Genomic DNA, 268274 nt, shown 5'->3' on the forward strand with positions numbered 1-268274 from the left:
GAGCTTCTGCTGGACGAGGAGCTTCAGCTGGCCGAGCGGCGTCAGAAGGCCGAGATGCAGCGCCAGCTGGCCAAGCATCAGCTGCCCAAGCTGCTGCGTGAGCAGTCTAAGAAGTGTCGGCTGGTCAAGCTGCTGCGTACCCACTCGAAGAAGCGTCAGCTGGCCCAGAAGCTTCAAATGGCCGAGAAGCGTCAGTTTGTCGAGATGTATCGGTTAGCCAAGAAGCATCAGCTCTCCAAGACCCAGGAGAAGCCCAGGGAGCCTCAAAGGGATGATGATATCCAGCTGCGCCCGCCATCTTACATCGATTAGGTGAAGCGCCGCAGAGGATGGCGCTAATGAAGGGTTGTCTGCTGGAGACGCAGCTCTACGGGACGAGGAGGTAAGAATCCGTTGCCATATCATGCAGAATATTTATGAGAATAGACACCCCTGAGAGTGGTTGCTGAATGAATTCAAACACATTCATTACAAAAAGCGAGTCTTGTCAGTGTTCAAGTCAGCCAGTTGATCATCTCTTGCATTTGTTCCCTTGCAGGAAGTTGAGTACTGGAGAGCAGTGAAACCACCCTGGACCACATGGACCAGCTCTCGTGGCGGCAGGCCCATAGAGGGCAATAGGGTTTCCAGTGCAGGTGTCACTGTCATTTTCAGCTATTTATCATGTTACGCTACAACTGAACTGTTTATTGTTGAGTAGCAGGAATGATAGATTATAGTCTGACAAGGATTATATTTTGCATTGTAACCTTTACAGCTCACATTTTTCACAAAGGGTCCTCAGATGTATGGAAAGAGGATTGCATTTGTGTGTGTGAAAGACAGCTTTTGAGCTTGATCAGAGTGAGCAGGGCCACGCAGGGTTCCTCAGTTTCTCCATCATTAGCCCAGCAGGCCTCAGGACTCATTTCCTCCATTCATACTATTGTTGTCTCCCCATGGATCTATTCTCTATCAGTCACTCCTCTCTCTCTTACTCTCTTTCACCTTTCAATCTGTTCCTCAGTTTTATTCTTCATTTCCCCCCTTGTGTTTCCTTTGCCCTCTTTCTTCCTCTACGTCTTCGTCTGCAGTCTTTTGAAATTCTTTCTGCTTGATTTTTAAATCCAATGCATATCTGGGCTCCCCACAGGACACAGTATTATTGTCGCTCTAAAAAGTGTTAGACGTTTCCTTCAGGTTTTACACTGATGCTCAGTGAGTCTTTCAGTTTGAGAAGAAAGAGCACTATTTTTAACTTGCTGAATATTTACTTTCATCTATATTAAAATGTTCCCCATATGCAGAAATAAAATGCAAGATAATTCTGCTGTTGAGACTATGTTAAAACGATGGGATTGAAAGACAATCTCATCCAACTGCTCTGCCACCTGAGTTATGTTCATCCTGTAAGAAATTGTTTTAAATGATCATCCTCATTCTGGTCAGCAGCACTAGAACATCTGTAATAAAGAGCAAAGTCAGTGTAATTTACTGCAGAATGCTCTCGTATCTGTCTTGATTGTGGTTTAGTTATGATCGATTTTCTAGTCTGTGATATTATTACCTTCATCTGGTTCGTCTGCATTAGACTGTGTCCTGATCCATCAAGCAGCCGATCAAACATTCATGCTGCCATTTCCAAAGTGTAGGAAATCATAAGTGGAAACCATGAGGGCTAAATCAATGTCAATTCATCAATAGCTGTTGAAAAAGCTTTAGGCTAAGTGATGGATCGATTGGCTGGTGAACAAACTCTTACTTCCCACATGATCTTCGCCTCCTACAAGGAGCTCGTTCTTGTAATAGAGCAAAGTCAAAGACAGGAGGAGGAAGATGGCAGCGGCCAATACAAGTACAATGTGATAGAAAAGGGGATGGGAAAGACTTGCAGCCATTTTAATATTCATATGTTTCTCATCTATTCGTGAAATTTCCTTGTTTCATTCATTCAACTTTAAAAAGTTTGATGATTTTTTAACTCAACATATTGTGATATTAAATATCTTTATTTAGTACATAAAATATTCACTGTGCTGATCGAATAAAATAGTTGAACCACATTTAAAAAGAAAAAAAGAACTAAGCTGTGAAGGTTTGTTCAAAGGAGAAGTTAAGATGTCTGACACCACCATCGGTGGAACAAGAGCTCATTTTAGTCGAGCCAGAGAAACGATAAATCCAACAGAACCAAATCACAAAAGCTCTCGAGATTATAGGCGATAATGATGAGACAATGCAAAGCAACCTACACAGATCACAGATGAACCAACAACCAGAACACACAGAATGTATTGTAATATATACCATGGCCACCAGGTGACGACAATCACACACTCACACACAGGTGAAACACATCAGGGCGGAGAACAGCAATCAAAGAGGCTGAAACCAGAGACAGCGTTAGAGTATCGAAATAGCACAAGAAGAAAAATGTGTACAATGACACAAACTTTTTGAATCTCATTAGGCAGCAAAAACCAACAAGTCAAGCATTTGATTAATGAAACCGTTACTTACTTTTTGTTTATTCTTCTCAAGTATAATGCAGAATTGTGCCCGTTTTATTCTAGATCAAGGAAGAAGTTTGTAGATGAAGACAAACATTAGGATTCTGTTCAGCCACAGCTTGCTTCATAAGTACTGTCAAAGCAGCTGTGGTTCGGTTGTTAAGAGTAAATCAGAAGGTTGCAGGTTCGATTCCCCATCTCAACCTGTCCATATGTTGACGTGTCCTTGACACTTGTTAACATAATCAAGACACCACAGTCCACTGCCTCGAGGTTAGAGAAGTGGATTCTGAGGTTCACAGGTTCGAATCCCACAGCTGGCAGGTTACTACTGTGGGTCCCTGAGCATGACCCTTGACCCCCATCAGCTCGCTAGGCTCAACATGGCAGCCCAACGCTTCTAGAAACAGGATGAGTTATATGTGGAGAAATCATTTCCCGAAGATGGATCAATTAGTTATACAAAAAGCTCACCCTGTGGTTTCATAGCCGTCACTGAAACAGAAATCTTTTATCAAGAAGAGGATGAATAGTTAGAACAGAACAAGCTGAGGTCCGACATCAGGAGTTTCTTCTCATTGCTGATCAGTCGTGACTCCAATCATTCACAGAAGAGGCTGATGGAAAGGTCAAACATGAAACACAGAAATTGGGTTTTTAAAATGATGAAGGAGATTTTCCTGGCATTCAAAAGCTGAGGAGTCCTCTGCTTCCTTTGTTTTGCCCTTCATGCTGTCCTTGGTGCTCGTTGTGCTTTGGAACAGTCCTAATAGTTTCTGACAGGAAATTCACTGCACGTTTCCAGAATTCTGCAAAGTCCAAATGTCACTGAAAAGACAAAACGATGCAGCAATGCTAATCACTTTGGAAGAAGCAAACAATCTGCAGGATGTCTTACGCTGCTCTAGAGCCTTGACATTAAGGTGAGGAAGTTTTATTGGGGCTTGTGGATAAGATCCATCTGTAGGGAATAGTGGTGGAAAAACAGATTGAACAGAGTCCTGAGTGCCTGGAACAAATGAAACAGGAATGAGGAGAAGTGCTAACTGATTAAACAGGAACAATAGATTGATTTTACAAATGTTTTCTGTTTGTTCATTTCGCTGCTGTGATTCTTCACAGACTTGGGCTGCTGCTGAGACAGGAAATGGGATCTAAAAGGAAAGAGTGTCCACAATGGTTGGATGTGATCCAACTTCAAAATCTTTGTCAAACAAGTTTAAAGATTTGCTTTAAACTAAACTCACTCTGTCTTTACACTAGATTTTAGCAACAGTTTTCTCTGTATAGTGAAGTTGAGTGCAGTGGTTAGGACTGTTTTCTGACACCATGGAAACCGTGTTTGATCCCAGGTTGGAGGTTTGCATGTTTACCTGTGTCTGCTTTGGTTTCCTGCAGGTGATCTGACTTCTTCCTCAATGCTAAGACATGCATGTTGGGTTATTAGTGACTACATGAGGGAGATCGTCTGTCTTTCTGTGTGTGATGGAGTGGAAGCCTCTGCAGGGTGTACGCTGCCTTTTCACCTATGAGGGACCAAATGGACGGAGGGATTGGTATTTTTTGGGTTGGACTGACATGAATATAGTCTGAAAGTGAGCTGACATTGGTGTTAATTACTCAAAACACTTGTTCCATCTACAGACATAAATTGTTTCAGCTTCATTTTCATGTTTAAATTCTCTTCAAATGCCATGAGGGAGCCATGTTGATCAGTGTTCTCTCTGTGTCTTAGTCAAGACTGCATCTCTTGTTGGTTCTGTTACTTCCTGTTTTAATTTGTCTCCATGCACATTCCCTCCCGGTTGTGTCTTCTGCGCATCTCATCAGTTTGATGTGTGCCACTTTTGTATTTAAACCCTCCTCCCCCTTGTTTCTGTGTCAGATTATTGTTTTCTAAATTCATTCAGGACGGCCGAGTCAGATTTGTTCCTGTTTCACACTGATTTAAATAACTAAAGAATACACTGATCGTCACATTAAGTTGCTGCGTCTACAGACACTGATCATTGCAGTTTGAACACTGCTGAGAATCGCGTCATGACGGATTTTCACAGATGTAACATAAAATACTGTTTGGATGTTTAAATCATACAAAGGCTGTAAAACGCCTCACATAAAATAGTGAATATCACAATATTGGTCTTTAATGATCAACAAAACCGTCTCTCATGATCCCCATAACTTGCCCTGAGGTGTAAGTGTGTGTCTGTGTGTTTCCCCTGCCTTACACTGCGGACCTGTTCAGGATAAACAACTGGGAATTCAATGACGTCGACCCTGACTTAAATACCAATGTATAAAATATGTGTATCATTGTTTGATTTGTGTAAATACGGAATGAATTATAAAAACTGACCACCCAGAGACAGAGTGCAGCTTTACCTGCTGATTCAGAAACCAACTGTTTGAACAGTCGCTGCAGCTTCATCTGCACTGAAACTTTCATAATCATTTGAAATCTATAACGGACTGTATATTACATTTGATCTTTTTCGTGGAAATAACTCATACTAGAATCTATTTAAAGTCTTGATTATTAATGATATGCTAAATGTAAAGCAGCATTACATTTCTGGTGTGTTTAAACGCCCCGCAGAGTCTTTTTCAGTTTCTCCTTCACAGCACTAATTAGAAGAGTCTTTCATTGAAGCTAAACTTTCTGTCTATAACAAGAATAAAAACGTATGCGTTTAGTTATGAAACACATATCTCACAGGGATGCCAGAGGACATCAGCTCTGTCAGCAAAGAGGTAAAAGTACAAATATAAATCCCTTGATAAGAATCTGCCTCCACTGTCAAAAAGACAAAGAGAAAGTGGAGCACAATAAGTTCTCTTTGCTCAGTTAAAATGAAAACACCCAAAAGCTTCTGTGGACTTTTTTTCACGATAATAGACAAGCTGATTTATGACCGAGCTGCATTTAATAAAAAAACTATCCACGCACCGGTAGCTGCGAGCCGCGTGTGAGTCACTCGATCGCCCCGAGGCAACTGGAGAGCTGCTTTTCTGTCATTTACCGACAAGTGATTTACAGCGAGAGCCTCTTTTTTTCCTCACAAATACAGTTTACATTTCCTTTCCCGGCCGGGAGAATTATTGCAGAACAAATTAGCGGCTGGAGATTTCACCGGACGAGCCGGCGTATCCGCAGAGCGGAGGACTGGGAGACCCCGTGTTTGGTCCTATCTGATGGCTGATGGTGGAGTGAGGCCTTCAGGGGCTTTCAAACCATCAACTGTCTTCATGAAGTGTGTGTATTCAGGTTGTCTACAGTCTGAACTGCTGAAAAGATTTTTAGTGTCCCCGTGAAAGGATTCACTTCCACCCACATGGAGACTCTTGCCCATCTCATTCCTGTTAGTATTCTCAGCAGAGAGACGTTGCAGGCAGGCTGGGGAACGTGACTCACTGTGTTCAGTTTACTGATTTCACCTCACTGGATTTCTGAGCTTTACATCGAGGCGACAGCAGCATCTCTGCTGTTTGTGACCTCTGCTGCTCAGTAGACTGGGACCGTCTCTTCACTGCTTTGTTTCTGTACCTGTAGGATCGGAGAGAAATGACAAATAATACATAGAAGCAGTTATGTGGCAGTTTTGGGAAGTTTCTAAAGTTTTTCTTCTCCAAGGACATTAAAAAAACAAAAAAAAACAAGGGAATATAGTGTTCATATGTAAAGCAGTTATGTGTACCCTCCTGTCTTACCTTCATAATCTATTTGTCAGGTGCAAAGTGAATGCAGGGTTCATTTACTTTCTGTCGAGTAACATCTCGACAGAAAGCTTCATTGTAACTAAGTATTTTACCAAAATAATATTCGAGAATAAATAGTGAATAGTTATGCAATTTTGAATATAATGTGCATATTTTTGTAATTGAGCCTGCCTTCCATCAACTGGATAAACAATGCTTTATCTATTTTGGTGGAAATCAGTTGGCACAAAGATTGTGAGCAGAGGCTGCCTGCATCAGTTCCAGCTGTTCATTGAATGAAATCACATCCTGGATCAGAAAATTTGATGTGCTGATTAGCTGAGAGCCGCACAGTGGTGTAGTGGTCAGCACTGGCATTGAGAAAATCTTCGGTTTGATTGAACTAGGTGGAGTTTGCATGTTGTCCCTGCTCTGGCTTCCTTCCTCAGTCCACACACGTTTGATTTCAGTTATTTGGTGACTCTAAATAATCATAGGTGTGAATTTGACTGCCTGTCTCTGTGTGTTTGTCCTGTGATGGACTGGTGATCTGTTCAGTGTGGATCCTGCCTCGACTGATACTCCGCTGGGATTGGCTCCAGCCCACTGTGACTCCATGTTGGATGAAGCGGTGTTGAAGGAGGGTGGATGGCTTTGACTGAGGACTAGTCCTCTTCACACCACCAAGTGGTTTTCTTGCTTGGACGTCATCCTGGAAAGCTTGTGCACCAAACACCTACAGATTAGATTAACGAGAACACGGTGAACCTGAGTGCTTTCACAAAGGCTCACTCCTCATTAGTGGCTGTCTCACATTTCATTTTAATGGACAAATATTGTTGCATCCCTTTGAGAGGCTCCACTAACCAGCAACACAAGGCCTTGTTTGTCTTCCATAAAGATCTGAAACACACACTTGTACAACAGAGCCTGGAGTGAAAACAGAATCTTTGCACTGTGAGTTGGGGGGGGGGGGGGGGGGGGGGGGGGGGGGGTTTGGAACCACTACACTACCATGTATCCCTGATCTGTTATCGTGTTGATATACTGTTTCAGTTTGTGTGTGTGTGGGTGGGTGGGGGGGGGGGGGGGGGGGGGCTTGAAGGTTGTTTCTTTTTTAAATTTTAGTGAATCGTGAAGAATGACAAAAGATGATAAATAACATCTGAAGACAGATGTGATCCAGACTCACTGTGGTTGGTTTGAATATGAAATAGGAATTTATTCCCAAGTTGTGCTGATTTGTCCAAAGTGTTCTGCACAGGTTGTAATAGTTCATAACAAGTAGAGGAAAATGAACCACCACTGTCCCTCAGTGACCGCGGCTCCTGACTTTGTTTTACTTTCATCCTTGAACCTTTTGGAGCTTCTGAATTTGTCTTTGTAAGTCACCGTTAGCCTGACCCACGGTCCTCGGCTCCCTCAGTAATGCTGGAAGAGCACAAAGCCACGGCTCCACTGCACACCACAGTCCAGCAGGTGAACCCGGGTTCCTCAGCTTCATTATTTAACCTGAGCCTTTAGCACATTGAATCTAATGTTTCTTATTTAGCAGGCGTCATGTAGCCCATCTTCAGACAGTATGGTCAGTGCTTCCAGCTAAACAGATCACTGCATGTTGGAATAAAATTACAAATCAGCTGTTAAAAATCCCTGCTGAGGCTCTGGGCTGTCCTCTTACATTCAAAATTCTTCACCTTGTCTCAGCCGACCGAGCTGGAGCTTCATCAGTAATTAATTTTTTCTTCACTCGTTTGCCTCCATATTTAAAGGAAACTTTTTGCTCGAGGCTGTCCACTGTTAAAAATTCACCGCCTTTCTTTTTTGTTTTGATTGCTGCTTCAAAGGCTCCAGGATTCCGGCATTTCACTGAGAGTATCGTCCCCAAGCAAATATAACTTCACAGCTCAACTGGAAGGAGCCACTATGGATCCGTCACATGGTTACTGGAGCTTGACCTTTTCAGAACTTTACAAATTATGTTTCTTCAAGAATGACTGAAATCCTGTGTTGTCACCTTCTACAGTGTTTTCCACTGAGCTTTAAACACTTTATATGTTGATTACATGTAAATGACATGTTTCTTCCTTATAAATATTTGTTATGTTTCCTTTGGCATCACTGTAGCTGGGCAGAAGTCTGTGTGTGTGTCTATTAGAGTGTGTGTGTTTCCTTTTAACAGGTGTGTGTTTATTGAGTGAGCGTTAAATGGGATGGAAATCGTCATCCAGGTAATGAGCCCATTGCCTTCATTAAAACAGCTGGAAGCTGTTCAGCCTGCGTTCAGCCAGTTAGATGAGCTGCGACAGGAAGTCACTGCAGAATGTTTGTGCAATTATAACAAGATCGATATCCCCGGGAAAGAAATCTCAGGAAAATCAGGGAAAATAATAATAAAAAATCCTCCTCTTCAGATGGAGTGAACCTTGTGAGCACCGTACAGCACATTTACTGAAACACTGCTCAGGGGAAAAACATTATAATGAGTGGGAGGTTCTGGCTCCATGGTACCAAAGGGAAAATAAAAAAGTAGCAAATGTGCTACAAATGTGCAAATTCAGTCAGAACTGTCAACAAAGATAAATACAAAATAGCCAAGGTGCAAGAAAATAACAAAAGCAGATGAAACTGGAGCTTCACTAAAAAGTGTAGTGGTGAAACTAAGCACATACAAGTTTATCCATGTTATTCACTTTATCTGTAAAATACAACTTTGCTCCTCTCCTCCTGAAATTCAGTTATTTCCATCAGCACACTTTACCTGTCCTGAAATATTTTGTAAAGGACGCGAAAAATACATCACACTCACAAGAACATGAGCAGTTTACAATAAATGATTTTAATAATGGCTGACTGATTGAAGATATAATGTTTGACTTTCTAGTAACTGATGTAACCTCAACTTAATGAGTAAATCAGTCAACAACAACAACAACAATAACAATAACAATAATAATAATAATAATAATAATAATAATAATAATAATAATAATACAACTATGTGTACATTCAAACTGGAGGTGGTGAGGGACGCCATTGAAAGTAACACACTTTACTAACAAACGAGTTACTTTTTGTTTCCATAAGTCGTAAATACGTACGTAACTTCCTCATCACATATCCAAAGCATGATAAGTGATATTCAGTATAAGTGTAATTCAGTCTTTAGTTTCAGTGGGGAGAGGTTTTCTTTCACTAAGGCCTCCATATGGCCTTGTGCTGATTTTGAATTAATGAAACATCCTGAGACAAACAGAAGCAGTTTGAAAGTCATCAATAGCCCATCAGCTTCAAGGTTCCTCGTGTTGTAAGCTGATATTTGCATCACTCTGCAAATCCCACACCATTTTTACAGTCCATATATTGAATGAGTGTGACATCGTACCGACCCTTTCTGATGTTGTGATGTTCCCAAGTTTCATTATCCTGCTCAGTGCAATTGTTTCATATTCAGTGAAAATATGGCTCAAGACTGTTTAAAGGGAAACAGAGTTTGTTACTGAGAGGAAGCAGCTACAATCTCCTCTGGGACTCTATTATGCTCTGTACACATAAACAAGTCCTCTCTTTTCCAGGGTTTATGACGGCAGACTGACCTCGTGCTGCTTCCACTTTCACTGCATGGGTGGAAATAGCTCTGTAAAAAAACTGAAGAATATTTTAGAGTATCAGATGAGGAAATATTGCTGTTCTCATGATTGCCTGAAACGTGCGCCCACAGGTTTTTGATTGGTCAGTGTAATGCAACGCCGGATAACACTGAGTCACAGTGTAAACAAATTCAAGGCCATTTTGTTTCAAAAGTGTTGAAGCTCCAGCTTGATTGATGCCTCTGATCAATGAGATGTATACATGTACTTCACAGTAAAAAAACTCCAAAGACGTATGCCGGCACAACATTACATTCAGATACTTTTTTCGGAATGTAATTTAACACTCCTCTCCTACTGAAAACTGCCTCTCTGCAGAGCCAATTTAATTCTATATAGGTTTCTATTAATTGTCCTGTTGCTATACGTCACTGTATTGGCTGTGCTCAGTAAACACAGCTCTCTCATGGCTGATAAACAACTGAGCGTTGTGTGTGCTGTGTGTGAGGAGCTCAGTTTGTTGTTGATCCGAGCTGCTACTGCGTGTTTTTACAGTTGTGGTATTTTCGGGCCAGGTCTCCCAGCGTGAGAACTCTGCTGCAATCAGCCAGGAAATGAGCTTAATCATTTATAATGAGTCTTCAGTCCAACCTGCCCACTATATGTATGAGATGGACGTCCAGGAGAAACAGGTTTCTTCTGTTGAACAGTGAATTTTAAAACTGTATTATCCTTGAAATGGCAGTTTGGAAAATAATATGCAAAATTAATTTATTAATTTAATTCCCAAAACTGGACTTTGTGGTAAATGTATTAAAAATAGAAATCACAAGAGCAATGTGGGACTTTAGTTCAGTTCTGTTGTTGTTCTGTTTATTCTCTATTTTGTCAGGTTTTGAAAGGGCGAGGGACACTCCTGCTGTGAGTTTGTGGAAATTTATGTTGATTTACTCCAATGAAAAAAACAAGCCACTGAATGCAGATTCTTTTCATGTTATTGGAATATTCAGTCAAATTAAAAGAGAGAAACCATACTGTCCATATTAAAGGAAGACAACACTCAAATAGCTTTCTTACGAGAAAACCTGAATGACATTGAACAGAACAAAATAAACAAAACAGAATTAAACTATGTATACTCCTCTTCCAACTTCAAACTGACCAATTCAAGAACAAATATTCAAACAAAAAGGATGATTAAGATCTTGAATCTAAAATTGGAGGACTTGTTTTGAATTTAAAAACCACAACTTGGGGAGATTTTTTTCAATCGACAAAGTGTTCATATTGTGTTTCTGATCTTCAGTCTGCAGTGACTGAGGGTGTTTTGCATCATGTGAAGCTTTTGCTGATTTTTTAGCTGGAACTAAATGTTTCCAGAGCATCACTTGGTAATACCAATTAGTTTCATACAAACCGTCTAGCAGACGTGGTTGAATCACAGACTCCTGCCACAGGCACTGAGAGAATAATAATTTTTTGTAATGCTGGGTTTAGGATGTGTTGCCTCAACAATACAGATTGAGGATAAATACACAACCATATGAAACCAATGGAAGCCATATGAAGATACAGTACACACACTTTGTAAGTACTGTATTTCATTGTACCCTGCATTCAAAACTCTGTTTCTACATAAGAAGTAAAGCAGACTTTTTTCCCCTAATCCCATCAGACACACTTCCATATCAGCAGACAAACTGAGATTAGTGCTGCTAGCTATTTTCACTGGGTATGAGCTCCGACCAGCAAACAAAGTGATGCAAGTGTGTTTACCAGCTCTGAAACTCAGCAGATCAACTGTGAAGCAACCTAATAGGATCTGCACTTATACATGTTTCATGAAGCTCAGACAAAGAGGGAAATCTATGAGGTAATTTGGAATTAATGGAGAACAAAATGGGATGAATGAATCAATAAATGAATGAATGAGGGAATTGATCAGTAAATGAACCGATAACTGAGTAAATGAATTGAATGTTGAAAGGATTGACTCTAAAGCCGCTGATCTTCATGGCATCATGTTTGATTGAATGAAACAAATCTTTGAGGAATTTGGGGGAAAACAGTGAAGGAGCTTGTTGGAGAGGTTGAATTTCAGTAAATTAAAATAAAAACAAGACAATTTTTGAAAAGACTTTAGATAATCACAAATAAATGGTTATTGAAAGTCAGGGTTATGGTTAGGGTTATTTAGATTTATTTGCTGAATCTAATCATCTTGAGACACTCACAGGTGACAGAAGAAAGAAATGCTCATCAGGTTGTGATATAATGTTGATTGTAGGAATCAAAAGGAAGGGAAAGAATGCTCAGGGAGAACATGCAAACTCCACAAAGAAAGCCTGAGCCCAAACCGGAGATATACCAGATGTGAGGGGAGAATGGCAGGATGTGGGCGGTGTCTTCTTGGAAGATAGATTCTTTCTATTATCTGCTGCACTGTGCTCCACAAACCTCCTCAGCTGGGGTCAAACATCAGGCTGAACGGCACAATGCCAACCTCCACTCATTCAGAGGTGGGACTGACATCAATACCCAACAAATGTGTGTTGGTTGTAGCGTCTGGAGAGAAATGAATGAAGCTGACCAAGAATGGAGTCACTGTTCTTGTGATATTGTCATTATTATTGTGTCTATTATGTGAAGCACTTTGGCTTCAGCCACAGCTGCTTTAAAGTGCTCTATAAATAAAGGTGACTTGACTTGACTTAATGTGTATGTGCTGGTAAAAGCTCAGTAGAAGAAGAAAGAGAGGATCTGAATGTGACGCTGCCCTTTTACCTCCATGGGTTGTGGAGGAGTCTACAAGGCAGCAATAGTCCCATTGAGAGATGAAGTGAGATGGTCTTTGGTCAGGCTGGTTTCTAAACATGTGTCTGCTGGAGACTCACGTTCCTGCGTCACCTGGCTGGCCTGCTTCTACTGGGACAACTTACATCTCGCTTGTCTGTTCTTCCACAGATCACCATGTGATCCTGGACTCAGACTCTTGTGTTCATTTGACACCTGTCTATAAAAGAAAGTTCATTTTATTTCCTCCTACATATCTCAGCAATTTATATTTATCAAGTCGACCTGCGTTTCACCTTCTTGGGAATTCTTCTATTAATGACTCATCAAATCTTTATTCAGTCCTCATCAAAATTACTCTTTCACTTTGGAATTTCTGGCTTTCTGGTTATCTTAGTGTCATGATGAACCTTTTCTTCTGGTAAATTCTGAGATGGACAGTTTGCCCAGTTTGTCCTCTGTGTCACTAGCAGCCACACTGCTGATACTGAACTATTCAGAGCTCACACAATAAGCCGGGCTGGCTCTCCTGTCCGAAAAAGCCTTGGCTGGACAGATTCTCCTCATGCCGATGTTATTACTGTTGGAGGTCTGTGCTGGCTGTTCGCTGGCTGAGCCCCACAACAAAAGCTGTTTTTATCCTATTAGTGGAGTGCTAACATGTCCAATTCCTCTCGAGCACATCAGTCTGTCTCTTTGGATGCAGCAGGTCGAGAAAAGTTCCGCGACCCTGCAGGAGTCCAGGACACACTAACTGTTCCTGACTACGTGGTTATGATGGAACAAGGTTTAAGACTGTGAAATGCTTCGGCCTGCCAGTTGCAGTGTGAGCCAGTAACCCGGGCCAGAGGAGGCAGGGTGAAATGAAACCGGCAGAGGCATGTCAGAAATGTTAATTCTGCTTGACCAGGCATAAATAACATTGTGAGAGGAATTAGAGCTTTTCCTGTGCTGTGAGGTTCCCTGACACTGGAAGAAGTGTTTTGGTGGTGGGCCTGCACCATCACTTCTCCAGGAAAAACAGTTTCCTCACTCGTATGAATACATGTTGTGACTGTTGCTCCATGACAGTCCAGGTGAAGGACACAATTTAATTAGCACTTTAAGGATCAGTCCGTTCCCTCACTGGCTTCTGATATTTTCCACATACTTTATTGTGCTTCAGTTTTCCGCATGTACATGCACACACACACGTGTACACACACACCTCCAGCTGGGTCTGTGGTGACATCACTGAAGCAGAGAAGCCAATTTTCCTATTTTGTCCAGGAAAGCCTCTTTTTCCCCACCTCTCCCACTCTCTATCAAGGTCTGGCTCTGCCCATCCCGCTTTTCATCTGAACTCTTCACACAGCTGATAAGACAGAGGGTAACAATGTGTGTCAGATGCAGTGAGCCTGTCAAGCAGATGACTGTACCGCTGGACTGTGAGGTAACGCTGCTGTTCAGTGTCTGCACGGGGTGGGGTGGTCGCTGTCGGTCACATTGCAGCATGCTGTGACCTTAATGGGACGGTGCTGTGGGACATGCAACCACAGTCTGTTCATCTTGGATTGGATTATTTGGGATTGCGCAAATAGATGGAGCCAGGGGAATTTGGGTGGTCCTTGTAAGCCCTCTCCCCTGAAGTCTTGGCGTATTGGCCAGTGAGTTGGTCAGAAAGGATAACGGGTGAGCACTGCTCTGGCTGGTCCTCTGAAAGTTCTGGCATTAATACCAAACTGTCTCTAATCAATGTACTGGAAAGTACCAGTAGATCCAAGTCACTGGGTTGTACAGCAATTATTATTCCTGTCTTGGCCATCTCTTGTTGTTGAATGAAAAATCTACCAGCTCACCCATCCTCTGAAGCATTTCCACCAGACAAGTAATCTCTTATTAGAACAGACAGTTATCACATTTCAAGAGTGAAAAACAACAAAAAGTAAAGTTTGGCCAAGTCTCAAAGATTCTCAGTTTTACATTAAGAAACATTATTGTTTATGGCTTTGCCCACTGATGAACAATAAGGAGCATAATCTATCCCTTCTGTTACTTCAACAATGTTCTCCTCATGCACACTGAGATCGAACAAAGTGCTTCAAGCTGATCATGCAAATGACAATTGAGCAAGTCTGTTTTAATGACCTGCTACTCTTTAGGTTTGGTGTGATTGGTGAATCTATCAAATTTCTTTTTTTATTGCTGTTGTATTTTATTTAATTTCTTTAAAAAAAAATGTATGAGTCAAATACCAGTTTTAATCAACACATTCAATCATTCATAACAATTAAATCACAGATGTAAGAATTAAAGATCTTAAGATAAGCCTCTCACAGCTGCTAACACTCCATCTTCAACAGAAACATCCTCTCTCTACAGCCTGTTTTTTTTTCTATTTGAAGTAACCTGCATTTGCTGATGCTTCAACCATATAATGATATTAAATTATTCACCTGAAAGAGACTTATTTTCCTCAAACGCAGTGCATCACTGAGCTCTCTGACATTGTTGTCATATTCTATATCAACTTGTTTTTAAAACCCTCTCTGTGTTGTTCATAAAAGCAGAGAGGACATTAAAGGAAATGACAGCACGTTAAACCTTTATACTGACAATCTATTGATAATCCTTCCACACCTCATGAATGATTATGTATCATTCATAATAGAGCAAAATGTCAACTAAGGTTTAAAGTGTCACCATGAAAGCCTCTGAGTGTGATTACATTTTTAATTCAAATCTTTTTTTCAAGGTGTTTTATAGTCATTAAATTTACTACAGCTTATTTAATGACATTGGGTCGGTGAGGCTGCGAAGCCCCAGCAGCCTGATCCTGCTGTAAATAGCTTATTGACATTCAACTCTGGCTCCTCTGAGATTATATAACACCTCTCAGCTGTGACCTTCTCATTCTGCCTGTGTTTACTTGATGTTTGGTCCACAGTTCTTTACAAACAGGTACCAGCCTGAGGTTAATAAATATTCTTTCTTGCCTGCTTTTTACTGCAGGGACTTTTAGTCTTCCTCACTGAGGTCACGGTCTCAGTCAGGAGTCCTTCACATTAAAATCAATTCATGGTTAACTGATCTCTTCAAACTTACTTGCATGTTACAAGCATGTTCATCCAAGAAGGTAAACGTGTAGCAGTCATCTGAAACACCATTTCTTTTCAAATGTTTTACATGTGCTCTGCACTGATAGGGCAGTAGGAGTCTGGAGGCGGGGCAAAGACTAGGGAGGAATAGAGGTGATGGAGGAGTGAAAATGGCTGTCAGGGGAGGCCACATGAGTGGAGCACAGCTCTTGAGGAGCAGAGATATTCTGTTATTGGTGTGATTTTCCCTTGATGTTATCTTTGGAATGAAAAACTAAAAAATAAAAGTGGGTTACGACCCTACAGCTCTCTTCAGACAGTGTTTTTTTTCTTTTTTGTCCTCCTGAGGCCTCTACAGTGTGGCTTCTCCCTCACCTCACAACAGCTTCAGCTAAAATACAAGGAGACACAATTTGACAGCATATGTGAAAGAGGGGAAGACTTTCTGACAGAAACCAGCTCATTAAAAAAAAAAAAAGAAGGGTTTGTCCTCCAGGAAAGTGATCTGTGTGCAGAGCTGCTGCTCACTGCTGAGGCTGATGAGACTGGCTCATGACTAAAAGTGTCAAATGGTCAGGGCTGCAGATCTATTCCACTCACATATCACTTCAGCAGTAGACTGAGCCTTTGAAAGCGTGTCGGTCATGAGCACATTTAGTCACCACAGAGTCAAGAAAATTCAAAAAAATATATACCTCACTTCCCAAGTAAAATATGTGATTTTGAAAAGCTGAAGGAAAGTATATAGAAGAATTTACGGGTGTTCGCCCAAGGCAGAAAACAAGCCAAGTCTGCAAATATGTGTCATTCAGTAACTTTCTGATTTGATCATGTGCAAGTGGCTGAGGGGAAACAATACTTTAAAGTGCTTAGGGACTCCTCGTGCAGTTGAAAAGCTGACACAGTCGAAGAAAAGCGCTATATAAGTAACGTCCATTCACCATTTATCATTTTTGGAGTAAATGTGTAAAGATCTGTCCACATGCACACATGAATTATTTTGCCATATGATCTCTGACCTTGAGCAGTGATTGGCCATTAAGCCAGGGTTTGGAAATGCCTGCCTTATTCTAATGTTGAAATATGTTTCAACTTGTGGGAATTATGTGTTGTACTAAAAGGAAGCCACATTCTCATAGTGTAGTCGGTGTAGTCTCATAGACCCGATTTTGGGGGCAGCCAGAGATCAGAGAGAAGGTCTAAAGCTTTTCCTGCTCTCAGGCTGTCACTATCAGCATTGCACATGACAAAAAAAATTGAATAAGACACTTTCTATGATCTATGAAAAGACAGGCTTGGGTGAGGTTCAGTAAACTCTTAACTTTTTCAATAAATTGATTTGGTATTTTGTTTGGTCTGGTGGTAAAGTGTCATTATTCACTATGAGAGAGTGAAAGATGTTCTCATCTGCCATAAAAACAAGGATGTTGGAGGATTTGGACCAGACAGGGATGCGTTGTAATGCTTTGTAGTATTTAAGTATATTCTAGAGGTCCAGCATTCCACCAAACTTTAAGAGTTTGAGACAAATGGCGGGCTGTTTATTTGTGATTAATTTGAACGCGAAAGTGAACGCTGCCACTTTCACTACTGTCTACCGTGTATTGTCTCATCACAGCCACGTCCAGTAATTAAGTGCATGCATGTGCTCTAAAGAAATGGGAGCTAGTAATCTGATTGGTTTGCTTGATGCTTTGCTGAAAACAAATCCTGATGACTAATCAAGACTCAGGTAGAACCTCTTTAAACTGTGAACTGGACTTTGCTTGCAGACTGATACAAACAATGTTACTTGTGATTGACCTGGACTGTGGATTTGATCCAGATCCAGTTTTTAATGTATTTGATTTGATTTGATTAGTATTGGGCGCAACCTCTGATCAAATGACACTCATTTCCTTTTTCTGTTTTCTGAGTCTTCTCTGATTCCGATGATATCAAAATAGAGTTATGTGTCCGGCTCATGTGGACCTCTGGACTGTCGGACATCTCAAGAGTGGACACAGAACCTCATCAAGTTTCACAGGACTGATCACAGTTGTCTGATACTGTTGTCTTCTCACTGTTTTTTAATAGAAATAGATTTAGATTTTTTTTACATCAGAGCGTCAGTGCATCCTTTCTTCATGGACATTTGAGAGAACTGGAATTGTTTTGCTCAATGATGAACAGAGTGCAGAGACATTTAAAACTCTTCTAAATTGTGGCTGGTGACAGTCATGTCCTTGTATTTTAATGTGGTTTTCATGAAACTGTCCCTTACATACAACACATTTTCATTTGATTCTTTGTAGTTCTTTTTTTTTGTTGTTGTTTGAAATAAAACTTACATGCTCCTAAATCACATTCTGAATGAGCTTAAAGTAGTTCACGTTTGAATGACTACAGGTCTAAAAAGGGTCTAAAAATCTCCCTCCCACAGGTTTTGTGATGAGTTCTTCTTGTTGTTCTCTTTTACTAATGCTTGAATGGTGGCCAGTATTGAATAGAAAACACTTTGCAGCTTCTATATTATTGTGGTTTTGTTATTTTAATCTGCACTCTTGACAGGTAATAATATTACTTTTCCTTTGGCTTTCATTTGGAAACAAGAAGACACCCGACTGGAGTCATAATCATCACTTTTCATTTTGCCTGCTGTATATGTAGTGGTGAGAGATGACAGAAAGCACAGTGATGACTTTTCAAAGGAGTAATCCACATAATTAGATTTTTTTTTTAAATCATTCTGACATGAAAGTGAATGAAAATCCTCCCTGTCTTTGTTCACTACAATGTTAGAGCTTCTACTCATTTATTATTCTTTATGTCGCTGAAAGTGTTTGTATAGAGCTGCAGTATGAGGTTGTTAGAATTCAGCACTGTTATGAAGCGTTTTGAAACAAAGACCATGACTATTCATACATTGTACAAAGGTTGAAGTGAATTCCACAGTTTATTTCTGGAAACCAGTAAGACAGGTTGTTTACAACATCATATGCTATCTTGATTTGTTTTCCACATTAACACTTTTATGACTGAACGGTGGGCGAGTGCATGTGCTCATTTTTCAGAGAAAGCTTCAGCTCTCAGTATCTGGCACTTACCTTATATCGCGCTGTTTATCACTGTGCATATGAATAATAATGCATTTTATTTATCATTATATTTTGTTGAAAGGTAGAGCTTAAGTGTCATCCACATAGCAATGAAAATATTGCCAAGGGGGAGGATATAAGACAATATAAAGGATTGGACCTAGAACAGAAACCTGCCGTACACCGGGAGAGTGGGGAGATGACTCGAATGTGAAATATTTTCACTGAATGTACTGCATTTTACAAATATGTATCTTTTCTGTCTGTGATTGTACAACAGAAGTATTGTAGACACATATACAATAAGCTATATCCCCAAAATTCTTTACTATGATTTATTAGACACAATGACTCTGTTTCATATCAATTTCATAGTTTCCAGTAAATGCATCATTTTGTGGCAGATAGGAAGAGCTGCTTCACTAAAACACAACATTGTTATTATGAGAAGTGTGATGTGATGTGTGTCATGATTTACACAAATACCAGAAACTCTGCAGAATTGCATCTCAAACTCAGATTCCATTTTATTCTTTGTGTCTTTGCATGTACAGTCAAACATGTATAACTGCAGTTGTAGGTGTTTTTACTTTTAAGGTTTTCTCAATTATTTGTGAAGTTATTCTTTCCCCTTGAAATGTGCTTTATAAATATTGATTGACTGATTATCATTTTTGCCTGTCCCAAAAGGTCTTGTTTTAATATTTAGGTAGTTTAAATGAATAAAATCTACTTAATTTTTGTTGATTCAAAGAAAACACTAGGCGTGACAAAGACATGACTGAACATCCATTGTTAAACTCACTACTACTTTTCAGTGTTGTGATTTCAGTCAAGAACAAATGGCTATAGTTAAGGTAAATAAAGACCTTAACTGCGGACACACACACACACACACACACACACACACACACACACACACACACACACACACACACACACACACACACACACACACACACACACACACACACACACACACACACACACACTCTGATTGTCCAACCATGGTTGACTGGTTCTTGTATTTCAGTGGGAAAAATCTATTAATTGCTTCATTAATGTGGAGCCGTGCTTCGCTGTTGTCTGTGCTGTTTTAACATGAAGCCAGCTGAACGCTTCTCAGCTCTCGACATGCACTAACTGGCAGATTAGACCAGGCCTGCTTTGCATCGGGACAAATGAGCTGCTACCAGTTTAGTCTGACGTTATTGTGCGGCCGCAGGAGAAATGAGCCCTTTATGGCAGTTAACACACACTGAGAGACTGGGTGTTGTTATTGTTGCTAACAAGGTGGAACGGATTTAACAGCGTGTCTGTGCTGTCACGGGGAAAAGAACGTTCTGCCATGGCACATTTCACACAGGGCTCAGGTTCACAGGTTCATTATTACGCGCGTGTGTGTGTGTGTGTGTGTGTGTGTGTGTGTGTGTGTGTGTGTGTGTGTGTGTGTGTGTGTGTGTGTGTGTGTGTGTGTGTGTGTGTGTGTGTGTGTGTGTGTGTGTGTTCTTGCCAAAGAGCAATTCACCAAAGTTGAAGGTGAACATAAGGGAAAGTATTAAAATGGTTTAAAACATTTTTACAAGGATTGAACTGAGGCAGAGACAAACCTGCAAAGAGAAAACAGTCCTAGGTTGAGAATAAAACAATAACCACACCAACAAAAAAGCTTAAATGCAATACAGAAAAGATAATCACAGTTGTAGGATGAATTTAAATGAAGCCACTATTATGGCCAACAATGCACCCTAGTAAGTACCTGATGTCTTCTTCTTTGTGAATTAGCTCATAAAACTAATGTACTGTAATGTACTGTAGTGTTGTAGCTATAGTGTTATAGATGAGATGATTGTGGTGTGTTTTCCAGGCTTTGGGCTTTTTTCTGTTGTGTTTTCACTGCAAAGGCTCTGGATTTTGTTCAGGATATTCTGACATCTTCCCTCAGCCCAAACACGTGTTCAAGGTTAACCGATGACTCTAAACTGTGTGTTGGTGTGTGTGGGATTATGTGTGTAACTCTGTGTTAGATCTGTGATGAATTGGCAATCTGCCTTTCAGTGTCGGCTACAATTGGCTGAAGCGAGTATGGACGAAGCTCATATGGAAAGTAGATAGATGAGACACTCCTCTGTCAACAGTTTAAAACTCTCATGCCCACTGTGAGCACTGTGGATTACAAAAATGAACAAATCCAACTCGGAGACGGGAGGATTTAGACTTTGACGGGACTGTGAGAACAGTGTGAATAGCAACCCAGAGGAAATCGAAGGTCTTACAGACTTATGGCCATAATATCATGTCATCTCTTGCATTTATTGATGAATCCCCTCTCACGACTCTACTACACACTTTCCATTGGCTGCACCATCCTCCACCTCTAGTGGTTCTGTCGACACGTGTAAAGCTCCTGCCAGTTCCGAAAACCTCTTTGATCAACAAAGCACAATGTTAATGAAGCAGTGCACATTACCACACTGTTGAAATATTTGTTAACGGTAGATGTTTCTGTTACATCATGATGAATACATTTTATGTTGACTGTATTGAGTCTGAATTAATTCATCTTACATGTTTACACTTGGTATAAAAACACCAAGACCCAGAGTGACATGCAAGCTGAGTTTTCAGCACTGTGTGGGTCAGTCTGATTTACTGAAAAAGCATCTGGTGTTTCAAACTGAGAGGAAATCAAGAGAAGCAGCAACAAACCAGCTGAGATAAATAAACAACACACAGACGGCAGCAGACGCCTGTGATTAACAGAAATAACTCACTCAAATTTGCACTTCAACAATGTTAAATCAAGCGAAAAGTCAGCTGATTACTGATCTGAAGACAGTTTAATACTACATTACATTAAGAAATGGAAAGATATGACTTGATGTGACATGAGTTCATCACAATATATGATTCCTGTGAGTAAAGTCTAAAACTATATCTTCCCTTCCACCATTGTTTGAGAATCAGTTGTGTAATAACAACAGTGATCATCTGATCTTTGAGGAATGGACGACCACAATCATGTCTCTGAGAGTCGCTCTCCTGCAGGACTGAGCTTTCCCAGACCGCAGTGAGCCATGAAGCCTGTAGAAACAACCATCGCACACCGTTTTCAATCAGAGGAAGACACGTCGTATTTCTTTTTTCCCCCAACAAAGTGGTTTAGTCTGGATTCATTATGGAGATTCAATCACATCCAGTGGGAAGTGTTCCCAGGATAATATTTATCCCATCTCTCCACTTTACACACGGGGGCTGCAGTCAAACTGTTTAGTTAGGCCTCATTGTGATACGTAGACAGGCTGAGTGTGAATGAGTGAGACTGAGGTGTCAGACTGGATGAGTCCAGTTCTCAGTGTGGGAGAGCAGGACAAAGTTATTAGCTGCACGTTATCTACAGGACAAACTGAAATCTGAAGCACAGCTCACCTTCAAATCATCTTTCACCTGCTAGATCTTATCAATGGTGCTTTGTATATCTTAAAAGGGTTTATCATGTGAAAATAAAAATTATAGTTCATGTCAACCTGCTCAAATTCTTTTGCTCGCCCATTTTTCTGCTTTATGCACATCAACTTTAACAACAAAATGTTCACACCCTGCCAAATATATCCTTCCCACTCACAGGTGCCATGACACTCCCACTGTGAAGAATTGATGACTGGAAAATTGCTTTTAGCTGTGAATGTGAATGTGAATGTGAGTGTGAATGTGAGTGTTTGTGATTGTTTCCCCTACATTTCCAGGGTGTATCCTCTTTACCCAGTGTCATCTGGTATCATGGGATAGTTCAAGTTGATAAAGTGGTATGGATTTGTAGAAGATCGATATACAACAGATGCACAGCGAAATGTGGTCCCTACATTCAACCAAGTCTTGTAAAGCAGTGGGCTACCTCACATCCAATGAGAGGTTGAGGGTTAAGTGCCTTGCTCACAGACTGCAAACCTCTCCTCAGAAGCCCCCTTCACTAACCTCTAGGCCGCCACTGTCCCTTTGTTATTTTGATGTTTTAGTTTTGTCTTTCGTCTTTGCTTTTGGATGGATGCTGTATTTGCTGTCATGCTGTCTTCATTCCTGCATCCGAGTCCAGCTTCACTGGAAATGGGCATTTAGGAGAAAAATCTTAATGAACTCCATACAAACCTGTCAGAAATGACCTGCTTCTGTTGCTTTCTCACCCAGCAAAGTGGATGCATGTCCAGCTGTTCACAAGGATGCAGTTGATTATGTTGGATGGATTGGTGACTGTGAGAATCACAGTTCTGTCAAGGATTAAAACCTAATTCCAAATAAAAGTGTTAGAAACATTAGAAGACATTTTATTTCTCAGAAGTTATTTTGATACTTTCTAATCTGTTTGCTATTCCTGGCTGTTCTTCTCAGGACTGCCCTGCAGAATCGGGTGATTTCCGAGCTCAGCAGTGTTCAGCCCACAATGACATCAAGTACCAAGGTGTGGCCTATGAGTGGGTGCCAGCTCCTTATGACCCCTCTGCCCCCTGTGCTCTGCGGTGCCAGGCCAAAGGCAGAAGTCTCACCGTTGAACTGGCGCCCAAAGTTTTGGACGGGACGCGGTGCCTAGCAGATGCCTTGGACATGTGCATCAGTGGAGTTTGTCAGGTGAGTTTGTACTTTACAATGAAATGTCTTTGATAAGTTGTAGAACCCATGGTATGAAGAGGAACCTGCATCATTTCTCTGATCATATGAAGCTTGTGAGTAGAAACAACAGAGAATTCAATTTGTCCAGTCCTCCAATGAGACGCTTACGTCTCATGTGGTTTCAGTAGACCCCCTGTTTGTGAGGAGTGCACAATCACATATAGCTTATTTTTTTTTTTATAACTTTTTTCTTTTTCAAATGCAACACAAAATTCAAAAGAATTACACTGAGCGTACACTAAGTACTTGTACTTCAATCCAATGTTGAGGTTTTACATTAAGTCTGTAATTTTAGGAACAGATGTTTTTGCCTTTGATGGGAACAAACTGGATGAATTTCATGAACGAATTGGATCAAATGAACATAAAAACATGAGAACATCATCCCCACTGTAAAGTACGGTGGAGGGACCATAATGACATAGGGATGCTTCTGGGTCTGAACCACCTGACTTATTGAAGAGAAAATTATTAAAGACTATAAATCCTCCCCAACATGAAAAATGATACGAGTATGTGTTATTATGTCAGGATGATTTTGTTCTCTGTACTTGTGATTGAGATGCAGACCAGATTGAATTTTTTAGCAACATTATGCAGAGAACATAGTTCTCTTCTACTGCACAGCCTCATATTGCCCCACAACATGAAACAAATGTACCCACTAAAGAAGTGAATCATTCTTAAATAACAATTTTCTGTTTCTGTAAAAAGACAGTAGAGGGTCAGTTAAATCAGACTTTGGGCTGAAATGAGTGATAGATGCTCGTCAGGGGAGCTCAGTCCCTGTGGGTCCAGTAACAATGTGGGTGAGATTGTGGAATGACTGTGGTCATGGTAAAAAGCATCAGTGTTGTCTGGTGAGAGGAAACAGGAAACGAGGAACGTTCTCCTGTGTTGAAATCCCACATTTAGCTGACCCATCTGTCCATCCTCGCTCCCTCCTTCTGCAGTGTGTTGCTCTGTAATCACATCAGCAGATTTCCTCCTTCGCTTCCAACAAACAAGAGTCAGATGGAAAACAGCCACTTGGGGGCTTTATCACTTGAACATTAAAACACATTTTGTTTTGGCAAAAAAAAAAAAGACACAGTAACTGATAAGTCAAATATATTCTGGAAGGATTGTTTACTTTGTGTTTAGCAGCCATATTTAGCAGCTTTGCTTTGTAGTCAGTAATATAGTCCCACCAGTAATAATGGGCCACCATGAAATGAAAGGAGGCACTGAAACATGGGACTCTGGTCCCTGCAGTCACATCAGGGAGACTATTTTTATTTTAGCTTCGTTTTTGGAAGTTCACTATGAACTGCTTCCAGTGAGAAAATACTTGAGGGCTTTCTTATAACGCTGAACATTTTACCACATGCCTTCATATAAAATCATGTTATTTGTGGAATATGTAAACCAACATTGAACGACAGCAGAGCCCTGGACTATAACCTCACACTGATCCAATTTGTGTCTGTGGAGAGTCTTTCTGTGTGTGAACTCTTGTTTTCTCTCATCCTGGAACGTGTTTGACTCCATTGTTGTCTGCTGAGCTGAGCCATGAATGTGTGTGTAAACACAGATGACTGGTGATGAGATGCAGACACTGTGTGGACTTTGTTGAAATCATTGACAATCTTGAAACGTGTATTGTGCTGAAGAATTGAACTTCCTGAGAAACTTGACATTAACAAAGGATTCTGCAACCAATTCAAGCACCAAAAGAGCATTTTGTCCATGAAGACATATATAAGGACTAAACCTATAGTCTGTAACTTACGTGTACATCTCCAGATAAAGTTTTTCTTCATCCATAATGCAGTTAATGACATGACGCGGCGACTCCTCAGCTAATTGAAGCGTAGAAATGTAAATTGTTACCTTGTTTCTCATGATGCAAAATGTTCAGAGGCTAAAATTTGTTTCATTTAGTTGATCATTGAGTTTCCTTTTTAGTGCATCAAGTGAATCATTGGAGAGAAAAGTTCTCTGATCAGGTCCACTGAATAAATTACAAAATAACCATGAATAATGTTCTTGTTGTTTAGATTTGAGTTTCTTGAATACTGTTTGCAACTATCAGAATTTCCTCTCATGTCACAGCATAGTTCATGAAGTAAAAGTCACAGGATGTAGCCTCGTTGTCCGACCTCTTCTTAAATCTTCCTGGAGGTCTACGTTCATCACCACAGCAGGTGCCTACAGTCTTCAGATATGAATACAGAACAGTCCTGCTGTCATCTGTCAGTAGAGTGATGGCTTTCTGTCAGTCAGGCGTACAGTGGGTGTTATAATATTTGCTGACTTCCTCCAGCAGATAGAGATGACATGGAGGATGAACAGTGTAGTTCTGGTTTCACACAGGCTGTCAGTGATGGTTTAGAAAAGATTTGTCTTTTATTTATCTTCATTGTGCAGCCGTGCCGTTTTCATTAGTGTCACTTTCATCTGCGTTGTTCTGTAATAAAACCGTAAAACTGTTCACGTGACCTCAATAATAATACAGATGTTAGTGCAGCATGTGGGTTTGCAACAAATACAGGAAACAGTGTGTTTTGTAAAAGAAAAGAAAATTAAAAACATGCAAAAATAGAACAATTCAGAGGTTAAAGTGGAGAAGAATAGTCACCTTTAAAAGGTGAGGTTATTTTATTTGGCAAAACGCTGCAGACACACAGTTCAGGAACACAATGTTCTTGAAAACAATGTTTTCATCCCTGTAAAAGTTGTTCTCAGATCTATTGGGGGAAATGATGTGACTTCCATTCATTTCCTGCAGATTTAATCTAAACTCAACATGACTACAATTTGTCAAACTTCAACCTCACCATCACCTTCATCCAGTAGTTCTCAAACTTTTCTTGATGAGTCAGGTATTATTCTCACCTGTAACAAGCGCATGTAAACTGAAAGTGAGATATATTTACCACACGCTCCACGTGATCTTAATTAATCAGAACCTGTATGTTTTCACAGGTTTTCTTTTTCTAACGCATCTTGAAAAAAACACTTTCTCTATTAAAAGTCAAACACTGCACACCTTTGTAATTGACTCAAGCTGCTGTTGTGTCGTGATTTTCCTTCTCACAGTTTGTAGTTTTTCTCTGGAACAACTCTGTTGATTTTGTGGTGAGAGTCAGGTGTAATATATTCAGTTGTCTTTTTATTTGTTGGACTTCAGACCGTCTTCTCTCATATTTACGGTCAATCTGAGAGTAAGATAAGCACCTTTAGTGACATACATGTTATCAGTTTTTCTTCTTTCTTTCTGAAGCACCTTCTTGTTTTCTTTTCATTTCCTTAATGAAGAGTTCGGTTTCCTAACCTCTCTCTCGGTCCCTCTGTGTTTGAAGCTGATGATAGGAGCCACAAGCGTTTATTCACAGCTCCACCCAGAAACCATCCCATGATGAAACTGGATGTTGGGTCTCGTGCACTCCACGTTTTGAGAACAACAGATGTAGTCTGACATGTCTCTGCCTCAAAAAAGAAGTCACTATAATGACGGTGTCGAATCAGATATTGTCCTGACAATAGAAATAAATACACAAGCACAGATACACACACTCGCACAAATACAGCTCATTTCCTCCTCCGCCTCTCTGGTTTGAGTTGTTAAGGAGAAGTGGAGTTGAACACAGTTTGAAACTATTGCCGGTGATTTCTGGTGCCTCATTAAACAGAAACTCTCCCAACAGTCAGAGCAGATTTACACACAGGTACACAGGCAGCAGCAGATGTCGGGCGTGGCGTGCAGAGAGGCCACTGGCCATGTCGGCCATGTCGGCCCTGAAACGGCGTCGCACGGCGACAGAGGCAGCGGCACAGGAAGGAGGGCCGCTTTCTGTGGTACGGCGGCAGGAAGTTAGTTAGTGACGGAATGAGGCCAATCCCTCCTGTTGTGTGTGTGTGTGTGGATTAATAATACAGCAGCATAAAATCCAGCTGCAGACAGAGAGAACAATAATATATTTCATGTGAGTTGGACTTCATGTGAACCACGACAGACTTGAGAGGATAGAAGAAATGCTGGCTCAAGACAGACAGCAAGTTGATTTTCTCTCTCTGCAATATAATCACATTCTTTGGATGTGATGTTGTCAGCACTGTTGTGTGCTTTCTGCCTCTTGCTCTCTTCTCCAGTCTGGTGTCCTCAACAATAAATCAATAATAAACAGAAAAGGGATGCCTTAAGAGGATGAATCTATTTTAGCACCATAAAGCTCTCGTTTCTGTCTCACTGATGGCCTGAGCTGCCAGACAGGACACACATATAGAATAAGACATATAAAGAAATAATCCTGCAGGGTAATGTCCAGTGGGAGGAAAACCAGCTGAAGTTTTGTGGAGCAGACAGGAAGACGGTCAGAGAAGCAGATCTGTAAGAAAGAAGGATTCAAACTTCTCACTGAGTATCAGGCAGGTCTGATATCTGATCTGCTCAAAAGCAAAGTTAAATTTATTGCTGCAGAGAGCTGTCTGCCTGCTGGATATGAGAAAAAGCCTCTGAGATCAAAGCTCTCTGTGTGGCTGTACAGGCAGTACTCTGCCTCCTGCTTGATGTCGGCTGGAACGGGATTAGAAGATGGATGAATGAAAACTCAGTATCTTATAATCTTTCTTCAGCGTTGTTGCTTCTGTGATTTTTGTCAATTTCTCATTGAAACCCAGCTGGTGTCAGCAAGTCTTGAGAAGACAGATGAGATGATTTTCCCCTAAAAGAGTGTTGTGTGGATCATCTGTGAAAGCAGAGTTGTCTTCATCTCTCCTGAAACTCAGAGTGACTGTGACGAAAACAAAGAAGACAAGGCAGTATGAACAAACCCAGTGACTGGATGGATCAGAAACAATATTTAAAATATGAAGAATCATTATACTGTTAATTTACTCTGTATTGGTGATGGAATCCTCCACGTGTTGTCGACTGGACGTGAGATCAAGGTTTCGTCTCTTTGGTTTTCTTGAATGTATTTCAATGTAGCCGGTCCAGCTGAGTCACTCTTCCTCACTTCAGAATTGGAACTGAACATACATTCTGTGGTTACAGACAGAATATTTGATCTTTTGACCCCTTGAAGCTTCACACAAATCAAAAAAACTCAGCTTGAGCTTACAAATACTCCTGTCCATTAAGGATCATTTTAACATTTAGTGTTGATTATTGGTCAGACTCAGCATGCACCTGCAGGCTATGAAACATGCTTGGTGATTATGGAATGAGACTTTTACTTTAATGGACAGGTCTTTAAATCAGTGCATTATTAAGACAAAATTCTAGAAAGGAGGTGGAAGATTTCTGGAGGGAAGTTCACACAAAGGTTTCGAAATCTTGAGGCAAACATCTCACCTAATACATTGAATAGGATTTTATCTGACCGTTTGGACATAAACACATTGAACATACTGCTTTCCTTTATTAAGAGTTATTCAAAGGTGTTAAGCAATATAAGGTACAATGATATAGTTTACTCCACAGAATATGAGTCCAAACTAAAACACAGAGCGATGCTGAAGAACAACAGCTCTGATTTCAAGACTTGAGAGGCACCTGTCTTCATTCCAAGGTTGATTGATTATACTGACACATATTTCATCATTCTTTATCTCTGTGAATATGTGTCCACAAGGCTTCAGTTTGCAGGAATCAGCAAATCCTCCAAACAGAACATCAGTGATTCCAGAAAGGAGGTATAACAAACTGTGAGTCTCTCTCTGAACTTTGAGTCGACTCGCTTTAAAATGGGAATCTCTGAGTTTCCAGTTCCAGAACAGCTGATCTGAATTAGTTCAATCAACCTTAAGTACTTAAACCTTGAGTTAATCGAGTGCACAACTACAATAAAAAGCCATCATCAATGGAGCCCCGATACCACAAGGAGATACAGTATATAGAGTCCACCTAATGAGGACAATAATTATACTGTAGCTTCTTTACCACATGCAAATCTATTACTCAGGCAACTCTCCTGATAGAGCCTGGAATCATGAACAAAGCGGGCCTACTTGGCTTCTACATTGGTGATGACGCAGGACGCATCACACATGATCTTCACAGTGCAGAGAATACCATGAGCGGCAGTGTATCATTATGTATGCATTTTCATGGACATCAGTTTTAAGATGGTGGGCCCTATACCTGGATATTGATGCTGTGAAATGATTTTCTGTTCACATAGTCCCCTTCCTTTTCAGCAGGAGCAATGATGGGATTGTCTGTCCCGTCCATGCACCCAATGACATTTGGATGCCCTGCAAAATGACATCTGTTCTGATGTGAGTGCACATCCGCGGTGTGTCAGGTTACCGATGTGTGAACGGAGAAGGTTGTTCAAATATGTGATGCTGCTTGAAGAGAAGCGGTAAAGGTATTCCTCTGGGAACAACAACATATCTAATCTGGGCCGGAAGACTTTCGGAAAAGCGGACAATTCATTTCTGATAGCTGCGTCAGGTGCGAGGAGACAGGTAGAACATCTTTGTTTCCTCTAAAAAAACAACCTGCCAGCGAGCAGGTTCCATTCACAGAGTCTGTTACTGTGGTGACTAACATAGAGCTTAATTCAGCTCTCTTTCTGGAATGGTTTCCCTCATTTCAGGGTTAATATGCTCTGAATTTTAACCCACTTTCTGGACCCCAAGGACTCTGCAGTGAGACATAATGACAACAGTAACTTAATGGTCTCATCACACACGAGAGAAGTGACTGACCTGATCAGATCCGGCCTGACTGAGAGGACTTCTTTCAAAATCTTCATAAGAAGGACGTTTTCTTTCACCTGTTGAACTTTTAAGATTCAATGATTTTAATGGTGTGACGTACACAGTTTGAATCACATGTGAGAATCAATCCAGGTGTATTTGCATTACTTCTTGAGTTCCTGGTCCTGTGGAAACATACTGCAGGTTGCTCAGACTCAGCGCTGCACTGGGACGTGACCCGAGTGTGACTCGGTGCCAGCGCTCATTTTCTCCCGGACCAGTGGGGAACCTGTAAAGCAGTCTGACACAAGAATCAAAGTTTCCTGGCCCGGAGCTGCTCTACCTGTCACACTCATTTGTACTTTTTCCATTCAGTTTGAAAGTTTCCCTGAGGAGACCTCCTCGCCTCGCCCTCAGTTTTAACGTCCCACAGAGAGGAGCTGATATAGTAAACCAATCGCCATCATTTAGGATTAACTCACTAAATGAATTTATTTACTGAGATGTAGTGCATCACCTTTGTTCCTCCTCATCCATTATTCAGGAAGTCACTGTTTATCATTCATTGCATTTGGAATATGAATTGGCTTCAGTATTCCCTAAAGCTGGAGTTTACGTATCGAGTCGGCTCCTGAAATGAGCTCATAGCTGTTCATCTATTTTTCATTCCCCGAATTTACTTTGAAGGTCACAGTAAAAAAAAAAATAAACTCATTTCTATATGTTTAATCTGCATTTTAAACTACAGAGAAAAATGCAAATTTCTGCAGCTTAATTTATTTCCTTGCTGCCATAAATTTGAAGTCTTGCAGATGAAGTTTTCAAGTGTAAATATCTAACGGGGCGAAGCCCAGTGGCTGCTGCCAGAGCAGCTTCATTGTTTGAGCTCAGCTCTCATTTGTTGCCAAGAGAAAAACTAACGTTCATAAAGTGTAGAGAATAGAATTAACACACCATTTGTCCATAAAGGTCTCACCTCATTATAACACCTCCTTGTTAAAGCTGAAAGGGAAAGGCCCTCTGCTTTAAATAAAGAAGCAGGAAACTAAATTCAGTTTTTCCACGGAAGTCAATTCTTTCAATAGTTTACCTCTGTGCTGTTTGTGTGCACTGCGAGTGTGACCTCCCTGTGTACTCAGGAGCGTCTCGTGATTGACTAGTTAGCTATGTCATGAATGACTTACAGGTCAGTTACGTCACCCAGAGAGAAGGTGTGGTAGCAAAGTGAGTGTCTTACTGATGCAGCCCTGAGCCCTTTGAACGAAGAGGCTGCAACACTTTCAACGACTAGTTTCCATTAGAGATTGAAAGCTTTTATTTTTTGCATTAACTCCACCGATAAAGACACCCGAAAGATGGTTGGGCATGACCTTCACTTTGATTCTCTCGTCACTTTTGTCTTGAGAGTGTCAGACATGACAGATAAATTGACACGGACACAGCCAGCGGAGTGCTCCTTTAATTCACCCTGAATGCCTCTCAGGTCGATTAATTTACTCATTCATTCATTCACAGATTGACTTGTCTGTTCCACTCCAAGATCTCCTCCACCTGTCACTTCTTCACCTTGTTCTCATCTCCCGTTCTGTCTCTCCCGGTGTTGCTCAGATGAAGTACGGAGGCTCCAAGGACACAGTGGTCCAGTTTCTATTCTACCAGCCAATCAGGTACCAGTGGAGGGAGACAGACTTCTTCCCCTGTTCAGTGACTTGTGGAGGAGGTGAGGTGAACCATCAGTCAGTCAGTCACAGCTGGAAACAAGCATGTTTGTGTTGGATGGAATATTCCTGAAGGTTTCTGATGATCAGCTTGATCTGTTGATGCTGGATCTGTGCCTGGTTCCGTTCTCCAGGTTATCAGCTGAACTCTGCTGAGTGTCTGGACATCCGGGACAATCAGACGCTGCCTGAGCACCACTGCAAGAGCTACCCCGAAAACACCAAACCCACACCCAAACTCAAAGAGTGCATCAACATTTAAAGGTCACACTGATTATTATATCACAGCGTGAGCTCTCATTGTTACACATGTTGTAAGACTCCTGTGAGCTCTCGATTTCTACCTGGTTAACATTGTTCCATGAACTTATTGGACATTTTGTCTCCTCCAGTGATGGTTTCAAAGAGGTGATGCCTTACGATCACTTCCAGCCTCTGCCTCGGTGAGTATTTCTCTCAATGTGATCTCAGTTTATATCATGACAGGTCGTCGTGTTGTCAACTGTGCGAACAAATTTCAACTGTTTACAAAATTGGATCTCAACATGTTGAATGAGTCAGCAGAATTTGAAGCTGTGGGATAAAAACCTAGAGTAAAGAACTTACATGAACTCATTCAATTCTTTAGACTTGAATGAGTTCACACTTCAACTCATGTGTAACATGTAAATTATATTTCAACACTAATCTTTGCATTTCCTTTGCACAGAGAGAAGATTCTGTACTGTAAATCCTTTATATCAGAAATGTAGACTATCTACCTTACAGTTTCAGTTCTCTTTTCTTAGTTTTGTTGAGTTTACTTGAATATTTATAAGCATTCTCATTTATACAACTCCCGATCAATCAAAGTTTGACCATCTGCCTTTTAACCTGAGCAAAGATCAGAGCAGAGACCGTTACTGGTGAAAACTTCATCTTCATTTTACTGTATCTTGAAAAGTACGAGCTCAGTATATTTCTGCAGTAGCTTCGTCCTGAAGTAAAGTTTTTCCCCCATCAATCATCAGAGTTTTCTTTCATCTTCGGTTTCACTTGATCTGCTCATTGGAGAAGGAAAAACGTATGAGTTTTGTGCATTCATTCATTTTCTCAGATGTCCTCACACAAGTAGCTGCCTGTGCTGCAGTGATGTGATGTTTCCAGCAGTGTGAGCTCACGTGTCGGTGCAGTGGCTGTTTCCTGCAGGAGAAGCAGGTCTGTGTAGGACTGGAGCAGTGTGTAGATCACCAGGAGAGGATCCTGAACATTTATCTGAACTGAGAGAGAGAGAGATCGCTCACATGTGTGCATTGACATCAGCTGATTGAATTCTTCCTCACCGTACTTTCAGGAAACATGTTTATTATGTGGTTTACCAGTAGACAATGACACTGTGTGACATTGTTCCTTTAGTTGAATTCAAGCACTGAAATCACAGCAGACTGAGGCACTCAGCACCTCATCTGACATGTAGGTCTTTCAAGTGTTGAAGGAAGCTGGGAAAAATCCCATACGTACACAGGGAGAACATAAAATACTGCACATAGAGAAGTCCCAGCCTGGACCTGAACCTTTCTTTCTTTACTCTGAGAGAAGACTCTGAATCACTGAACCACTACTAACTTAAAGCCCTCCATCTTGGAAGTAACTTTCAGTAGTAAATCCTTCAGGACGCTCCTCCACTTCATAAATTCATGGAAATGTTCATATGTCTCCTGTTATTGCACTGCTCATCATTTCTTCTACTTCTGTGTGGTTGTACCTGTTTACTGAGGCTCAGCTGATGACTGATGTGACCATAACTCAGGAGGCAGAGCGGTGGAGTCGTATCGCTCCACATCTTGTTCTGTATTGAAGCCAAGGTGTGTTTGGAAACACTCAGTGACCCGGTGGCTCCCTGTGCTGGTGGAACAAGTTGCACAGCAGCTGTGGCTCCATCAGTGTAAGAGTGAATTAGTTCAGTGCTTTGAGACCACAGAGGTGAAAACATGTCTGCTGATTAAAGGGTTGGCAGTTATGTTTTATCAACTCAGAGAAAAGACTGACCCTGGGTGAATGATGAAAATGATACCACTGAGTTCAAGCACAAGAAGGATTTTCAAGTTTTATTGGAGTGTTTTCTGCAAATGGTCTTCCTCTTGGCACCGCTAATAATTCTATTTTTCCTGCCAAATCAGACTAGTCATACGAAAAGAGCAGAAAACTGTCGGACTCAACTTACTGAACGCACCTAAAAAATCTTTTTGATCACCTGCAGGGAAAACCTGACTTGTGATAATATAACACACCACTTTTCCAGTGTTGTTTTAGACTCCTGGTGTCATTTAGAGATTTGTCTGGAATTATTGGAGACTTTCCTGGTGTTATTTAGAGACCTTTCGAGCATTATTGGAGCCTGAAAGCACGTGTCTCTCTGCAGTGATGCTCCTCAGTGAGCAACGGATGATGCTGTGAACTCCATCATCGTCTTAAAGCCCCGACATGCTCAGTGGCTCTGCAGCAGCGGTCGGAGCAGAGAGAAGCCCCACAACACTAAAATGGACTGTGTGTATGAATTGTTGCCAGTCTCAAGCCTGGATATAAAAGGGTTTCACATAGAGCGAGCATTTTCAGCCCACATACCAGTATTTTGATTATGTTTTTCGAACATTCGACAAAATAAAACTGACTTATGCAATGTGTGTGTGGCAGAGAGGTGAGGCAGCACGCCTGGTTCCCATCAGGCGCTTAATCACCTCTCTGCCCATAAAGGAGGAGCCGTCCAGAGACACAGTGTGACAGGCGGGAGACACAGGACTGCAGAGTCTCTGTGTGTGAGAGTTTTAGTTTTCCTTTAATAAAAAGTATGGTGACTGCAAAGTCCGACTCTGTGCCTCTGTGGTTGAACCCAACGGTGGCGTGCATCACTGCCACACTGGCTCCCCGTCGGACCCACAGAGGACGGAGCAGCGTCCCAGGAGCAGCGGCTCCCCAGAAGACAGCGGAGGAGGCGTTGGTTCAGGTGCTCGTTGACTTCACCCAGCTGCAGCGGGTGTGGTGCCTCACCTCTCTGCCACAGTGTATTTTCAGTTGCTCCTACAGTACAGAATGTCACCTCTGCAGGTAATAAGACAAAGCATTACAGCAATGGTAAAAAACTAACAAAGAATGAAGAGAAGGTTCATTTGCATATCTGCACATATTTCAGGAGTTTTTGCTGTCCTTTGGGGTCTTTCGCTGTCTTTATTTCCGACACCCATAACAACCGTCTCTCTACTTCTACCGGTAAGATTGAGACAGTTACAGCTGTTTAAAATGGAATCTCATAAGTTAAGAAACAATTGAGCCGAGAGAGAATGTATTGGGATGAGGAGCTCTCAGCACAGAAGTAGACACATTTTACCAAACAAGTTACATGTTAGGAAATTCATTGACCCTCCAACCACCCCCGATTAAAAAAAATATGACGACGCCAATGAAAAACTGAACTGAACAGCAGAATGATAAACACTTAAATTCAATCTCGATATGAATGTCAATACCAATAAGAACATGTACAATGAAAGTTCAAATATAAAAAAAGAAAGGAGTCATAAATACTTTGAAAACAACAGAACCTTCTTCATTAAGATGTCGTGTCACTCAATTACTGCGTCTTTGAGCTGTTTCTATCAATGCAATAACAAGTGTAAACAGCGGCTTTGCAAAAACTTGTGTAAATTAGTTGTTGACCTGTACTGGACTCAATTCCAGACTGATTAGTCATATAAGCAGTGAACACTGTTCAGGGGTGTCCAACCTCGGTCCTCGAGGGTCCCTGTCCTGCATGATTTAGAGCTTTCCCAGCTGCAACACACCTGTTTGCAATGAGGGGCTCGTTATTGGGCTTTTTCACAACCTTGGTGATGACATCATCATTCGATTCAGGTATACTGAAGAAGGGAGAGGACTTAAACATGCAGGACAGGGGCCCTCGAGGACCGGGGTTGGGCACCCCTGATCTATGAGCTGCTCCTGCTTCATCTCATAGTCGTAGATTGTGAAAGGAACGAGTGAACGTTTCCACATGACTGATATTTGTGAATAACATCACTGCACGTGCGAGTCACAATGAAGCTAAAAATATCTGAGCAACATCTGCGTTTTGAGATTCAACCGACCCGTGAATCACAGTGAGGGTGTGAGTTTGACACCGTCTGGGTGCTAAGGGGTTTTAAAGAGTCTTTAATGGCCTCTGTGAGCGATGTGTCTCAGCGCCTGCTGCTGCTCCAACGCCTGAGCTTGTTAGTGAGCTGAAGAATCTCTGCTGCCAGTTGTTTTCTGAGCTCTTTCAGCTCAGGCAGGGTTTGCTTCATGTATCTCCACATGACGTCTTTATCGCTCCTGCATAGTTTGAAAAGTTTGAAGTTCCACTGAATTTATCGTAATACATACATTACTATAGAGGAAATTAAGCTTTAATAAAGTCATTTGTGGTATTTTGGTGTTAAGAACACATCATATTGTAGTCTGTACAATCTCTAAATAGGCTTCATCACATACATGAGGAGGCAGAGACTGGTTCGGGTAGTATAATGTTGAGTGGACCTAATTCGGTTTATACAATCACTGATCAAACGTGGTTTCTTAAAGGCAGGGATGTCCGACTCATTTCAGTTCAGGTGCCACATACAGCCCCGATTAATCTCAATTAGAGTATTTCCTTAGTTTTACTGTAAAGAAAACATCTACGAAACCATCAAGTGCATTCTGAAAATGTTCATATTTCACATTTGTTTTGAGGCAGTTGAGCTTCCCCAACAGAGTATTTCTACATTTTTATCTGAAATGCAGCTTTCTTATTTTCAATGTCAGTTCAAACTCATTTGAGGTCCATTAAGTTCTGCGAATCTGACACCCTGTTGAAACGGTATGTTTTTCCCCCTCAATATAAATTCATTCATCTGTCTAGTGCGACATAATTATCATGCTTTCATGGGGTTTATAATTTCCTCACTGATCAACACAATAGAAGGTAAAAGGTTTCTATAGTTCAGCATTGAATAACGTTCATTCTTAGTGTTTCATAGTGTATTCAACTGTCTTTGAACGTGAAAGCTACAGATGAAGCATTGAATTCATTCAGCTGATAATAGACTACTGAACAACATGCACTCAAATCTTTCTCAGCTTGTTTGATGCTGCTGTTTGTTTGTATTCAGCCCAGAAAGAAGAATGCAAGTTTTCTGTAACAGTGATCAGGATTCAGAGAAACCAATATGGAAAGAAATTATGCATGTCTTCAAGAGACCCATTTGTCAGTAGTCTCTCATCCCAAACAAATCTTTTTTCAGGTGTATAGACACACACGTTAATGAGGACCGTGTGAATCTGTCCGGCTCTGTTTCCTCTTCTTCCACTGCTCATGAGAAGCATGTGATCATCGCCCGCTGCTCTGGTGCTGCTCGGCTCTGATCGCCTCCCTGGGATCTGTCAGCTCTCAGAGCTCACACACACCTCACACACTTAGCAGACACACGCAGGTCCGTCAGCCTCTGCAAACACACTCCTGAGACACTTCACACACTCACACCTCAGACACTTTGCGCACAACCAGAGGAAAATCAAACCAGCGGAGCAAACTTGATGACGCTGTGGTCGTTACGCAACATGAAGAAAGAATGAGTTCAAGAAATTAATCTAACAGTCGTAAGTATCAAACAATCTTCAAGATGTTCTCAATAGCAACGTTTACTCACATTCGAGTGGAAATAATCTCAAAAAGGCAAACAAAGTTTTGGTTAAAACTGTGTTTGTACACAGAGTGCTGACCAGCCTCCAAACACGGCAGAGAGTCACTTCGCTCTGTCGTGTCCTCCCAGTCTCTCCTATACTCTCTTCTTTCTTTCCTGTTACATTATGAAGCAGGTGATTCAGTGTTTCTATTATTATCTTGTTTGTTCTCTGTTTTGTGTACATTTAGGAAGTATATGATCCTCTCAGGTACATTGTAAAATATGTAAAATATCTTGAACACAGTAAAATACCTCTTTTTGTTCTTTCTCACACTGCATCTGTGAGGTTTCTCATTTATTTTTTATCACTACCTTTGCCAACAAATGCTGGGTTGAAGGTCTTGTTTTTTTCGGTGCGTATTTATTCATTGCTTTGTATTGTACCTACTTCTCACGAAAACTACTCACACAAATTGCATGAAATCTTCAGGGATGACTTGTCATCGTCCAAGAACCAAACGATTCGGCAAGTATCCAGAAACACCGGTGTGAGCGCATTGACTCGTCTAGTGTTTAATCTGTGTGCCCTCCACTTAGTGATGTCACTACCTGACAGGCTAGTTAGCGTCGATATGAGCGAATGGCTGACATGCTTACGATGCTAACTCGGTTCCGCAAACAAATGCGGAGTTGGTGAAGGTATGTGGTCAACCATGTGCCTGTTCTAGTTTATATAGAAAACAGAGAATATTACAAGGTAGTTGCTGCCAGAAAAAAACTGATTTCCCCAGATTGTTAATTCAGATGTCACTCAGGTGGAAAAGACCCCTGCACAGTCAGTCTACCCACACTTCATGAATTTCTCTGCTGGTTGGTAGAATCTATTTGACTGAGCTCAATGGAACTATCTGTCTAGATATATGCTGTGTGTTCCGAGCAGAGCCCAAAGTCTGAGCTGCGGTCAACTGATCAGTCTGATTATTTCTCTTCAGTTGTCATAACAAGCTCGGTGTGACACTTTACCTCTGCTCTCTCTGCCAGTCAGCAGCTTCAGGATGTGATTACATGAGCAGAGTTATTCATGTCTGCTTTATTGTCGTCGTTGTAGTTACTGTTTGTTCGTTCCGTCACCCAGCTGGTCAGGAGAAGAGACACTGTGATGTGAAGGTTTTTCATCGTAATGATTGAATGTGTTGTATTATTAAATGTAAACCTACATACACAGTGATGTACAACTAGAAATCCCAATGAGTCAATTCAGTCACATTCATCCATCGTCCACACCTTTATTATGTCAGACAGCTAAAGACAAACAGCAAATTACAGCTTGGACAGGCTGTGACTCCATCACAAGGCTGACTCAGAGAAATACACTTGTTTATGGAAAATACCATCCATCCATCCATCTGAACTAATCTTGGCTATATAAATATGAAAGCAGGTTTCACCCTTGGCAAGTGGACTTTGAATTCCAGGGCCAACATGAAGAGATTGATAGCCACATTTCACTTTTTGCCAAATATTTTAGTTTTATGGATCACATAAGACGCTGTTTTATTTTGAGCATTGCTTCCTTCACTTTTCATGCAGACCCAACACAGACAGCCTCCTTCATGAATTCCTCTCACTGAGCGTATAATGTTCTATCTGCCCTTCATTTTGCATTTTTATAGACTTCCTGAATAAGTTACAAGAAACTGTAACCAACTACTAATTTTCAGTATCCTGCACAGAGTTGTCCACTTACTCAAAGATTGAGAGGGTGTTTCTATTCTCTTGTGTCATGAGAATAGACACTAGAGCAAGTAGCAGCACATTTTATGTTGTTCAGGTCATTTTCCTTTTAATTTCACCATCAAGAAGTATTGACACTCATTCCTGGACATTAACAGGTGGAGCTCAGAGAGTTCCCCTGGGTATTCAGCACACAGTGACTTGTTTCTCTGTTTTACCAGATTTGTACCTGAACCTTAGTCTTCCTGCAGCAAAACCTGTGGATCTGGGAGACAAGTCAGGAGGTGAAATGCAGAGATGGGGACTTCAGTCATCTGACTTGGACTTGAGTTGACTTGAGTCACTGTTTTGATGACTTAAGACTTGACATTGACCTGGAAGTTAAAGACTCTTTTACACAATATAAGAGCAGGCTGAGAATGGTTGGAGTCAGTCATCCCCTCTGCATTTACAGCAAAAACAAAAACATAGACAAAAAGAATGGCAGTTTTCTGTAATTTTTATGCAAATTGGGCCTTAGAAAGTTAAAATGTGGTCTATTTTCTTTGATTCCCATGTCCCCCAGCTGCTACCAAACTTATAACTAATAGTACGGGATTGCACAGGTTGATTTTCTGTGTTTCCAGGCTACAGATGAAAGTTTGCTCCTCGAGTCATCTTGCAAACTGGAATCATCTGGGTGATTTACTGCTCTCTGCTCCACTAATGGACACATACAGGAAGCAGCTGCAGAGTGCAGAGCCTGACACACACACACACACACACACACACACACACACACACACACACACACACACACACACACACACACACTCTCTGCACAGTGTTTGTGAGAACACAGGAAAGTGTGTAAACTCCCCTGCTCCCCCTCGGTCCCACTTGTCTTCTCTCCCTCTCAGTCTCTCTGTTGCTGCCATACATCATTCTTCTCAGATGGAATTCGTCTTTTTCCGTGTTCAGTTTGACTTTATGAACTTAAAGAGCACTACAAAGAGATCCAGCTCCGCCATGAGCTTCTTGTATTTTATGTCATCCATTTCCACCCGCAGCCCATGTCAGAGTCCCCGTGTCAGACAAGATGTTTCAATTTGTTTCAAGATTGATCAAAAGAAACATGACTGGGAGCAACCTGAAGTTAACACAGTATTCAATAAATCACTGTCAGTTTTCACTTTTATAATTTGTGTGTGTGCTCATGAACTTGTTGAACGTGGGCATGTGGACTTCAGTGTGCTTTATAGTTCTGTTCAGTATCTGATGGAGATTTCAGGGTCTCAGTGAAGAACCTTGTTTCTGCTAAATCTGGTGCCGTTGTGATTTGAGGTTTTGTCTCCTTGAAGGTCCCTCAGGTTTGCTTGCAGATGGATCTATAGTGGAAATATTGTGAACGGCTTGGAGAAAGCAGAAAGGCTTGCTCAGATTATCTATAAATAAATAAAAGCTAAAGCTCAGACCCCCATGCACTGAATGTAACATTGATTTCAATGCGTAAAGCAACAAAGTACATTTTCTGGGATGGCGGAGTGTCTGCTGAGTTTTGGTTTTTGTAGTTTTTTGTCTTTTTTTAACCTTTACAACATTTGATCTACAAGCTTCTTCTGGAATACTGACTAATAGTAGGCCTATTATGCTCTGATCAGCCCAGATATTATGACCACTGAGCTGCCACAATGTTTGGTGTCTGGAAACAGCAGCACTGGACTGAATACTGGCATTTCTACATAAGACTCAGTCACTGAGTTGTTGCAAAATGAATTGGTGAGTTTGACTCAGAGGAGGACTCAAGACACACAGACAGACCAACAAATCTGAACACACTCGGGATGCCCAATATATACCACAGTCGCCAGGTGACGACAATCACACACTCAGACACAGGTGAAAGACATCAGGGCAGCGATGAGACACGAGGAGGGGAAGTCAAGGAGCCTGAAATTAAAGACAGCATCAAAACCTCACGAAGAACACTACAAATGAAATGTGAACCACGACAGGTCCACTACATAAATATCTAGTTTTTAGTGTGGAAAGTGTTAATTTCATCTTTTTAAGCGTGTGCTTCTCAAGCAACATGTATAAAAATAATAATTTGCAAAACCACATTTTGTTGCTTGTTGAAAGAGCATAATGATCACTCATCATCTTTCAATATCTGCAGTTCGGGAAATCGATGTAATTGTTGAATATGAATAAAATGGTTTCATGCCCAATGTCTGATAAATATGCACAACACAAAAAAAATTACACATCTGATAAACCTTACACACCAATTTGGATTTTCAGTGTTTTGTATGACAAAATAGCCCAAAAGTAAAAAATTAACCTTTCTTCCATTAAATGACCCCAGAGGCTTCAACACACTGCACGTCATTTTGTGAGAAGCAGCAAAAGTACCACATATATGAATTTATCATTAAACAATTTTGACACGTGCACAACGTGTGTAGATTCAGTACGAGGTGGGGCATGTTGATGCTTTTTTTTTTTTTTACCACAATACACATAAAATACACTTTCATCATGTAAAATACAAGTCCATCCACTTGTGTTTTAAAGTATGCTAATTTTCTGCTAAAAAATTCCGTATTTATTCAGTTCACACATGACTGGTGGTACATTCAGTTTGGAGGATAAAACTTGTACATGTTGTACATCAGCTGCCTGTGGGCTGGTTTCTTCTCAAGAGCTTTCCTACTTAGATCATGGAGGTGGGAGGAGACGGATGGACGTTAAATTAATGGATTGCATGGATGGATAGAAAGCATTCACCTTATTCTCATCTCTCTTTACATTTCTAAGTGAAACCTCTTGATTGACTTAAATCAAAATGAAAAACTAACAGTTACTAGTTATTTCATATCTAATTTGTTTCCATCTATTTATGGATGCTCCAATGAGACATGGAGCTTTTCGCTACATAAGAAATATTTGTCAGTGGATTCATTTCTCCTCCTTCCTGTTGGTTATGAAGCCATGAATACTTTCCAAGAGTGACTCCACTAAAATAATCCACAGTATTTGTTCTGTCCAAAATTTAATTTGGCACTTCAGCTGAAACTAACATGAGACTGTCTGACTTTGCCAAATGACCCAAAGTCTTTCAGTCCAACAGCGTCTTTTGTGGATTTCCACAGAACATGTCCTGCTGAGCACAGCTGCAACAGAGGGAAACATACTGTTATTTTCTCGAAGGTTTTGTTGCTGGGAATAAAATCCCACACACAAATGCCAAGACAAAGGATCCGACTGGCTTCAGCTGAACTTCAGAAAGCATTTTTACATGTTAAAAACCCACTGTCATCCCTCTGAGGTTTCTCTTCAAAACCAATTTGGACCGAGACCTGAAATCTAATATATGCGGCATGTGAGCAGCATATTTGAATAGAATTTGGGAGAAAAACAAATCAAATATCAATGTTTAAAAAAATGTTGTGTTATTTTGGTTATTAGAGGTATGTTGTTATGGTGGTTTTCACAATCCAACATATAAAAAGTATTCAGGTAACAAATGATTGTTTTTAATTTAACACTGTAGGTTGAATTCTAATGACCCAGTCCTGCAACAAAATGTCTTTTAGGTCTCAATTTGACTCGCTTAAAACCATAAGTCTAAGAAATGAAAGATAAATCCCCGTTCTAAGTTGTAAATATAGTTCAGTCCCTGTGAAGTCCTGTCCTGCTCAGCCTGCTTTCATTCACTCCATCCTCACAGTAATAACCACCATGGCCTTAAACTGCTCCTTCATTTTTCTAACCTCATTCAAATGAAGCAACTTCTGTAACCCAGACCTTCTCTCACAATATTTTATTGGAGTTAATGATGTCAAATATATTTCCGTGTTCCTCTTTGACCTGGGAGCTCCGAGCAGAGCCTGGAGGAGGTCTCGTTTTCATTTTCTCACAGTCTAAGTATGAACATCAATCAGTGTGGTTGGTGATGGTCGTTACTCACACTGACCCGCAGCGCTCCGGTCACTGAAGACGTATTGTGTGGATTTATCTGATGGAGGTAACAGCGGACAAATAAAAGGAGGCCTATTGATTGACACACGTTCCCTCTCAGACTGAAACTGGACTTCACTCACTTTTCTGGGAAAATCACCTCTGATGACCAGATGAAACAGAATTGTTGCTCCGAATGATTTCAACTTGTTAATTATAAAGTGATGACATTAAAGACCTATGGACTGGGCTATGGTTGAACCACGTCATGTTTTTTTTCGATTGGATTTAGATCATTTTAGAACCCGTTCACATAACGTTTCAAGTGAAAGCACATCATTTTTGCATTATCGTTTCAGAGAACTTTCACCTTTACATGGAAATGTTTTAAAAAGGGATGTCTTTTTACACAGCAGCAGCAGAAACAATCTAGTTTTGTAAACTATAAAACTGCCAAGTCCCAGAAGAATATGGACGGGAAGTCATGACACTCTGGAGGCCGCCAGAAAAGTGGAAGAAAAAAAGAATGCACTCAACAGCATCACTAATGTTACAAAGTGGTAACTGGTCTCTTCTCACAGCCTCTGCAAAGACAAAAGAAAACTGTTATTCCGTGTCCTTTTATCGTTCATGCTCCTGATTGGCTGACCAATCAGCTCACAGCTGATCTCAATCTCCCTTCCAATGGAGCTGAGGAGGACCAAATTGTTAAACGCCACAAAAACAATCAAAACATCACTGATTGCATTTTATGTACAAACCAAAAAAACCTTTAAAAAATATATAGAATGCTACAGAAGCGGTGAGAGGAATGTACGTCTCCCCTCCACCTAAACATCAATACTGATCTTGAGAAAAACTATCATGTGGTAATAAAGTAGTTTTGAGTATCCTCCAAAGTACAGCAACAGATTTTAACAACAATGTTTACCTCCAGTGTCATGACTTTCAGTCCATATTCTCCTGGGACTTGGAAGTTTCAGTTGTTTAGAGTCTCTGTATGGTTTCATTACAAAAACAACCAACAGCACCAACTAGTGGCCCAAAACAAACATTGTCAGAACGTTGCAGCGTAAACGCTAAACTTGTCTCAAAGACTATGCGTTTACATTTGGAATATTATCGCGTAAATGGGATCTTAGCTTAATATAATCACAAAAGAAAAAAAGCTCCACATTGTGATCAAATTGCCTTTATTCCTTTGCTTCGTCATGTAAATCATGTTAATGAGTCGTTGAACCACCTCATGTTCTTCTGTTAAACTTCGTCCACGAGCACAAAGATCCTTTCACTGCTGATATAGTCTATATGTTTGCTTGAAACCTCTACAACAAATGCCTGTTACTGAGTAGTCTTTCAGATCGGAGCAAGAAAACATGAGAGATTGAAAACACATGCAAAGAAAAACCAGGCGAGTGGCAGCAAACAAAGCCACCCAATCGCCATGTACAGTACAAGTGCTTTATATGCCGTAACATGAGATAGAAAGACACCTGAACCATGAAAAAGTAAGAAAATAAAAGTGTCACACAATCTACACACTCAGTATACAGTATTGCACTCAGGACACAGTATATACAAGACATTTTACAATGCAGCACATCGGTAGAATAACCAACACAACGGTAACATGAAGAGACCCCAAGACAAAGTCAATGTCGTGCTGGTTCCTCTGGAGCCGACTGATCCTCACCGGGAACATTGAACTTATCATATGAAACCGTCCAAACCGTCATGGAAGACAATCATAAAGTGTCGTCGATGAGTGTGTGGAAGTGAACTTCTCTGTCGTCAGTGACCCGTGACCACAATCTCAGTACCTTCACACGAGGTTAAAGAGTTCACTTCCGTTTCATGTTTAGATTCTTGCTATTTTCTGTGAACAGGAGAAGTTCACCAATCTTAAAAACACACACTGTGAAAAAAATGATAATCTTACGGACTGTATTTGTCAGGCTTTCAGTCGAACTCAGTTTTTAAACTTGATAAAAGACATCAACGTTCGTCATGAATCAAACTTGGGGTTGCTTAAGTTTTGAAGCTGTTTTATCTAAAATCAACAGTTGATTTCATCTACTTATCTTCAATCAAATAAACAAACGGAAGATCGAATATTAAACTAACAAAGTTCAACAGATCGAAGGTGTACTAATAACCAAATGTACAAAAGTGCCATTACAATAATTCTACATCCTGCACCTTTAAAACTTCAAGCGTGTCAAGTTTCTTTCATGACAAGAATGGATAAACCATCTTAATTGAGATCTTGACATTTTGTAAAGATTTTAATGTCTGGTAAAAAAAAAATTATTCAAAAGCAAATTGCAAACAGTCTGCCAATACTTAATCCGAATAGACTGATGACATGTTTTCATATTCGAACAAAAAACAAAGCAAATTATCTTTTGGAAATTTGAATTGCTATTCGTGTTTAATGCCTGTTTTTAACGTAATGGAGGAAGATTTTCCCAGTGAGTCATGTGAATGGGCCTCAGACTCAATCTGAACTTACAGGATTATGGTTGTAGAGGACATCAGTACGGACAGCACATCAGAAAAGCACTTTCATTATTGTTATTCCTCTTTCTACCAAAGCTCTTTCAAGCACTGTATAAAGTTGTAGATCTCCCATTAAAGTTCAGAGCCAGAAACATTAAAATACTATTAGAAGTGTGAGATGAAGCTTTGTGTTGCATAAAATGCTTAAAGAGTAAAAAAGCTGGATTCGTACCCAAAGAAACCCGACAGAGGGGCAGGACAAACATGCAAACTCAACAAAGAAAGGCCCGTCTGCCAGCAGGTTGAACAATATCCACTGCAGCACAACACGAACACTAAGCTTCCATCTGACTGTGGCTTTGCTCTGATCCCAGCTTGATTTGTGTCTGTAGATTTTGGACCCCAGTTATCACCTTTACAAACCTGTTGATGTTGAAATTTGATCTCAGACACGTGAGTCTTTGTTAATTGTCAACGGTCTCCTCTGACGCCTCGTGGTTCAGAGCTCCTGTACAGCTCTATATCAAACTAATAGAAGTATTTCAACATATAATCCAAACACAGATTTGCCTCAACCGGCATTGTTCCTCCCCACACGGATAAATCACATCAAAACCTCAGTACTGAACATTGAAGGACGCCAGCAATGGACACAACCAAAGGTTTTGCTTCCTTGTCGACGTTCAATCTGCTGATGAAGCAGGTTTTACAAGTAGGGGTTTAAGAATGTGATTAGAGGGAGTGCGAGTTTCTTTAAACTTTTAACCAAAAAGGGAGCAAGAATTCAGTGTGCCTACCAAACGTTTAGACTTATGTTAACAGCTTCTCTTTGGGTGAGTGAAAACCAAAAGGGACACATTTCATTTTTGAAAAGTTGGAAAAGCTAAATAACCAAGAAAGTCATTTTTTTAAGACTGTGTCTCAAATCTAAGTTCTTTTATTTTGTTATTATGGCTTCAAATCTGGTCTTGTCATGTTCTAACTCGCAGCGGTGGTGTGGTCATATATACCGGACATTCATTCAATGCTATATTCATTGCCATTGGAACACCCTGAAGAGTTTTCTCAAAACATTTGTAGGAGTTTGTGGAGTTTCTGAAAATAGCTGCAGTAGGATACAGCGATGCATCACTCCTGAGCTCTATATGTCACTTGCACTACTGCTTGTTAAGTCTGCTCTCCTCCTCACAATGTATCATGGTGCACCTAAAGAAGGAAGGGGAAGTTAAACTCATCTGAAGCAAGCAGTGGATGTTCTGCACAGACTGTCCAGTAAAACCATTGAATAGATTGGGAGGAAGATCAAACACGTTCATGGTTTGACCTCCAGATGGTCAAATTAAGGTGCTCAGAGGTCAAATTTAATTAATATTTCATCCAAAGAATCTACGGGTGTTCACTTTGACAGTTATGCAGCTGTTGCTGGCAAATCTGGTCAAAATCTGGTTCCTTTTAGTATAAATAACATGAGACACCAATTTGATTAGCTCAGAATCAGATTTGCCTTAAAACAAATGAATATGCTTGTTTACAACATGTCGCAAAGTTGCAGTGTTATCTACCAATTTCATTATAATTGCATCTCAAATTGTCATAAACAGGAATTTTCTGCCTTTGTTTTCATAGGAGTCGCTTATATATATATATATATATATATATATATATATATATATATATATATATACCTTGTGAGCTACACAAATAAATAGAGGAGCATTTAGAGGAACTGAAGTTTGTATTTTTTTAGCTGCTGGAAAAATGACCCCCCCCTCGTTTCAGTAGTGGAAAACATTGAGTTAATAATTACAAACCAAATACAAATTCTTTTTTTTTTTTACAAGACAACAATGGTGCAAACTTTACAATAAACAAAAGCATTATGATTTTAGTTGGTGTGTGTGTGTTTTTTTTTTTGTTTTTTTTTATCTCAATGGAAACTAAACGTTCTATCTTTGTAGTAAAGTCCAAGAATTTGATCCACATAGTGAACACTCATATTCGTAACAGGAGGTTGGGTCCAGATCAGATAATAAAGCCCAGTTATCCTTTCATCTTTTTGGAGGCTTCGTTCAGTTTCCTTTCAGGAAGAGAAAGACTCAGACTGAAGCTCATCCACTTGGCATGTGTGCAGTTCTTCCAGCATCCGCTCACAGATCAGATCTGTACAGTCTTCAGTCGCCTCATGTCGTCGCTCCGTTCAACACTGAGTTCATGACAGCTCCTTGCCACTAGGTGGCGTCCTGTGAGCACGACCCACAGCATCTCTGTTTGTACATGTCCACATGGCACAGCCTCAGTCTTCTCACCACACTGCAGTACTGGGTGCTGTCCTTGCATTCGCCTGCATGGAAAGAAAACATGTGACCAACCAACCAAACATGTCCCACATCTTAATTTCGTGCTACCCACTGACACTGGGGCCAGCTGTGGATCAGTGGCCAGAGTGGGTTGTCTCCTGGCCAAAATGTTGAAGGTTTGATTCCCTCTCACTCTGACCACGTGCTTCAAGACATTGAAGCGAAGGTTGTTCCCAACTGTAAAGAGCTTAGAGACAGCTGACAAGTGAAAATGAGGTAAAGTCAATTCACTGTCTTGTGGGAGCCTGTGCAGGATGGTCCTCATCAAAAGCAGCAGCACATAATAGCGTCTTCCTAAAAGTCTGTTTTATTGGAACAGGTGGTTTTTGATTTCCCTGAATGTGCCATTGACCTCAGTTTCCCTCTGCTTTACTGTGCTCCTTCTTCATTAGACCAACCTGTTCTGCAGTGCAATCGTGTATCTTAAGTACTGTAATGAAGTCATTCTGTCGTTTTTAATGTAAACGATTAATTAAGGCCTACTCCCTGCTGAAGACTTGACGTTACATTTAGAGGCCGGATGAGGACGCTTTAGGAAAAAACAAGACAAGCAAAAAGACCAGTAAGACTGAAGGACACGCGCAGGTTAACTCGTGAGAAAACCTGCAAAGCTGCAGGATCAGACATCGTTCAGAAACAGGCACTGTGCAGAAAACAGTATCTGCACATATCTAAAGCAGACACTCAAGGATTATCGGGATTATGAACAAACCACGAGCCTACTTTCTATAGAAGTATATACAGAAAATCAATAAACTTGAGTTTTGAATGTAGAACTTGAGGAAGATACTTTCACACTTTGAGCAGTGCCGGTTCACTTTCCATGAACATTCACACACTCAGAGTGATGCTGTCAGCTGCCATGAAAAGTTCTGCCACATCATTGGAAGCAACTTTAACATATGGACAGGGCGATGTGGGGAATTGAGCCGCTAACCCGATAAGACGATGGCAAGATGACCAACTCTTTGTGTTTGGTGTTGAACATCTTTTGTATTTCCCTTCTATTTGTAAACATTCAGAAGTTAATACAAGCATGAATCTGCTTCCAAACCTTTGACATATTCAAAGGTTTCAGTCAGGTCTAGACTTTTATGTCATCGATAGAGACAAATTGTTTCTCAACTTGTGTAGCCTGTACTACCACAGAAGAAGACCCTGAGCGTCATTCACACAGACTTACTCCCACATATGGTGGCGTTGCAGTGCTGCCAGCTGGACGGCCGCTGCAGCCAGGCACAATGCTGCTCCGCCAGAGTCCGCCCACTTCTGCGCTGAACACAGTCCACCTTACGAGACTGGAAGCCGCTCCCGCAGACGACTGTGCACGCTCGCCACGCTCCAGGGCGCCACTGCACATCACACAGGTCTGAGGAGCAGTTGCGTACGGACACCGGCCTGAAAGAGAGTAACAAGTGGAACTGAGTGAGGAGCGCAGTGATCCCGGAGCCGTGAAGCTGCTTCGCCGCCACATTGAGAAGAGCCAGTCCAGGTGGTTCAAGCAGGTGATCCAACTCGTAAAGCCATCCATCCATCCATCCATCCATCCATCCATCCATCCATCCTGGAGCCAATCCCAGTTTACTATGGGCATGTTTTTATGACGAATTTATAGAAGCTATATCTGGTAGCTGAAACATGGATGTTCTGCTTGGCAGCGGGACTCAGGCAGTAGTGGCAGATTTTTTCTCACCCTCTCACCCTAGAGGGTTTTTAGTCTTGTTTGTAGATACATTGGAATGTTTAAAAAGCAAAGGATACTGGTGATTCTTGAAAACTAAATGTTAGTCCTTTGAAAATACCAAAAAATGTTGATTGTCAGAAGCTGCTTGTTCTAGGTCACCTCTGATTAGTGCTGTAGTACTCAAGCCAAGACCAGTCTCAAAACCTCATTTTCAAGGTCTTTGTTATGACTCGGTCTTGCCTCATTAAAGCCGTGGGTTTGGGACGTTCTGGTCTTGATGTTGACTCGGTGTCGGGTTAGGTGGTCTTGACTGCATCACTCCCTCTGATAGTAATTTAATTCAAACACGACCACTGATGACCTACGTTGAAAGGACATGATACTGAGTCACTAGTTCCCAGTAATATGAGCTTGTAGATACCTGCTGCTGAGGTCACAGTCCGTGAAGGAGGAGCCATTGGTATGTTGGCAGGTGACAGATCTCTTCTGTACAGTGGTGGTGGGACCTAAACACCTTCCTGAACACTGGAAATGAAAGAGAAGCATCAAGTTTACAATCAACAGTATATTTCCTGTTGATGTGGAACGGGTTTGACTGAGTGTCTGAACGTACCTTCCCCCAGGAGCTGGTTACCCAGATGGGGCAGTTATTAGCGGTGCACTGCTCTGTTTCTTTCGGCCGGCTCGTCCTCTCACAGGCCGCTGCAGTCAGAGTCCTCACAGCACCTCTGGCGTCCAGCTGCTGACAGCTGACCTGCCTCTGCTTCCAGCCGCCTCCACAGGACACCGAGCACTTCGACCACTCGGACACCAGCCACCTGAGATCAACAACAGAACCGTAACGTGGAAAACAGCTTTCTTAATGACATGCTGACATTGCATTGTAAAGAGTTACAACCAACAATTTACACTTTTTGTAAACAAGAATTCATCACAACATTTCTTGAAGTGTTTTTAGAGGTCTTTTTTAAAAATAATTTTAAGGAAGAACTCACAACAACTGATTTTTACAAATGGGAGACTGAGTCAAAATTACTGTAAAATGGACTTGTGTGTTTTACTGATTGGACAATAGGCTTGTCACTATTAACTCCAATTAGCATTAGCATTAACCTGTTTACCTTGGAGGACAGTCCTGTCTGTTGCAGGGGACTGGTGAGGTGACGGGTTTGGGTATGTGTTGACACATGATCGGCTCAACGTCTTTACCACCCACTGTGACGCAGCGAATCCTCCGCAACCAAGCTCCCCTGTTCCCACAGGAGGCGCTACAAGTGGTCCAGTCTCCAAAACGCCAGCTGAACTCTGTGGAGCAAACAACATCCAGATACAGATGATCCATGAACAACAACAACAATAACAACAAATGAAAGTCCTTTTGGAAGATAACCGATTTCACCATTATCAGAGGATTTATTAAAGCAAATACACAAATATACTGTTCAGATTCTCAATTTTTAATAGTGATTTTCAACAGAAAGTTGTCTGAGCAAAGCAAAGACAACCGTTGCAGTCATCATATAGTGCATTACAAGTACAAAACGGTGACGTGAGTAACTCTGTGAAAAGCCTGAATAAAGCACTTTATCTTCCCATCAAACGGCCAAATATCCAGGGTGTAATTTAGATATCATTGCAAATGATCTATCCATAGGGAAAACTGGAAATCTGTTGGTGGAAGCAGTTTATTCAAAAAGCGATATCACAGTATGTTCTGCAACATTTATGTTTTTAAATTTAGTTTTCATAGCATCATGTTATTTATGACAGTGGCTTAATAATACTTCAGACTATTTGAAGATGCTGTATAAATAGGGCACTGAACAGTGGGACAGTGGTTAGCGCACTGGCCTCTTAGCAAGAAGATCATCGGTTTAATCATTTATTTTTAACACTTTTTCTGCACTCATTTCTGTCCTTTAGCGGCCTTCTAAATAAAACAATAAAAGCTTTGCAGAAAGGTGTTTATAATGGACCCTTGGATGACCCTTTTATCACATCTGCTGCATTAAAAATAAATATTAGTCTGAAAGTAGCTTATAGCTGATATCATGCATCGCTTTTGAGTCGCGCTTGTGAGTGCATATGAATGGGATTCACTCTGAATATTTTATTTCATGGAAATTTTGATTTAACCTTTTTTAATAGCTCCATACCTGCAGAAGTTTATATATTCACATTCTCTACAAATGCTCACAGGTCACACAGACGGCTCACCTTCAGTGTGAATGTAAATCCAGGCTGAGAGTTTTTGCCTGGTGCTGCTGACGGACGTTTGACATCTGTAGCGGCCAGAAAACGTCACCTGCAGCGTGTTGACCTCGAGCACACGACTTCCCACCAGCATCCGGTACTGCAGACCCTGACCAGGAGCAGCATCCTGGTTCTGAGCTTTACTTGAAACCTCTTTCAGGGTCTGGTTGTTGTAGTCCCAGCGCACAGGCAGTTTGTGGTCAGGAAGCACCGGGCAGCCTGTTTAAAGACACAGACTGATTACACATTTTTATTCTGTTTTGTTTTAATTAACTCTCAAAATGATGAAGTGAATCCATTAGTTTAACACATGACTGCATTATTCATAAATATGTAGAAACAAATACAGAAGCTGCTTTATTTCCAAGCAGTGTAGCTAAAGATAATTTTGTCCATGAATAAATCTGTTTACATGATCAGATTCATGAAACGTGTGTGCCGCAATTTACATTGATGTATTTACTTTATTTCCTGGTAAAGGTATAAGAAGTTGGCCCAAAGTCAGGGTTGCACTCTCGCCTCAGAGAGAAGGTCCTCAAGCCTTTATCCCACAGTCCAAAGACATTAGTGTCCGGTGAATCAGTGTTTCTAAATTGAAGGATACAAGTGTGTGTTTAGTGGTCTGTCTCTCTGTCCAGGTTGTGTCTTGTCTGTAGTGTCAGTTGGAGTCAGTTCCAGCCTCCCATGACCTTGGTAGCAGAAGGTAGGTGGACTATAGAAGATGTGTGCATGGCTCGAGATCAGAGGTGAGCACTCCTGCCCCTGTTTGGCCACAGCGCAGCATGAATTTAATGTCATCTTCCAACACACCACAACCTAATCAATGTGTCGTAATATGAAGCTCTGTGGAAAACCTTCATTTATCTTCAGAAAGATGAACTTAACACTTTGGTGTTTAGTTAACTTTTTTTTTTTTATAAATCAGGGTTGTCAAACGTAAGGCCCATGGGCTAAAACTGGCCTGCAAAAAACTCCAATCCAGCCAAACTAAGCAAATTGTAAAGATTTAAAAAAAAAACATTGGGTTGTTTTCCAACAGATTCCGTAAGAGTACTGGACACAACACAACACTGAGATCTGAGCTGAGATATCAGTGATGCTGCCATGAAAGATAGCTAGTTGCTATTACACTATCCTCAAAGCCAAGCTGTCAGGGTGAGTTTGTAAAAACATGCATAATGCAACAGCTATGGGATAAGTTTTTTTTTGACATTTCACTGTTTTGTACCAGAAGGTTTCATGTTTATTCACTTTTATTAGGAACTGTCTGGTTTTGCAAAGATAGACATTTTTGTCATGTACACTCTGCACCACAACAAAGAAACACTTTAAAGCTTAAATCTAAAGCTTATTATGGCACTTGTTTACCATTCTGGTCCACTCAAGATGCAATTAAGCTGCATGTGGCCCCCGGAAGTAAAATGTGTTTGACACTCCTGTTGTAATTACCCTTCAACAGTTTTGCTATAAAGGACTGTATGGCCCGTTCTTTAATGTGTATTTCAGAAAAGTCGAATCGTTATTTTGTTGTACTGATGTCTTCAGCACTTCAGTGTGCTAAAACAAATTTTCCCAATGGCAAAGAAACAGCAATGTATTGTGAAACAAACCACTCATAATGATCAGGTGTATTGAAGCAGGAAACTGTTCATTACTGAAGCCTTCCAGGAACACCCATCCAGATATTCTGATCCACAGAGCCTCTATTCGAACTGTATGCATCGGGAAAAAGAGGTTTCCTAAATAAACCTAAACTCAGTAAATATGTATAAAGGTGTTGTAGGTACAAGCCAGACAGTTAAATCATCATCAGCTTGTGAGCGAGAAGAAGGTGAATGACAAAAAAACACCCTGCAGGTTTTACAGCCTGTACTGAGATCAGTGAAACAAATGGGCTTGATTCTGGGGTGTTTTTGTGCAGAAGTCATGTTCTTGTGGCACTTTCATTAGGTTTACTCTAAAGATTGATCATTTAGCTGGGAAAGGCTTTCCTACCTCGATATGAATAATATTAACCGCTCAAAGTTTTATCGCTAAAAGAGGGGGTAAACTAATCGGGGAAAACATTACACTGAAGCCTACTAACAAAAATATACATTTTCACAGAGAAACATGTTAGCAGAGCCAGTTGTTCATTCTTCTGGACTCCAGACTTCACATTTTTATTCATAGAAAAGTCTAAATATTGTTGGACTCAATTTCAGTTAGAAGTCGCCGTGCGCCTCACTGGAAAATAATTGCATTTTTCTAAATTATATTTCTTTAGTATTTTACTGCCTTGTTTTACTTTCCCCCACATTTAAAGGTTATTTCAAAGGAAGTAAGAATTTATTTTCCTCATATCTCTCGTTTTATCTCTCAAAGCTGTTAATGTGGTTTATGAGGCCATTTTTAAAGTCTTCCGTCATAATAGAGTAGAGGAGAACGAGTGCGTGTGTGTGTGTGTGTGTGTGTGTGTGTGTACCTATACGCAGGATGTCCCCCGGTTTGATGAAGACATTTGTACCACGAGGTGATGCCATGAGGACCCTCCTCCTGTTCAATTCCTGTGACACTGGAGGAACCCTGATCTTTGTAGCTGGATAGGGATCTGTGCACAAACAAGCAGAAAAAAAGTTGGTCAAATATGAATGTGCGCGTGTGTGTGTGTGTGTGTGTGTGTGTGTGTGTGTGTGTGTGTGTGTGTGTGTGTGTGTGTGTGTGTATGTGTGTGTGTGTGTGTGTGTGTGTGTGTGTGTGTGTGTGTGTGTGTGTGTGTGTGTGTGTGTGTGTGTGCTGGATACATGTTAGCAGAGTAGGTGTTCAGTGTGTGGACCCACCATAGACCTGCAGGACTGTGGAGGCCGTGGACTTGCCCGCGGCGTTGGTGGCAGTGCAGCAGAAGGCACCTTGGCTTTGCAGCGACACATTTTTGATCCACAGAGATCCAGATGGCAGGGAAACAGTTCCGGCTTCTAATGGACCGCTCTTTCTGTGCCATGTCACTGTGGGCTGAGGAACACCTGACAAACAACAAACACACCAATGGGAAGTCTGGGCAGCAGCTGGTTATGAATCAGCTTAATAGAGGGCTGAATGGTTGAAGTACAGATTGAGCGGAAGCCGATTTTGATTATGGAGATTGATCTGAGCGCAAATTCTGGCTTGGTCAACTTGCAGCTGCATCACCACATCAGACTACACATCCACATCTGAAACTACTGGATACTGAATGATGAGCCTGCAGCATTTGCCTAAATTTGACAGCTCGAGCTGCTCGCAACGGTGTGGTGAAATACTACTTGATATGGTGTAACACAATCACAATGAGAACACATGCAGCTTCCACTCCTGTTTTTATTCCATTTTATATTTTGGAGCTGGGTGGGCAGATTACATACTGTAGGATTTCCATCAAGTATTCAGCACCACAGCTCTGCAGAATGAACAAAAGCTTATTTTCAGTATTTGGGACAAAGAAATAACCGTCACTATTCTCTCCTCTGCCACTCCTCCTCATGTCATTTTCACTGATGAATTTTACAAGGCTCAAAAGGAAAGAATACATAAATAATTAACATAAAAGGCCCAGGAAGTGTGTTTGCTGATGAGATTTTAATAATTGCCTTTAATTTTATGCAAAGGAAATTTGAATGCTGTTGGAAAGAAAAGCTTTGTTGAAGGCAATTAAAATGATTCCATTATTTATTAATTGGAGATCCAATCACTACCTAAAAAAGAAGTGCCTTGACTTGAGTAGTTACTCAGTAACTGCATACCTGCAAAAGTATATTGCTGTGTCAGTTTTAAATACTCTGGATGGATGATGAGTGGTGATTTGCTTTGTAAATTGAGGTAACGTACCAGTGACTGGACAGTCCAGAGTGAGGTTGGTGCCAGGCCGAACGTTGACTCGTCCACCAACTGTGGCGCTCATGCTGTGGCCCAACACCACCCCGAAGTCAGAAACGTTCCTCCATGACATTGCGATGGCTGGAGGCTCTGACGGTTCAGACAAAGAAAGGGTGTCGGTCTTGCACTTCAGTTTGAGCCTCTCACACCGAAACAGGAAAACACAAGAAGGCGTTTCCATCAATCTGCTTCTAAATGTGAAGTTTAATATGAAATCTCATCCTTTCATTGGATTCTGTGCCTTTTAGCAGCTAAAGTAACTATATTTTGCTTCTCTGGAAGTGATTCAAAAGCCTAATTGCTGTCGTTTCAAATGAAAAAAAAAGTGGGGAAAATAAAACATGAATGGAAGAAGTTCAACAGTTCTGGGTCTTTTCTTTTTTACAACTTTTTTTTTTAAATAAGTGAAAGTTGTGATGACAAGTAGGCCTGTTTAGCGCTTGTCAATATTTTCTTCAAACATGTTTTTGCTCTACTAACAAAGGCTTCCCTTGAGTTCTGGTATCAGGATGCTTTTGGGCATAGCTATGGCTCAGTTGGTGAAGCAAGTCATCTACATCCCAATTACACTCCCAATTAATGGACTGAGCCCCTCGCATGGCCGCCGTCTCCACTGGTGTGTGAATGGATGAATGTGACTCACATTGCAAAGCACATTTTGGGGCTGTTAATCTGTGGAAAAGCACTATTATCAGTGAAACCCAATTACCAAATGTGTAATGCCGGGCACAACATATCGCACTATTTTGGGGGGCAGTGATGACTGATAGGTTAGAGAAACCGACTTGGGATTAGAAGTTCACAGGTTCAAATCCCATAACTGACGAGTTACTACTGTAGGTGACTGAGCAAGACCTTTGACCCCCATCAGCTCCCTGGGCACTGCACTGTGGCAGATCAATGCTAATTGGATGTATAGTTAAGGTGAATTATGAATAAAACAAGTTAAATGCAGAGAAGAAATTTCCCCAAGAGGATTAACAGAGGATTTTTTGTTTGTTTTTACTGGACGATCAGTTTCTTAGGGCTGGTAAGAATTCATGGGGGGGGGGGGGGGGGGGGTCATAACACCCTCTATACAACAGTGGGAGAAACAATCGTGGCGCGTGGGACTAAAAACAAAAGTGAATCTGCCAAAAAAAGCAAATGTAGGAAGATAGATAGATGGAATATGACTTCATAAAGGCAGCGGACAAAATTAGAGCTGATTGCAGCTTTTGAGGTGAAAAACGGACGAATGACAGTTTGAAACTGTGCAAACTGAAGGAGCACATGTTTAACAAACACTGAGACGCTAAACCAAAAGAGTTTGTCCTCAGAGAAAAGGAACTCACCGTTACAGAATATAACAAAGAAACTGCAGTTCATAGACAGTGTGTTATGAGGCTCCTTCAACTTTTTCTTCAAGGGTTGCCAAGGTTTACAGTAGTAAAACTTTAGTTCCCTCAAGGAAAAGTTTGGGAATCACTGTCTTCGGTCATCTGTTTGTTTTCTGAGGAGAACTAATGAAGACTGTTTCTTTAGAATATTTCAAACATCTTCAATGGCTTTTCACTAAACAGAATTTGTCTCTATAAATTGCATGCATTTGTCTCATATATTTGAACTGTGTCTGTACTGGCAATAATACTGAAACTTCACTGCAATGTGTCATTTCAGTGGAGAACAACTCCACACCCACACGTGCTCATGATGCTATCTGTTTTATAATACTGAAGCCTGACTGCCAATGACACAAACTGATTTCCCCATGAAAAAGAGCAGAGAGAGTGAGAAGAGCTCAACTCTGTGCTGCATTCACACAAGCAAACAATGCAAAATGAGGAAGGTGTTTCATTAATAGATTTCATTTCACTTAAAAAGCCAGTTGCAAGCAATATTGAAAGAATCTTTTTTTAAATTACGAAAACGGCACTTTATCTATTATTAACTACAAAAAGCAAGAACAAGAGGTTGTTGTTATTAAAGTTCTTGAAGCAGTAAACAAGATAAATCCCACTGTTTTTGACTTTTACTTACTTCAGCTTAACGTTCATCAAAGACGCTTACTGTCAAAGTGTTTGACTCGCAATTATCTGAATAGTTCAGGCACTGTGGGAAGCTTGCTTAATTTGTTTTTAATCACTGTGAGGAACCAAACAAGTTTCCTGTTTGATAAAAGGATTTTGTTTTATAAACCCAAATTATAGAATGAGAGTATAGTGTGGGAACCACCTGCCAGCAGGAGCTGAGAAGCCTCTGAGTCGGAGCCATGTCTGTTGGCAGCTCTGCACTTGTACTGTCCTCGGTCCGACGCTCTGGGCTGAAGGATGTGGAGGCCAACGACATCCCATGATACCCTGCAGGTGATTTAAAAAAAAAAAAAAAAGCGTGCTGCATTATTGTCTGGCTTTCAGTCCAACAGACCGGTTAGGACCTAAAATGTTAATTACTTTGAAAATAGGACAGCTTCAACAGAGGAGTAGGAATCAATAATGATGTGGATGTCAGTGCAGAAAGAAGAGGTAAATGAACAGACCCAAACCCAAAGAAAGTGATACAGTAACTGAAGAGCAACAGACAGAAAAACACAGCAAAAGTTATTTATTGTTGATTATCTCACTGAGAAAAGCTTGTACATAAACTGCACACAGGGAAGACCAGAGAGAGTCACAACATTTTGAATCCATTTAGGACAGGTGTGTCAAACATAAAGCCTGTGGGCCAAAACTGACCGACAAGAAGCTTCAATCAACTCATAAAACCAGCAAGAATATTGTAAAAATTTCAAAGAAAACATCGATTTTTTTTTTTCAACAAACAGTATAGCGGACACAACCCAAAACAGCACCCTGAGCTGAGAAGTCTTTTATGGCAGCATGAAAGGCAGCAAGAACTTAAAATATAGACATTTTCATCACGTATACTCTGCGCCGCAACAAAGAAACGTTAAAATTTAAAGGTCAATATGGCACTATCTCAAGATGACATTTTGGCTGTATGTGGCTCCTAAACTAAAATGTGTGTGATCTTTAGGTCAATATCTCTGACATTTATAAGCTGATCACTACAAGACAAACTGAAAATGCATCTAACGTGGCGGTAACAGCTCTTGGCGAGAAATCTGACATTGTGAAACTTGTATTTAGGTTGATAATGATGAAACTGAGGTTTTTTTTTCTTTTTATGACTGCATATTGGCAACGATTTGCTTGAATAATGTCTGAGCTGGACAGTGGTGTAGCAAGAGAAATGTTTAGTAATTATTACTCAACAATTTCCCTCAAAGATTTCAACAGAATATAACTGGACGGGATGTGTGGAGGCTTCAAAAACTAAATCTGTTTGTTTTCTCGCTAAGTTAGTTAACAGAAAGTAGATACGAGCTAAATTGTTGGAGTGTGAAGCACAAGTGTTGGTAAAGTAGCTCACTTTCACCTCGGCTGCTGTTGCCACGAACAAGCTCACCTCAAAGTTAAAACAACTGAAACATTTATAACCACCGACAGTTGAAAGGAATGACACCGATGGTCTATTTATCGTAGCACGTAGTCGTGGGTGGGATATGTGAGGCAGCAAGTGAACATTCTGTCATTAAAGGTGACGTCAGGAGGACAGAACGGTTCAAGGATTCGATTGAGTTTGACAAAGAGGCAAATCATGGACAGACGCTTGAGTTCCTTAGAAAATGCCGTTCTTGTGGAGTGTTTCTGGTCTGCGCAGGTCACGATCGATAAAAAGTGATCCAAAGATGGAAAAGCAGTGAGAGTGTGCACACCTTCAGAAGTCCATACCTCGATGAGTGAGAACTGTTCAAGCAGCAAAAGTGGTACATGACACAATAAGCTTCGGGTGGTTATATTGTTATGGCTGATTGGTGTAAACATTCAGGACACATGAGAAAATGTTTTAGGTTTGAGAAGCTTAACTACAAAATGCTTAATGCTTTTAAAACAACCACAGGTGACATAAAACAGTACTTAAGTGACATTGTACTCAAAAATGATAACTTACAGTTTCTGTTTTAGGATGCTATTTTCCAATTCTATAATAATAATTCTACAATATTAAGTTTTATATCAAATTGTAACTTGTTCCCGATTGGAGAAATTAGCATGACAATAAGTGTTACAGCTGCACGGAGACGGTATACAGGATTTTATACAAATTATGGTCATCTGAGCACCTGTGAAGTCTTTTTTAAACCTTTTCTTTAGCATAATATGATGGAAAAAAACTATTAAAGTTATTCAAAGGTCAGCTTCTGTACAGCATTTTGCTGAGAGGTATTTTCTCTTGTTATGACTGATTGTAGTTGTGTACTTCACAGCTACAATATATTAAAAAACAAAACCAAAAAAAACCAGTCAGTGACAAATGTGTGCTCTCCTCCAAAGCCCACAAGCCTTATAAATGCCAATCAAGTGTCAAGTTTTGAATTCGCAACCGTGCGCTTGGATCAAAAGAGCTGCCTGACATTTTGGTGAACGTGCTTGTTTGTCATTTTTACCCAACATCAAATAGCAAAATCGATCTTTTTGTGTGTGTTTGGGGGGGGGGGGGGGGGGGTCATCGTCTTGTGTTGCTGTTTGCCCTCTAATCTTTTTTTATTTATTAGTGTTTGTTATTGGAAATACTACAATTGATGCACCATAAGCTATATATCCTCGTTCTATTTTCCTTTACAATCAAGACTTCAATTAAAATCTTCTGTCTGGTAAATTTACTGACCCGATCACTCGCCAAGTCCCTCCCAGAGCATCTCCATGACAAACCGTGCCAAGACTGAAACAGCCGGTTTGAATTTGTTACCTAATGATACCATGTAGTCCTGGCAAAGTCGAAGCCGTAAAATTTAAGAAATTAAGAACGGGGCATGTTGTGTGAGCTATTGGACCAGAAAAACTCTCTGCAGCAGTCAGTCACGGTGTGATTGACATGTCCTGGGGCAAAGTGGTGATGGCTTCCATATGCAGACGGCTGCTGCCAAACATGAGAAAAAGTACCAGTGAGTGGCAGCTCTGAAACCTCAATCTGCATTTCAACAGGAGAAGAGCAAATACAATGTTCTTTTAAGAAGCCGGGCCGTGAATTTCAGCTGAAAAGGACTTCATGATGCAAGTTCCCGATAGAGCACGACGTGAGGTCTGCCTCCATGGTTTTTTTATTTCTTCTAAAGGTCATCAATATTCATCAATGAGACGGAAACTCAGCTACACAGTTCATTTGTGTGCCACTCTGTCTTTCACTGCACCGGCAGAGGCCCGGCGTGTGAGTTCACCTGAACAAATGTGGATAAATTGAAATTTGCACAGTGACCCGAACCCAGCTGGTTACTGTAATAATGAATCCTGTTGTTATTCAGCTTTTATTTACCATTATTAATTTGAGTTCTCACACCCGATTTAACGGAAATACTAAGAAACATAAGACAATTTCAAGTGAAAATGGAAAACTTTTGTTGCGTTTTGTGGGACCGTTTACATGACAACGGTGCTCGGAGCCACTGACAACGCAACTTTTTGAAAACACTTCGACTCCATCTCCGTGCAAATTGGGGAAAACGCAGCTTTTCTGAAATGCAGCCACTGCCCATGTGAGTAGATGGCCAATAACAACGTTTCCTCCAGAGTGTCATGACTGCCAGTCCAAATTCTCCTGGGACTTGGTCGTTTTATAGTCAACAGTCACCATAATTACAATCCAATTTCATGGTCTGTCCATTCGAATATGTGTCCTCCCCTTGTAAATGTTCATAGCGTATTGTCCTCTGCACGCATGTGTGTGTGGTTTCATTAGAAAAACAACTAACAGCAGCAGCTCCAGGCCCTACATGTTAACTACATCTTCAGTGTTTCTGCTGTTTATGTGCAAACGGACATTTTTAAAACGTTGCCGTGTAAACGCAAAACTTTTCTGAAATGAAAACACACAAAAGATGCGTTTTCACTTGAAACGTTGTTTAACTGGACAAAAGAAGAACACTGGAAGTCAACGTTGCACAAAACCACATGAGTCAACTGTGAATACCTCTGAAGGTATGTTGCGCTACATCAGTGGTGGGAATAAATGGGATTCACAGTAAAAGGGTCCATCTTAATTTCTTATTCCTCCATGTATGTCAGTGACATTTTAAACCATATTGATTGTTGGTTCTGTTTAATTCATCTGAAATTGTCCAGAGGCACAGGACAGAGACACACCATTAGAAAGAACTCCTTGCGAAAAACTCAAACATGCAGATCAAATGATTTGCTGAGGTTCCCCTGGAATAAAGCAGAAAGGCTCTCCTATTACAAACTTGATACTTAATGAACTACGACATGCTGTATTTATAATTTTGTGCTGATTTATGAAACTCTGGGGATGCGCTTATCAGTCATCAGTGCTACAAAGACTTTGATTTACACTCAAGATGTGACTGAGAGCAAGTCAGGCCGCACGTTACTGAACCTGATATGTTCAATCATCTTTGCTGGCATGAAAAAGTATCTCAGACAAGAACAACAGAGATTTACAACGAATGACTGTTTCAGAAATAACGACATAAAAGATAAGAGAGAAATAGTGCCACAATAAAGACGATCAATAATATGTGGTTGCTTTTTTTTTTTTACTAGGCTTTGTTAGGAAAATGCTGAAATCAATACAAAGGCGCTGAAACACTTCAAGCTCAATTCTTTTTTTATCTCTTTGACTAATGAATCTCTGCACTCATGTAATGACGTGGGTATGTCACCATGCTTACCTTGATCTTGTACAAAGCAGGACTTTAACAAGATAGAAATCACTTCAGCATTTCATTAGCAGATCAAACTGAAAGGATTCCAATTTTTGGATTGGTGCTAAAAAATACACACAGAGTCTCATAGTGTGGTGGCTGTGTTCACAGTGCAGGGTCTATATGGAAGCAGAGTGAGAGGTCGTCCTGGCCTGAGTCTGATTGATGTGTCAAAACCGATCAAGGACACACACCCACAAAAACACACAGTGGACAAATATTTCAGTTTGTTTTATCTAAAGAAGTAACTGCTTTGAAAAGACTTGTAGACCCGCCATAGTTACAATAACTTGACATTATATTTATGTTAATAGTACTTTTCAAGTGTTCCTTCAAGCTGTGACTGTTTTCGTATATTTATAAAACCCGGATACTATATCTTGTTTTTTTTTTTTTTCACATTTATGCATTAAAAACTAGAATACAATCAAACATAAGTTCTGTGTACTAAAACTGGCCCACAATAGGCTCCAATCCGGGCCGTGAACCACGATCATTAAAATTGGCTTTATGTTGAGATTGTAGTAATCTTTGGTTCTAATTGTTCAGATTTGGAAAAAATATTTACTTTTTCATCATGTAAACCCTGCGCCACAAAAAATATATATATATAAAGGTGAAATTTAAAAGCTATTCTGCTACTATTTGACTGGTTCGGCCCATTCGAGATGAAATTGGGACTGTATGAGGCCCCTGAACTGAAATGTGTTATTTATCCTTCTGGACCATGCACTCATCATAATGTTGTCTGTGTAGTTTGTCTGCTTTGCCTTACCTGTCAGTGCGCTGCAATAGTGCTCCATCTTTGGTCCAGCTGATTTTCGGAGAGGGGAAGCCGTCTGCTGGACAACGTATGGTCAGTGATCGCGTGGCATTGGTGAGGAGGGCACTGTGTCCGATACTGATGTTGATGTCCTTCTGAAAGGTCAGTGGGAGGGTCTGCTGCTCCCTGGCGATCACTGGCCTCTTTGCAACCATTTCCAGGGAGGAGTGTTCGGACCAGTTGGGCAGTCGGTCTGTCAGTCAAATCCAGATACATGAGAATCAAAAGCTTCATCCAAGTGGCTGAATGAGCGAACCAATGATTGAATGTTTTTCAGAAAGCAGAAAATTGAACAAACTCTGTGCAGCATTACCTTTAACGTGTCTTACTCCCTCTGCGGTCCTGGTCCAGAGCTGTGCAGCAGACATGTGGGTCAACAGAGAGTAGATCATTTCTGACGCCTGCTCCTGCTTGATCTCTCCTCTGTCGGCCTGCAGGGTGATATTACTCAACCTCTCCTCCACTCGTGGCTGCAGGGAGGCCTCCTGGTCCCCAGGAGGCAGCAGAGACACACTGACTCTCGGCCAGACCACCTCCAGTTTTGAGTTGTGTCTGTGGCAGCTGGGGAGCATCTCCTCCCAGGTGGGACTCGGATTGGCTGCAGACACTCGGCCAGTCAACTTGCTCGCAGGACCAATAAGCTGAAGGGTGAAGATGTCTGAAGCCGGTCCCGCTACACACTTATACACCCCGATATCCTCTGTGGCAAGGAAGTAGATCTTCAGAGAGCCGGACTTGGTAACACCAAGGCGTTTGGAGCTGGCCAAAGGGCTCCCGTCTTTAAGCCAGAGGATACTGGCTTTGGGGAACCTTCTGACGGGGCATTTGATGACCAGAGAGGTGTTGGGCAGGAGGTAGGCGTGGCCTCCAACCGTCAGGTGGAGGCGTTTCTCTTTCTTGGTCTGGATGTAGATGCGGTGCACACCCTGCAGCAGTGGACACTGTTTGATGCCTTCCTCGTAGCCTCTTCCCTTCACTGGACGGAGCTCCACTTGCTGGACCTGGTTTTTCTGCAGGACCTTTCGACTGTGTTTGGGCCTTTTCTCTTTGGAGTGCTCTGTTGAGAAAGAAAGTGAAAAGTAGGTTCTTGATTTTCTGTGAGATTGTGAGAAATAGCTACAAACACCACAAATATATATATATATATATATATATATATATATATATATATAAATAAATGATTTATGACTGAAAAGGTTTAATTCTATGTGCATGTTGTGTGTGTGGTGTGTGTGTGTGTGTGTGTGGGGGGGGGGGGGGGGGGGGGGATTTGACAAAACTTTACAGAGAAGCCAGATGTAAAACAACATTTTCTCTTTCGAATACACACATCTCAACGTCCATGATGCCTGATGTCTTAGTGTCTTGCCTTCAACATATTAGGAATCGGACCAACAACCTTGAGAATGCACTCTTTATCTCAAAGTTAAACCAGAGCATGGAGCTGGGACGCCACCTTTGACAGAAATTACAATCAATTAACTTTCCATGGTCTAGACAGTGTTTCAACAGACCTAAATATCTTCTTACCCAGAACCTGTGGACACAACATTCAGTCTTTTTCTCTGATCTCTGCTGAGCTCATACAGATTTGATGTCATGAGATTTTATGTTTGTTTCAGAATGAACTGCAAATCATTGAACATGCAGCGAAAAAGCTGGAGTGAAGTCCAGTTTCAGTCTGAGAGGGAACGTGTGTCAATCAATAGGCCTCCTTTTATTTGTCCGCTGTTACCTCCATCAGATAAATCCACACAATACGTCTTCAGTGACCGGAGCGCTGCGGGTCAGTGTGAGTAACGACCATCACCAACCACACTGATTGATGTTCATACTTAGACTGTGAGAAAATGAAAACGAGACCTCCTCCAGGCTCTGCTCGGAGCTCCCAGGTCAAAGAGGAACACGGAAATACATTTGACATCATTAACTCCAATAAAATATTGTGAGAGAAGGTCTGGGTTACAGAAGTTGCTTCATTTGAATGAGGTTAGAAAAATGAAGGAGCAGTTTAAGGCCATGGTGGTTATTACTGTGAGGATGGAGTGAATGAAAGCAGGCTGAGCAGGACAGGACTTCACAGGGACTGAACTATATTTACAACTTAGAACGGGGATTTATCTTTCATTTCTTAGACTTATGGTTTTAAGCGAGTCAAATTGAGACCTAAAAGACATTTTGTTGCAGGACTGGGTCATTAGAATTCAACCTACAGTGTTAAATTAAAAACAATCATTTGTTACCTGAATACTTTTTATATGTTGGATTGTGAAAACCACCATAACAACATACCTCTAATAACCAAAATAACACAACATTTTTTTAAACGTTGATATTTGATTTCTTTTTTCTCCCAAATTCTATTCAAATATGCTGCTCACATGCCGCATATATTAGATTTCAGGTCTCGGTCCAAATTGGTTTTGAAGAGAAACCTCAGAGGGATGACAGTGGGTTTTTAACATGTAAAAATGCTTTCTGAAGTTCAGCTGAAGCCAGTCGGATCCTTTGTCTTGGCATTTGTGTGTGGGATTTTATTCCCAGCAACAAAACCTTCGAGAAAATACCAGTATGTTTCCCTCTGTTGCAGCTGTGCTCAGCAGGACATGTTCTGTGGAAATCCACAAAAGACGCTTTTGGACTGAAAGACTTTGGGTCATTTGGCAAAGTCAGACAGTCTCATGTTAGTTTCAGCTGAAGTGCCAAATTAAATTTTGGACAGAACAAATACTGTGGATTATTTTAGTGGAGTCACTCTTGGAAAGTATTCATGGCTTCATAACCAACAGGAAGGAGGAGAAATGAATCCACTGACAAATATTTCTTATGTAGCGAAAAGCTCCATGTCTCATTGGAGCATCCATAAATAGATGGAAACAAATTAGATATGAAATAACTAGTAACTGTTAGTTTTTCATTTTGATTTAAGTCAATCAAGAGGTTTCACTTAGAAATGTAAAGAGAGATGAGAATAAGGTGAATCTTTTCTATCCATTCATGCAATCCATTAATTTAACGTCCATCCGTCTCCTCCCACCTCCATGATCTAAGTAGGAAAGCTCTTGAGAAGAAACCAGCCCACAGGCAGCTGATGTACAGCACTTTGCTTTTTTTTTTTTTTTTTTTTTTTTTTTTTTTTTTTTTTTTTTTTTCTTTGCCCTTGTCCTGTTCGGCAGCTTGGGCCAACAATATGATGTGATTGAGAGCCTTCGGAGTCAGAACAGTTTTTGGTCTTGCAACAGGGAGAGACCTGGAGTCTCCTCCTGTTGCCTTCTCCGTCAGAAGCTGGCATGGCTGCCGTACACGACCGGGGGGGAACGCACAAAGAGAGAGAGAAGAGAAGAGAGAGAAGAAAGTCGAGGGGGGAGGGGGGAGGGGGGTGGGGGAAAGGGGATAACATACAATGTCCTTGTTGTGCTACATATATTATTTGCAATAATCACACTCATCCAAATACTTTCCAACTGTTATTAGATTGAACCAGCCTGAGCAGCTCTATCTAGACAGTAACGTGAAGCAGGAACATGAAATAACAAAGAGGCAACAACAAAAGAGGAACATGATTTTTAAAGTTTGAGCAAATGATGACAGACAACAAGCAACTTCAGAAGCACCTTTCGTGAGGAGTGAAAGTGTGTGTGTGTGTGTGTGTGTGCGTGTATGTGAGTGTGTGTGGCTTGTCCACTGGGTGTGGCCGGAACTGTTGTGGGGGGACCCGTGGTGACACCCCGGGGTCCGAGGCCACCGCGCCCGGACACCGCCACCCCGGCAGACAGAAGCCCCCCAGGCCCGGGGAGACCCCAGCGAACCACCCCAGAGAGCCCCGCCCCCGCCCAAAAAGCACCCGACGGAGAATGCAGAGAGGAATCCCCCCCAGGCAAGAGGGGCCCACAAGAGAAGGACAAAGGGCACAGGGCCCCAGGCCCCGACCCAAGCCGCCAAGCCGAGAAAAGGCCGGAGCAGGGCCCCCGGGCCGAGCGGGCCGAGAGCCCCCCCAACCCCGGCGGCGAGTCCCACCGCACCCCCGGGAACAGGCCCACCCACCGCCCCCCCCAACCCGGCAAGGCAGAGACGGCCCCAGCCGCCGCGCCCCGGACCAGCCCCGCCCCCAGACCCAGGAAAGCGAAGCCCGGCGCAGGCCCCGGTCGGAGAACAGTCAACTCTACACCCCCAGGAGCCTCATAATCCACCCGCCCCATAACCCCTCCCCCCGGGTCTTGATTGGGAAACCCAACCCATGACCCACCCCGCACACACACACACCCACACACCCACACACACCCACACACCCACACACCCACACACACACACACACACGGAACGGGGGGGGGAGTGATGACTCTCGCACCCTCAGGCCGCCGGCCGGGCCCCCTCCCGGCCACCGCGGTATCCCAACCTCCACCAATCCAACAGCAAGTGGAGAAGGAGCACCGCACCCCAGCCCCCCCACAAGCGCCGCGCCCGAGGGAGCGCGCCCCCCGCACTCCAGCCGCACTCACCCCGGGCCGGGGCGGGACCCCAGCGGGAGGTGCTGGGGGGAGCCACGTCTCCCGCCCTTCCCCTGCCCTATATGTGTGTTGGATGTATGTAAGGGTGTGTTTTTGTGTTTTGAAAAGGTGGATGCGATGTGTGTGTCTATGGTGCGGTGCACTTTGCTTTTGACCCCTTGTACCTGCTGGGACCAAACAGCCCCAGTCCTCAGTTTGATGCGTCACTCTACAGGATGGAAGAGGGAGGAGTGGGAGGAGTGGAGACGTGATTGTTCAGTGGAGGGAAGGTTTCTCTTCATCTGCTCAGCTGACCTGGACCGGACCTGAGACACCATCCTGGTGCAGGACAGTCAGGGACAGGTCAGCACAGCTGGGAGGAAAAACCTTGTATGGTCCATACAACTGGTACAAGGTGAAGAAAAAGCATTTGTTTTTCCTGAATCGAACTGTCAGTGACCTCAAATCCAATGCTCTGTCAAGACTAAAGTAATCCAAGATTTTATTTACCTTGTTCTTTTAACAAGGGTTTCTTGGTACTAGATCATGCATCACTGCCATCTCCATTCCTGTCACGCCCGGCACCGTGGCTGCTACTTTGGGGCGCCGAGGCTCCAGATTCAGTGTCTGTCTCACTCTTCTGTCTTCCAGGTCTTCTTTCTGCTTGCTTTCTGCACCTGAGCCTCAGTCTGCGCTCAGTAACAATTCCGGCTTTAATTATCCTGCTGTTTGCCAGGAGGGCCAGCGGATCCCCGAGTAACTAGTCAGCTCCATCAGTCAAGTCAGGCTATAAACTTGAGAGTGGGACTGCAAATAAATATGAGCATATTTTGAAACACAAATGATGAAAGTATATTTGATGTGTTGGAAAAATATACAAGGAGCTAAATAAATGTACAGTGGACGCGTCAACACGCCACCCCATGTACTGACTCTCTGCTGTGTGTCCATGTGTCCAAACTGTTTAGAGGTGAGAAAAAAGTGTGTGAGACAGGATCTCACAGCAGATGATAGACTTCTTCCCTTCAGATTCAAACAGTGTCACACAGTCAGTTTTTGCTCATTGATTGTTCTCAGCTCTGAACGCCATTCCCTTTGCTCCAATTTCCTCCTCTGCAGAAAATATTTTTGGGTACTGTTGAAGTAAATGCTGCCCTCATACCCCAAGGAGCAATGGTCAATTTTGTCAAATTATTTTGGTTGCTACATAGTGTCTGTGTCCTTTGATGGACTGGCGAACTGTCCATGGTGTAACCTGCCCTCGTCCACAGTATGCTGGGATCGTCTCCAGTGCCCCTCCACCCTGAACAGGATAAGCAGGATAGATGATGGATGGATGGATGGATGGAAGTGTCTGGCACCTGGACTAGCCAGGCAAACAAATATTACTTTGTTGGTTCAGAGTAAAAAAAAAAGGGTAATGGAGAAATATAGTTTTTATTTACTTAATTACTTAGCTTGAAATTTAAAAAAACGGAATCATGATTACCAGACTGACGCAAAACTGACGCAGATCAACAGTGACATACAAATGGTGACACAAACTGCTTTTTATCAAGAGAATTTCTTATTGGGCAAAACTGAAGCCAAGATATAGCTCGGTCCTCCATAATAGTGCAAATTTTTACATGTGGACCCTTTGTTAAAAAAATAGTTGCTGACCCCTGATGTACAATACAGAGCTGAATTAAACTACCAACATCCAGGCAGCCCTTAGAAGCCAGGTAATGTGTATTTAAGGCTGTTACGTTCAGTCAGAAATCCTTTACGTTGCTCTCAGAAGGATTGAGTTCAGCATCACAGTTGATTCCTGTTATTTTCATTTATCTGATGTGCAAACGTAGAAACAAACACCAGAAGACGTTTCTCTCATGCAGCTTTGTTATTAAGTGCACTCATCCTCATATTGCTGCCATGGTATTTAGCTTAAAGCTCTGGTTTATCCCTTAAAGAATGAAAATATGCCTGAATGCATTTTCAACACACTTCCTTAAAATGTTCATTTCAAAGGGTGATCAAGATCTGCTGATAGCTTGATAAAGTGAGGCTGCGGCATGTATACATTTCCCACAGCTCCCCCGGGTAATGACTTACAGCCTCTATATCAGCACGCTGTCGATGGGAATGTTTAATGGAGCTTTAATCGAGCAGATCACAGTTCAAGTTCTCCTCATAGAAAGTTTACATCAGAACAAACAAGTCAACAGCTCTGCTTAACCCGACACAATAAATCACAAAGCACAGAACCGTAGTGGGCTGCCTCGTCACACAAGTATGGACTTCATTCCACTGTAGAGCAATTTTCTTTTTACAAGTTCAACACTGTCAAAGTGCTTCACACAAACTGTGACATTAACCCATTCACATAAATTCATGTAGGCACACACACGCACGCACAAAGCTTGACAAGCAGTAACCCCAATCGATGAAGTCTGCTTTACATTATCCAATCAAATGTTTATGAAACAATAATAAAAAAAAGTTTCATTATACTTTATACTATACTATTTTAATCTATCAGATTAGTGGAGATTATCTGGATCAAAGTTCTCAGCCATGGGTGGATCCTGTCCTCTCTTTGGTTCAGTGTATACAGTTTGTAGCACAGTAGGACCTCTATGCTTATATTCATGTTGACACCAGTTTCTGAGATTAGTTGTGTGTGTGTGTGTGTGTGTGTGTGTGTGTGTGTGTGTGTGTGTGTGTGTGTGTGTGTGTGTGTGTGTGTGTGTGTGTGTGTGTGTGTGTGTGTGTGTGTGTGTGTGTGTGTGTGTGTGTGTGTGTGTGTGTTTTCTTACTGGGGCAGGCCATCATGCGGCAGGTTCGTACGAGTGGTGGTGAGGGTAAACCTGAGCACTGCTCCCTGCCCAGCGTCACCTGTTGGCCCGTGGCTGTCATCTGGAGACACAGTGGCTCCCTGCGCTGGATCCCCAAACCACAGGACACAGAGCACTGGAGAGGACCAGAAAACAAATTCACAAACAGCAAAAGTAATGGATAACGCTAAAAAATCCTGGATTTGGCGTGATGTTTTTTAATTTGCGTTGTTGTTTTTTTGGCAGCTGACTAAACTAAGAAAATATTTTGATTTGGAACAAAAAGAAAAAAATATAAAATGTATTTACAAGAAACATGACACAAAGCAAGAGATATATAGTAAAATATTTTCTGAAAGACATTTTAGCACATTCGTCAATACGCCACAATGAAGACACAGTGAGAGGCTCTATGACTGCAACGGAATGAAAATATCCACTCATGAAACAATAGCATGGAAACTATTGGCTTGCCCAGTATTAATATATACAGTTTATGCACAACTCAACAAACACACGTGCAGTATATTAAAATATAACAATACTGATGAGATCAATTACTCATGGACTAACTAGCTATTGTTGAGGATTGTAAATTAATGAGAAAGATGAGGTTGGCAGTGTTGAAGTCATCAGAATACCACGTCAGAGCAAGAATGTTCCTGCCTCCTGGTATGCTGTGGAGGTCCAATCCATATTCTGACTTCACTTTTGCTCAATGTAAATATCTTTCAATTAAAAAAAAAAAAAGGCTCATACGTAGTTTTTCTCAGTGTGTTTTGGACATGTTGACTTGAAGTTCCATCACTTCAACAAATACTTTGATCTTAGAAAATAAGTACATTATTTGTTGAAGACCCGGAATGGGGGGAAGTTTTTTATTTGAATCAATAATTGACACTGACCTCCTGCAGGCAGCAGCAGGGACAGCTGACGAGCCTTTTATGGCCCGGAGGTTGTCCAATGTCCAGGTCTGGTTTAGCTTGTGATTCTAAAGTACTTGTAAGGTGAGTGTGTGGTTAACGACTTCTGTCTGATAGCAGAGTGAAATACTGACCACATGTCTGGTGTGTAACCTTCTAACTTATGATCAGTACCAGCAGGATGTATGTATGTATGTATGTATGTATGTATGTATGTATGTATGTATGTATGTATGTATGTATGTCTGTCTGTCTGTCTGTCTGTCTGTCTGTCTGTCTGTCTGTCTGTCTGTCTGTCTGTCTGTCTGTCTGTCTGTCTGTATGTATGTATGTATTTATTTCCGGATGGATGGATAGACATGATGTATGCATGGGCAGACACACAGACGGATGGATGAATGGACAGATGAAGGGGCTTCATTCACACTTGAATTCTCCAGCTCTCCTCCTTATTTCTTCCATCTCTCTGCTCTTGGTCGCTCACCTTTGCCCACTCCCCTCCCACCATGCGAGGCAGGCAGTCTTCACTGCTGCAGCCTCTGTTAGTAGCAGGTTTGATCCCCAAGCAGAGCCCATCCTCCAGCCTCTTGTAAGCTCCTGTGGAGAGCAGTTGCTTGCAGTAGACCTTCCGGACCTGGACCCCACCGCCACAGGACTGGGGACACTGGAGAGCCAATAAAGAAGAGGTCAGTGGAGTTTGACTGATCTCCATTGGTGACACACACAGGAGCCAGCGAGGTCCATACCTGCTGCCAGGGCTCGGTCTCCCAGGTGGGGGGACAGTCCACCTGGTTGCAGGGCTGTAGGATGGGGGGTTTGAACTCTCTGCACTCGTCCTCTGAAACAGTCAGAATGTCCTGCAGGTCAATGGACAGCAGCCGCATGCAGAACACGCTCCTGGTCTGTATTCCAACGCCGCAGGACGCAGAGCAGCTGGTCCACGCTGTCACCTCCCATCTGCAGACACACAAAGCATCTCCTGTCATTTCCCTTCTCTCTAGATTATTACTATACTCTTAGAGGACTGATAGCAAGATTTCATACCTCCACATGAGTTGAGTCAGCTTGTGTCATTGAGGAGAATCAAGTACAGATAAAATGCAACATTTGTAAACGGAAAAGCATCTAACATATTTATTTAGATCATGAAGCTCATTCTAGCAGACTTGTTTGGAAAGACTGCCGGTCTCTTCCTGTTGAAAAAGCAAAAACTGTTCTGACACCAGAAGGCTCTCAATCACATCATATTGTTTGCCCAAGCTGCCGAACAGGACAAGGGAGAAAAAAAAGAAAAAAAAAAGTATTCAGTCCAGTGTGGATGTTTCCAAATACAAACATTTATGGCTGTTCAATGGTCATAATGTTCCAGCTGATCTGTGTGAACTTTGCAAACTATAAGTCAGGATTCCATTTAGATAAGGATACCTTATAGATTAGAAGTTTTAAGAATAAAAACTACTACAAAAACCAGCAGGAAGTTCTGAAACTCAGCAGACACTCCGCCGTCCCAGAAAATGTACTTTGTTGCTTTAAGCATCAAAATCAATGTTACATTCAGTGCATGGGGGTCTGAGCTTTAGCTTTTATTTATTTATAGATAATCTGAGCAAGCCTTTCTGCTTTCTCCAAGCCGTTCACAATATTTCCACTATAGATTGATCTTCAAGCAAACCTGAGGAACCTTCAAGGAGAAAAAACCTCAAATCACAACCGCACCAGATTTAGCAGAAACAAGGTTCTTCACTGAGACCCTGAAATCTCCATCAGATACTGAACAGCACTATAAAGCACACTGAAGTCCACATGCCCACGTTCAACAAGTTCATTAGCACACACACAAATTATAAAAGTGAAAACTGACAGTGATTTATTGAATACTGTGTTAACTTCAGGTTGCTCCCAGTCATGTTTCTTTTGATCAATCTTGAAACAAATTGAAACATCTTGTCTGACACGGGGACTCTGACATGGGCTGCGGGTGGAAATGGATGACATAAAATACAAGAAGCTCATGGCGGAGCTGGATCTCTTAGTAGTGCTCTTTAAGTTCATAAAGTCAAACTGAACACGGAAAAAGACGAATTCCCTCTGAGAAGAATGATGTATGGCAGCAACAGAGAGACTGAGAGGGAGAGAAGACAAGTGGGACAGAGGGGGAGCAGGGGAGTTTACACACTTTCCTGTGTTCTCACAAACACTGTGCAGAGAGTGTGTGCGTGTGTGTGTGTGTGTGTGTGTGTGTGTGTGTGTGTGTGTGTGTGTGTGTGTGTGTGTGTGTGTGTCAGGCTCTGCACTCTGCAGCTGCTTCCTGTATGTGTCCATTAGTGGAGCAGAGAGCAGTAAATCACCCAGATGATTCCAGTTTGCAAGATGATTCGAGGAGGAAACTTTCATCTGTAGCCTGGAAACACAGGAAAATCAACCTGTGCAATCCTCTATCACTAAAATTATTGTTATTGATGAAGGAGCTACTTCATGCAGCAGCCTGGAGTCTGATCTACAAGTTAATAAGTTTGGTACCAGTTGGGGGAAATCAAAGAAATCAGACCTAATTGTAGCTTTCTAAGGCCCCTCAACTAAAGAAATAGTTTTTAGATTCTACAAACTATAAACCACAATTGTGGAAAGTTTAGAAATGTCCCCAATAAATGAAGAATCTATATAATCTCTTTGCGTCAGTCTCTTAAACTCCTCTTACAACCATTCAGAGTTGAACAGGATTATGTGTATCACAGTATTAGAGCACATTGTTCTGTACTTCACCAAAGTTGTGCTGCAATGATCCTGAAATGTAAAGAAAAAAAAAAACACCACTGCACTGAAAAAGAAAATAGTTCATACATTGATGTGTTTTCACAAAGCTCATCTCTCCACTGTCAGAGGAAAATCCAGCTGTCAACAACTGTAAGTCAGAGCGGATGGAGCTGTTACTGAAGATTGGAAATACATACAAGTCTCAAGTCCACAGCTTTGAGTCAAACTGGACTTTAACACTTTTAGTCACTTTGCTTGACAGAAGCAACGGCACATTCACATGTATTAGTCTCATAATAACTGGAAGAATACATTCAAATACCTCTTTGATTCCTCTTTCATTTCATGTATTTAATTTGTTTACTGCAAACGTTGCGGCACTGCGACAGCTGGAACTTCAACAAAAAGAATAGTGATGTATTTCTGGCAGGAAATCTGTCCTGTATTCATTTTTGAACCCAGATGACAACATGTCTCCTGTAATTTGTGATCACGAATTCCTTCTGATAGCAGCCATATGCAGGCGCCACGCGGCTGTCAGGTTAGCCCGACACACTGGACTGGCTGCAGTGGTGCACTGTGGGTAAAAATAACGCTGAGTATGAAATACTAAAGCTGCTGTGTGGGCATGAATGATAGCTGAACAGAAACTGTCCCTCACACACCTTGATTACGTTCTGGCCTCAGTACAAACACACTGGCTAATCAGCAGCGTGCATGAAGGGCAGCTGGGACTGAGTGGAAAGTCATTGTTCTGACAGGTGTTTGGTGAACTGAATGAGTTATGTTTCACTCTCATAATGGACAATGGTGGTCTGTAAATTAATTGGAAATCAGCAAAGGCTGCCATGACTCATCATTTCACACCTTAAATGTCAACTTGCTTGTAGCATGAGAAGAAATGTCAAAGGGGGGCTAAAAATCATTACAGGGGAAGTTTGGAAGAAACATGAATGCTTCTGCCAAAACGTCATGACGATCAACTTTGCTGTGGCATTTCAGTCCGAGTCTTTAGCTGTGAAAATAAAAATGACTGAAATTCCTCACAAGATTACCCCTGGAAAATGACATGTATTGATATCAGCTGAAGTGATGCAGTTTGTTTACATTCACAAGACCTTTTCTGATCAGAAGTGTTCATTTTTAGCTCTGAACTGCAGCACAAAACTGCAAGCTGTTTACGTAGCGGTGATTTTGAATTGATCTGATTGGACAAGAGAAATTCTCGTTCAGCAAATCAACACGAGGACACTTCACGACACTTTGCAGCTGTATCACTCCGCCTCACAGCTGTTTCTAATGTTATCTATTCTTCACATAGCTTAACAACCCTGGAGCCGATCCCAGTTGACTACAAGCAAAGGCAGGACCGCTCCTGGACAGATCGACTGTCCTCGCAGGGTAACACCGACTGACTCATCGTCACGGGCCATTTAGAGTCACACGTTAACCTCAAAATCTTTTTTGAAGGTGAGACACAACCTTTTCACACCCTTGGAGAATATGCAAACTCCGCCCAAAAAGGCTCCACATGAGACTGAACTTTGTGATGATGAAAGCAGTAATCACGATCTCGGTGCAACATTCAAATTTCAATAAAGACTCCAGCTTGCTAAACATAAAATGGGAGTGTTTCTGTGGTAACACATGGAAAAGGAATGTATAAATGTGAAGAAGAAGTTGATGCTAAAATAAAGTAGACATACATTTATTACTAAAATGCTTTTCTACAAAACAAACACAACTGGATTCTGCCCCCGGTGCAGTTCACCCTCTCTTTATGAAGTGTGAGCAGACGGTTGTCTGGTTTGACCCAGAGAGGGACACAAAAACACAGATGGTGGATTGACATTTTTTCAAAAAAACAAGTTTACAACTGTGACAGGAGTGTCTGGAGGATAGCTGCACAATACTTTCACAAACCTCAACATGTTCAGATACTTCCTGGAATTGGAGCAGATCTCTGAAGAGGAAACTACATAAGAAACGTGTAAAGATTGCAGAAAATCGGCTTCAAGCTGAGGTGGAACAAAGTGGAGTGCTGCTTTCACCCTAAATACACCAATCAAGAAACCAAGTTGGACTGAATTTGACAAAAGTAAAGCAGATTGTCTCTGAGCAATCAAATGAAACCTCCAACAAGGTCCAGTCTACCTAAAGTGAAACATGGTGGAGGCACCATAATGCTGTGGGGCTGCTTTGTTGCTGTTGGGAGTGGAGGGATTGAATGTAATTTAAATAAAAAACAAAACAATGCCTTACCTATGGTTTTAAAACTGGTTATATTGTGAAACTGTTTGATCTTTGAGTCAAAACTCAGATTCAGAATCACAAAGGAACAGAAGAAGAACAAAAGGAGAAGCGAGTCACAATGAATCCTGACTTAAATTTAACTGAGAGCTTTGGAAGAAGCTGAAATCTGCCATTACAGAAAGAACTCCTGCAGAAGTGATAGATATAAATGTTTAGATAACAAAACAGATTGATGACGTTCATTTGTGCCAGCGTTCTACTTTCTGCACTGATAGATCAGGGAAGGCTGCAGCTTCATCCAACACAGGACTCACAGGTTTCACTTTGTAAACACTCAGTCAGCAAGGTGTTGGGCTGAATCTTGTACGTAAGAGGCGGTTTGATGTTGCTGGCCTGTCGTGGCGCTCGCTCAGAATATGAAGAGAGTTCAAGGTCTATCACTCTACTGCATTATTTAGACACAGAGAGGACTTCCTGGTTCTGGCTGAATGATGGAGTCTGTATTTTCAGGTGGTTTCACCCAGAGTTCCACAGACACTCATCTGAGACTGAAAAGGTCCAAACCAACTCATCAAAAATACCTTTTCACAGCGTTCAGCACATCATCTATCAAACAGAAATGAGGGGGAGCTTTTCGCTTGAGTCACACAGAGCTTTATATTCGTGAAATAGCTGCTCCAGTCAGTACATTTCTATTTACATTTCTTCTTGACTCATAAACGAGGGTTTAAAAAAGATTCATGTGAAAATGACAATGTTATTATGGCTGCAGGGAACTCTCACTGCCTGAGTCAATATTCATTTGCATTCATTTGGAATTCAGTTGATCTTAGTCTAATATAAGCTTATATTCCTTATTTCCCTCCCAGGAATATAATCTTGTATTTTATTTGAGGTACTGTTGGGTTGCATCATTTTCTGAGCTCAGGAGCAGAACAGTCTGCTGCCTGAACATTTTGGAAGGAAAAATACACAGACATCAGTCTCCTTACAGATGGAGTTGATGTTACAATCAAATACTTGCTGTGCATGTTTCATATTGGATCGATTTCAAACTACTGTAGTGGTGATTTATGAATTTGTCAGACAGTATGACTCTCCTGGTTTGCGAGTCTAGACTGCTGCCATCACTTTTGATGCTCTCAGGCGTGTGTTATCCCTCCTGCTTTCCAATCTCATTAAGTTCTGGCAAAGAAAGGTGAACTTTTTGTTCTGTGCTCCCAAATGCTGGCAACAGAAAATAGAAGTGTTGACTTGCACTAGAAAATCTTCAGTTTTCTGAAGATCAACGTTGATGTTCTGTCTTTCCACACAGATTAAAACACTGTAGTGAAGTCAAAACGAATGTCCTGAATACACAACCAAATGCTTCTGATGGGTTTGAATCCCTACAGACAATCTGTCTGTCTGCCCTTTCCTCTTCTCTCTTTCTAACCTCTAACCCTACACGAGAAAGCAGTCTGGTTCTACAGAAAGTCTGAGTCTGGTTCAGTAGGTTTCTTCCTGTTAAAAGGGAGGGGTTTTTTTTCTCCACCATCTCCTCTATTTGCTCATGTGGGATAGTTGAATTTGTATATGTAAAAGTGTATTTGTATAGTATTTTCTCTTCAACTTATTATCTCAAATTACTCGGGATTAGTTTGGAAAATCAATGTGATGGCTTTAATAATGCGAATGCTAAATATTTATATGATTTGAAAAGTTGTAGAACAAAATACAATATTATTACATTAAGAAGAGGCGATGCAAGTGTGTTCTCAAACTGTGCTGAGCCTTGAGAGTCCAAGAGCAGAAGTTTATAATGATTCTTAACAAGAATAATTCCAGTCAGAGAAGGTTCAGGACTTCATGTGCTCGGTCTGTAGCTTTTAGAAACCCGGTGGGTTCTTACCTTGGAGGGCACGGCTCAGGGTTACAGATGCGGATCATTATCGAAGGCCTGCTGGTCGGATCACACATTGAATCATCCACCTCCTCCCCATGCTTCGTCTTAATACACCTCACAACTGCAGTCTGCTTCCCTGGGCAGAGCACAGAGAAAGAATAATACTTAATATCAATGATAAAGTTTTTCAGCAGCCAGGTCCCAAAATGAAAACCTCACCAGCAGCGCATGTGGCTGAGCAGGAAGTGAAGCCTCTGTAGTCCCAGATATATGGCTCCTTTGTTTTGATGAAAGGAGCACCGTGGTCCTGGAGCTCTGTCACTCTGCTACATGGCCCTCGGCTACACGGCCTCTCCAGTGAGGGTCTATCTTTACCACACTCTTCCTCTGGTAGGTCCACCTCTGTCTTGGTGAATGGCAGCAGCACCTGACACTTCACCTCCCGACTTTGTCTCCCAGGTCCACAGGTGGTGCTGCAGGAAGACCAAGGTCCAGGAACAAATCTGGAAAAAGAGAGATGAACAAGTCGCTGTGTGGTGAATACCCAGGAGAACTCTCTGAGCTCCACCTGTTGCTGTCCAGGAATGAGTGTCAATAATCCTTGATGGAAAATAATTATATAAGAGGAGTATTGAATATGGAGAAGGGGAAGGATTAGACAAGTGCATGCATTTTTTTAGTCAAATATATAATATATCATATAATAGATGATCTATTTTGTTTAAATATTATTATCAATATGATTTATACATGGATACAATTGTGTATTTTAGACAAACTGAGCAACATACATTGTGCTGCAATTTGATTTAATGTCATTTCTATTCTCATGGCGTGAGAATGGAATCACTCTCTCAATCTTCACCATGCATTTCATACTTTCTGTAAGTGGACAGCTCTGTGCAGGTCATTGAAAATAAGTAGTGGTTAATTTCTTCAGAAAGTCAATGAAAATGTAAAATGACGAGTTATTTTGGAACAAGTTACTTGGATGAAGTGAATTTGTACAGGATTAATGAGGTGGATGGATGGACGGAATGCATGTATGAATTGTCCCATTGGCATTTCTAGTTGTACAGTTCAGTGGCAGCATCTCTGTGTATGTAGGTTTACATTTCATAATACAACACATTCGATCATTATAATGAAAAACCTTCACATCACAGTGTCTCCTGACCAGCTGGGTGACGGAACAAACACAGTAACTACAACAACGACAATAAAGCAGACATGAATAACTCTGCTCATGTAATCACATCCTGAAGCTGCTGACTGGCAGAGAGAGCAGAGGTAAAGTGTCACACCGAGCTTGTTATGACAACTGAGAGAAATAATCAGACTGATCAGTTGACCGCAGGTCAGACTTTGGGCTCTGCTCGGAACACACAGCATATATCTAGACAGATAGTTCCATTGAGCTCAGTCAAAACAGATTCTGTTGTAGATGAGAAGCTGAAGGAAAAACCAGCAGAGACATTCTTGAAGTGTGGGTAGACTGACAGTGAAGGGGTCTTTTCCAGCTGAGTGACATCTGTATTAACCAATCCGTTGAAGTCTGATTTGTCTGGTAGCAACTACCTTGTAATATTCCTTGTTTTCTATATAAATGATAAAAATGAGAAATGAGAAACCTCACAGATGCAGTTTGAGAAAGAACAAAAATAGAGATATCTCACTGTGTTCAAGATATTTTACATATTCTACAATGTACCTGAGAGGATCATATACTTCCTAAATGTACACAAAACAGAGAACAAATAAGATAATAATGGAAACACTGAATCACCTGCTTCATAATGTAACAGGAAAGAAAGAAGAGAGTATAGGAGAGACTGGGAGGACACGACAGAGCGAAGTGAATCTCTGCTGTGTTTTGAGGCTGGTCAGCACTCTGTGTACAAACACAGTTTTAACCAAAACGTTGTTGGCCTTTTTGAGATTATTTCCACTCGAATGTGAGTAAACGTTGCTATTGAGAACATCTTGAAGATTGTTTGATACTTACAACTGTTAGATTAATTTCTTGAACTCATTCTTTCTTCATGTTGCGTAACGACCACAGCCTCATCAAGTTTGCTCCGCTGGTTTGATTCTCCTCTGGTTGTGCGCAAAGTGTCTGAGGTGTGAGTGTGTGAAGTGTCTCGGGAGTGTGTTTGCAGAGGCTGACGGACCTGCGTGTGTCTGCTAAGTGTGTGAGGTGTGTGTGAGCTCTGAGAGCTGACAGATCCCAGGGAGGCGATCAGAGCCGAGCAGCACCAGAGCAGCGGGCGATAATCACATGCTTCTCATGAGCAGTGGAAGAAGAGGAAACAGAGCCGGACAGATTCACACGGTCCTCATTAACGTGTGTGTCTATACACCTGAAAAAAACATTTGTTTGGGATGAGAGACTACTGACAAATGGGTCTCTTGAAGACATGCATCTTCTTACTTTGATGTGAAAACTATTTTCGATATTGGTTTCTAGTCTGAATTCTGATCACGGCTACAGAATGAATGAATACTGAGAGGACAACATGCAAGTTCAACATAGTGTCACCTTCCCACAACTTAATGGACCTCTACTGAGGTCTACTCATCCTGATATTAGAAATAAGAAAGTTGCATTCCAGATGAATATGTAGACAGACTCTGTCCGCCAGCCTTGGTTCAGTTGGGAGAGTCGTCCAGGGCTGAATTTCTGTCGTGCCTTGACTTTCAAAGTGTCCTGAAGCACTGGCATTTTTCCCAGTGGTGTGTGAGCACCTTGCATTGAAGCTGTGTGTGTGAATAGATGAATGTGACTGAACATGTAGAGCTGGTTGAACCTTTTGAGGCAGTTAGATGTGTTTCAAGAAAAGTGAAGGGAATTTACCATTTCAAATAGATAAATGTCTACAGTTTGGATTGAGTTGCAACCTGAATGATTATTAAGGATCGTTTAGAAAGACATCCGAGTATTTAAAGTGCACACTCCGCCATTACATTATGAACACCTGCATTATGTCATGCATTTATCAGTATCATTGCTTTATGAAACAAAAATCTTTTAACTCAAGAATCTGACCTTTTATTCTGGAACAACCCAAACGTTTGAACCGATTGAGTAAAGGAGGAGTTTCGAGGTCAAGTCAACATCTTGAGCCCTTTTTTGTGTTTTCCAAACCACTTCTGCTGATTGGAGGAGACACTATCCACTTCATCCTGAGGGAAACTGTTGATATTGATTCATTGATTCCATGAAGAGTTGCTTGTCGGCTCTGACACTGTTTCAACAAAGTGGTCAAAAATCTATATCAATGTTGTCTTTAGGAGAGCCACGTCCAAGATCTCCTCTTCTAGAGTCTGTTCTACAATCAGCTCCTCCTCATCCTCCATGACAGTGTGTCTTCCTTTACTGATTCCTGATCTCAGCTGAGCAACCTCCTCGCTAAGTTTTTCCTGGTGTAGGTATCTAAAGCTTACCTGAAATCATTATGCCGATCATAACCAGAGTGCAGCTGCTTCTTGCTGTAGTGCATCTGGTGACTCACCCCGACTCCTTCCCTGCATCAGAGTGGCTTCACAATAATTCTCCTTCCTTTGATTTTCTTTTTGGAAAAATAATGACCACTGTCAGAAACTGCAATCATGGAGATGCTCTGAACCGGTCTTAAAGTCCCTACAATTCAGTCCTTGTGACCATTTCTTCATGATTGTCCATTTTTCCTGTTTCAAGTATAGGTCAATTTCAAACACAAAACGTTCAATGTTTCTGATTACATTTCTCACTGACTGGCAGGTGGCTCACGAACAAGTCTGTGTTATTCCCTTCACCTGTCTGCTATCGTGACGTTAGATTTCACTTAAGTTTGGTCAGATAAAGATAATTATACAAGTTTTAATGTGTGAGACCTCTGCTGCTGGAGACCAAGGATGCCTCCAAATCAGAAGCAAAGAGTAAATACTTAGGATTGTTCTAGATTCCAAAAAGTGTCTTTTTATCTTTATCTCTGATTTTGACCACTTCATAGTAGGCCCCTTGTTATCTTTGACTCGTCTACCCAGGGCGATTCCAGACTGCTATATAAATGTGTTTATGGGGGAGGGATTTTCAGGAAAGTGTTTGTGGCACATCACTGGAACTGTGCAAGCAGTGAAATAAAAGTAGGACATATTGAGCTCCTGAATTTTGTATAGAACGAGCTGTTTCTGGTTATTCCAGAAGAATCAACCTTTAAAAAAACATTTGAGTGAGATCTTTGTCCCTCTCGTTTCAGGTCCCATTTACACAATAACATTTGAGTGAAAACGCATTGTTTTTGGGCTTTTGTTTCATAATAGTTTTGTGTTTACACGCAAAAAAAATTGAAAATAATGATGATTATCATGGAAACAGCAATGAAGACGATGCAGTTAGCATGTCAGGTCACAATTTGGTGCTTTCGGTTGTTTTGTAATGAAACTACAGACAACAACACCTTATAAATGTTAATAATTCCAATGTGTCTGTCTACACTCACGTGGGATTTTCTGTGGCGGTGTACCGCTCCTCCAGTTCCTGGGCCTGTTTTGTCCAGGGCACCTTGGACTCCACCGGCAGGGATTCTGATGGACACAGTGACGGAGTTAGACCACCCAAACATCATCTCATTAGTCGTGTGTTACCTTTCAAATAAAATTCACATTAATCTAACGCTGCTTGTGAGTATCGTGTAGACAGAGAAAAGATCGACTGGGTGAGAGAAAGGGCACACATTCACATCACTACAAAGTCGAAATGGACATGTTGACATAAGCTTTTTCAGGAAAAGAAATTAAGAGCTTTTAAACAATCCAACGGGAAGCAAAGCTTGTTTACGATGCTGTACACGTCATACATTAAACCTACATGATGAAAACTGATGTAAATGATGGCTGTTATTGTGCTGGGTAACCACTGGAAAACGCACACAAGGATAATGTGGTGAGCATGACTGGCAAACAGCCCTGAGTCACAACTGCAGTAGTGTTCACTCTGTCACACACACCATAAAAACAGAATCTGAAAAACACTCAGAAACACGCCCTATTTCAGATGTTCCTAACATTTTTTCAAGCTTCCTGATCGTCTCTGAGAAATGTTGTTGGCATGTTTTCCAATTTCTGATTTGCCACATTACAGTGAAGCCAAACAATGATACCCACAACCAGTCTTACAATATAATAAACAATAAGGCAGGAGCAGGAGTCTTTGATATTACAAATCTGATTTTAAGAACCAAAATGGTTCTTAAGGCCTCATATAAATAGGTAGATTGTGAAGATGTTATTCTTAAAAAGAGCTAATCTTTTTAATATCAGTACTTGAAGCATCTGTCCTTTAAATCTAACTCCCCACTTTGAATGCACAGTGTGTTAATGGGAAATGGGATTTATTTTTCTATTTCAAGGAGAGTAAAAAAAATGTATCTGAAGGCTGAAAATGGGAAAATATCTGGAATAATTAAACCATTCAGAACTGACATTGCCATTAAAGTGAAAAAGCTAGATTGTACTATTGCCATCAATGTAGTTTAATCACAAAACGTATTTACTAAACTTCACAGAACATTGCTTCACATGAGGAAGGAAGCTTGACGACAAAATGACAATGACGACTTTTACTGCAGATTTTAACGCAACAATTTTCCAGCTCTGTGAACACACAAATAGATTTAACAACTTCTAGCAAACATTCTTCATCTGATTAAATAAACCATGAAGCAGTTTAACAGGTGTGCCCAACATTATACGATATGTTACTGATAATTTCAATACTAAATTGGGCATGTACATGTAATTTTAAATGGAATGCAATCCCTTTGAACACAGAAAAAAAAAAGTATGAAAACATGCAGCATGCAGTCATTTTGTTTCTATTACCAAAATTTCAACAGTGATCGTCATATAGTAAAAATAAAAACATCAACAGGTCTCAGTTCATCGCTTTCTTTCTCTCAGAGGCTTCTTAGAGACCTACCTCTGGGCTTGTGGCAGGCCACAGGGACCAGACAGTCTTCCTTAACATGAGGTTTGATTGACGCCTCACAGCCACCGATGTGCTGCCCTCGATGGTCGATGCACAGAACCACTCGATAACGTAGGCCACGGCCACAGGTCACCGTGCACTATGACGCAGACACAACAGGAACCAATTTATGTTTGTGTTTTCATAAATCCTGCAAACACAGTTTAGCTTTTGAGTAATCAGGACTGAGGTAGGGCTCTTCTGGCCATGGAGTCCAGCAGGAATTTAAAATGTGTGAGAATCGTTTTTGCGGATTCGATTCAGAAAAGTTTTGTGTTTACATGGCAACGTTTTTGAAAACAATGTGCGTTGACATGGAACGAACAGAAACGCTGAAAATGATGTAGTTTTCAAGTTAGGGCACTAGTGGGTCCTGTTGTTTGTTTTTGTAATGAAACCACTCACACATGCAGCAGAGAACAATAACCTCTTAACATTAACAATGGGAGATCACCAACATTCGTGTGGACAGACGACCAGGTTGGATTGTTATTACGGTGACTGTCAACTATAAAACTACCAAGTCTCAGGAGAATATGGACTGGGAGTCATGATGCTCTGGAGGAAATATTGTTCTAATTGTTCATCTACACGCACAAGTGCAGAATTTACTATGACCATGGTGTCCATGTGCAGGAGCAGCATTTCAGAAAAGTTGTCTTTTTCCCTGTTCCCTGTTTTTCAGTGTCTCCAAGAGCCGTTGTCATGTAAAAAGACTTCCAAAAAAAAATTTCACTTGAAAATGTGTAAATGGGGCCGAAGTCAAAACTATGTCTCCCTTTGAGTTCCCCAATTTATCAAATACATCTATTTATTTAGATGTTTGGCTATGATTGATTAGAGCCACTAACCTGAGACCACTCCATGGCCACCCACTGGGGGCAGGCAAAGGCGTTGCAGATCTGTTGAGTGACAGGACGAGGGGAGTGGGTGCACTTCCACTCCTCCACCTGGGAGAACTGTCCGTGGGCGTCCTCCTCCACACACAGCACGCTGCGATCCTGCCTGCCGCCATCGTCACCACAGGAAACTGAGCACTGGGTCCACGGCCCCTGCTCCCAACTACACACACACACACACACACACACACACACACACACACACACACACACACACACACACACACACACACACACACACACACACACACACACACACACACACACACACACACACACACACACACACACACACACACACACACACACACACAGCAATAGGTTCACAAGTCAATATTGACGAACAGCACGTTGATCACAGCTATAACCACATTTTTCAGATTTGAGCCCACTTGTTCCCCACAGATATCGATGCGGTAATGACTTGAAAATTCTACCAAACATTTCGCCCGTGGGCAAAAAACACATAACTGCAATTTTCCAATAAAAATAAACTAGTATTTCTAATTTGTTAATTGAGAGTTGCACAGTTTCAGGTACTACAGCTGATATAAAGCAACACTCACTCACCCAAACAGACGCTAACAATGCCTGTTGTTGTGCAGGAGAGAAGCCTACATACCTTATATAAAACATAAAAGCCATATCACTGTGGCGATTCCATGATAACTGAAGGATGCAGGAAATGGTGCAGCCAACAAACAGATTTTTGCCAACAGTAGTCTGACGAGACACACAGTGGCTAGACGATAGCCGTTTATTGCAGTAAAACTAAGGAAAAAGATTGATTTTAAGAAACCACATCCATCCAAATCAGGTCCATTCAACATGATACACGACCCAGTCACTGCTTCCTTCTGTTGTTTGATGAAGCCTAAATGTTTGGAGATTGTACAGACTACAATATGACGTGTTCTCCTCTGCCTTTGAATTGTCTTTTGAACAGCAAAGCACCAAACCTCACCTGACTTTATAATTTAATTTCTATACAGTAATGTATGTATCAAAATAAGTGGAACTTCTTGGCATCTTAGACCAAATGTTTTCAGACAATGCAGGAGAGATAAAGACGTCATGTGGAGATACACACAAACCCTGCCTGAGCTGAAAGAGCTCAGAAAACAACTGGCAGCAGAGATTCTTCAGCTCACTAACAAGCTCAGCCGTTGGAGCAGCAGCAGGCGCTGAGACACATCGCTCACAGAGGCCATTAAAGACTCTTTAAAACTCCTTAACACCCAGACGGTGTCAAACTCACACCCTCACTGTGATTCACGGGTCGGTTCAATCTCAAAACGCAGATGTTGCTCAGATATTTTTAGCTTCATTATGACTCACACATGCAGTGATTTTATTCACAAATATTTCTCTCTGTGGAAACATTGAATCGTCCACTGATCGCAAATTTTTTTTTCCTTTTACAATCTCCAACTATTCGATGAAGCAGGAGCGGCTCAAAGATCAATAAACAGTGTTCACTGCTTCTATAACTAATCGATCTGGAATTGAGTCCAGTACAGGCCAACAACTAATTTACACAAGTCTTTGTAACTCAGTAGTTCTCAACCTTTCAACCCTTCAATAAAATAGAACTATTAGCAGTTGACCTCCACTGTGCCTCGTGGAAGACCATTTGCAGAAAACACTCCAATAAAACTTGAAAATCCTTCTTGTGCTTGAACTCAGTGGTATCATTTTCATCATTCACCCAGGGTCAGTCTTTTCTCTGAGTTGATAAAACATAACTGCCAACCCTTTAATCAGCAGACATGTTTTCACCTCTGTGGTCTCAAAGCACTGAACTAATTCACTCTTACACTGATGGAGCCACAGCTGCTGTGCAACTTGTTCCACCAGCACAGGGAGCCACCGGGTCACTGAGTGTTTCCAAACACACCTTGGCTTCAATACAGAACAAGATGTGGAGCGATACGACTCCACCGCTCTGCCTCCTGAGTTATGGTCACATCAGTCATCAGCTGAGCCTCAGTAAACAGGTACAACCACACAGAAGTAGAAGAAATGATGAGCAGTGCAATAACAGGAGACATATGAACATTTCCATGAATTTATGAAGTGGAGGAGCGTCCTGAAGGATTTACTACTGACAGTTACTTCCAAGATGGAGGGCTTTAAGTTAGTAGTGGTTCAGTGATTCAGAGTCTTCTCTCAGAGTAAAGAAAGAAAGGTTCAGGTCCAGGCTGGGACTTCTCTCTGTGCAGTATTTTATGTTCTCCCTGTGTACGTATGGGATTTTTCCCAGCTTCCTTCAACACTTGAAAGACCTACATGTCAGATGAGGTGCTGAGTGCCTCAGTCTGATGTGATTTCAGTGCTTGAATTCAACTAAAGGAACAATGTCACACAGTGTCATTGTCTACTGGTAAACCACATAATAAACATGTTTCCTGAAAGTACGGTGAGGAAGAATTCAATCAGCTAATGTCAATGCACACATGTGAGCGATCTCTCTCTCTCAGTTCGGATAAATGTTCAGGATCCTCTCCTGGTGATCTACAGACTGCTCCAGTCCTACACAGACCTGCTTCTCCTGCAGGAAACAGCCACTGCACCGACACGTGAGCTCACACTGCTGGAAACATCACATCACTGCAGCACAGGCAGCTACTTGTGTGAGGACATCTGAGAAAATGAATGAATGCACAAAACTCATAAGTTTTTCCTTCTCCAATGAGCAGATCAAGTGAAACCGAAGATGAGAGAAGACTCTGATGATTGATGGGGGAAAAACTTTACTTCAGGACGAAGCTACTGCAGAAATATACTGAGCTCGTACTTTTCAAGATACAGTAAAATGAAGATGAAGTTTTCACCAGTAACGGTCTCTGCTCTGATCTTTGCTCAGGTTAAAAGGCAGATGGTCAAACTTTGATTGATCGGGAGTTGTATAAATGAGAATGCTTATAAATGTTCAAGTAAACTCAACAAAACTAAGAAAAGAGAACTGAAACTGTAAGGTAGATAGTCTCTACATTTCTGATATAAAGGATTTACAGTACAGAATCTTCTCTCTGGGCGAAGGAAATGCAAAGATTAGTGTTGAAATATATTTTACATGTTACACATGAGTTGAAGTGTGAACTCATTCAAGTCTAAAGACTGATCCATGTGGGGCTTTTTTTTCTAGGCTTTTATCCAAGAGCTTAAAAAGCTGATGACTCATTATTCGACATGTTCAGATCTCATTTTGTAAACAGTTGAAATTTGTCTGCACAGTTGACAACACGACGACCTGTCATGATAAAAACTGAGATCACATTGAGAGAAATACTCACCGGGGCAGAGGCTGGAAGTGATCGTAAGGCATCACCTCTTTGAAACCATCACTGGAGGAGACAAAATGTCCAATAAGTTCATGGAACAATGTTAACCAGGTAGAAATCGAGAGCTCACAGGAGTCTTACAACATGTGTAACAATGAGAGCTCACGCTGTGATTTAATACTCAGTGTGGCCTTCAGGATTACAGTCAAATATGTCAGGATACAAAACAAGACGTTTTTATAACTCCGCTTTAACATTTCTGCTAATTCCATTCTAACTCTCGAAGGTGACACAGTAATCCTGAATTTGTCTCAAGTGTGAACATTTGTGGTTGAATGTGTTGAGAAATGATCTCATACTGCATTTAACATTTAATGTTTCAAGTGAATTGACTGTTTTATAAATCATTTTTGGAATCCAGCCTAAACCTTAAGACAGAAGAAAACGAAGGAACGTGGGGAAATTTCACCAAAATATCCTTAAAACCTGGATTCTTGTGCCGACCCTCACCTCTCTGGGCAGGGATCCATGTTGCACTCTTTGAGTTTGGGTGTGGGTTTGGTGTTTTCGGGGTAGCTCTTGCAGTGGTGCTCAGGCAGCGTCTGATTGTCCCGGATGTCCAGACACTCAGCAGAGTTCAGCTGATAACCTGGAGAACGGAACCAGGCACAGATCCAGCATCAACAGATCAAGCTGATCATCAGAAACCTTCAGGAATATTCCATCCAACACAAACATGCTTGTTTCCAGCTGTGACTGACTGACTGATGGTTCACCTCACCTCCTCCACAAGTCACTGAACAGGGGAAGAAGTCCGTCTCCCTCCACTGGTACCTGATTGGCTGGTAGAATAGAAACTGGACCACTGTGTCCTTGGAGCCTCCGTACTTCATCTGAGCAACACCGGGAGAGACAGAACGGGAGATGAGAACAAGGTGAAGAAGTGACAGGTGGAGGAGATCTTGGAGTGGAACAGACAAGTCAATCTGTGAATGAATGAATGAGTAAATTAATCGACCTGAGAGGCATTCAGGGTGAATTAAAGGAGCACTCCGCTGGCTGTGTCCGTGTCAATTTATCTGTCATGTCTGACACTCTCAAGACAAAAGTGACGAGAGAATCAAAGTGAAGGTCATGCCCGACCATCACTCGTGTCTTGGAGTTGGAAAAAAAAGAAAGAGCTTTCAATCTTTAGTGGAAATTAGTCGTTGAAAGTGTTGCAGCCTCTTGGTTCAAAGGGCTCAGGGCTGCATCAGTAAGACGCTCACTTTCCTACCACACCTTCTCTCTGGGTGACGTAATTGACCTGTAAGTCATTCATCACACATCCTCCAGCCTCAGAGTTAACTGCAACTTATCTCCAGACGGCAACGTGTCACATTAGAGTCTTTCCAGTGACGTCCTGGAGCATATTTATTATACCTCATGGTGCTGAATCATAAAAAAGGAGATAGAAAAAGTCAAAGTGTGTTAAAAACTCTAAACTCAAAACTTTACAGCTGCTGGGACAAACTGAGTTTGAGGTCTATTTAGAAGCAAAAGTTCCCAGTGTTTCATTGAGGCTACAGGTTTTTGCTTCAACATGGATCAGTGTTATCATGTAAGAATCTTAAGAATTTCATTCTCACTAAGTAGTTCTACTGCATTTCATTCAACCTCAAAGACATCCTGTTTATACTCAAGTCATAAGTGACATTATTTAGAGGTAAACATCAACAATTCTTTTCATTGTGATTCATGAATGATTCTTGTCATGAATGAGTTCCACTTCAACTGTAGTCTAAAGATGAATGTGTAACAATGAGCGCTCACTCAGAGGCCTGATGAACAGCGTGGCCTTCAGGATTAACAATACATCTATCAGAATACTAAACAAAATCTCTTTGGAATTCTGCTTTAACATTTCTGCTAATTCCATTAAAACGCTGAACTTTGACTAATTATACGTAATGACAACATAAGTGGAGGTAACACAATTCAACTGGCTTGAATTCGCTATTAAAAATCTGTATTCAAAGTCACTTTTCACATAATTCTGATGAAGTTGGAAGTAGTTTTAACATTTTGGAATCAAATAAAATTTTAGCATGGAGCTATGGCCCTCAGTGTATTGGAGAGAAAAGAGTAAGGTTAAAGAGTAAACCTAAATGTGTCTCAAGTGTGGAAATGTGTGCTTGGATGTGTTAGGAAATGTTGTCATACTGTATTTAACACTTTGTCGTTCATGTGAATCGACTGCTGTTAAAAGAATTTCTCACTTAATCTGGACTCCAGTCAAGACGGACTGAACCTGAAGTTAGGAAAGAGAACGAAGGATCATTGGGGAATTTCTTGTGTCGATCTTGGGGATTTGGGGAGTTTGGCTGTGGATTTGGTGATTTCAGGGTAGAGGTTGCAGCTCACCGAATAGATCTGCATTTCATTTATCCTCACACACATCTTGTTTGTACTCAAACCATGTGACATGTTTACTTTTTTAAAAGTAAATATGAATGATTCTTGTCATTGCGAATGAGTTCCACTCCAAATGTAGTCTGAGAATGAAATCTGCTTTTACCTGTGTCCTTGTGGTCGATCACTGAGAGTCAAATCTGTCTAAAGCTGCTGACCTCTGTTGTGTCGCTCTACCAGATGAACTTCGTAAATCTGGTTTTGAGTCATGGGTTTGGGTCATCCAGTCAGATTTATGATTGAAAACCCTCAATGCTCACTTTGGGTTTAGGAGATAAAACATATATAATGTGTTAATATAGGCTGTGCTGCTTCCCGGAACCACAATTTCCCTGAGCTACCCTACCGATGGGATTATTAAAGATTTATCTAATCTAGTGAAAATATATGAGCTGCATTAAGTGCAGTGCGACTGTTCATATTCTAGAGCTTCATCCATAATAACACAGATCTATCCCGTCATACAGAGCTAATCACCACACACAACTATATAAGAAGTTGCTTTCTATTGTCAGTATAACTGAGACCAAGTTATGAAAAAAACACAAGATTCACAAGTATATCATTGAGCTTTGTCAGAAAATGTTAGTGTCAAACATATTTCTTTGTTTTTTCTACTCAGAAAATCAGAAAATGTATTTCAGAGGAAGTTGTATGGAATGAAGACATTGAAATTCTTCAAGATTGAAATCAGATTTTTAGTAATTGTATAAGTCCTTGTCCACCAGTGTTGTGCACACTATTAAAAATGTGTCGTTTATTTCAGTTGTTAGATAGCTTTTTCAAAAGTTAGTAGAGTTACTCCTTCACAGTTACTGTGACAACAACTTCACAGAAACTTCAGTATCTCTAACGGTGTACCTATCATTTTTGAAATAGTGATCTGTTACCAACAGTTCAGTTTATGATCCATGAATCACCATATCTTTCCTGAATAACGTGGACAGATTCAGGAAATGTTGAACATGAATCACAGTCATTTGACAGACGTGAGTCAGTTGAAAACAGGCTGCAGGAAGCTTTTTGTTTTGATCGATGTTTTGACGTTTTCCCCAACAGTAATTCCTCTGGTGCTGCTGGCACCGACCTCCCGCTCTCATTAAAGGCTCCCATCATTACGAAGTACCGGAAAATTGTTGTTCTTCACCTTGATGATATAGTCAGCATTGAGCGGTCCGTGTGTCCTGAACGTCTGCCGGTCAGTCCCTCTCTGAAAGTCCAAGGAGGTGTTTCCTATCACGTAGGAGCCTGTGGACAACAAACTGGTCTCCTCCTTCCTCCCCTGAAGACAGACGGCTTCAATGACTGAGGGAGAGATGAAGAAAGAGTGACATTTAATCATGCAATTCACTAACGTCATACTATAAAGCAAAAATGTGACGATCAAACTTGAGCATACGGTGTGTAAAATGTGCCGTTCGGCTTTCAAAAGAACATTTCACTCTGCTGTCCAACAGAAAGAAGTGTCGGTAGGATTTAAACTCATACCACAGTATAAAAAGCATATGAGATACCGTCAGATAAAGTTTGGTAAGACAGATCAAACCTTTCCACATGAACACAACTGGAAATCAATAATTGAGCTCCAGTGAAGACAGGTTCTGCTCTAAGGAGTTTTCGTTTTTGGAGGGTTTGCACAGTTTTTGTCCAATTAGACATTGGCAGGGGAAGACTTCTGTCTCAAGGAGGAGTTGAAGCATCTCCAGATCTGAGATATGGACATTGGAGACTGCCGATCGATAGTGAAGTTGGAGAATGTTGAGGTCTTGGACACTGGCTTGGCTTCAGTGTTGTTTTGGTCAATGCCCAAAGCTCAAGATCACTGCACTTGTTTGTCATAATAATGTACTTCAAGCTGTCTTTAGTCCCCTCACTAGAGGTTTGCTGAGCTGAAAGAACTGCTGGCAACACCCGAGTCTGCAGATCAATCTTATCTTCATCCCAGATGCATCTTTGCTCGAGGAAGAAACATATTCTCAAACTCACAAAGCAAGTCCTCCTGTCAGTATTTTACAATCCCAGACGGAAACAGACAATAAGCAAAAGTGCTGGTCTCACCCTGATGGCTTCTCATCAAGACTAAACTAACATTAAAACGTCTTCCTCTTTGGTTTTAATCACATTCATTTTGAAAGCAACACAAGCACAAGCACGAGCACGAACACACACACACACACACACACACACACACACACACACACACACACACACACACACACACACACACACACACACACACACACACACACTCACTCACTCACTCAGTTTCATCATCAATTACAATCTAAAACTCTTCCAGTGCTCCTTGACAATCTAAATCTGCCCCCTCGCAGGGTGTAACAGCTACAATCTCTTTGTTGATCCTGCAGATAAACAGTGAGAGGTTGGAAAGCAGGTGAGCTTGGACATAATTCTTATTCCTAAGACTGGCTTTTGAGGCAGTCTCTTTCCTCGTGGCATAATTTGTGCTCATATAATTAGAACATGGCTAAAAATTCAAGACAAACTACTGCAAGAGTCCATCTCTGTTTGTGTCTCCACAACAGTTGTATGTGCTCTCGGTACTGTTCAAGCTCTAACCGTCAGCAGATCTTTATCTGATGCAAAGTCGCTTCTAAATTCTTTTCTTGGTTCAAAACCTGCTAGCTGAGTCCATATTCAGAGAAAGACAAAGATAAAAAGTCATATTCTGTCCTTCCTCTTTTCAAACCTGCAGTGAAGTGTAGTTAAAGAACGTACAAAGAATCCACTCGGGACAAAGAAATCAACCAAAAGTGAATGACTGACACAGCTTATGTGAAAACATAACCAGGCCAGAGAAAAACAAATATCAAAAACACGCAATACTTTCAGAGCGAGGCCAGAGATCACCAATGTTTTCTTTTGAGCTCAAAATGTTATTTAAAGTATTCCCCCCAAAAAAGAGAGCTGGTCTAAAAACATCCTGCTAGGATCTCGTTGCTTCATGTCCACCATAAATCAGCTAAATGCTCAAAATCATTTCACATTTCAACTCATTCAATTATTTTTATTTGTCTTTTTCAGTGAGCTCAACTTAAATTTCAGGATGTGATATTTACTTTCAGAGTTCATGAAGTTGTGTTAAACTGAGCTGGATGTGTGTTAGATTGCCTCTCTGCTGTTTGTGATCTATTTCTCTTTCTTCTTGTTTCTCCAGTCTTGCTCATCCCCCACAGTATTTGCCAGCAGATCACGGATGATCTGTAAAAGTCATTCTGAGGTAAATCCTGGATTCCAGAGCACAAATCCAGTAAACCTCACAGCTCTTTATGATATCAGACTGTCAGAGCTGGAGAATATTAGCAGGAGGCTTCCATTCCTAAAGCTTGGATTTACTTCACTCAACAAGAAAAACAGCAGGAAATCAAGTTTAACCTGCTTAATAACTGATTTTGGATGTAAATCAGAGGATTCAGTCCATGTAGGATGTTAAGGTACGCTGTCAAGATAAATTAACTGAATATCCGGAGGATTAAGGTTTCAATTCGCATTTTGGTTGACAGCAATTTCACTGAGAGTGTATCTGAAAATGTGTTTTAACTGTACTGAATAAAATAAAATTCGTGTCAACAAAATAAAAAACAGAAATGAGTTCAGACTGAAATTGAAGTGAAGGAGAAGAAATCATACGAGAATCAGTCTGGTTTGAGAGTTCCTGGTTGTTATGCGCTTAAAAGTTACTGAAATATATCGGCAGGAATTGCCTGTTGAAGTGAACACATGTACATGTGTGAACATGTATACGAGATGAAGCCTGTCCAGCCTATATTTTCCCTTTTCCGCTAATTTACTTTTACATGGATTTTACTGTGAAGTCTTCACAAGCATTAAAGTTGCGTCATCAAAATTCAATCACAAAACGATATACTGTTAACTTCTGTGTCTCAAATGTGTTTTATATTCAAATAAATAATACTTTTGAACACTTTTCTTTTTTGAGGATTTCTTCTTGTAAACACCAAAATCCAAAGCACGATGGGAATATTTCTCAGTCCCAGTCTCCACTGCCAAGAAAACCCTCCTCTCACTAACTGCACCATGAACATAAATGGGATATTGTTCACAGTCAGATCTTCCTTCAGACCAGAGCAACGGTGCAAAAGCAGGTCAGCAGGTATCAAACGTCCATCAGAGCAAGAGGATGTGAGCACAGAGTTTGGACCGAAGTGTCTTTACTCACCGATCATATCGGGGCCTTTGGCGCTGAGCCTGAGGAAGCGACTTCCCACCGGCACCTCCAGCACCGTCTTCACAGCTGCACACACACACACACACACACACACACACACACACACACACACACACACACACACACACACACACACACACACACACACACACACACACACACACACACGGAAAAGTTTTCTTTGAGGATGCAGGACGACACAATATTCTGCTGAGTCACATCAAACGAATGTTACACAGGTTCCGAAAATAAATCTGAACCGGAGAAGCAAATCTTTCTGCTCATGTTCTGAAACGTGAACACAATGCGCAAACAAACACATTTGTGATGATAGCTGATGCATTGTGGACCAACTTGTTCTTCAAGTTTATTCAAATCTCAGAGTGCAGTTTGCTGGGAGACAGAAATTTCCTGAAAATGCAGACTACTGTATCCAAAAAAACCAAAAGCATACTTGTAAACTTTCTATACCATTTGTGTCAAACATAAGGCACGTGGGCCAAAACTGGCCACAAGAGGCTCCAATCTGGCACCAAACCACCAAGCATACATTTTTATAACTAACTTCTAAAGAGTTGTGGACACAACACAAAACAGAACCGTGCTGAGATATGAGTGATGCTGCCATGACGGCGAGTCACCGCATTGCTATCAATCGAGCCTCAAAGCCGTGCTGTTTGTAAAAACATGCGTAATGCAATAGCTACAGGGGAAGTTTTTAGGACATTTCACTGTGTGTTGCAGCAGAGGGTTTCATTAAAATTGGGTTTATGTTGAGATTGTACTAATTGTTTGGTTTTGTTAAAATATTGATATTTTTATCACATATTTGCTGCACCACAACAAAGAAAAACATCAAAGTTTGAATTTAAAAATGATCATGGCACAATCTAACCAGTCCGGTTCACTGGAGATGAAATCAGCCTCTGAATTAAAATGTGTTTTGACATCCCTGTTCAGTTTAGTACAAAGGTTTTAGACCAGATTATGAAAAAGTCTGTAAAGTGAGAATATTTCACAAATCGAAGGAGAAATGTTTTTTTATTTTTCAATGTGAAGAAAATCCAAAGTGAATAAACATAATGAAAATCAACAGTTGCCTTCACAGAACATCAATCCTTGGTAAACTTGAACACAGTTGTTGAAGAATCTCTGCTGGGAGGTTGTTGTTGAAAAAGTACCAGTCTTTTAGTTCCTTTCAAAAAGTGCCAACAGACTTCCTGACGTTGACATTAAGTTGTTACTGAAGTCTTCATCACCATGGGAACTGGGATGTTGAGGTTGCAGTGACTCGGCTGCAGCAACGAACAGAACATCAGACTTGAACCTCTATCTAGACCCAGACACGAAGAAGAGAGCAGCGAGTTCTGAACCATTTGAGTCCTCCTCATAGTCTGAATGAATTGATCATTATACAGGCAGATGGAGGGACAGTGGAGGGCTGCTCCCAGCATGGCTCGGAGCTCCACTCCAATCCTCTTTATTCATCACAGAGAAATCAGACGAATATTCAATATTCACCAACACGTGTGCTGTCCGTACTGAGGCTGCTGCAGCTTCTTATCCCTTTCCTTTGGGCTGACTTTGACGACTTTCTGGAATCCTCCTATCTGCTAGATAATATTGTCACAGTGGTCAAAACTGATGACTTCCAACATTTTGGATTGAGTTCATTAAATAACTCTGTATTGTCAGGCTGAGATTCAAAATCAACATTAGGATTAAAAACATCTGACGACTGATGTTTGTCCCTGTTCATCATCCAAGATAACTACACAGGAGACTGATTCATAACTATCCTGATGATTTCTAAATTGTATGTGTTTCCTCTGTAACACTGAAAGACTTTTGTCTTATTGGAGGATGGATTTGTTCTCAGACTGTGGAGATATTGGATTATTGTGAAATCTCTGGATAAAGAGGAGCCGATCAGAAACCTGATCATCAGCATTTAAAGGGACCAGAAGCACAAACCAAGAGTCAGTAGCAACAGCAGAATGAGACATTTAGTAATAGCAGAGCTGATATGGACATTTTATGATGATTGTTTAGTTTTTTTTAAGAAACAGCTTTCTAACTTTACAAGATTTGTTTATAAAAAGTTTTGTTACACTAAACAAATGAAGTAAGTTCAGCCGAGTTTGAGTGAATCAGTTATTAAACCCTCACAACGCTGAAAGCTCATCCAATGTGTCACACACATATCATACATGTACATTGCTAAAAGAGGCCTGAAATGAGTTACTTTCCCAAATCATCTACTTTTTGTTTGATTTAAATTTAAAAAGCAACTGCACAACTCAGTTATGAGTAAATGTTATTCAACATCACTTTCTGATTTTCAGACTTTCAGTCACTTTCACAAGTCTGATCAGTTGCATTAGAAATCACTGCTCATGCTTGACTTGCATTGATGCGTCGTTCAGTCTCTGTTTGCAGTAAATGTTGTTTTTTTTTTTTTATTTGGTGAGCGCTGACTCAAAGAGACCACCACACCACAGTCTCCTACATTTCTACATTACATTTGCCCCGATCACACCCGGAGATCTAAATAACATCCACATGTGTGCTGTTACATGTCAGACAGCCTAGCTAACTAGTCAATCACGAGACCCTCCTGAGTACACAGGGAGGTCACACTCGCAGTGCACGCAAACAGCACAGAGGTAAACTATTGAAGGTATTGACTGCCGTGGAAAAACTGAATTTAGTTTCCTGCTTCTTTATTTAAAGCAGAGGGCTTTTCCCTTTCAGCTTTAACAAGGAGGTGTTATAATGAGGTGAGACCTTTATGGACAAATGGTGTGTTAAATCTATTCTCTACACTTTATGAACGTTAGTTTTTCTCTTGGCAACAAATGAGAGCTGAGCTCAAACAATGAAGCTGCTCTGGCAGCAGCCACTGGGCTTCGCCCCGTTAGATATTTGAAAACGTCATCTGCAAGACTTCAAATTTATGGCAGCAAGGAAATAAATTACGCTGCAGAAATTTGCATTTTTCTCTGTCGTTTAAAATGCAGATTAAACATAAAGAAATGTGTTTATTTCTTTTTTTACTGTGACCTTCAAAGTAAATTAGGGGAATGAAATATAGATGAACAGGTATGAGCTCATTTCAGGAGCCGACTCGATACGTAAACTCCAGCTTTAGGGAATACTGAAACCAATTCATATTCCAAATGCAATGAATGATAAACAGTGACTTCCTGAATAATGGATGAGGAGGAACAAAGGTGATGCACTACATCTCAGTAAATAAATTCATTTAGTGAGTTAATCCTAAATGATGGTGATTGGTTTACTATATCAGCTCCTCTCTGTGGGACGTTAAAACTGAGGGCGAGGCGGGGAGGTCTCCTCAGGGAAACTTTCAAACTGAATGGAAAAAGTACAAATGAGTGTGACAGGTAGAGCAGCTCCGGGCCAGGAAACTTTGATTCTTGTGTCAGACTGCTTTACAGGTTCCCCACTGGTCCGGGAGAAAATGAGCGCTGGCACCGAGTCACACTCGGGTCACGTCCCAGTGCAGCGCTGAGTCTGAGCAACCTGCAGTATGTTTCCACAGGACCAGGAACACAAGAAGTAATGCAAATACACCTGGATTGATTCTCACATGTGATTCAAACTTTGTACTTCACACCATTAAAATCACTGAATCTTAAAAGTTCAGCAGGTGAGAGAAAACGTCCTTCTTATGAAGATTTTGAAAGAAATCCTCTCAGTCAGGCCGGATCTGATCAGGTCAGTCACTGATGTTCTGTTTGGAGGATTTGCTGATTCCTGCTGGCTGAAGTCAGCCAGATAAAGAAAGATGTAATAAGTCTCAGTATAGCTAATCAGCCTTGACACGATTGCAGATGCTTCTCAAAGTCTTGAAATCAGAGCTGGAGTTCTTCAACACTACTCGGTGTTGTAGTTTGGACTCATATTCTATGTAGTAAACTACATCGTTGCACCGCCTCTTGTTTAACACCTTTGAATCACTTCAAACAAAGGAAAGCAATATGTTCAATGTGTTTATGTCTACGTGTCAGAACAAATCCTATTCAGTGTATTATAGGTGACATGTTTGCTTCAGAATGATGGGACCAGATTTCAAAACTTTCTGTGCGTCTTCCCTCCAGAAATCTCCTCCCATCTCCTTTCAGGGATCATTTCAAAAGGCTCTCAGTGACAGGACAGACATTTCCTCCATCCCATCTGGAGGGATTCACAAGTCTTTTCTAGGCTCAGACGGATGATCTTTGGAGCGGGTCTTGTTGTGGCTTCACGGGCTCGTCTGAGTTGGACATGCCTGGTAAACCTCTGCCGAGAGGCTGGAAGCTTCCTCACCAGATGCTCCAAATTGCTTCTCTCACTTCCAACTCCTAACCTTTACAGACTTTGGTTTCACTGTATATATTCTCGTGGGCTTGGTACAAACGTCTTAGCTCTTTCTAACTGGAAATCTCCGTTGTCGCACACATTAAAAGCCAAACAAATACAGTATTTCCATGACCTTTTCACACTGGGATTCTGTCATTCATTTGTAGCACTAATTACAAGGCCAAGCAACTCAATTTGAGGCATTACTCAAACAGCTCAATAGTGAATAACTCTGCTATGCACAGAAGTTGATTCAAATCATTTCTGTCAATCAGTATTTTTTCTCTCACACTGACATAAATTAGGAAGGCTGTCAATCGTTCTGACACATTAGATTACAGAGGACAGATTATTGGGGGGTGGTTATCAGTCAAAATAACAACCAATAAAAAAGGCTTGTACAACTTTTGGTTATGTATATTTGCTGTCTATTCCTATACTTTTGCAGTATTTCCATATATATTTCCATGTCAGTGAGTTCTAAAACTACTTGTTCTCTCAGCTTCAGTCAGAATAATGTTCCCTCCTGCAGTGGATGGACGTCCTGTCCTGAACTTCTGACACAGACGACTTCCGTATGATGCTTCTGCTCACTGTCATGGTGTCACTACATGGACGGACACTCAATATATCATCTGCTGATATACAGAGAACTGCCTCTCTGTTTGTTTCCTTTTGGCCATACTTACATACAATGTCCTAATATTCATTCACGGTGACAGTAAATATCATTGTGACACATTAGATGGCAGATGACTGAGTCAGTCATAATGAGACAATGAGAAAGTCTGATAAAACTTGTGGTTATGAGGATTTATATTTTACACTTAGTGAGACTTGGGGAAAAGCTAAACAGTCGAGGAAAAGCAATCAAGCACACTCCCATATGAAAAATGCATTTTTCACAATTTCAGTATTACGGTTCGGTTTTAATTGTTATTTATGCTGCTGGTGTTTCCACAGGCAAAAGAGATTAAAATGAGGAATATAAAGCAGATATTTTGTAGGGTATAGTCCAGCTGAAAGCTACATTTCCATAAAAAAAAGTTTCAATCAAAGTTGAATGTTGAGCAGTGAATGTCCTGTGTTTTGGTTGATTTGATGATTTTTGAGTATTTTAAGAAATCTCAGTCAAAGAACTACAGATGTCTTTGTTGGTACTTTAACGCCGGTTTGATCGGTGCTCAGCCAGTTTTTGTTTTGAAGCTGAAGTGAAAACTGAATCCAATTTTGTTTCCAAACAAACATTCACCTTGATAGGCCGACGAGGGTTTACTTTTAATGAATTAAATCTCAGAAATAAATATCTGGAATGTTCATCTCTGGGTGTTCAGCTTGAGCCAAACCTGCAAGAAACAAGCCACTGAGGCATTAATGGTGAAACTCCATCTGTTAGTGGGTTGACTGGTGGAGCCAGATGACATTTGGACCGTTTCAACTTCGGTAAATAAATAAATGCTGGAGGAGACGAGAGAGGAGCCAAACAACACTGTGATGACTCCTGAGAGCCTGTGACCAACTGCGCCAGGACTGACGGGCAAAACCAGGTGAGATCCAAAGAGAAATCTCTACTGTTGTAACATTCCTGTGATGGAGGCTCAATGGGAAGTGAATGGGGCAGAGATACAGAGTTAATTTTGGCCACAGCTATAAAAGCAGTCAAGTGACATTGAGATGACGGCAGACTTCATGTTCCTTCAATAGTTTGTTTCTCTTCCTGCTGCCACTGATGAATGGTTCAGAGTTTAAAACTAAAGCTTGTCGTCACCCAACATCTGCTCATCAGAGGGGTTTCACAGTGCTCAGTTCATTTCTAATAGGTGGACTACTAATGTTTTGATACCACATACCTTACATTTTGATCCAAAATCAGCTGGTATCACTGATACATTAATGATTCACCTTTCAGATACTGATATGACTCCAGTGCAGAGGCTGGACTGAAAACTACAATGACGATAGTGATTTCAATCTGCACACCAATACTGATGCTGATATACTGATATGATACATTATACATTATACAAATACAAAATATTTGAATAATGTATACAACAAAACATTATACAAACAAATATCATATGTTATTACCATTGAGATCACTGATAGTGCACCAACACGTGCTGATACAGACATGATAGTTTGGTCAATGATTAAACATAGTATTCAGATCAGGAAGATTGAGCAGGATCTTTCTAACTACATCAATAAAATGACACAAAGAGACACAATATTCTTACTTAATCATATTTCACAATGATCTTAGATCACCTCGATGTTATTATAGGGGTGTAGTTAATTTTATTTTGACAGATAGAAGATCTAATTGCTCCTGCCATCCCATTGTAACAGTTTTTTTTTAATAAAGTATCATGCAATAAAATCATAATCTAAAATAATTAAGACACTTTTAGCACAGGGAGTATCAAACAATTGAAAGACTGCAATGCCACAATTTGTTCAGAAGTAAATAAATAAAATAGACAAGATAAAAAAAGAAGTGAAAAGCTGAACTGCCCAGTGCAAAAACTGGTGAAACAAAAGGGATTTTAAATATGATAGCTACAGAAGCACTGATGAGTGAGTCAAAACATTTTCTGGAAACCATCACACACTATTAGGAGGACTTCCTAAACACTCATCCTTTCAGAACCAAATGGGAAACATACAGTACGATCATTTAATCGAAGCAGTTGCTCTTGATAATTACACTTACAGTATTTGCTGTGGACCAAAGCTAGAAGTTTTACTTTGGGTCTTTAACGTGCGTCAAAAGATTTAACCATGGGGTCCGAGAGCAGTCATGTTTCTCTGCTCGTCGGAGAAGACCCATATGAAACTGCCACGTATTGATAGTTACTTAGTCACTGGTAACTTGCGAGATCTGGCTGAATGATCTTAATGTTTCATGGCTAAAACACAAAGAGGTTTGTATTAAGTGACACTCAGTAGTTGAACTCAGGTGAATAAACACATGTTGTGGGTGGAATCATTTGGAGGCCAGTCAGCTACCTACGTTGTTCTGCTGTCAGGTGGGGCAGGGCCTGTCCTCGTACCAACCGGCACGTTGACCCATCGCCGCCACAGACGCCGCAGTTGTCTTCTCGGGCGCCGCTGGCCAGCTGCCGGTCACAGCCCACCTCCTGTACACACATCAGAATACACACTGAGATGAAGACATGAGGCAGATACATAGCTGCACAGACAATCAAAGGCTGGATTAAATATAACATGAACAGAGCAGCAGAGTGTCTAATTGTTTTGATAAAAAGACATATTTGTTCCATTGAATTAAATTAACATGTTCTTCATGTTTTAAATATTGTTTCTGATCCATCCAGTCACTGGGTTTGTTCATACTGCCTATAGTCTTCTTTGTTTTCGTCACAGTCACTCTGAGTTTCAGGAGAGATGAAGACAACTCTGCTTTCACAGATGATCCACACAACAATCTTTTAGGGGAAAATCATCTCATCTGTCTTCTCAAGACTTGCTGACACCAGCTGGGTTTCAATGACAAATTGCAAAGATTCACAGAAGCAACAACGCTGAAGAAAGATTATAAGATACTGAGGTTTCATTCATCCATCTTCTAATCCCGTTCCAGCCGACATCAAGCAGGAGGCAGAGTACTGCCTGTACAGCCACACAGAGAGCTTTGATCTCAGAGGCTTTTTCTCATATCCAGCAGGCAGACAGCTCTCTGCAGCAATAAATTTAACTTTGCTCATGAGCAGATCAGATATCAGACCTGCCTGATACTCAGTGAGAAGTTTGAATCCTTCTTTCTTACAGATCTGCTTCTCTGACCGTCTTCCTGTCTGCTCCACAAAACTTCAGCTGGTTTTCCTCCCACTGGACATTACCCTGCAGGATCATTTCTTTATATGTCTTATTCTATATGTGTGTCCTGTCTGGCAGCTCAGGCCATCAGTGAGACAGAAACGAGAACTTTATGGTGCTAAAATAGATTCATCCTCTTAAGGCATCCTTTTTCTGTTTATTATTGATTTATTGTTGAGGACACCAGACTGGAGAAGAGAGCAAGAGGCAGAAAGCACACAACAGTGCTGACAACATCACATCCAAAGAATGTGATTATATTGCAGAGAGAGAAAATCAACTTGCTGTCTGTCTTAAGCCAGCATTTCTTCTATCCTCTCAAGTCTGTCGTGGTTCACATGAAGTCCAACTCACATGAAATATATTATTGTTCTCTCTGTCTGCAGCTGGATTTTATGCTGCTGTATTATTAATCCACACACACACACACAACAGGAGGGATTGGCCTCATTCCGTCACTAACTAACTTCCTGCCGCCGTACCACAGAAAGCGGCCCTCCTTCCTGTGCCGCTGCCTCTGTCGCCGTGCGACGCCGTTTCAGGGCCGACATGGCCGACATGGCCAGTGGCCTCTCTGCACGCCACGCCCGACATCTGCTGCTGCCTGTGTACCTGTGTGTAAATCTGCTCTGACTGTTGGGAGAGTTTCTGTTTAATGAGGCACCAGAAATCACCGGCAATAGTTTCAAACTGTGTTCAACTCCACTTCTCCTTAACAACTCAAACCAGAGAGGCGGAGGAGGAAATGAGCTGTATTTGTGCGAGTGTGTGTATCTGTGCTTGTGTATTTATTTCTATTGTCAGGACAATATCTGATTCGACACCGTCATTATAGTGACTTCTTTTTTGAGGCAGAGACATGTCAGACTACATCTGTTGTTCTCAAAACGTGGAGTGCACGAGACCCAACATCCAGTTTCATCATGGGATGGTTTCTGGGTGGAGCTGTGAATAAACGCTTGTGGCTCCTATCATCAGCTTCAAACACAGAGGGACCGAGAGAGAGGTTAGGAAACCGAACTATTCATTAAGGAAATGAAAAGAAAACAAGAAGGTGCTTCAGAAAGAAAGAAGAAAAACTGATAACATGTATGTCACTAAAGGTGCTTATCTTACTCTCAGATTGACCGTAAATATGAGAGAAGATGGTCTGAAGTCCAACAAATAAAAAGACAACTGAATATATTACACCTGACTCTCACCACAAAATCAACAGAGTTGTTCCAGAGAAAAACTACAAACTGTGAGAAGGAAAATCACGACACAACAGCAGCTTGAGTCAATTACAAAGGTGTGCAGTGTTTGACTTTTAATAGAGAAAGTGTTTTTTTCAAGATGCGTTAGAAAAAGAAAACCTGTGAAAACATACAGGTTCTGATTAATTAAGATCACGTGGAGCGTGTGGTAAATATATCTCACTTTCAGTTTACATGCGCTTGTTACAGGTGAGAATAATACCTGACTCATCAAGAAAAGTTTGAGAACTACTGGATGAAGGTGATGGTGAGGTTGAAGTTTGACAAATTGTAGTCATGTTGAGTTTAGATTAAATCTGCAGGAAATGAATGGAAGTCACATTATTTCCCCCAATAGATCTGAGAACAACTTTTACAGGGATGAAAACTTTGTTTTCAAGAACATTGTGTTCCTGAACTGTGTGTCTGCAGCGTTTTGCCAAATAAAATAACCTCACCTTTTAAAGGTGACTATTCTGCTCCACTTTAACCTCTGAATTGTTCTATTTTTGCATGTTTTTAATTTTCTTTTCTTTGACAAAACACACTGTTTCCTGTATTTGTTGCAAACCCACATGCTGCACTAACATCTCTATTATTATTGAGGTCACGTGAACAGTTTTACGGTTTTATTACAGAACAACGCAGATGAAAGTGACACTAATGAAAATGGCACGGCTGCACAATGAAGATAAATAAAAGACAAATCTTTTCTAAACCATCACTGACAGCCTGTGTGAAACCAGAACTACACTGTTCATCCTCCATGTCATCTCTATCTGCTGGAGGAAGTCAGCAAATATTATAACACCCACTGTACACCTGACTGACAGAAAGCCATCACTCTACTGACAGTTGACAGCAGGACTGTTCTGTATTCATATCTGAAGACTGTAGGCACCTGCTGTGGTGATGAACGTAGACCTCCAGGAAGATTTAAGAAGAGGTCGGACAACGAGGCTACATCCTGTGACTTTTACTTCATGAACTATGCTGTGACATGAGAGGAAATTCTGATAGTTGCAAACAGTATTCAAGAAACTCAAATCTAAACAACAAGAACATTTTTCATGGTTATTTTGTAATTTATTCAGTGGACCTGATCAGAGAACTTTTCTCTCCAATGATTCACTTGATGCACTAAAAAGGAAACTCAATGATCAACTAAATGAAACAAATTTTAGCCTCTGAACATTTTGCATCATGAGAAACAATTTAACAACTTACATTTCTACGCTTCATTTAGCTGAGGAGTCGCCGCGTCATGTCATTAACTGCATTATGGATGAAGAAAAACTTTATCTGGAGATGTACACGTAAGTTACAGACTATTGGTTTAGTCCTTATATATGTCTTCATGGAGAAAATGCTCTTTTGGTGCTTGAATTGGTTGCAGAATCCTTTGTTAATGTCAAGTTTCCCAGGAAGTTCAATTCTTCAGCACAATACATGTTTCAAGATTGTCAATGATTTCAACAAAGTCCACACAGTGTCTGCATCTCATCACCAGTCATCTGTGTTTACACACACATTCATGGCTCAGCTCAGCAGACAACAGTGGAGTCACACACGTTCCAGGATGAGAGAAAACAAGAGTTCACACACAGAAAGACTCTCCACAGACACAAATTGGATCAGAGTGAGGTTATAGTCCAGGGCTCTGCTGTCGTTCAATGTTGGTTTACATATTCCACAAATAACATGATTTTATATGAAGGCATGTGGTAAAATGTTCAGCGTTATAAGAAAGTCCTCAAGTATTTTCTCACTGGAAGCAGTTCATAGTGAACTTCCAAAAACGAAGCTAAAATAAAAATAGTCTCCCTGATGTGATTATGAGACTGCAGGGACCAGAGTCCCATGTTTCAGTGCCTCCTTTCATTTCATGGTGGCCCATTATTACTGGTGGGACTATATTACTGACTACAAAGCAAAGCTGCTAAATATGGCTGCTAAACACAAAGTAAACAATCCTTCCAGAATATATTTGACTTATCAGTGACTGTGTCTTTTTTTTTTTTGCCAAAACAAAATGTGTTTTAATGTTCAAGTGATAAAGCCCCCAAGTGGCTGTTTTCCATCTGACTCTTGTTTGTTGGAAGCGAAGGAGGAAATCTGCTGATGTGATTACAGAGCAACACACTGCAGAAGGAGGGAGCGAGGATGGACAGATGGGTCAGCTAAATGTGGGATTTCAACACAGGAGAACGTTCCTCGTTTCCTGTTTCCTCTCACCAGACAACACAGATGCTTTTTACCATGACCACAGTCATTCCACAATCTCACCCACATTGTTACTGGACCCACAGGGACTGAGCTCCCCTGACGAGCATCTATCACTCATTTCAGCCCAAAGTCTGATTTAACTGACCTTCCACTGTCTTTTTACAGAAACAGAAAATTGTTATTTAAGAATGATTCACTTCTTTAGTAGGTGCATTTGTTTCATGTTGTGGGGCAATATGAGGCTGTGCAGTAGAAGAGAACTATGTTCTCTGCATAATGTTGCTAAAAAATTCAATCTGGTCTGCATCTCAATCACAAGTACAGAGAACAAAATCATCCTGACATAATAACACATACTCGTATCATTTTTCATGTTGGGGAGGATTTATAGTCTTTAATAATTTTCTCTTCAATAAGTCAGGTGGTTCAGACCCAGAAGCATCCCTATGTCATTATGTTCCCTCCACCGTACTTTACAGTGGGGATGATGTTCTCATGTTTTTATGTTCATTTGATCCAATTCGTTCATGAAATTCATCCAGTTTGTTCCCATCAAAGGCAAAAACATCTGTTCCTAAAATTACAGACTTAATGTAAAACCTCAACATTGTCTTGAAGTACAAGTACTTAGTGTACGCTCAGTGTAATTCTTTTGAATTTTGTGTTGCATTTGAAATAAAAAAAAAAAAGCTATATGTGATTGTGCACTCCTCACAAACAGGGGGTCTACTGAAACCACATGAGACGTAAGCGTCTCATTGGAGGACTGGACAAACTGAATTCTCTGTTGTTTCTACTCACAAGCTTCATATGATCAGAGAAATGATGCAGGTTCCTCTTCATACCATGGGTTCTACAACTTATCAAACACATTTCATTGTAAAGTACAAACTCACCTGACAAACTCCACTGATGCACATGTCCAAGGCATCTGCTCGGCACCGCGTCCCGTCCAAAACCTTGGGCGCCAGTTCAACAGTGAGACTTCTGCCTTTGGCCTGGCACCGCAGAGCACAGGGGGCAGAGGGGTCATAAGGCGCTGGCACCCACTCATAGGCCACACCTTGGTACTTGATGTCATTGTGGGCTGAACACTGCTGAGCTCGGAAATCACCCGATTCTGCAGGGCAGTCCTGAGAAGAACAGCCAGGAATAGCAAACAGATTAGAAAGTATCACAATAACTTCTGAGAAATACAATGTCTTCTAATGTTTCTAACACTTTTATTTGGAATTAGGTTTTAATCCTTGACATAACTGGGATTCTCACAGTCACCAATCCATCCAACATAATCAACTGCATCCTTGTGAACAGCTGGACATGCATCCACTTTGCTTGGTGAGAAAGCAACAGAAGCAGGTCATTTCTGACAGGTTTGTATGGAGTTCATTAAGATTTTTCTCCTAAATGCCCATTTCCAGTGAAGCTGGACTCGGATGCAGGAATGAAGACAGCATGACAGCAAATACAGCATCCATCCAAAAGCAAAGACGAAAGACAAAACTAAAACATCAAAATAACAAAGGGACAGTGGCGGCCTAGAGGTTAGTGAAGGGGGCTTCTGAGGAGAGGTTTGCAGTCTGTGAGCAAGGCACTTAACCCTCAACCTCTCATTGGATGTGAGGTAGCCCACTGCTTTACACGACTTGGTTGAATGTAGGGACCACATTTCGCTGTGCATCTGTTGTATATCGATCTTCTACAAATCCATACCACTTTATCAACTTGAACTATCCCATGATACCAGATGACACTGGGTAAAGAGGATACACCCTGGAAATGTAGGGGAAACAATCACAAACACTCACATTCACACTCACATTCACATTCACAGCTAAAATCAATTTTCAAGTCATCAATTCTTCACAGTGGGAGTGTCATGGCACCTGTGAGTGGGAAGGATATAGTTGGCAGGGTGTGAACATTTTGTTGTTAAAGTTGATGTGCATAAAGCAGAAAAATGGGCGAGCAAAAGAATTTGAGCAGGTTGACATGAACTATAATTTTTATTTTCACATGATAAACCCTTTTAAGATATACAAAGCACCATTAATAAGATCTAGCAGGTGAAAGATGATTTGAAGGTGAGCTGTGCTTCAGATTTCAGTTTGTCCTGTAGATAACGTGCAGCTAATAACTTTGTCCTGCTCTCCCACACTGAGAACTGGACTCATCCAGTCTGACACCTCAGTCTCACTCATTCACACTCAGCCTGTCTACGTATCTCGATGAGGCCTAACTAAACAGTTTGACTGCAGCCCCCGTGTGTAAAGTGGAGAGATGGGATAAATATTATCCTGGGAACACTTCCCACTGGATGTGATTGAATCTCCATAATGAATCCAGACTAAACCAATTTGTTTAGGGGAAAAAAGAAATACGACGTGTCTTCCTCTGATTGAAAACGGTGTGCGATGGTTGTTTCTACAGGCTTCATGGCTCACTGCGGTCTGGGAAAGCTCAGTCCTGCAGGAGAGCGACTCTCAGAGACATGATTGTGGTCGTCCATTCCTCAAAGATCAGATGATCACTGTTGTTATTACACAACCGATTCTCAAACAATGGTGGAAGGGAAGATATAGTTTTAGACTTTACTCACAGGAATCATATATTGTGATGAACTCATGTCACATCAAGTCATATCTTTCCATTTCTTAATGTAATGTAGTATTAAACTGTCTTCAGATCAGCAATCATCTGACTTTTCACTGAAGTACACAGTTGAAAACCTTGTGATATTGCTGAAGTGCTAATTTGAGTGAGTTCTTTCTGTTAATCACAGGCATGCTTTGAACATAACATTACATCTGTATTCATATTTTGATATGGCAGTGGGCATTGGTGGTGAGTGGATGGGTGGGGTGTGTGTGTGTGTGTGTGTGTGTGTGTGTGTGTGTGTGTGTGTGTGTGTGTGTGTGTGTGTGTGTGTGTGTGTGTGTGTGTGTGTGTGTGTGTTTTTGTGTTCTATTGTTATTTATATAGTTTGTATGAAAACAGCTCTTTAACATTAAGTAGAACTATTGTCTAATATGTTACAATTAAATACTATACTATATAAAACCTGTCTGCTGCTGTCTACATGTTGTTAATTCATCTCAGCTGCTTTGTTGCTGCTTGTCTTGATTCCTTCTCAGTATGAAACACCAGATGTTTATTCAGGAAATCAGAATGGCCCGCACAGTGCTGGCTGAAAACTCAGCTTACATGTCACAGTGTAAACATGTAAGATGAATTCGCAAAACCTATTTATCAAGATGTAACACAAAAAACTACAGTTAAATGTTTTAACAGTGTGATATTCCCACTTTGTGACACAAGGTGGTCCAATTAATCGCTGGTAAAATGTCATGAGCATTAAGACGTTTGGCAACTAAAGCCCTGTTAATATGGCAATGAGTCAAGTGAAAACGCATTGTTTTTGCATTTTTGTTTCCGAAAAGTTTGGCGTTTACACTGCAAAGTTTTGAAAACCATGTCTTCTTGATTTGGAAATGGCAGAAATGGTGCTTTTTGTTTTTGTAATGAAACCACACATAAACAGGCGTACAGAAAACAATCCACAATAAATTAACAGTAATGAGTACATGGTCATTTGCATGGACAAACAACAAATTTGAATTGTTATTACGGTCACTCTCAACTATAAAACTACCAAAGTCCCAGGATAATATGGACTCGGAATCTTGACACTCTGGAGACAAACATTGTTCTTGGTGTCCATCTTCTCGCACATGCGCTGAAGAGCTATTTACTCCGTTGCTGTGGCGCACAGTTGCAGTGTTGCATTTTCACTTGAAAGCCTCAAGTAAACTGGTTCTAAAAACTAGAAACTCAAAGCCAGTAACTCACTACTGCCACCCTGTGCGCGACGGTATCATTACCTCCTTCTTACCTTTAAAATGAATGTGGCATCTAATAGAAACAATGAGCAGTGAAGACCAGACTCACCATGTTACTGCAGGTTCTGTAGCGGATATTTCTGCCATCACAGCTCCTGCAAAGAGATGAGGAAAAAAAAAAAGCTCAAATCCACCAGATTTCAGTGATAACTGAGCAATTGTTTAAATAGTAATTGCTCATTTGGTTTAAGAGCAGTTCATGTCTCTGATCAAACACTGTTTTCTCAGTATGAGTTCCCCTGAATCAGAAAGTACTGTACTAATTAGAGAAAAATATTCAACAATTTCTGAGACACAGAAGTGAATAAATTGTATATATCATGATCTTACTAACCCATATTGCTTCCCCAATACAACCATTGTAGTTTTTTTTTTTTTTTTATGTTGGTGTAATTATTGTTTTATACTCAGCCTAGGACTGTTTTCTCTTTGCAGGTTTGTTTCTGCCTCAGTTCAATCCTTGCAAACATTTTTTTTTAAAACCATTTCAATACTTTCCCTCATGTTCACCCTCAACTTTGGTGAACTGCTCTTTGCCCAGAACTTAATGCATCAGATGACTACACACACACACACACACACACACACACACACACACACACACACACACACACACACACACACACACACACACACACACACACACACACACACACACACACACACACACACACACACACACACACACACACACACATACACATACACATATACACACATACACATACACACACACGTAATAATGAACCTGTGAACCTGAGCCTTGTGTGAAATGTGCCATGGCAGAACGTTCTTTTCCTCGTGACAGCACAGACACGCTGTTAAATCCGTTCCACCTTGTTAGCAACAATAACAACACCCAGTCTCTCAGTGTGTGTTAACTGCCATAAAGGGCTCATTTCTCCTGCGGCCGCACAATAACGTCAGACTAAACTGGTAGCAGCTCATTTGTCCCGATGCAAAGCAGGCCTGGTCTAATCTGCCAGTTAGTGCATGTCGAGAGCTGAGAAGCGTTCAGCTGGCTTCATGTTAAAACAGCACAGACAACAGCGAAGCACGGCTCCACATTAATGAAGCAATTAATAGATTTTTCCCACTGAAATACAAGAACCAGTCAACCATGGTTGGACAATCAGAGTGTGTGTGTGTGTGTGTGTGTGTGTGTGTGTGTGTGTGTGTGTGTGTGTGTGTGTGTGTGTGTGTGTGTGTGTGTGTGTGTGTGTGTGTGTGTGTGTGTGTGTGATATGTAATCATGTTTAACTGCAGCCATTTGTTCTTGACTGAAATCACAACACTGAAAAGTAGTAGTGAGTTTAACAATGGATGTTCAGACAGTCATGTCTTTGTCACGCCTGGTGTTTTCTTTTGATCATGTAAAACTAATTAGATCTTTTATTTAAATTCGATAAATATATTAAAACAAGCCTTTTTTGGACATTCACAAATGATAACCAGGCAATCGATATTTATAAAGCACATTTCAGAGGAATAATAACTTCACAAATAATTGGCAAAACATTAAAAATCAAAACATCCAAACCTGCAGTTATACATGAGCGTTCGTGCAAAGACACAAGTAATGGAATTTAATAAAATGAAAGTTTGAGAAGCTAATCTGTAGAGCTTCTTGTATTTGTGTAAATCATGACAGCGCATCACACTCTTGACTCCCAGTTCACGTAATAACAACATTGTGTTTTAGTGAAGCATCTCTTACTCTCAGTCGAATGATGCATTCATTGGAAAACATGAAAATAATATAAAACACAAACGTTCATTGTGTCTAATCAATCATAGTTAAAGATGTGTTGTTCAAAAGTAAGACTACAGAGTGTAAATGATATGATAACTAATTACCTAACCTTTTCCAAAGAGTTTTAGACTATAAATCATGAAAGATATGTGGTTTTGGTATGTTTCAACATTTGCAACATATTTTTATCATAAATGTATCTTCATCACTACAGCGGTCTACTTCTGCAGTACAATCATCCAATCACAGACAAGACACAATTGTAACACACAGTTTATCCAGCTGAAATATTCTATATGCCATCCATCTCCCCTTTGCTTCAGTGTCCCCCAAGCCTCTGTCCGAGATCCCCTCCTCTTCATTGTGTATTTCCTACTCCTCAGCCCAACTTTTCTGGAAATATAAAGTTTCACTGGTATGCAGATGACAATCAGCTCTATTTTTCCAACAAACCCACCTCCACTTTCAGACCCACCTCTCTCCAAGAATGACAGGACATTGAATTCAGTTTCTCCCCTAACTTTCTAAAACTGAACAGAGGTCCTCCTCTTTGCCTTCAAGTCGACCCTCTCAAAGGTTCATAATGCTTCCATCACCATCGGCAGCTCCTCTGTTTCCCCTTTCTCTCAGGTTAAGAGTCTGGGTGTCATCCTCAACAGGGCTCTATCATTTCAAATCCCTCGTCAGTAACGTCATTCTGTCAGCATACTTGCACCTACATACCATCAACCAACCGTTGCCCCTCCCTTTCAGCCAGCAGCACCTCCACACTGGTCAACACCCTGGTCACCTCACAGCTGGACGACTGGAATTTTAATCTGTCTGGTCTCCCTCTAAAATCCATCCTTAAACTCCAACTGGTCCAAAATGCTGCTGCCTGGATCGTCACCAAAACTCCATCCATCACATCACATAGTTCTCCTTAACCCCAACTGGCTCCAGTTTAAACAACACATTCACGTCAAAATGTTACTTCTGACATTGAAGGCCTTCCATGACCTTGATCATCCATACTTCACTGACCTCCTCCACATCTACACACCCAGCCACACCGTCAGATCTCAGATCACTGACCACCATGGGGTCCAGACACGTCAGCCGCTCAGTGCCCCACCTCTGGAATTCACTCCCAATCAACAGCCAAAGCATTCAAACCCAAGACCCTTTTGAATCCCATCTTAAAGCTTTTAAAAACAAGGATATTAATGTTAAACAATGTTGGTCTGCAGCAAATTCTTCAAGGTTTTTGTTTCTTGTTTTTTTTTTTTTTTTAATCAATAAATGCCTTTGGTATTTGTTTCAAAATGCTTCACAAATCTTCCTAGCAGTGCTGACTTCTAACAACCTCATACTGCAGCTTCATCCAAACACTTTCAGGGACATAAAGAATTAAAAATGAGTTTCTGCTCGAGTAGAAGCTCTAACATTGTAGTGAACAAAGACAGGGAGGATTTTCATTCACTTTCATGTCAGAATGATTTAAAAAAGTATTCTAAATATGTGGATTACTCCTTTGAAAAGTCATCACTGTGCTTTCTGTCATCTCTCACCACTACATTTACAGCAGGCAAAATGAAAAGTGATGATTATGACTCCAGTCGGGTGTCTTCTTGTTTCCAAATGAAAGCCAAAGGAAAAGTAATATTACTACCTGTCAAGAGTGCAGATTAAAATAACAAAACCACAATAATATAGAAGCGGCATACTGTTTTTATTCACTACTGGCCACCATTCAAGCATTAATAAAAGAAATCTTTCGACTTGTCAGTGTGATTGCCCCACTTTTCAAAGCAGGAGCTCCAAATAGGAAAACAGGCAACGATGTGACAGTTTTGTGCCAGAGCTCTACAACTCATCACAAAACCTGTGGGAGGAAGATTTTTAGACCTGTCGTCATTCAAAAGTGAACTACTTTAAGCTCATTCAGAATGTGATTTAGTAGCATGTACGTTTTATGTCAAACAAAAAACAAATACAAAGAATGGAACCTGAAAACCACATACAAATACAAGCACATGACCGTCACCACCAAGAATCTGGAAGAGTTTTAAATGTTTCTACACTCTGTTCATCATTGAGCAAGAGAATTCCAGTTCTGTCAAATGTCCATGACATTTGACACGTAAAACGCAAGCAAATGTTTTTATATACTTTTATATTCTATATGCTTTGATATTTTTCATGAGTCTGTGGTGAATGAACGTGCTCATGACATGCTTTGTGAGACTCAGTCTACTGCTGAAGTGACTGAACTGGAAACATCCGCTGCATCCTAACAATTCACCAGCATAACTCACGATTCAATATCCTGTGACATAAAGATGTGATGTGTGAGTGGAGTGGATATGCAGCCCTGACCACTTGACACTTTTAGTCATTAGCCAGTCTCATCAGCCTCTGCGGTGAGCAGCAGCTCTGCAAACAGATCACTTTCCTGGAGGACAAATCCTTTTTTTTTCTTTGTTAATGATCTGAATTCTGTCATAAAGTCGTCCCCTTTTTCACAGATGCTGTCAAATTGTGTCTCCTCAGATGCTAGTTGAAGCTTACCCGCCGTTGAGGCAGCGTCGTAGTGAGTAGGAGGCCCCGCCCCCGCAGGTTCGAGAGCAGTCGCTCCAGGGGCCCCAGGCATCCCAACCCAAGTCTCTGTCTTCATCTGAGCGGGTCGTCCTGGAGGCCTACAGGTGGACAAAAACAACACAATGTTTATTCTCTTCTACAAGCTAAACAATGACAAACTTTCCATCAAACACTTTTCTAGTTTTTTTTTTTTATCATTTCAATCAAATCACTTCACTGAAGAGCCAGAAGTTCTAAGAGTAAATTAAAATGACCTTTAAAGACCAGGCTTTGTTGCAGCATGATAGATTATGCCACCTGATTCTCAGTTGTCGCTTCTCCACTTCATAAACACAAAGACTGTGTCAAAGACTATCCACTGCTCATTGCTGTTGGTGACAACTACAACCTGACTGAGAAACATTCGCAGTAGCTAATTAACAAACAATTAATCCACCATGGTTGAGATGAATTAGAGGGTTGGTGGTTTTCTCCTATTCATGTTTTTGGTTAGTGAAGCTTCACAGGCACCTGCAATGTCTTCAACAAACAGTCCCAGAGTAAGTAGTCCTCTGATTTTAGTTGACTCCTGACAATCCTGGGTTAGTTTTACACTTTAGATATGATGGATCCAGAGAGTCATCAAGAATATTCAGGTCAAATAATAGCTCAGCGAGAAGGGCTGCCATGTTCACCTTCTTACCAGCACTTCGATAAAACTGATATTAGCACTTCAATCTATGACCGCCATGCAGACTCAGGTTAAACGTGTGAGCTTTAAAGATGTGGGAAGCATTTGTTGACCAATCATCCTCCCAACGTCCTTTTTGTGTCGTCTATCAATTCTGAATGAATGATGACTGTTTGATTACCTTACCCACTGAAGTGCTTCATCTCTTCTGTGTAACCATCTGCTAAAATGTTTAAAGTATTCCCATGTCGTGTTTGATAAGTAGACCAGGAAGTCAACCATCAGGAAAATCTAATTGTTTCATACGGACGGACATGTGAATTTAAACAAACCACATAAAATCCTTTACTCTGAACACTGGGAGCTGTGGTTTGTTAAGGTAGATATGGACAGCAGGAGTTCAAGAAACCCTGTGAAGATCCTAAATAATCAAAACTAATTTAAACACATCTGTGTACTTACTCTACAAAGTACATCATTGTCATGATCATTTCATCACAGAAATACAGAGGCAGGAGTGACAGTGAAATGATGAAACCAGCTGAAGAAGTTGCCTCAGGTGTTAAAGTAAAAGTCCTGCAGCCAGAAGGTGAGGATCTCCTCACTGATACAGCTTAAAAGCTTAAAAGTCCAGTGGGCTGTACTCGAAGTGTCAAAGCAGATATTGTGTGTGACAGCAAATCTCCACTCTGAGCGAACGCAGCATAAATTTAATTCAGTGTGACGTGGCATCAGTCAGGCTGAAAAATCACACAATTCTCCCCGAGAGCTTTAATGTTCTGTACAGATGACTGGTACACGTTTACCTACTTGGATGAACATGCTAGTAACATGCAAGTAAGTTTGAAGAGATCAGTTAACCATGAACTGATTTTAATGTGAAGGACTCCTGACTGAGACCGTGACCTCAGTGAGGAAGACTAAAAGTCCCTGCAGTAAAAAGCAGGCAAGAAAGAATATTTATTAACCTCAGGCTGGTACCTGTTTGTAAAGAACTGTGGACAAAACATCAAGTAAACACAGGCAGAATGAGAAGGTCACAGCTGAGAGGTGTTATATAATCTCAGAGGAGCCAGAGTTGAATGTCAATAAGCTATTTACAGCAGGATCAGGCTGCTGGGGCTTCGCAGCCTCACCGACCCAATGTCATTAAAGAATCTGCATTAAATTTAATAATATAAAGGTTTAAAAAGGAACTGCAGATTTTCCTTGTTTATACGACACCTTGAAAAATAGATGAAAATTAAAATGAAAAAAAATGTAATCGCACTCAGAGGCTTTAATGGTGACATTTTGAACTTTAGATGACATTTTTGCTGGAGCATGAATAAATATAATATATACTAGTTATACAGTGCGGAAAAGTGTATCAACATTTTTTCAATATAGATTGAAAGTGGTTAGCACTCCTCACAGCGAGAAGGTCGTGGGTTCAATTCTGACCCGGGGCCTTTCTGTGTGGAGTTTGCATGTTCTCCCCTTGCGTGTGTGGGTTTCCTCCGGGTACTTCCAGCTTCCATGAGGTCGATTGGTGCTGCTCAATTGCCCTGAGGTGTGAAGGTCAGTGTTTGTGTTTGCCCTGTGACAGGCTGGCGACCTGTCCAGGGTGTACCAACTGTAGGCTGGGATCGGCTCCAGCCATGGATGGATGGATGGATAGATGGATGGATGGATGGATGGATGGATGGATGGATGGTTGTATAAGCAAATTAACAAGTCAAGCCCACGACCAGTCATGATTGCAATTGGATTTCATGGAATTCCACAAAATGTTGTCAATTGTGGCCAAAAACAGAAATGCAAATCTCAGTGGAATATAAACAAAACAAAGGTTGTAACTAAGTAACTAAGCCCTTTGTTCATAATATGTGATGTTTTATCTCATTTTAAGTTTGATGACATCAAAATAACTCACTTTAAGTCATGTTTCACATTTTGTCGCCTCCCCTCTTCTAAAACATCAATCTGGGAAGTGAAGAGACCACTTTATTTTTGCACGAGCAGGTTTTTCCGCCTAAAGTGCTCCTGTAGTCCAAAAATATGCAGTTAAGTTTAGTTTCTCACACGGAAATTGCCATAGATGTGATTGTGGGTGTATGTGAGATGAATGGATTAGAATTAATCTCCCCACTAAACCAAGAACTACATTTCTGTAACTTTCTCAACAGGAGACATGAGATAAACCATATACAGTGAAATTCCTTTTGATGACTGGGTTATTTAGTACTGTGTGAATTCATTTAGCTGAGATGTAAACAACTTTAACGTTTCACACTTCTCGTTCAAATTATAATAGCGTAGCTGTAACAAACATGCCACAAGTATCTACTCGGACAATCCCAAATAATCCAATCCAAGATGAATAGACTGTGGTTGCATGTCCAACAGCACCGTCCCATTAAGGTCACAGCATGCTGCAATGTGACAGACAGCGACCACCCCACCCCGTGCAGACACTGAACAGCAGCGTTACCTCACAGTCCAGCGGTACAGTCATCTGCTTGACAGGCTCACTGCATCTGACACACATTGTTACCCTCTGTCTTATCAGCTGTGTGAAGAGTTCAGATGAAAGGCGGGATGGGCAGAGCCAGACCTTGATAGAGAGTGGGAGAGGTGGGGAAAAAGAGGCTTTCCTGGACAAAATAGGAAAATTGGCTTCTCTGCTTCAGTGATGTCACCACAGACCCAGCTGGAGGTGTGTGTGTACACGTGTGTGTGTGCATGTACATGCGGAAAACTGAAGCACAATAAAGTATGTGGAAAATATCAGAAGCCAGTGAGGGAACGGACTGATCCTTAAAGTGCTAATTAAATTGTGTCCTTCACCTGGACTGTCATGGAGCAACAGTCACAACATGTATTCATACGAGTGAGGAAACTGTTTTTCCTGGAGAAGTGATGGTGCAGGCCCACCACCAAAACACTTCTTCCAGTGTCAGGGAACCTCACAGCACAGGAAAAGCTCTAATTCCTCTCACAATGTTATTTATGCCTGGTCAAGCAGAATTAACATTTCTGACATGCCTCTGCAGGTTTCATTTCACCCTGCCTCCTCTGGCCCGGGTTACTGGCTCACACTGCAACTGGCAGGCCGAAGCATTTCACAGTCTTAAACCTTGTTCCATCATAACCACGTAGTCAGGAACAGTTAGTGTGTCCTGGACTCCTGCAGGGTCGCAGAACTTTTCTCGACCTGCTGCATCCAAAGAGACAGACTGATGTGCTCGAGAGGAATTGGACATGTTAGCACTCCACTAATAGGATAAAAACAGCTTTTGTTGTGGGGCTCAGCCAGCGAATAGCCAGCACAGACCTCCAACAGTAATAACATCGGCATGAGGAGAATCTGTCCAGCCAAGGCTTTTTCGGACAGGAGAGCCAGCCCGGCTTATTGTGTGAGCTCTGAATAGTTCAGTATCAGCAGTGTGGCTGCTGGTGACACAGAGGACAAACTGGGCAAACTGTCCATCTCAGAATTTACCAGAAGAAAAGGTTCATCATGACACTAAGAAAACCAGAAAGCCAGAAATTCCAAAGTGAAAGAGTAATTTTGATGAGGACTGAATAAAGATTTGATGAGTCATTAATAGAAGGATTCCCAAGAAGGTGAAACGCAGGTCGACTTGACAAATATAAATTGCTGAGATATGTAGGAGGAAATAAAAACTTTTTTTTATAGACAGGTGTCAAATGAACACAAGAGTCTGAGTCCAGGATCACATGGTGATCTGTGGAAGAACAGACAAGCGAGATGTAAGTTGTCCCAGTAGAAGCAGGCCAGCCAGGTGACGCAGGAACGTGAGTCTCCAGCAGACACATGTTTAGAAACCAGCCTGACCAAAGACCATCTCACTTCATCTCTCAATGGGACTATTGCTGCCTTGTAGACTCCTCCACAACCCATGGAGGTATAAGGGCAGCGTCACATTCAGATCCTCTCTTTCTTCTTCTACTGAGCTTTTACCTGCACATACACATTAAGTCAAGTCAAGTCACCTTTATTTATAGAGAACTTTAAAGCAGCTGTGGCTGAAGCCAAAGTGCTTCACATAATAGACACAATAATAATGACAATATCACAAGAACAGTGACTCCATTCTTGGTCAGCTTCATTCATTTCTCTCCAGACGCTACAACCAACACACATTTGTTGGGTATTGATATCAGTCCCACCTCTGAATGAGTGGAGGTTGGCATTGTGCAGTTCAGCCTGATGTTTGACCCCAGCTGAGGAGGTTTGTGGAGCACAGTGCAGCAGATAATAGAAAGAATCTTTCTTCCAAGAAGACACCGCCCACATCCTGCCATTCTCCCCTCACATCTGGTATATCTCCGGTTTGGGCTCAGGCTTTCTTTGTGGAGTTTGCATGTTCTCCCTGAGCATTCTTTCCCTTCCTTTTGATTTCTACAATCAACATTATATCACAACCTGATGAGCATTTCTTTCTTCTGTCACCTGTGAGTGTCTCAAGATGATTAGATTCAGTAAATAAATCTAAATAACCCTAACCATAACCCTGACTTTCAATAACCATTTATTTGTAATTATCTAAAGTCTTTTCAGAAATTGTCTTGTTTTTATTTTAATTTACTGAAATTCAACCTCTCCAACAAGCTCCTTCACTGTTTTCCTCCAAATTCCTCAAAGATTTGTTTCATTCAATCAAACATGATGCCATGAAGCTCAGCGGCTTTAGAGTCAATCCTTTCAACATTCAATTCATTTACTCAGCTATCGATTCATTTACTGATCAATTCCCTCATTCATTCATTTATTGATTCATTCATCCCATTTTGTTCTCCATTAATTCCAAATTACCTCATAGATTTCCCTCTTTGTCTGAGCTTCACGAAACATGTATAAGTGCAGATCCTATTAGGTTGCTTCACAGTTGATCTGCTGAGTTTCAGAGCTGGTAAACACACTTGCATCACTTTGTTTGCTGGTCGGAGCTCATACCCAGTGAAAATAGCCAGCAGCACTAATCTCAGTTTGTCTGCTGATATGGAAGTGTGTCTGATGGGATTAGGAAAAAAAAGTCTGCTTTACTTCTTATGTAGAAACAGAGTGTTGAATGCAGGGTACAATGGAATACAGTACTTACAAAGTGTGTGTACTGTATCTTCATATGGCTTCCATTGGTTTCATAGTCTTGTGTATTTATCCTCAATCTGTATTGTTGAGGCAACACATCCTAAACCCAGCATTACAAAAAATGATTATTCTCTCAGTGCCTGTGGCAGGAGTCTGTGATTCAACCACGTCTGCTAGACGGTTTGTATGAAACTAATTGGTATTACCAAGTGATGCTCTGGAAACATTTAGTTCCAGCTAAAAAATCAGCAAAAGCTTCACATGATGCAAAACACCCTCAGTCACTGCAGACTGAAGATCAGAAACACAATATGAACACTTTGTCGATTGAAAAAAATATCCCCAAGTTGTGGTTTTTAAATTCAAAACGTGCCGTTTTTAAATTCAGAAGCTAAGTCCTCCAATTTTAGAATTAAGATCTTGATCATCCTTTCTGTTTGAATATTTGTTCTTGAAATTAAATTAAATCCATTAAACCTCTTCAGAACTGCCTTGTGATTAACTTTAAAAACCCTTTAATTATATATCAGATATGCACGGGTGCTACGATTATTGTGTCAATTTTCTCATATTTGAAGGCATCTCTTCTCTCTCTTGGCTTCAAATACCAACTAGTGTCATGTTTAACATGTGGCTGGGTATTTTCCAGGACATGGAAAGACATTTAACTAAATATCTTATGTTGATCTTGGAGACGAAGTAGACATTTTAAACAAATTAAATGAATACATATTATTTTTCTGCAGCTTCAAAGATAATACAGGTAGAAGAAAACGTCGTCCTTTCCTGCAGAATTTACTGGACCGCTCAGAGCAGTGAAGATTGTCTCATACATATAGGGGGCAGGTTGGACTGAAGACTCATTATAAATGATTAAGCTCATTTCCTGGCTGATTGCAGCAGAGTTCTCACGCTGGGAGACCTGGCCTGAAAATACCACAACTGTAAAAACACGCAGTAGCAGCTCGGATCAACAACAAACTGAGCTCCTCACACACAGCACACACAACGCTCAGTTGTTTATCGGCCATGAGAGAGCTGTGTTTACTGAGCACAGCCAATACAGTGACGTATAGCAACAGGACAATTAATAGAAACCTATATAGAATTAAATTGGCTCTGCAGAGAGGCAGTTTTCAGTAGGAGAGGAGTGTTAAATTACATTCCCGAAAAAAGTATCTGAATGTAATGTTGTGCCGGCATACGTCTTTGGAGTTTTTCACTCTGAAGTACATGTATACATCTCATTGATCAGAGGCATCAATCAAGCTGGAGCTTCAACACTTTTGAAACAAAATGGCCTTGAATTTGTTTACACTGTGACTCAGTGTCATCCGGCGTTGCATTACACTGACCAATCAAAAACCTATGGGCGCACGTTTCAGGCAATCATGAGAACAGCAATATTTCCTCATCTGATACTCTAAAACTATTCTTCAGTTTTTTTACAGAGCTATTTCCACCCATGCAGTGAAAGTGGAAGCAGCACGAGGTCAGTCTGCCGTCATAAACCCTGGAAAAGAGAGGACTTGTTTATGTGTACAGATTATAATAGAGTCCCAGAAGAGATTGTAGCTGCTTCCTCTCAGTAACAAACTCTGTTTCCCTTTAAACAGTCTTGAGCCATATTTTCACTGAATATGAAACAATTGCACTGAGCAGGATAATGAAACTTGGGAACATCACAACATCAGAAAGGGTCGGTGCGATGTCACACTCATTCAATACATGGACTGTAAAAATGGTCTGGGATTTGCAGAGTGATGCAAATATCAGCTTACAACACGAGGAACCTTGCAGCTGATGGGCTATTGATGACTTTCAAACTGCTTCTGTTTGTCTCAGGATGTTTCATTATTTCAAAATCAGCACAAGGCCATATGGAGGCCTTAGTGAAAGAAAACCTCTCCCCATTGAAACTAAAGACTGAATTACACTTATACTGAATATCACTTATCATGCTTTGGATATGTGATGAGGAAGTTACTTACTTATTTACTACTTATGGAAACAAAAAGTAACTCGTTTGTTCATAAAGTGTGTCACTTTCAATAGCGTCCCTCACGTCTCCTGTCTAAATGATTATGATGATTATTATTATCCTTCCATCCATCCATCCATCCATCCATCCATCCATCCATCCATCCATCCATCCATCCATCCATCCATCCATCCATCTTCTCCCGCTTATCCGTTGTCGTGGGGGTGGTAGTCTGAGCACTGTCACCCAGATCACATTGCACCTATTAAGAACCTTTCCTGCGGGTGGTGAGCCCACGGGAAAGTATTATTATTATTATTATTATTATTATTATTATTATTATTATTATTATTATTATTGTTATTATTATTATTGTTGTTGACTGATTTACTCATTAAGTTGAGGTTACATCAGTTACTAGAAAGTCAAACATTATATCTTCAATCAGTCAGCCATTATTAAAATCATTTATTGTAAACTGCTCATGTTCTTGTGAGTGTGATGTATTTTTCAGCACTCGCGTCCTTTACAAAATATTTCAGGACAGGTAAAGTGTGCTGATGGAAATAACTGAATTTCAGGAGGAGAGGAGCAAAGTTATATTTTACAGATAAAGTGAATAACATGGATAAACTTGTATGTGCTTAGTTTCACCACTACACCTTTTAGTGAAGCTCCAGTTTCATCTGCTTTTGTTATTTTCTTGCACCTTGGCTATTTTGTATTTATCTTTGTTGACAGTTCTGACTGAATTTGCACATTTGTAGCACATTTGCTACTTTTTTATTTTCCCTTTGATACCATGGAGCCAGAACCTCCCACTCATTATAATGTTTTTCCCCTGAGCAGTGTTTCAGTAAATGTGCTGTACGGTGCTCACAAGGTTCACTCCATCTGAAGAGGAGGATTCTTTATTATTATTTTCCCTGATTTTCCTGAGATTTCTTTCCCGGGGATATCGATCTTGTTATAATTGCACAAACATTCTGCATTGACTTCCTGTCGCAGCTCATCTAACTGGCTGAACGCAGGCTGAACAGCTTCCAGCTGTTTTAATGAAGGCAATGGGCTCATTACCTGGATGACGATTTCCATCCCATTTAGCACTCACTCAATAAACACACACCTGTTAAAAGGAAACACACACACTCTAATAGACACACACACAGACTTCTGCCCAGCTACAGTGATGCCAAAGGAAACATAACAAATATTTATCAGGAAGAAACATGTCATTTACATGTAATTAACATATAAAGTGTTTAAAGCTCAGTGGAAAACACTGTAGAAGGTGACAACACAGGATTTCAGTCATTCTCAAACAAGGTGAAGAATTTTGAATGTAAGAGGACAGCCCAGAGCCTCAGCAGGGATTTTTAACACCTGATTTGTAATTTTATTCCAACATGCAGTGATCTGTTTAGCTGGAAGCACTGACCATACTGTCTGAAGATGGGCTACATGACGCCTGCTAAATAAGAAACATTAGATTCAATGTGCTAAAGGCTCAGGTTAAATAATGAAGCTGAGGAACCCGGGTTCACCTGCTGGACTGTGGTGTGCAGTGGAGCCGTGGCTTTGTGCTCTTCCAGCATTACTGAGGGAGCCGAGGACCGTGGGTCAGGCTAATGGTGACTTACAAAGACAAATTCAGAAGCTCCAAAAGGTTCAAGGATGAAAGTAAAACAAAAGTAAGGAGCCGCGGTCACTGAGGGACAGTGGTCTCTACCTTTAATGAACTATCACACTTTGAACAAATCATCACAACTTGGAAATAAATTTCATATTTTATAATTAAACATACAATCGAAGTTTCCTCTCCCTGACAAACATATTCTGTCTTCGGGTCTAAATCTCAAAATTCATTCAATAACCAGCAGCAATAACAACTTGATCTCCATAAAACATTCCAAAAATGCTGCTTATGAAATATTATGTGTATATTAACTGTGTTTGGGCATGACATTGAGTTTGTGTTGGTGACTTATGATGGAAGTCTGCTCATAATTCGTGAAACAGAATACATGAAGACAAGGTTTTTCTTCTTTTGTTGCTCCTGAACGTAAAAATCCATCCCAGTCTTGTATATGACCAGTAAATTTGACAAAATATAATATCAACTGATGTTGTTTTCTTCTTCTTAGACAAAAACACATATGTATAGTACAAGTAGCACTAACAGAACCATGGAACGACTATCTGAGCTTATAGGTAGTTCTCTCTATCACAGCTGGACAGGAAGTCAGCGCTTTATGAACTGCAGATGGCAAAAATGTTTCAGAGTTGACAAGTTGTTACCCAAAACAAGGTGAACCAAAGAGAAACAGCTCAGGACAACGTCTGTGGCTCATGACTGACTCTTGCTGAATATTAATAATGTAGTAAATAAAGTGTTCATGGACACTTCACACACACGCAGGCACGCAGGCACGCAGGCACGCACGCACGCACGCACGCACACACACAAACACAAACACAAACACACACACACACAAACACAAACACAAACACAAACACACACACACACGAACACAAATAGCCAACTCGCCAATCGAATCAGAAGATAAATAGATAACACATAACTGCTTTATCGATAAACACTATATTCCCATTTTTTTAATGTCCTTGGAGAAGAAAAACTTTAGAAACTTCCCAAAACTGCCACATAACTGCTTCTATGTATTATTTGTCATTTCTCTCCGATCCTACAGGTACAGAAACAAAGCAGTGAAGAGACGGTCCCAGTCTACTGAGCAGCAGAGGTCACAAACAGCAGAGATGCTGCTGTCGCCTCGATGTAAAGCTCAGAAATCCAGTGAGGTGAAATCAGTAAACTGAACACAGTGAGTCACGTTCCCCAGCCTGCCTGCAACGTCTCTCTGCTGAGAATACTAACAGGAATGAGATGGGCAAGAGTCTCCATGTGGGTGGAAGTGAATCCTTTCACGGGGACACTAAAAATCTTTTCAGCAGTTCAGACTGTAGACAACCTGAATACACACACTTCATGAAGACAGTTGATGGTTTGAAAGCCCCTGAAGGCCTCACTCCACCATCAGCCATCAGATAGGACCAAACACGATATCTTTATTTACCAAACAAGGGATTTTTATTTGTACTTTTACCTCTTTGCTGACAGAGCTGATGTCCTCTGGCATCCCTGTGAGATATGTGTTTCATAACTAAACGCATACGTTTTTATTCTTGTTGTAGACAGAAAGTTTAGCTTCAATGAAAGACTCTTCTAATTAGTGCTGTGAAGGAGAAACTGAAAAAGACTGCAGGGCGTTTAAACACACCAGAAATGTAACGCTGCTTTACATTTAGCATATCATTAATAATCAAGACTTTAAATAGATTCTAGTATGAGTTATTTCCACGAAAAAGATCAAATGTAATATACAGTCCGTTATAGATTTGAAATGATTATGAAAGTTTCAGTGCAGATGAAGCTGCAGCGACTGTTCAAACAGTTGGTTTCTGAATCAGCAGGTAAAGCTGCACTCTGTCTTTGGGTGGTCAGTTTTTATAATTCATTCCGTATTTACACAAATCAAACAATGATACACATATTTTATACATTGGTATTTAAGTCAGGGTCGACGTCATTGAATTCCCAGTTGTTTATCCTGAACAGGTCCGCAGTGTAAGGCAGGGGAAACACACAGACACACACTTACACCTCAGGGCAAGTTATGGGGATCATGAGAGACGGTTTTGTTGATCATTAAAGACCAATATTTTGATATTCACTATTTTATGTGAGGCGTTTTACAGCCTTTGTATGATTTAAACATCCAAACAGTATTTTATGTTACATCTGTGAAAATCCATCATGACGCGATTCTCAGCAGTGTTCAAACTGCAATGATCAGTGTCTGTAGACGCAGCAACTTAATGTGACGATCAGTCTATTCTTTAGTTATTTAAATCAGTGTGAAGCAGGAACAAATCTGACTCGTCCATCCTGAATGATATAAAGAGTCGTACATAAAGATAAGTTAAGAATAGGCCTGAAAGTAATTAAACAAATCATCACTGTTCTCTTTGAGGCTTGCTTCTGAAATTCACAAATCAAAATATCAACAACAACCAACTGAAAAAGTAGAAACTGCAACCTGAGATTGGAGCTATAAAATACAAACTGAGAGTAAATTACAGTAACTGGATGGGACTGTAACATCAGTGTCAAATATATTTGAGAGAGAAAGATGAAGACAGAGGAGGAAGTTAAAAGGAGCAGAGGCTCCTCTTCTCCTGATCAACACGGCTCATCATGGTGTTTGGAGGGAAATTGAAGAAGAGAATGAAGCTGTTTCTGACATCCAGGGAGAATCTATTTAAAGACAAAGGGCAATTTATGTCTGTAGTAGATGGAACAAGTGTTTTGAGTAATTAACACCAATGTCAGCTCACTTTCAGACTATATTCATGTCAGTCCAACCCAGAAAATACCAATCCCTCCGTCCATTTGGGGTCATCCCTCATTGGTGAAAAGGCAGCGTACACCCTGCAGAGGCTTCCACTCCATCACACACAGAAAGACAGACGATCTCCCTCATGTAGTCACTAATAACCCAACATGCATGTCTTAGCATTGAGGAAGAAGTCAGATCACCTGCAGGAAACCAAAGCAGGCACAGGTAAACATGCAAACCTCCAACCTGGGATCAAACACGGTTTCCATGGTGTCAGAAAACAGTCCTAACCACTGCACTCAACTTCACTATACATAGAAAACTGTTGCTAAAATCTAGTGTAAAGACAGAGTGAGTTTAGTTTAAAGCAAATCTTTAAACTTGTTTGACAAAGATTTTGAAGTTGGATCACATCCAACCATTGTGGACACTCTTTCCTTTTAGATCCCATTTCCTGTCTCAGCAGCAGCCCAAGTCTGTGAAGAATCACAGCAGCGAAATGAACAAACAGAAAACATTTGTAAAATCAATCTATTGTTCCTGTTTAATCAGTTAGCACTTCTCCTCATTCCTGTTTCATTTGTTCCAGGCACTCAGGACTCTGTTCAATCTGTTTTTCCACCACTATTACCTACAGATGGATCTTATCCACAAGCCCCAATAAAACTTCCTCACCTTAATGTCAAGGCTCTAGAGCAGCGTAAGACATCCTGCAGATTGTTTGCTTCTTCCAAAGTGATTAGCATTGCTGCATCGTTTTGTCTTTTCAGTGACATTTGGACTTTGCAGAATTCTGGAAACGTGCAGTGAATTTCCTGTCAGAAACTATTAGGACTGTTCCAAAGCACAACGAGCACCAAGGACAGCATGAAGGGCAAAACAAAGGAAGCAGAGGACTCCTCAGCTTTTGAATGCCAGGAAAATCTCCTTCATCATTTTAAAAACCCAATTTCTGTGTTTCATGTTTGACCTTTCCATCTGCCTCTTCTGTGAATGATTGGAGTCACGACTGATCAGCAATGAGAAGAAACTCCTGATGTCGGACCTCAGCTTGTTCTGTTCTAACTATTCATCCTCTTCTTGATAAAAGATTTCTGTTTCAGTGACGGCTATGAAACCACAGGGTGCATTTTTTGTATAACTAATTGATCCATCTTGGGGAAATGATTTCTCCACATATAACTCATCCTGTTTCTAGAAGCGTTGGGCTGCCATGTTGAGCCTAGCGAGCTGATGGGGGTCAAGGGTCATGCTCAGGGACCCACAGTAGTAACCTGCCAGCTGTGGGATTCGAACCTGTGAACCTCAGAATCCACTTCTCTAACCTCGAGGCAGTGGACTGTGGTGCCTTGATTATCAAGGACACGTCAACATATGGACAGGTTGAGATGGGGAATCGAACCAGCAACCTTCTTATTTACTCAAACAATCGAACCACAGCTGCTTTGACAGTACTTATGAAGCTGTGGCTGAACAGAATCCTAATGTTTGTCCTCATCTACAAACTTCTTCCATTGAATTAAAACGGACTCAGATCTGCATCAAACCTGAGAAGACTAAACAAAAAGTAAGTAATGGTTTCATTAAAGAAATGCTTGACTTGTTGGTTTTTGATACCAAAGGAGATGCATTATTTTTTATTTTCATCCACGCATCACGCCGAAGAATCTCTGTACTAAATGAAGACATGAAACATGAGAATTGCTTTTAGGTTAATTAAAAGTTGAATAAATGAAACAAAGAAATTTCACAAATGGATGAGAAAAATATGAATATTAAAATGGCTGCAAGTCTTTCCCATCCCCATTTCTATCACATTGTACTTGTATTGGCCGCTGCCATCTTCCTCCTCCTGTCTTTGACTTTGCTCTATTACAAGAACGAGCTCCTTGTAGGAGGCGAAGATCATGTGGGAAGTAAGAGTTTGTTCACCAGCCAATCGATCCATCACTTAGCCTAAAGCTTTTTCAACAGCTATTGATGAATTGACATTGATTTAGCCCTCATGGTTTCCACTTATGATTTCCTACACTTTGGAAATGGCAGCATGAATGTTTGATCGGCTGCTTGATGGATCAGGACACAGTCTAATGCAGACGAACCAGATGAAGGTAATAATATCACAGACTAGAAAATCGATCATAACTAAACCACAATCAAGACAGATACGAGAGCATTCTGCAGTCAATTACACTGACTTTGCTCTTTATTACAGATGTTCTAGTGCTGCTGACCAGAATGAGGATGATCATTTAAAACAATTTCTTACAGGATGAACATAACTCAGGTGGCAGAGCAGTTGGATGAGATTGTCTTTCAATCCCATCGTTTTAACATAGTCTCAACAGCAGAATTATCTTGCATTTTATTTCTGCATATGGGAACATTTTAATATAGATGAAAGTAAATATTCAGCAAGTTAAAAATAGTGCTCTTTCTTCTCAAACTGAAAGACTCACTGAGCATCAGTGTAAAACCTGAAGGAAACGTCTAACACTTTTTAGAGCGACAATAATACTGTGTCCTGTGGGGAGCCCAGATATGCATTGGATTTAAAAATCAAGCAGAAAGAAGTTCAAGAGACTGCAGACTAAGATGTAGAGGAAGAAAGAGGACAAAGGAAACACAAGGGGGGAAATGAAGAATAAAACTGAGGAACAGATTGAAAGGTGAAAGAGAGTAAGAGAGAGAGAGAGAGGAGTGACTGATAGAGAATAGATCCATGGGGAGACAACAATAGTATGAATGGAGGAAATGAGTCCTGAGGCCTGCTGGGCTAATGATGGAGAAACTGAGGAACCCTGCGTGGCCCTGCTCACTCTGATCAAGCTCAAAAGCTGTCTTTCACACACACAAATGCAATCCTCTTTCCATACATCTGAGGACCCTTTGTGAAAAATGTGAGCTGTAAAGGTTACAATGCAAAATATAATCCTTGTCAGACTATAATCTATCATTCCTGCTACTCAACAATAAACAGTTCAGTTGTAGCGTAACATGATAAATAGCTGAAAAATACAGAGACATCTGATTGGCTTCATAGAAAAAAGATACATTTAAATGCATTGTATTTCCTTTCTCAATGTACTCGATTTTCCTCCAAACAGTTTGTGTGTGTGCGTGCGTGCGTGCGTGCGTGCGTGCGTGCGTGCGTGCGTGCGTGCGTGCGTGCGTGCGTGCGTGCGTGTGTGTTAGCCATCTGATGACGATCTGTTCAGAGTGAAACCTGAAAAATACCTTTAGTCTGCTCGGAATGGCTGAAGCATCATGCGATAGAAGTATACATGAAGAATGGATGAGGGGATGATGAGATACGCCCCATCTAATCAATGTATCTGCTCTTTATCTGATTTATAATTTGTATTGATCTCTCATTATGATTAAAGTGACTTCACCAGCAGACAAAACACAAAAATTGATGTATCAAAAACTGTATTTAAAGCAAATTCTAAACAACTGAGATTGAAACTCACCCAATCAACACTCACACTCACAATGGACACAATTTACCTCACGTATTATATAGTGATTTGGCTAATGAGAGTCCTATTTAGGAGGTTTTAGTCTTAACGCTTTTGTAGGTTTACATTTGTTGCAGATCTAAAGGTTAGTTTCATATTGTGTAAATAGTACAGTTCACATTCACATCGACTCTTTCTGCTGTGGTCCAAATGACAGAAATAGCTAATTTCTGTGGATTATATGACATAATTCATTTAATTATAAGAGTCTTTGTAGCTCAAACCTGTGGAAAAAGTGTTGCACTAGTGCACACAAGAAGTTGCAACCTGGGATTTGAGTTCATTTAGACACGAGAGCATTAAAAAGGCTAAACACTGTTGGATGAAAAGGCCTTCAGTGTGACATCCACCTGTCAACATCAAGACAGTCACAAGATGAAAATCAACATGATCAACCTTTTTAAAGTGACATATGTATAACATCTTAAAGAAAGAGGTTCCTTTTTATTATTATTATTGGAACAGAAAAGGAGAGGATGTAGTTCAGACAAAATTTGTATGGTCTTTTACTGATAAATTCATAATTTAATAAATGCTTTACCAATTTACAGCATAATGACAAAAACAAGTCACTGTCCTGTTTATGTACGAACTAAATCATTTAGAGGGAATGAGATACTTCATTAAAAGCACCACAGCTGCAGCTACTTCTGATTGTGTCCGAGCTGTCTTCAGTGGAAGTTAAACAAGATGTTCGCCTCGAGAGCCATCAGCTGGAAAGAAGCCAAAAATTGAAACGTCAAATCTTCCCAAATTAACTCCAAACATAATTTGACTCTGGTGTACACTGATCAAACTGCACTGTTTGAACAGAAACCCCTCTGCTCCGTTCAGGATAAACGTGTGATACTGAGAGAAGACGACAGGTGGACTCGATGACGGTAAACAATCATCTACGAAACAAGGACGCTGACTCACAAGATGGAGACCAGCATGCAGACATCTTTATCAACACACAGCAAACGTTTGAGAGTTTGTTTAATTCTCTCCTGGACCACACTGCAGCGGAAAGCCAAGTGTGCTCAGTATTAATAGTGTTCACATCGTGTGGTGAACTAGTGACCCACTGAGCCACAAAATAAATGAAAGCAGCAGTTCATTGCAGGTAATTACATGATAGTGAGCTGCAGGGATGGTGTGAGTACAGGGAGTGTTTATCTCTGTTTTAGAGACATTTAGCATGGAAAGGCCTCCTTTGGACTGGACGGTATTTGTCTGTGGTGTTAATGATTGTTGATTATTCATGTAGGAATTGTCACCGGACATAACCAAGACTGAATTGGACAGAAACAATATATATTAAAATATGAGTATAAAGAATAGTCAAGATGATTTTGGAGTATTTTACACTTCGTGGTGATGTAAAGCACCATTCAGACCTTTTGTCCTTTTTAATTCATTCTAAATGATCGGACTGTCGTTCACACAAGTTTTAGTTTGAGGAAGTCTTCCTATCTCCTCTTAAAAAGACTGCAGACGCCAAGAAACGACAGTGAAGCCAAACACTGGCGGACACGCTCAATCACACCAACATAGAAAAGCTTCAGGCCTTTTTGTGTATCTGCTTGACAGTCTATGACGTGTTTCATTTGGTTGACTGATCTGTGTAAAATACAGTGTGAGGCCATTTAATGTATGTAATTACTGGGGCTTGTGGGGTCATGGTCTGAGACGACCCTGGAAGATCCTGCTGACGTCCTTTTAAACTTCCTACAAATAAAGAGATAAAATAGAAAGAGAATGTAGAGCTAATCTCTCTTAGATTTTAATCTTTCTCTGCAGTGATCTTAGATTATACAGTTTTAAGGATTACACTGATAACGTTTAACTGCATGTTAACTCACCTTCATCACACTTTCTTGCATCATCACCATCACAACTGAACAATGATTACAGTCCTCAGTGAAGTCCTCACGTGAAAACTCACTGTGTGTCGGTTTTCTGAGAGCATTCCAATTTAAACTGGAGTCTAAATGGCCCAGAGGTACAAATGTGTGTTTGTGTGACTGTGATGGTGTAAGGATCCTGTCTCGTCTGCATCTCCGTTCACTTGTCCTTCCTGTTCACCCTCACTTTGTGTGTCTTACTGTTGATGCGTCTCACCTGTTTCTTGTCTTTCCTAGTGTATTTAAAGGCCCTTTTCCCCTTGTCTCTGTCCTCGATCATCATTTTTGTCTCGTGACTCCAGCTCTTTTCCTTGTGTTACCTGTGGGTTTTCTGTGTTTTTAGACTCCTGCCTGTTTTACGACTTCTGTCGTTAGACCACCCCTCTGGTTTTGTTCACCCGGTTTTCTAAATAAACTCTGTGAACCTGCCATCCGAGTCTGAGTCCGCTTCTGGGTTCACCATGGTCCCTGACAGATGGACTGAAGACCTGTCATTTGACCCCTGCCTCCATCCAACTCAAAACAACTCTGAGACTGATGAAATGAGTTAGAAGATGGATGCATGTACTCTTCAGCAGACCGTGATCCGACCATCTGAGAGCAAAGAACCAGCAGAGACTCTGAGGAGCTTCACAGCTTAATTCATGAACCAGCTTACTTTCATATCCACTCTTCCTTGTCTGGGTGGTCAATAACACAAAACTTTGCAAAGTGACAAACTCAGAACACAGATTTATTGCAGCTTCATACAAACCCTCCATTCAAGGTTTGGTCTGTGCGGCCCCGGTGTCACAAGTACAACAGAGCCAAAAAATATATATTATAGAAATAAGACAAACATCTTGAGAAATATTAGAGCCCCAGTTACAACCTCAATATAAATCTCACACTTTTAACACAGTGGCTTGATGTGGGCTTTCCCAAAGTGTTGGGTGAAATGTTTTTATAGCGTGTAAGCACACAGGATGTTCATCACACTGTATTTATGTGTGATAATGTAACAGGATTTAGTAATATTGGGACAATAATTACTTTAACAGTTGTGTCATTACTGTGTTGTGATTCCAAACCATCAAGCTTGACTTTCACACACATTTTGCACTATTGCACATCACATGACTGTTTTTAAGAGTTCAAGAAGGAGACAGGGCTCACATTTCCGAGATTGAGCAGCAGTGAGGTTAATGAGCTGGCAGGCTCAGCTGTAGTGAGAGGCAGGCTGTTTCCACCTGCTTCATGTCATCATGCTAAACAAGACAAACCACATCCTCACTGCAGCTTTGGACTCAATGCAAATTTATAAAACTCGTTACCTCGTCTCACTCTTAAAAAAAGCACTTAAATAGGAGTGCGCCCAAAGTCTTTTCACATATAAATTTACCTTCCTGTCAGCACAACTAAATGAAGCAATTTCAGACCCAGCAGGTTGGTCAAACACAAGCACAAACAAAGCTCCTTCTGTTTTAGTCTAAACACTCAGCCTGGAGCCTGCAGCCACACATTGAGGAGCGACGTGAGAACTAATGAAACATTTGTTTTCAAGAAGAAACTCCAAATTGTTCTATATTAGGAAGGGCTTTCCTCGAGAATGAGAAAAAAGGAGTTCCATTTCAAGCACATTTACCCTCATCACCTTTTCACCCACTCAAACGACTCCCATCAGGTTAGTAAACTAAAGCGCTAATGAGATATTTCTTGGAAATGGCTGAACTTGAGTTAAAGCTCGAATCTTACACTGTCCTATCATGTTTGCATGCAGCTTCTTTTCATCTCTTTTGCTCCACAAACGCACAAAGGCCATGTGAGTGGTGCTGCTGCTCGGTCTCCACACCATGTTTGGCTTCGTTTATGATGCAGAAACAAATAAATATTAATGGCCCAGTGTGTCCCTTCAGTGCCACTGGCTGCGGTCCAGACAGCTCCAGCCTGCAGGGGGACACAATCCAGTCCAGCAGCCACAAATCCAGATGTGCTTCATTCAAACCGGGTGATATACTGATCTGAAACTAAAATCAAGGATATTGCAAGGAAGCAATTATTGTTCTTTCAGCTTGAAAGACTCTTTCTTGAAGGTTGAACAAACAGGCAGTTGAGTTCATGTGGCCAGAAAGCTACTGTGAAACAACAGCCTGCGTTCAGTGAAACCAGAAAACGGTGGTGGACAGCCTCCACGAGAGTGAATCACCACAAGAATGTTCCAGCTATTAGCTATTATAGGATCTCTGTGTGTGCGTGTGTGCGTGCGTGCGTGTTTGAGAGAGGAAGGTAAATATTTGGTTGCTAACAGTGATCTCACACACACATCAGACCATCATCAGCGGCAGGGTGAAGCCGGCGCTTCAGATTAAAGGAGAGGAGAAAGAATCCCGTCCCGATAAGACTAACAAGCCCAGGATTTACATCGCAGTCATCAGGATGAAAGCCCGTGTAATGAATGTCCGGCAAACATCTGCGCCTGGTCATTAGCTACCAGCTCTGATAACAACACATAACAAGCTACATGTGGATCCACAGCAAAAAAAAAAATCAAACATGTTGTTCTTACAAATGTATAGTTGCTTCAGAATCAAATTGTGACTGTGGTCGTAAACAGGCTGCCAGAGGGAAAATAAACATTGCCTGCATCATGCATGAAGATTAGATTAATATATATAACTGCTATTTCTAATGAACAAGAGGAAAAACATTTGGCGAAATCTCAGTGAGACTTGATTGTTTTCATGAGAGCATCAGATAAATTATCCCTGATAAGAATCCAGAAACCAGCTGAATGGTTGTTGGAGTCTTTATAGCAGATCATGTCTTGTGTCTCTGTACAGTGTTAATTGTTTACTCTAGCTCCCTCACAGGTTCTGCAGTGTATCTCTGTTATCAATCACCACTCAGCACAGGAAACCTCAATGAGCAGATCTGTCTTCAACACGTTCATGACTTTGTTATCGTGCATGTCAGTTGTGTTGTCAGAGGGACAAATATCAGAACCTGGAGATAAACCACATACATTTTTCTCTAATTTACATGAGAAGCTTAGTCATACAGCAACAAAATGTATCAGAGTCACCATGTCCATAAAAACAATCATTTATTGTTTGATATATTAAGTGTTTAGCAGTCTGGATCAGAGTGAGAAACTTTAATAGTTTTTCTCCGACGTTGAAAAACATGCTTTTGTGACGAATCAGTGTCTGTATAATTCACTATAGCCCTATAATTCACTATAGGCCTGAATGTGAGTGTTGTTGTCGTCTCTGTGTCTGCTCTGAGGTGGGCTTTGAACCTGTCCAGGATGTACTCCGATATTCACCCTTTGTCAGCTGGGACTGAATCCAGCTTCCTGTAATGAATAAAGTGGCAGACAAGAACGAAGAATCGATAGAGTGAACATTAGAGTGTCCAACACTGAAAGAGGAGTGAAGAGGTCAGAGATCCAGTGAGCAAAGAGGCATTAATGTCGAATCTCAAATCTGAGCCCCCAACAACTGGCTGAGCATTTTAATATTATGGAGGTACATTGCTATTCATTTTCTATATGACTTTATCCATGTTAGGGTGTGGAGCAGGAGTTTGGTTTGGATTCTGATTTTACCAAAGTTTGATTGAATAAGGTGGTCAACCTTATGAAAAGTTGCTAATTTCTTTTGAAATCACAGACAACATTGGGTGTGTAAAATTGATCATTCAGCATTGAAACTGACAAGAAAACATCAAAAAACATACATTTGTACATTCATGTAGAGGTGATCTGATGTCCCTTTCTGAAGACAAGTAATTAAATCATGTGTATTTCCGCCATTGTTTGCATAAACACACATTTAATCTGACGAACACGCGTTTGAATTGCATCATTCCCTCCAGTGAAGCTGATGTGAGTTATATGACCAGGCAGTCGGTCCTGAGGAAACACACAGAGGAGAATGAAACGTCCAATGAGACGCTGCAGCCAAAGCTGAGAGTTACCAGATCACAGTAGCTCCACAAAAGCACTTCAGAGAGAGAGCAGGGTCCAGAATTACTGAGTGGAGGACAGCAGCAGCAGCAGTATGAGAATGGAGCCAGAAGATTGCCAGAGTGATTCCCCAGACCAGAAAACATGGAGGTGGGAAGTGAAAGAGAACGGCTCTGAGCAGCGATTGTTGAGGTGCGACTGGGAAACATATTAAACTCCTGATTGCTAAAGGAGAGTGAGTCAGCATACAAAACACAACACTTTGATGGATTGTGAATCTGCTCCAAACAACCAGAGAACTGGTTGTATGGAATTAAACGTTTAGGTTTTAGTGACTTCTCGCATATTGCAACCAACTCAAGTCCAAATATTTTGTCAGAAAAAATAGAAAATGAAGGAAACAAATATGAAAATACATTAATGTAAAGACAGTTTGACTCTGAACATATATTGAGATCTGTTGACTAACATGACACATCCTTCTCCTCATACAGTAAAGTCTGATATTCTTCTCAAATACTACCTATTGTTTTGTACACGAGCAGATTTATTTGTTTGTTGAATGTCTGGAATGAGCATCCAATGACCAAGAGCAGGAAACAGTTTCCACCAGAAGACGTCTCGACCTCCTGCTATTAAACGAGCGAGTGAGGATAAACATGTTTAGGCAACACTCTGGACTTCAGACTACATTTTCAGTCACTGAGTCGACTCACTGAGGCCAACACACACACACAGTAATGGAGCACAGTGGTGGGGAGGTAATGAGATTACTGTGGTTACTGTGGTTACTGCAGAGCAGTTCAGGTTCGAGTCTCCATGCAGCCACATTGTTAGAATCAACGGTCTCGGACAGTTTATATGGGAATCATCCTAAATCCTCAGGTGGTTAAAAAGATGCTGTTAGAAGAGATTGTATGAGCATTTTTCCACAACAGTATCTGGAATATTTTCAATCTATTATGTATTTTCAGTACTAAAATTCAGTATTCAGGGATTAATGTGAATTCTAGTAAATGTATTGCCTCTTCTGAGTTTAATCTCCTTTGTGGCCACTGTTGTTTTTTGTCTCCACTAATTAAATCATATGAGGGAAAGTACACTAGAGAGAGAGAAGGGAAAAGGGGGGGAAAGCAGGGAATAAATAACAGCACACAAAAATAGTCATCACTTCTTATTATAGAGCACACCCGTGTGAGAGCCACACAGAGAAAGGCACAAACCAAGAGAAGAAACAGGTGGATGAAATACTGTGAGCCGCTCGGGGCCGTCAGCTGGAGGCTGCAGAGCTGCAACCTCTGGGCCGTGCAGAGCTGTGGAGGAGGTCTCACTCTGACAGGAGGATTTAGGAGGGTCAAGAAAGACAGCTAATTGGTCCGTTCTGACAGTGATCAGTGCCTGTGGAGTCTCCCTGGGTTTCCTCCTACAGTCTGCATGCATTTGAGGTCATTGATGGTTAATTGATGATCTGAAGTTGTCTGTAGGTGTGAGTGTGTCAGATTTTCTCTGTGTGTGTTTGTCCTGTGATGGATTGGTGGTCTGTCCATGCCTTTTCCCTTTAGTTTAGTGTTTAGTGAGCTGGGTTCACCTCAAGAGCCTGCAACCTTTGAAAGGACAAAGCAGTATAGAAGAAGGATAAATATACAGCTGAAATGTATATTCGTGAATTTAACCTCTTGAATTCACACAGATATAATCCCATCATACAATATGTTATAAAGTCATTAAATCACATATAACCTATTGTTATCAAGAAAGCAGAGCCAGAAAGCAGTTTCAGACTTTGTTTCAGCTCAGGTCTGTCTGGCAGATGGAGAACATTTATTATGTATTTTATATGAAATTATTGTAACTCCCATGGGGTGAAGAGAACTGCCAGGACATCCACATAAGGAATATTAAAATAGCTTTTTCCCCACAGGTACATCACATATTTGTCAGAGTAATTACACCCCCCTCACAAAGATATGAATTAATTAGAGCAATTTGAAGAAAATTCACGTTTTGGCCATCTGGGAGTGAACCATACTCCCCACCACATGTTTTAAGTTCATCCAGCCTCTGAAAGATATTTCACATAGGAGCCTGTGATTAGTGAGTTTTCTGTTAAATGCTGCACAATGACTCTTCTTCAATGGAATTAGATCTGCCAGTTCATCACTGCCACACCCAATGTTTCAGCGGCAAAGGTCAACTTCTGAGAAACTGACATTCAGGCAAATGAATTTTGGATTTAACAAAAGAATAATCCAGAGAAAGAACTGCCTGCTACTGAACGATTCAGTTTTGGGAACAAACTGTGAGATTTATAGTAGACACTATAATGTACGAGAGCAGATCAAGACCTTCAGCAAACAATCCAACACGGACCTGCATTAACATTTCTGACATGGAACAGGTGGGTCTGGACCGCTCCCACTTAGGAAGAACAGTATATTCTAGTTCTCAGTTGGAGGAACATATTTTAATGGATTCATCTATACATCATAGCAAGTTCCAACTTGGGACCCAGCAGGTACATCCTGGACAGGTCTACAGTCCATCACAGGACAACACACAAAGAAACACAGTCACAGATTCACCTTAAATGCGTGACTAAAAGTGGACATAAACTGAGTACCAATACCAGGGCGAACTCTACACAGAAGCCCAGAATTGAACCCGAGCTATTCTCACTGTGTGACAACCTACTCAGAAGTTGTTTTGATTTCTATTTCAAGTGAACACATAAACAAGGTGGTTTGACTTCATAGTTTATTCAGAAGAAGCATTTGGACACCAAACATGAATGTGTGATCAGGCCTCTCACCGCAGGCTTTAAGGTAGTCAATCAGAGCTACTACACCATCCACTGCACAAGGTCCAGCTGGGGTTTGCACTGTTCGTAGGTGCGCACACATTATTTATTCAAAGAACTTTATGATGACAGGTGTGAAAGCTACAAGCCTGTGGTCACTGAGTGTCATAATGGAGAGCATTCAGAGGACCAAAGCCTTTGTGATGATGAGGCCAGTGGGTCCACACGATCTATCAGAGGACAGGGTGGTAGACTATCTGACTCTGTGTTTCACAAAGAGCTCACACAGACTTCTATCCAGATTCTGAGTGCAGGGTCTGTTGTTAGGCTTCCTCCATGACGAAGTTGTTTGACTGGTTAAATTCCCTCTATAACACCTGGTTCACCGTCTCTGCAGATCTTGAGGTCCGTGTTCACTTCCAGACAGTTGTCCCAAATGCCAGTAACTTAAATTTAGTCTGGCCACATCTCCAAGAAAAACAAAGAAAAAGTTTGAATGTTTCAAGTCCATCAAAGGCCCGAGTGAGGATGTAAACACAATGAAACTCCAGCTGTGGAGAAAATGGTCTTTAAAAACTAAGAAACTGTCAGGTTAGAGGACCAACTTCTATTTGGTTTATAGAGACAAGCAAAGACATGTAAGCTCTTTGAAATACCCTCAAACTGTCACTGCAGAGTCATGTATAAGCTTTCAGCAGTTGTTCTGAGAATCTTTCCTACCTCACGGGGTATTATGTTGTCCTGTCGAGTCAACTCAATAGGGTGCACTCTTAGAGTACCTTAAGTATCTAATGATCTCCATTTGTGGACAGTTCAACAATTCACTCACAGACAGGTAAATTGTTTGGATTTGAAATGCCTCCAGTCTTAATCATTATCATTGATCAAAGTATTTTCTTTTCAGGTCAGCACTTTTTTTCCTAAATAAAGAAATCAAACCTATGATAGTGTGAAGTTTGATTTGACAGGTCCTTCAGGTTTATGCTAACTTATACACAAATAATATTGTGTTTTATGATTAATCAATGTAACAGTGGACTTAAAATGTCTGAGTTTGTCCGACCATCTATAAATTCCCATTGTATCCAGACTAAGGTCACTGGGGGTTGAAACCTCACAGATTTCACATGTGCTCACATTGTGAAACAGGAAGGACTAAATCTGCTAAAAATCAAAAACCAACAACACAATGTGGAAGGATAGAAAATCCTGTACTGACAGGACTTAAAAACAAGATGGAAACAGGTGAATGGGGTTCATGTGACTCATTTTTTGCAAGAGTAAGGAGCAGTTACTGAACGGAGAAAAAGGAAAGAACAGAGAGTTAAGAAGTAAACAGAAAAAAACACATAGGCTCTTCAGCTGATCAGCACATTGGGTTAGACGGTGTGGTACACAAACATTAACATGGAAATTAAAACATTTGCAAATCTTGCTCCTTGCTCCCATCTGTTTAGGGCGTCTGGAAAAAAACCTAAGATTTCATGGTCAACAAATAAACTGAAAGTCGGCAGAAAAATAAACCCCTCAAATCTCAACAAAGAGGACAGAGAGGACTCTGATGCTCCTGTTTAAACACTCAATAGGTCATTGTGTCCGAGCAAGGCTCTCCTGTTCTCAGAGTAGCGATCCAACAGCAAACATAACAGTTTGTCACCATGGTTTCAGAAAAAAAAATATGCCTGTGTTGCACTAAAAGGAGTGGGTAAATGGAGAGTGATCCAGGTGGAAGGACCGTCAGAGCCCAGTCCTCTGTCAATAATGAGATGTCTTGGGTCTGCTACAAACTCCTCATCCTCCCTGTGTCCATCTCTGTACCTTTATGTGGTCTTCAGTTTTATCTAATACAAAAGCTGCTGGCCATGGAAAGCCTTCAGACTGAGCTTGAAATACGAATGAAAAAATACATTGTACTGATTTCTCAGTTGACCTGCCATTGATGGATAGATGGATGGATAGATGGATGGATGGATGGATGGATGGATGGATGGATGGATGGATGGATGGATGGATGGATGGATGGTTGGATGGATGGATGGATGGATGGATGGATGGATGGATGGATGGATGGATGGATGGATGGATGGATGGATCAAACAGAGTGTATCATGAAAAATTAATTTTCTAACAAAATAAAATCTGGCCCACAATGCGATGTCAGCAGATAAAATGTATTAGTTCCGGACCAGATCCTGGCCATATCAAAAAATTTAGATATTTCAGGGCTTGTCCGGGGCAGTCCGGGACTAAACGTATTGATCCTGTCTGTTGGTGGTGTTTCAGGACTGCTCAAGATGGATTCATAGCTCAATGACCAAAGTCACATGACTGCAGGAGACTGACAAGGGAGAAATGACATGGGACACCTTACACACCAATACACGTTTGCGGCACGTGGTCCGGGACCGGAAAGAGTGCATGGGGCCTCATTTACCAAGCCTTTTTATGGACGGAACGGGCCCTGACAGATGCGTATGCCACTTCCCACGCAGAGTTTGTCATCCAAAAAAATTAAACTTTGCGGGAGATTGTGCGTACCGGTACGCCAACTTTGGACCTTGCGCAAGCACATTTTGGAGACGAGGAACCTGGTGACACTGATGGTGAGGTGAAGAATTGAAGCCAGATTCATCTCTTCATCTCACATTGAATGTCATCACATATCATACTTATTGATCCATGTAATTAATCATAAACAGATGTTACTACTGAATTAGTTGCACTTTATTCATATGTCATACTTTTAACTTCAAATGATCCATCAATTTTCTCCCACTTATCCGTTTCCAGATCACATTGCACCAGTTGAGAACCTTTCCTGCGGGTGGTGAGCCCATGGGAAGGTGGCGCCCGGCGTGGGACATGAACCCACTACCTTGAGACTGCGAGTCTCATGCTCTACCAACTGAGCGAGCCGGGTCTCTCTTCAAATGATATAGACATAACACTGATTGATTATCAACTGTAACAAGGTGTGTAACAATCAGTCCCATTGCTGCATAGGCATATAAATAGCGCGTTGATAAGCCGTGTGCAAAGCTGCACTGTGCATGCGCTGGTACCGCCATGCGCTCGTGGGACGGACTGGGGCTGCAGACAGTCGGCCTCCTCCACCCACTGCTTCCAACTCTAGTGGCTAAGGATAAAACACAAAGTCCACTGAGCCTTTTTTCAAGTCCCTGTTCAAATGTTTCATTCATACATTTAATAAACAGATAAAACTGAACTTTATCAGTCTGCTGTGCCTCCAACCAAATGTCTCCTTGCCTCTCTGGCACTCTGCCACACACGCCGGCCGTCACAATCATGGGGGCTGTTATGGTGTCCTGCGGTGTGCTTGGGTGCTCTGGCCCCATGATGTCACTCTCCTCTGACCTCCACCTTCAGATAAGACTCTTCTCCACCTCTGCAGTCTCAGATCTCTCCGTGGCTCTCACACTATTTTCAGGAGTGACGACGCGCTGCCGATCACTTGTTGTTTCTTTTATGAGTGATTCCACTACCGTGACTCCAAATGAGATCATTTTCCTGCCCTCCAGCTCCTCCGTGACTATTTCTCTCTCCGTAAAATTCTTTTCCCTCATCTTTTCTACCATGATTTAGCGTCAAAGGCCGGCGATCAGCAGGCTGATTGAGATGCAAAAACATTCTCGAGGCACTCTGCATTGATGATTTATAGCAGAAAGTGGGCCCGTTGAGGGCAGGATTTGAACTGCACAATCTTCCAGGTGGACTGTGATCTATAAAAGGAAAGTGCGTGGAGATGCACTGTTTTACTGATCTGACTTATTTTTGGCGCACGCCATTTTCAGCTTTTGAGCACACGTACAGTTTTAGTAGGAATCCGCCGCAATGTTTTACAGATGAGGCCGCAGGACTAATCCAGATTTTTTTGTCCTGTCCAGCTCCAGAGAATTTCCTGTGTTTGCAGCTTACTGAAGATGTTTTTGGATTATAAATGGAAGCTGGAGTAGATGTAGAAAACCAAGACAGTCACAGGGTGAACATGCAAACTCCCACAGAAAGGCACAATAATGCACCTTTGTTTCCACAACTTATCACCTAACTTTAAACTGAGCCATACGCGCACACGCACGCACGCACGCACGCACACACGCACACACACCCTTTGGATTGTGATTCAAAGTACTGAAGAAAACCAAGGCAGGCGCCATGACAAATGACTACCAAGTGAAAACAGAAAGGCTCCCAAACTATGACTTGACCCTTGATGATTTCCCTGTGAGGAAGGTGTATTAACCTCTACTCCACCATGTGGCCTCAGTAAAGACTAAGAAAAGCTGTATTTTTAGAAATCACATTTACTTGCATGCAGAAAGTAACGCAAAAGAGCTCAGTGGGAGATAGGACATGTTTATTCTTTCACCTCACAACGCAGGTTCAAACCGTCCTTCATAGTCTGATATAATTAAAAAAATCACTAAGAGTTTCTATATTACCATTCAATAGATATTATGAACTTACCTTTTAAGGAGGAGATACATACTGAAGTGTCCCAGTGTCCCTGCAGCGACTCTGTCAGCCAAGTTACTAGGAGTTAATTATGTGAACTATGAACTTTCGGCAGCCTCCTCAGTAAACCTAACATGGAACTAATTCTTGACTAAAGTTTTCCAACTTAATCTGGTTCAAAACTCATTTCTTCTGGATTTCCCAGGCTTCCTGCCCATTAAATGTTGCATCTACAAAATCCATTGCACCACCGTCTTAAATTTTAATGCTGTTTAAAATACTAATACATCAATGTAATTATATTAATTGAGCAAACTTAATTGGAATAAACAGATATGAGGCACAGGCTGCTCCAGCTCCAGCGACAACGCGGGAGTGCTTTCACAAAACAAACTGATGCAGCTGGAAATACGACGCTAAAGCCAATCTTACAGAATCCTTCAGAAGCTCCAGCACGTATAACAGCACGAGTCCCCAAAAAAAACAGTCCTGCACATTATCAGCAGACACATCTGCAGAGAAGACAGACGCCGCATGTGACTCAATGAATCAAACTCCATGAATCAAAAAGGCTGAATCAAGTCTGTTTTCTCCTCCCGCTGCTCTCTCTCTCACACATACGCACACACGCGCGCGCACACACACACACACACACACACACACACACACACACACACACACACACACACACACACACACACACACACACACACACACACACACAAATCATCCATCCCAGTGTCTTAGCACCTCCTGGGAGAATCCGAGCTCTCCTCCCCTGCTGGACAGATTTGAAAGTGAGAGACACACGTGAGGCGACTCCCTGTAAGAAACACACTGACGTGGTTCCTGATGAGTTTTTCACTTATGACTGAGAATCTACTCAAAGTCGATAAAAAGCAGTCATAAATCTGAGCGGACGACAAAGTATTTTAAAGCAGCTTTTTCAAACAAGAATAAACTGTAAAAGTTAATGTTTGGCTTCTCTTTTACTCTTTAAGTGGGTTCAAAATCAGAAGTTCACTTATCATTTTAGGACGGGAGCCCAGCGAGATTGTAGGTTTACGGTCTGTCTTTGAGGATTTTGCAGGTTCTTCTTTGGTTTGTCCCAACTTCCTTAAACAATCCAGTGACAGCCTTTACAGATTAATCCATAGCTTTAAAGTATCCACTGGTTTTAGTCCTATGGTGGACTGATGACTTGCTCTGACGTACCTTTGACTCAGAACCAGCTGCCATCAGCGTCAGCTCTCTGTGACTCTAAGGTGGATAAAAGGTACAGTGACGATATAGTGTGGAACCCAATTTTCCTGTAAAGACAAACACGTCTGAGAGGTGGATGAAATCTGATTCTCTTCATTAGCTCGGAGATGGACTGACGTCTTGTTCAATGTGTACTCTGCTTCTCATTAATGTCGACTGGGATCATCTGGAGCTTTCAACAAACCTACTCCGGATTAAGTCTGTAGAGGAAATGGAGAGATGAATAAATAAATTGCTGAAACCAGCTGGTTTATTTTTAAGTGAGATTGCAGCTTGAGTCGAATCCAAAGCAGTTCATCAGGTTCAATCTAAAAATCGTCAATACAGTGTTCAGTCTTTTCAGATGATTTTATTGATCTTTTCCGAACACATCGAGCTTCTGTTTGCACGTAGATCAGTGATACATGCATTTGTGGGGACAAGCGAGGCTGTGCTGGTGGCATTTCTAATCCTTGTCACTCGGGTTACAATAAAAGTACAGAGTGGAACTTCAACCGTTCAATTAGTCCTTAACTAACCACACAAGGCACAGTGAGACACGTGATGAATGTAGGTAATGATTGAAATACGAAGAGCGTGATGAATGTTCACCTTCCTGTTCAGAGCACATAATATAACAAAGACAAACAGAAGTGTAATTCTATCTGTTGAAGGGAGACTAAAAAATTAAGTGCAGAGATTTCAGCACTTTGGTACAGCTTGCCGCAGTGCAGCTTAAAATTCAACCGATTGTGCCTCACATGGTGAATATGAATGTGATTCCAGTATGATGCTATTCATATATCAGTGATTTCTGAGCTAAACACTAAGTTGTGGATATTAGATGGCAGGACTAATGAGAAACATGCTTAATATGACCCAGCCAGCATCAGCATGCATCCCAGAAGAATCTCTCTGCAGTCTGTGAGCTTTCTCTGACCTGTACTTTGCATTTGAGATAAACAATTTTATTCCCTCCGTCATCTTTAACATCACAAGAGCAGTGAAAGGAAACTGTATTAGTGTCGTCTGGTTTCAATATATTAATTGGAATTTCATGTCTTCTCAGTGAAGAATGCTGAAAACTTTAATTCATCGCCACACTACAGTGAAATGCAATCAAATGTGATCCAAAAGGAGGATTTTCCAGTTCTGATTGAAGAGAATAAGAGGAGAGACCATTAAGCTAGTTCTCCAATAACAGCTTCCTTGAATTAAAAAAGGATTAAAAAAGGATGATACGTAATGTTTATTGTGTGTTAACTCAAATAAAACTATACTAGCTTCATCTTTACACATTTAGCCAGGAAATAGATGATAATGTAGCCGCCCCAAAGGCCTTATGAGAGGGAGAGAGGACCAAGCGTAACAAATGGCTATAGATCAAAACACATCAGCAAATTAACTAAACAAAACATCCACTTAAAAAAAGAAAAAGAAAAGGAATAAAAAACATGGTGTATGTGATTCATACTTCACTCTGCTGATGGCATCTCTGGCAAACTATTCATATCTTGCACTCAGCTCTTTAAAAAAACGAGCTTCTGAAATGACTGAGATGTGATATTGTTCATTTCACCGAGAAATTCGAGATATTTAATGTATGAGACGACATGCGAAGGGCAGAAACGGATGAAACTTGGTCATTGTGTGAATTTCGAGGAGAAATGTGAGAAGTTCTTCATCTGATGGATCCTTTGTATTAATATTAACGGGATCACAACTATCACCTCTGACCTTTTGAAAGTGAATCTCATGTGATTTAATAACAGGGTTTGTGTTGAATTCTGGCAATCCTCTCAATATACTGTCAACAGCCATATAGAAGTCTCTATTTGAAGCCTACAGCCTTCACACTCATTACACTTACAGTCATGTCCTTAATCTAGCATTTCTATTAGTCTGCATTACATTCATTACACAATTAATTTTTACTGAAACTTCCAGTTGGAAATCATTTCGTTTTGTTGCAATAGATGCAAATGCAATGCTTTCATCACAAAGTACACACAACTTTCAGAATTAAAATCCCTTTTACTGCTTTAATCGCTTTAACAAACTGGACTCTTGACTGTCATGAGAAAAAAAACACATTCACATGAACAATTCAGCAAATCCCAGCCGCTTTTCTGAATCAGGAGGAAACATCTAGTGTTCTCAAACACATGCTGCCTTCTTTTCTCATTCTAGCGTTCTTTACTCAAACAGACTGTGCAAATAAATTTTAATTCTCATCACGAGTTTTGTGTGATGTGCTGAACGTTTCTGTTTGGACTGACATTTAGGGACAGGATGTAGTGATCAGACAAAGCAGGTGTACTTTGAGCTCTGCGGGACACAAAAGGCCCGAGAGGCTTTTCCCAGGAGGGGCTAATGCGGCGTGAAATCTATGCACAGTGCGCACTACGCACAAACACCCTGCTAATCCCATTTTACCCCTCAACCCGCAATAAAAGTTACACACTGATTAACGGTGTGTGTGTGTGTGTGTGTGTGTGTGTGTGTGTGTGTGTGTGTGTGTGTGTGTGTGTGTGTGCGTGTGTGTGGGGCATCGAATGACATTACACTACAATTGCCTCTCGTTACCAGGTTGGATGGGGTGGACGTTGCCATGGTTACCACAGAGGCAGACATATAGGAGAGAAGAACATGATGCATTCACTGACTTTAACTTGATCTGTGCAGAAGTATTCAGGAGGCCAGCTGACTGCTGCTCTGACCCGAGGTCAAGAGAGGGAAGAAGAGGAGGAGAGAGGAGGACCCAATGAGAAGAACTTGATTCAAAACAATGGTACAACTTGAGGAGAAAAGAGCCCCCAGACTCTTAAACAGACACAAACTTCAACTGTTTGCATGTTCTACGCCTGCGTTATCCGAGCGAGGGTCCGAAAGCGTTGGAGCCTGTCCACCAACAGGCACAGTAAGCTCATGAAGACCCCACACACAAGGTCTCCACAGATGTCAGATTCAAACCAGGAACTTTCTGCCATGAGATCATATCAGTAATCGCGTCTCCACTGTTGCACCAATTAGAATAGATATCTCAAAAGACACACGCATTCATTAATTTCCATTTGCCGACTCCTTTTATACTAATCTGTGCTGGTTATTGCCTTCATACTCCTCCTACCTTTATTTCCAGAAACACAGACAGAATTGAAAGTGAAAAAAAAAATCCCTGCAATAGAGTTGATGGGAGTTGGAGAGGTTTGCCAGCAGGGTTAGGCTCAAAGCTCCGGACGCCTGGATAAGACCGACTCTCTAAATCTTTAGAGTTGGACTTGTTCAGAAGCAGTGAAAAGTTCACCTTATGAGAGCAGTTACGAAGGAAATCTGACTAAATCTGTCCAAAATGGTTTCAAGCACTTCTCTAAACTAAACATGCAATTGTCAAAGAGCAAAAACTCCCCTCAAAATACTTCAGTTAGTTGTCCTGATCAAGTTGAAGCCACACTGGTCAAATATTACGCTTCTTTGTCAAAGTCATCCCTGGAACAGTGATACAGAGATCGCATTTTTGCTTTATTATTATCTTGATATTGACACATGTTGGGTTCCCTATTTTGTCACATCTTATCCACTTTTTGATTTTAGCTATAAAACAGATCTAAGTCTTCCCTTCATAGGTTCACTTTTTTACTTGTTGCTGCTGTGGGTGTGATTATCGATTCAGACCTGAAATTTGACAACCGCATTTCAAACAAAACCAGGTAATGTATTTCAAAATCTTGATCGCTTAAGGTTCTTAATCAAATTGTTTTGATGTATTGCCTTTGTTTTTACTCTGAACTGCCTTGTACGTGAATGGTGCTATAGAAATAAAATCGCCCTCTCTTAGTTAACAGTGTCTGGTATGAAAATAGTCCCCAGCAGCTGACTGCTAACAGGTTATGAGATGCATCGGAAAGAGGTTTTCCTGTTTTTGCTATTAAAGACATCAGAATAAAGTGAGGAGATGAATATAACGGCTGCATCAACTCATTATCGTCATGCGTTTTGACAAAGATCTATCAGAGTGATTACTATTAGACTGCTGAAGTAGCAGAATGATTTCTGTGTGCAGAGTTGAACTAACGCATGGTGCTGTAGTGGTTAACACTCTCACCTCACAGCAGCAATATTTCGAGTAAAGACTTCAGGGGCCTTCCTGTCATGAAGTTTTTTCATGTTCTCCCTGTGTGGCTTCTCCGTGGCTTCTGCAAACCTCGATCGTTTATTGCATTTAAATGAACCACCAATAAAGTAGCTGCATCATTGACAGCCTTGGATTTATTTAAATACTCATATGAAGCAACGGATATGCAATGATCAAATTAAGTACTTTTTTTTTTTTCCCCCATTGTATTTCCTGGAGTTACATCATTTTGAAAATTCAGTATAGAGCGGAATAAAGCAAGTGATAATTAGATAGCACCGGAAAAAAGAAAACTTAAATGCTTTTGTCCCTCAACATTCATTTCTACAATCTTTCAAAATGAAACTAGGTGAAGTGAAGATGAAAATGGATGCGGACAACAACATGACAACAAATCAATTTTCTCAATAACAAAGGAAAAGGAGAAATCAGGTAATGGACCCACTGAGGGAGCAGCTTCTCTTCAGAGATTCTCATTTAAAAGCTTTTTCTTGATCTGCTCTCTTCGGGAGGCCAAAGTTCAGTGAGAGAAGAGTACATCTCATCTACATGTACATCTAAAAAAATTTGAATATCATAAAAACATTTTTTGTCACTCATTTCAGAAAGTCAAACCCATATATGATATAGGCTCATGACACATAGAGTAAAATATGTCAAGCCTTTTTTTTCTTGAAATGTTGATGATAATGGATTTCAGATTGTGAAAACCCAAAATTCAGTGTCTCAGAAAATTTGAATATTGTGGAAATGTTCAGTTTTGGAAAGTCATGGTGTCACGCCCTCATCAGCTAATTAACTCAAAACATCTGCAAAGGTTTCCTGAGCCTTTAAATGGTCTCTCAGTCTTGGTGAGTGGGCTACACAATCATAGGGAAGATTGCTGACTTGACAGATGTCCAGAAGACAGTCATTGACACCCTCCACAAGGAGGGTCAGCCACAAACGGTCATTGCTAAAGAAGCTGGTTGTTCACAGAGTGCTGGATCCAAGCATGTTCATACAAAGTTTGAGTGGAATGAAAAGGTGTGGTAGGAAATGGTGCACCAGCAAAATGTATGAGCGCAGCCTTGAGGAGGATTGTCAAGCAAAATGCATTGAAGAATTTGGGGGCGCTTCACAAGGAGTGGACTGAAGCTGGAGTCAGAGCATCAAGAGCCTCTACGTACAGACCAATCCTAGACATGGGATACTAATGTGGCATTCCTGGTGTCAAGCCACTCCTGAACAAGAGACAAGGTCAGAAGCGTCTTACCTGGGCTGTGGAGAAAAAGAACTGGGCTGTTGCTCAGTGGTCCAAAGTCCTTTTTTCACATGAAAGTACATTTTGTATATCATTTGGAAATCAAGGTCCCAGAGTCTGGAGGAGGAATGGAGAGGATCAGAATCCATGTTGCCTGAAGTCCAGTGTGAAGTTTCCTCAGTCTGTGATGATTTGGGCTGCCATGTCACCTGCTAGTGTCAACGCAGTCAACGCAGTCAACGCAGCCAACGCAGCCATCTCCCAGGAAACTTTAGAGCGCTTCATGCTTCCTTCTGCTGACAAGCTTTATGGAGATGCTGATTTCATTTTCCAGCAGGACTTGGCACCTGCCCACACTGCCAAAGGTACCAAACTTGATTGGCCAGCAATCTGGCCTGACCTGAACCCCAGAGAGAATCTATAGGCTGTTGTCAAGAGGAAAGTGAGAGACACCAGACCAACAATGCAGATGACCTGAAGGCTGCTATCAAAGCAACCTGGGCTTCCATTACGCCTGAGCAGTGCCACCACCTCCCAGGTGGACGTGTCTGGTAAACCTCAAAAGAGAGGCGACCAGGGGGCATAATGATCAGATGAACCACCTCAACTGACCCCTCTCAATGTGGAGGAGTATGGCTGAGCTCCTCACTCTATCACGAAGAGTGACGCCCACCACCCTGCGGAGAAAACTCATTTCAGCCGCTTGAACCCGCAACCCCATTCTAGAAGAGGGTGGGGATGTAGACCGACAGGTGAACACAGAGCCGCCTCTCCGAACCTGTCCGGACCATGCTGATGATTGACAGAAATGCATACACATGAAGAACCCTGAAACTGCACACAGAAGATTCGATCGGATTCAAAAACTGATTTGCTTGATATGACACGTACCTCACAACAAAGAGGGACAGCTCCAGCTTTGGTGTATTCAGACAATCACAGAAAGTGACAGATTAAAAGACAGCGCTTCAAGTGACGACGCATCATATTTGCACTTTCTTTTTAAAAAGGTTTGGCGTTTACATGGCAACATTTTCAAATCAATGACAGAAATGCAAAAAAATATGTAATTAACATGTAGGGCCACTAGTGGGTGCTGTTGTTTGATTATACAGTGAAACCACACTCACATGTATGCAGAAAACAATATGTTATGGCAAGTACACGGACATATGGGCAGACGACCATGTTGGATTGTTATTACAATGATTCACAAATATAAAACTACCAAGTCCCAGAAGGATATGTACTGGGAGTCATGACACTCTGGAGGAGACATTGTTCTTATTGTCCACATGTGGAGAAGAACTATTTACTACTGCCGTGGTGCTCATGCACAGTAGCAGCATTTCAGAAAAATTGCGTTTTACTGTTCGTCTGAGGTAGTTTTTACTCAAAGAAACTCTTATCGAGCAACTATCTTGCTCAGACACTTGATATCAGAGTCCCACTGCTTAAAGGAAAACACCGAAGTTTACAGTCACATTATCTTTTCATTCCAAGCAAATAAAGGTAAAAAAGTTCACATTTCTGTCACTTTTATATGAGAGAAGTCTGTGAGGAGAACGTCAGGTTACATTTATGTGTAAAAGATGTCGATAAATAACTTGTAAGTCAAGTGGGAATATTATCTACTAATGAAATAAAAATTAAAAAAAAAAAAAAATTAGTAACCTAATCAAATCTAAATGGTCTCTGTAATGAAGATTCCTTGTCTCTTGCAATTTTCAGGTAAATCAACTGGACTTGTCTGTTAAAACTGTACAAAACACCTCTTTAATGATGCGCTGGTTTAAGATTTGGTTCAATTCATTAACTAAAACATTGTGAGGGAACAATTCTAACCACTGCACCACAAAGTGTGTTTTCAACGTTTTCAAGTCATATTTCCTGATTGTGACTGAAAACACTGTAGCCTCAGGATGCAGCTCATAGTTGCCATCAAAGTAAATGTGACCCGACAGTAAAATCACATCATATAGCAACTTCCATAAAAGCAAAACTATCTCTGAGGATATTTATAACTTTATGTTCTTCAGGGGAACTTCACAACAGAGCGGACATGAATATTTCAGTGAAGATCTTTGGCAGCAGATCTGCTGTAGTCACTGACGTGCATACAGATCTCTCACATTATACACTGTACAGTATTTCACAGTGAGGTTCACGGCCCACCTCTCTCTGTCTCTCTCCAGCAGGTCTGCACCTCCTGGCTGCAGCCTCCGTCACCTCCATCACCTTCAAGCACTTAGAGCTCCTGCTAGAACATCCAGTCATTACCCAGCAGCTTAATGCTGCAATAACACTGTGTGATTAATGGGCAGAGAGAGGAGATCTGACGTAATGAACAGTCATTCCTGCAAAGAGTACACACACGGCTCTGTGGTTCACTGAAAAAAAAACCTAAACAATTAAGGCCTGTAAGATATTATCCCAACATGAAATACAAGGAGTGTGAGGATTGTGGGTAAAGCGTGTGAGTGTGTGTGTGAGGAAGATATGTGTGTCTGGATGACAAAATGTTTTGGCTACATGTTCCCCTCCATCATACCTCAGTGTGTGTTCCAGATGTTCCCCACAGCAGCCAGGGTGTGTGTGCGTGATGGAGAGACAAGGCCAACGTTTCACTGATCAGCCATAACATTATAACCACTGACTGGTGAATTGAGAAACACTACATATTTCTTTTTAATGGCACCTGGTGTGTCAGCGGGTGGGATATTTTTCTCCTTCAGTGTGTCATTGCGTAACAATGCTCAGTGCTATGTGGCTGCTAAAGCATGCTACAGTGATAATGTTTATGTATTTAACTATTAGAAGTGGAGTGATGAGGGTATTGCCACAAATCTAGAGTTGAGATCAAGTTAAAGAAAACTGAAGGTATTGATCCTTAATGACGCACAAGACAAATTTAAGAAAAGGTGACTTTCAGAGTAAAAGATTTGCTGGTTTTATACACTGAACAGTGGTGAGAAAAACAGTGCGGGAGAAATGTATGAACATTTATGTGTGTTTAATTAATTTATTGTAGCAGACTGTAGCGATCAGTACTAAATATAGTTTGTAGGAACATTTAACACTCAATAATAATTTCACTGTATTGCATCACATTATAATGTATTAGAATTGCAGCTGCAACCAATTTTATACTACGTATATCAATTCAAAAAGTTCCATCATAAAGTGTGTTACACCAAAGTTCAGTGATTTCTGATGGTAGCTGATCCCTGTAGTTTTAAGAAGAGTTCACCATGCTTGGAGGATTTTCTGGGATTATTTTGATAACAGACATTCAGATTTTTGCTTCACAACAAGAACACAGTTTGATTCCACACTGGGGTTTCTCCATGTGACTTTTCACAAGGTGCTCTAGTTTAATCACACAATCCAAAGACATGCGTATGGAGTTAATAGCTGAGTCTAATGCGGCTCCAGGCGTGAATAAGCAATTGTGGGTCTGTTTGTCTGTGATGGCTGAAAACCTGCACAAGGTGCTTCATTCAATGTCAGCTTGGATAGACTACAAGTCTAGCATGTATTGATAAGAGACAGAAATTGATGGAAATGTGGAGATACAGATCGAGGGATTAGATTTTAATGTATCACAGTAGCTGCATTTAAATACATATTTGTCACGTCTGACTTGCAGCAGGGTGATATTCACCTCCGGACAGGCAGAGGAACCATTGTTTTAAGTAAATCCATGAAACAAAGCTGATCAAGAATCTCTTTCACGAATACAAGCCATAATTTCAAAGGATGTGCATGAATCTCTGTCTGACACCACGTTATAATACCACAAACGCTGCAGTCTGGGAGGAGAAACAACCTGGATTTACTGTTTCTTCCTCACTCTTCCTGCACTCAGTGTGTAAGTGCACCGCAGCAAAACGTAATGATGAAATGAAAGCAGCCTATAATGAAAGCGATAATTAGTTGTTTGATAAAAGCCCAGCATTTGATTAGCTTTTTTCTTATAATGGATTATTCATTGAAGTAGCAATTAGTTTTTGAGGCACTTAAATAGACTCGTGAGTGACCTGCAGGACAGACAGTAGGTGGTTTAGGAGAGGCGGAAGCAAACATTCAACAACGAAGATAATGAATTCATGTTCTTCATATTCTGTCCACGTTCAGTCAAATGTGGGTGTGGAGGAAAAAAAAATATCAGTGAAAGTTGTTTTTCTGTCAACGAAGTTGAGAATAAAAATATCTCAGTGAAGGAAAATGGAACATCTCCTCTGAGGTGTTTATTATGTCGCACTGCATATTTAAAATGAGAAAAAGAAATGGTGACAATCCTGTTCAACATTATCCTTCACATTTAAATCACTCACAAACACACCGACAACACCAAAGCCAAACCTTTTCTTTTCAGCAAAGATACAAATCAGTGATTACATCGATCAACACCGAAGGGAAAGGTTGGAGGTCCAATGAACTTTACCCACCCAGGTCACTGCTCGTCAGCAATTCAACCATCTTTGATTCGAACATTGTAGAGAAGGGGCACAGCAGTTTACGAGATGCTTTTATACAGTATCTGTCACAAATTTGCTCGTGTCACTTTCACCCACATCACCGATATATCAGATGATGGTAACTTTAAAAAGCAACTTTAAAAGTTATTGGCTGAGAAGACAGGCTGAAAAAAGATCTTCGTAAGGTTTCAATACAGTGCTATATCCAGTCAGAAATAACACAAGAGGTAATGTTATTAGAGCAGTCAGTGACTACATGGATGGATTCTATGCAATAAGAAGGAAACAAGCATACGCAAACATCATGTTTTCTATTATCTTGTATCTTTAATAAAAGGTAAAACACTTCCCTATATGCAGCATTTTCACAGTTCTCAGCTTTCATCATGCAAAGTACTAGACCACCACCACAACTTGAGGTTCAGGGTCTAAAAAAGGGGTCTAACATGTGTCCACAATATTTTGGTTGGTGTTTGTCAAACTGTATGATCCTGCCACATGCAACTCTTTCATTGTCCCTGTAAAGCTTGTGGGGAGTGATTTGCCTTCATAATAAAGTTGTACGCTTAGCTATACCTTAGACTGTCAAGCTCACAATAAAAAACCTACTGCCTCGAAAGCCTATGGTCAAAATAAATACTAAGTATGAAGTTTGAATCATTAACAGACAAAACACATGAATTGTTATTTGATTCAGAGCAGGAACAGCAACTTGTGAAAACTACTGAACAAACAGCTGTCTGTGAAGGAACATACAGTGATGAAAAATAGATTCGAAGTCCTCTGAAGGCTCCGCGCTGCGCAGCAATTCTAGGTTTTTATTGGATTTTCACGAAACTCAGTTGTTCATCAGAATCTGAATATGTCTCTAATTCACACCTCGTACTTCTCTATGGGACTAGAGAATAAAGCAGTTACAAAAAGTGAGAAACATGTTTTCAGACAGACATTTTGAAGCTCTTAATTATAAGCAAAGGCATTTGATATACAATGAAGGTGAAAAAACACACCAAAAAAAACTAACTATGAATGTAAACTGGACCATTATGTCAAACAGATTGAGATTCACAAAAACAAGGTGATTCTATGTAGATTTACTCAGTGTAATAATGTTTTACAGACCTCAGGATGGCGGAAAATACTGTATTTATTATTTGACTGATTGCTGGGAGAAATGAGACATTTGTTTGGTCATGATGTAAATCTCGGTTTTATCACAGACATGTCCCAGTTCAGAGCTATCGCAGCTTCTACATATAAATCACTACCATCTCAGTAGTGGAGCAAAACTATCTCCAGTGTGTGTCTGAGCACAGTGTGAATCCGGCCGCTGCTGCAGCAGAGCAGCTTTACTTCACTGAGCAGATAAACTGCCGCTCGCTGGCAGGCCTCTCCGTCCACACACTACCTGCTTTGTGGATACTGTGCTCCTTCGGGACTCGCACGCTAGGACTGTGTGTGTGTATGTGTGTGTGTGTGTGTCACATTACTAATTTTAGCCATTAGACTGGCTCTTTTCCAGGATTAGGTAAAGGTATACAGAGCATGGCTAATGGCACTGAAATCCACACTATCTGCCAGTGTAATGAGTACAATAACGGGCTGGAAGAGGGGAACTGGTACAGAGAGCTCCTGTTAAACAGCCACTAATGATGCTGGAAATGGGGATGGCAACAATCAGTCCATCAGCTGGTGGACTACTTTAAACTCTGCATCTGTATTTCAGAAATGAGCAATTCACTCACAATGTGGCAGCACAGCTTTCTCCATTGTATGCTGTTTGAAGAAGCTCAGCAATGAATACTGGATGAGTAATACAAGGTAGGACGAAGAGCTGCTGAGGAAAAGTATGAGGCTGCTGATGCCAGAAAAAAAAAAAAAAGAATCCTACTTCAGCCAAACACAAACAACTGCAGAGAGGATAGAAATGGATTTACATTTGTCATGAAGAATATTCAACAAGAGTGGAAACAACGTAAAAAAAAAATTAAATAATAAATCATCGAGGAAACTCCAACATCTCATCCAAACTGTGTCACACTTCCATCTGTTCTCCCATATGTCGACTGCATCATGTGCCAGTAGTTCTGTGCAGAGCCGTCAAAAAACGGCAAGGAAAATAAAAAAAATAAAAAATACTACCAGGAGCTCCTCTTTCACTCTGAAGCCAAGCAAGGGCCTCACAGGCAACATCAGCAGAAGGTCATCAATTAACCTTTTGAACAGTTTGTAACAACACGTCGCTGTATTACAGAAGTGACATGCTGCATCTAAATCCTGATAATGAGCAGTAACGTGACTCTGCACAGCTTTCTGGTTTCATGTCTTCACATATTAATTTAGAAAAAGCCATGCTGAAGACACAAGTTTGGAGCAAAAGAAAAAAAACATCATTATATTGTACCGGTGTCACTGACACTTTTCATAATGAGGTGTTTTGAGAGACTCGTCCGAAAACACAAAGTACTGCAATCCCCCCTGACCTGGACAGCGACCACAGACAGTTTGCTTCCATAACTGGACTATGCAGGATACGTCTCCATAACACTTGAAGATCAAGCACCTGGCTCAATAGTGTTCAGACAACAACCTGGTACTAAAGACCATGAAGACCAAAAAGGTATTTGTAAATTACAGGACAACAAGGAGGACTGTACATGCTCACCTAATCATAGATGAAGAGAAATTGTAGTGCGTGAATGACATGAGGTTCCTTTCAATCCACATAGCTGATCTCACCTGGGCTCTGAACACCTGACACCTCGTGACGAAGGCTGAGAAAATGCTCCTCTTTCCAAGGAAGCTCAAGCAAGATGGATTGCTCTCTCAGCTGTTAGTGTACTTCTGCAGAAGCAACATCAAGAGCATCTTTTATGTCTGTATGACTGTAAACCAGCTGCACAGCAGGTCACGGTAGAAGAGACCGGAGAGGTAAGAACCACTCAGATGGTTGTAGGTCAACAATTCCCAGAGAAAAGCCAGCAGCATTGCATGTCCTTGTGTCTTCAGGAAAGAGATTCAAGACAATAAAGACAGGTACTAGTAGACTAAGGAACAGCTTCTTCCTGTGACCTGCATCATTCCCACTGAAGATTCTAACTTTTCAAAACAATATTCAATGTCATGTCAGACAACCAAATATTCAAATGAATTTTACTTTGTTATCGATGCCTTTTAGAGTGTATAGATAAATACAAGACTGTGCCACCAAGCAAAAGGTTTTGCACTTTACCCTGAAGTGTTTTATGGAGAACATATTACTTGTGTCTTCCACTTCGTCACTGTGTTATGCATTCTTCTCAAAAAGAACTAAAACAAAAGCAGCTCAACTTCCTGCATTTTGAAAACACTTGGTTTGAATCGTATGCTCACTATTTTCGTTGATCATGGAGGATAATGAGCTCTGCAGCAGTCTTGTTCTTGTCTAAATGTATCCCCACACAGCCTGTGATCCCACAATACAGAAATATAGAGAGTTGGGTGATTGGTTTTGGGTGTATGACGAAATTGACGAGGCGTCCCTCGATGCTGCTAATAGAAGAATGAACAGTCCATTCATCACAATGTGAGAAAAGATTGGAGGCCTAACGAGATCCAGACTGGTAAAAGGACACCTTTTAATGAGCCTGCACTGAATGTCACCTGCCGTCAACACTGATATTGTAGAGATGTGCTGCGCAGACAGACTTCCTATTAGACCCGAAACTTCACTGCGATCACATATCAACACTTGCTCTGCCGATCGCCAGTTGCTATGGCAGCATAACTAAACTGTTGGACTCGAACCGAGACTTGAAATAAGCTTCACCTCCGGTTTGGGTGCTTGTGACCGCACGCAAATGAACAGAAAATCTATTTATATGAGCGTCACTCAGTCCGCTTTGATAGGAACTTTTTAAGAGTCTGTTATTCGAGTGTCGTTAGCAAAGCATGAGAGTGTAGAAAGAAATCCTAACACACACTCATCCTCGCCATGAGGTCATATTTCTGAGCTCTGATTGAGGTTCTTGTCTGCGCTGTAACTTGTTCATCGACCCACGCTCTCTTGTCCTTACAGTTACAGCAGCAGGAAACCTTCACTGCCGTGAAACATGTTTTGCTATGTTTATCATCAACCACTTGGTAAACATTTATGCACGACGTTGCCGTCTCTCATACCCTGTCTCAAGAAATTACTTTATTCTCCGAACGACACATGACTATGTGTGAGCAGTCACTTTTGTTCTTAAGCATCCTGTATTGTCCATGTTTTTGAATTCTGCTTTTGTTTCCCTGATAAGTCCTGTTCTTTCCCAGACCAGATTGGTTTTGTTGACTTGTAGAATTCTACCACGTCTTTCTAGTTTGATCTTTCATGACGTCACGATACAGAAAGACGTTTTGATTTGTTTTCCAATGAGAATCTTCAGTTGAATCATTTTTATCCGATTCCCTCTAATAATCCATGTAGAAGGCTGGAGCAGGGGCACTGTATGAGTAGTAAATGTTGGTTGACGTTAGACTCCCTGAAGATTTTCACGTTAAAACACTTTGCTGGTCAAGGTTGTTTAATAAACCAAAGACAATAAAACATATTACAGGGGGCATGTTAGTAGAGATCCCACAGCAGAGGCCTGCAACATTTATCTTTGTTATGCTACTGGCTTATTTTCTGATATTTTATTATTCCTCTGTATCCCCATCAGCTCACCACTGATGGTTGCAAACATGTTGCACCCAGGATAATGGCTGGAATCAGTTGGTGTTGCTCAACCCAAACATAGCTGGCATACATTGAAGTTACCCCCAAATTGTTTTTGCAAAAGTTTTTTACATTATTTAAAGGCACTTCTTCCAACTGGTCTTTTTTAATAGAGCAATAAGGATACTGACACATACTTCACGCAGTCCAAAACACGCACCCATAAAAGCTTTCCAGAACTCAGAAAGATGCACTAAAAGCACGCATACATGCAGAATCACTGTGAAATACAAACGCAATGCTGTGTTGGCACTCCAGTGTGCGCAGAATTATTATCTCATCATCATAAATCAATGTGCCAACCAAGGAAGGGGGTACATTTATAGGCAGCCCACAGCACGCCTACACACACACACTCACACACACACACACACACACACACACACACACACACACACACACACACACACACACACACACAGAGAGCTGTGTGGCTGTGGTGTATTTTGTCTTCACTATGTGTCACCTCACAAATGGACTGGAGCTAAAAGCCATTAGGCCGCAGCCACAGTTTTCCTTTTAACCGCTGTTGGAAAGGCAGTTCCAGAGCATCTGTTCCAGAGCCCGTCTGTCTCTGAGCCTCCGCAGACGGTGGACATGTGCACAAATGCCAAGAAACCTCTGACGACATTGCCGTGTCACCTTTTATTAGCAGTTATTGAAAGGCATGCCGTATTCTGGGGGCTGTAAAGGCGCTCGCCGGCTGCACTGCTGATGAGTATGCCAGTGTTGTTTTTGTATCGTCGGCTATTTTTAGATGTCATGGTCTGAATGGCTTTAGCAGTATCTTCAACACGAAGACACGAGAGGCTTGACTGACATTTGAAGCAAGTGAGAAAAGCGTCGTGCTGGACTTCTGTGACTAGTAACGCTCAGAAATTACATTTTAGCTTCAGCAGTTGCACATATTCATAGTAAGTCTGTATCTTTCTGACTTTCCTTGACATGTCCAGACAAAGCCCAGATTGAAATCCCTCAGAGAAACTTTGAAGAGATCTGATGGCGGCGCGGTACTTCACACATCTTTTCCATTCAATGTAATGAAGTTAGACGGAATCTGAAAGAAACTGATGCAAAACTTGACCTAACCAAGAGGCTTTTCTGTCAGATTAGCTTCCAGTAGATGCAGGATTAAGGCTCTGAATACTTTGCAAAGGATTACATTTTTCAGTCGTTGATTTCCAAAATATTTTCAGACAACAAAAGACAGTGGATGCCTGTTTCATTCAATGGAAGATTCAAACTATCATCACAATGTAGTTTTTGCAATACAGTGATAAATGTAGGGCGTCAGCTCGGCACAGCTCGGTTGGTAGAGTGGTCATCTGCCAATCGGAAGGTTACAGGTTTGAATCCCATCTCTGCCATCTCTGCCTGCCCACATGCCGAAGTGTCCTTGGGCAAGACACTGAACCCCAAAACTGCCCCCATTGCCATGACAGCGCCTTGCATGGCTGCAGCCTCCAATGGTGTGTGAATGGGTGAATGTGATGAGCCATGTAAAGCGCTTTGGGGCTGCAGTCAGCGAGAAGGCGCGATATAAGTTAGTTCATTTATTTATAAATGGTTACAGGCTGGTCTGAGCATTTCCATTTAATTTTAAATCAATAAATAAAGCCAGTATTTTGCATTCAGGACGTGGAGAGACAACAACCCAGTGATATATTTACATATTCCTAGAAGCTATGACAGGTTGTGTTCACGATTTTGACTTCTCCAACATCCAGTCACACTGAAGCTGTCTTACACATCCCCACCAGTTTGAACAGATATCCAAAGTCAGCACTGTAGCACAGAGGAGACGCACAACAAAGCTGCAAATTAATTTTTACCTGAGGCAAAATTAGTGAACGCACTCGAAGTACAAGATGTATATATATTTATTTATTTTTATACTTGGCACAGACAAAAGGTTAAGTTGGCCGATATATCATCATCAAGCAACACTAACCTTCAAAAGAACTGTAGGACAAAAGACTGCTGTATGGATACTGTAAAACATGTCCCTGATTAGGTTTTATGTGTTCATTCTAAATCAGATTATAGAAAACTTTCCCAAAGCCTCAAATGAAATATTTCTGTAGTTTGTTTGGAGGAGTGAAGACATCTCTTAGTTAAAAAAAAAAAATCCTCAAGAAGCCTGGCGAGTCCTCTGTGGTGACGGGTACACGGTGTCACTCCTCATCGAGGATTGTTAAACCTGTCTATACTCATTAAAGCTTCAGCTGTGGCTGAAAACCCTTCACTCCTCACAGGGAGGCTCAGCTGCTAATAAAGAGGTAAAAGATTATATCAGTTCCACTTGTTTAAGTCAGCAAATATTAACGAAATGAGTCACAGGAGCTGAGGAACAGACTGCGGGGCGGCACTCATCCTTCCCCAGATATCAACGCTGTCACAAGCCCTTACTTTTAATGCGATGTGGGAACTGGGAATCCAGGGTGGAGCGGACAGGGAGGGAAATGACAGGAATGGGAGAGCAGAGCTTTGTTTAAATGAGAGGAGATAAGAGAAATGTGAACACAATATACTGATTAGATTTCTGACGCTGAGCGTAAATTGACAGTTTAAGTGTAACATGAAGGTAGTTTGATGGGCGAAGAGGCTCAGATGGAACCATTCAGGATGTGATGGCGGACAATGAACGAAAAAGAAACTTTGTAATGAGCGTACGGTATTGTGAACAATAACGTAGTTGGCCTCAGCCTGTGGACGCCGCCCTCTGCAGAGATTTTGATGGTTGAGTTACGATCCAACAGAATACGACCCACACCGCTGCCTCTTTTCGCTTTCCTCGCCAGCTTTTACATGAGCTGCTATTGATCTCCAGCTCGCTCCATCCATCTTCTCAAATCACCCTTTTTAAATCTCTTTCACAAAGGCAAGGACAGAAGAAAGCACCTCCCTTGAAATCCAGCCGAGCAAGCAGGTTGCATAGCTGCAGATGTAAGTCGGTCTCAAGAAAAAAGCCTGTCTTGTAGCAGGACCTTTGGGAAATGAGAGAATTATTAGTCGCAAAGTGTCTCATATCCCGACAACGCAGGTAAAGCATAATGACTGGACACCACTACCAACACACACTTCTTTCATTCTAATGTTTCCCTGCGAATACATCAGAGCTGCAGAAACACTGTTAAAAGTCTCGGTGCTGAGAAAGAATATTGGATTGAGAATGAAGCATGCAAAGAGAGACAGAGTGAGGCAGAGACGGAAATATAGTATCTGATGGAGCTGTTGCTGTTAGCGTCCCTGCTGTCATGTCTCCAGTCTGCGTCATATTCTCTATTTGTGGCTCAGACCTCTGTCAGACAATGGGCAAGGCCTGGCGTCAGAGCGGTGAAAGCCTGACACGTCGACATTTTGGAGCTCTTTCGCACAGCGGCTCGCTCGCGCACACGTGCGCACAAACACACACACACACACACACACACACACACACACACACACACGCACACACACACGCACACACGCACGCACGCACGCACGCACAACCTGGATCCAATGACGACTCAAAGAAATGATTAACACCAGTTCAGAGAGATATTGCCGAGCCAGTTCTGATAAAACAGAGAATCCATAGAACAAAGGAGGACTTGTTTTGATGAGTAATCAGGCTCGGTTTGTCAAATCAACTGCAAAGAAACAGCATAACAAATGTTTCTCACTTCATCATTTGAACAGACTTTCTTCCCTGAGCCACGACTGGTTTTTCCGATTGTCTCTTTACCCCACTTACAGTATCCATTGAGGACTTTAAGATATCATTAACCTTTAATGCATAAAGAAATGGCTGAATATTTATGAAATCACCTTTTCTACAATATGATTTGAACTCAGTGATGTTATTGATTTCTGTTCCTACTTTGATACTGAAGATGTTTGGTGTATAAGAGCAGAATAAAACAGACTCTGAAGAGAGAAAACTTCATCTATTTTCCCAGCAGAAGTGTTGTTTATTGTGAGAAACTCACAGCGTCGACACAAGAACAAAGTGTTAACAACCTTTGAGAGAGTGTCAGATGTTGCATCTATCCATCATTTCTTCCAGCTTCCCTGCCTCCATTACACAGAAATGATTGCACTGACCTATTGATTGAGCCCAACGCACCTTCAAGCAGATAGATAAGACACATCGTTGGAGTTGGAGTAAAAACAGCCTCCACACAAATCCACTTCTCCCTTTAAACTACCTCTTTTTATGGCATATAAATAAATAATGATTTCAGGAATGGAGCACAGGTAAATGGAGCGATGCTGAATACATTTATTTAGTGAAACTGCAAACACAGTCCGCAAGCTGTGTGTGTGTGTGTACGTGCGTGCGTGCGTGCGTGCGTGCGTGCGTGCGTGCGTGCGTGCGTGCGTGTGTGTGTAATAAGGTAGTGATGACAACATCTCTCTGACATTTCTCTCTTCTTTTTTTCATCACTGCCCTCAGACATGAGTAATAAGTTTACATGATGTGAAAAAAGTTACTGACGTAAACAAACAGTCTGAGAAATGGGCCGCAAGTCATCTTGAGCAAAATTGAGTAATTACAACAAAAACTGAAATGATTTACTTCATGCTTGGTTGTTTAGTCTGTTAAATATGGTACAGTTCATTTCTTCACACCACAAAGCATTTCAGTCCATCCTTTTTAACTCTAATATTGTTTTGGTTTTTTTGACAGGACTTTTCACTTTATTAGATGCTAGATTTTTACAAATTTGCTTTTACGTCTAAGTCAAAGTCAAATTTATTATCAATTCTACAATATGTACAGGACATACAGAGTTTTGAAATGCTGTTTCTCTCTGGCCCGTGGTGTAAACATGAAAGCACTGAAATTGCTAAATGAGTCTGTTAGATACTTCATCCACTAATATTTCTCTCAAACTGAAGTGCATCATTTCCTTCATCTTCAGCGACATTCAAATCAGTCTGTCGAGTGCAGGACAAGTTGAGGGACAGGTTCTTAGAGGAGAAGAACGCCACTCTCTGAGACACATTATGTAACAACCGCCACCAATTCAACTCTAGAAATAAAAAAGAGCTTAAACTGAATAAAAAGGACTGTGAGATTTGCAAATAAATCTTTATACTCGACTTGGACTTGAAGCCACCTGAAGTGAAAAGGAGAGCCCTGATAAATGTTTCAAAAGAGTCCATTTTCTCTGGAAGTGGAGCGAAAAAAGGTCATTTATAGAACGAATGGTCTTCCATTTCTGGATGTAAAAGCCTTCTAGTAATGAGTGTTCGGTGAGCTCTGCTCAGACATTTTCTCACAGCAGCATAATGTCATCCTCCACTTTAATACAGGCTCAGCCTCCACACAAGGCTCTGGCACACTGCAGCACAACAACAAAAACAACCCTCAGCACTGCAGATGGCCACAGACCTCCAGAAAACTCATCCAAGCAGAATCTCTCCAAACAAGGTTTCCTGGCTTTCATTAGGGACCATTTGTATGATACTTGTCAGCTGCGAGGCTCTCAAAACACAATGTGCTCTCAGGTTCTTCACCTGATTTATGGGAGTGTGAGTCCAGAGCCGCACAGAGATTTTCCTTCTTAACCACACGACAACGCCAGATAGATCAACTGATTTAAAAAAAAGAAAAAACTGCTAAAGTCTTTAAATTACGGGAGTTATAAGCAGAAGAATGGCTGCATTGAGAGCGTGTGTGTGTGTGACTCAACCTCTGACACGACATACGCAGGATTAATTTTCAGCATGGCATGAAAAGTAGAGAAACGCTCTCAGAACAATTTGCATTTTTCAAGTTTTCCCCAAACAGCAGAGAGTAGAAAATTACCTCACTCTCCTCATTAAAGCACACAGAACTCTGCAGGAAAGTCATATGAGACCAAAAAACTACTTGCTGCTCCAACACCTTCCTAGAGCGTTTTTAAAACATAAGCATTACACTCAGTTCCTCCACCGGCAGGGTCAACCGAACAGGCACCAGATCTTAAAATGAGCTCCGTTCTGATGTGTGTGGATGATATAAATGAGCACTTCAGTAATTGTGAGTATTCACTGAATGTAAACAGGATTAGCTGTTGGTGTAAATTCTAAACCAGTCTACCTTTTTTTTATTTTACTAAAGTGAATCAAGCAGTATTTTTTATTTATTTTTTAATGTATAGCACCTCGATGCTCTTAGATATTGAGAATAAATAAAAATAAATATGCTTGCATAACAAGCTGCCAAGGTCAAATTTGTGAAGACACCAAAAAAATGCTTATTCTGAATTAAAAACCTTAAAGAATACAGGATGATAAAGTCAGGCTAAGCTCTGAACTGATGCTGCTGTTCATGTTGGAAATTATAGGTGGAAAAAAGATTTGTTTTTGTTCTGGTGAGCTGGTGACTCAAGTGCCTGAACTTTTCAGAGTTATATTATTGCATGCAGTACATTACAAATATATGTTACAACGATGAAGCACAATGCTTTGTAGGTCTTTTACAAAAGTGTTGAGAAACTTATACAATCTGGAGATTTCCTTGAGCTATAAATATGATATGTGGCATATTTGAACACATCTTAAACACAATGAGTCGACTTGTGAGCAAGAAGACGATGTTGTCAAACTGGAATTGACGCTGAAGGGCCCATGACAAGTTATTGAGACATTAACATTTTTTGTTGTGGTTGTTGTAAGCGTTTTGTTTTCAATAAATTGTTTGAGATGATGAAATTACTATTACATGCTTCTAAATACCCTGCTTTCATGGTATCATATCACTGTACTGTATAGCATCAACTATTTTTATGTTTTCTTTCAATTTCACCTAAAAGCCACATATCTCTAACTTTTTGTGAGCAGTATATGCTTATATTTACACTATCATGGCACTGTGGCTTGAAATTTCAAAATCCACAACTCATGTGGCAATAATTTGAACCTTATTCACTATGAAACACTAAATTAAAGGAAGATCCCTCAAATCCCTCTCAGAAACTCAAATCCTGCATAAATCTTTGTATGAGCAATGGCACCAACAAGGACTTTAGTTTTACTCAGGCTGAACTCTTAATTATATTTGACATTTTTGAAAGGAAATCGAATAAATGGAGTATAAAACAAACATGTGGTTTATTCAGAGACAAAAAAGTTACAGTGCAAAACCAGTGAAAAGCAACGACTCACTGAATGTCACTTACACCTTGTAACTCCCACTCCCGCAATTACTTTCACTTATCTAGGCCTCACTAAAGTCAATAACTAAATTATATATTTTCTGGGGATTTAAATAATTATTCTTTTTTTTTTTGTGGAGCACGATGCCAATAATCCACCGCATGCCACCTCACAGGTGCTTGGTGTCTGCATGAAGCAGAAGTGGGACATATGGCGAGCTACGAAGCATTATTAACCATCCCGGAGGGGAAAACAGAGGAAGCGGCACTGCTGACACCTCAGATCTGCTCTGTGCAGCTGCTGAGCAGAAACAGCGGCAGCAAGTATCAGCCTGCCATAAGGAGGGCGCTGTGGATCACAAAGCTCATGGTCATCGTTATCGTCATCGTGTTGCTCAGCCTGTGGCTTCAGGACAAATCCGATCGAACAAGGTAACACGGCCGACTGCTAACAGCAACAATTAACACACGTCAGGCTGTAATATGAGTGTCTGAGCTATTTTTATCAGTAGTTTTATTTACATTTCCTTCCTTTGTCGATGTTTTATATAAAGTGTCCAGTTAGCTACTGTATTCTATTGAGCATTTCTTTAAAATGTTGCAGAAACTTGCAAACTCTTGACTAAACCCAGATTCAAACCCACACGTCTTACAAATTAACACTCATATACATACAAATATTTCACGAGTCAAGTCAGGCCCCATCTGCCTATCATCTGACCCAGGGATGTCAAACGTTTTGAACATGACGCCTGTTTCCATGGAAATGTCAGAAATGCAGAAGATTGTGTAGTTTGCATGTTGGGCCACAAGTAGGTGCTGTTGTTTGTTTTTAATAATGAAACCACACACGCAGAGAACAATATCCTATAAGCATTAACAATGGGAGAACATGAACATTCGTATGGACAGAGAACCAAGTTGGATTGTTATCAATGTGACTCTCAACTATAAAACTACCAAGTCCCAGGAGAGTATGGACGGGGAGTCATGACTCCCCAGAGACCGCCATTTTGTTATTTTTCATCGAATTGTGCATGTGCAGAAGAACTATTGACTGAAGTTGTAGTGTAGCATGCACAGTAGCAGCATTTCTGCCAGTGACATGGAGATAAAGCCAGAGGTTTTTCCAAAAGTTGGATTTTCATCCGTTTTCATGTCAGATCATTTTGGGAAAGTGCCACCTTGGGAGGCATTTTTTAAAAGTTGTGTTTTCAGGGGCTCCGAGCACAGTCGTCTTAACAGACACACAAAACACAATAAAGGTTTTCTGTTTTCACTTGAGAACGTTAAGTCAGGGACCACAAACAGCCCGTGATCATCCAGAATGGGTCAGACCAGTAAAATAGTGTCATAAAACTTTCTACCTTTAGGTTTTTCTTTGTTATGGCATCGAGTAGAGGTTTTTAAAAATGTCTATGTTTTTGCATAATGTTTCTCAACTAGTCCAGAAAATGTCTACAATCACGGCATAAAGTCAATCTTAATGACACTCTGGTGCAAAATGTGTAAAGAAATCTTCACCTATATCTGTTGCGTTATGCAGCTTTTTACTTGCATGTTTTTACAAACTGAGCCTGACAAATTGTGTTAAAAAGTCAATGGTTTCTTTGCAATGTTTTTCCCAATTTGACCAAAGGCCTTATGTTTGATACCCCTGAACTAACCTCAGATGAATTCACTTTGTTTAATAAAAAAAAAAAAAGAAAATACACACAACAATCAGGGCTCATTGATGTTGATCTCTTTGAGTTAATCAGTCAATATTAATGATAAAACTAATATAAAGAGGATTCAATTTTCAGCAACTCTGTGCTGTTTGTATGCAGCTTTTTTGCTCTTTTTTTTTTTGCGGTTGCTGTCGCTGTGGATTTAAAAAAAAAAGAAGTCTTTTGAGGCTTGATAAGGTCAGTTTGACTTTGGCTTCAGTGCCAAAATCACCTCACAGCTCAGTGCTGCTGGTGGGGGGGCCGAGGTATCACTGAGGGAGGCAAAAAAATAAAAAAATGCCTCAAGCTGCTACTCTGCTCGAAATTCAACGCCAGAGGAGCAACGTATATATATCTGACTCAGCAGAGAATGGAGAGCAGAAAGATGAGAGGATTTATTGCATCACATTGTTTGAGTAATGGAATACAGTGCAGGAATTGAATTAATCCTTCTTGCCTGGACTGGATTCTATAATTACATCTTCAACGCTTCAGTCGCACTTTTTTTACAAAATTGAATCTTCCAGTCTTCAGTGTTTAATGAGTTTTCTAACACTTAGATCTCATGTTCCTTCACGCGGATTATACGGGTATAGCAACAAAAACAACTCAAAACGCAGACATTTATTCTGAAAGAGGGAACAGATTTGGGGGCGATGTCTCTTCCATCCACAACGACCTGTTCTCTTCAGAGTTTGACTTGTAACTATCACAGCTCACTTAACCTCAAGTATGCAGTTACAATGAAACTACTGTCACAGTTTTCTGCATTTCTGTTGTTTCTTTCATTGCTTTTTTCTTTCTTTAGTTACTTTCTTCTTAGCGTTCATAACCATTATAATTTGTCCGTAAAAGAAAATCTCGGAAGGGCAAAATGACAAAAATCAGCTGGACGTTTTACAACCATTCATCACTATGTCCTTGAGTGACAATGGCTGTGTGTACTATACGTGGAAAATGGTACCTTTCCAAATAAAAAGAGAATTTCACCCAGAAAATCTGACTTTCATTTAAAAACAAGAAATAGAACCCTCCCTATGCAGTAGAGAGTGATGTCCCATCAATCCACCCTGACCTCCTCCCTTCATAGACTTTGACTTCTAACTATCATACTCACTTCTTCTTCAGTGTACAATCACAATCAAACTACTGTACCGGTTGTATGGATTAATAGAAATGTATTCAGAGTATAAAAGCTCCAGACTGACCTGGTCGTCGTATCTGTAGGTTAGGAACTGGTCCTCTGTGGCGTCCTCCATGAAGCTGCCCTGAGGCGAGAGGGCGAACTCCGGCAGGAACACTGCCGTCTGGGACGGACTCTCTGAACCCTGAAAACACAGAGAGAGCTTCATTCAACCAGCATCCCAGTAAAGTCCACGGGAACAATATCTGAGTCTGAATCAATCGTAAGTTAGTCAAAGTGAGGATTCAAGACACACGTGCAGCTGCAGAGTTTAACATTGGCTGTCATGTGCTGCATAACTCATATGAAGGTTAAATAACGATCTTTATTCATTAGCATTTTCCAATACAAATCATCTTTCTGAACTGTCAGGAGAGATAAGCTGTGCTCTAATATGATCAAACCCTCCACTGACTCTTTAAAAACTCTGCTCCACACCAAGATTTCCTGTTAAAATTTTCCCTGATTTTCACAAGACAATCAAGCAGCTGCACCTCACAAAGGATTTTTGGAAGATCAGTCTAAACCAAAGACAGGCAGGGAGAGGCTGATTATCACATTAGCAGGGACTGAGAGAAGGGCGGATAGAAATAACTGGCATCTGGTATTTGGAGAGCTCCCGAGAGAGACACGGGGGGGTCGGAGGGGGGTGGGCTGCTCGACCGTGTGTGTCCAAGCCACTTGAATTGTACGAGAGAGATGATCCACCATTAAGATTAGTGGTGTGTCCTGCAGGCTTTTAAAGCCACTTAGAGAGACACACAGAAGAAGTGGCAGTGGTATGTGTTTCCCTGAGGAGCGTCGGACGACTTCCAGTCCTCAAGAACCCTTCACTCTCTCTCAGGCTCTCACTCCAATTCACATGTGTTTCACTAACAAAGCTGAGTAAGACATAACTAAAGCAGGTGGTACATGGATTACGAGATTAAATAGACTTATTTTTGAATGTCTGACTTAATCATGACTATCTCATACTGTGTAGGTTCATGTTTTGGGAGTGGACCCCCTTTTAATCAGAATTAGCTTTAACTTCTGAAGCAGTCTGGGTGTGCAATCAGACTACCCGGGTAACCTTTCACTTAACCTGTGTCAATGAACCTGGGAGGCTGGTTCACCACTTTTCCTTCCTCGAACCACATTCGATCAGGGGTGTCAAACATCAGGCCCGTGAGCCAAAACCAGACCACAATGGGATTCAATCCGGCCGACAATCCACGAAGCAAACGGTGAAAAATTTCAAAGAAAACCTGAATTTCTTAACAAATATCTTAAGAGACAACACAACACTGAAATATCAGTGATGCTGCCATTAAAGATAGCAAACTAGCATAAGCCTCAAAGCTATGCAGTCAGGGTGAGTTTGGGAAAACACGCATAATGCCACAAGATTTTGGGACATTTCACTGTATTTTCCATCAGAAGGTTTCATTCCAATTGGCTTTATGTTGAAATTGTAGTCATTTTCTGTCGTAATTCTTTTGCTTTGTGAAAATATAGACGTTTCCATTGCATGTACTCTACCTTACAACAAGAAAAAAAACTTAAAAGGTTATTATGGCAACAATTTTACCGGTCCGGTTCACTCGGAGGAAATTGAGCTGTATGTGGCCTCTGAATTGAAATGCTTTAGATAAACACTGATAACTGCAAGCCCTCATGGTCACTTGTGTTTCACATCTATTTCATAACATTTCATGTCTAAAGTTTACATTTTGTCATGTTTTGCGTAATCCTGGCACAACTTCAAGGGCAAAATATTCAGTTGCAGCATGATCCATGTCACCCATTATTGACTTCACGTCAGAGGTCGTAATAACGTGGCTGATCAGTCCACATAGATGGAGTTAACTGACCTCAAAAGTCATTTGATGATTTCACCGCAAAATATGAGAAGCATTGTTTCAACAACAATCCTATTGATTGAACTTGTGAACAAGTCAAAACTTAAGTCTGCAAAGCTTATTGAGACACTGTCTCCTTTATGGATGTCAGCATGCACTGAACCAGCTCAGTCTGGTTTCTAAGTAGCCAATAAATGAGTAAAAATACTGTATTCACTTGATGTAGAGCGGAAGATTAGCAGCTTATTTTACACAATGTCGCATCACTGACTTTGATCACAGACGACAGGGGTGGATTCATTCTTGGTGACTTTTGGCACACAGCACTTTCGCTGAGTTTCATGACCAAACTCTTTACCGGTGTTTCAGAGTTAATTTCATCCAGTCATCCATCGTGTCAGAGTTTGATTCAGCTCACGGTCACAGGGGGACTGGAGCTGATTGCAGCTGACTTCATTTCACACACTTGCCATTTTGTTTTGTTTTTTCAATTATTCAAATTTGGAACAGTGGCTAAATAACAACTCAGGAACCCACATTTATTACTGACTGAAACCAAGGTGCTTCTCAGTTTAGCCGCCAGCTATTTTTTTTTTCAGCTAGAAGTATGAGACTTAAATTTCATGCCCAAAAAGTTGCATCACGGAAAATGAGACTCACCAACAGCAGAGCAGAAAAACTTTTTACAGTGTGTACCGCCTGAGAAACTGTTGAGTAGCTCAGCTATGACCAATATATATATATATATATATATATATATATATATATATATATATATACACGTAACCATATCCTGGAAAAGTGCCTGACATATGCCAGGATGATGCTCTAGATCAGAGAGCTAAGTTAGAAAGCTAAGTTAGTGGAAGTGATCGATTCTTGCGATGATTTATTTGTGTCGGCTGAGAGGTTCATCATCCTGGCATGTTATATATATATATATACATATATATATATATATGTTATATTATCTCTAGTCAACTTCTCAGTACAGCAACAGGCCATGTTAATGTAAAATCAAGCTTATCAATCGTATGTGCGCCATTCAAACAAAAGCACATGCGACACACTAACCCGGCTAAAAATGAAATACAGTTAAATAAGTTTCACTCAATCTTGCTCGGTCAGAAATCCTTTAGTTCTTGTAATATTTTTCAGATAGCAGTGAGCTGATTTTTGTTATTGTCTTAATGTGGTTGTTGAATTTAAGGTCTGAGTCCATAGTTACAACAAGATTTCCGCCTTGATTTGATGTCTTGAGAGCGCTGACCTTTAACCTTTCTTCTTCGTTAGAACAATTACCTCTATTTTCTTTCTCGGTTGAGTTGTAAAACATTCTGACATCCACTCATTAGTTTAATTTTACTCAGCAGGTATAAAGGACAGTGGTCATTCACTGACACTGATGCATAGAGCTGTGGGATAGGAGATGACAACACTAGTCTCACTAGATTATCCATCAGTAAAATACTTAAGATGTCACATTTACTTTAATATATTTTGGTGGATTTTTAATGTTTAAGCAAATTAAATAGTGAATTAAAAACATAATGTGGTTTAAAGTAATTGTTGTAGGACTATTTCCTCTTCGGTGCCATACACACCTCTGACCCGACAATAGGTCATAAGACACTTTCTAAAAGAACTTGTGCTACTAAAGCCATTTGTTCTACGATATTGCTCTAATCAAGGTCAGCATGAATGATGTGAGCGAGTCCGTCTGTCTGAAATGGTTTTGAATTGTCCTCCCAGGCGAGGATTATATCCATATGAGGCTACACACATGCCCACACACAAGGTGACAGAAAGTCAGGTCGTCCTGCTGTGAAGTTGCTGAGTCGTAGCCATGCAGTACGGCGTGCGGCAGCCCCTCTAATTGAGTTTACAACCCAGTGGAAGGAAAGTGTCAGGAAAGCCTTCACACTCCCAGCGCCCTGCAGCGGCTGGTTCATGCTGGATCACTGGCTCACTTCAGAGGAGCCCGTCCCGGGATAATCACACAAGGAGGGCAGCCGCTGTCTCAAGGGACGACACCGTGTACCGCAAGAGGCAGCTGTTACATCGCATGGCATGGATTATGAGCTAAAGCCAGCAGTGAAACTCCAGTGTAGCAGCAGGTCAGAAATCAAAGCTCAAGTTTGTTCACATGGAGAAGGGTTGGAGGATGGATTTGTTCAGCTTCACCAGTTGACCACAAATACTCGAGCAGGGATTTTGAAACATTGTCAAGGTCAGAGCCATAAAATATGAATCAGTGCAGCAATATGGAGGCTAGTGATAAGTCAGTCCATCCTCACATGAAATCCCTTCACTGGTTCTGGCTGTTTAAAGCTGCTTTGACCGTCAATCCTAAATAATGAAACTCCACATTCCTGTACCGGTTGGTTGTAGATAACCGGACAAATACTAATTTTAAATCAGGCTTACAGTTACGCAGTCACCCCAAAATGCTCAGGTTGTGAATGAACAGAATGATCAATGTGAGACTGACAAGGACCAAATTCTGATAGTTTCATAACTATGTCAGAGGTGTTGCGGGGTGTTTCAAGACTACAGTGGTCAGAATTTCTCAAAAGTGGTGAGGAGAGCGAAGAAAGGTGAACTAGTGATGTTCATGTACGGCCAAGACTTATTGATGGCCGTCAGCACAGAAGGCTGGCCCATTTGGTCCAATCAAACAGAGGAGCTACTGCAGATTTCAAATCCAGATTTCTCCAGAAGTTAAAGTTTACACAACAACGTTTTCAAGCGATATTGCAAAACTTTTATTATGTTTTGGGGGTCCGTTTAATAGATGGTGCTCGGAGCCTCTTTTTGATAACAGATCCAGAGGTGGAACTATTCGAAAATGCTCCGACTCCTCCTCCGTGTAAACGGGGGAAAATGCAACATTTCTGAAACACTGCTACTGCACATGCACACCACAACCGCAGTAAATAGTTCTTCTGCTCATGTGTGAGTACATGAACAGCCGAAGGCTGTTTCTGATACAAATGTGTCAGAATACAAAGTACGCTGCAGTTTTTTGCAAGTCATAATTCCCATGTAAACCACCGCCCACTACTAAAATGGCCAACTATGTGCTTGTTTTTACAAACATCACGTGGATGGCCATGGACACGATGCCCATAATTTAGCTGGGAGACATTGGGCCTCTTCATCCATGGAAACAGTATTTTCCAATGGTGGGATAATGATGGATAATACATAGAGAGCAAAAATGGTTCAGAAATGATTTGAGAGACACAAACAATGTGGGACCTCCAAAACTACCCAGATCTATATGAAGGCCCCACCTTGTAAATTCCAAGACTTTAAGGATCTGATGCTCAGACACCACAACACACCTTCAGAGATCTAATTTAGTCCATGCCTGGCCTTTTGTATGGCTTTAAGGAAGCTTAAGACTTTTGGTTTATCAGCTGATCATGCTACACAAATACTGTTCGTCTATAACAGTAGAATGTGAAAGGCAAACACTTGGCTGAGGGTTGTTGAGAGGGAAAATAAATAAGTCAGTGTTTTTAGAAACTGACAGCAATCAGAGTACCTCTAACTGCTGCTTTGTTTTGTATTCTTTTCATAGTAATTTTTTTTTAAGTAAAGTAGTCCGAATTCATCTTATTTATAAACATTTGCCTGGCTTCTGTTTCTCTCCCTTCTGTAAAACACACCTTATTGACTCTATATTCTTTCCATCAACACTTAAAATTTGTCCTTTATCTAATTCGGCACACGAGGCTGACTACCGTAAGATAATCTTTTCTTAATATAGTGGCTGAAAGAGTGGGATGAAAGGCTTTGATCTCATCGGGTCTAAATATACAGAGTCTATTTTCACTCTGAACCCTGTCCACCACTGCAGCATATAGGCACCCTTGTGTTTGTACCGTCTTTTTATAGTTATTTCTTTGGCTTATTTGAATGAAGAGCTTTTTCTATGTTTTGCACGAGCGCTTAAACGTGCGGTAAAATAGATCATTTTCAGCTATTCTTTCTGATTTCAACCTAATAAAAGGGAGACAGTTCTTGTCTTATAAGTGAAATAGCTTTCATGTAAGATCAGTGTCAGTCTCCAGGCGTCTGCTTCGCTGGAAATACTGTGTGTCTGTGTCTGTGGGCAGTTTTCCATTTGTTTGTGTTGAAGAAGTGAACAGTGAAAAAGTCATCCTAATGAGGCGCGTTTTTACCCATGAATGGGCTTTTGTTAGTGGGTGACGACCTCGGTGAGGAACCTAAACTCTTGACTGATACGACCATGAAAGGTAAGCCCACGCTACACAGAGAGACTTTTACTTCCATCAGAATCCTTTTAACTGAAGTCAACAGAAGTCAAAGGTTAAGCCTTGTGCTTTGTTCAGAGTGACAAAACATTTAACTGATACTGAGTCGGCAAATCTGAGGTTTATATCAAACTTCCCACATCTGTGGATGGAGTTTCCAGAAGCTGTTTTGTGATTCGCACAAAAACATTAAAACTGTCAGTTATCTCTCTAAAAGGGGAGCTTAACTGAGTTTTGCACTGTGATACTTCCTGACATTGAAGATGTCACCCAAAAACATGAAAACAAAAAGTTTACTCTCTTTTGGGAATTCAGTGTACTCTGCAGACTGTTCTGAGGAAAGAAGATCTCTTTGAGACTGTGTGACTCTACAAGCGACATGAACTTCAATGTGAAAGATTGACGACAATAAAGAAACTCCGGAGCCTCACTTGAGTAACTGACCAGACTGTTTCGACTGTTTTCTCTTTGGCTGACGACTTGCAGTGACATCAGTGAGATTTTTCATGGATGGATGATAAACAATGTGACATTCTGGATGATCTGGCAGAAAGGGAATAATGAAAGAGATGAAAACATTCAGTGACTTCTTCAATCTGTGTTTGGACAAACTGAAGCTGAAGTGGGATGATCTGTCCATGTGCAAGAACTAACATCTGTTAAATCAAATTATAATGCAAATCAGAAAGTATTATCACAAGAACAATATAAAACATAATCATCAAATTTCTGACATCAGTCTTTGTTATTGGAAATGTTGGTATTCTTGGGTTAAAATGACTTTCAATCAAAAGTGGAAAACTTTCATTGTGTCTTGGGTGTCTGTTTAAACAACAACGGCGCTTGAAGCCACTGAATATGTAACTTTTTGGAAAATGCTGCGCAAGTGCACCGCAACCTTAGTAATTAGTTGTTCTGTAAATGCGCGAGTAGATGGACAACAACAATGTTTTTCTCCAGAGTGTCATGACTCCCAGTCCATATTCTACTGGGACGTGCTACTTTTATAGTTGACAGTCAACAATCCAACCTGGGGCCTGCGCTACGACCCGTGATGAACATAACCCAGGATGTCGTTTCCTGGGTTGAGCTACCCAGACACGCGCGATCCTGATAAGTGTTAACACGAAGCACATTAACAACCCGCTTGTGGACATAAAGTTATGGCTGATCAATGCATCCATGAATCCTTAACAAACTTTTACTAACACACTTCTGAAAAGTTTGTCCCCCACAGGGATGTGTGTGATTCCGAGTCAGTGTTTACACCTCATTCGGCACTTTTATGTGCGACATGAAACAGCCTGCCTCTTCAGATAATTAAGAGATACTTGAAGATGTGAGAACCCCGCTGACAACCGAAAATAGCACGCCCGTACGGCAGACCGTGAGTGCTGGAGGAGAGATGTTAGATTAATTGAGGGCAAGTTGGCCCTCACTGACTCATTGTGATCCACTCTGAGCTTCCACCAAAACCTTTCCGGGAACATCTTATCGGAGTGATGCTGCAGGTCACGGGAAAGCTGAGAGCTTTAGCAGAATACTGAGCAGTGAGATGTAGCTTTATGCTGGTGTGGGACTGAGTCACAGCAATCAACCCGCTGAAAGCAGCAGCTTGTTTAAAGATGCCATAAGGAGAGATTCTCAAGACGTTCTCAATCAGACTTCCTCTTTCAATACAAATCAGATAAGCACAGGGCCTATGAAGTACTGCATTTATCTTTTAAGGAATTGTTGCCAATAGTTGTTTTTTTTTTTAGTGAGAAGCCTTAAATCTATCATTCCATGCTCATGTTGAGCTGTCAGCTCTCATGTACTGACTCATGCATTCGACGATAAACTCCACTCCCACACCACACGCCTTTACTCACTGCTGATCGCTGGAGTTTTCAGCTCAATGCTGAACTAATAAAGACGATGTTTCAGCTTCATCTATCTGTCCATCTGTTTATCACTATTTCGCCATCACTTTCTTTTTTTATCTCTCACTGGCCACAACATTATATACACATGTAGTACTGTATCTAATCAGAAAATCACATGGCAACAACACAGAAGCCGAGTGAATTGTACAGCTCATAGTGTGTTTTATCTTTTTTTGTAGTTGTAGTTCGCAATCACCTTATCTGGTTTTGTGACTCTGATGTGAGTTGATGGTAAGAAACTATTAAGTGTTGTCATTAAATTAAAAAATAAACTTTTGGGGGGATTTTGACAGTGTTTATTAAAGATTATATACATCAAATATAACTATCCCTTTTCTTATCACAAAGATCGATGATCAGTTTCATTTAATCTAGTCATCATATATTAATGTGGTTATTCAGTAAGTGCCACTCCTTTTATCTTTATCATTGAGTAAACAACAATTTCACTTGATTTTTCCCAAAAAAGGACATTTACAAGTTTTGATGTCTCGTACCCAAATAAATAAACCGTATAAATTAAATCCAAGCATAGCTAAACTTTTAAATGTAGGAAAGTACAGTGGAGGACAGTGTGTCCAAGCATGGCTACTTTTGAAGACAACCATTGTCAGTGATGGCAAACGGTCACACAGCACAACAATAGAATAGAATAGAATAGAATAGAATAGAATAGAATGGAATGGAATGGAATGGAATGGAATGGAATAGAATAGAATAGAATAGAATAGAATAGTTTTTAATTAGGACAATCCATTTCTTCTAGGATGGATTAAATCTTTTCTGTATTTTAATGATTACTTTCATTCAGATAGTTACATTCTGTATCAACACTTTTACATAGATCTGAAACGTGAACGTCTGTCTCTTGTCACCCCAAAGCGCTAATGGAAAGATGTTCTAAGAGGCATCCTTATGTTTGCTGTGTGAATGAAAAGGTGTTGCCCTGTGGACGAGCTTTAACCACGTGTCGGGCGTGACATCAAGTTCTCCAGAGGTAGGAAGGTTGGATTTTTAGGAGGGGAGAACAGAGAGCTTTCACTCTTCATCAAAGACAAACACAACCACGGCTGGAGAGAGGTCAGCGGCAGAGGAGAACACAGAATGAAGAGAAATAAGTGAAAAAGATGAGAGGAAGAGGAAGGATTCAATCCAGGTGATTGGCAGAAACCCAGAGCGGAGGAGAAACAGAGCTGACAGACTGCAGTGAATGAACACACTGTGTGAGTGCATGAATAAGCCTCTCTGTCTCCACACACACACACACACACACACACACACACACGAAGCATGTGTGCAGTGACTGTGGATGACGTGTGGAGAGGTGACTGCTGACCGCCCGGCTTACTGCAGTTGTGGTGTGTGAATAAATACTGTGATCTTTTCACTTCTCACCTTTGGCTGAAATACCAGAGCTGACACTAAACCTGGGCTCTGTGTGTGTGTGTGTGTGTGTGTGTGTGTGTGTGTGTGTGTGTGTGTGTGTGTGTGTGTGTGTGTGTGTGTGTGTGTGTGTGTGTGTGTGTGTGTGTGTGTGTGTGTGTGTACATATATTTAATGCTGGGACTTAAATCTCTCTTCGCACTCATATTAGAGGGATTTATGATCTGTGCTGGGATTTAAAAAAAAAAAAGTTCCTATTTTAGAGTTGTATGTTGAATGGGTGGCAAAGTGTGTTCACAGACAATGGCTTCAATGACTCTTCGTGTCCTTCAGTCAATGCAGTGGTTTCCAGTAAAGAACCAGTGAAAGCCTGAAGATCACCGGCATCCAAAGTTGAACTTTGAGTTTTGCTCTTTATGCTTAGGTTTCTTAAATAATATAATACTGAATATATTATCCACAACAAAGTTAGATCTTCAAAGGTCTTCTCAATTTTAAACCATATTTGTCATATTTGACCTCATTTAACTTGTTATTTGACTCTACCGAATCTTTTTATTTGGAAAAGTCTCCTTCGCTTGTTATATAAGGGTACAAATAAACCTTTTTCATGCCGCTGTCCTAACTTTATAATAATGAACTTCAATATGCGCTGATGGGCATTAAGGTATTCCTGCCACATTATAATGAAGCTTAACCCGTAGAAATCACCTATGGCCTCTGCACAGCAGCAGCAATAATCTGTTCAATATCTCCAAAACCAGACAGCTTAATGGGAAAAGTTGTAGGAGGAAGTTAAAATTCTGGGGTGAGGATGAGGACATAATTTTTTTTTTTTGCATTGCTGCACAGTTGGACGTGTCACGTCAACTGTGACATTTTGATTACTTGCATTACTTTTGTAATCGAGGGTGGCACAGTGGTCTAGTGGTCTAGTGGTTAGTACGCTCACCTATTTAGTCCAGACCAGACAAATCCACACAGAAACATGCATTTTAAGTTGGTTAGTTACTGTGACTTTTCAGTTTGCATCGACATCGTTGAGCTACTTCAGGGTGTGGCACACTTATGGACTGATTTCTAATATTTTGCTCACATCTTTCAGGTATAAAAAAAAAAAAAAAAAGGCAAAATCTTAGAAATGCCCCGGAAAATGATGCAGCTTATCTAGCAACACTGCAAATACCAACAAACCATACAGACATAATGAAAAACCTCTTTAGAAAGCTGAAACTGAATGATGTGACCTTTATACGGGTAGAATTTAAAACAAAGCTGTTATACTGGATCATTTTAGAACGTACAAATGTACTCTCAGGAGCGGTTTATTGAGTTTATATTAAAACATAGAGAGTAACTATGAGATTGTCAATGATATTATTTTGCCTTTTAGTATTAAAAATGTTTGGAACAGCCTTGGGAAGCAAGTGGAAAAATGTATAAAACTTTACAATTAAGAAAGACGGTCGTATAGTTGGATATGTTGTTTGAATATGAGATTTCAGTGATTATGCAAGAAGAGTTTCGAACATATTCCACATTTCATTTTATACCGATCCTGTATTTGATTGTATTGATCTCCTTTTTAATATATGACCATTAACAAACGTGACGTTCTAGGTTCCTCTTTTGAATATTATCTGGGAACAAATGAGTTTCTTGTTGTTGCAGCTGGTGTGAAATCTCCCCGCAGGCACATTGATGATTCTGCAGCTCAAGATGATCGGGACTTTCTCCATTTCTGTTACCCAGAGGGAGTGAGCTGTTTGCCAGGATATGGTGTCATGAAAATAACTGTGCGACTCAAAGTGCATCAGGAAGAGCCATCTGTTTCTTTCATTCATTCATTCATTCATTCATTCATTCATTTGAGACAGATTCTCCTCAGGACTTCTGTCAAAGAAACATTTTTAACCATTTGTTTTCATAACTTGTGATTCAGGTGGAGAAAAGCATTTTTACCATCCTGAGATTTTACATTTTGAAAGATCTCTGTACGTCTCAAAAAAGCAAAAAAAACCATCTGAATTTATGGCTTTCAAATGTCTGACTACACAGAAAGATGCATTTATTTCAATCTTATTTTTATAAGGGTGAACAAAGTCAACGTTAAATCACAAAGTAGAAACACAGCACGTACAGCTCAGACAGTGTGTGTGTGAGACGACTTTTGAATTAGGGTCCAAGTTGACGATGCCGATGTCTGTTTAAAAAATGAAACAATCATGATTAATAATATTTGCAAAGTGTGAAAATTCCTCTGAAGTCATTGTGAGAGGGAGTACATCCTTTCCCAATCCAGTAAGTCTGGGATTTTACAACACGTCACACCCATTGTCCTTTTTTCCAATCATGAGCATGATAAAGTTGCTATTTTGCATCATAATCTTTTTTGAAGTTCTTTGAAACCCTTGAAGGTATTTAAATATTTCATGTTTTATTTACTTTCTATGCCCGAACAGCTCTGACTGTTCTGGCTAAGAGGAGATTTGTACAGAATGTCACTGACAGTTTTGGGCCTTTTCTGTGCCGATATGGACGCGCAAATCTGAAACCTCACACAATTTGAAGTTCAGTCAGAATGAGTGCAGACATGAGGGTCGCTGTGATGGCCCAGGGAAATGTATTTACATCGTGTCCCTCTTGATCCAGTGAGGACTTGTAATTTTTCGACTTGTTCATCATGAACAATAATTTAAATCAAAACTATATTTGATGCTGCAAAGTTCTATTGTGTTACTCAGGTTACTGAGATAATATGGTATTACCGTCTTTTCACTGTGCAGTTTAAAGTTTATCCAAGATTTGTTGAGGAAACATTTTCCGTTTGTTTAGTTTTTTATTTTTTTCAAATCTTGAAATCAGCCAGAATTTTATAAAAAATGTAATTAAATTATATATATATATATATATATATATATATATATATATTTATTATTGTCTCTGTGTGTGAGGTGCTTTCCCTTTTCTATTCCCTTTTCCTCTGCTGATTCTTTAATGGAGGTCACATTCATGCCGGGATCACTGCACATTTACCAGTCATGCTAAATCTTCCCCAGAGTGTTTACAGTAAGTCAGAGGCTGGATTTGTCTCCTTCTCACGCTCACAGGGAGTTCTATAGAAAAGATTTCTGATCTTATAGACTCTACCCTCACTCCAAACTGCATTTTCTAATCATATTGCAACAGCACAGCTGAAAGAAAGAAAGAAAGAAAGAAAGAAAGAAAGAAAGAAAGAAAGAAAGAAAGAAAGAAAGAAAGAAAGAAAGAAAGAAAGAAAGAAAGAAATGCTTTGATGATGAGGGAAAGAAAAAGAGTGACAAAGAGAAAGTGAAAAACAAAAAAGAAAGACAGAGAGCAAAAGAGTAATAGAAGGGAAGAAAAACAAAAAGAGACAGAAGAAGAGCAGAATAGAAAAACAGACAAAGAGAGGAAGAGAAAAAGAGAAAGAGTGAGGTGGAGAGAGAAGAGAGGGGAGATAGACACAAAAAAGAGATACAGAAAAAGAGAGACAGAGAGAAATGAGAGAGACACAATAAGAGGGGATAAAAGAGAAAGAAGGGGGAAGAGAAAGAAAGAGTGACAGAAGCAGAGAAAGAGCAGAATAAAAGGAGCTCTCAGTACAATTACCCGGGTCAAGTGCTCCCTTGCCCACGAGTATTTCATTAAAGTTTATTTTGCCCCTCTCCAGAGTCTGCCTTTCTTAAACACATTTATGTGTCCCCTGATTAAAGCCTTTATCTCCAATGCTGCAATTACACGCAGCTGCTTACTAGTTGGCCCTTCAGGAGGTTTAACTCTGGCAGCGGAGACGAGGGCAGGCCCAGACATCGCAGGTTAACAAGTTAATGGAAAAAGTAAAGCTTAAGATGAAACTTAATAAAGCCACACATGAACCAGCACTTGTTCCCCCCGCCAGGGAGGAAGGAGCTGAAACGGGGGGAGGATGGAGGAGGTGAACAATAATAAACCCCAGAACTCCAATTCACCATCAAGACGTGAAAAGATAACCACATTCCCACTGTAATGAACCCACTGCTGAATAATAAACACGGACCAAGCTGTGAATAAATAATGACAACTCCGATAGCGGAGGCGAGGCCGGGAGAACACATGGTCAGAATTACATTATCCCTGATGGATATCTTAATCGCGTCTCGTCTCGTCTTGGTTTTCCTTTGAACAGAGCTTCCTCAGAGAGCGTGGAGGGCCGCGGGCTGGGATGATTGACACTGAAAGCCTGGCCCCGACTTCGGCTCTGCCGAGGAGCTAATGGGCTCAAATTTGTCAGAGCTCACCCAAAAAAAATTTGTAAAAACCCAAGACGCCACCTCTGGCGTCCGCCTGTTTTTTTCTTCTTTTCTTTTCTTTTGACACTACAGAAGAATAAAAGATCTCCAACAACAATTACAAGAATAATACATTCTGGGCCGGGCAGAGCCATGAACCCATCCCTGATGTACTCCGGTTATAAGAGCTGCGATCACAGACAAGCTCTGTTCTCATTAGTCCTGCTGACTGGGGACGTGCAGCACAGCAGTGGCCATGGAGGCTTTCTGAAAGCACGCCACGCTGAAAAGTAGGCTGTTAAATATAGAATAGTGATGTTTTTCTGCCTTCTTTCTTTTTCCCCTGCCCATGTCTCCGTGAGGCTGTGAGGCAAAGTAGAAGTCAAGATGCATTTATGTCAAGAAAGCATAATGATGTCCAAGTGCGGTAAGAATGTTCACACTGCAGATATCTTTGTTCAAATTTGACATATACGGTAATTGCTATTTATAAGAAAACGAGTACAAACATTCTTTTTGTCTGTTGATGTCTGTTGATGAAAAGGACTGTGTTCCAATTGTCCCCAAAGTCGTAACTTCATGGTTTGTTTTTGAATTTCTTCATCAGGAACACAACATTAACATCACGTAAAATGCTTTAAAAAAAAAGTCTTTCCAGAGCTCTATAATTATATATATATATATATATATATATATATATATATATAAATTTGTATATTTACACTCAGAATCCTTCACACTGAGTTTAAACTTGAAATTACAGCCTCAAAGGTTTTTTTTTGTTTTTTAACCTTCTAATCATCATTCCAAGTTTCAAGGAAAATTGGAAAGCACTACAACTGTTTAACAGAGCTATTACATTACTAATTCTAAAATCAAGGCCCTGAGCTGGGCCACAGACAGCAAGCGGAGGAAAATATTTGAGAGAAAAACAAGTAGAGGTAATGAATTACACGTTATGAGTAGGGACGCACTGAAACCACTTCCTACAGACCGAGTGAGTGAATGAATGAATATTTCAATGTACGTACTTCCTAATGATATTAGTTACTGAGATTAGATTTAGAAATACAGCAACAATTCATAGAATGACTTTCAAATAATTTTATTTCCATAAGATGCAGATAATTTACTGTCTTTAACATTTTTTAGCTGCTGACGCTTCAACTTTCATTGCATTTCAACATTTAGGCCCCGTTTACCTGAAGTTTTCAAGTGAAAACGGCAAATTTCAGTTGCGTTTTAGGTGTCTGTTTATCCGACAACAGTGCTGAAAACAGCTCCTGAGGTGGAATTCTTTTGTGAAAGCTTCAATTCTGTCGACGTGTCGACTGCGAAAAACGCAACTTTTCTGAAACACTGCTGTTGTGCAAGCGCACCACGGCCGTAGTAAATTTCTAGACTCTGCTCTACTTTCACTGTTGTCAAGCATCATGGGACTTTTGTTCAACGACTTCATATTCTACTTCATACAACAAAAGCTTTTCTGCTTGCATACCTTTCATATAGGTTAAACAGAAATGTGATCTGACACCAACAGGTGCTACAGTCACCTGCATACCTTCAGGTAAAATGATACGGTTCATGTATTGACTCTGCAGGAACTGCAGAGTCCTGGAAAATGAGCACAATTTTTATCTCGAGCCAAAGTTTTAAAGAGTTGATATCTGAAAACAACTCGTATCCACAGAATAGCTCAAATATAACAAGGCTGGCCTTGTCGGATGTCTGTCTCTATTACTGCAGGATCTTGACCTCACTAATACCCTGAAATGAAACCAGATTGAATCCAAATTCAATAGAAAGCCTGTTCCCTCAAAATGTAGATAATTACCAGTCATTTCATAGGAAAACAGTGTGCACACATGAGAGCACATTGTCCTGAGTTATAATTTGGACCTGAGCTTCTGTGGCATCCCCAAGACCTTCAAACTACACGTGATGTGAATCTTCCTCTACAACACTTTTGGATTGACATCTTTTGACTCTGGGGTCCGTTTTAGTTCAATAAACTTGTGATAGCGTCAAGAGAGATGTGTGAGGTGATGGAATTGTTCCATGAAGTAGCATTAGAAACCGGTACACCAAACTCAGAATCAAAGCACATGATAAATGGTCAGCCACAATACTCAGGTTTAGCCCGGTCAGTTGGTACCAAAGGTGTGGCAAGAAAAATACGGTTTTGAGTGAAATTCTCAGTAATCTCAGCAGCTTGAGACTCAACAACAATCATGCTGATTCGCAGTAACCTTTTAAGTACTTTTCCTCTACAGTCAGATGATCACTCCGACCCGGGTCTGTTGTCACGTCACTGCCAAATCAGATATCTGCAGTAAACAGTTCAGTCAATGTACCCAATGTAATCTTGAAGTCAGAAAGTGAATAGAAACATCTTACAATTCACTTAGTTTGTAATCAATCAGTGTATTTCATAACATTTTGTCTGGCTGTTTTGGCTTTCTCCAACTTTCACCCGGGAAACATATTATATTTGGTTATTTGGTTACTTTAAATTGACAACAGCTGTAAATGAAAGTGTATGTCGTCGTGTCTGTGTGCCAGCCTTCTGTCAATACCAGCTCGGTCTGGCTTGACAATTGCTTCCAACACAAAACTACTGTATGCCATTTTTATCAAAGATGGAAAGATGCATTAAAAACTCAACAGAAAATGTTGTCTCCGACAAATTGTGACAGCCTTTACTGATTTTTGGACACGAAACCTTCGGCGGTGATGACAGTCTCTAACTGACAGGGCATCCATCAGGAGCAGGAGGGTCAAACATGGACTGCTGGGCTAAAACTGGGCTGTACAAAGGTTCAATTTCTGGAAAAGCGCCTCAAAATACAATTTTTAAATTAAATAATATCGGCCCTTCCTGAATGTTCATAAGGAGAAATCAGTTTTGGTACAGTGAAAGTAGTTAATTTTAGCATTCGCTTGAAAGCATTACCATAAGTGTTGCTCCCTGTCCAGCTCAAACTCAGATTAAAATTAACTATGTTTGGCTGCTGATCGACAAAGACCCCAAGAAGCACTTACTGTTTGCTGTGAATTTCTGACATTTTTTCTTGAGTCCAACCAGCAATTATTTGTTCACTCAGATCTTGTGAATGCTGACAGTAAGGAACACTTTTTTTTTCTTTCAGAAAAAATGTATGTATTATTATGTAAAGTGTATTTATTTATTTATTTATTTTTTTATTTATACTCTACTCTACTCATTTTATTGTATTCTATTCTATTTTATTTTATTTTATTTTATTTTATTCTATTCTATTTTAATGGCATTTTTGAGGACCTAATTGTTTCATTTTCGAATGCAACTAAATTCTTTTCTTATCCAGGATTCATGATTCAATGGGTATTTATACATTGTCTTGTTATATCCAGATCTTGTTTACCTTTGTTCAGGCAGGTTATCATCAGATCATTGTCTCCTCTTGCAGATTTTCTTTCTTGCCATTCGATGTTACCTCTGGCCACGTCGATTTGTATTGTTTCTGGCTTGTAGTGTTGTCGACATTGTCCTTCATGATCCTCTCTAACGCTGACAACAGTTCTTTTAAGCCCCACATCCCTCTGTATAGAAATGCTTTTTTTTTTTTATTGCATGCCATGTTTGACTTGCTTGTACATTTTATCTTAGCCACATTAAGTCCTGGTTCACGCTTGTACCTGCTCTTCTGACACTGACAGGCCCATGAAGGTGGCTGCATGCAAGACGCTCACACACCCCTGGTAGAAACTTGGTTTCAGTGTGCTGTTCAAGATCTCAGTATCAGAAGATGATCACTCAACCCAGCTGAGTGTTAGAAAACTGTGAGTCACTCTTGATTACACATCATGTCACGTCTGCCGTTTCATCAATACTGCATGTAGAAGATGAGAAGTGTCAGTATGAAAGAGTTGGACTAGTTAGAAGGCACCGTTGCCAAAATAAAGCTGAGGTTGTAATTTATCTGTCTTTGAGCAAGGTAATGTAATTAGATGTCGGATAAATAATTCACACTGAACAAAGGCCTCTGGGTGGTACTTGAAAAGAAGCTGGCTCGTGATAAGCTGCCCTCCGAGTGAGGAAAGCCTCATGCAGCGGGAAGATGCTCAACTTAAAATCGAGAGATGCCTCCCTGATATTTGAAAAATATAGTTTTATCTCTCTCTCTCTCTCTCTCTCTCTCTCTCTCTCTCTCTCTCTCTCTCTCTCTCTCTGAATGGTTCAATGTTTACACTTTATACACTTCTTGTACTGTAGCATAGGCTACCTTGACCTTCCATGTAACTCATCGTAGACATTCATAATAACTCTAAATGACCATGAATATAAATCATTTCTCTTTGTCTGCCTCTCTGGACTGTTTTCCTTCGACTACTCTCCACAGTCCCTCCACTTCTGTCATCGTTTCTACACACAATGGCAACAGCAAGCTGCATTCCTTACGGCCATACCTCATAGCTCGTTGGCATCACAGACAATGCTGTTTTCAGAGCGGGGCGAAGGAAATGGCTCGGTGATTTCGCCCGGTTGTTGTTTGTGAATACAGGGGAAGAGGAAGCTGGTGCTGGTGAGGGTGAGAGTGGGGTGGCGAGGGGCCGAGCGGGGCGAGAGAGGTGGAAAAAGTCAGGGCTGGTAATGATGATGGGCTGTATTTGAACAGCTGACCCCGCAGAGAGGTTGAGGGATGACAGGAAGAGGCTGGCACCAGACAGCCAGGAGGAGGAATGCAGCTCGAGCTTTGTCCTCTCCCCTGCTTCTCGTTCACGTTCTCCTTTACCACTCACACATTTCTTATTTCTCTGCTTCCTTCCTGTGCAGTGCAACCACTAATAGGCTTTGTCCTTAGTCTTCCAAAATACAATGCCATGAAATATCAGCCACAAAAAGAGGGTATGTTAGGTCAAACCCAAGCGAGGGAATAAAAAGTCTGAGAGCCGGCTGAGGTCAGTGCTCTAAATCTTGCTGCATGTCTAGGAAAGCCGCCCGACAATAAAAGGCAATCAGGCGTGATTGTGATCCCACATCTGCTTGTGATAATCTGCGCAGCTAGCCAAGCGTGCACCCTCTACCAACAACACCCCCATCTCACGTACGCTAAACCCCAACCCCACCCTTCTTTTTTGTGCATTGCACCCAAAACATTCCTGTACCAGATCTGAACGCAGCAGGATTCTCCTTTACAGCTGGTAAACAAAACTGTTTACCAGCTTCAAACCGTAGCTCGTGTTGAGTATTCATAGTTTGACTTGGCGGCTCAGCCACCGTCTCCGTCCTGCACCGGACCACTGAGCAGGTCCATCAGCTTGTTTTTAACAGTACTGCGTCAGGCTCCATGGTTTTCTGTATATGTTGTGCTGAAGGCAGCATCAGCCCACACAAAGAAACTTTCTGTTTAGTTTCATCCTATTGGTGGGTAGTAGGCGGCAGTGAAAGTAGCAGTGGTCCAACGATAGCTCCCTAACAAGAGAGGAAATTCATTGTTAATGTTGTTGGGAATCGGCAATAAACTGAGGATAAATTAGACTCTTTTCAATCAATCGGGCCTGTATTTGTTTTAGGATGAAAACAGATCAAAATGTACTTCAGGCCTCTGGCTGAATCTCACAGTGACGATGTCTTAGTGTTGGAAGGTCTCATGACTTCTTTTTGAGCAACATCACTGATAATAAAGCCAAAGTACTTTCAAACAACAGATGAGGATCCTTCAATAGAAACCTCCTTTCACTCAGTTCTCCGGATAAATCTCCGACCTTCAATGCTGCAGGGTGACAGCTCTTCAGAAAAGCTGTTATGTACTGAAACTCACTTCTCTGTCTTTATTATAGTTCACTAAACTGTGAGTTTTCAAAGCCATCACTGCAATTTTAGTTTCCTTTAGTCCTGACAGAGAAATAATAACAATGAAAAACAAATAAAAAAAAAACCTCCAGTGTGTTTGTATTTGTTCAGTAAATGTACTCATCATCAGATGCTTCCTTTTCAAATGGTCTGGCTGATATTGATTGGCGACTTCCGAAAACAACTAAATAACCACGGGAACAAATCTGAAACGTCAACCTGAGGATGGATGACTGAAAACCTGTTTTTTAGTTGAGCAGATTTGGATGGAATACCATCAGGACAGGTGAAATAAACAGAGTCCGAAGCAGGCTGATATTGTAGATTTCAGTGTATTTTAGTTCAAACTAGATGAGGAAAGATGTAGGAACCCTGGGGTTACATTCAGTGGCGCCAGAAACATTTATTAATTACCAACCAACACTTGTCTTTGTGGGAACATTTGTAGAGATTTAAAAGTGGGAGCAAGATGAATGTGGTGAAAACATGAAAAAAGAAATCAAGCAGTTTGATGTGGGACTATCCAACAAACGTCTTGTTTAAATTCGATTCAGACTTAAGGTATTCTGTTTTTTTATGTAGTTCCTACACTATATATCTGAGGCAAATTTGAGCTATCCTAATAATTTATTATTAAATAGGCAAATCAAATGTAAGCAATTCAATAAAAAATTGTTTATCTTGGTATCAACCCTGGGCCGTACAGAGGTGCAGTGGTTAATACTCTCACCTCACATCAAGAGTACTGCGGGTCCAGTTTTGGCTGATTGATTTATGTGTGGAATTGCGTGTTTTGCCCTGTGTGTATGTAGGTTTTCTACAGGCACTGTTTTAGGTGAACTGGTGTCTTGAACAAATGAAAAACAACAATTATCCAGGCGCCCACTTCCTAGGAACACTCAATGTGTGTTGAAATGAAAGGTTTTTAAATGGTCCAGTGCACGCACCAGCTTCAGTAGTGTTCCATCAGCAGGTCTTGTGTTATAGAGAGAAATCAACCAATGATGTACTGGTTGGATGTCTCTCACTCTCTCATACCGTGAGCATCATCTCATCTACTTTACTGTCGTATTTCTTCTTAGGGAACAGCTTGTTGAGTCACTTCCAGAGTTCAAATATCTGATTTTCTTTCTTCTTTTTTTTTTTTTTTGCTAAAAAGAAATGGAGCGCAAACAACCAAGAACAGCTATGAAACAGACCTTAAAATAATTAAGAAATCACAGTAGCTGGTCTAATGCACACACTGCTCTGGGATTCGCACAGCTCGTTGATTTTCTTTCCTGTGACTGAAACTGATTGCAGGTGTGTAATAAGCATGAGCAAAAGGATGATGGTAAAGGTGCACGTGTGTGACTCTGTTTAGAAACCAGTAATTCCACGCAGACTGAACGTATTTTCCACCGCCGCTCACAATTTAACCAAAAATGCATTTAGAAACTATCCGGACAAGCCACTTTGTATGTTTTACGTTCATGATGAGTGTGAAAAATATAATATACGTGCAAGATACATTTTTTTATATATTCAGTAATTTGTTATTCAGATTGTCTTTTTTGATATAACTGGACTTCCGAAGGCTCAATCTTTGGCTCATGCTGATTATTTATGAAGCAGAATGTTAAGGAGCATAAAGAGGCTCAGATGATGGGATTTCCTGGGACAATCATTAAATATTTACATATTAGGCATACATTTCATCAACCTCAAGACAGGGGAAATGTTCTGGCCTGTTCTGATGATGAACAGATAATCTTGTTACAGTTTAGGATCAATTGAAAAATGAACACAAAGAAACCTGACACTAAGTAATTAAAACGTGTTTCAGGGAAAGTCCTCTTAAAACTCATCTGTACACTGATCTGCAATAGAGGGGAAAAAAAGCAAAAGTGTGATAACCTTTATTAGGTAACTTATAACTGACTGGTGTGTATATCAACAGAATCCCACAAGAAAAATGTTTTTCTCATTCATGGTTTATAAATAATGGAAAATTAAAATCCCTCCTGATTGGATCACATGTGTAGCAGCCATATGGAGCGACACCGACGGGATGCACCCATCAGAAAAGCCGGGCTGTCACTATGTGGCACGGTGGTCGTATCTGCCAGACGTACTAGAGTGACATGTTGTTTTTACCACGCGCCACCAGCAGCATACCAACGTGGTGCCAGAGTGACAATCAGCGAGTGACACTAATACAGCAAAGTGTCCATCAACTCGCCCGCAGGCAACTTCACACACGAAGGCCTCAACCGAACCAAACATAGATAAGAACATAAAGACGTGACGGTGGTGGTGGTGGTAAAGGCATTGTGAGGACAAAAGTAGAAGAGTGCAGTACAGCAGTAATCCTGTTATATCATAGTTTCAACATTAAAAAATATCTGGAATTCTAGCAACAGTTTTGTCTCGTGTCTGAAACCTGAAATTCAAATAAGAGAAGAAAGATCCTCAAAAACACGTAGTTTAATCACCGTAAACAACTTGTTAGATGGTGACGATAAGAAATACATTACCATCATTAACTCCTTTTGACTCTGACAGCAGCAATATGTTCTAAAATGGTACAAGAGCAACAAAAGCTGGAGCCTTTTATAAACAATTAGTATAAACGCCGACTGGCATCATCGTCTTCAAAACCACATTGTAGGTGTAAAACTGGGAAGAAAGTGTATTTGTTGTAACAGCAGGCAGAACTACAAGGACTCAGAAACACCGTCAGAACAGCGCCTGTGTAATCCACAAAATTAAATCTGTATCATGCAAAGAAGAGGAACACAGTCCAGGAATTTCTCTGAACAAAAGCTTGTTTGAAATGGAAATTGGGTAAAATAGAAGCACAGGATGAATCAACATTTGAATGTTCCTACAGATTAAACAGAAGAGGGGCAATACAGCTTTTATCTGTGCACATTTCAAACCAGCAGCCCTGATGCTATGGAGTTGCATCAGTCGCTCACATCCAGTCAGCGCTGTTCCATGCCACATAATTCATGATTCACTCAGCCTTCATCATAAAAGCATGGCTTCACTCTCGAAGGCTCTGGACTGTTGGGAAGTGAAAATCCTACATTAGACAAAGATGGAATATTATTATTCTTCCAATATACCCAGAGATTGATTGACTCTGGTTTCAAGATGAATGGATGTGACACGGTGAGAAACATAGCACTGTCCCAGCTTTTTTGAGATGTGTCGTTGCCATCAAATGAAATTACTTCTATTAGTCAATTTAACCATAATAAAAAAAATATTGCATTTTTTTTTTTATAAAAACAAAAAACATTATTGGGAACTGAATTTGGAAAATGCTAAAATTTGACCATGAAATAACATGAGATAGTAGCTAATATGCTGTTAGCTAACAACATCCTCGAATTTTTGTGGGTTTTGTTCTTATGAACATTTTCCCACACACAAAACGAGGTTCCGTTCCCCCTCCTGGTGTAATAAAGTCTTGGCTTGAATTTGCACTTTGCGACTCCGGACAAACATATCAGCTGCAGTGAAACATGTCAGGCTGATAAAAGAAATGCATGCACGTTAATATTATATTATGAAATTAATATTATACTTTCACTCTCCACAGATGCTCACAAGAAATCCAAAGTAAAGCCCAAATAATCCAAAACCATCTCTGAAGTGTTTGGTAAACTCTGAACCACCTGTCCAAACCTTAGAAAACTAAACTCTCACTCCACTGAACAATCAATAGTAAACACTGCCAGGTCTGAAGTCCCTGGCCTCCTGAAAATAGCAGGAACAAATATTCCCTGCTTCCCTGAAGGATTCAGGCCTCACGATCTTGGGTAACAAAGTCAAACCCAGACTAAAAGCACATCAGTGAGGTTGTTGTTTTTTTTCCAGCTAACGTTGCGACCTGTTCCAAATAAAGATCTCCGAGCTGAGTTGATGGTGGAGAACACCAGGTCCACAGCAGCCTGTTGTCAGGGATTAAGTAGCTGCTATATTTGCCAGAGAAAATCCTGTGCTCAGTATTGCTTCATATAAGGAGGTGACATTCAGCCCAGCTCTCACACACACACACAGACACACAGACACACAGACACACACACACACACACACACACACACACACACACACACACACACACACACACACACACACACACACACACACACACACACACACACACACACACACACACACACACACACACACACACACACACAGAAGCATATACAAAGACTCCAGCCGGCTCTGCCCCACAGCCTTTCGACCTGTACAAACAATTTGATTTGGATGGGAACCGATCAAATTAAGCAGCGGAGCTAACTCAGTGGGAAGTCGGAGACTGAGAGTGCAGAGAGCGAACCCCAGCCTGGTCGCTCTAATTGGATCCATGTGAATGTGATGATAAGCTGTGACTATCTGCCGACTGGCAAAAATCTATTGTGAATGCTCAGAAATGTAAAGGACTTGTTTGAAGGAGAGAGTGACACTGCACCTGAGCTTCGGGAAGGTGCTGCTAGGCGGCGGGATTCACCCCACCATCCATTCATTGCCATTACCTGGACAGAGCGGAGCAGCAAGAGGACGAGGACGGCCCTCCTGAGGAAGAACGACTCCATCTTCTCCTCGTCCACGTTTCTGTCGAAGTGTGAGCCCCGACCTGGAGGGGAAGAGAGCGCGGCACGTGAGCGTCCCTCTGCAGCTGTTCACTGTTTCACTCCGAAATAAAACTGACACCGAAGTGTCATTTACAACCAGACTCTCAGGGCCTGATCTACTAAAGGGGATAAAACCAGGCGCAAACGTGTCATTGTGTGCATGACAGCCGGGCACAACAACACTGCTCTCTATTCGGTGCGTTTGCTTTCATAAACGTGGATTATCGGGCATGCCTCCCAGACGAGTTAATGCTTATTGATTCAATTCATTACGTCTTGTTCGTGATTACCTCTGTTCTTCTTAGAGAGGCTACTGTATGTTACGATTCTGCAGCTGGCTCGCCACCACTCTTGTTTGCTTGAATTTTATGACGGGGTGTTTTGCTGGGTTGTAATTTAAAAAAAAAATAGCCTTTGGGGGAAAATCATTTCATTGTGTTTACCTTTCTTTTAACATTTCACTTTGTGCACGTGGAGGCTCAATGCTCCTGTCAATCAGTCCTGACAACGTTTTCAGGTGAAAACGGAAAACCTTCATCGTGTTTTGGGTGTCGACTTACACAACTGTGCTCGGACCCCAAGAAAACACAACTTTTTTTTCAAAATGGGGGAAACATAGTAAATGGTTCCATTGCACACGCTCAGTAGATGGACAATAACAACAATGTTTCCTCCAGAGTGTCATGACTCCCACTCCATGTTCTCCTGAGATTGTAATAACAATCCAACCTGTTCATCTGTCCACTAGAATGTCTGTCTTCTCCCATTGTTACTGTTTAGAGCAGATTGTTCTCTGTCTACACTTGCATGGGATTTCATTACAGAAACAAACAACCGTTCTCACTAGTGGCCCAAAATTTGCAGCATTTTTGAAAAAACTTTTCTGAAACAAAAATGCAAAAATGATGCGTTTTCATTTAAAACGTCACGTAAACAGAGCCTCAGCGTTAATTTTGCGAACACTGAATGAGGAGTAAGGTTACAGTACTCAGTTACCATTCATCTACTTCAAGCCGGACCCGTGGTTCTCCAACTTTTACCAGTGTGCAGAATATGAGGGGAAATAGAACTGAACAACAATAACAAGCTCCAGTAAACTTCTGGGAACTTACTGCCAGATGTTACAGCATTTTAGTAACAGACTGCTTTTTATACCCAGATTATAAACATATAACACTCTTTTTAATATTTCCACTAAAGGCACAAGTCTAATTTAACAACTCAAACAGGCTTTTATCCAAAAAGCACTTGAATGCACCATCACAGAGAGAGTGCATTATAGAACATGTCCATCCAAAACAATGAACCATGCTTTTATCAAAATATATCTAAGAGGACAGGTCTGGGAATCCTGTGTTTTGAATTATGATTGTCCTTCAAGCAATCTGATTGAAGCTATATTGAAACGCAGTTAACTTCACATTAAAATTGAGTACAGGTTCTTTCTATGCCAACCTTATTTGAAATGAAAAGTCAAACATTTAACTGCAAGACAAACAATAACAATCCACCAAATATGGAATATAATCAGAATTTTGGAATCATTGAGAAAACATTAAAGTGGTCAGAGCCAGCTTCTCATATACTATCTGCTTTATTTCCTTTTATAACTGCAAATTCCATTTCTTTGAGTCTGTTCCCTTTAAATAGATGAGTTTGGAAACTTGTGATTGACGTCTTTCATTTCCACATTGAATAGATTATCATCAAGCAGCCTTTGCTCCTACTCTTAGCAGCCTGTGAACTAATTTTTTTATTTTTTTTAAAAATGTACTAATAATCTTATTTGAACCACATTCAAAGAGGATATCAATTGTAAGTCCTTTGAATGGCTGTGCGAAATAGCCATTGTTTAATGGTCATTGCTTAATTCATGTGAGAATTATTGAATTATTTAATGACTTTTGAATGGGCTTACAAGCCAAATTTCTCATACATCTCAGGGGTGCATTGTCCCGGTGTACTTTTAATGACCACATTAATGATAATCATTTACTCAAAAGGGACAAATGTAGGCACAGAAAAAGGTTCCTCAAACAGGAACATCCTGCAGTGCGCGAGCATCAGCAGGGGGCTGATATTCCAGCACAGGGGGCGTAGAGACCCCACCTTCGTTGGAAAAACAATTTCCCAGCCTGATTCAGCCTGATAATTCCAAAATACATAATTAAACAGAAAGCGCGGTTCCGGTCTAATGTCCGCGCAAATGGCTGCATGTGTGAAGCTTTAACCTGTGCGGATCAGGTGTTTGGCGCGTGCGCACGATTGGAGATCATGCGAAGTTTCTAAGTTGTGTCATGCGTCGCCCGCAACCAACGGCTCTCTCAGCGGGTTCTCCGCGTAATGCGCATCAGGAGAGCCGGGATCTGAAGGACTGATCCCGGCGACACGCAGCCGTGATGGACGACAGCGGCTGCGGATCAAAACACCCTGAATCTTGAGTGTGTGTGTTTGTGTGTAGAAGGAACAAACGGCTCACCTCTGACGGGGGAGACGTCCTGCGCTCCCTATGCGCTCCTGCCGAGACGCAACATCAGTTATTCCACGGTCCGACTGCGGTGCACACGCGCCCCGCACCACGAACCAAAAACACGGGGACGTCCCAGAAGAGAACGGCGGGGACCGAAGGACCAGCAGACCGGAGGACCGGAGTAACGGAGGACTGGACAACCGATGGAAGACCAGAGAAGCGCGCACCGGTGCTCTCTGTCTCCGGGAAAAGTCTCTCCAGCTCCCGGCTGCGCGCTGCCCGTCTGCCTCCCCAACACACACACACACACACACACACACACACACACACACACACACACACACACACACACACACACACACACACACACACACACACATAAAACTTAGGATCAGAGTCAAGTTACGCACACACACGTAGCTTCCGCGCAGAACTTTCAATGTAAAGCAGATCTGCTTAACAGATAAACATAAAACTATAAAACCTGAATTTTCTTCAGCTTTTATTTGATGGAAATATTTTTGAAAATTATATGAATTTGGACATTTAATAGATGACTCAATTCGAAATGAATATGTATATCAAAATATTTTTCGAAATATTAGTTGGTTTTTTTTAACTGCATGTCATTGTTTTTGCTGTTTTAAAGCGGACAGAGAACATCAACCTGCTTATATTTATATGTAACAATTATTGTACACTAAATGGGAATCTTCCTCCTGCTCAGGTATTATATGTACTAGATATTTATATATTTTTAAAAATCGTTGTCAAACTTCCAAAACTACTTCTCCCTTTTATAGACGAATATGTAAATTAATGCATGATTTCCTACAATTAGCAAACACAAGCCATAATAGCATGATTATTCCATCATTTGATTTTGAACAATGGGAGAAGTTCAGGGTCATGCTCACATCGAGGGTTTTCTTTTTATTTCATTTGATCATATTCGATGTCTGCAGGTTGGCTCAGTTCACTTTACATTTTGACCACAGAGTGTTTTTGTGCCTATTTCATATTACTTTTATGTTATTTTCTACATGTTACGTCTATTTTATTCTATTTCATTCTTTACTATTTATGTATGTATTTACCATCAACTGGGCCTCAGGAACAGAATTCTGTACCAGGACATTTAACAATATTTAATGGTATGATAATAAATCTTCACTGAAAGGCAGGCTAAATCGGGAGCATAAATGTTACATATATCTATTCACACCTATCATATATACTGTATATAATATCTTCCTAAACTAATGGGCAATTTTTAATTGTGATCGTAATAGTGATAATTGGCCAGCTCCTGAAGTTGTATGTTCTTTCATAATATCAAAGAGTCTATAGTTGCTATGTTTGGTTGGTCAGTTTATCAGTTTAAAATTAAAACAAAAGTCATAGATCATTAATATGCTATTGTAACACCTCAGAGTATCAATAAGGAAATTTATTTTATTTTATTTTATTTCTGTTTCATTCTATTCTATTCTCGTTTCATTTTATTTTATTCTATTTTTATTTTTTTTTTTAATTCTGCGTTTATGGAACAGTCACTTTTTAGCTGAAGTAAAGCTTTCATTGTGAAGGGTCTCTCTTCGGGTTTCCTGTGAAGTTCTGGTTGCGTTACAAGCCTCTGACCACAGAGGAGCTGATATTAAATATTTTAGAAATCTTACCATCAACGCTGATAAAATATTCAGTCATTTTGTGCCAGGACACACACTCAGTTTGGGACAAGGATCGCTGGTCAGTTTCATAAACCAAATTGCACTAAAACAAGCAGCAACAAGTCTCATTCTTTTGTGACGTAGCTGTAAATAAAAGGTTTCTAAAACATAATTTGTGTCTACAGAAACCAATGATAATAACTGACAATAATTTTAGCCTTTTCAAACATAATGAAGCTAAAAATGTAATAACTTCCTAATTGTGTATTAAAATAATGCAAATAATACAATAAGTTGTTATATTATTGAAGTAGAATTAAAACATGTTAAAATGTAATAACTGCAGTCAATAATGTAATAATACATAGAGAGGGCTGGCTTTCTTGGAAACAGAAGACTTTTTTTGCATTTTTCATGCAGTTTGCTTGTTAAATATAACTACAGTGGATGGCATAATCATCATATCCATTCCTTTGGGAGACATACCCTACAGTACATCCCTCTTGATTACGGTTGTGAATAGGTTTTTACTATTTTATTACATTATTGCCTTTATTACATTTAAAACTGCTCAAATGATTACATTGACAGTTGCTGGTGATCATGTCCGGCCAGGTGGAGTCAATATTATTTCTAGTTAGTGGGTGGGATGCATTAGTCAGCAAAAACGTTTTTTGTCCTCAAATGTGCTTCGTAAGCTTATGGATGTGGTCTAATACGACAGACTGTTGCTCAGATTGCTTTACATTTATCATGTGTGTAGGAGAAAAGGGGGCACACACAATATAACGCCATAATGTAATGGATGATCAGTGTATTGTTCGCCATGACAGACAAAGAGCTTTTCAACGATTCCTTGAAGAATGGTTTGAACTAATGCAGCTTGTTATTTGAAATAAGCTGTGAAATCCATTTATGTTCTAAACTACAGGTTGAACACTGATATATTCTGTGTATGATCAAAACATTTTAAGAAACGACACCGTTATTGGTTTAGAAACTCTTGGGTTTTTTGTAGGAGATTCATGTTTTGGTCTGCGTGTGATTCCAGAATACTGGAAGAGCTGAGATCTAATAGTTCAAAAGATGTGACGCAGCAGAGAGCTTTCTGTTCAACCCCACAGGTATCAGGAGGGGATCAAAGGGTGTGTGTGTGTGTGTGTGTGTGTGTGTGTGTGTGTGTGTGTGTGTGTGTGTGTGTGTGTGTGTGTGTGTGTGTGTGTGTGTGTGTGTGTGTGTGTGTGTGTGTGTGTGTGTGTGTGTGTGTGTGTGTGTGTGTGTGTGTGCGTGTGCGCTCCAGCCTTTATTATGAGGTGAAGAATAGAAGCTGGCACGGTATGAGAGAAGTGGTTTGGACTCATAAGAACATGAGAGAGCTTCAGTCAGCAGAAGACCTCGAGGTCCTCAGCTGTACTAAAACATTCTGTACCACACGCCAGGGGAGGGTAGAGACACTAAAGAATGTCTTTTTTTATCCCCACTCAGTCTTATAATGTGATTTAGTTAGATTTTTTTGTTCATTATAGCATCTTTTTATATCTAGTTTTCAAAACTGGATTTTATTTAGTTTAGCTTTGTTTAGATTTAGATTCAATTAAGCTTAAAGGCATATTTTTGTTTTGGGGCTTTTAATACGGTGCTGTAGCACCGAGAGGCAAGAAGGTCATTGGTTCAAATATCATAGTTTATACAGAGGTTTCCTCCAGCAGTATAAAGGTAATGATGATCTCCTAAAAGGGCGTGAATGTATGAGGTTGGCTTTCTCTCTGTGTAATTGTCCTTTATGTCATTCATAGTTAGCTGGGGTCGACCTTGCACAGGATTAAATGGTATTGAGGATGGATGAACTTGCAAATTATACATAGAACAAATACTGGAGCTCAACCATGACACCACCATCCACACAGGATGTCTCAAAGAGGAGATAGTAAAAAAAAAAAAGAAAAAAAAAAAGAGTTGATTGAATTCACTGTACTGCTGTAACACAATAAGTCATTAGACGCATCATTTTAACAGCTTACAGCCAATTACAGGTCAGAAAATAAACCATCCTCACGTGAGCACGGTGAGAACACAAAATCATTCAATGTTGAGTTTTGGCGCCCTCTTTTGTCTGCGCAACGCCTTTACAACAGCAATCGTAGAACAACAAGAAAAAACGACTCACGAATCAAAATGATTATTTTGTAATAAATATTAAGTTCTATAATACTTTCTTAAATGATGTGATCAAATTGTCATGTGACTGTGAAAAAAGTTATTCTTCTTACTTGAGGACATTCGGAAGATTGCAGAGCTGCTTGTGTTTCCTCACTGGAAATAAAACAAAATGTATATTTGACCTCTGGGTAGAAATATTTTTAAAACTATTTTTTTTCTGTCTTTGTTCCAGCTCGGCCTCGGTCTTGTGATCAGCAGGTTTTCAGAGTCATCTCAGTCAGCTGATGTCCTGCAGTACCCCGAAAGTCAAAACAATGAAGTCCTGCATGGAGGACCGGAAGTGAGTTTTACCTTCACAATAAAGTTCATTCAGAGCTATAATCTAGTCTTCATTACTTCAAAGGTGTTTTATATGAGATCTGTCTGGGCGTGCGGTTGTACACATGAGACAAAATTAAAAAAAAATAGTTCTATACAACGAGGAAGGAACTTGCTGATTTATGTGCAGGTTCTATGGCAGCTCTATGTTCTATTAAGATAACAGTAGTAATAATGCATTTTGTGTATTTATTTGCAACTTCATCACATTTAATTGTTAAATACTGTACTGTTATTGAACCCACCCACCTCAGGCATTGTATACTTATATCATTAAACCATTTTGCCCCATTGTTCTGGACGATTTCTTTTCATAACTTTATCAAAATGTCTTTCTTGTAAATTGTCATTTGTATTTATTTATCAAAACATGAAGAACGTGCATACAAAAGACAGTCTAACACTCAACATATAATGAGGGCACTTCCCCAGATCATCTCTGGGTTATAAAATGTGTCTTCCTATTATGTTTTATCTTATTTATTTGGGTTATTTTTGTACATCATAGTTTTTACAACCTGAGAGTAGCTGACGTCTCAATATTGTGGTATCACTACTGTAATATAGACGTTGCCTTAAATATTTCATCTTAGATTGTCCTTTGCCTACTTTTTGCCTGAAAGTGTACCTCCATTCTGAGACTCATCCCCGGATGTGTGGTGCGTAATTTGTGCGCACTTTGCGCTCTCGCTCTGTCAGGTGCGTCAACTCATCACATCTGATTCATCGCAGCTGTGGAGGAGTTTAAGTCACAGAAACCGACAGTTTTCAGGTGAAATAAACCAGATCTCACTTTTCCAGGATCCCGATTGTGGCAAAACTTTCCTGGGAGCTTCGGAGCGTCACTTCTTCTATTCGTTTTAAACTGCAGATGCGTGAACCTCGCCGCGGCCCGTAGCTGCGCGTGTTTTTACAGATCGGACTGAAGCGTGCGGATGATTTGACAGATCAGCCTTCCCACCTCCAACATGGCCTCAGCCACCTCCACCCCCGCGGCCCCGGGCGGCCGCTCCACCCGCTCCTCCGCCGCCATCAGCCGCGGTAGGGCCGCCGCGTCCAGCCCCAGCCCCACGCGCCTGTCCCGAATCCAGGAGAAGGATGACCTCCGCCACCTCAACGACCGGCTGGCCAACTACATCCAGCGGGTGCAGGATCTGGAGAGGGAGAAGTCCTTCATTCTCACCCAGCTGGGGGAGAAGGACGAGTCGAAGAGCCGGGAGATGGGCAACGTGCGGCGGCTGTTCGAAGAGGAGCTGGCCGATGTGAGGAGGTCGCTGGACGGGGTGGCCGGGGAGAAGGCCCGCCTGCAGATCGACCACGGAAACCTCTCTGAAGAGTACAAAAAACTCCAGGCCAGGTCAGAGACTCAACACACACGTATCGGTACAATCTGCAATGACACTGTTCATTTGGCAGAGTCATTTCAAATGAGGCGACGCGGGTTCGAGCGCCGGTAGTGACAAATTAATATTGGTAACCAAATTACTAAAGACTTCATCAAATGGAGCTATTTATTTATTCTCGGAGCATAAAAGGGCTGCTTATTGTAATGAACACATCTGCTGCATTAAGTCTAAAAACCTGGATGGTATTTAATTGGTCACCCTAAATTGTACTTAGATGTGAATGTTAGGGGGTGTGGTTATCTGTCTCTGTCTGTCCTGTGATGGACCGGTGACCTTTTCCTACAGTGACCCTGCAACCAGTGGCGGACTTTGTTATGGGCTAAGTGGGCAGCTGCCCAGGGCGCAAACTCAACAGGGGCACACAGTGCACAGGCTCAGACATGATTTTGTGATGCTCCCTGTCTGTACAGGCCGCTGTCAGCTCCTGCAGTTAAAACCAGACCAACATCGAGGCTCGGATACAAATTAATTTTATTACTGAAACAGTTCAAAGAAATGTATTTCAGAAAATAAAATAGGCTGTGCAGTTGAAAAGTTAAAATGCTGCCTCAGAGCTGACAGCTTTGAGTGATGTGTTCAGGTGCATCACGTAAGTCCGCCTTCCGACATGTTAATGAGCTGCGGGGCTCATACAGTATCGACGTTACATGCTGAACATGATTTGAAATATGACTGATAGTCATTAGCGAGCTGGAACGTTCATGCACATTGTCCCGAGTGGGGTGGTGGGGTGGGGGGGGGGGGGGGGGCCCTGTCATGTGCATACAGGCGGCCATTTTCCCCTGGGGGGAGAGGTTGGGGGTTCACCCAGGGCAGAAAACCATCCAGGTCTGCCACTGAGTACAACAATACCCTAAGACAAACTGAGGCCTGAACTGAAGATTGGCTCGGGCAGTAGGTAATAGTTGTGAGTCAAAGTTTTTCTGTGATTTTTGTTGCGTATTCACCAGTTGAACTAAATGATCAGTGTTCATTCCCTGACATTCTTCAATGACTGTCATAGTGTTGTAATAAAGTGTTGATGTCATGAATGAAGATCGTAGCTGAAAACTTTCCTGCAATAAATAGCAGAATATCAAAGTCCTATTATCACTTCATGGCTGTGTAATTGTCTCAGGCCGCCATGTTGCAGTTAGTGAGCCTAGTGTCTAGTCTGCCCTTGGTTTAAAAGAAAATTGGCAGGTGGCCTGATCAGGAAATTGGGTCGCCACCATCGCCACTGAAACGCAACAATGCTTGACTTTTTTTCCTCCCGTATCTTCAGACATGCAGCATTGGAGCTGGTTTTGGTGTGATTATATTTTATTTTTCCAGGAACCAGAAGAAAGAGCGGGACCTGGCTCACGCTCTGACCCAGTGGAGGAAAGTCGAGGCGGCCCTCAACTCGAAGGATGCCGAGTTCACCAAGCTGCTGTCAGAGCATCGGAGGCTTAGTGAGGACTTCACAGACCTGCAGGGACAGCTGGAAAATGTATGCGAGACTCCATCCGTATATATGTAGTATAGCTGTCAAAACTGTTAGTCTATCACTGTGATTAAGATTTTTATTACAATTAACGCATCTGCAGTGCAGAATGACTCCAAGTCCCCGAATGTATTTCTGACAATTTGTCCAAGTAGACTCGCGTCACGTAAACGATCCAATAGTGAGAGAACCAACTCCATATGGAAGATGCTCAATGGCACATTGGCACCTCTCAAAGGGAAAGCTGAGTACAAAAAAAACACAAGACGGAACAGTCGACCAACATAAAGTATGAAATAGACTCTGCAGGAAGGAGTTTTCTTTTTTCACCGAAGCGCCTCCAGCCCTTAAAATCCCACATTAACGTGAAGCAAACGGATTCTGCTGCCTGTTCCCAGCTGCAGCAACATTGTGAATAAGCAGTCGGCCCTCCTGTTTGTTTGTTTTTTTGAAAAAAAGACGTTTTTAACATAAACTGTTAAGTGAAGATATATTCCTTTCTTGAGTCTGTTTTCTCATGCAATATTAAACATGATTAATATAGATAAAAAGTGAATATTTAATTGTGATTAATTAAAATTTCTATATGCTGCCAAACATTAGGGCTGTTGCATATTCAGGTGTTGTTTTATACATGAATGTTTTTTTTAAAAAGCCCATAAAGATGCATTTTAAATGTTTTTGATACAGCATTGTTCCATTTCACAACTTTTGAAATACTCAATGTTCCAAATCTTTAGAAATGTTATGTGCTTTTATTTTGAGTTAATATACATATTTTGTATTCCACTAACCTTTTTAACATCCCCACTTCTAAACTAGCGATGTGAATTAATGTTTCTCGACCCGAGTGGCTCTCTGGCCGATTCACACAAGATACAAGGGTGGAGAAGCTGGAGACGATTATCCACATCCACACCTCCATCCCACACGAGTTCGCATCGGCCTCTGCTTTTCTGCATACAAGTGTCATATTCTTGCACATCTCTGAGACAAGCCTCCATTTGCGCCGTCGCCGTAGCTCATTCACACACGTTTGTCATTTTTGATGCAGAAAAATGTGCCAAGTTCTGCTAAATATGTGAATTCAATTCCTAAATAAAAAAAGCAGAAATGGATTGAACGAAGGGTGAAATGGCAGCCTGTGTGAGTGAAGACGGGTTACATCTTGGACAGTTCATCGCAGGACGCACAGGGACGAGCAATCATTCACTAATTCATTCGGTCACCCGTTAATCTCAAAGTCCAGAGAGAGAAACGCTCACACAGACCTAAAGCTGAGATATTCTGAGGGCTGATCTCTACACCACTGTGCAGCTTCATGTATTCACCAATAATAGTGTTCAGAAAAGCTAACAGAGCTTTTTACATTATTCCATCTTGGTCGGTTGAGGGAATAAAGAATTTGAAGCCAGGAGAGTCGGCGGTTGTCTTTATTAGTGTGTGTGTGTGTGTGTGTGTGTGTTTGGTAACAGGCCGAGGAAATGCTGGCCGAAACGAAGAACCAGATGAACTCCGAGATCTTGAGGAGAATCGAAGTGGAGAACCAGCTGCTGACGGTCAAAGAGCAGCTGGAACTCCAGAAGAACATCAGCGAGCAGGTAACACACACACACACACACACACACTCACTCACTCACTCTGAGCTGTCTGACCTTCTCCAACTTCCTATCCCTTCAAAACCACTCTCGTGAGTCCTCCTCTTTGATTTTTGCAGGAGATCTTGGAGGTCAGGAGCCGACACGAGAGCTGTCTGGTGGAGGTGGACTCCGGCCGCCGGATGGAGTTCGAGGGTAAACTGATGGAGGCCATGCAGCAGCTGCGCGAGGACCACGAGTCTCAGCTGGGACAGTACAAGACGGAGTTGGAGAAGACGTTCAGCTCCAAGGTTCAGACACACAGCCGGCTCTTCAGTCTTTAATCTCCAAAACTTACATTCACCGGCTCTTTTTTTTTTTTTTCCTCCTGCACTGTAGTTGCAGAATGCGAAACGAGCTGCAGCGGAGAACAGCGATGTTGTGTCGGCCACCAAAGAGGAGCTGGAGGCCACCAAGCTCAGAGTGGAGACGCTCAGCTCCCAGATGCAGCAGTACCAGAAAGACGTAGGTGAAGGGCCCGTTTACACCACGACCAATAAAAGTGGAAACGCAAATGTTTTGTTGCGTTTAGTTTGTTTGCACAACAAAATGCCAAAACGATGCGATTTCACGTGAAATGTTGTGTAAACTGAGCCTTAATCCACTCGCACAACATGATCACCTTCAGCATGCAGAGAATGACAGTGGATCTCCTGCTCTGAATCGCTGCCAACTTCTCCAATATGTCCTTTCTTTTTCTTTTTTTTTTTGTTTAGATAAACGAGGCACTCGGACTCAAAGATATATGGGTTTATCTCAGAGATGGTGATTTGACTCATCTTACAGGATTTATTAGGGCTTTTGATCTCAATTGTGACAAATCAGTAAAATGACTGAATGGTGACTACATCTAGCTCCCTAAAAATCAGTTTTTTTACAAACTGGATTGAAAAGTCTTTTTAAAAAAAAAAAAAGAAGAAAAAAAAGACAAGCCACCGACTGAGTTTCTGAGTACTGTTGAGTTACATGTTCTACAAGAGCTTCAGGCACTCTGATCATCTAGTATATGTAGTTTGGTACGTAACGTCTTTGTTCCTGGTTTAACGCGGGTCATCTTCAATGTTACGAGCTAATTTCAGTCTCGACGTTTCACTCGGGCAGAAAATGCTGCTGGAGGGCCACGTGCAGGACCTGGAGAGGACTCTGGACCGCGAGCGCAACGCCTGGCAGCTGAAACTGAACCAGAAGGAGCAGGAGCTGCTGGACCTGAGGAGCCGCATGTACAGCCAGCTGGAGGACTACGAGAACCTGCTGGACGTGAAGTTGGCTCTGGACATGGAGATCAACGCCTACAGGAAGATGCTGGAGGTGGAGGAGCAGCGGTCAGTCTGTGATCCATCCACTTCACTGAAACATTCACGCATGAAGCTGATGCTACACACGTCAGTGTTTTCTCCCTCAGACTGCAGCTGTCTCCAAGCCCCTCGCAGCGCACCGCCGTGCCCCGGACGCACGAACACGCCAGCCGGGGGAAGAAACGAAAATACGAGGGCGCCTCCGGCAGCTCGCCGGCCTACAAGATGTCCACGTGTTCCTCGGAGCGCGGCGCGGTGAGCGTGGAGGAGATCGACTGCGACGGGAGATACATCAGACTGAAGAACAGCTCAAACACAGTAACTTCCTATTATTATTCTTTTTGTTCCTGAAACTCAGAGATTCAAACAAATCATTTATTTTTCTGTAGTTTAAGTCTTTAAATGCCCTTTTTAGGGTATTTTTTTTTCTCCATAAACTTGTAAAAAAAAAATAGATTACAAATGCAGTTGTATCTCTTCATCGGTGTGGATAATCTCCATCAGTGACTAAAGAGATAAAGCATCATACTTGCATTTTGTACGGAATGGGACTTTTAATTGTGCCTCCAGGAGCAGCCGCTGGGGGGTTGGGTGGTGCGACGCGTCAGCCCGAACGCCGCAGACCTCTCCTTCCACATCCCGTCTCCCTGCGTCCTGGCCGGGGGTCAAACACTCACAGTAAGAAGTGAACGCTGATCTGAAACGTCTGTCCACAACCTGGAAGAAAAGTTGGATTTTGTTTTGAGTTTCAAGATATTGTGACAATTCCAGCATGTTCATGTCTTGGCAGCACACATTCCTGCTAAATGTGGAGCATTATATGTATATTCTGGATTATTTGTGCCTACATAAAAGAATGCACAAGCTAAAATCTGGCCTAAATGTGACAAATTGTGCGTTTGTGTGCACTTGTCAGATCTGGGCAGCAGGCGCGGAGGACGAGGCCGACTCGGACGACCTGATTCTGCAGGGCCACAAAAGCTGGGGGTCCGTCTTTGACGTGCGGGTCACCTTGCTGAACTCTGAGCACGAGGTTTGCAACACAAAGCTGCATCTCCCAGCATGCAACGGCACAAACGACCCTTTTATTTTAGGCTTTTTTACTATAAACGCTGATAAATACTTGACTTTCTCAGAGGCTTTGAAACAAAGTAGAAGGGGTTCGTTCCAGATTTGAGTGACATTTTTGGGGTCTGATTGTGCTGAATGCGCTTTACACACACACACACACACACACACACTTGTTCTACCACACAGAGCTGATTGTCACAAAAATAAATAATATATTTAGAAATAAAGGTCAACATTGCTCTTGGATGCAGAGTAAAGAAAGTCATCCAGTGCAGGATTCATCAGACAAAGAATTAATCTGAAAATGCAGTTTGTCGCTTCATTTATGCCCCAATAAATTCAAATCAACCAATAGATGACGGATTAAAAACTAGGAGTTTAAATTTTCTGTGCAAGTAGCGAACTTGTCCTCAGTTTCCACCGCTCATCAGTGTTGGACTAAGTATAAAGTCCGTCCCGGACACTTGAGTTGAGTTTGGGTGCGACGTGTTTTCCAGGAAGTGGCCGAGCGCCGGATGCACATGCAGGCTCAAGGATACGACGAGACGAGTCTGGATTTCGATGAAGAACTTGTAGCAGGCGCCGACCTCCAGCATCTGAGGAGACAGGTGAACATCGGCTGCTAAAACCACAACAAAGCAGTTTTGTTACCTTCGCGTGACTTGATTTTGTAGATTTACTTAAAAAAAAAAAAAAAAAAAAAAAAGCTGACGTCCTTGTTTTTCCTGAAGCCAAAGAAAAAGAAGTGTTGCTCTGTGTCGTGAGGCGACCGGGCAGGTGAGGAAGGTAAAACCGTCCCGAGGCTTTTCTGCTCTTCTGCTTCATGATGCATGGCTTTAACTGCAGGCTTTACCGTCGCTATCACGAATTGATGTTACTGGTGATCCACTGCAGGTCTAATGCAAGAGATGCCTAATCATCAATTTATAGTCTCCGGCCTGCCCAACGTGCATGCTTCTGTAAGCTCAAGTACTCGGGGAGAACATGAAAACTTCATACTGATCCTGGACCCTGATTGAGGCAGCAGGGCCTTCCCCCAATAAACAATATGGCTCTAAACAAGTTTGGGGTTAATTTAACAGTTTTTATTTGCTTGTGGTTTTTTAATATGCAGCCACTGGAAGCTCAAGGTGGGAACTTTGAAATCCCAGTTCAGCTACATGAGGAGTTCAGGAGACAAAATGACTTTGTCGATGAATATACAACTCGGGGTTTTTCATTTTGATTTTGGAGCAAAGAAGTATTGAAAGCTTTTTCTACACAAACACTAAATTGATTGTAGTTTGCCTGATTGAAGACTAATGTCAGTTTGTTTTTTTGTTTTTTTTAATACACACAAAACTGCATCCGTCGATGTGTCTGTCCGCTTGAAAACATTGACTATTGCTAGAAGTTCTGGTAAGACCAGCACAAAAACACATCTCACACAGATGTGAAGCATACAGCTGAAACTCAAAACTCAGACTCAGGAGCATGTGGCATACGCTCTCAATTTCCAGTAATGGGAAGAAGAATTTGTTGTAAAAACCATTTAAAAGATCAGCTGTTGTTTCAGGAACGCTGCGCAGTAATCATTCACTGGTTCTGCAGGGTGACTGCCTGCAGGTTAAACGACACCCGGCACAAGGTCGGTTTCACTTGTGTCAACTGAGCCAGCGTTTTCAGATTGATCCACTTTGTGAGCCCGTTTAAAGACTCAAAGGTTCTGAAATGGTGGTTTTGTGTAGACAAAACATCAATCTGATTACAAAAACCCAAACTTGAACCTATTTCCATTTCGAAGGCGCTTCATGCACTTTAGTGCAGCAGCACAGGTTACCATGCTGCATTGGACAGATTTGACTCAGGAAAAGCTTATTGGTTGAGTTGGCTGCGTTAATATTTTATGTATTATGTTGATCTTTTATATCCTGATAAAGGCGGATTTCTTTTGGGTGGTGTAATTATAGCTTTGATGCCACTTCAACTAAAATCTCAGCTTTCTGAAATATTTGACCTTTGGCCTCGTTGATACTTTGATTGCTGCCTGCTCACTGTTACATGTGCTTTATTAAATTCTGCTGTTGAATGATGAGTAATTGTGCTAATACTAACGGCATGCATCTGTTTTTAACATGTTTGCAGAAACAAACAAAATGTATAGAAACTACGAAGTTCAAAGCATTTTCTTTTTTTTCTTGGCTCGTATACTTGCCAAAAGGCTTGAAATATTAGTGCAATGTAAAATCTATAGACCTTTCATGAAAATAGTTGACTGTAACGATGCTGCTTTGACTTCCAGGGGCACACTGAGCGCATACAGCATTCATGAATAGTTTCAAACAGCTATGTGAATTCACAATGAGTTTACTCTCCGTACGTACCAGTGGAGACGCTGGCTCGTCTTTAACGCTGCAGAGTGAACAGTAATGTGGTAAAGAGACTCTGAATCGGGCCGGTGTGCACAAAATTCAAGAAACAGGATTTATTTAACGCCATGATCCTGAAATCATCTCGACATTATACATTTGTCAGTCAGTCACACAGCCTGGAAATATTTGGTAGAAACACAGTTTTGTCATTGATATAAAGAATCCCCAATGATCTGAAGACATAATACAAAAAAATGTGCCGGTTCCGAGGAGTTGCATGGGGAAGTTTCCTGAAGTGAAAACCGTCTGAATGACTTCAAGGTAGCGCTCGTGACTTATGGCTTTAAAACTGATTGAATGAGATCATGTTTGTTTTTTCCTTCTGCAGGATCTTTTATCGAAGGAGGCCAGTTGTGTTGTGATGTGATCCGCCTGGGAAACCGGAACCTGATGTGAACTAATTTAAAACATTGTTAAATAAAGTTGTTGTTTTTTTTAAATATGAACTGACTCTCGGCTTCAGTATTTTGTTCAAGAGAAACTACAAATACCTCAACTATACAACTCATAATATTCAGTCTGCTTGAAGTTATTCAGATTATGATTGAAGTTATCCAAGGGGAAAAAATTTTGAAAACAATCATTGCACATTTTTACCATTTCTACAATTCTCAATTTGGTTTTGCAATATTCCATATTTGTAAAAGTCGTCATAATTACAAGCACTTGGCAACGAAGCTCTACTTCAGTGCTTTCTCGGTTACTTAGAATTTCCTAGCTGTACTGACCACTTTTGTCGACGGCAACATTATAAAAACTTGAGTTGGTGTTTGTCAGGTGTTCTGTTCAACTTTTCTTTCTATAAGATTCTGAATGATGGCCTCAGCAATACGAATCTCATCGTCACTGCTGGGGAACAGCCTCCTGGTTTCTTTGGGTCTTCCGTAAAACCTCATTGTCCTCACTGAGTTCAGCTTCTTCACTGGTTTGTTGGCCCATTGGAACAAACATTGACGTAACTTTGGGATTTGTGCTGCTGCGGTTCGAAAAATGACAAGTGGAGCAGAAAACCTCAGTTTTTCACATGTTGAATTAAAAGCATATCTTGGATATTACATGCGTTCTCATTTATGGTCGACCGTGCTTCATTGGCATCTCTGCTTCCCGCTTGTTGAAATCACACGTCGGAAATGTTTTCCTCAAAATTCATTTCAGGCTAAGATTCTTTCTCTCTCTTTCTCGCTCTCTCTCTTTCTCCATCAGTGGTTTGTCCAGAGGTGTTTTCTACGATTGTGTGAATATCCACAGAAATGTTCTTCCACCTTTTGTTCTCCGTTGGAGCAGAAAGCCAAGTGGCCTCCAAGACGAGCGAAATCCCTTTGTCACACGTTTAAAACTGACATTTGTCCTCTGGATTGAACAGATTTGTCCTCTTTCTGGAAAAGATGATTGTCGCTGTGAAACTTCCAGAGTGAAAGTGATGAATTAATATTAATTCCTTCAAACTGAGGAGAACGGAGGTCTTCACCGCAGTCTCCTCCAGGATTATGAAGCTTCGTCTTTCTGGTGTGTTTGAGGTAGTTTCATCTCGGCGTGGTCTCTGTCTACACCACGGTCTCCTTGTTGGGGGCTTTGAGGGGGTTTATGGACAGGATGTGATGGTTGAGTTGGTTAGTCTGGACTGAGGGGGGAATCTGGAGCCGCACCCTCTGGTCCGTCTTCTTCCACGTCCTCAACAGATTCATGTGGTAACGCACAGACACCTGCAAGAGAGAAGAAACCAAACGCATGTACACATTCAGCAAAAGCTCATACCGTGTTGCCACTTAAATACTATGTGGCCCTTTAGATGATTGCGTGCACAAAAAGCCTCAAACAAAAGAAGTGAAGTTTTTTTTCTTTATATTTTAAATCAAATTAATAAACATATTACATTCAAGATTTTTTGTATATATATATTTTTTTAAATCAAAGACAGCTAGTATATCCACCTGCTTGTGGAGGTCTTATGTGGCTGTACTGTGTATACCTGCTTTTATAGATAACATAGTATTTGACCAGTAGGCGACGCCAAATGCTTGGCTCCTCCAAGAAAGGGCAGGACTATTGATAGTGTCTTTAAATGATGTGGAGAAATCATAAATTCTTAAATCATTATGGAGCTGAAATAGAAATTAGGATTGCATATGAGGTTTAATTAAAATGAGTGGTAATTGTTGATTCTCAGGAAACTATGGAGTGAAGTCAGATCATCTTCAGGTCTCCCCCACAACTTCTCACATCTTTTATTCATCTGATGTGGTCAGTTGTTATTTCCCCTTCAAACTTGTGGAAGGAGAAATAAATTCAACATGTTGTTGCAAACTCACCACAGTCCAGAAGACGTATATGATGAAGAGGGCCAGAGTGAGGACCAGGAGCCCCAGGGCCTCCATGCCGTTGGTGTAGTAGAGGTCCATGGCCCCCTGGACACAGAGCCAGCCCGACAGGCTGGCCAGCGGCGTGATGAAGAGGAAGCACGCCACGTCTCCACACAGGGTTCTCCTCTGCTGCTGCATGGAGGGAGACCACCACCACTGAGAGGGGGGCAGGAGGGAGAGGAGGGTGAGGAGCTGCGCTGAGCCTCCTGAAATCTCATTGAAAATGCCTTGAGAGGTTAGAGAAGTGGACTTCACAGGTTGAAATCCCACCGTGAGTCCCTGAGCATTAACCTTGACCCCCATCAGCTTCCTGGAGTGCCATAATGTGGTGCCGCTGCACCTCCGCATTCAAGAAATAGGATTGGTCAATATGGGGGGAAAAAAGTAATTTCCCCAATGCCATTAATGGAGTGTGATTGCTTTATTTTCAAACTAAAATAAAATGTGCAGCACGTTGGGAACTGTCCTTCGTTTCACTTAGAGAATGTTTATGTGTGTTTTTATACTGAAGAAACTGAAATATATGTTCCACATTTTTTACCGCTGTAAACCTCGGCAGACTGCACCACGTCTGTACAATTACAAAAGGTTGAAGGAACTCGTAACACACAATATGTGAAATCCATGATTTCAGCATGAATTTTGTCCATGTGTCAATGAAGCCGTAACTCTACTTTCTTTTTGATGGATTCACCTTTCTCTTTAGCCTGAAGTTCATCTTTCAAAACGTCCACGTTCTCACAATTAAAACGTTTAGATTCTATACGTCTTCCTTAAAAAATAAACATCCCCACTTGTGATCTAACACTTAAAGTTAGTATTTCTTTTTTCACACATGAATTAAATGCTGCCGAATCTATATTTAAAACACAGGAAATCATTATACCCTTGAAAATAAAGAGGGCTTTGGGACCCCTGTTAATCTCTGGCGCCCCACAGAGGGGGTCAGGTTTCCAAGGTTGGGAATCACTGATCTGTGAAATAACTGACACTGCTGAAGTTATAGAAAAGATAAGACAAGACAAGATTAGCAGCCAGTGGACAGTAATAAAAGAGTAGCAAATAAATCCAAACAATGATAATAAGGACTAAAAACAAGATCATAAGAACAAGATAAAAGATAAAACCTTGACAATAAACTTATACAAACATTGACAGTGGAGTGATTTGCACCCTGTTTACAAAAAGAATATGAACAGAATCAAGATTGTTTTTTTATTCTATTGATAAAGACTAAGTGATTATTTTCCATTTAAATTCTTTATACCTTCTGTGATAACTTCCTAAAAATTCTCTGGATCTGGCCCTCATCTTGTGTGTCTCACTTTACAAAAGAAATGTAGACATAATACACCTGCTTGTACGGACAGTACAGCATCTGACCAGTAGGTGGCTCTACATGTTTGGATCATTTGGGTATTAATGACCCCATATGGTGACTATACTACAAATAATCCGACCCTTAAAGATTTACATAGATGAAATTAATAGAAACTCACCATTTTTATAAACTTGGGGTTGTGTATAAAACAAATCAAATCATAATGCCTGGATGTTAACAAAAAAACTGCATATATTGATATTGAGAATGTTTTGTATGGGTTTTCTTTATTTTTTATTATTGATTACAAACAGCAACATGATTAAAACAAGTTGAGACGGGGACAACAGCCCAAGCACAACAAGCCCAGTGTCTTTACTGAAGTGTTGAACAACTTACAGATTTCAGCATCTACAGTTAAAAATATGATTCAAAAAACCCTCAGATAATCTGGGAATATTATGTGATCATGAGGACAGAGTTTTTTAAAACAACACAGAATAAACTTGACCTTTGATCTTATTGCAGTTCTGTATTAAAACCATGACAAACCCATGTGGTGGATATCTAACAATGCAAATGAACCACACAAAGTAAGGACTGAAATATAAACACGGGTGATATCAATCTCCTCTTTATCATTCCAGTCCATCATCTTTATACAAATGTGTTTGCACTGTGAAAGGAGACGCACGCATGCACATGGAAAAAAGATGCAGAATGCATACAAGAGGGTAAATCATTGCATCCGGTTCATATCAGGTTGTAAATATGCCATATTTGCATTTGTTTCAACGCGCAAATGACACATCAGTTTAAAAATGTGCTTCAGTCTGCAGAACGTGTGCATTAACTTCAGCCTCCTTAGAGGATGAAGTGGCTCAATAACAAATGTTCAGTCAGCTTTCAGGTCAGGCGCCTGAGAGTGTTTCCCCCAACAATCAACTACATAGATTCCCAAATGTAGATGTGAGTTTCCATCAGATTCTCAGCTCAGAGTTAAACTTTGGGTGCATATTGAGAAACAACAGAGTCTGCAGCTCTGTTTGGAAAAGTCTTTTGTTTAATACTTTTATCACTTCTTAACAAGCTTCAGCTCTCCGTTTGAGGGAAAAGTAATCAAACAGTCCGACACAGACCAAAAACAATAATATAACCAACAGTGCATCCACCGGCGTGTGCAACTCCTCATACTGTGAGTTTCTGCGACGAGCAACATCTGTGCATGTCTGCAGACCAAACACTTACATGTATATACATGTAGACAAGCTGTTCACTTTTTCTGTGCATGTGTGCACAGGCGTGCAACATTGCCTGATAGCAGGCTTATGCAATTCAGTGTGTAGCTTAACCTGGCAGAGCACATGGTGCCTAATCAGCAGATTACTGGCCACAAGCACACAGTCAACAGGGAGAGAGAGAGAGAGAGAGAGAGAGAGAGAGAGAGAGAGCACTGTCCTATGCAGAGCAGCAAAGGAGGGACACACCATCTAATCTGAGCTCCCAGCCTAAGTGGCTTTGTGGGGAGAGACGTTCCAGCGACCAGCAGCAGGCTCTCCAACGTGAAGACAATCACCTGCCATCAAACTCCTCCCTCTGACTGGGACATCTGCTCCTTCGTTCAGGGGAAAGAACTGACTGTCACCTCTCCTGAAGGTCTGCAGCACCAATGGTCACATTGACGACCAAGATATCTGGATAAAATCACCATTATTGTTGTAAAAATGAACCCTTCTGTTATTTTGAAATGTCTCTTGGTTTCGTCTTAATGATGTTCACACTGTTGTATTATTGTGCTGATTCAGTCTATAAGTTGCAACTGAAATTACATGGTTGATTCGGAGGAAGATGCTCTAAAATCGGCATGTTAGTGCTTCTTGACCAAACAAACTAATGAACAAAGTGAATGAAGTTTCTTTACAGTGGCTTTACAGAAGCAGGTTTAACAGTCACTTTTTGCAAAAAGTAGTGTATGTAAAGTACTGAAGACGATGTCTTGTAATTTTTTTATCTCACAATGAAAGGATTTCTGTGTGCTACAGTCAGAAATGATCTGACTGATAAACTGAGAAGCTCTTTTCCTTTGATTTGGCTGGAAAAGTCAAAGCAGACCTGCACGTGTGTTTAATGAGAACTTGGTCAGAGGTTGCACACAGACTCACAAAAAAAACTAAATTCAAGTCACATTCATGTCACAAAACTGACCTAAATCATTCTTATATAGAAGAAAAATGACATGTGTGGATCTCCATTTGTGTGTGTACCATGGTATTTGATTGCACATTTTCAAAAACATTTTTCCATGTGCAATTCAATTGTCTTGTGTAATTCAGTTTGTGTGCATGTGATGTATAGAATGCAACCAGTGTATTTCACATGGTTGAATTTTAATACACACATAAAGATCTGTGTTTGCCCATAGTTTAAGCACAGATGATGCAATGGAGAGAAATTTTTCCATGGAGTCGTTTCTTTACACACTTCCTTGTATCCCACCAAATTAGAATGCAGAACATCTGCACACTTTGATTACAGGTTTTTCACCTGCGGCTCAGTTCGGATGCGAGATAAACCCCCATAAGTGTGCAGCACAAGTCTGGATACACACGCATCTCATTGCATCTGACTCAGAATGATGTGTTGACATCATTCGAAGTGGATCTGCACAGTTTAAACTAACAGAACGATGTAGCAGCTCCTTCATCATTTTCCATCAGATCTTGTTGAGTAGCCAGAGGCGACTTCCTCGTTCCTACCTCAGTGAGAGGCTTGGGGAGGCGCTCCAGTGTGAACTGGTGGTGGCAGAGCTCACAGTGGCCACTGTTGGAGGAGGTGAGCCAGTGCTCCAGGCAGGCCCGGTGCACCATGGCCAGGCTCCCCGAGCACTGGCACGGGGAGAGCAGCTCGCCGGAGGCCGGGCCCTCGTGGCAGATCCTGCAGAACAGCTCATCGCTGCACAGACACAAACGTGGAGGGCGTCAGACATCTGCATGAACAGGAACCTCAATCCTACGGAGCTGCTTCCAAGAGGAGGAAGAAACTGGTTTACAACAAAACTGAATTGTTCAAAATGATTAAAATGACACTGTTTATCATCAGAGGCTCAAATAGAAACAGTTTGGTCAAAATTTATTTGAAAATGTGGGACATGGATACTTTATGTACCATCCATCCATCCATCCATCCATCCATCCATCCATCCATCCATCCATCCATCCATCCATCCATCCATCCATCCATCCATCCATCCATCCATCCATCCATCCATCTATCCATCTATCCATCTGCAGGCCCACATAAAGAAAATGTCTTTCAGGGAGAACATGCTCTACCGCCCTAATCTTGATGTAAACATTACCTGTGGTCGTGGATAATCTTTTTGAAGTGAACATGAAGGGCCCTCGCATTACAAACCTCCTGCAGTATCAGGCTGCAGGCTACCAGGTACTTTTCACTACAGTGTAACACTAAAACATATTTTTGCCAAGAAATGTAATGTTATTTTCGACAGGAACCTCTTGGAAAATGCAAACTTTGCACAGAAAGGCTCCAGAGTTCAGAAACAAACCAGAGATTTTACGACTGTGAGGTGAGAGTGCTAATCACTGCTCCACCGTGCCGCCCCTGTTCTGTGTGTTACCTGTCGGTGATGGCTGGGACGTCCTCGGTGGGCGTGTCTGTGTGGTAGCTGGTGGCGTCCGGGCTGCAGGTATAGAGGCTTTCCTTCAGCTGGTGTTCAGACGGTAACTTCACCTCCACCACATCCTGGGCTGTCATCTCTGTTGCATGGGGGGCCATTCACTCATATCACATCTGTCAGCACACACACACACACACACACACACACACACACACACACACACACACACACACACACACACACACACACACACACACACACACACACACACACACACACACACACGATGCAACAAACCAAAGTCAAGCCAGTCTAGCTGCAGCAAACCCACACACGTACAGCGAGAACATGCAAACACAGAAAGGCTCTGAGCTCAGAATCAAACAAGGGTCTTCTCACTGTCAGGTGGGGGCATTCACCACTACACCACCCTGCAGCCTCACTGTTTCAACAAAAAGTGAACTCATATTTAACATATGCCAAGTGTCACATAACGTCTCTTCGAAAGCTTAATCACGGCTCTTGTATTTTCTATAGTTCTCTCCTCTCTTTCATTGAAACTCTGACACACCAGCAGCCTCTCGGTCCTTTTAATTCTGCCCCGTCACTTCACAGAAAACCACCGCTCAGCATAACACAGCAGACACAAGAGCTACACGTCACTCTGTGTTAGGATACCAAAACCTCAAAACATCTGAAAACAGTGGAAAAGATTGACACACGTGAACCAGAACCAACCACGACCTGTGAGAGAGGATGACAGGCAGCAGAGCCAGCAGGATCCAAACACCTCACACGACAGTGTACAGTCAGTGGGTATCAGAGCTCTTACCCCGGAGGCCCGCAGTCCAGTGTCAGTGTGGGATGATGTGAGTCTGCGTACAGTCCTTTCCCTCAGTGTTCATCAGACTGAGGCGGTGTGTGTGTGTTTCTATGTGTGTGTGTGTGTGTAAGCAGCTCCTCTTTAAAGACTGCCAGCAGATTAGCGTGGCGAAGGAACGGTGGTGAGAATAGTGAGGGATTAGAGCGAGGGGAAAGTGAAGGGCCGGGCCCAGACAAATGGAAATCACATCAGAGTGAGTTACACCAGCAGGAGCACCACCTCTCTGTAGCCCCCCTTTAATCCTGTTAGAGGACTACCGGCAGGCCGAAGAGCCTCCCAGCTCCAATGGTAACGTAGGCTGGACCTGAGGAGAAAGGACTGATGGGCGTGTGTCTCATTCTTGATTCATCCTTATACTGGTGATCTGATCAGAGAAAAACTAGAAATAGCTGAACAGCTTCAGCCCATCATGTACATGAGTGTCATTTCAAGATCTTTTGATCTTTCAACCTTTGACATTTTAAGTCAGTAAAAATAAACACGTTACAATAAACATGCAGCCCGTGGGTCAATAAAGGACAACGAGAGTAAAATTCAGGCCAGAGGATGACCCTGAGAGTATAAAGTTTAACATTTTTTAATAAGAGTAACTTCATAGCCATGAGGGTGAATTTATTAAAGTATTCCTGTTAAACACTGGAGAAGCCATGGAGACTGAAAAACTATGTAGATAAATACGATAGCAAAGAAGATTTCTGAAACTTCATATAAAAAAATTATAGCGCCTGTTAGTATTTTGTAGAAAAGTATTCAACTGAATTCAAAAGTTGTCATGATGTATTCATACTTCCTTGGCATTAACACAAAGAGAGACATTTGGATTTATTGTTTTGTTTCTAAATCTCATCTTCTAACATATAACACCAACATCTGTCTAATCGAGCACGTCGACCCAAATCTTTCTCACTGCAGTCAAGTCAAGACTAGAGTGCTATTTCTGTATATATTTTCTCTGTTATTTTATCATAAGTTCTACTGTAGTTCTCCATTTTATTGAGATTTATTATTTTTGGATTAGATCACAGTACAAATCAATATAATTTATTGGAAAGAAATACAGTAAATCAATGTGGAATTCACAGTTTTCATTGTATGAAAATATGGAAAATAAAACATCCACTTGTCCACGCTGCAACATTTGACTTTATTTAACTTAAATTACTAATGGATTTATTGTACCAATACACCTGGACACATGTCTCTTCAGAAAATGTAATTAATTACTACAAATTAAAGTCTGATTTCTCCTTTTTTATTTTTATTTTTTATTTACCCTGGCAGCCTTTCAGTGCAATTAGTTTCAACAATCTACAGTGTATTGTTGCCACCATCAGTAGTGTTTATCTGTTTTCTTTACAATATATTTTTTATTTTTACTGTAGTTTTATACAGTCGTGCGATGTTCTGTGAAATTTCAACATTATCAAAATTATCAATGCCATTTATAATAATTATTCCTGGAAATTTGATATTATTATATTATCTTTATTAGAGATGGATATATATTGATGCATTCATACAAACCAAACTTTCACAGCATAAAAACAAGATTGTGATTTTTCTTAATAATTATCGTTGTATTCATGTAATTTTCGCTAGTAGAACTATATTAACTGTGAGCTTTTATTCGGTAACTTTTACATAATTTTCTGAAATAGTGTGATTTTCCACAGCAGAAACATCTTTATCATGAATATTCACAGTAATTACTTTTTCCCCCTCTCCATTTCACTCCATTATTGTTTGTTAAGAATCATTCACTACTCAGAAACACATTTTAATCCGGTCCATTTTTAAATAATTTAGTTTAAAGTGAATTGTAAACACGGGAAGGAATTCATTTCATGACATGATGCACCAACATGCTGCCATAATGTGTTGTTTTAATTCAAAACCGCTGGATTTTCACTCCTGTTTGCTGAATGTTCTTGATCACTTCCTGATATCAGCGTCATCAGTCCTATTGTTCATCTTCAAACGCCCCTACTGTGATAAATTCAGATAATGTGGCTGCAGCAGGATTAGAAATTCTATTCTGTGCATGAATTGATAATCTCGATGAATTAAATAATTGTGCTGTATATAGGTGAGTACATGTTTTGGTCTCCAGTTTGTGGAGCAGAGCTGGAGCCCTGCTGGTGATCTTTTATTCACCCTCTTTCATTTAAGGTCTGTTTTCAGTCTCTTTTTCTTTAAACCCCCTACACAAGCCTGGAGAAAAACAACTCCAAACCCAGACAGGAGAAAGAGAAAGACATTCAGTGACTGGCACAACACCGGTGCCTCTCTTTCTCCCTCTCTTTCCTCTAATCCTGTCTGTTATTCATCCGCAGGCTGCTCCCGACAAAGCCCAAAGGGAACGCACATCATTGGGAATTCCTTCATGAACAGACTGAGAAGGTGGATAATTCCTTTGACAGTGGCGGGACAGTAGAGTGCGGAGCCCCAGACATCCTGGATAAAAGCGTATATGCGGAGGGCAAACAGAGTAGAGCCACATTTCCATTGTCCGGGTGGCCGGAGCTGGCTGCACGCTGCATCTGGCTGCAGGGCCGAGGCGGCTCATGTTGTGTCTGGGCTTTAGTCAAGGTCTATTTGGGATGACGGGAACCCCGGGCAGGTTCCCCTCCTCCGTTTGCATTGTGTTCAATGGGACTGGGGCCCTCTCTAATCCGGCTCAGGGCAGGGACGAGGGGCCATGCTCCACTCCATCGATTGCTCGCTTCATCAGCTCCTGTAACAGCCATTAAAAGATGGTAATCCAGCGTGAGTCTCAGTCTGGATCGATAGCAGACAAAAGCTCCATAGGAGGCTGTCTGGCCATTAGCTCACACGTTGTGAGTTCATGCTTTTACCTGTTCACTCCCGTCATAACCATGAAGGCACCACAACACCTGCTCCCACACAGGAATCAGGGTTCGGCTTCAACTAATCACGAGATTCAGACTTTCCCACTGTTGTGAGAATTCATGCTGGGAAGTGAAAAGCCTGCCATCACAGCTGGAAAGTGACCCGGGGGTAAATTCTTCTTAAAGCATTCTCTACCCAGATAACAGTTTTGTCAAGTTAATAGATGTAGTAGTAAATGCTCTTTATTAAAGGGCAGTGGCGCCCCGATATTCATAATATTGTCAGGTTTGGGGATTCAAGATGTCTGACGCCACCATTGTTGGTAGAAAAGCAAATTTGATGTCAAAAAAATGGAAACCAAAAATCGAAAAACTAACGTCCACTAACTCAAGGGAGTGTAGTGCATAAAAACACACTGAAGCGCCGTAAGCACCGGAGAGCAAAGTGACAGAGACACTGAATCGCAGACGGACCGACAACCTGAACACACAAGAGACGCTCATTATATACCAAAGCCACCAGGTGACGACAATCACTCAGGGACAGGTGAAAGGGAGGGGGACAGCAATCAGACACCAGGAGGGGAAGTTCAAATAGCCTGAACTGAGAGACAGAGTCAGAATCTCACCAAAAACACCAGAGACAAACAAGAACCCTGGCAAATATACCAACAAAACATTCCAAATGAACTCTTCTGTTGCATGGGGGTGTCACACACATTTTTGCTTCACTATATTCAAGAAAAATCTGCCATTCCATAATATCAATAGGAGTGAATAGAGATCCATGTTTACTTGTGCACAAGGAAGAAAACTGCACATGTGCCACAATGTAAAATAAAAGAGGTTGTATGAGGAGACAGAGAAGCCCATTGCAGGACCTTGTGTGATATGACGGTAGGGCAATATCCTCAAGAAGTACCACAACATACAAGATTAAAGCACAATTTGTACATGGATGAGCCAGAAGGAAATTTATTTAATTTGTGATATAAAGGACATTTTGTGTGCTGTGACACCAAATCGTTGTGTTCATGTCAGAAATAGAAAGTGGGCACAGAGACTGGCCTCGCAGCCTGTTTGAAGTAAGGAAAGGGGTCACTAAGTGTTTTATCTGGGGGACACGACGATTTGATGCTTGCAGACCTTTCAAGGGGCTTTTTTTAAAACACAGATAAGAAGATTGGCAAGTGGCTCGGGGGGAGCAGTCACAACAAGCCCTGAAACTGAAAATCTCAGCAGGCACCAGGCCGAACTCCGGCCGCCTATTTTTCTCCCCTGATTTCCCTCAGTTGTGTATCCTGTCACACACTTCTTGATCATGTGACAACTCCCATGCTCTGCTCTGTATGATTTAAAACGTGCCTCTCCATTAAAGGAAGAGTCCATTAGCTTTCGGGGGACTAATCTGTGAAGAATGTTCTATCTGTGGGCGCTATCAGCAGGCCCTCCAGTCGAGGAAGGGTGATGTCTCCCGGTTTTAAAATGGATCCTGAGGGCAAGAGAGTAGTTTGCATGCCAAGTGACTCATGTCAAGTGGACATCCTTATCTGTGAAAGATGGGTGGCTCTATGTCGCGATGACTCTGCTGGTTTCGAGGGCTGGCCAGCATTCAGACATAGAGGACGCTGCGTACGGACTTCAGTTATGAACGGTCGGCGCTCTTATTTGAGGAGAGTCTCCGAAATGACAATAAAAAGTCTCTAAAACCAAAGGAGAAGGTGAAGAGGAGTGGGTTGGCGAGAGAAGCCGAGGTGGACCGGTTCAGGGCAGACTGCTCTACTCCAGGCAGATCGTCGCTCCTCGAGGCAGCCGGCAGCCACAGGCCGCCATGACAGAGTGGACTCTGCTCAAACGGCTCCTGGACGCGGTCCACCAGCACTCCACCATGATCGGCCGCCTGTGGCTCACCGTCATGGTCATCTTTCGGCTGCTCATTGTCGCCGTGGCGACCGAGGACGTGTACACCGACGAGCAGGAGATGTTTGTGTGCAACACGCTGCAGCCGGGCTGCTCCACCGTCTGCTACGACGCCTTTGCGCCCATCTCGCAGCCTCGCTTCTGGGTCTTCCACATCATCAGTGTCTCCACGCCGTCGCTCTGCTTCATCATCTACACGTGGCACAACTTGTCCAAGCTGCCGCAAAACACCAACCAGAGGCCGGGTCAGGCAGCGGGCGACGTCGCGGGGCAGGGAGGCCCACACGCAGTGCGAGACGGTGGACAGGCGGCTTACGATCGAAGCTGCGACTCCGACAGCTGCTCCATCCGCTCCCACAAGCACCTGGGTCACAGTCTGGTGGATGTATTGGAGGGCGTCGCCGCCCAGAGCCTCCAGAGGGAAGACCCCAACAACATCGCCTCACTGAGCCAGGCCAGAGCTTGTACGTTCAGGGAGGGGAGTGCACCCGGACAGGTCGTTCCCGGAGGAGTTCTATCCAAATGCTACGTCTTCCACGTGTGTTTACGGGCCATCCTGGAGGTGGGCTTCGTCCTGGCCCAGTGGAAGCTGTTTGGCTTCCAGGTGCCGGTTCACTTCCTCTGTACCTCGTCCCCATGCAGTCAGCCGGTGGACTGCTACGTCTCCAGGCCCACAGAAAAGACCATCTTCCTGCTCTTTATGTTCTGCGTTGGGGTTTTCTGCATCCTGCTCAACCTGCTGGAGCTCAACCACCTGGGCTGGAAGAAGATCCGTCAGGTGGTGAAGCTGCGGGAGAGGGCTTCCTGGGCAGGGTGTGCAGGTATGAAGGGCTACGAAACCTTCCCAGCAGATAGTCCCTCTCTTACGTCATCACTAGGCTACAGGGAAGTAACCAGCACTACATCTCTGCCCACTTTAGACCTGGTGGTGGGTCACCAGCCTGACTGGACATGTGCACTCAACTGTGGGAGGATGAGGGAGACCGAAGAGGTCAGAATGACCAGAACAGGGTTTCCAAAAGGACATGAGAGCCAAAAAGGAGAGAGGCAGCCTCTGAGGATGAAGAGGGAGAGCGGAGGGTCCAAGCAGAGGAGTGCTGAGGTCTGGATTTAATCTGAGACTCTGGAGAGGTTTAATGTTACTGATGTGTGATATTGTTCTATTGTATTTACTCTAGACACGTTGGAGGTGACGAGTGCTGCTTATGTTTACAGTAAAAATAAATCAGGATGAACTCCTTGTGCTCCCACTAAATCAAGGATATTCCTTCAGCAGGAGAAGTTCCAGTAAAATCTGCTCATAAACTCTACAAGAAGTTCTACATCAGCTTTCTTGATACAACTGACCTCAAAGATCTTGTTGTGCAGGGATGCATACTGGAGGTTTGTTTGTTTAAGCACATCTTTTCTTTTCTTTTTTTTTGCACTATTTATATGAGGAAAAGGTGAATATAATATGTCACACAGGGGTATTAAACATAAGGCCCATGAGCCAAAACTTTACCGCAAGAGGCTCTAATCTGGCTCAGTAAACAACCAAACAAATTGTAAAACTTTCAAGGAAAACATAGATTTTTTGTTCAGAACTTCTTAACACTAGCAGACACAACACTGACACGGAGCTGAGGTATTGGTGATGCTGCCATGAAAGATGGTGTTGCTATCAAACTAGGCCATGTTGTCAAGGGAGTTATAAAAACATGCATAATTTATCATTATGATTGGCTTTATGTTGCGATTGCAGTCATTCTTGGTTGTAACCGTTTGATTTTGTGAACATAGAGACATTTTCATCACAACAAAGAAAAACTTTAAAGTTTAAATTTCAAAGGTTGTCATAGGACTAATTTACCAGTCTGGCCCACTCAAAATGATATTTGGGCTGCATGTGGCCCCTGAACTAAAACGTGTTTGACATCCCTGATGTAAGAGATGATGATAACGTGCTTTTGAATTGAAGGATTCTAGACAGGACTCACTGTTATTCACTTGTAACGTCGCTGAACACCGTTAAAAGACAAGTGAAGGAAACATTTGAGAACGACGATGTAAAACACAAGACTGAACGGCAACTCAGTATTTCCTTCTCATTTATTTACGCAATATATTTATCATTATAATTATTTACAACATCTATAAAACACCTTTTGCATAAATTATGCTACTGAAAAAGAAATAAAAACACAGAACCGCGCAGCCACTTTCCTTTGCAGAGATGTGGGGTGTAAAACAAATACTGAGGAGGAAACTGCAAAGGCAAAAAACAGAGGTACAATGTTGAGAGAGAGAGAGAGAGAGAGAGAGAGAGAGAGAGAGAGAGAGAGAGAGAGAGAGAGAGAGAGAGAGAGAGAGAGAGAGAGAAATATCTTAATTTAGTGTCATCCGTCCATTCAAACAGTGAAACCAAGTGCAGAAATGACTGGTTGACACGGATTAATTGTTCTTTCAGTTCATAATCTGTAAACTAAATCAAGACAGTCAGTGTGTAGTTCAAATACAGTCTTTCATGTGTCTATTGAGAAGCAAAACGGCAAAACTAAACTGTGTCAAACACATTCCTCGGGGACTGTGATCATCAGGGTACAAATTCTAGAATAACAATCTTTAAAAACAAACAAACAAACAAAAAATAAAAAATCATCATGCAAATTCTTGAACATCTAAGCAGCTGCAAGCTAACATTAAGCATCCGATGCATTTTTCTTATTCTCTCTATTTTAAATAAAGTGAAGTTGGTCACACGATAAAAGGTGAAACTAAACCAGTGTACATTAAGAAGAAGAGCCATTGAGTCGATAACGGGAGTTTCGGCTCTTCATATTGTTGGGGACTCATTAACAGCTCAGCTCTTAAAAGACTTCAGTGGATTTCCAGCGAGAAAGTTTAAAAACTGTTCAATAAAAAACACAAAGTAGAACAGTGAGGCAAACTTATTTGGTACATTCACGCCACTTCTCTCTTTTTAACAGAAGAAAGACACCCGGTTGCACATTCTGACTTTGGATTCAGCAGCTATTCACTTCCTGTAATAAAAACCTCACATACGGACTTGAGAAAAGGGGAATGTTTGATTGTAGAAGTTTTTCCTGTATTTCTATTTGAATTGAAGATAAATATGACAATCATCAGATCAGAAATGTAAGACAGCGATCATATGTAATAATCTAACAGGTACTCACTGTGGACAGAAGAGAAATCTAAGTTTCTTCATTTTGGCATTAAGGACACAACAAATATGACATTTCCCATGATCCTCAGGTGCAATTCAAGATGAACAGCGCAACAGTAAAATACAACACGGGAACCTTATACTTTTGGATTATCTCGATGTATACGCCTACATTTTTTATCCTGAGCCTTTGTTTTTTATTTTCATTCATTTGAATAATGTTATTTTCTTTTTCTCGTGAGAATGAGATTTTATGAAGCTCATTCCATTGAATGTTTACACAATTGAAAAGGCGCACAAAGAAGATAAAACTTCTAGTGGGTTTAGAACCTTAAAGACAACGTAAGGTTCACGTGTCTCCAGCTGGTATCAAATATGAGGCTGCAGATTGAATTTCTCAGTTGCATTCACTCTATTTCTTTCTTGAATTTTCACCCCTGTTTACTTGAACAATAAACACAGAAAAGTGGCTGTGACACTTTTTAGAAGAGGATCTCCTCCTCGTAAACTCCTTTTAATCTGTCAAACAACGCTTTATCTGCAGATTGGTCAGGAAGTAAGTAAGACATGATCGTGTCGTTGGTCCTGTTTTTTGATGGACGTTATCCTGGAATGAAGCTATGAAACATACAAATCAATATGTATTTCTTGTTTGGATTAATCTAATCCAGACTACTGAGTGCTTTAAAGCTCCGTGCCACAAGGCTACTGCTCATCACTGGCTAGCTGAAATAGCTCTCAAGCTAACGGAATCATATACTTTTGATTTATAGTGTGATACGGCCATTATCCCCCCAAACTACGTCACAATACTCCAGATAGTGGATTCATCATAGCACAATACAAACGTCTGCGGTTATAGAAATCTACCGGCTCATTTTCACACTTTATATTTCTGATATAGTAGTGATTCAAACCCCGCAGGCAAGAACACAAAGTGCAAGGTGGAAGTGAGAAAAAAAAAATACATCACAGACGGAAAAAAAAAAAAAAAAGGTGAGTGTCCGTAAACGTGTGACAATTAGACCCTAAAGCTTCAGTGCGTTACGGACGACAGTTCAAGAAGCACTTTCATGTGGTTGCAAGAGGACAAGGCAGCGGTCCCTGTCTTCAGGTCAAAGGTCAGAGCACGTAAACACAGAGAGACATTCGGCTCCTCACAGGTCTGGGTTGAGCAAACACGCTCAATTTGGAAACCAGAAAACCAAAAACACCCCAGAAAAAAACCCAGAGCAACATTTTGGCGAAGATTGTCCCAGTCTCAGACTGTCCCAGTCTCAGACTACCCGACTCTGTCGCAGACGTTCAAGTCAGAGACCATTTGAGTCACAGACAGCGGACCGTCCGATTCATGGACCGAGTCGCTGACCGACATAGTCGCAACCAGGGAGAAAGTGAACATTTCATGACGTTCAACTGTTGACGATTCCCAATCATGAAATGTTGAAATAATAAAAAAAAAAAAAAAATGAATAGAAACAGATCATCTGCGTAGAAAACATGATCAAATGTTTCATGTTCTGAATAATTCAGCTTTGTAGGACTCGACCGTTGTTTTTGTCGTTGGGATCATTTCTGAAACATACGTTAAGTATCTTTGTACAGAAACACCATCAGTCAGACAAAGTGGTTATCCAATAAATGTCTTTAAACTGTGTTAACTGAAGGGACACAGGAAAACGGCGCAGCTGAACGAGACTTTCACATCGTTTTTTTAAAATGTTGGGTTTAACTGACTCTGTGAGAGCCACATGATAAACATGTGAGAACAATGAGCCATTTTGACTTGGTCAAAGAATATAACACACATTAACAAAAAGCCATTATAAAGCAATGCTTTCATTCATTTAAAATACGAGATCCAGACAGTAGGACGCTCCAGTGCTGAGTTTTAAATGCCGGCAACTCATTAAAAAAGAGCTGGTTCATATCTTCAATAATAATCCAATCCAATGGTTCCCAATCTGGGGTCCAGGTCCAGGATCCCCATGGGGATGCCCCAAAGAGCACATTGAAGGGTCCGAGGCACTGAGCAGTTAAAATGACATTTGTACAAAAGAAAACCAGAATGAGATAGTTTCTGATACTGAAAACTGTCAGTTTCTTTCATTTTGAAGGTTCCTGCTTTAGTAATTCTAAATCACTGTGTGACTGATGGTGATCAACAACTGTTCTGAAGAATGTCGCAAAGTTTCCCATCTCGGTTTAACAGAAATGAAGCCAAATCTGCCAAAACAAACGCGAAAGTCGAACCACCCAAAGCAGAAAAGAAAGATTTCTTCTGAAAGCTTCACAAGGCACCACAAACACTGAAAACCCACACTGGTGTTTGAATTATAACAAAGAACATCACATGTTTGTGAAAAAATAATCATTATGAACACTTTGCCACAAGAGCAGAGTTTTTTTCTTTTCATCATCTATTGTCATACTTGAATTTGAACAATTTAGAGAATTTGTCATATTCTTGTAGTTCTTGTGCTTCTGGTACTTTTATGATTGGAAAATCCTTTTTTCCCCAAGTTGGGAGAATTCACAAGACATCAGGAAACTGAAAACATGCAGCTCAATAACCCACATTAGCCGACACATGGCTGAAATGATATTTAAATAAATCACTTTTACCCACAGACATCACTTCAAATTACTGCTGTTTGTAGTCACAGGGCAACAATGGATGCTAAGCGAACGCAGCGGAGCTACAAACAGCAGTAATCTTTGTAGATTGGAGTCGAGTGACAGCCAGTTGTTATTGAACACATCTTAAACTGGAGAAATGACCCCAGCAGAAACTTCAGATATCTAAAATGTGCACATACAAAATAGTTTTCATTATAATGGTCTTTATCGCTCTGAGGAAAGTCACCGTCTTTCAAAAAAGAAAAAGAAAAAGAAAAAGAAAAGAAAAGCAGCTTTTTGTGTAATTGTTGGGCAAAAAAATTCCTTCAACGAACCTGAAACCGACAATTTCATTGCTAAAATTGAATGAAGAGTCATGTTGCAATTAGACAGAACACCTTGAAATGCAGTAAAGGACTTCAACTGAAATGAGACGAGATAAAGAAGAATTCTAAAAAAAAAAAAAAAAAAAAAAAAACTTTGAGCGAAGCGGTTTGTGTGTAGGAGGGATAAAAACAGGCGGACATCTTGGTGAGAGCAGGCTGGGAGGGAAGTAGCCCGACACTGTGGCCTCGGTCAGACCTGGAGGACTGGAGCGGTCCCGCTGGGCTCAGCGTCCCACTTAATGGCTTGGGTTTCAGTTGGCTTCAGGTTCATAAATAGAAAATGAACAGAAAACTATGCAGTCAGCCAGGTTTATTTGATGTCGACCAGGGGAGCAAAACTACCACCTCGCTGGCTCGGCTTGAAGACCAGACGACAGACATGTTTGTTTTTTTCAGCTCCGTGCTGATCCGAGCGAGTCTTCACTGGGGCAGGGGGACAATGACCTCCACGTAGTTGATGGGGAAGAAGCCGGACTCGCCGTTGATCATGCCCTCGTACCAGTTCTCATCTATCTGGTTGGTGAGGATGATGATGTCGCCCTCTTTGAAGCCCAGCTCGCCCTCGTTCTCCGGCTCGAAGTCGTAGAGGGAGCGGCAGCACGGCTGGTCCAACACCTCCGACTCTGCTCACAAACACAGTTCACAAATGGAATGGTGTGGCTCTTTTAATCATTTTTCCACTTCCAAACGTTCAAACACCCGGGCAAATATTGGAAGTTTTGGTGCCAAAGCTTTAATGCAACTTGTTTACTCGACAACGGTGCTCGGAGCCACTGAAACCTTTTCTAAAAAAGGGTCGCAAAGTGGAAGTTTTGGAAAAAGCTCCATTTCTGTGTAGAAGGAGGAAAGCACAACTTTTCAGAAACACTGCTACTGCCCATTTGCACCATGGCCATAGTAAACAGTTCTTCTGCCCAGTGCTGACTTCCAGAGTGGCCACCATTGCTGCATGTGTGTGTGTGTGTGTGGGGTTTCATTACAAAAACAACCAACAGCACCCTCTAGTGGCCCAACATAAAAACTACATTGTTTTCAGCATTTCTGCCATTTCTGTGTAAAGAGACATCATTTTCACAAAACGCCATTGAAACATGAAACTTTTCTAGAAAGAAAATGCCAAAACGAGGCGTTTTCACTTGAATCGTCGGTGTGTAAATGATGACTGAGTCCAAGTTGTATTAAAGCTTTGGTAATAAAACTCTACAATTTGATGAGGGTGTCCAAATGTATGAGAATTCCGCAAGTCTGCTTTTTCAAATCTGCTTTTCTTTATTTCATTCATTCATCTTCTATTCCACTTTATAATTGTGTTAGGTCCGACTATGGGCAAATCCTCACAGGGTAAGCACAAAGTACACACACTCACATTCACACTACTGCATGTTTAGATGCACCAATTACCCTTAAATGCATGTTTTGGACCGGGACTTCAACCCGAGATAATCACTCGGTGGCGTGAAAACCACTAAAATAATGTACAGCCAACTAGATCTAATGTAATTCATTTTATTCCGACTAAAATCCAGCTGGCTTTGAGGAAGAAAGGAGCTGAAAACTGAATGGGAAGGGCAAGATAATAATACTTTACTGCCCCCTGCTGGTGTAGAAAGCACTTTACACCTGTTTGCATGAATGTAACAGGTGGAGGTCAGAATGTATGACAGTCATGTAATACATTATAAATCATCATCAGTTAGTCTGAATTGAAAGAAGTAATTAACACAACATTAAAGCCAGTGGGTTTATGCATTAGACGAACAAATGAACTTTTATCAACACAAATGATGCACATCTCGTGTTTTCCCCTTTTTTTGTTTTGGTCTAATTATGCCCGTCATGTCTGAGATTTTGTGGAATAGTTGCTTTACCCTCAAACAGTCACAGGTGGAGGGAAATAGAATAAAACAGGACCATTTTAAAAGCTGATTTCATTTGACAAAAACTACTAAATAATGCAACACCTCTGTGACAGAACACCAGATGCCGTTGGTAAAATGCTTTAAATATATTCAGCCTGCATCTACTATTTTGTGTGAGCAAGAAAAAACTCAGAGAGAAAAATAGTTTTCAGTGTTGCTCAGGAGCTTTGTGCTGAAGACACAGGATGATCTGTTCAGGGTTCAGGCTGCGTCAGTGTGTGAGATACTCACGGTGAAAATTGCCATTGGAAGTGGGGCTCTCGGGCCATGACAGTGGCACTGAGGTGATATGATCAGCTGGATGAGATGTAAAGAAACATGAGGATGAAGTTGAGCACATGACAACACAAATAAAAAAAATGTTTTTAAATAAAAAAAAACCTGCAGAGTGTGGAGCTCACCAGCAGAGGACAAACTTTTTAACAAACAAGACATGACCAAAGCGTGATCTGGTGTTAGCGTGTGTCGCAGGATTAGATGTGCAGCGTGAATAATATTAATGCTGCCACATCATCAGCTAAATGAGTGGAAATAACCCGACGCCTGCATCATTGTGACAACAGGAGGACCGAACAAGCAGATGAAAGTGTGTTAGATGGCCAGCGATCACAGTAAAGATACTATCCTCTTTGAAATAAAACATAATGTTCCTATTAAATGGAGAAGTTGAAATCAGTCTTCAGACAATTGCTGCTGTATCACAGGAAGAGTTTAGGCTGGATTTTGATGTAAAAACATTAATAATAATATGTATTTTTGGGGCACTGGTCCATGAAATAAAGAAGAAAAGAACCCGCAGCTACAAATACAACAAATGAGGATGTGTATTACAAATTGAATAAAGTCTTTTATAAGGATGGAAAATAGGGAGAGAAACAACATGGACTGCAGAGCAGAAGATGGGCCGGCTTGTATTTGTCACACTATTAAGACTAATAATCAACTCTGGAAATAGTCCTCACAGGTCAACGTGGAATCATCAGCTATAAAAGTCGAGTTGTTCAATGTGAGTTTGTGGTTTAATAAAAGCTGAAGACAACAGATTTGAGGAAATGAGCCACTTTCATATACCGATGTGGCTGGAGGTTATGACGGAGGGATTTACTTCATAGCAGGGGTGTCAAACACGAAGCCCGGGGGCCAAAGCTGTCCGTTATTAGGCTCTAATCTGGCCCACCAAACCACCGGGAAAACTGGGAACAGTGACTTTTTTTCCAACACATTTCTTAAGAATAGCGAACAAAACACTGAGACCTGAAGCTGAGATCAGTGATGCTGCCATGAAAGACAAATTAGCAGCAGCCTCAAACTCATGCTGTCGGGGTGAGTTTGTAAAAATACCCATAATGCAACAGCGATAGGAGAAGTTTTTTTTGGGACATTTCACTGTATTTTGCACCAGAAGGTTTCATTAAAATTGGCTTCATGTTGAGATTGTTGTGCCACAACATGAAAAAACAAAAACAACTTTAAATGAAAGGTTATTATGGCACTATTTTACCGCTTCGCTCATTAGAAATATTAGTGCAAGCTGGAAAACAATTAGAGACGCTGAGCCTTCAAGCGGAACCCTGTATGAAGGAACACCTACTTTTGCCATTGACTGTGTTGTTGATCTGCGTATCTGAAAGGACGACAGAAGGAAAACATTCGAACTCAAAGCAAACTGTGACGATGAAGCTTACAGTGGAATGCACATGAAGACAGAGTGGCAGCAGCCAGACATGAGCGAGCCGTACCGGTGGACTTGATGGAGGAGTTGTAGGACAGGCCGTTACGCTGGCTGTTATCCAGGGTCTCCACGCTGCTCCGGATGGACTTGGGCTTGAATTCTCTCTTGGGCCGGCTGCTGGCGGTGGATATCCTGAGGCAGGCCAGGAAAAGGAGACATCAATAATTCAAAGCCACGACAGCTTCATTCATTTAGAGCAGAACCCGGCATCGTAAGGCCCACAGGCCATGTTTGCCTCGTCACAAAATTGGAGACACGGTGGAGAAAAAGATGGTTAATGAAAGGATGTTTAAAGATAATTATCATTGGGCCAAACTCGGGTCAACTGACGCCTCGGCCCTCAACATCAGTGCCAATGTTTCTAAATGGTTGTCCACCCCTGCTTTAGTGACATGTTGAGATGAAGAAGTGATATAGATGCAGAGATCAGTCATTCAAAAGAAAACAAAGGCATGAATTTACACTTTCTTTCCTTAATTAGCGTAGCGTCGGAAATGCAACAACATGTAATAAAACGGAAGCTTTCAGGAGGAATAAACAGTACAAATTTCCCTCCAACAAATAGATAGATATATCAATACACAAATGAATATACAGATGAGCAAGTTTCACGTATCACAATAGCAACAAAGATCCAGTCTTGTTTTTTTTTTTGAATTCTTCTGTACGAAGCTGCAGCGTGACAACAGCTCAGAAGACTATTTAAACCCTGGAGTCTGAAGCCGGTGCCACAGAGGACGCCTGCTGCGCGGTAATTACCTCCGGTGGAGTGAAGTGTGAGCCTGAGTGCAGCGGAGCAGCTTTCTTACCTCTTCTGCAGCTTCCCGCTGAGCTCCTCCAGGATTTCACTGGACTGCCTGTGGTACTGCAGCGCCGCCTCGATCAGCGCCGACAGCTGGCTCACCTGCTCCACCTGTGGACAACCCCGACGCATGAGCGCACATATTTTAACTTCCCACTTCACAGATCTGTTATTTCCACTTCTACCTGACACATCTTGTAAACTTTAGATTCAAAGAAAACAACTATTTGGCGAATCATCATTACAGTAGGTGAAAACATCAGGTAGCTCTTTCACTGCAGTTTCAGTTATAAACATAAAGAGGTTTTCATACTTTTCAATTTGCTGTATGAAGTCGACAACTGCCAAAATTACGAAGGAGGAAGTTGTGATTTTATGGGAGTTATGATCAATAGCTTAGATCTTGTCCATTTTAGTCCCATGCTGCAATATGATAGAGGAGAAGGAGAGATCTCACCTCCTTCTGCTGGATTATTTATAAAATCCTCCTCTGGTCAAGTGATTCATGTTTTTGTTTACCAGCAGGCAGAATAAAGAAAATTAGACAAATCCATTCTAAAATCTAAAAGAAAGCAGCTGTCATGCATCTGGAGTGAAACTCTCACATTAAGTCGTCTCTCTTCTTGGTTGAATGATGGACTTGTGGGCGGGTATTACACTAAAACACTGATTCCCAACCAGGGGGTCCAACCATCATGGAGCCAAAGATTTTAAGAGTGTAACACGTTTTTCTATGTCTTACAAATAAGTGAGACGGCATATATTTCATTTGTGTCACAAAACTACCCAGTATTGGCATCACAAGTGTATTAATTTAAAGATATAGAAAAAAAATAGTTATCATGCTGCAGAGTGGGAGACAGACTGGCCCAGGATGGGTAAATGACCATTTTACCAATTACCAAGTTTTAGAATATTGAAAAGTTCCGGGCGTGTTTAACATGAACATCCAATCTTCACTATACACAAAGGTAAGCTCGCAAAGTGAGCAGCAGGTGAAGAAATGGTGGAGCGTCAGGCAACAGAGGAAGATGAAATTGCTTCATAGAAGCAATGGACAAAATTAGAGTTGATTACATCTTTTGTGGTAAAAAAAAAAAAAAAAAAAACTAAAACAAAAACCCTGGTGAATAATTAAGTCCACCAGACACCCAGAGACAGTGTTTGTACAATGAAGCGAAGTTTTTCTTGTAATTGTACAGGGTGTGGTTGGGGCTCGCTGCGGTTTATAATGGTAAATATTCGGGTTCCCAAAGAACAGTGTTAGACCTGGCTGGTTTTCCACCCTGGGCGATACCTGCCCCCCTGGCGGTGCCCCCCAACCCCACTCAGGGACAACGGTCTTCCTTGCAAACATGACCCATAAGTCAGTAACAAAAGAGAAAGTTTGTGTCCGATCCAGTTTCAACTGCAGGAGCTGACGGCTGTCTGCGCAGACAGGGGGCGGAGTCACAAGACTGTATCTGAGCCAGTGCACGGTGCGCCCCTGTTGAGTTTTACGCTCTGGGCAGCTGCCCACTTCGCCCATAGCAAAATCCTCCACTGCCCAAGGAAACAGTTGGGAATCACAGCATTAAAAGATGGATACAGCAATCGCCAGGTGATTCACAGAAACACCCACAGGTCTTGTACGCGTCCTGTTACGCCCTCAGACATGAAACCTGTGTCTTCATTATATATGAGAGAACGATTTTCCCTCGAGTTCTGAAAATGTTTGTTTCAATGAACCAAGTATTAAGTCAACTTTAAATGAATCCTCTTTTTGCTAATTAATTACAAAAAAAAACCTCCAACCACTTCTCAAATGACACTCTGGGGGAAGTAAATACAGAAAGTCTACACATGTGAGTACCGTATGAAATATATTGTGCTGCTCAGCTTTCACCTCCACGTGCTGTTAACCCCCTGACCATGCAAATGATCCATTCGAAATACAAATCACTTTCTCTCGGTCTGTCTCGCTTCAGTGCGTCCGTCTTTGCGCTCTTACATCATTCTCCAAGAAGTAGAACATGCTCCGCTGGGCCAGGTCTTTGCTTTCCTCGAACTTATCCACGGCCTGCCGGATCTCCTCGTCCGGGATTTTTCCCTGACGCTTCTTCTTGTAGTCGAAGTCTAATCGGCGGCCCTCCAATTTTTTCAGATGGTGCTGCAAATAACAGGAACACGTTAAGAGAAATATCTCATTTAGACCAGAGCTCGATCTGCATTATACCTCCTGATGTGGTTTACACTTTAAATAGTTATTGGTTATGTCTGTTGGGATCGATAGGAAACATTGAAAGAAAACCCAGAAATCTTCTCTTGCAATTTAGTCACTTATTTCAATGGTAATTCATCTGTACTATATGTATAATAAACTCTGTGAATTTTGCCCTAATTTCCACTCAAAAACATCATAGTACAGGCTGACAATTGCCACGGCTCTAAATCAATATTCTTAGAATCAGAGGTTGCACATGAGCAGAAAATGATCTGAATCTGGTTGATTAGTGACAGTTTACAACATAATGTCCTTCTTCAAAGACGGCCAAGAAGAAAACCCTTTAAGGTTTCCAGTATAAAGTCGGTGCACGACCATACAAGTTGAAATTGTGTCATTTCCTGTCACGCACAGCCTTTATCCTGAACTTTCTGTCTCCAAGCAGGTTTTTTTTTTTTAACTCATTTATACCCAGTCTGAAGGCTCAGATTGAAATCTGACGGATTTGTTTGGGTATGATAATTACAGGAATGTGTTATCGCTTTTTCTAATTTGACAGACTGTTTCACAGACACATCACTCTGAGACTGAAAGCACAAGAGTGTTGGCTTGCTCAAAACTCTTTTCCAAGAGAATCTTTTCCTTCCCACCGACACTCATAATAGCAAATAATTCTAATATATGTGTATTAACAGTTTCGTAAATAATAAAAAAAAAGATCTGATGCACAACTTTTGTAGTAGTAATCAGTTTGTAACTCATTACTAATTTGTAATTGGTGGATCAGATGCTTTTTAACAGAGTCTGAATGGTGTATTATTACTTACTACGGTTAGTTTTGTTGTAGGAAAAACATCACTGCAAAAGTACAGAGCGACTGTTCCTCTGCTCGAACTGAGCATCTGGTAGCTTCAGTATTATTCCACCCGTTGCCTAATTAATCACTATTTCACTAAACTCTTCTTTAATGGAGACAGAACTCACTCTGGCCATTTTAACATTAATCTGCATTACAGTGTCTCTAATATATTTCCATATAATAGTGATGTCTGTATGATGGCAGTTTATCTCGGATGTTTTGTTGTTTCTTCTCCCCAATATAACTTCTTAAGAACTCCTACGCTAACTTCAGCTAAACTTTATGAGTGAATCATTCAGCAGTCTGACCCACACAGTGCAACAATATTTAATCTATGGGCAAATTAATAAAAGTGGCGACAGAGTTACGTTGTATTTGTATTCTTTTTAAAGATCTTAAAGAGAATCTGGAATCTATTTTTTCTGAAATGATCTGGCAGGGAGGTTTGTTTGTTTGTAATTCTTTATTTCATTCAAAAGTAAAATCAAACAAACAAACAGTCTTAGTAACAAAACTTCCAATTCAATACATTTTGAATGAAAATGAGCAAAAGAAAAGGTCACTCTTATAATATCTGCTCCTTAAGATGCCTTTCAATACCTTTACATCAGTCTGTTGATGTTCACATTCTAAATATTTATAGATTTTTTAAGCAATCAATTAATCAATTTTCATACGTTTTTAATATTGCAGATTTTCTGTGTTTCTTGAATGCCAGGAGAGTTCCTGACTCTTTTACTTCTTTCTGGCGTGCGTTCCATAAACTGATTCCTGTCACTGTGACAGTTCGTTCCATTGCTTTGGAATTAAAGCTGTTTTTCTTTTCTTTTTTTTTTTAAAGATGTCTGTTCCTTTCAAATCACTCTCTCTTTTTTCAAACCTTTCTTGGATGTTCTTTGGCAATGTTTTTTATTGGCTTTATAAAAAAACCTGAAGTATATTATAATCAACTATATCATTACATTTTAGTGACTTACATTTGATAAATAATTTGATGGATCTCTATATCTTCTATTTTATTCTGTTTTCAGAGCCCTTTTTGTAAAATGAACAGTGGCTGTGTGTAAGTTTTACTGGTCGAGCCCCAAATTTCCACACAGTAAGTTAAATATGGTATAATCATTGTGATGTGAAAAGACACGTAGATTGAATGAAATCTTCCGGTCATCTCTTATGAACCATAATCACCATGAAGGTTTTAGACACTTTTCTAAATGTGCTGCATAAATCTTGGCACATCTTGGACATGCTGTCAAATTTCCCCCGCGGTTCGAACTCTGGCCAGAGATTAAAAGACAAAACACTGAACAAAGCAGCGAGAAAAGACGATGGCGCACTCTGTGTGTGTGTGTGTGTGTGTGTGTGTGTGTGTGTGTGTGTGTGTGTGTGTGTGTGTGTGTGTGTGTGTGTGTGTGTGTGTGTGTGTGTGTGTGTGTGTGTGTGTGTGTGTGTGTGTGTGTGACAGCAACAGTTAGAATGTACCGTGATCTCTTTGAGTTCTTTGTCCTGGAGATTCTGCAGGGGGTCGATAAAGTTTTGTTTGACGTTAATGTCCAGAGAGTCCTTCACGTCTGCCATCTGCCTCATGGCCTCACCCATGTCCACCAGAGCGGCGCCTGGGAGACAGGATAACCAACACAAGCATGAGCAGCATGCACACTTCTGATTGGTCCAGAATTTCAACCTTTATCACTTATCAGGTACATTTTCAGTGCGTAAAGTCGGGTTTTAAAATGTGTTTCAACACATTTTAGCATGAAGACAAACAAACGAAACAGCCTAAAAGTTATATTTAACAAATACAATTCTGTGTGCCTGATGGTACCTGACGGTAATTTAATGATACTTTTAATGCTACTTTATTGATGCTTTTTAACCATTACCGTTATTATTACATATAAATAAATATAATCCTCTCTCTCTCTCTCTCTCTCTCTCTCTCTCTCTCTCTCTCTCTCTCTCTCTCTCTCTCTCGCTCTCTCTCTCTCTCTCTCTCTCACACAAACACAATGATAGAACTATTACTATTTGAATTTACTTAGTAGTGGTGGTATGGATGGGGTCACTAGTGGGCAGCAGGCTTCAGGCACACTGAAAATATTTTGTGAATTTTTCTAGTTAACTTTATAATCAACTAATACTACATAATCCATGGAAGTATGCTTTTTTACTGTTTTACCTGCAAAACCCCTTTTTTAAAAAAAACATGTAATTAATTCATGACTGAACAGAATGCAGCCATTTAACATTCTGTGCTGATGGGAAACCTGATTTGAACCAAATTTAGAGCTTTGATACTCGAAGAACTTCAACTCAGAATTATTGATTTGCATCAGACTGGAAAGGGTTAACTTACTCCCAATTAAAAATGTGGTGCTCAGTCAGTTTGACTTTAAAGTTCCAGCACTGTCAGTGAGGTAAAAACGAAGCTTTAAGTAACAGCTAATGATTTGAAGGCGACATGGAGCCTAAACAAACCTTTGAACGTGACGAGTTATCAGTTCACTATCTATACTTGTGACTTAGGGCTTTCAACTGTCAGTGTAAGTAATTTATCACTGTGTGTAGTGTAACTAATTTATAAATAGACCATTATACTGGTTCTCGTCCACGTTGTAGCTGCTGACCTACATGTTCATAAGTAAACAGCTCGAGTCACAAGAAGTGACACTTGTAGAGAAACATCAGTATTTCTGGGAATCTGTCTCATTGCAAAGACTGACTCACTCGTTTCACCTCTGCTAATATTTCTTTTGAAACTATTTCATAATTTTTCATTTTTGCCACAGACTGGTGGCAGGTTTTTCTCTTTCGTTTGTGCACGGATTCATAAGAAAGGGACGTCACTCATGGGAAGGTCAACCTGCTACAAGTGTCAGAGCACCTTTAAACATTTTTACTGTGAATACCTTTTTGAAAAATCTATACTTATTTTAGAGTTTCACAAGGACAGATTTAATCAAAGCGATTATTGTTAAAGTAGTGTCTTTTAGTTGTGTGAAATTGGTATGTCTTAAACATGGCAGAAAAAGTCAGGAAGTTGTGCATGTTAAATTAATTCTTTGTTGTGACAGGGGTTTGTGGGAATAAATGCTTTAAATGTGTAAAACCTGCATATGTTCCTTTAAAGGTTTTTGGAATTGTAAAAATACATTTTAAGGTTAAGCAACAGATTATACACCAACAGTATCTGATGTAGTGCCAAGAAATGTTGTTAAAACAAAATCATTAATTTACTTTTTCTACTATATTTATCATTACCTTGTGACATCCTGATTCTATCACCTAATGTGTGCACAGCCTTAGTATGAAGCAATTACTACCAGAATCATTGTTACTATTAAAAAACAAAGCATCGGTCTGTTTGGGTGTGGGCAATCCCTAATCTCCGCAGCTATTTGAGAAGTGATGGGATTTTGCGCTCTGGTACCGAACACTGAGTTGTCGCCGAGCTCGTGGCCGTAGCGCAGCATGCAGTCTCCCAGCAGGCCTTCAGTCTGGGGGTATCCGGTGGTCTTCACCTGCCCCCGGATCTTCGACATCGTGTTCAGCATGTTCAGTTTGGCTCGGGAAGCTACAGAGGACAAACACGTCCTTTCAGATTAGGCTGCAGTGGTATATATGAGGAAAATATCCCGTGGTGTTTTTTTGTTGTTAACCTGGATTGGGCTGAAGGTATTCCGTCGTCTTGGACAAGAGGTCAAACACCGACTTGTTGGTCACATCAATTTTCTGAGGGAAAACAGAAACCTCACAGTTAGGTATCGAGATCAATCGGTTCAACATGTCGATGAAACACATTCAGGTTTGTGGCACTGTGGTGTAAAGGTTAGTACTCTCGCCTCGTACAGGTTTTTCATCCATAAGCCAAATAAATGTCTGATAGGCCTGATAACATTGAAAACACTCTTGTTACGTCTCCGTGGAAAAGGAGAAAAACGCAACTTTCCTGAAACGCTGCTATGGCGACTGCACACTATGGTCGTAGAAAATGAATGCGGTGTGTGCGCTTCACTCTTGAAATTAACAACGCTTCTCCATTAAAGTAGTACATTCACTACAACATCATCGTGAAGACACATTTTCTTTCCTCCAATCAACCGATACTGAGTGGATCAAGACGAAGACGAAAGACAGAATATAGAAGCTTTAATGTTGACCGTTCTCTGCGTGTATATGTAGGAGGTTTTTATTACATAAAAACTGCTCCCACTAGTGGCCTAACGTGAAAACGACATTGTTTTCAGCGTTTCTATTGTTTCAGTGTAAACAGACACCGCTGGGCGACGCGAAACTTTCCTGAAATGAAAATGCAAAAATGATGCGTTTTCACTTGAGACGCTGTCGTGTAAGCAGGGTTTAAATTGGCTTTAGTTGTTGTTAGGGAAATCTTGTTTTGTCTTGCAAAGAATGATGTGTAATATTGCAGTCTGTGTTCAAGGATGACCTGTGTCAGTACTCTTGGAACCTCTGTGCTACTTTTGGTGTCCTTCAAAGCAGGAAGCAGGTGGACCTTTCTCAAAACAATTCAGCCTTTAGGAAGGCACTGTCTGACTTCATAGGGAGACAAACTCCTGGACCAACACGCAAAGGTTGTACTGTGACTTTGTCTCTTCTTGCAAGAACAATGCAATAAAATTGTCTTAAACTTTTTAAATCGCTGTCAGTCTGATTCCTGTGTGTTCTGTCTCCCTGAGGTTTTTTTTTTTTTTTTTTACAAGGAAATTCTCCTGACAACTGTGCGTCTCTGTGTTAGCAGTGTGAAGAGTTCTACACACAGTCACACACACCTACACAGCAGTTGTGACAAAGCTACCGAGCAAGGTGTTCATTTCTCATTCATTAAAGCACTGTGAGGTTCAGGAAGCTGAACTAAACCAGGGATCGAACCACCAACCTCAGAATGTGTGGATGACCTGCCACCACCTGAGCCAAGAAAACTACAAAAGGTTCAACGGGGTAAAACAGGAAGGTGATGCAGAAGCATGAAATATTTACAGGACGTCTGTGGCTTACAGTGCAAGACCCCTGAATCCTCTCAGAACAACCAGGGTATACCAGGGTATCTCCTGGGTATACCATCAAATGGAACAGTCCTAAAGGAGCCTCTGGGTTTGTTGCACTTCTTCTTATCCTCCTGCACATTTTGGTTACTGTGTGTCTCTCGAGAATACGTCTCTGTGAGATCAGAGCCTCTTACTCTACAGCGCCTCTGATGAAGCAGGTAGAGAAGATGAATGGATAGATGATGCCACACATTTCAGACCTGGCTTGGGTTGGTAAGTGGCTATCTGTTACCTCAGCACAGCGATGCCCCTCTAATGGGCCTGACCGCAACGCTTTCTAAGACCAATATGACCCACGGGGGAAAGATGGACACCAGTTGTTTTGCACGTTAAACGGTGCAGGCGCCAGACGGTAGCGACAAAATAGTTCGTCCTGAGACTACAAAGAGTTTCTGTCTTATATCTCACTATGTACATATAGGCGATATATTTCTATATTTAGCACAGCATAAAGACGAAAGCTGACATTGTTCTTAGATTGTGCATCTTTGAATCACGACATCTCATCATGTTCTTAACTTAAAGCCTGTGTTTTACAAATGCTTTTGCCTTCCTGATTTAAAGCCTTCCGTAAAAACTCTTTAATTTCCCGGAGTACAGAAACAAATGTGGTTACTATCATCCAGACTGATGAAATGGATCTCACCCTTTCCATCTCCATGAAGTCTTCATCGAGCTTCGTCCCCTCTGCCCCGCTGATCTTCTCACTAAGGAGCTGCAGACACACAAACAGAAAGAGACGCATCACACACACACACACACACACACACACACACACACACACACACACACACACACACACACACACACACACACACACACACACACACACACACACACACACACACACACACACACACAGATAATGAACGGCCAAAACCTCCCAAGATGCAAGAAGGCAGTCTGATGGTCAGCTTTACAAAAATAAATAAAAAGCCTACAAAAGTGCGGAAACCAAGTTAGTTTTAGGGAAAGAGACAGTAAACACTTTGACACATCATACTTTTTTTTTTTATTGATTCCTGGAGCGTGTGCAAGACCAAATTCTATAAATTAATCAGCTATAATGTGAGAAAATGATCAACCTTTACAAAATCTTACATTGTTACTTGAATAAGGTGAAATTTTACATTTTCAAGTGAAAATGCAAAACTTCCATTGCATTGTGGGTGTAGCTTTACACAACACCACTGTTCAGAGCCACCAAAAACACAACCTTTGGAAAATGGGTCAAAAGGTGGACATTTTTGAAAATGCTCCAACGTCGTCATTATGTAGACGACAGAAAATGCAACTTTTCTGAAACCCTGCAACTACGCATGCTTACCACAGCCGTAGTAAATAGTTCTTCTGCCCATACGCGAGCTGATGGACAATAACTACAACGTTTCCTCCAAAATGTCATGACTCCCAGTCCATATTCTCCTGGGACTTGGTAGTTTTATAGTTGAGAGTCACCAAGAATAGCAATCCAACATCGTCATCTGACCATACGAATGTCAGTGTTCTCCGATTGTTAATGTTTATAGCGTTTTGTTCTCTGTGTGTGGTTTCATTACAAAAACAACCAACAGCACCAGCTGGTGGCCTGGCATGCTAACTACATCCTATTCAGTGTTTCTGCAAATTTTATACATCATTTTAAAAAACGTTGTCGTGTAAATGCAATTAACTTTTTTGAAATGAAAATGCAACAACAATGAGTTTTCACTTGAAACAATGTCGTGTTAGTTTACTTTAGCTGTTGGCTGAAGCAACAACGGGCCTCAGAATCCACATTGGACGGATTTGAGCCTGACAAGCACCCGGCAGCTGGTAAAGTAAAAACATTTAACTCAAAATCATAAATTTCGGAAAAAATGAAGGTCAAATACATTATAAATTTTGCTCATTCACACTTTAAAACATGCTATCGATCAACTAACAAAAGAAGGACTAACTATGTAGAAGTCAATGTCATGTTGCTGTGTCAAAACAATCCTTGAACTTTTTAGAACTTTATGTCAGAGTTTTTAAAGGGTTTGTCATGCAAAACATTAGTTTTATATCTCAGTAACCAAGGATAATAAAAGCACATTGTGCTGGTGTATAATAGTTATATACAGTTTGAAATAAATGTAAGACGTGCAGGTGAAAAGCTTTGAATTAACTACAGTCCAATAGAGAAATGCCTCTTTGTAATCAGTTCTAATGGTTACTTCCACACGTTGACTTACAACCTTTAAATGACAAACACAGAAGTGGATTTATTCACCCTCTCTCTTTGAAAGTTGCCACTTCGTGCTGAGTCACTGATTGTTCGGCCCTGCGATACGGCTTTACCCTGACTGGTTTCTACTTGGGATTAAATGTAGCCAGAGTAAAGGCAAGAGCACTTCCCAGCAGTTGGTCCATTATTCACTCAACTGTGGTGCGTCGTGTTTCACACAGCATGATTTCATCCTCACAACCTGTCAGCGTGCTGTTTGTATAAAGATAAGCTCAGTGAATCACCGAGGAAATTCCTGAAACTAATGACTGAAACCGGCATCGATCCCTCTTGCTCTCTTCAGTTTGAACACACCTCTCAGTTCATCATAAACTTTAGTGTCTCGCTCATTAAAGATGGTTTAATCTATACCGACAAAGTTCTTCAACAGTCTGAATTCAAGCAGCTCTTTGATACCTCAGAGATCTGCTGTGGCCATTAGAGCATTTCCCAACTCTTCTCAGTTTGTCATCACACATCAATGTAATGCTTGTTCTCATTCTACAATGAATAAAATGGAAATAAAGCCAAACAAACAACTTCAGAAAAAAATATTTCTGAAGAAATGAAATGTCAGGTCTTGTAGTTGGATGTAGATCAAGGACTTGTTCATGTGGTAATGTGTCAAATGACGCGAATCAGTTTCGCGTTTTTTGTCAAAGAAAGGTTTCGTGTTTACACGGAAATATTTTTGAAAGCGATGTCTGTTTACGTGGGAATGGCAAGGACGTTACAAAACTCTAATGTAGAAAACTATAATGTAGGTTTCATGTTGGACCACTGTTGGCACACACACATTCGTGCAGAGAACAATACATGAAAAACAATAACAATAGAGAGTACGCTGACATTCGTGTGGACAGAAGACCAAGTTAGGTTGCTATGACAGGTTATTTCATTATGAATTATTATTTCAGTTCTCAAATAGTTGCATTTTCAGTAGGTCTGCGCACTGTTGTCGGGTGAGCAGACAACCAAAACGGAACCAACGTTTTTGCGATTTCTCTTGAAATTGTTGACGTGTAAATAGGGCCAGAGATAATCAAAGTGCTTTGTTCAATACAAACTGAGGACATTCACTGCCTGAGCAGCAGTGGCAGCATTGCTCACCCGGCATGGCTTTAAAATGTGGGCCAAACAGAGGAAAGAGACTTTGACACCATTCCCCTGATGATTTGAAGAGGATTAAAATTCTGTGAGTGCAAATAGTGGACTAATACTGAAAGATTTAGGGCAGCTGGCCAGTTAGGAAGTACTGTACATTTGGTGTTTGTAGGTCAGTTGACCGAGCTGGCGTTTTACAAAGGAAATCTCAGCTCTTTCAGGGCTCTACATGTTGGTCACTTGCAGCATTTCCACAACATTTCAGCTGTCCACCTGTCAACATATTCAATATCTTGCTTGCTCCATTCCACAACTCATTCCGAAATGAAACGATTATGAGATTGAAGATCTTTGATGGAGACAGAAAAGCATACCACAACGTGACTATGAGCGCTTTAACAGTTTGTCCATGCAGTGCGTTCAACTCCATCCTTTCAGCAACTGTAGCAGCAAGTTAAACATTGAGGTGCAACAAAGCAGGAGAAGTTGTGAGTCAATCCAGGATCAAAAATGAGACTCATCTTGTGCTGTATAACAGCAACACTGAAAGCACTTCACTCGCTCGGCCTCAACCATATTTACACGCTCATACATCAACGGTGATTGCTGTCATTAAAGGTGATCGTCACCGGAGAACAAACGGGCCTTAAAGTCTTTCCACTTTCCACTTTGCCACATGCACAGCCCTACGGGAGGGTCAAACCATAAACCCTGGGAAAAACTTTCATTTTCAACCGAAAACATCTAATAGGTTTCATACTGAACTGAAAATAAGTGACGACTGTGGTCTGTGATATCAGAAAAGTCACACGCCTCCTTCATCGCTTAAAAACACTCATGGTTTTTTTTTATCCACTCAGTGTGGTTTATAGTGTGATTAGAACAGCTCTAAACTGGACTCTAGTCTACTGATCCTTCAAAGATCGGGGGTGAAATACTCAGAATTAAGATAACTTAGCAAATTGATACCATCAGACAGGCAGTGTTACTGTAATATCAAAGATAATGAAGCTTCAAATTAGAACACCTTGCAGTGGCTTTGACAGAACAGATGTAATTCACGAACATCCTTTTAAGCAACCGTAAAATCCTAAGACTTCATGTCCATCCATCAATCTATGGATAAATGGATTGATAGTTATCAGAATCATGAGTGCCGCCCTGCTAAAATCGAATGAAAAGTGGGGTAAACGCCAAATGTAATAATGTTGAATACTACTTTAAGAAATAATACAATGTTAAAGAAATTCACCGCATGTTGTCTTAACATTTATGATTCCCATACACACTATAAGTTCTCATTCAACATCTAATTTCTGAAGATGGAAAAATATGTGAAACAATAAGGGAACACAATAAGTGAACTCTCTATAGATAGGAACTCAACTGGTTGTTTGACTTGTAGAGAAGTAAAGATATGAACAGGATGGGGGAGTTTAACAGTGGCAGGTGAAGTGTAACTAAGAAATAATGAAACACAACTTTGTCAACCAGTGTTGAGACAGTTTTTATGTGGATTATTCTCCTCCAGTATTCATAGTTCCCATTGTGCTGAACGTAGTGTTGGATGAGGTTTGATCCACTCGGGTTCTTCGATGACGTGTCCGACTGCGCCATCAGTAGATGAAGTGGCAGTTAATAAATATCCAGCATGTGACAGTCATCTTTGTCACCTTGTGATTGGTGTTGATTGAATTTTCACCACAGCTTTGACAGAAAATGGAGATACGGCGTGCCAAAGAGGAGGTGCCTGGTGTTAAGAGTATTTTGGGTGTATGATAAACACGTGTCACGGACAAGCACGTCTTCTGAGGCTGTAAAGTTATTATTAAAAGATTTAATTTTTTTTTCAAAACAATCCGCAAGTCTATAAAGCAGGCAAATGTAAGTATCAGATTAGGAAAGGATCAGGATGGATACCTATACATACTCAATACTTAAAAATCAGCAAATGTTGTGTTGTTTGCCATCAAAAATAAATCCTTGAACCTGGACCTTAAAATGGATTGATGCTCGTGGCTGTGTAAATGTTAGACGTCTTGATACCTGGAAAACGGTTGGTTGCGCTAACGGAGTATCAGTCAATTCTCAATGACAACACTCAGTCATTACAATCAGGCGGTTACGTAACACTTGTGTAACAATGTCTGATATTACATTAGCAGAAAGAGTGATTCAAATTATATAATAGCTATTGAAGCTGAGAACCGGTTATATTTAGAAGCAATGAGAGAACAACATCCTGCCAAACAGTAGCTGAGTTTATGATGAGTAGATAACTGAACGACTGAGGCAGGAGGTCACCTCCAGAACGCCGAGTACCGTCGTGTGTGGATTACCTCAACCTCCGATTACACGTCGTTTCAGCAGGAAGCTGTCGGCGCAGCACCGAGTGCTGTATGAGTGACGTGATGACCTGCAGTCGACCTCGAGCGCCGGTGTGTCACACCCGCAGTCGCAGCCGAGAGCAGCCACGTTTCACTGCTCAGACTATGAGGAAAGAATTTCCTCAAATCCAGTTAGTTATTTTTTTAAACAGTGCATGCAGATGGGGAACACGAGGGCATCGAAATCACAAGTCAGCCCATGTATTTCATTGATGGACTCTGACACCGTTTAGATTACATTACAGTCCCTCATATTCACCATTCCAAGGCAGGGCTTGGCCACATTTCTGTGTGGGGTTTGCATGTTCTCCCGATGGGTTTCCACAGAAAAAGATGCATCTGTGGTTAATTAATTTAATTGCATATAGGTGTCTATACATAATTCTAAATGTCCAGGTAGGAAGCATCGCAAAAGGAAATTGAATCATGTCTTGGAAGAAGTTTGGCCTCCTATCGAGCATTTTCAGCCCCAAAACATTGAAACAGGCTATATAATAATAATAATAATAATAATAATAATAATAATAATAATAATAATAATAATAATAATAATAATAATAATAATAATAATAATATGAGGTGCTTGAAACAGTGAACTTGAGTCAGTATGGGGAAACAACCTGATGCTCACTGAGGATGGATGAACCTCATGCGGGAGTCAGGGAGGAACTGAAGGGAAGCAGCCGTCTGCCTCGTTCTGCAATGTCTCCTGCCAGATGATGACGACAGCAGTGCTGGACTCCAAGTGAGAGTTGCCAGGCCTTACGTAACCTCTATGACTGATCAAACACATTTCCAGTACCACTGAAGGTTTGGGAAACCATTGGGATGGGGGGGGGGGGGGTGACTCAGTGTTGACACAGTGCGATGAACCACATTTCTGCACTTCCCTTACACAAACATGCACTTTCTTAAACTGGTATCAGTAATGTAGTTTCCATGAATTGACATGTAGTATTTAAATCTCTCAAATTGTTTAGTATTCGTATTCATAACTGCTTCGGATTTGCCACTGAAACTTCCTACATTCTCACATTAAAGATCTGTGAGCGTTCTCGTCCTTTCTGGGTCGTGTCCTCACACTTTTTCTCCCTTTGATTTTACAGGATATGTTGCCGAGTCGCTGCTGCCTCACACATCTAAGCCTTGTTCATCGCCTCCCCATCGGGTCCCTTCACACCATTTTCCCATAATTATCGATTAGCGAACGCTAAAGTCAGAGATTAGAATGAATAGGGACACTTGGATCGACAGATTTATTCCTCAAATGAATGTTGGGATTTTTGGTAATTATTACGAAATGTATGTTAAGTAACATAAAGAGCTGCATTTTCTCACAGATTGGTGAACCACTGCCCAACTTTAATCCTGAGAGAATCTGCCTCTCGAAAATACTCTTTATAAGTCCCTGATCTTTTGATAGCAGAAGGAACATTTTACAACAAGATAACTTACTGTTTTCGATGTGTGGCTGTAATGCAATTCAAATTAATCAGCTGGGAGTATTACCTTCAATAAGCTAAAAATAAATAAATAAAAAGGTTTTATCACCTTTATGGTTTATGGCAAATCACTGCATCCTGATGTACGGCTCTCCTGCTTTCTTCCTGGTACAGGTGGTGTGCATCGACATTATGTGTAGGACATCTTCTAACTTGGAGAGCTGCCAACAGTAAGAACGCTGCAGGCACCAAGTGGGTCAGCCTGGGTAAAATTAGCAGACTGGGAGCAAAGGAGCCTGAACAGACTGGCAGAGTATTTCTAGGGCAGTCTAATAAGAGAGGGTGCATTGTGGTGTCGGCTGAAAGATAACATAAGCTCTGTTTTCAAATGAAAACATATTGCTTACAAGAGGGAAGATTTATGAGTCCAGCTTTTGTGGTTCAAGAAACTAAACTCAAGACTCGACTAGAAACACACCAGCACACTGAGGTTCATAAAACCACAAAGTTTCACTTTAAAAGTCTTGTAAGTGTCAGAGGTCAACAACAAAACAAAAAAAACCAACATATTGTAAAAGCAGCCTTTGAAGAGTTTGGAAACAATTGTTCAGTTGTTATCTACAACTACGCATATGACCATAAATAACGCAGAACACCTGTTTGCAGGTGGGACATGTTAAACAGCAGTCAAGTCAAGTCAAGTCAGCTTTATTTATACAGCACTTTAAAACAGTTGTGGCTGAGGCCAAAGTGCTTTCCAATAAAAGAGTAAAATAAAAAAGTACAGTAAAGAGTAAAGAGTAAAAACAGTGAAATACAATAAACAAACAATAGATTGGCAACAATAAAACCAGGGACAGAGTCTCAAACATGGTTAAAAGCCAAGGAATATAAGTGGGTTTTAAGATTAGTTTTAAAAGTGGACAGTGAGGAGGATTGTCTGACGGGCAGTGGTAGCTCATTCCACAACAGAGGGGCTGCAACAGAAAAGGCCCTGTCCCCTCTGACCTTTCGTTTGGACCTCGGTACCTCCAGAAGAAGCTGATCAGCTGACCGGAGGCACCGAGCAGGGGTGTAGGGGTGGAGCAGCTCAGAGAGGCAGGGCGGGTGAGAGTGTCTTTACCTCACAACTGATATGTTCAAGCTGGTAGAAGAGCAAACCAGTTTTTTTTTGTTTTTTTATACAAAGTCTAACAAAGAAGCAGCGCTGATGTCAATATGTGAGATTTACACGACACTCTTCCATCAAGTTCATTTTTTACACATAGCGGGGGAATTATTTTTTCACAAGTTGTTGCCCGTCTCAGAAAATTTTGTTTTTTCAAGGAAAAAGACTAAATTTACCACATCGCTCACAATAAGGTTTGTGGGGTACTGGTGTGAAAATAAAAAAGGAAGACAGCAGCAGAGAGCAGCACAGCCTGATGGGACAATGTCTTGCTCCAGGGGCCGGATGCATTAAGAAAGGCTGTAGCAGCAGGTGACAGCAAGGGGCAGAACATGGCTAGTGCCAACTCAGCGTTTAATCCACGCTGACACTGTTTATTCTGCACGTAAGTGCAGGCATGCTCCTCAGCAGTGGGTTGAGAGCGTTTAAAAGGTTCAGCAGTCACTCTGTAAGTAAAACTGTTCCAGTCGATGGGGATCGACATGAAAGGACTGCAGTCTTCTCGAGGATGTTATCCGTTTCTTCCCGATCAAAGGTAGCCATCACAGCATTGTGCCTTCAGTTTCTTTTATTATGTGGCAGCGGTGATACATCACTGGCTTCCTACTTCCTGCACTCTGAACACAGGTTTTCCCAGAGGGGCCACGGACATCAGAAGGTGGTTTCTTCCTTCATAGCAACACTCATTTTTTTTTTTCATCAGAGAACTCGCAAACAAACTAAATGATGACAGAGCAGCCAAATAATAAGACCGTAATGAAAGCAGACATAATACAATATTACTCTATCAAAGTTTGCATTTTCTAAAGCTTCTATACCTCCATTTTACAGAGCTTTTGATGTTTCTGTCTATTGAGATCTTTTTTTCCAAAGGTTTAGTATAAAACTTACCATGTTGTTAGCACCCACCGTGACACCAGCTATCAGATACGACTGAAGAGTACCGAGTACCTGACATCTTTTTAGTATGTTGCAAAACTGAAATTAGTGAGGAAATGCAATGTAAACCCACACTTTCACATACAGCGCCAGCACAAATCCACTGGATGAAAATAGGAACAGTACATACTGTATGGGGTTTACAAGACCAACTAAACAATTACAGTATACAAAGATTCAGTAGAAGATGATGTGGAAGAAACAGTGGAACTTAACCAAAAGTGATAACAAATAAAAAGGGGAAGACAAAGAAAAAGAACATTGTGAAAATCAGACAAAAGCTGAAGATATTAAAGAAGATGAAGAATAGGACAACTATGAAGAAGTAATGAAGAATGCAGAGAAAGAGAATAAAAAAGTAAAATGAATGAAAATAAAGTGAATAATGAAGTAAAACACGAGAATAGGGACTAAAAAGAATATATATATATATATATATATATATATATATATATATATATATATATATATATATATATATATATATATATATACAAAGAATAATGACAAAGAATGAAGAAAAATAGGACAACGAAGACTGAAAGAGGACAGTGGAATAAAAAGAAAAAAGGATGAATAAAAAGAAAGACAACAAAGAAAAAGAAGAAGAAGAACCATGAGAGGAGAGAATGAACAGAACAATAAAGAAACAGAAGAGGTTAACAAAGAGTAAGAAGAATAGGACAGAAAACATAAGAAAAGTAAAAAAAAAAGAAAAAGAAAATGAGATAAAAAAAATAAAAAGTAGAGGAAGATAATCAAGACAAAGAAGAAAATTATTTAAAAAAAGTTGAGAACAACTTATTTTTATGAAGAGGGTATCGACGAGAAAGACAAACTATTCTCGAAAGTTCACAAAGCCACTCAGTGAATGTATTTGACCACATAAGTTTGCTGAAACATTGCAGCATTAATCAGTTTGCTTTCATTACACAGACTTCCAGCTCAAAAAACCTTTACCTCACTAATTCTAATCTGAAGCCCTTTTAATCCTTAATATAATTAACCTCTTGAAGATTTACCTTTAGATTGAGAGGTTAATGAGACGAGTCAGACTTAAGGACGGCGAGGTTAATGAAGCTATTGCGACCGTGTTAGTACCGGCTCACAGTCATGCCTGAATAATGAAGAGCTCAGGCTTGTGCCTCAGCCGCGCGCTGTGCTGAATCTTGTGGGAAATTTGTCTGGGCAAAGTTATGAGACACTCAAGTGTTTTCAGCGATTGTGCGAGTGTGACACAGATGGTTATAAAGTGGAAAAGAGAGCGAGAAGCTCTGCCTGTTTGCTGCTCGGTGACTCATTGTCAGCGTGTCACAGATCACACTTTCCCCCTCGGTTAAGATACTGACGGGAGTGTCGAGCTTCGGCTCCACGTACAGCAGCCTCCTTTCAGAACCACGAGGAATCTCTCGAGGAGGTGAATCACCGACACGCACACATACACAGGAATTCAGCTGTTGTGTGTGTGTGTGTGTGTGTGTGTGTGTGTGTGTGTGTGTGTGTGTGTGTGTGTGTGTGTGTGTGTGTGTGTGTGTGTGTGTGTGTGTGTGTTACCGAGGCCATATTGTTTCACTGCGACTCCCGGACGAGCGGCACTGCAGAGGTAAAAACAGGTGCATGTAGGGCACTTCTGGACGTTTGTAGATTATGCCTCACTTCTAATAACACGGAGAACTGAGCTTTCCAAAGCACAACAATAGTGACATCATTTCGACACGCTCTGGACTATTTGTTGCTGTTTTTGAACAGGAGTCCGTTTGTTCAGAGGTGGGTGGGATGCGGTGGAAACTGGAGCCACCCAGTGATTTCCCGCTGAGATCCTGGAACCTGCAAGCTGCACAGTTCAAACAAGGTCCTGCATGTTATTACAGTTGGTCAGTTTCTCTGAAGCCTGATGCTTGTTTGTGTTAAAAACCGCGACACAGAAATTGATGCGCAGTGTTATTGGACATATTTGATCCCATATTCCAAATGTTTTTTAAAAATGACAGTACTTATTTCTCTCTGGTAATAAGAAATGTTCCATGTGTTGGACAGCAGCAGCAGCAGCAGCAGCAGCAGCAGCAGCAGCAGCAGCAGCAGCAGCAGCAGCATGTACAGGGGTAGAAATTGGTCTGATGAGACTAGAAATGGGTTAAAACAAGAAAAGCACGGATTCTGTTACGGCTGTGGTCAGTGCCTCAGTTCAATGATAAAAGATTAATGATTAAGTTCAGGACATGGACAGACAAAGGCCCAAATGCAAACAGTGTCACAAAAAGGACATTGTTTGGAAGAGACAACTCAAACTTATCTCCACAGCTCAAGGAAGGACATCCGGATCTGTGCACAGAATTCAAGGTAAGGTTTCATTGGTTAGCTGTAGACTGTAGAGGCGTCACCTTGGACACACAAAGATAACAAGGAAGGCCTTCGTGCCAGCGCGGATAAAAATTCCAATTTCTTTAAGTAAATAGATAATCCCTAGGGATTTGTGTGTGGGTCTGAAGCAAATTCTCAGTATATACCCTCTTCGTGCATGGATTAGCTGATAAGTGACTGTACACAGGCCAGTATGGTCAAAGTAAGAGCGAACAACCAGGACCCCCACAGAGCCCATGAAGACCCCACAGTGCTCCCCAAAACTGTTAACAGAAACACCAGCGTCATCTTACCTACACAATTTTGCCATAGGTGCATGCAATCGAATGTCAACTCAGGCCACTGGGTGGCTTTAGTGTCAGCCTGGAATTGGCAAGGAGCTCAGACGTTTGGTTCGGCTTTTTGTGTTCACTGATCGAGATAGTGGAGAAAAATGTTCTGGAGATCCACTGAGGCCGTTTGGACATTAGTATGGTCGTCTGAAAATATCTGTCGCCAGAAGTGTTTGCACAAAACACACACTCGGAGGTCTTTTTGTTGTGTGGTTAAAGCATAATTCTAATTTCTGTTAAATAAATTCCCTCAATCTGTTTATCACATTATATGTAATTTACAGATTCTAGCAGCCGAACACTTCAGTCATTATTGCATTAACTGTTCATCGAGCTTCTTCTTTGAGAGGTTAAATACACCATCTTGGGCCACAAACTGGTATTGTGAGACTTTAATAAAAAGGCTGTTGCAAGTTGACAAATGTTTTTTTTTTTTAAACTTTGGTAGGTTTACCAGCAGCATATCACTATGTCTTTGAGATGAAATACTGAGTGCTCTTTTGAGCTCATCCAACTGATATTTTTAGGTTATATTTATTTAGATTAAGCAAAAATCTGAAATATTATATTTTTAAATGACAGATTTAAAGAAATATAATTATATTTTACCTTGACATCACGAGAACAAAAACCCCCATATAGGGTCTCTATATGTTGGTAATGTTGAAAAGCTTGAGATGTCCTTGGGAACATCACACAAAGAAAAGAGACTTTCATTCAGCAGGTACTGTATCGAATAACACAGTTATCTACTGTGTTCATGTGGAATCGCCGCTTTCGCAGTGTGTGCACGCATGCGTGCGTGCGTGCGTGCGCGCGTGCGTACGTGCATGTGTGTGTGTGTGTGTGTGCAGCAGGAAGGAAGCGGCAGCAGCAGGTTGTGGAGCAGAGACTATATTGTTTACATTTCCTGTTCGCAGTCACATGTATGGAACCTCAACCTCTGCTCCGTTTCAGATTGTTTCAGATAATCCAAGCTGCTGCGGCTGCTGCCTGTGGGGCCATTATCTCCCGATAAGACAAAGACGACCGGAAAACAGACGTAAAGGGATTAACTGGAAAATGTGTCTTTTGTCAAAAACCTCAGACAGGATGACAAGACAATATTGGATTAATCCTCCTTTGTTATGCCGGTGTAAAGCTGCCAGTTCAGATAATTGCCTCATTACAGTCCCGTCCAGAACAGGGACACACTTGTCTATTAGCATCGGCAGTGTCACCAGCTGATGTGCCTGGTCAAATCTAATGTAATTATTACCTCTTCAGTCAGAACGACTGGAACAAAGAGCCATTATGGCGGCTGGTCCACCAGTAAGCCTGAGCGTTTGTATTTTACATTCCAATGTTATCAGTTTATGTCGATGCTTAAAACTGCATAGCAGGAGGTAGCTTATAAAAACAATTTAATAAAACACTGGCATCCATATGAAGAGTTGCACAATTGAATTATCTTGTCACTGTTTGACGTCACCATGCGAAGACGAATCTTAAGCTCCGAGAGCTGTGCATGCTCAGCCTGTTCAGTGTGTCCAGTATGCATTAATCCAGCCAGTCTGATTAAGTCACATTAGACAGGAGACGATACCGTGAAGCACAGAAAGACTGCTCTCAGGTTATCAATACTAGGTTTGCACATGGCAAAGAAAATCAAAGGAGTCTAGAGTAGATTTGGGTAATTACTTTGTGCTTTGATAATGGTAAGAGTGGTCATGTTCACCAGCGTTTGGCTTCACGGTAATTCAGAGATTGAAAAGGGATCAGGAGAATCTCTGAGAGACAATTCAGAATTTCTCCAAGGAAAAAAGGTTGGGGAACGACAAAGCTAGACAACAATGGTCTTGTAACTGGATTTTTCCTTGAATACTCACATTCTAAAACGTTTTACATTTAAAACCGTCATCTTATTGGCTGAAAAATGAATTGAAGTCAGTCCGTTTTTAGACTCTTCATGCACTCCTGGATGAATTATGTCAAATTGGCACAATTCCTGATTTAAAACTAACACAGAAAACATTTCAAAGTTTAGCTGCAAACCAAAACTCTGACCTTTGGCATCATTTCATTTGAAGAATAAAGGCTGAATTAACTAGAACATGCCATCAAACCGTGAGTCCGGGCTATATCGGCTCTCGATTCAGTGCCGTTCAGCTCATCTTTTTTTGGAACGCTTTTTCTGACAGCATCCATTTAATAAAGCCAAAAACACTTCTAAAGTAATTGAAATCAGGAAGGGCATTATGACTTATTTCAATGGCTGAAAAAATGGGTTAATCCTCTTGTAATTTCAATTGTGGGGAACGTACCAGAGTGACGTCTCCCATCCTTTTTAGAGACGAGGTGAGTTCACGCCAAGGCAAGCTGCTGATGCGAGGGTGACTCTTTGTACCGAACTAACTGGTACAATTTCCCCATGCAAAAAGACAGTGAAAGCTGCCTCGGGACAAACTTTGTGCAACAAAATAAGCGTTTATGCATGACAACATGTCAAGTCTAAAGTGGCAGTGGTCAATAATGCAAGGTTCAACCCACTACACCAATATGTTACCCACAGTATGAGTTGCTCTATATAAACAAAAAGTGTGCATAATCTAAAGTCTAAAAGTGCTGTAACTACTGTTTCCCTAAAGTTTGTTATGGCAAGACATGATGAAGAGATGCTGGAGCTTGCAGACATTAGTTATTTCTCAGCAATGTCCTTCAGGGTTACGTAGGACAGGTATTTTTCAATCAGGGACTTAAACCAGAGCCCAAAATGTTCTGGATACTGGCTTCGAACCTCACCGTCACACCTCCACACACTGCTTTTCACGCCATTCCTGTGATTTCACAATCTATTGTTCCAAGTTGGCTGCAGCTACCATTTTATTTCTAATCCCAGCTGAATTCTGCAGCACAATGTTCTGAGTGTGACAAACAGCAGCGAGTTCAGCTGTAGGTTGTCGGGCGCTTTCTCAACACAGGCAGAACAACTGGACCGATTTCCTCACCAGAAATACTTGAGCACATATCGACTGTCTTTGGTTAAAAAAAATAACCGGGGTTTTAGTTAGGAAATGATATTGCTCCTAAAGCATAAAAAACAATGAGGGACATTTTCTGCCTCGATAGAGAAGAAAAGATGTCCGTATTGTATTTCACTCTTTTGGGAAACAATCCAAGTGTACGCCCAGTCTCTGTATATCATGTATCAACTCATTCAGTCCCACAAACACAAACTGGCTGCTCCACGTCACAGTGAAGCTGCACATAATGATGATGAGTCGCTGCAATGTTAATGAGCTGAAAGGCAGGCTGCCAGACCGCCAGGCGGCTGTGGCTCAGTCCCTCCATCGCTCGTCATTAAAGATGGATGGAGTCTTTTCACAGAAGTGTCAACTCCTCCACTTCTAAGTAGTGGCATTTTAGTTTTTCTGTCGCAGGTGGCTGGCGCACAAAGGTTATTGTGATAACAGGGCACTCCTGCAGAGGGGTAGATAAGTGATGTAGCAGGCGGGCCAGCATGTGACACCTGAACACCTCTGTGCTCTCACCTGTAGTGAGCTCCTGTGAGTGTGCGTTAATCGAATATTGTGAATTAGAGTGGGTCACCGAGGGAAAATCTTTGCAGAATTGGACACAAAAAGTTGCAATTAAACCAAGACGGGAAACCTATCAATTTTCTATACCAACTTCATCTAAATTTGGACCAGGCAGAAGTGAGGTGAAAGGTGGGGTCAGGTGTCATCCCAGTGCAACAGAGTCTCACACAAATTCACAACTACAACACGGGCAATTTAGGCCCAGTTTACACAACAGTTTCAAGTGAAAACGGCAAACTGTTGTCACATTTTTGGGGGTCGATTTACCTGATAACATTGCTGGGAGATACTGAATGTGCAACTTTTTGAAAAACAGCTCGCAAAGTACAACTTTTTAGAAAATGCTCCAACTCGGGCTCTGTGGAAACTGGGGAAAACACTCGAATTTTGAAACGCTGCTACTGCGCATGTGCACCATGGCCATACAAAATAGTCCTCCTGCACATGTGCGATTGGAGGACAATAATAATGGCGCCCTGCAGACTGTCATGACTCTCAGTCCAGATATCCTGGGACTTAGTAGTTTTAGAGTTGACAGTCACCGTAATAACAATCTAACTTGGTCGTCTGTCCATATGAATGTCCGTGTACATCCATTGTTAATGTTTATCGAGTATTGTTGTCAGCGTATGTTTGTGTGGCTTCATGACAGACATTTTCCGTCTTACTGCGATACAATTTCACAATATAGTGTGATGATATTGGGATATAACAGTGTCATTAGTTCCTAGATATGATGTGAACTTGTTAGGAATTCAAATGTTTTCTGCTGCGTCAGCTTTATGCTTCAAACACCCTATGATTGTTGACTCTGGTGTTGAATATGAGGAATGCGAGTACAGATGCTCTGCAGACACTGGAAACTGGAAAAAGTGTGGCCGTTTCCTGTTGATATGTCATAAGAGGTGAAGTTCTCACAAAACTCAAGTGACGACATTGATTACAAGTGCTGCGTCTGTTCAGAGCAGACTGAGAACCTGTGCAGGCTTGTGTATTAGTGTGTATTAGTCATAAACCTACAAGGACAGAGGGCTCCACCTGTACAAATGACACTGGACTTTGCACGGTAGAAAAGAACGGTGCTTCTATGGAGTGTGGCATAGAGGCTGAGCGGATTGTGCTTACAGCTACAAGACGCAAAGCACCTAACACACGACAGGACGTTATTGGTTTGAAGATTTAATTGGGATTTGGCCATGATCAAGCTGACGGCCTGGTTTTCTATCTCTGTTCGAGGAATTCACAATGATTTATTGTTTCTCGTGTACCAAAAGCCACAAAAACAGTGAAACAATGAATCTAGTCCGCTTTGTTGTAACCTAATTCTCACTTTTTTGATCAATTTACAAAGACATTCGTCATGCATTAGTCTCTTGAAGTTCCCTCAAGCAAGGTAACATGTCTGTTTTTTCTGCTTTACCAATAAATGCTCACCACATTCCAGTCTGTCGGTCCTTCCAAAACAAATGAATGCCGGGAAATTGAGATTGCGGGGGAAGAGGAGTGATGAGAAACTTCAGGTTTGTGTCCCCAGCAGCAGTTTGTACCAACCTTCTTTATAGTCCACCTGGGGACTGAAAATAATGAGTCTGTGCAGCTATTTCCTGTTCCCACCGTTTCACAACATTCCATCTTTGCTTCCCACATATTTGAAATTTGCAAATTAATTTCAGCATATATACCCTGCAAGCAATGCCAGAGATCATATCTTTATTGCATCCAGTAATGTGTCACCGGAGCCTGGCAGGGTTTTTCGATGACGACCGGACGGGAAGCACCCTCACGAAAGGAAAAGTAAATCTGATCATTCTTGAAATGAGGTATCTCATGTCGCCGGTTTGTATTTCGCTACGTTTACTGATTATTACATCATACCTAGTGGCAATTTCCCAAGGCACAAAAGCACAGTTTGACAGTGTGGTGATATTTTTTGACCATGACGCAATGTCTTGTTTGAGAAAAACATTGGGGAAATCTGATCGCATGAAGCACTGCTCGGTATCGGCACGTATCCAGATGTGAGTACTGTGTTTACCCAACTACCTGCCTAATGTCAGACCTGTCCTAAACCTAACTTCATGATTTTCCAATGGCTTCGAAGTTTTTCTTGAATTTCCAAACACAAAACCCAACAATTCTTCAAGCAATGTGGAGACAGATCCGTACTCATGTTGGTTTATGAGAACATATCAAGAGAATACATCCCTCTTCGCTCAACTTGAAACAAAGACAGTGGGAACAAAGAGTCAGACATATTTAAGATAAACAGGAATAGACAGCGTTTCCCTTCCTGGTTATCTTCTGCTCAATGACAGGGGTTTCAGGCCGGTTCACGTTGCCATTTCTTCTCCAGGAAACAGGTGAAAAAGCCAACAAGGTTGTTGAAGTACATGACAAACGCTCTATTGTCATGTGACTGATACTTTCAGCCCTGTGGGGTTTCCGCACCGTGGTGCAGTGGTTAGCACGTTCCCCTCACAGCAGCTTGGGTACCTGTCCTTATGGAGTTTGAGTGGCTTTCATTCGAGTAATCCAGTTTCCTCCCACAGTCCAATAACATGCATTTGAGGCTAATTTGTGCCTCTCAAATTGCTGTCAGGTGTGACTGTGTGTGATTATCTGCCTCTGTGTTTCCCCAGTGATACATAACATAAGTGTTTTTCACTACTGACTCAAAAACACATTGAGATCAAACCAGTAGCAGTGAAGCTGCACAGGGGGGAATTTCCAGGTAGAATATTTGACCACGAGACACATTCATCGCACAGTCTTTTCTCACATCTGATAAACTGAGGAAGTGAAAATGGAATTATGTCTCGGTGAAAGGCCTGACATTTGTCTAACAACTTAAACACAGAGAGGATCAGCTCAGACAAACGTGCAGCAAAGCAGCACTAGAAATAACACGCAAACAGGATGTGGCAAGTTGACATTTAGTTGGCGCACACGGGAATCAATTCACAGGTAATCAGATAGATAGATGACGACATTTGTGTTCACTCTGCACGGCCCCGGATGCCTGACATGTGATTTTCTCTGTGCTGTCGGGGACCAACAGAGCAAATTACACAGCAATTCTCTAAATATGTGGTCTCATCTATGATTCACCCAGATGCCCGTCTAAGGTCAGCACCGACGTCAGCGCGCCCTCACTGGTTGGATAACTGATCGGCGTTACAGTCTATGACAATCCCAATCTAAGAATAAACTTCCACTGACCATGAAGGTTAATTCTAAGCCATTTAAAATGTTTCTGAACTGAACACATTCAATGTCAACAACACAGCGAGGCACCAGGGATACTTGAGTTTTCTGTGCTTTTCCTACCAATATATTTTGTCCTATTTCATCAAAATGTCAGTAATACTTGATTTCTTACAGTTACGTTATTTCAGATAAAGGCTAATCACACTAAATGTGTATTAAACCCGCTCACCCTCTCAGGCAAAGATGAGTCATGAGACATTTCACACTGTCAGAGAAAAATAAGGGAATTTTCATGTGAAACTGTAATATATATCATTTGGCACATCCATCCATCAATCCATCTTTAATTAATTTAGGGTCGTGGGCGCTGAATTCTCAGCTGACTATGGGCAAAGAAAAAGTAAAAGTTAGGCAGATCGCCTGAGACAGACAACCACACAAACTCAACAATCACGCCTATTTCCAGTTATCAACCAAGCTCAAATGCATGTTTCTGGGCTATTGGACAAACTGGAAAAACCTGGAAAAACCTGCCCCCGGGATCAGACTGACACCCGACTGTACGCCAGTGAACAGTGAGCCAACAGAGATGGAAAGATTGTAGAAATTTAGCATCTTTTTTCATATGCTACTTATAGAATGACTAAAAACGTCTGTACTTTATAGTGTTTGCTTATCATCATTCACTTTTCCACAGCGACATTCCACAACAACGCCACTTTTAGCCAAACGCGAGTGAAATAGTCTCTTATATAACCATCGCCTGGATGAAGCAGGCGAAACAGGCGGATGGGTGGGTTACGGCTGATCATACATACAAGAACCAGTTAGCTTTTGTTTTTGTTTTTTTTTCACAGTGGACACAAATCCCAGATGCCAAGCCCTGTCAACTTGCTGAGACAACTTTAAAAACTTTAATTACAATTTACTGAAAATGTCAATACTCTGCATGAGTGGTCAGAGCCCTGAGGACAGGCTGGGCTCCATTCATTTAAACTCTGATGAAAGACTTTTTAAGGAGACCATACTAATCTCTCTTAGAACTAAAACTACAGTTGTGTTCAAAACATCTCGATGTCTGTCCTATAGAGCTGGGATTTTTTTCGGTGATTAACACTTTTGTAATGTACAAACAGGCCCAGACCTGTAAATACTGCATGTGACCAGGTGAGTGACGCAGAAATAATTGACAGTGAAATATTTGTCGTTTCACCGAAGACAGCTCGAATAACAGCATCAACAGCCTTACAGTGCTTCTTATCTGCAACTGTTATGTAATAAACAGCCTTTTGAGGAGTTTGCCCGATAAGCAGTGAGCCTTCTGAGACATGAGCACCACTGTTTCTGTTTCGAAATATGTGAGAATATTTCCCATGCAAGTGAGTGGGCAATCAACCTGCAACTAGGAGCTGCAGCTTTAACCGAGTCCACAGCCTTTCTCTCTTCCTGCCAGCAGTCAGGGGGCTGGGATCAGCTGCAGGGGATCTGGCATCACCTCTCTCCTCGGGGAATCTGCCCGACCCCGTTTCTACCGGGGAAGCTACGGGGCTCCGGCTCTCAGCACCGACAGGCTGGTTTCAGAGACGCACTGACACATTGTCAACTATCTGGAACCGCGACCGGTTTACATCCAAGACCATGTGAACGTTAGGAACGAGTACCAAGGCCCCCAAAAAAGAGAAAACAAAGGAGATACATGTGCTTCTGATGGTCTACAAAGTACGGGGGCAGCCAAACTCCAAGAGTAAATAAGTTATTGGTTTTGCAGGTAAAGTTAATTTCATGCGAAATGACTCCTGATTGCTGTATTACTGCGTTTCTTTCAAGGTAAAAGAATCTAAAGGGTAAGGATGTTAAAATCAGATACAAGGACGTTTTGGATGGTGATGTGACCAATCTGCTCTATTCTTCCTATTTCATCTGCGCAGTGTTTACCTCCTCAGAATTGATTAAAAAAAAAAAAAAAAAAGATGCATACTTAGAGCTCAAAATACAACTGCATACTTTAATACAGTCAGCAGCTCCTCTCTGTCTAGCAGAGGTGCACCAGCACCAACAGCATGTATGATAAGAGAACACTGAACAGATGGAGAAGAACCTGTGAAGACAACATCATGCCAAACTCCGTCCTCCACTACCTGCACATTTCTACAAGCTGCCTTTCTTTCCAATGACATCTTATCTAAATGTACGAGGTGCTTCACAGTTAGTCAGCGCCGCCCACCACTCTGTATTTTAGTGTCAGGAGACTGTGGGAAAAGACAAACCATAATCATTCTAAAATCGTATTTCTATGAGATATGGGATTGGTTATTTGAGACGACTGGGTGCGTGAACAGATTGACAATAATTACAAGCTAGGGGTGCGTTTCTGTACGCATTAGAGCTACAGGATACACTGATATGAATTTATTGTCATTGCAATATCAAAATTTGCAAATCAAAAAACTGTCTGAAGTATGAAAGATTGTGTTCCCGTGCACAATGCAGTCATAGTCAACACTTCATTTCAGAATTACTTCATACCTGGTGGCAAAAAGCCAGAAATCAAAAAAGAAAAAAAAAAAGTTAAGGCAAAATTACTAAAAATAACAAAGCCACCAGTTTTATTCGTTTCTAATTCGCTGTTGGTGGGAACTGCAGACATACATGTAAAAATAGAAGTACAAATCCCACACTACAGACATTTCCAACACACACATAAGTATCTGATCTGGATTGCAATACTTGACAAAATGATCACATATTGCATGTTGGAGTAATATCGTCCAGCCTTCTTGTGGTGATCTGATAGCTGCCAAGCTGAATTCACATGATAGTCAAGACCAGAAAGATAGGCTACCTCAGCTTGCTGGGGGATGATTTCCCAACAGAGCAGCCAAAACAATCCCTTGAATGATCAGACATGTGCAAGATGTAGACAACACACAACAGTGGACATTATAGATAACTGATTAAACCACAGTTTGGTCGCCTTCCAAGGTCTCAAAAAAGGATATTTATACACTCTTATCTCCCCTGTACATAGATAAGGGCAGAGCAAAACACAAAGGAAATACTGTTGGTTCACTGGCTCTTTAAACAGTCAGTTGTTTCTGGTTTCTTATGTTTTACAAGCAACTTTGAGAAACATCATGCAACACAATGAGAATAACTTATTGAAGTGTCAATGTCAATAATGATGCCGAATTATCAAATTAATTCGGGATTTTGTAAACATCCTTGAATTAAGCCGATCAGTTAAGGTTTGTTTGTTTGTATTGGAAAAAAACGTTAAATATCTTGTTTTTCCAGAGGAGTTTGGTGCGAGGTTTTCTCCTCTCAAAACGAACTTCCCGGGATGAAAAAGTAGAAATGCTTCACAAGAGCAGGTGGAACCGAGCCCCCCGTTAAAGCATCACCTGATGCGCCGCTGCCCGAACACCTGGAGCCCGGTTCCGTTAACGGGAAACACGATCCACATCCAAACAATCGTTGTTATGAAGGAGCGATAACAAACAGGCGTCTCCATACCTGACTGGCTTTGTGGAACTGCTTCTTCAGCCCGGCCACAGACATCTTCGACAGACGTGCCAAGCTTCTTCAGCCCCGGATAAAAAAATATCCCTTCAAACTCCGAGGACAGCGGAATGAAAATCTACCTTTAAAAAGATAAAGCCAGCGGAGAGCAGCACGCCGCACTCATCAGTCTCCTCCGCGGTCAAGATTCACAGCGGCGGCAGCAGCTGAGTGAAGCTCGGAGAGACAGAGAGGAGCCATACCGGAAGCACACGGGCCGACTTCAAAATAACGCAACATTATATCAAAGTAACCCAAACCACAACTATTACGTTTAGTTTACCGTTCGTCATTTTTATCAGCACTTCGTAATTTTTCATTATTTTTTCAAGTATCCACGCGACAGGTAGTAATTTTCCACTCTTGCGGTACTGATGCTGAAACCTATTTTTATTTTGAAAGCACGTGGCGGATATGATCTGTACGTATTGTAGCTTGATGCTCTGATTGGTGGAGAGGGAGAGGGAGAGGGTTTCCTGAATCGAAGAGATGTGGTCTTTTCTCGAAGCTCATTGGCTGAGAGCGGATCGTACGGAGAGAAAGGATGAGTTCAAAGGAAAGCTTGATATCTGGTCCCCAAACAACTATTTATTTCAACGCGTCGATTTCATGTTGATAAAATCCCCTTCGAAATGGCCATGTTTTCATGAACAAATGTGCCTTTCCTGATCTTTCATTTAATTAATAGTGTATTATAGTGTTGTACTACTTAAAACCAGTCTCGAGAACACATGTTCAAGGTCTTGGTTTTCAGCCCGTTAAAGTTTTAGTCTTGTTTGGGTCTTGTTGCTCTGGTCTTGGAAGATCTAGTCTTGGTGTTGACTCAGTCTCGGGTTAGGTTGTCTTCACTATAACAGTACTGCATTATTCCTCAGACACTGTCGGTTATAATCACAAGCACCTGCATATTTTGAATACAGCTTTAAAAAAAAGATTTCACTTTGAACTAGGGCAGCGGTGGCCTACAGGTTAGAGAAACTTAAGGACTTGCTATCGGATGTTTGCAGGTTTGAATCCCACTGCTGACTGGCTCCAACTGTGGATCAGACCTTGACCTTACTGTTCCCAGGTCACCACATCGCAGCATCCCACTGGCATCCCACTCTTTCTAGCATGTATAGATAGGGTTTGCGATGAATAGGATGGGTCAAATGAAAACAAATATTTTCCCCAAGGGATTCATAAAGTATGCTTTCTTTCTTTCTTTCAACTACGTAGGACAGGAAGGGACTACAACTGTCAGAGAAGTCGAACAATCTCGCTGGGAGAATATCCTCTGACAAGCCACTACATCAGTTTGTTTATAGACTGTCAAATAAAGCCGAGTTCGTAACATTCTGTCAGAAAACATGGTGGAGAAATGGTCCCTCTGTGGGGCTGCATTGCTGCCTCTGATGCTAAATGTATCAAATGCACCAACGGACAGGTGATATTTCATTGCGTTCAATAGACAGATGAGTTCGCCTGTGTCAAAGCACTTTGTGTGTGGAAAAGCCACTCTGTATTTGAGAAAATTATTTAGCTGAATGTCACAGGAAATAACAGACCGCGCCATAAAATGGTCAGCAATGGATGCTGCCATAAATCCAACTGAAATCTTTTGGAAAATAAATTATGTTTGCCATTGAAACACATTAGCATTATTGATAACCAAATTGGTGCAGTTCCTTGCTATTTTAGTTCTTTAAAAAAAAAAAAAAAAAAAAAAGTTTGAATTCACAGGCCAGATATCTGCATAACCAGCCAAAAAACAAAAGAAAAAAAGTATATGACCTCTGCCAGCTCACCAGTTAATGTTAGAAAATCTGTATGATCATTGTATGTGAACAGGTTTTTAGATTTGAATAAGAAGTCAAATATTTTCTTGTGTCTATTTGTGTGGACATTTGTGCGATGTGAGCACATCCTTGCGGAATGAGCAGATCGTGTGAGACTGAAAGTCTTGGTATGACCGTGTTGGAAAACAATGTCTAACATCTCTGAGGTACAGATATCACATTTTTAATGTATCAAATGTTTCCTTGCATATTTAAATTCACTGTTATAGAACTACCACAAAATTAATATTCAGTGTTTCAAGGACTCAAAACGAATTTGTTAACCCAACTGCCGTCAGCATATGTTAGATTTTCTTTCTGTGTTTGTGAATTTCATTCTTCGGGATTTGTAAATATCGTTCAGGTATTTTTCCTTTATGTTGCTGTTGTATCTGTTAAAACAAACAAAAGGGTGAAAGTTTTTCCCAAAACAGATTGATAATGTACTCAAAGTAAAAGTCATGCTGATTGAAAAACACATTAACGAGTAAAGAATATTTTAAAGAAACTCTCAGCAGTGCTGTGAATAAAGCTGATTTAAATTCTCCAAAACGTTTGTTTTCGAGTCTGACCCAAAGGTAATCCAAGTAAAGTTTGCTAAATAGCCAGGCATCTCCATCCAAGAAAATGTGTTAGTTTATCAACACAACGGCTGATTTCTTCACATGACTTCTTGATTACCTGCATTAAGTTGTGTACAGTTTTTACTGGAGAATACCTGAGCTCGATGGCCTGAATCAAACTTCAAGTTGATTACATATGTTTCATTTTATTGCCCTCAAGTGTTTCATAAGATCAACAAGTCTATGAATCTGCAGTTTGCCAAACATATTGACTATATAACTGTATGTATGAACTTTTTCTATTTGTGTATGTCTTTCTGTGTATGTGCCCATTAACTAGATGAAGAAGTATAGCAGATGGATGAATAAATACATATCATTATTTGTCATAGACCCTATGAAATAAATAAAGAAAAAGGTTTTCAGCATAGTAATGAGGCCTTTATTAGAACATTTTAAAGAACCAGGTTTCCCACAAAGCACAAATAACTTATTGCTACCATCTAGTGGTTTGGGAGATAATTACATGTTGATTGATCTACTCTACTCACAAAAAAGTTCTGGATATTTGGAATTCCGGTGAAATGTATGAAAAACGTAAAAAGCTCATGCAACAGAGATTTTATATCATGAAAGTAGTGCACCAACGTAGAAACGTGCAATGGTCATTTCTTTGTCTCAAACAATTTATTTGAAACAAAAGCCAACAGCAGTGGAGGGCGTACCACCACAAAACATGCCTTTGTGTCATTAACTTCTCAAGTGACCTTGAGCATCAATTACAGCTTCATGACGACGTCTCCTGCTCTTCACACGTGGACTTATCGCCTGCTGAGGCATCATGGCATCCCGCTCTTCTTGAAGGTCCGGCCCTCAGATCATTGAGGTTCAGGGTACAGAGTTACGAGCCTCTACAGAAAGTCAGCTGAGCCTATTTCTTTGTCTTTGTGAGACTCTTTCAGGCTCTCTGTGTCTCTGTTCAACCTGCTGACGACATTCTGAGAATATCCTGCGTTGAAAACTACTGTGGATTCATTTTTAGGTGGCGTCTTGGTGTCATGATGTCAAAATGTGAGACAATTGAGGACAACTCTCCTATTGAATCAGAACATTTATAATAATAATAATAATAATAATAATAATAATAATAATAATAATAATAATAATAATAATAATAATAATAATAATAATAATGATAAATTATTTCTAATGCACTTTTCACTAAAACATTTCCAAGTGCTACAAGCACATTAAAAAAGAAGCAACACAAACACCTAAAATTAAGAATTTAAAAAGAGACTCTTTAAAAAGGTAGATCTTCAAATACCTTTTATAAGAAGTCACAATCTGTGGGGTCCTGGGGTGGCTGGGTAGAGAGTTCCACAGACGTGGTGCAGCAGTACAAAAGTCCCAATCTCCCATAGTCTGGAGTTTGTTTCCGGGGGCGGTGGAGGAGGTGTTGAGGTGCAGAGCATATATTCCAGTATGGGGTTTGCTAAGTGAGTAGTTCTTTAAGATATGGTGGGGCATTTCCATTTATTGGTAAATTGTTGTGAAGTAACTCCTTGATAGAGAACAGCAAGTTGTTCAAAAAGTACTGAAACATTGACCAGTTGGACATGTGCATTCAAAGGTTTAGAGACGGCCAAGGTCAAATTTACCTGTTAAGTTATGAGTAGTGTATATTCAGGGGTGATAACTTGAACATCTGTCTTCTATAAGTCTTTATCCAGATTGGGGTCAAAACCACTGGG

General features: G+C 41.0%; 5 protein-coding genes across 7 annotated transcripts; 2 read left to right on the forward strand and 3 right to left on the reverse strand.

The window, feature by feature from the left end:
• Window positions 1-47367: 47367 nt before the first annotated feature.
• On the reverse strand, window positions 47368-196965 carry adamtsl3 (ADAMTS-like 3). Its single transcript, XM_080458097.1, has 32 exons — window positions 196605-196965; window positions 194027-194127; window positions 169963-170082; window positions 115257-115384; window positions 111003-111048; window positions 107951-108187; window positions 102767-102893; window positions 95377-95451; window positions 92323-92480; window positions 89506-89617; window positions 89235-89373; window positions 88737-88787; window positions 85393-85603; window positions 84494-84641; window positions 83016-83100; window positions 78754-79037; window positions 78541-78670; window positions 72389-72599; window positions 72127-72306; window positions 70702-70855; window positions 63730-64473; window positions 63369-63609; window positions 58048-58172; window positions 55786-55923; window positions 54762-54944; window positions 54407-54532; window positions 51907-52161; window positions 50811-50994; window positions 50303-50507; window positions 50111-50214; window positions 49189-49403; window positions 47368-47989 (listed from the first exon to the last, which is right to left on the reverse strand). Exons 2-32 carry the CDS (start codon window positions 194084-194086, stop codon window positions 47877-47879), a joined length of 5289 nt encoding a protein of 1762 aa, XP_080314223.1. The 5' UTR covers window positions 194087-194127; window positions 196605-196965; the 3' UTR covers window positions 47368-47876.
• A 4508-nt stretch (window positions 196966-201473) lies between these two features.
• On the forward strand, window positions 201474-210532 carry lmnl3 (lamin L3). Of its 2 annotated transcripts, XM_080458099.1 has the most exons (12): window positions 201474-202160; window positions 203524-203680; window positions 205150-205275; window positions 205392-205562; window positions 205651-205776; window positions 206413-206633; window positions 206714-206924; window positions 207177-207284; window positions 207523-207639; window positions 208175-208285; window positions 208409-208463; window positions 210417-210532. In XM_080458099.1, exons 1-11 carry the CDS (start codon window positions 201772-201774, stop codon window positions 208439-208441), a joined length of 1770 nt encoding a protein of 589 aa, XP_080314225.1. In that variant the 5' UTR covers window positions 201474-201771; the 3' UTR covers window positions 208442-208463; window positions 210417-210532. The 2 variants fall into 2 exon arrangements, with proteins under 2 accessions (XP_080314225.1, XP_080314224.1); XM_080458098.1 differs by lacking the exon at window positions 208409-208463.
• LOC308106404 (E3 ubiquitin-protein ligase MARCHF3) lies at window positions 210113-218348 on the reverse strand. Of its 2 annotated transcripts, XM_080458104.1 has the most exons (5): window positions 218242-218348; window positions 217410-217582; window positions 216526-216721; window positions 212398-212604; window positions 210113-211791 (listed from the first exon to the last, which is right to left on the reverse strand). In XM_080458104.1, exons 2-5 carry the CDS (start codon window positions 217565-217567, stop codon window positions 211633-211635), a joined length of 720 nt encoding a protein of 239 aa, XP_080314230.1. In that variant the 5' UTR covers window positions 217568-217582; window positions 218242-218348; the 3' UTR covers window positions 210113-211632. The 2 variants fall into 2 exon arrangements, with proteins under 2 accessions (XP_080314230.1, XP_080314231.1); XM_080458105.1 differs by having other exon boundaries at window positions 217410-218348.
• Window positions 218349-222972: 4624 nt separating this feature from the next.
• gjd6 (gap junction protein delta 6) lies at window positions 222973-224175 on the forward strand (the record flags this gene model as incomplete). The annotated part of the gene is made up of 1 exon (XM_080458100.1): window positions 222973-224175. One exon carries the CDS (start codon window positions 222973-222975, stop codon window positions 224173-224175), a length of 1203 nt encoding a protein of 400 aa, XP_080314226.1.
• Window positions 224176-229531: 5356 nt separating this feature from the next.
• sh3gl3a (SH3-domain GRB2-like 3a) lies at window positions 229532-264305 on the reverse strand. The gene is made up of 11 exons (XM_080458101.1): window positions 264096-264305; window positions 242463-242531; window positions 240410-240482; window positions 240181-240324; window positions 238233-238366; window positions 235679-235837; window positions 233696-233799; window positions 232894-233018; window positions 232746-232778; window positions 231386-231451; window positions 229532-229858 (listed from the first exon to the last, which is right to left on the reverse strand). The coding sequence occupies exons 1-11, from the start codon at window positions 264138-264140 to the stop codon at window positions 229656-229658; spliced, it is 1155 nt and encodes a 384-aa protein (XP_080314227.1). The 5' UTR covers window positions 264141-264305; the 3' UTR covers window positions 229532-229655.
• Between the last annotated feature and the right edge of the window lie 3969 nt (window positions 264306-268274).

This window comes from Lipophrys pholis, assembly GCF_963383615.2.
Source record: "Lipophrys pholis genome assembly, chromosome: 2".
In the NCBI taxonomy this organism is placed as follows: Eukaryota; Metazoa; Chordata; class Actinopteri; order Blenniiformes; family Blenniidae; genus Lipophrys; species Lipophrys pholis.

Bases quoted from the DNA above. Each gene is read 5' to 3' on its own strand.
- adamtsl3 (XM_080458097.1), bottom strand. From the start codon at position 194,086: ATGGAGTCGTTCTTCCTCAGGAGGGCCGTCCTCGTCCTCTTGCTGCTC. The intron at 111,049-115,256 runs GTAAGCTTCAAC...ATCTCTTTGCAG, and splicing joins CGACGCTGCCTCAACGGCGG to GAGCTGTGATGGCAGAAATA. The intron at 63,610-63,729 runs GTAATGCTGCAC...TTTGACTGACAG, and splicing joins GGGAGTAAGACACGTTAAAG to ACCGACTGCCCAACTGGTCC.
- lmnl3 (XM_080458098.1), top strand. From the start codon at position 201,772: ATGGCCTCAGCCACCTCCACCCCCGCGGCCCCGGGCGGCCGCTCCACC. The intron at 203,681-205,149 runs GTATGCGAGACT...GTTTGGTAACAG, and splicing joins TGCAGGGACAGCTGGAAAAT to GCCGAGGAAATGCTGGCCGA. The intron at 205,777-206,412 runs GTAGGTGAAGGG...TCACTCGGGCAG, and splicing joins TGCAGCAGTACCAGAAAGAC to AAAATGCTGCTGGAGGGCCA.
- LOC308106404 (XM_080458104.1), bottom strand. From the start codon at position 217,567: ATGGCCCCCCATGCAACAGAGATGACAGCCCAGGATGTGGTGGAGGTG. The intron at 212,605-216,525 runs GTAGGAACGAGG...CCCCCCTCTCAG, and splicing joins TCCCCAAGCCTCTCACTGAG to TGGTGGTGGTCTCCCTCCAT. The intron at 211,792-212,397 runs GTGAGTTTGCAA...TCTCTCTTGCAG, and splicing joins TATACGTCTTCTGGACTGTG to GTGTCTGTGCGTTACCACAT.
- sh3gl3a (XM_080458101.1), bottom strand. From the start codon at position 264,140: ATGTCTGTGGCCGGGCTGAAGAAGCAGTTCCACAAAGCCAGTCAG. The intron at 235,838-238,232 runs GTACATTCTAAC...TGTTATTTGCAG, and splicing joins AAGAACTCAAAGAGATCACG to CACCATCTGAAAAAATTGGA. The intron at 231,452-232,745 runs GTAGGTGTTCCT...CATCTCATCCAG, and splicing joins CAACACAGTCAATGGCAAAA to CTGATCATATCACCTCAGTG.